The sequence below is a fragment of the Schistocerca nitens genome, chromosome 1, assembly GCF_023898315.1.
Source record: "Schistocerca nitens isolate TAMUIC-IGC-003100 chromosome 1, iqSchNite1.1, whole genome shotgun sequence".
Taxonomy (NCBI): Eukaryota; Metazoa; Arthropoda; class Insecta; order Orthoptera; family Acrididae; genus Schistocerca; species Schistocerca nitens.
Genome location: NC_064614.1, coordinates 1,059,855,242 through 1,060,085,602, shown reverse-complemented (window position 1 = coordinate 1,060,085,602; position 230,361 = coordinate 1,059,855,242). Strand labels below are relative to the sequence as shown.

Sequence of the window (230,361 nt, the reverse complement as noted above, 5' to 3'; positions counted from 1 at the left end):
CAATTTTATGTATCATGATCACAATCGATAATACACACAGCTCCCTACAGTTTTTGTGAGGGAGGTTCCCCTGAGTGGCCCTTAATCAGTTGCTGTTTGCTCCCCGGAGGGGGAGAAGTGGAGGTGACAAAGGAACCCAAATGTGTAACCTGAAGCCGAATGTGTAATCTGATATTTCCTTACTTTATAGAGTGAATGTGCCAGGGCCGGCATTTGTAACCTATTAATAATAAGACGTAAAATGTATACTTTGTTTCCGGATATAAGGAACCAACTTTTCCGATAGACGCTTGGGATGAAGTGCAATGGTCTAGTAAATATTCAGACACATACAATCGTAGTTAACTATTGTAAGGGAGTCGAGTTTACTTTAAAACAGTGCTAAAAGTTCTAATTTCGTTGTTTTTATTTGCAAGTCCGAAGTTAGACGCCACGAAAGACAGCCTGGATTGCAGCAAAGTCACGTAGATTAGCATGCGTGACCGGCCATTCGCAACTAAACGCGATATGGTAGTGGGTTCAGGGTCGTCATAGTTTGATTTCGTTTCCTGTCCGCCCCTCATCGTACCTTGTGATACGTCTTTGAAAAACTCAACATCGACACAACGATAAAAGCTTTCGTTTCACAAATTTACTGATGAACTTATTTTTGGTGTTCATCGTCCCTCTAATAGCATCCAGATCACTAGTCCCTTTTTCATCGGTGACAGTCTTGAGTAGCTCATATGAGCTTGTAGCGATAGTTGTCAGTAGCCGAATTAGTTATTCGGCGCAGTTGAGTGACAATGAGTTTGGTACTACTTCGCAAAAACACTTATCCATGACGACCCTAATGAACACGTGATTTTTGCATTCGATATCTGAAACCTTACAATCACCCAATGCTACTACGGTATGTTCAATTTATTCATATGCTATGGTGTTTAGGCTGCCTTTGAATGACACTGCGTCGGCTGTATCTAAATCTGGCTACCGGTAGGAGGTATTGATAACGCATTAGATTGACGATGCTGGTTACTTTAGTCCATGTGCGTTTGCAATAGGATTCATTTTGGACCTAGTCCGACCTAATGCTAGTGGTTCTTGCTTTGAAAACTCCACCTACTGGGAAGCCTAATCTCGCTTTCCCGTATATGTGGCACATGTTGCCGAAAAATACCCGTACTTCTACCCCTAACAGGATGTGGAGGAGACTCTTTATACAGGCTTATGAGTCCTGGGTGTTGGCTGCAAACTCTCCGGCAGTATTTCAGCGTTATCCACTATCCACATTTACTCTACTACCGATTATAATAATCATATTCTCTGATAAGGGGTCTGTGTCTAAGGATATCAGTGTTTCTGGAACAGAAAATAGTGGAAGTAGCTATAAACGTTAATAAGTGCTGTTCGAAGAACCTCGACAAAAATGTCTAGAAGTAATTTACGTTCGTTCCTATTATCATGTTTCAACAGTCTAACTCAACCATGTCTAGTCACTGAGCGAGGCGCTTGTTGGCCCCAACGCTCTTAGGGTAGCGGTAGCTGCAGAGTTACGACCCTCGATGGGCAAAATCTGTCAGATGATCCCCTTTTTAAGTGAACTACTGCTCTACATCTAATGAACTCAATGACTCTAACTCCGAAGAGACATTCTTTTAAATATTTAACATTTAAATAAATGTAAGGATATTTGTTCTTGTTTCATATTTTGCAGTATTGAAAATATAAAATCTATTTCTTTCACAATATGTGCGCGAAACAGCATCGGTACAAATAATCGTCATCCTGTTATTCCAAGAAGACATTACGTTGTCATGTTGATATGAATCTCCTTTGAATTTCATCCATTTCCGTCGAAGTTTGTGAAACATTGTCAAGTTCGCAAACTCAAAGAGTTGGTTGTTTATACTACTTGCCACCGATAAAGATTGCACTATATCTCATGAGTCAAAGCTTTTCGAGCTGTCAGTTAATCATTCTGCAAATTAGCTCGTTTACTTATTTCAATGTCAAGATTTTTTTTTCGTTCGCAGTATCAAGTCTTCCTTAACGAATATGTTACTTTTCCTTGTTGTTCAACCTCTGTGCACTCTTCCACAGAAAAAGGTCAAGGTGGCGTTGTGTGGTCATGTCATAGCGATAAATGTTATGAGGAACCAATACTTTCCTTACTGTTAAGATATCTATTCACAGAATTCGAACATCCTGCTGGGCCGATGGTCTGTATGACGGTTTCTGTCCATAATGGCCAAGCTCGTGGAACAACTACAAGCAAATTCTTCCTGTAGTAACTGTCACGGAATCTTGAACGAGAAGTAATTATTATATCTCTTTAGATCTGTCGGAACGACAACATTTAACATGTAAGTTTGATCAATTAGCTGGAAAATACTAAACATGTTTAAGCTACAAAAGCTTAAACTACTCGCTCTTGATTATATACTCACTGTCATTTATTAAATTGATATTTAATCTTCAGGAAACTTCGATAAATGATCAAAACATCTTAAGTTGTTATCTCTAAAAAATATATAAATTTATCGATGCGTTGTTATGTACAATTTAGAAAAACATCTTTATGTTGTTTGCTACTACAGAATTTGTGAAAAAAGATAATGCGATCACTGAATCTAAGAATAAATCAAACAGACTGTAATGAGTTTAACAGGCATTTTATTGCCTGTTTATTCGTCATTTTGAATTTAAAGGTTGTGGACTGTTTCCATTTCTCTTCGATCTCTTCTCTCCCCGTGTGAGGTTCGAGTCCTCCCTCGGGCATGGGTTGTCCATAGCGATTGTTAATCGAAGTTAGATTAAGTAGTGTGTAGGCTTAGGGACCAATGAACTCCTTAGTTTGGTTCCATAAGACCTTACCACAAATTTTCAAATTTATCTTGATCTCTGACGTCGACAATGATTATGAATTACTCGTATATCTGTCGTTCTTTGATGCTCCTTTCCTTGTTGCTTACGTGTGACTCTTATTCCTGGCCGGCGTAGCTACGTCTCCGTTTGTCTTAATTTTTGTAGTTTTGAGAGACAAAATCTTATGACTATGCGTCTTTATTCTGTTTTAATTTTATTCTGTGACATGGCCAACGTTTGGCCCTAAAAATAATTTAATTTTTGTTCTGAAGAAGTTACCATTATTGGCATAGAAACCTAGGTAAACTAATAAAATTTTACCTTGCAACTGAAGGCTGAATTTCTTAATTTCTGGACAATTCATGATTGCTGAAGCGCTACACTATGTTAAAGATTTATAAAGATAACCATACCCATGTTCACGATGAGGCGTGAAGTGAGCGGACACCTATCCTCAATACGGAAAGGTTCCAGGAAGTTGGAAGAAAAATTTAAAAAAATTCAAACGCTCTATGATTTAGTCCTTATTTAGCTAGCTTTCTCAAGTTTCAAGAAGTGCTCTTTATGAAATTAATTCAGAATCCTTAAATTACCGGGAATCGTGCTCCACACTCGATACCAAAAATGATGAGGAGCACAAAATCATTGACTAGCCAATGCTTGGAGTTTTCTAGAGCGGTGCACAAATAAAGGTGGTGAATTTTAAGCCTAACTGTCATTGTACATGAAACAATGATGGCTCACGTTACACCAGAATCGAGACGACAAAGCATGAAATGAAGGCATTCAACATCACCAAAGAAGTGCAGTTCAAACAAAAGCAATTTCACCGCAAAAAAATTATGTACACTGCGATTCTTGATAGGCAGTGTACGTTGATTGTGAATTTATTGCCTTATTTTACCACAGTGAACCCTGAGAAACATTTTGAGATTTTTAACTATACTGCGTCGAAAAATCCCAGATAAAAGGCGTGATAATCTCATTAAACTTTTTTTTTATATTTGCTCCATGACAATACCCGTCGTCATACGGATGAAAGAGCACAATATTTCATCGAGTCGTATGGCAGGGCCGCGCGGGATTAGTCGAGCGGTCTAAGGGACTACAGTCATGGACTGTGCGGTTGGTCCTGACGGAGGTTCGAGTCCTCCCTCGGGCACGGGTGTGTGTGTTTGTCCTTAGGATAATTTAGGTTAAGTAGTGTGTAAGTTTAGAGACAGATGACCTTAGCAGTTAAGTCCCATAAGATTGCACACTTTTTTTTCATATGGCAGGGAACAATTTGATCACCCTTTGTTTAGCAATACTCTAGCGTCCATTGATTAAACTTTCTGTTCTTCCAACAAAGAGAAAATGCTATCTACGTAACAACAATGATGTCTCGCCGAAGATGCCCTTTGAACAGTGGATGACAACTCATGGTGAAGTTTGATAAGCATAGAATTGAGACACTACTTGTCCGTTATGATAAATGCTTAATATTGGTGGAAATTATGTTGAAAAATTGATTAAAGTATAGGTTTCATAAAATAATACGATATTTAAAAACTGACACTTATTTTTTTAAATAAGTTTTTATTTAAAAGTTATTTACGTTCCCCCTACTGGAGGCTGGCTGGTGGCGGCCAGATTACTCTTCGACATTTGATAATGTACTTACAAATTTCTTATAATTTAAGAGGTCAAAACGAATGATTGCGACATGATGTAGGCTACAGTGTTTTCATTATGAAAACAATGTGGTGGAGCCTGTGGTAAGTGTGATCAGGGGCTATAATGAAGTACTGGAGAAGATATTATGATGCGGAAAAGGAAGTGGGATGTCTTATGCTGAAAGGAACTGATAGGTGCGAAATAGCTGTTACGATGTGAACGGGATGCCACTTGGACAACGAAAGGAGGAGGAGGAGATTACTGTTTAAAATCCCGTCGACTACGAGGTCATTAGAGACGGAGTACAAGCTCGGATTAAAGAAGGATGGGGAAGGAAATCGGCCGTGCCCTTTCACAGGAACCATCCCGCCATTTACCTGAAGCGATTTAGGGAAATCACGGAAAACCTAAACCAGGACGACCGAACGCAGGTTTGTACCGTCGTCCTGCCGAAGGCGAGTCCAGTGTGCTAACCACTCCGCCACCTCGCTCGGTGGGACAACTAAAGGTTTATTGGGACATTCCATTTGGGATGGCATGGATAGTGTTAAGTGGGGAAAGACGAGTAACTTTCAAAGGTGAGTTGATGGTATGGAAGGGTAAGGCAGTTGTAATTACGCTAGGAAAGGATGTGGAGTGTATGGAGACGGAGGGAAGGTGGGGTGATGGGGGTGTGGCAACAGGGCAGAGTTCTCGAGGATGAGAGAGACTATAGGGAGCTGGGACGCAAGTTGAGAGAGCAGTGGGAGGGGTGAAGGTATTCTAAATGTCTAAGGAGTTTAAGGAATTGGAGGGTGTGAGAAACAATGAGAGGAGCAGAAGTCAGAACTATATTATTGTTGATAAAGGTTGGCCAGATAAGATGCGAGGATGATGTTAATGAAATTTAACCCCCGTATTCGGCCAGATGGTTTAATCTATTGCGGACTTTCTTTAGTGTGGTTAGATGGTTAGGGCACCAGGCTAATGTCTCATTCAGTGTACTGGGAGATATTTTAATGATTTAGTTAGGTGCATTGTGTGGGTAGTAGCTAGTGTTTAAAATAAAAACGATAAAAAATGCTAGTAACTAATAAAACATGCCTTATTACACTACTGGCCATTAAAATTGCTACACCGAGAAGAAATGCAGATGATAAACTGGTATTCATTGGGCACATATATTATACTAGAACTGACATGTGATTACATTTTCCCGCAATTTGGGTGCATAAATCCTGTGAAATCAGTACCCAGAACAACCACCTCTGGCCGTAATAACGGCCTTGATACGTCTGGGCATTGAGTCAAACAAAGCTTGGATGGCATGTACAGGTACAGCTGCCCATGCAGCTTCAACACGATACCACAGGTTATCAAGACTAGTGACTGGCGTATTGTGACGAGCCACTTGCTCGGCCACCATTGACCACACGTTTTGAATTGGTGAGAGATCTGGAGAATGTGCTGGCCAGGGCAGCATTCGAACATTTTCTGTATCCAGAAAGGCCAGTACAGGGCGTGCAACATGCGGTCGTGCATTATCCTGCTGAAATGTAGGGTTTCGCAGGGATCGAATGAAGGGTAGAGCCACGGGTCGTATCACATCTGAAATGTAATGTCCATTCTTCAAAGTGCCGTCAATGCGAACAAGAGGTTACCCAGACGTGTAACCAATGGCACACCATACCATAACGCCGGGTGATACGGCAGTGTGGCGATGACGAATACACGCTTCCAATGTGCGTTCACCACGATGTCGCCAAACACGGATGCGACCATCATGATGCTGTAAACAGAACCTGGATTCATCCGAAAAAATGTCGTTTTGCCATTCGTGCACCCAGGTTCGTCGTTGAGTACACCATCGCAGGCGCTCCTGTCTGTGATGCAGCGTCAGGGGTAACCGCAGCCGTGGTCTCCGAGCTGATAGTCCATGCTGCTGCAAACGTCGTCGAACTGTTCGTGCAGATGGTTGTTGTCTTGCAAACGTCCTCATCTGTTGACTCAGGGATCGAGACGTGGCTGCACGATCCGTTACAGCCATGTGGATAAGATGCGTGTCATCTCGACTGCTAGTGATACGAGGCCGTTGGAATCCAGCACGGCGTTCCGTATTACCCTCCTGAACCCACCGACTCCATATTCTGCTAACAGTCATTGGATATCGACCAAAGTGAGCAGCAATGTCGCGATACGATAAACAGCAATCGCGATAGGCGACACTCCGATCTTTATCAAAGTCGGAAACGTGATGGTACGCATTTCTCCTCCTTACACGAGCCATCACAACAACGTTTCACCGGGCAACGCCGGTCAACTGCTGTTTGTGTATGAGAAATCGGTTGGAAACTTTCCTCATGGCAGCACGTTGTATGTGTCGCCACCGGCGCTAACCTTTTCTGGATGCTCTGAAAAGCTAATCGTTTGCGTATCACAGCATCTTCTACCTGTCAGTTAAATTTCGCGTCTGTAGCACGTCATCTTCGTGGTGTAGCAATTTTAATGGCCAGTAGTGTACAAGCGGTGAGTCAGATTAGCATTATTTATATGTGGCTCAGATTGATGGAAGGTGGTGCCCTTGATTAACGATAGCTGTCTTCAAGTCGCGCGAGCAGGGAGACTCGCTGTCGGGCGATAGTCCCTTGCTGACGTCACACGGTTTGGGCGGCTGGTTGGCGATGGGTCGGCTGCGCGGCCTGCTGCCTCAGTTGCAGCTGGCGATGGACTTCAGGGCGGTCGTGGTGTCGGCGGCGCTGCTGGTCGCCGTCTCTGTTCAGGTTACCTCACGTATCACGCACACCATTCATAGCCTACGTTTAACTGTTACTGCAACTGTTTATGATTTTTTAGTCATTTATATCTAAATCTACTTCCATACTTCGTAAGCCGCCGCAATGTGTGTGGTAGACAGTATTTCGCGTACCATTGGAACTTGCTGCCTTTCCTGTTTGAGTGGATATAGGTGGACGGAAGGAGGCGTTTGTGCAAAACGTCCATGTGAACTCGATTCTCTGTAATTTCGCCTTCAGTCTTTTCCCGAGGTAACAGGAAAAAATTTTGTTTTATTCTCCTAGGAACGACCGCTCTGCGTATTGTAGCAGCGAACCACACCGTCATGCACAAAGTGTCTCTTGTTGCGTCTGCCACCGGAGCTCGATTTATCGTATTTGCGAAAATGTTTTTATTGGATGAAATGTTCCACGTAATACGATTCAACGCAATGAATACAATGCCTATACCATCCTCAACGTGTTGAACCCATTCTCTTTTTCTTCTTCTTCTTCTTTAGTAGCGCTAAAGCCCTTGGTGAACCTCGGCTTCTTCAACGATTTTCCTCCACATTTCTCGGTTATCTGCTGCTCTTTCGCACCATCGGACTCCCATACTGGTGAAATCCACTATCACGTCGTCAGTACATCTTCTTCTACGTCTCCATTTTCTCCTAGCTAAATGGATCACACTTTTCATCATTTTTCTTTGAATTATATCCTGTGCCATTCTCGCCATGTGTCCTAACCGTCGTATTCGCTGAGATTTCACAAAATTCACTATGCTCCTACCTTATGTTAATACGTGTAATTCGGCGTTGGAGCGTATTCACCAGCTTCCTTACTTCCTTGTTGCACCACAGATATTGCGCAGTATTTTCCTCTGAAAGCTTGTTATTGCATTTTTGTCATGTTCTGCCCATACTTCTGACCAATATGTGACAAATGAGCTGACCAGGGAGTTATATATTGGTAGTTTTGTATTTCTTTTAGCAAGACTCTTTCTAAAGAGCTCCACATTTGCAAAGTAAGCGCCGGCCGTTGGTGGCCGAGCGGTTTTAGGCGCTTCAGTCTGGAACCGCGCGACCGCTACGGTCGCAGGTTCGAATCCTGCCTCGGGCATGGATGTGTGTGATGTCCTTAGGTTAGTTAGGTTTAAGTAGTTCTAAGTTCTAGGGGACTGATGACTTCAGATGTTAAGTCCCACAGTGCTCAGAGCCATTTTTGCAAAGTAAGCTCCGTTTTTATTTAAACCTTTTTTCCATATTAAAATTATTAAACGCGGAAGTAACTCTGTTACTTTTACCCGACTAAAGCGCTACGTCGATTTCGATTAAATTTACACTGAACTCTTAAGCAGAAAATAACTGTCACTGCATTTCATCTGGTCTTCACCCACAGTACGACCCTGTATCATTATGGCATTTATGTACTCCGGAGTCACCCGTGTTTCTTCGTAGACTTCATGTTTAATTGTCCTAATAGTTATAAGTGCACAGCGGATAAGGCTGAGGTGCGGGCAAACCATTTTGATACAACCGACTACGACCTCCAGTGCTCTGCTAAGGTTTTTGCTTGACAATGGGAGGGGGGGGGGGGGAGGGGCAAATGTGAGGTATTGATACCATTCTTATCTTATGCGTAGTGTCACATCCGTTAATAATAGTAGATCGTCGTGTATTCACTTTTCCCAGCCAGTGTTGATTCTCAACTGATCAGTAGTGCATCTTGCGAGGACTGAGTTGCCCATCATTTGTAAACAATGTCAAAAAATGTTCAAATGTGTGTGAATTTCTGAGGGACCAAACTGTTGAGGTCATCGGTCCCTACTCTTACACACTACTTAAATTAACTTATGCTAAGAACAACACACACACCCATGCCTGAGGGAGGACTTGAAACTCCGGCGTGAGGGGCCGCGCAGTCCGTGACATATCGCCTGAAACCACGCTACCACTTCGCACGGCGTAGACAATGTAACATCCTAAGCAAGATCGTGCATAGAACCGCCACATCACTTAGCAGTTTTTGTAGGTACAATTCGGAGGACTGTAGTCGATTTTGAAAATTATTACCAAGAAGCTGTTGATGGACCAAAATGAAATCAGATGGATTCCATGCATATTGTAGAAACGGGTGTTTGAATGTGTGCGTGTCCTAAACCACCGCACAGATTTCAACTAAACTTTGTACAAATATGCCTTAATGTCATTCAATAATCGCTGTGAGTTAAGAACCACCTATTTATCATAGTTCAGGAGATATGCTGTCATAAATAATGAGATACGTAAAAAAATTGCCGCATCATGCATGAGTTTCAAATATATTACTTCCGTGCTACTAATTCTATTCGCAATAAATTGTGCAGACAGTATCCATATATGCCCCTGAACATACCTACAAAATTATGTCGTTGTGTGACACATAGATCTGGAGATATCACATTACACTCCTGGAAATGGAAAAAAGAACACATTGACACCGGTGTGTCAGACCCACCATACTTGCTCCGGACACTGCGAGAGGGCTGTACAAGCAATGATCACACGCACGGCACAGCGGACACACCAGGAACCGCGGTGTTGGCCGTCGAATGGCGCTAGCTGCGCAGCATTTGTGCACCGCCGCCGTCAGTGTCAGCCAGTTTGCCGTGGCATACGGAGCTCCATCGCAGTCTTTAACACTGGTAGCATGCCGCGACAGCGTGGACGTGAACCGTATGTGCAGTTGACGGACTTTGAGCGAGGGCGTATAGTGGGCATGCGGGAGGCCGGGTGGACGTACCGCCGAATTGCTCAACACGTGGGGCGTGAGGTCTCCACAGTACATCGATGTTGTCGCCAGTGGTCGGCGGAAGGTGCACGTGCCCGTCGACCTGGGACCGGACCGCAGCGACGCACGGATGCACGCCAAGACCGTAGGATCCTACGCAGTGCCGTAGGGGACCGCACCGCCACTTCCCAGCAAATTAGGGACACTGTTGCTCCTGGGGTATCGGCGAGGACCATTCGCAACCGTCTCCATGAAGCTGGGCTACGCTCCCGCACACCGTTAGGCCGTCTTCCGCTCACGCCCCAACATCGTGCAGCCCGCCTCCAGTGGTGTCGCGACAGGCGTGAATGGAGGGACGAATGGATGCCAATGATGGTCGTATGCGTGTTTGGCGCCGTGCAGGTGAGCGCCACAATCAGGACTGCATACGACCGAGGCACACAGGGCCAACACCCGGCATCATGGTGTGGGGAGCGATCTCCTACATTGGCCGTACACCACTGGTGATCGTCGAGGGGACACTGAATAGTGCACGGTACATCCAAACCGTCATCGAACCCATCGTTCTACCATTCCTAGACCGGCAAGGGAACTTGCTGTTCCAACAGGACAATGCACGTCCGCATGTATCCCGTGCCACCCAACGTGCTCTAGAAGGTGTAAGTCAACTACCCTGGCCAGCAAGATCTCCGGATCTGTCCCCCATTGAGCATGTTTGGGACTGGATGAAGCGTCGTCTCACGCGGTCTGCACGTCCAGCACGAACGCTGGTCCAACTGAGGCGCCAGGTGGAAATGGCATGGCAAGCCGTTCCACAGGACTACATCCAGCATCTCTACGATCGTCTCCATGGGAGAATAGCAGCCTGCATTGCTGCGAAAGGTGGATATACACTGTACTAGTGCCGACATTGTGCATGCTCTGTTGCCTGTGTCTATGTGCCTGTGGTTCTGTCAGTGTGATCATGTGATGTATCTGACCCCAGGAATGTGTCAATAAAGTTTCCCCTTCCTGGGACAATGAATTCACGGTGTTCTTATTTCAATTTCCAGGAGTGTATAAACACTGAAACGCGTAAAAAACTTCCCCATGAAACATGGCGTTATATTTATTACTTCTGTGATGCTAATATTATTCGTATCATATTTCATAGACAGTATACATATATGGCGCTGAATGTATCTACAAAAATATGTCATTGTACGACACATAGTACAAGAGATATGATGTCACAAACACTGAGATGTGTGAAAAAATGTCGCATCATCCATGAAGTTTTAATACATCTATTCTTTACTGTAAGATACTCCTACAGTTGAGTCAAGTAATTGAAATCCCTGACACGCGACAGCGTTTCTGAGAGCTTTCAACAAGTGAGTGGAAACGGCTGTAGGCGAAACAATAGCCGTCTATAGAGATACAAAGAGGCTTTGCCAAAGGGGCTTTTAGAAAAAGTTGTTGTACACTCTCAAAGCTCAAATCAGCTACGTTCAGCGTACAGAAACTGTACGGTATCGTCTCACTCCAAGTCTACTACAGGAATACTTGCCAGATTTCGTTTCTAACAGAAAATTGGCAGAATGAATACCTGGAACTGCTGGGCTTGTCAGCTAGGTTAGTATGTATAGAGCACTCCTTGCGCAGATTTTTGGAAATTTGTCGTAATAATCCTGTGGGACCAAACTGCTGAGGCCATAGGTCCTTAGGCTTACACACTACTTAATGTAACTTAAACTAACATACGGTAAGGAAAACACACACATCCATGCCCGAGGGAGGACTCGAACTACCGACTACCGGCGGGGGGGGGGGGGGGGGGAGGGGAGCCTCTCGAAACGTGACAAGGCGCCCGAGACTACCCCTCGCGGCCTTTTACTGATACTACTTGCACATTAATGCTCCCTCGTAGGGACATGTGGATTGTGTGTTATCACCGCTAGTATGTTAGTTGAATTTCTTTCATCGGCTACTGTTCTTTTTAGGTGGTGTTATGTTATTCACACTTCTAGTTTCTTCCAGTTACTAGTAAGATTTGTAACGACAGATGGTGAGGGCTTAGCACGATCACGGTACCTTGCAGCGAACAACCTCGTCGCTGCCCTATCAGGTTAGCGATGATCGCCAGGAAAGAAAATCCTATCCACTTGGTATACAATGTGATACTCTCAATGTCTTCTGGAGCGAATTGTCTCACCACTACAGCAAAAGGGCTCAAACTGATGGGCTTCATGAGCATTAGTGAATACACTAACTGTACCTAAATTATGAGTGTGCTGCAGCAGGGCGGCGTGTGTGGGACATCCCCTCCTGACGGCAAGACAGTGGTTTGCGGTGCTGTTTTCTCTGTATTGTCGAACGGCTAACACGGTGCACGAGGCACGGTGCAATCCCTAGTTGCTGGTTGCGTATCTAAAGTCTTCCAGGGACAACAAGAAATCGATTTTTGCCTTTCAATCAATTACTGGCCGAATTTACAACTGTAAAACGCTTTCGTTATCAGTCTTAACGTTAAGCTTTTAATACAAGACAAATACGACAAACTTTGCGTGTCTTGAGGCAACGTAACTCATGATGTTCAAATGACGTAGTCGATATTCATACTCAGCCAGTGTTTGATAATGAGAGCATTTAGCGAATTTCAACGAATTTTGCACAAAACTCCAAATATTAACTTTTGCTAGCTTACACTCCTCACAAGTTGATGAAAGGAACGTTTCCGCTGTTCACGCAGTAAAACTCAAGCACCAGGGAAGACTTTTTTTTTTTTTTTTTTTTTTTTACTGCTAGCTCCATTTGAAACATATTTTGCAGAACAAATCGACAAATACCATTGAATGTATCAGCAAAATTACATCACTGTCGATACATAGTTCAGAAGGTATGAGGTCATAAACATGACAATTTACAAATAATTTCGAACCTTTTCGGAATTTTTTCTCGCTTACAAGCTTAACGTCAAAGAACTTATTAACTCATTTGTAAAGTAATCAGACGTTTGAAGCTGTTTTATACACTGGAGTTCGATGTTTTAAAGAAAGTGGTTGTTAGTATTTCACCAAGTTCCAAAGACATCATCTCGTTGAAGCCCTCTTGGAGCACATCATCTCGTTGAAGCCCTCTTTGAGTGACCTTTCCATCATCATAGCCAAAATCATGTAGTATCGTTTTTAAAAAAATAATCAGTACTATAATTCGGCAGCTACTGTTTGCATAAACCACAATTTTCTCCTCATTTTCTGCTTCACTTAGCGAAAACAGCAGCTCGGTATACGTGTTTGTTCTATATATTCTCTGTCCAGTCACATTAATTTGAAGACCTGTCAAAAGGCTGAATAACCACCTTTTACAACAGGGACCCCTCCAAGACGTGCAGGAAATGGAAATGAGCGTTTGGCGTCATTGGCCGGGAGGCCCCTTACGGGGCAGGTCTGGCCGCCTCAGTGCAGTTCTTATTTCATTCGACGCCACATTGGGCGACCTGCGCGCCGGATAGGGATGAAATGATAAGGAAGACAACACAACACCCAATCCCTGAGCGAAGAAAATCCTCGACCCAGCCGGGAATCGAACCCGGGCCCCTTAGGACGGCAGTCCGTCATGCTGACCAGTCACCTATCCCTTTTTTATCTCATTTTTCTTCTATATTGTTCGTTGAATTTGTTCGTGGCAGACGTCCGATGACACTCGCTCAGGTTGTACGTTGATCCATTTACTCAGTTTTCTTTATTACAGAGGGTAGCTAAACCCTCTGACTGAACATGCTGAGCCGGCCGCGGTGGTCTCGCGGTTCTAGGCGCGCAGTCCGGAACCGTGCGACTGCTACGGTCGCAGGTTCGAATCCTGCCTCGGGCATGGGTGTGTGTGATGTCCTTAGGTTAGTTAGGTTTAAGTAGTTCTAAGTTCTAGGGGACTTATGACCTAAGATGTTGAGTCCCATAGTGCTCAGAGCCATTTGAACCATTTCTCCCAAAACACTTGTCGAATCCTGCGGATTGTTTCACCTTGAGAATCGTCAAGCTTAAAATTTGGTGCAATAACGTTGTTCAACTTTCTCATTTTGACCACAATACAAAACCCGACGACTACCACCTACACGCGTTCAGTTGTCAACAGCCAGCCAATGACGGGCTGTTCCCGCAGCCATGAAGAAAATCAGGTACGCGCACAGAGTATGTCTACAAACATAGACAGAATACGCGCCCAGTACCGTGGTTGATTTCAACAGTAGACAGTAAAGTAGGTTACTTTTTGAACAGTCTTCGTATAGAGTGCTAAAACAGAAATATCGACATCATCTGTATATGTTATTTCTTTATTTTAAGTTCATTCGCCAGGCATATAATTAGTAGACGAGGACAAAGATATTTCAATATACATTGGAAAACATTCTAGTAGTAGTCTTCTACGGACGTGGGTAGAAAAATTAAAAATAATAATCAGGATTCGAACACGGTGCGCAAAAGCAAGAGGCTCCGATGCTTGCTATTGCGTCACCAGTCACTTGGTAAAAGCTACATAAAGCTGACCGCGCGGGGAGCCGTGCGGTCTAAGCACCTTCCCACGGTTCACACAGCTCCCTCCGTCGGAGGTTCGAGTTCTCCCTTGGGAATGGGCGTGTGTGTTGTACTTAGTGTAAGTTTGTTCAAGATTAAGTAGTGTGTAAGCCTAGGGACCGACGAACTTAGCAATTTTGTCCCATAGAACGTACCACAAATTTCCAATTTTTTTGCATATAAAGCACCTGGAAAATTTTGACTGATGTTTTCTCAGAAACTGTCGAATACCTACGAATAACCCAAGACACATGTTAGCTTATATTGGCCTCTCTTTAACTGAGCTAAGTTTCTGAGAAATCTGGTTATAATGACACTTGCCGTGTTCTTCTTGTTAGTATATTCACCCAATATTTGAGGATGAGTTTTCATTTATTACTTCTTTACTATTAACTTTGTTTGCAAGAAATTTTGCAGTGTCCACATACGTGTATACAATTGAAGGCACCTGGAAAATTATATTACTGTACAACAAGTAATTTATCCTCCAACACAGCGAAATTGCTTTCTAATTCTATACATTAGTTTTTTACCTTTTTTTACACATTTACAGTATTAGTCACGCGGGACTATCTGTTGTTCGGGACGTTCTCGGTAAACACGACCTGGGAAAGGATGTAGCACCGCAGCGCATCAGGTGTGAATTTTATGCAGATAAAATCAGATCAGCATGCTGTCTTGTTCGACTAGAATGATCTTTGTCGTTTCTCAGCACCAGAGGTGCTTATTTCAATACCTCCCGTTAGTGAGTATGTGCAGTGGTCAAATAGTGGAATGCTATTATCGACGTTGTTCAGTATTTTTTTGAACGGAATAAAAATTTGGCTTTCGGCCTGTTGTTTTCATTTTAAACTATAGACTGTCCTAAAAAAATGGATAAAAGGTTTGAATCTGTTGACTGTCTTTACATAGAAATAGATCTTTCCAAGTAATTTCGGCTTGCGGTACGATAGCAGCCATGGACGGTGTTAAAATGTGTCTACTGCATTTGTGTCAAATTTATTTGACGTGTTATCAAGGTTATTTTGTGACTGTGGAAAGCTACTGCATTATTTGGCCTGCGTCTCTGGGTATACATTAAACGGTATATTGTCTGGTTTTCCTATGCGATACGTTTGTCCACGTTAAGGTGTCGCGTAATCCCTTATATAGTTGGCAATATTGTTCGAAGTTATTAACTGCTAATGATATTTTCACGCAATGTAAAGTTTCAACCTAAAACTATACTGTATAGTCTATATGTTACTTTGCAAATAATATCACACAAGCATTATTCCATTAAGTGGCACCTTTCAAAATCCGACGAATATTATCCAAGTTTCCACATTTTTGAAACGGATATATGGCTTCAAATAACGTGAATCAGAATAACTGGAAATTCTGTCCAAACCTGAGTAAGAACCCGTCCGCTGAAGAGAAGGATATGTTCCGATAGGTGTTCCATACGTGCATTGCAGATACCTAAACAACTGCCACTGATAATGATACAGTAAGCAATGATCCTCTAATACTCTTTCCACACGCTGACATTAACTCTAAAATGCAACGGAAGCTTTCTTCACTCGAAAATGTTTTTCGTAACTCATGATCGGAGCGAGGTTATCAGCTGACTTAGGCTTCGATTGCTATCACCTCGTTTGGCAGTAGCCACGACTCTCAAAGAACGAAATAAAAATAAAAAATAAAAAAAATAAACTAAGGTAAAAGCCCTTGAGAGTACACTACTCGTTGCTGTGTCCTCGAGGCAGCGACAGCAGTACCATTTATATCAATTAGTTTATTATAGTTGACCCATATCAGTATGGACACTCTTACAAAATATCGAAAGTATCCTGTAGAAAACGCTACTGCACCGACTACTGGAGCTGGGAAAGATCGTCTGGCAAGCCGTCAAATCTGCTTTGTACAGTTATTTGAAGTACACAAGGCTATCAAAACAAATGGAACACACGAGTGGATACTAACAATTTAGTATTAGACCATCTTAGATCGAATGATACCATTGTCCATACCGCCTGTACCTGTATGAAAGTTACTAAGGAATGTCAGACAGATAAGCATGTGGTATCATAAACGTGCTAGGCGCTTCATTCTGGAAACCGCGCGAAAGCTACGGTCTCAGGTTCGAATCCGGCCTCGGGCATGGGAGTGTGTGATGTCCTTAGGTTAGTTAGGTTTAAGTAGTTCTACGTTCTAGGGGACTGAGGACCTAAGATGTTAAGTCCCATAGTGCTCAGAGCCATTTGAACTATTTTTCAAAGAGTAGGTTTAATAATGAATAAAAAATAGGAATGTAGATAAGCTATTACGAACAATATAGTAAACTCATTATTGTAACCAACATAGACACGAAGCACACGCCTACCACAGTAGTACATGTTTATATGACAGCCGGCCGTTGTGGCCGAGCGGTTCTAGGTGCTTCAGTCTGGAACCGCGTGACCGCTACGGTCGCAGGTTCGAATCCTGCATCGGGCATGGATGTGTTTGATGTCTTTAGGTTAGTTAGGTTTAAGTAGTTCTAAGTTCTAGGCGACTGATGACCTGAGGAGTTAAGTCGCATAGTGCTCAGAGCCATTTCAACCATTTGTTTATATGCCAACTAGCTCCGCAGAAGATGAAGCGATTGAAGAAATGTACGATGCGAAAAAATAAATTATTCAGATAGTTAAGGGAGACAAAAATTTAAAAGAGGAAGCATTCTGGTTGAATTTTGCATAGAGCATAAATTAATATGGCTAACATTTGGTTTAAGAATAATGAAAGAAGGTTATACACCTGGAAGAGACCTGAGACACTGGAAAGTTTCAGATAAATTTTGTAATGGTAAGAGGAACCAGGTTTTAAATTGTAAGACATTTCCAGTGGCAGATGTGGGCTCAGACCATAATTTATTGGATATGAATTGTACATTAAAACTGAAGAAACAGGAGAAAGGTAGGAAATTAAGGAGACGGGACTTGGATAAACTGCAAGAACGAGATGTTTTGTTGAGTTTTAGAGGGACCATTAGGGAACGGTTGACAAGAACAGGGGAAAAATACAATGCAAGAAGACTGGGTAGCTTTGACAGATGAAATAGTGAAGGCAGAAGAAGATCAAGTCGGTAAAAAGACGAGGTCTAGTAGAAATCGTAGGATGACGGAAGAGATATTGAATTTAAGTGATGAAAGCAGAAAATATAAAAACTCAGTAAATGAAACAGGGGAAAAGGAATACAAACGTCTCAAGAATGTGATCAACACAAAGAGCAAAATGGCGAAGCAGATAGAGGAGAGATATAAGGATGTAGATTCATATATCGCTAGGGGTAAGGGAAATACTGCCTACAGGAAAATTAAAGAGATTTTTGGAGAAAAGAGAACCACCAGTATGAATATCAAGAGCTCAGATGGGAAACCAATCCTAAGTTAAGAAGGGAAAGCAAAAAGGTGGAAGGAGTATGTAGAGGGTCTATAAAATTTCGATGTAATTAAAGGCAATGTTATGGAGATGGAAGAGGATGTAATTGATGATGAAACGGGAGAAACGATACTTCGTGAAGAATTTGACAAATTACTGAAAGACTTAAGTCGAAACAAGGTCCCAGGAGTAGACAACATTCCATTGGAACTACTGATAGCCTTTGGAGAGCCAGCCATGACAAAACTCTTCCATCTGGTGAGCAAGACGTATGAGACAGGCGAAATACCTTCAGACTTCAAGAAGAATATGGCCAGCCGGTGTGGCCGTGCGGTTCTAGGCGCTTCAGTCTGGAACCGCGTGACCGCTACGGTCGCAGGTTCGAATCCTGCCTCGGGCATGGATGTGTGTGATGTCCTTAGGTTAGTTAGGTTTACGTAGTTCTAAGAATATAATAAATCCAATCTCAAAGAAAGCTGGTGTCGACGGATGTCGACCGAACTATCAGTTTAATAGGCCACAGCTGCAAAATATTAACACGAATTCTTTACAAACGTACGGAAAAATTGGTAGAAGCCGACCTCGGGGAAGATCAGTTTGGAATCCGTAGAAATGTTGGAACACGCGAGGCAGTACTGGCCCTACGACTTGTCTTAGAACATAGGTTAAGAAAAGGCAAACCTACGGTTATAACATTTGTAAACGGAGAGAAAGCTTTTGGTAATGTTGACTGGAATACTCTCTTTCAAATTCTGAAGATGGCAGGTTTAAAATACAGGGAGTGAAAGGCTACTTACAATTTGTACAGAAACCAAATGGAAGTTATAAGAGTAGATGGGTAGGAAGGAAACAAAAGAAAACTTAGGAGTAGGAATTAAAATTCATGGTGAAGAAATAAGAACTTCGAGGTTGGCCGACGACATTGTAATTCTGTCAGAGACAGCAAAGGGTCTGGAAGAGCAGTTGAACAGAATGGACAGTGTCTTGAAAGGAGGATATTAGATGAACATTAGTAAAGGCAAAACGAGTATAATGGAATGTAGTCGAATTAAATCAGGTGATGGGAGGTAATTAGATTAGGAAATGAGAAATGGGTTATGCTGTTTGGGGAGCAAAATAACTAGTGATGGTCGCAGTAGAGAGGATATAAAATGTAGACTGGCTATGGCAGGAAAAGCATTTCTGCAGAAGAGATATTTGTTCACATCGAGTATAGATTTATGTGTTAGGATGTCTGTTCTGAAAGTGTTTGTATCGGGTGTAGTCATGTATGGAAGTGAAACATGGACGTTAAACAGTTTAGAGAAGTAGAGAATAGAAGCTTTGAAATGTGGTACTACAGAAGAATGCTGAAGATTCGATAGGTAGATCGTGTAACTAATAAGGAGGTACTGAATAGAATTGGGGAGAAGAGGAATTTGTGGCACAGCTTGAGTAGCAGAACGGATCGGTTGGTAGGACACGTTCTGTGGCATGAAGTGATCACCAGTTTAGTACTGGAGGGAAGCATGGAGGGTACAAATCGTGGAGGGAGACATAGGCATGATTCACTAAACAGATTCAGAAGGATGTAGGTTACAGTAGTTACTCTGAGATGAAGAAGCTTGCACAGGATAGAGTAGCATGTAAAGCTGCATCAAATCAGTCTCTGAACTGAAGACCACAACACAACTAATAATTAACGAGGAGATATTGAATGGAATGGAGGAGAGACGCAAGTCTAGCATCTAGCTAACTGGAAGCAGCGAGACTTGCTAGCAGACATCAATAAATTGTCGATTTGGTAATGGAAGGAACTGTGTAAGTGTGTGTGTGTGTGTGTGTGTGTGTGTGTGTCTGTGTGTGTGTGTGCGTGCGTGCGTGTGTCGGTCGAGGGACGCCTAGGGCTGATGAAAATAAATTACAGTTATCTTATTCAGATGGATGGATGTTGAAGTCTGAATATGATGATTTCAGATGGGTTCAGACATACTTGCCTATTGGAGGTGAGCTACCAAATTTAATTATCTCTAGAGGAATTTTTTCTGACCCAGTGTAGTAAATGTAGGATCTCGTTTTATTTTCGGTTTGCTGATCGAGTTGGCATCCAGTTCTATTAGGAAACTGACGAACATTAAGAAAGAAAGTCCCCTGAATCAACAGAACTTCTTTGGAAACGCGGGGAAATTTTACCCGCAGAGTTCCGGAAATTCATGACTGACAGGAAAGTGATGTTCTCAGCTTCCTTCGATGTTCCTGTTGAATAGTGTATTGCATCGAATGTTTCTTGTTTCTGTTGCCACAACTCGTCCTTTATTTTTCTGTCTAGCATTTGCGATTGAGGTGTAAGAAAGGTTTATTCCTCATTCTGGACTTGGGTCTTAGAGATAGGGTAAAGGGTTGCAATCCAACGATGTCGTTGGAGTAGGGTTGAAACTCCCAGGGGGTGATAGCAGTATCAATAACGTCGTTCTGTCTGCGTACAGCCGCAAGACAACTTTCACTGACTGAATTTTATTTTGCAGGGACTTCAACAACCCAGGGTGTACAAACTGCATGTGTCGTCCGAGGTCCGCAACCGTTATGCTAAAACGCTGATTACCAGCACGATTGGCAACCCTGCAAATCAAGCACAAGAAGTATCTTTCGACGCTGTGCTGCCTGAGAACGCCTTTATCTCCCGCTTCGTTATGTGAGTACACAGAGACCTGGGCAAGTAGTAGCAACAGAGTGCTACACATTTTCTCTACTTTGAGACCAATAAGCGGTTTCGAGATATGGACCAGATTTATTCACAGTAATAATAAAGTGCATTATTATTTTGCTTACTTAATAAGTTTTGAAGAAGCAATGTGTTGACACTGGATGGCGCATTAAGCAGGTCTGAGCTGATTCATTCTGCAAATTGAAGAAATACAATTGCAAATATCTGAGGAAATTCCAGAAATAACGCGCCTGGTGGTTTTTCGGAGAGAAATTCTGTGTAACTTTTCAGTTACTTCAATTCACATAGACCAAAATAGTTTGCAGTGCACTTTATTTTCTATGAGATGTTGCTACAAAAGGTTGTTGGGCGTGATGATATGTGCTACTGTATTTACTGATGTCGTTCTTTCCATCTATCACTGTAATTATGGAAAGAAGTGAAAATCACCTGATATCAAATCAAGGCCTTGAGGAGTATGCTGAAATTGCTTGCAGCCAAATATCAAGGTCTCTGAGCGTCGTATGTGAGTGCCCACACTGATTTAGGCTTTCCGCAATTTACCTAACACATTTTTGAAGAGGAACCACTTGATTTCCTTGTCACCCTTGTTATTCCCACATTACACCTATAGTATTCACTTTAATTATTTACGTGTTTAACCTGATCTGATTAGGGCCATCAGGCTCTTTTATATCGGACAAGTGTTTCACTCATACTGTACATGCTTTACATCATAGTTACCCAACAAATAACGATCTTAATATGACAACTACTATTAAAATGATTTGAATGTCTGAAGTGGCAGTTTAAGTAGTACTGACTATGAACTAATAAAGTTAATACTGGCAGTGCTTGTACTTCTGCACTATTAATGATAAGAGTAATAATAAAAATAATGACAATAATAACAATAATGATAGCGGAAGATATAAAAGCATTTATAAATGAACGAAATAAACGTTTTCTGATATGGTGAAGTCTGAGGAAAGGAAATTTAAGGAGACTGCATCGGCTGCAAATACTTGGGATGCGAGGAAGATTTGTTTGGAAGGAGAGATGTACAAGGGTAACGAGTGCGTACAGAGACAATGTAATCCTTAAAGTCGCTTTCGTAGATACGCCATTAAGTCTCTTCTCGTAGCCTCATCATTGATGAGACTCTAAACCCTACCCTTCCTTCCTTTCTTCCGTCACAAGTACTGTATCCTGTACGACACAAGTAGCCATTACAAAGATACTGCTCAGCTAATTCTGACAAATTCAAAAAATTTCCGTCACAGTTCTGTCACTCTTAAAACTTTTTCTACTGCACTCATATAGTTGGCAACCAAATCCGACTGAAATTTGCTGTTGTTTACCTTCTCTAGTGTTATAAATATTTGACAAATAACAAATGTGGGAAATGGTATTACTGATTTCCACAGCTGCGATGGATCAAAAAATCCACTGCAGGTATGGTGCATTTTATATGACTCAGTAATTTCCATTACATGCCTCATTACAGCTGATACTCTTGTAGATTTCTGGCGTTCCATTACTAAGAATAAGCAAGGTACGAAGAACTCAGCTCGTATATTACAGGAATAGGTATATTGTCGGAAAGACGTATGTGATATTTAATGTTCGGCCGTTAATTTATTATGTCAAAATTATAATTCGAACAGTCCGCGGGTATACTCCCGGTCCATAGTGTCCAGCGGACACAATATTTCTGCGATGAGACATGTCGCCAACGTCAGGTGCACTGACGAACTGAGCCCCTGATTTCAAGCTCTCACTAGGTCACGGACTGGTCATCGAGTCCAGCGTCAAAGGAAGCTAAGCAGCTTAGCTGTTGTTCTTCGTCCGCAGCTCGTGGTCGTGCGGTAGCGTTCTCGCTTCCCACGCCCGGGTTCCCGGGTTCGATTCCCGGCGGGGTCAGGGATTTTCTCTGCCTCGTGATGACTGGGTGTTGTGTGATGTCCTTAGGTTAGTTAGGTTTAAGTAGTTCTAAGTTCTAGGGGACTGATGACCATAGATGTTAAGTCCCATAGTGCTCAGAGTCATTTGAACCATTTTGTTGTTCTTCCGTTGGCCTCTCTGGTGGTAGTGTTGACTCTCTTTGGAATGGTCATCATGCTACTTCCGTAGATTTTGAAAACAGACTACCGCTGCGAGGTCCTCAGTGGCAGGCTGTCGTCTGACGGAGCGCCGCTACTCCTTCACCCATTTCTCCGTGACTTGGTAGACATGCTGCTAGTTGCGCGGTGGTGGTGGTGGTAGTGGGGGGGGGGGGGTTCAAGATGGCGTTAATCAGTCGCAGCTCCTTCCGGTACACCACCTCGTGCAACAGGCCACGGGGATGGCGGAGGTCGCACGGGTGGTGAGGAAGCGGAGGCTTGGGGATGTCTGTTGGCGCGAAGGGATAAGGGTTGTCTCAGTGTGGGTACGACCCATCCCTTATGGACGCCGCAGCCTTCTTGAGGAAGAGCTGCACTTTGCGCTCATCTGGGAGCGGCAGGCACAGGGGCAGCTCTTCCTCCTCCGATGCCTCTTCCTCGTCGTAGGAGGAAGCAGACGGCGTCTCTTCGCTGGCTGTTGTGGCTGTCTCCACAGCGGGAGGCAGAGCAGGCGTCTCGACGTGCATCTCCAGCCGCACTGCCTCCTGCATTTCTGCAGGGGGTGAGGCGATGGCCTTCTGTGTGGCGGTGTCCACCCCCAGCGGATGCCTCACAGGGGTGGCAGGGGCGGAGACAGGCGCCTTTTTCTCGAGATCCTGGTCTCCTCAGGCAGCTGCTGGAGCTGGTGATGGACGACTGCTAGCTCGTTCTTGATTGCACCTCTTTCGGCTGCAAACGCGGCGTGGAAGCCGGCCACGGCGTCATCAGTGGCGGCTTCGATGTGGCGCGGCTCGCACCCCTCGCCAGAGCGGGGAGCCGGGGTGGCTGTCGTGGCGCCAGACATCGCCGCAGGGCGTGTCGCGGCGTGCTGGCGGCGGAACCCTTTTAGGTAGCCGCAGCTACACCACTTTGTGGCGTGTGAGCCGCCGCAGTTCGCGCATCTGCAAGCCACTTCTCATGGCTTGTTGCAATTACGAGTATCGAGCACTGCCGCGCACTTCAAGCACGCGACGGCGTTCTTGCAAACATTCGCAGTGTGCTCCATTCTCTGGCACTTTTAGCACTGCACCTTCTTCTGTGTACCCTTCGTATGCCATTTGCTGCCGCGGTTGCTCCCCATCGCGTCGATGAGTAGCGCCAGTACGGCCGCCAGCTTGCTTCCCTTGTGACCAGCCATATCTAACGGCTAGTGGCGTAGGCGAGGGATTGTAACGAAGTGAATGTATGCGTCCGTGCTGAGTTCCTGAGGGCGGCCGCCTGTCTTAAATCCCCACCTCCTACGAGGTGTTTTCTCCGCGGTCCACGCTCGCCAAGAAATTGACACCTCAACGACCCGTACCGCCAAGACTTTATGGACTCCCTGAAGTCTACAAAGAAGGGGTGCCGTTACTCCCAATTGTCAGCAACATTAGGCATCTACATATTTGCTGGCCAAATACCTGGCAGAATTACTAAGCCATTATGTGGGTAAATGCCCTCATCACGTTTGTAATTCTGTGGATCTTGTAAAACGTCTTGACGACTTCAAATTAAAAGACTCAGATATCCTGGTGAGTTTTGACGTTGTAACATTGCTCACCAGTGTGCCTCTTCGAGAGTCAGTTGAGCTTATTGCACAGAAATATGACGAGAAGACGACCAACTTTCTCAGGCACGTTCTGACCTCCATGTATTTTCTTTTTAATGGAGAATACTGTGAACAAACAGAAGGAGTCGCAATGGGGAGCCCATTCTCATCTGTGGTCGCAAATTTCTATATGGAGTACTTCGAGGAGGAAGCTTCGGCGTCATCCGAATGGAAACATGTTTGTTTTCCCCGTTATGTGGATGACACGTTCATGATCTGGCCCCTTGGAAGGGACAAGCTCCTAGACTTCCATATGCACCTGAACTCCATACATCCGAACATCAAATTCACTTTAGAGACCAAAGCAGAAAGAAGATTACCATTCCTGGACGTCATGGTCAAAAGAAGAGCGGATGACACCCTGGGCCACGGGGTATAAAGGAAGAAAACGCACACAGTCCTGTACTATACAGATAGCTGCCACCACCTTTCGCAGAGGAATGGGGTGTTCAAATGGCTCTGAGCACAATGCGACTTAACATCTATGGTCATCAGTCCCCTAGAACTTAGAACCACTTAAACCTAACCAACCTAAGGACATCACTCACATCCATGCCCGAAGCAGGATTCGAACCTGCGACCGTAGCAGTCGCGCGGCTCCGGACTGAACACCTAGAACCGCTAGACCACCGCGGTCGGCGAATGGGGTGTTAAAAACACCGGTGCACAGGGTGCGCACCATCTCTGATGCAGAGAGTCTGCCCATGAGCTGGAACACCCCAAAACTGTATTCCGGAAAAACGGGTACTCGAAATGGCAGATCAGACGCGCTGTCCACCCGACCTCTACAGTACAGCGTGTGGAGACGAAAGAAGTCATGGAGGAAGAGACAGCCTATGTACTCTTTACTGGCGCACTATCAGGGAAAATAGGACGAATATTGAGGAAACACCTATGTCTTTTGCCAACCAATAAAACACGAGCATTATTGGGAAGTGTGAAAGTCGATCTCAGTTTGCGGAAGGCCGGCATGTACCAGATTCTGTGTCGGTGTGGGAAGACATATTGGACAGACAGTGTGCATCATCGAAGGTCGTTGCCGAGAACAACAGAGGCACACTCGACTTAGATACCCCAACAAGTTGGCGGTCGCAGAGCACTGTTTGTCCAAAAATCACGAAATGGACTACCAACATACCAGGGTCTTGGCACAGACATCTAAGTACTGGGACAGCGTCGTTAGAGAGACTATCGAAATTGGTACCAGGGACGGACTAATCAAACGAGATTGCGGCTATAACTTATCAACGCTTGACAGTCAGCATGGAGTCTTATTAAAAAGATGCTCAGTGTCCGTTGGACACCATGGACCGGCAGTACACCCGTGGACTCTTCGAGCAAGAAATACCGTGGGAGAAACTGGAGAATCACAACATTATAACTGATAAATATTTAAATTATAGGTTTGTGCACGTTAAGTAGTATATTAAGATATGAAAGCAATTTACAAGTAATTTCTTCATGATCTATAAACACTAGTTTCATGCACACTTAATATAATAAAAATCGTACAAAATATGTAAATAAAATATGTGTGTGTCTTTCCGCCATATTGCAAACGAGAATGAATTAAACCGTCTTGTGCATTTACGCACTACTTATGGAAGAGAGGCGATAAGGAAACGAGTATGGGAAATGTGCATTTATTAATGGGAGAGGGGTGGTTTGGGACATAAGCTAGCATGGTCAGACAACAGCGCATCCTGCATCTCGTTATCTGTTTGTACCCTGATAAACGTAGACATGTCTGGAGAGAACCCAGCAATATATACCGACTCCAACACTCTGTCTGACATGTGCAACAACGTTGTAGACAAGTGATGCTCTGTAGTGGCATTGCATCAGGTCAGCGTACGCCTCTCGTTGTTGTTGAGAGCAACCGCACTGCTCTACGGTACAGGGACGAGACTCTCTGCAACCAGCAGTGCGATCGTATCGCCAACAATTGTGGTGACAGTTTCATCTTGAGGGGTGATCACTCGTGGGGACGTTGTGCTGTACTCGTGAACTCGTTGCTCCAGCATGTGGGATCACCAGAACGGAGTAGCCAGCCTGCTCCCCGAACGCGAATCTAGTCGAACATCTGCAGGCTCGATTGAAACGAGCTGTTTTTGCATGTCGACAACGACCACGTAGGCTGCCCAACTTATGCAGAATCGGCGTTGAAGACAGGGATAGTTTGGACCAGGATTGATTAGATGCCGCATCGATGGTATGCCGCGACGGATTCAAGCCAGCGCTCGAGTAAGAGGACATTTCACTACGTGTTGACGCATTGCTCAGAATTGGTGTAAAAAACGCCCATTGGAAACATACGATTTTGTCTTTACACATTTTTTCTCGTTTCCTTTTTTGACCTGGTGACCTGGACATATTGCAAATGAATATGTATTCATATATCAGAGCCAGTTTTTCTTTCTTTGTGCTATGAAATTAGAAATACTGAGGTTATGGAAAATTTGATGTGTGGAGGATAGCAGACCAGGCCGCCAAGCCTGCCGGTTCACAATGTCACTTCATTGTGAGCTCTGCTTGCAGTATTAATTGCTGCTTTTCTTAATGTTTGTAAATGAGTATGGTCCTGCAGTAAATTTGTTTTTAGTACGCTCACGTATAACATCTTTGGTATGTCACACTTTCTATAATTTAATTTACAATGTTACCTTAAAAGCAGAAATTGAACATGCTTCGTCCGGTTGAAACCATGTATAGCGTTAACAAATTGTTGCAGCATCTGTGTCTAGCGCTCAATTTTCTCTGTGACGTGATAGAATGCGACGAGGAAATGTGACTCGGATTCACCTATGTGATATCGTATACCAAACATTCGAGTACTGGGCGTACACAGAGGGCATGCGCATCTGACTGTGATTTTCAGTAGCTCAAATGTATGAAACCTGTACTATTACATATCCGTCAAGGCGAAATCGTACTCGTTAGATGGAAACCAATCACCGATATCTTACCCATCGGTTGCAGATGACATCAAACGCTGACAGGAAGTTACGAATTTTCTATTGTCTTAGGGTAACAAGTCATGAAGAGTAGGACTTCTGTTACGATGCATCGTTGAAGACTTCCACAATGTCCTGAGGCCGTTACCAACAGGAAGGTCAGACTGGCCAGGATTGCAACCCACAGACTTAATGGGACTCGAAGAACAATTAGCTTACACGTCGATCAAACTTTCTGGGGTCGACACATTCCGTCGAGCGCTTTTTGGTTGTACCTGTGACGTTCCCTGTCTTCTGGAATTTGTCGTGCAGTTTCTTGTTGTGGTCTTGTTAGATGTGCACTTACCATATTTTTCGGTGAAGACATTCCCAGTCAAAATATTACTGGCACATCAGATGTACCGAAATACACTGCGTACTCTCTGATGTAACGTGTCACACACAGTTTCTTCATCAATTAAACAAGCAACTTACCGCCAACAGGAAAGAAACATTCTTCATAAGATTGCGTCACTTTTTGGTATTATGTAGGACGAATACATAGTAGAAACACCGAATAGTGCAGTGTAATTCTGGATCATCCAGGCCACTGTCTTCTATTCTTATAACTAAATGGCCGTAAGATCTTCCAGCTGAACAACGACCGTACATCGATAGATAACTACAGTAGTAACACTTCGGACGCGTATTCAGGACGACGTACTTAAATTTCCCGTAGCAGTGGACTCGCTATTGAACTCGGTAAACTGAGTGTCCTGTCGTTACGCACCATGTATTGATAATACGTTTTATAATGATAGGCTTTTAGTTACTGTTCAAAAGAAATACTGTAGCAGTTACCCTCTGACTGAAAATATCCTTGGAAAAGGCTTCATATTCTTCGTTACCATATAAAGAAGAAGAAAAATCCTCCATAATATAAAATCAGGAATGTCAGATCTTGTCTTTTCGCTTCTCCAGACCATTTTTGTGTGACCACATCTGTCACTAAAAAGAACAAAACCTTGATTTTCTTACAAGTTCCAATCATAGAAATCTGAAAGGCGCATCCACCGAATGGTTAATGCTTCAGAGTTTTCATTTTTATTTGATATCAGTTATAATGCAGATATCGTGTTTTATAACTTCAGCATCTCTTCGAATTACGAATGTTGATCGTGGGTGAAACAGCCACCCAACACCGTGTTATAGCTAATAAAATGCAAACACATGTTGTTCAAGTACTGTGCTTTAGTAACTTTTATATATAACTGATGCAACTTTGGCGAATGTGTGGTCAGTAAGCTACAATGAGGCCTAACAACACTGTTATTTCATGTAATACCTTGTGCAACAAATAACATGCCAATAAAACGCTGAACCCATTCACCCAGACGCACTCGGAATAATTACTATGGAAACAAAATAAAAACAAAAATGCAGAGTTCACAATCAAAATAGTAACTAAGATAATTTGTAGTATTTATAGTGTTACGAAAGACTGTGATGGTTTTCTGACTCAAATTTTATCACCTCAATCTAAAATAATGACTCTTCAAAATGGATTTTAGGACCAATAGTTATTTACAAAGGACTACAAGAGTTCCTACTAGAAATGTTTATTTACTCTTTTGTGGAATTCATACGAAATCTTTTCACAATTTTCAACAGTTAAATTTTCACAATTTAATCACAGATGAATTGACTATTTCGACTTGAATAGATTTCACTGAAAATAATGGTCAGTTTCAGTCACCTCTGTTTGAAGTGCATCCTTTTTAATAAAGTAATTTTTTTCCTCTTGTATGTCTGTCGATAACGAGATTGTTTGTTATAATCCACTCTGCAACAATGTACACATTGGAGAGTCTCTCTTTCCCCGTACTGCAAATGAAAACAAGTATAGTCAATATCTTGAAATAATAGTCAGAACAGTACATTTTATTGATTACTTCACTTTTAGTGAAATGAAAATTCAGAGAGACTTGTGCCTTTTTGAAATGTCAAAAAAATGGCTCTGAGCACTATGTGACTTAACTTCTGAGGTCATCAGTCGCCTAGAACTTAGAACCAATTAAACCTAACTAACCTAAGGACATCACACACATCCATGCCCGAGGCAGGAATCGAACCTGCGACTGTAGCGGTCGCTCGGTTCCAGGCTGTAGCGCTAGAAATGTCACTTTCAGTTTGTTCACAACATCCTGAACAAATTCTCAGGGGACAGCAGCTTCCAGCACTTGGCTGCCGAGTGATGCAGGGGAGAAACCAGGCCGCTTTCGTCAGGCAATGCTGCCACTACACATGTGCCTACTGGTTTTTCACCGTACGGTACAACAGTCACTTCGTAACAGTTGTGGCAAATAAACGCACTGTACTGTCAGATCTTCGGCATCGGCAATGGCTGGACATAAAATACTAGTTGGGCAAAGTCCAGTGACTTCAGCCGATTTAGGACTAGGAGGGCCTGATTCAGGACGTTATGAACAAACAGCAACTGTAGGATATTTCATTGACCTTCGTTAGCCAGAACGAAGTTCATACTCTCACACTGATAGATACCTCTGTAACAGTATTGTCAATGACTCTATAGGTTTTGCCATGTGATGAAGTGGCTTCAGTCATCTCACACACATGCATACATTATATACAATCAATCATATATTTACAAACAATACATGTACAGACAGTTTTTATTTAAAACACATTGCCACAGAAACAAATTCATTTACGATCTGCGGTATCGACCCATTGTTCAGGAAAGTTTCCCTCGGTCATCTAGCGAATGACGGAACTGGAAATCTCCTGTCAAACATTTCCAATTGTGATTAGCTCTGTCCCATCCGATATTTGTGTGGAAAAAGCCAATTTCTACGACAACCCGTCTTGCTCGCACTAGTTGGGTATGAATGATGTAATAAGAATTGTCGCACACAGTGAGTCACGTGATACCTCCTAACAATGTATCGGACCTCCTTTTTCGCGTCGTTGTGCAGCAACTCGGCATGGACTGAACAAATCGTTGGATGTCCCCTGAAGAAATAATTAGGCCTGCTGCCTCTACAGCCATCTAGAGAAACGAATGTGTGCCCGTGCCGGTTTTTGTGCACGAGCATTCTCGATTATGTCCCATAAACGTTCGATGGAATTCATGTCGGACGACCTGGGTGGCCAAATCATTCACTTGCACTTCTTCCAACGAACTGCGAACAACTGTGTCTTGGTGACATGGGATATTGTCATGCATAAAAATTCCCTCGTTGTGTGGGAACTTGAAGTCCCTGAATGGCTGCAAATGATCTGCAAGTAGCCGAACAATCAGAGGACCCAGTCCATTCTATGTAAACCCAACCCACACCATTATGGAGCTACCAGAATCTTGCACAGTGCCTCGCTGACAACTTGGGGTCCGTGCCATCGTGGGGTCTGCGCTGCCATCAGCTCTTACCAACAGAAATCGGGATTCATCTAACAAGGCAAGGGCTTCCCAGCCGTCTAGGGTCCAACCGATGTGGTCACGAACCCAGGAGAGGTTTAAATGGCTCTGAGCACTATGGGACTTAACTTCTGAGGTCACCAGCCCCATAGAACTTAGAACTACTTAAACCTAACTAAACTTAGGACATCACACACATCCATGCCCGAGGCAAGATTCGAACCTATGACCGGAGCGGTCGCGCGGTTCCAGACTGTAGCGCCTAGAACGGTTCGGCCACACTGGCCGGCCCCAGGAGAAGCGTTACAGATGATGTCGTGCTGTCAACAGAGACACTCGCGTCGGTCGTCTGCAGCTATAGCCCATTAGTGCAAAATTTCGCCTCCTTGTCCTAACGGATATGATCGTCGTACGTCCCACATTGATTTGTGCTGTTATTTCACCCAATGTTGCTTGTTTGTTAGCACTGACAACTCTACACAAAATCCTACGTTGTCCGTGTTCGGAGGAAACGCCTGAAATCTGGTATCCTGGACAAACTCTTGACACTGTGGAACTTGGAACATTGAATTCCCTAACGAATTTCGAAGTGGAGTGTCCAATGCGTCTAGCTCCAATTAACGTCCCGCGTTCAAAGTCTGTTAATTCTCGCCGTGAGGTCTTAATTACGTCTAAAATCCTTTCACATGAATCACCTGAGTACAAATTTCAGCTCCGATAATGTACTACCCTTTCATAATTTGTGTATGTGGTACTACCACCATCTGCGTATGTGCATTCGCTGGCCCATGACTTTTTCACTTCAGTGTACTACTGAATACAGAATTTTATTTTGTGCTATTTAATACAGATATTTGACGTTCTTTGCACAATGTTGGTTAGTTTTACACGCCGCTCATCGGTGGCATCACATTGCTACTGTGATTGTACATCAGCTTGTACACCAAATAAGATGATTTGAAGCAAATTTATAACAAATTAAGAAAGAAAATGAATTGGTTTATCTGTAATGAGAATTTACTGTGCCTTTACGTTGTGCGTGAAGAGGGGTTTTGTACTGATGAAATGAGATTTATCGTGCATCCGTGCTGTTCTGCTATTGTCTTTGAATGACTGATTCGACACACCCACTGACTGCAAATTTTGTAGGAGGAAAGTGAGTGACGTGGGTGACTGTTTTTGCAGAGAGATGGACGGCGTGGCGTATGAGGCGTTCGTGCGAGGCAAAGAGGAGGCCCGCCAGCAGTACCAGGCAGCGGTGGCGGAAGGGCGCGGCGCGGCACACGTCGCTCTCAGGTGTGGGTACACACACACACGCAGCTGTAGTAACGTCTCAGAGGCAGCGGCACATGCCAACAGCCAAGCAGCTACCAGATTCTCATCTAATAATCGACTGCAATAATAATGCACTTCAAAAAAGCAACCTAGGGTCTTGTCATAAATGTGTGTGTGTGTGTGTGTGTGTGTGTGTGTGTGTGTGTGTACATATCTATGTGTGCTTTAGTTGTCATATTCATGACCACCCTCTACGATGTGGAACATACAAGTGCATTCACAAACATGGTACTTTTTCTCTGTGAAGTCATATCTACATGCTGGACACTCACCAAACAAAATTTTTATAGTCCTATAACTATTTTTCATAAGTACAACCCAATCATATACGGATAGTGTCTGCCCAGGAGTTTATCTGTTGAGTAGAAAGAGCTGTCAGGCAGAAATAATCTCAAGTTTTTTCTAGAACTTTCATTACATCACGGCAAGTTTAGCTGACACGGGAGATGGCATGATATTTTCCAATTGCCCCTGACTGTTAACAAAAAACTCCTTAAGCAAGTAAATCTGTTGTGAGTAAGTTGTTAGTTTTCCTAGTTTTTAAGCACTTACCTAAATGAAATATGAGAGCCAACATCAGATATTATGATTACAGGATGTCTCCTTGCAATGAATCATTTGTATCTACACGCGAAATTGCCCCATAAAATTATTTCACATGACGTTAATGAACAAACGTATGAGAAAAGTAAGCTACTTTTACAATGCTTTTATATCCAAAACCAGCAATTAGACCAAGAGAAACTGTCGCTGAACTCAAGCGTTTGAGAAGATTTATAACTCATGGCTAGAACAATCAGTTTTCCGTATTTACTTTCCTTCAAGTGTATTGTTATATAATATTTGCCTCATAAAGAATTGAATAAACGGTGCTTATAAATTAAGTAGTACACTATTTGGCCAGAACCAATCAATAATACATTTGAACTTTTCATTTATTGCTTCTTCTGCTGTTGCACCTCTAGCGAGCTTCGTTATGCCGCTCGTATTACCACGAAAGTTCACTATTTCTGCTTCATCGCTTTAACGTGGAGGGTCAGTAGGCCCCAGAATCAAGCCTTGCAAAACGCCAGTAATAATTTCACTACCCGCGACATTGTTGTGAATAAAAACAGAGATCCAGGAAGTGTATATTATGTTTATTTTATTCCAGTCAGTGATCACAAATTCTTTTTTTATCCTCAGGTGAAGATCTTTCTTTGTTATGATCACGGACTGGATTAAACGAAACAAATACTGCAGATCCTTGATCACAAGTTTTGATTATGTTACAGCTTGTGAAACTACCGCCATGTCTTGTTTACACAAGAGTTAAAAGGCTCCGTGAACTAAAGCAGAAAATAAGTTCCGAGATAATCAATATTAAGACCAACAAGCAATGTATTGCAGCAGGTGCCGTAAGCCAAGGTGAAAATTAAACAGGATTCAACATTTTCCTTATCAGTTAAAACCAAATCTGAGATTAAGAGAATGAAGGCCTAGTTACATGAATCGAAAAAAGGTATTTAATAGAGAAGATTTTGAACAACATTTACAAGTAAGTAAAGAATATTTTTGTAACAAATTTCAACTTTTGTGACAAGAGATTTCTGATAGGGTTCAGGATAATGTTACAAAATCGAAAAAAAGTGAAACAAAAATTTTAGAAAACTGTCGAAATTTCAGATTTCAAATATTGCAAAAACTAAGTTTGCCTTTGATTAACATTGCTTTAATTGCGAAGTAACTGACTAAACAAATATCAAGCTGAATGATGGTGAACTTACTTTGCTGAATAAATGTTAAGAAGAAAAGAGTCAGGCGCGTCTTAGTTCAGACTAAAATTACATGTTAAGCAGCAAAGATGCCGAAACTGGAAATTATCCAGCCAGTAAAGATGTTAGTCGGAAGTTAGACAAAGAGGAGACAATGGCCACTAGAGCAGACACGGGGTTTTATTGATAAAACAGAAATTTGCAAAAAATGAAATAATTGTTCGCAGAGACCCAACTAGGAATATCTAAACTGAACAGCAAAACATACATTGCTACCAACTTCTTAAAGAATTCGAAAAGAAATCGCTGAAACTGATGAATGCGGAACTTCTCCACCTTCTACGTATTTCAGATTAAAATGCCAGTCGTGAACAACGTATCATCACCAGACTATAAACTAAATAGATTTATTTGACGATTCCACACCGAATTTATTAATCAGGAAATGTTCTGAACAGGCATGCGTCATCACATTTTAAGCACATATTTCATATGTATGACAGTAATGCTTTTCATTGTAACATAATACTTGATTACAAAGTATAGACTGTCCCTCAGCTGTGTTTTGTTTCCTTGTTTTCTGCAGATCTGAAGACGGTCACTACTGACAGAAATCGATAGTCTGAGGACAATTTTTTTTAAAATTGTAGACTAAAATAAAATTAAGTATTCCGTAGTAATTTTTCTCACTCGGAAGATTCATCGTAAAAGCTGCATGAGCATTGTAAAATGACCCCCTGCGTCTTATCGGTTAAATATGACGTGAACCACTTATTCATTTTTCCGTGAAAGCCTTAAACTTTGAGTTTCTTCAGAATAGTGTTGCGAAATGCAGAGGCAAATTCCTTAGATAAATCTCAAAAACTCCTAATAGGTGAAATCAGATATCTTAATACATGGTAAGAGACATGGTACGTGGTATATTCAGTGACGAGGCCCTTCTGAAACCACCATTGTAAGTGACACAGAATCTAATTTACAGATATGTTCATTCGGGAGGACGACGGTTCAAATCCTCGTCCGACCATCCTGATTTAGGTTTTCTGTGATGTCACTAAATCACTTCAGGCAAATGCCGGGATGTCTTCTGTGAAAGGGCACGACCGATTTCCTTCCCCATTCTTCCCTAATCCGAGCTTCTGCTCCGTCTTCCGTCTCTAACGACCTCGTAGTCGACGGGACGTTAAACACTAATCTCCTCCACAGATATGTTCAACCATTCTTAAGTGGGTCACGTTTTCCGAACTTTGGAGAAAGAAATTGACAATGAAATGAATCCAGATTTACTGATATCTCTCCTAATAGTTACCTAGAAGAGGGATCTAAAAGGTTTATGGATATATGTGTTTCCTTGTGTTCGTGTGTGTGTGTGTGTGTGTGTGTGTGTGTGTGTGTGTTTCCGAGCGTGCGCGGGCGCGGATGAACGAGTTTATGACTTTCATTCACCATATTACAAATATCTTACGTTATTTTTATTTGTTAGCGTAATGTTACTATCGAATGTTGCAGTGTACGCGATTCCGAAGTGGTACACGTGTTGGTGAATGTTGAGGCGCAGAAAAAAGTAACCTTCAACCTGACATATGAAGAGCTGTTGCAGAGAGAAACAGGGGCCTACAACCTCCGCATCAACATCAGTCCTCGACAGGTATGCCGACCACTGGCTAACGGGGGCGCAAATGCCGTATCACAGGCGACTGTTACTTCTGTTATACTGTCCGTGTTACCTCTAATGTAGAACTATGTTTGTACTAGAAGAGTAAGAGAACTTCCTTGTTACTAGAGTGAACTTCTTTTTTGTGAAAATTTGGAAATTTGTGGTAAGTTACTATGGGACCAAACTGCTGAAGTCATAGGTCCCTAGGCTTACACAAGACTTAATCTAACTAACTTACGCTAAGGAAAACACACACACCCATGCCCGAGGGAGGACTCGAACCTCCGACAGGGGGAGCCGCTCTTTTTTGTGACAGCAGTCTTCTGAATGGTATGATGCAGCCCGCTACGAATTCCTCTCCTGTGCCAACCTCTTTATCTCAGAGTAAGTTTGGCATCAGACGACCTTAATTACTTGTGTCAGATGTAGTCCAATATCTGTCTTCCTTTATAGTTTTTACCCTGTACAATTCCCTCGAAGGAGCAATGACGGAAATAAAAAATATGGTTCAAGAGCGGAATTAAAATTCAAGATGAAAGGATATCAGTGCTGACATTGCTATGAAGAAGAATTATAGAATCTGCTGAAAGAAATGAAGAGTCTAATGAGTAAGAATATGGATATGGACTGAGGGTAAATCGAAGAAAGACGAAAGTAATGAGAAGTAGCGTAACTGAGAACAGCGAGAAACCTGAAATCAGTATTGGTGATCACGAAGCGATGAAGTTAAGGAATTGTGCTACCTAGGCAGCAAAATAACACATAGCGGACGGAGCAAGAGGGACATCTAAAGCAGACTAGTACTGGCAAGGAGGACATTCCTGGCCAAGAGAAGTCTATTAGTATCAAACATAGGCCTTAATTTCACGAATAAATTTCGGAGAGCGTACGCTTCGAGTACAGCATCGTATGTTGGTGAAACATGGGCTGTGGGAAAACCTGCGCAGAAGAGAATCGAAGGATTAGAGATATGGTGCTACGGGAGAATGTTGAAAATTAGATGGACTGATAAGGTAAAGAATGAAGATTCTCTCCAAAGAATCGCCGAGGAAAGGACGGAGCAAGAGGGACATCTAAAGCAGACTAGTACTGGCAAAAAGTACTGGCAAGAAGAAAGGACAGGATGGAGGAAATCTGTTAAAACATCAAGGAATAACTTCCATGGTACTAGAGGGAGCTTAGACGATGAAAACTGTACAGGAAAGCAGAGACTGGAATACAGGCAGCAAATAATTGAGGACGTACGTTGCAAGTGCTACTCTGAGATGAATAGGTTGGCTAGTACCATGCTGTCTCAACACATGCCGTGTTCTTCTGTCAATATTTGTTCAGTGTTTTCCATACGTTCTTTTCTTCGGCGATTATACGGAGAACCTCATTCCTTACCTTGTCCTCCAGCTAATTTTCAACATTTTTATGTATCAGTATATCTCAAACGCTTCCATTATAATCTGCTCCGGTTTTTCCACAGCCCGTGTTTCACTTCCACACAATTCTGTGTTCCAGACGTACGTTTTCAGAAATTTGTTTCTCAAATTAAGGTCTATGTTTATAATAGGAGACCTCTTTTGGCTAGGAGCACCCACGTTGTCTCTTCTATGTTGCTCTCTCTTTCCTGCGAGATTTTCCAAGCTGAAGAATGATGGCCATCGTGCAGTATTAAAATGATTCCCTCTAAAGTCATAGCCGAGCGGTTTAAGGCTCTGCAGTCATGGACTGTGTGGCTGGTCCCGGCGGAGGTTCGAGTCCTCCCTCGGGCATGGGTGTGTGTGTTTGTCCGTAGGATAATTTAGGTTAAGTAGTGTGTAAGCTTAGGGACTGATTGCCTTAGCAGTTAAGTCCCATTACATTTCACACACATTTTTCTAAAGTCAATCCACTACTGCAAACCTGCGATGTCTACTTTTACCGTCAGGTTAAAGAGTTCTCCAGAACTGGTCTTATCGAGGGAGAAAAAGAAATCATTCCGTTGTACGTCACAAGCTATCCTCGCCAATATTTGCTGAAATAACGTTACAAAAGGTGCTACAACCTTGATACAAATATATCCAAATTAACCAATAGACCTAGCGATCAAAATAATACAAGCGAGTAAGTACACGTACACAGGTATATATAGATAGCCATTTAATAGCATGGAATTTCAGTGGATTATCGATAGATACAGAGACATTGTGGTAACAAATATGACATGTATAACAACAATCCTTTGATAGCAGCGAACTGAAGAGGATTGACGATTGATACAGATACTGGATGTAAATACATGTAACATATTGTGCATAATGAGGCGAATAGGTACAAGTCAATTACACTATTGGCAATAAGCCATTAGAATCAGTATCTAATACCATTGAGTAACTGTCCTGACTGAGCTTGAGTAGAATAATCACGTAATATAACTTGTAGGAATTAGGATACTATGTAGCTGTTTGTTGGAAGACTCTTAAGTAAACGTAATTAATTACACATGAAAAAATTGGTTTACAAAACACCTGCTCGACCGATCTTTGTTTACGTGCACTTGCTCGTCATCCTAAGACCTTGTCATTCATCACTAGTATTGTAATTTTGCACTACTTGCACTTTAATGAAGGTACTCATTCATAATTAGATCTAAGTACAAGACTATGTGCTTAAGAATGATTGAAGGAGTAGTTGACCAAGACATTCCCATTATCATCCCCCCTTTCCTCCTTCCCTCCCTTCCTCCCTCCCTCCCTCCCTCCCTCTCTCTCTCTCTCTCTCTCTCTCTCTCTCTCTCTCTCTCTCTCTCGCTCTCTCTCTCTGTCCCCCTCTCACACACTCACTCACTCACTCTCACGCACCCACGCGCGTACACACACACACACACACACACACACACACACACACACACACACACAGATGTTGGCCATAGGAAATGGCATATGAAGTGAAAGTAATAACAAATACAATGTACAGGACCCAGTGCAGAAAAAAAGGTAACCGATAAAGGAAGGTAGGAGAATACGTCCCCTTGACAAGGAAGTTATTGGAAGCAGAGTTCAAATTCACATAAGTTAGGGAGAGGGAACGAAATCGATTTTGTTCTTTCCACATGAATTGCCTCGACGTTTGCTTTAATTGATATAGCCAGATGGAGATTTGTACCCAACTCCTCCTATACCTGAGTAAAAGAAGAGTGTTGGGAGACTATAGAGCGAGAAGAGAGTACTATCTCTTGCTTGTTGATAAAGTCAAGTAGATAGGGGAAGGTGGGGGAACTACACGCAAGTGGGTAATCCCACGCAGGCTGATTTACGCAGTTTGAATGGCGCAAGCTATTCCCAGTTGGTGCTACACCCTGCCGGCAGGAGTAACAACTACTATGCAGCTTACGCCAGCCATTTTCCAGTGGCATTGTTGGAGCAGTGAAGTATTGTTTATTTTCGGCATGTCTCATGTAATTTTGGTCAGCTGTATTTTGCAAGGTAAGTGCTACTATAAGTTGCTTTAATGTAATTCTTGCATATCAACTACTAACCCTAGATGAAACCTTTAATTTAATTGTAGATTTGTCCCGCTATTTGAATTAGGTGCCGACTTATGCTTAGGTTAGTCATCGAACTTACAGTGGGGTAATGCCACACAGCTGTTGAAGTGCGTGGTATTCCCCCTTGCAGGTTATATTTTCGATACTAACGAGGTTTTTTATTAAATTTCAGATGGGTAGATATTATAAAAGAAAATCCCAGAAACCAAAATGGATGCAAGAGGAACTTTGTAAGGCTCTTGATGCCATCAAATCTGGAAGAAGAATAAGAGAAGTATCAAGAGCTTTCGGGATTCATGAAGCTACTCTGCGAACGAGAACGAACGTTAAAAATACCGAGGGTCCAAAACTTGGAAGAAACCCAACATTTTCGACAGAACAGGAAAATGAGATTAGGGATCATGTTATTACAATGTCCAAGCTGTTCTATGGCATTACATGCATCCAGCTGCGAAATATTGCATTTGAGTATGCAGAGGCTAACAACATTGCAAACAATTTTGATAAGTCATGTAGGTTAGCTGGAAAGGATTGGCTAGCTATTTTTAAAAAGAAACCCAAGTATTAGCATGAGAAAACCTGAAGCAACTAGCATTAACAGATTACAGGCATTTAATGAAGAAGAGGTTAATGCATATTTAAAAAACTTAGAACATGTCTTTGAAAAAAGAGGGGCGAGTGTTCAACGTCGATGAAAGGGGCATAAATACTGTACAAAAGTCCGAGAGAATTGTGACTCCTAAAGGTGTTAAACAAATAGGTGGGGCCACATCTTGGGAAAGGGGGAAAAACGTGACTGTGATATGTTGTTTCAGTGTTGTTGGTACCTACATCCCCCCTATGTTTATCTTCCCCAGGAAGAGGATGTAAAATCTCTTTAGTAAAGGTGGACCAGTTGGAGCAATGTATGGTTGTTCCATCAATGGCTGGTCCAATGAGTCATTATTTTTCAAATGGATCCAACATTTTCAGAACAATGTAAAATCAACTATTGATTACCATGTGATGCTGATTTTAGATAATCACAGCAGCCACATTTCACTTGAATTTTTTGAATTTTGTAAAAAAAAACACTATTGTCATGGTAACCATACCTCCACACACTTCTCACAAGCTTCAACCAATAGATGTTACATTCTTTTCTTCTTTGAAATCAGACTTCAATCGTGAATGTGACATGTATATGAAGTCACAGGTGTATCAAAAAATTACACCATATGAGTTAGCAGAACATTTTAATAAGGCATATATTAAGGTCGCTACCATGGACAAAGGGCATCAGGGTTTAAGGCAGGTGGGATTTGCTCTTTCAATCCAAACAAATTTCAACCTGACGACTTACAACAATGTGAGATCTTCAGAGATGTTTTCCTTGAAGATGAAGAGGTTCTGAATGCAACAAATGGAAATGAAGTGGTTGAATCTACAAACGAGCCACATATCCCCAAAAGGTGTCAAGAACAGATTCCTGTATCTCCAGCAGAAGATGTTGCACATCTAGTAGGCCTAGAAGAGGACACAATATCAACTAAGAGGCCATGTGTTGAGCACGTTAGTGTATTTGACATATCTCGTGTTCCTAAACAAAAACAGCTTCTTCCTAGGACGAAACAAGCCAAGGGAAAGCCTAAGGGAAAGTCAGTGATCCTTACAGCAAAACCAGAGAAGAATAAACTGATAACAGAGTCATCAATAAAGAAAGAAAAAGAAGCCATGAAAAAGAAAGCTGAAGGAAACAAGAAAAGAAATATTAAGGATAAAGCAGATAAGAGCAGAAATCGGCAACTTACAAAAGTCTCGAAGAAGCAACAGACACTATATAAGAAGAAACACCACCAAGAAAGTGAAAGTAGCAGCGAGGATGAGCTAAATCTGGACTTGCAGAACATTTGTGATGACGATGAAATGGACGATATTGATCCATTGGCGATTTCAGAAGATGTCCGTTTGGTTTGTGGAGAGTTTTGGAACGATGGAGAACTATGGTATCGATGTATTTCTTGTAGCAGATGGAGCCATGAAGAATGTAGTGGCTGGAACACTCCAAAAGGTTACAAGTTCGATCTTTTGCTATATGAGAAAATGAACTCTTTCACGTCAATAAAAATGTAAAAAACGAAAATTATAAGAGATGTCTGTAGAATTACATTATTTCGTTCTTAAATATACTGTTTACTACTTGTAGTAACTAATAAGCAAATAAAAATAGCAAGTATTGTACATTTTTATGGTTTGTTTGTGTTGCGTGTTATTACCCAGTACTTTGCGTGCCATTACCCTCAGGGGTGGGGAATACCACGTATTTGCACTTTTTTTTATTTTAATGTTCAAAATTAAGGTACTGTTTATAACTATTTACAAACGATTGGAATATGTGGAGAAATGTCCATTGTATGGTATGTACTTATTTTCGTAGGTTTTAATGATGTATCGAATGGTTCACATTGATTTTTCCTTAGGTGCGTGTATTTCCCCCGCTCTCCCCTAATACTAACATAAACAGATACAGAAAATTCTCTATCACCGACCAGGCTCAGACCTGTGGCTACCAGCTGAATCACAATGACAGTGACAACAAAATCTCTGCCCGTTGCGATGGAGGAGATATGAGATAATGGAAGAGATCATTCAGTATAAAGATCCCTCTAGCCCTTAAAGTCACTAACAGCGCCGTAAAACCTCGGATTTTGCGTGACCACAAACTATGTAAATTGTCGGAATACTTGACGAGGATGGTTTCTCCGGCCTTAAGAACCTTGTTCGGTGCATGATTTCCATTCCCTTATTTCAAGAAACTGCATAGTGGGTGTTATCATAATGTCAGATTCTAGTACTAACGAATTTTAGTTTCAGCGTTTCTGTATAGCTATTAGTGTTTTTCGGCGTGGAACCGTGCGACTGCTACGGTCGCAGGTTCGAATCCTGCCTCGGGCATGGATGTGTGTGATGTCCTTAGGTTAGTTAGGTTTAAGTAGTTCTAAGTTCTAGGGGACTAATGACCATAGTGCTCAGAGCCATTTGAACCATTTGAACCAACATTTTCTTGTTGCAGCTAGTAGATGACCTGGCGGTTGAGGTGCATATAGAGGAGAAAGCGCCTCTGCGTCTGGTGGAGGTGCCCACTCTGCGGCAGAGCAACGAGGTCCTGGAGTCGCTGAACAATGATTGTAAGTCGTCATGAAGTGCGCTAACCCAAGTATCACTCAACTGCAAGCTCAGCTTGGACGAAGTGTTCGGGAATATTGACACAAAGTGTTTCAGATGGAAGGTAGCTTGTCGCTGAGCAGTTCTATACTATCTGTAACTGGTATTAACACATGAAGGATAATTTTGGCTGTAGTTTCCCAGCATCGTCGTAAATCACGTACAGGAATCCAAAAAAAGTTTGCAATTGCCTCACTAATAAACGTAACACATTGTTAGAGCATAAACGGTTTTTAGCCCTGTTGCAACCTACATCCTTTTGAATCTACTTAGTGTATTCATCTGTTCGTCTCTCTCTATGATTTTTACTCTCCAAGTTTCCCTTCAGTACTAAACTAGTGATCCCTTGAGGCCACAGAACCTGTCCTCCCAACCGATCCGTTCTTCTAGTCTAGTTGTACCACAAATTCCTCTTCTCCCCAGTTGTATTCAGTACCTCCTCATTAGTTACGTGATCTACCCGCCTAATCTTCAGCATTCTTCTGTACCACGACGTTTCGAAAGCATCTATTCTCTTCTCGTGTAAACTATTTATCGTCCACGTCTCACTTCCATACGTGGCTGTACTCCACTTCCTTAAAAATAGAAAGTCTACATTATATATTCTCTCTACTTCGACCATCACTAGTTATTTTCCTTCCCAGATAGCAAAACACATCTACTACTTTAAGTGTCTCATTTCCTAATCTAATTCCTTCAGTATCACCTGATTTAATGCGACTACATTCCATTATTCTCGATTTGCTTTTGTTGGTTTTCATCTTATATCCTCCTTTCAAGATGCTGTCCATTCCGTTCAACTGCGTTTCCTGATCCTTAGCTGTCTCTGACAGAGTTACAATGTCATCAGGAAAACTCAAAATTTTTATTTCTTCTCCGTGGATTTTAATTCCTTTTCCCAATTTTTCTTTTGTTTCCTTTACTGCTTGCTCACTATACAAGGTGGTCCATTGATTGTGATCGGGCAAAATATCTCACGAAGTAAGCGTCAAACGAAAAACCTACAAAGAACGAAACTTGTCTAGCTTGAAGGGGGAAACCAGATGGCGCTATGGTTGGCCCGCTAGATAGGGCTGCCATAGGTCAAACGGATATCAACTGCGTTTTTTAAAAATAGGAACCCCCATTTTTATTACATATTCGTGTAGTACGTAAAGAAATATGAATGTTTTAGTTGGGCCACTTTTTTTAGATTTGTGATGGATGGCGTTGTAATAGTCACAAACATATGGCTCACAATTTGAGACGAACAACTGGTAACTGGTAGGTTTTTTAAATTATAATACAGAACGTAGGTACATTTGAACATTTTGTTTCGGTTGTTCCAATGTGATACAAGTACCTTTGTGAACTTATCATTTCTGAGAACGCATGCTCTTACGGCGTGATTACCTGTAAATACATTAATGTAATAAATGCGCAAAATGATGTCCGTCAACCTTAATGCATTTGGCAACACGTTTAACGATATTCCTCTCAATAGCGAGTAGTTCGCCTTCCATAATGTTCGCACATTCATTGACAATGCGCAGACGCATGTTGTCAGGCGTTGTCGCTGGATCACGATAGCAAATATCCTTCAACTTTCCTTACAGAAAGGAATACGGGGGCGTCAGATTCGGTGAACGTGTGGGCCATGGTACGGTGCTTCGACGACCAATTAACCTTTCATGAAATATGATATTCAATACCGCTTCAACCGCACGCGAGCTATGTGCCGGATATCCATCATGTTGTAAGTACATCGCCATTCTGTCATGCAGTGAAACACCTTTTTGTAACATCGGTAGAACATTACGTAGGAAATCAGCATACATTGCAGCATTTAGATAGCCATCGATAAAATGGGGGACAATTATCCTTCCTCCCATAATGCCGCACCATACATTAACCCTCCAGGGTCGCTGATGTTCCACATGTCGCAGCCATCGTGGATTTTCCGTTGCCCAATAGTGCATATTATGCTGGTTTATGTTACCGCTGTTGATGAATGACGCTTCGTCGCTAAATAGAACGAGTACAAAAAAGTCTGTCATCGTCCGTAATTTCTCTTGTGCCCAATGGCAGAACTGTACACGACGTTCAAATTTGTCGCAATGCAATTCCTGGTGCATAGAAATATGGTACGGGTGTAGTCGATGTTGATGTAGCATTCTCAACACCGACGTTTTTGAGATTCCCGATTCTCGCGCAATTTGTCTGCTACTGATGTGTGGATTAACCGTGACAGCAGCTAAAACACCTACTTGGGCATCATCATTTGTTGCAGGTCGTGGTTGACGTTTCACATATGACTGCACACTTCCTGTTTCCTTAAGTAGCGTAACTATCCGTCGAACAGTCCGGAAACTTGGACGATGTCGTCCAGGATACCGAGCAGTATACATAGCACATGCCCGTTGGGCGTTTTGATCACAATAGCCATACATCAACACGATATCGACCTTTTCAGCAATTGGTAAACGGTCCATTTTAACACGGGTAATGTATCACGAAGCAAATACCGTCCGCACTGGCGGAATGTTACTTGATACCACGTACTTATTACATTTGTGACTGTTACAGCGCCATCCATCACAAAGCGAAAAAAGTGTTCCAACTAAAACATTCATATTTCTTTACGTACTACACGAATATGTAATAAAAAAGGGGGTTTCCTATTTAAAAAACGCAGTTGATATCTGTTTGACCTATGGCAGCACCATCTAACGTGCCAACCATACTGTCATCTGGTTTCCCCCTTCAAGCTAGACGAGTTTCGTTCTTTGTAGTTTTTTCGTTTGATGCTTATTTCGTAAGATATTTGACCCGGTCACTATCAATGGACCGCCCTGTATAAATTGAATAACATCGGGGATGGAATACAACCTTATCTCACTCCCTCCTCAATCATTGCTTCCCTTGCGTGTCCCTCGACTTTTGTAGCTGCCATTTGGTTTTTGTACAAATTGTGAAGAGCCTTTCGATCCCTGTATTTTAACCCTGCTACCTTCAGAATTCGAAAGAGAGTCTTCCAGTCATCATTGTCAGAAGCTATCTCTAAATTGTATAAATGCTAGAAACGTAGGTTTGCCTTTCATTAACCTGTCTTCTTATTTAAGTCGTAGGGTCAGTATTGCCTTATGTGTTCCAACATCTCTACGGAGTCCAAACTGATCTTCCTCGAGGTCGGCTTTTACCAGTTTTTGCATTCGCCTGTAAAGGATTCGTGTTAGTATTTTACAGCCATTACTTATGAAATTTTTCACACCTGTTAACACCTGCTTTCTTTGGGACGGAAATTATTATGTTCTTATATATGAATAGGGATACGAGAATCATATTCAACAGTGTGTGTGAGCTGGTACTCGATATCGAGAGACAGCATAGAAGCATATCACGTATTATGTGTCGGTGGAAACAAAAATGCAGCAAATGACATTTGGATCTTGCTGCCGGTGTCAACTAAAGTCACAGTGTGTACTAGTACATCAATTGCACCTGTGCGATTCCGTATTCTGCTATAATCAGTGGATTTCTTGACGAAGACAATAGTGCTTATTGTCGAAAGCTCTGACTTTCACAGAGAATTAACGTTACAGCTGCGGTGACAATATATAATACAATATTCATTAACAGTTGTGGAATCAGTAGGAATATGCTTGCTAAGGGAATATATGAGAGCAGATTACCATTTCGTTTTCCTAAACATTCCTTAACCATTCGCATTATCTGATTTTCTTGTTCTGATTATGGATTACTGCGTCTAACCTACATACTTGCTCACCTGCATATTGCGTTCACACGGAAAAAAATCTATATCTTTATCCTATACCGTAGAATGATCCACATCCCCTCGTACACCCTCAGTTAAGCAGTTTACGAAACCATAGCTGTGGGCCTAGACCGTCTAGAGTAATGAGACGCCGTTCAGCCGTCTCGCTGCACCTTTCGACTCCCATCTCGACAGTCTTCTACAGTCACAACTGCAAAAAACGAAAACAGAATTTGGTAAACTGATTTTTGCACTCATACCTTCAATTTTTAGGCCTGAATCGATAGCTCGGTTTCAGACGTTTTGCATAAATGGTGCCTACAAATGAGCTGTTGGTTTTCTTCAACAAGGCGGTGACGTTATCAATAACTTTCCAGTTTCCTTAGCGATATCTGTTTTCGTTAAGAGAAGGAAGCGAAGACTGCTCATGAATATGTTTAAAGATCTTATCCTAGACAATTATAGCGTAGGACTTATTTTACTGCAATTACCTAGACGAAGATGGCGGGCATAATGGCCAAAGTATGTAGTGATTATTGGTGGAATACTATAGCCCTCTAGCACTTTGAGTTTTTTTATTGGCCAGAAAAGTTCAGAATTAATAAAGATAAAGGTACATTCCTATTCCTGTGCACGTAACATGGAATTACCAACCACTGATTGCATACGAAAGCCTTTGCAATTAAAATATACAGGAATGTATAAATTTCCCAGGAACACAGGATATAGAGTTGTTCTCAACTTGTTTGATTTTATTACTTCAGTAAATACAGGATATATTGGGTATAAAAGCAGATGTTGCTGTTGGTGATTAGGGAGAGAGTACCGAATAACATTACATAATTTGAGAACTGATGATTATAGCTACTGGGACTGCTATATTTTTGGGTTGGTTACTACCTCCAAGTACATCTGGCAAAAGTAAGCCATTAATCCTTATGTTACCGTAGCCTGGAGGTCAGGTATTGTGTGGTTGCCAAACAGCTAGTCTATATTGACAGCTGTTGTCCACTTAATGGTGCGACATCAAGTCGTAAGGTTTGTGAGAAGACTCTTCAACGCAGAGAAAAAAAAAAAAAAAACAACACATGTACATCTCAAGGGACCACAAATAAAAATATCTGCACTTATACCCACTAAACAAAGTATATCAGCATTAGAGTTTTCATTTAATAAAGATAAAATGTTCTTTTCCTCATTCAAGTAAAGGAAATGAAAAATTTCGTGGTCTGTTCAATATTCCACCATTTACTTTACTCCACAAAAGATCGCTTCATACACATTAACCCAATTTTTGGAAAAGCTAGCACAACCTCAGAGCACAATCACATCTCAATTATGGTAGAGGTTTTACATGGAAGGAAAACTGACTGCGAGAGCATAAATCCGGCAGTAAAACCCTTATTTCCAAATAAGCTAATTGAATGGTGACATTATAAACCAAACACAATATCTGGGAAACCAGATTGGGGAACCTGTGTGAAATGACTGACAGGTATAGCACTTAGGCACAATTGCATTGTGCGATGTTTCATCACTTTCTTCGTTAGTGTCATGTGTATCGCAGGTTTCATACCCAACGAGTACGTGCCTCGCGCACTGTCCTGTACGGCCAACGGGCTAGGGCTGCGGACAGTGGGCTGCTATTGCAAGCTAGCTCTGCTCATGGTATTCACTACTCCAGCACGTTGTCTTCGCTGCCTCACATCTGGCCTCTGTCTGCAACTTCCTGTCACTTACGAGAAGATATTATGACTTTTCATTTAGTGTAGAATTTCATTCCCATTGTATTTCCATGGGTTCTCTCACTGTCATTAACAGAGATTCTGGTTGGTTAACTTGGGATGTTTCTTACGTGTTATTTAGCAATTAGGCAATATAATTAAAATTATGTATTAAGAGTAAACATATTCCGTATTTTTTTTGCTGTCGTATATACTGTACCAATTGTTAAAAAAAATTAAAGAAAAAACAGATAACTGCGAGTAGGACTCATCCTCTGAGGGTTCGGTACAATAATATTCAGGTACATAGGTAGCTTATGTGTATGCACACTGAAGCACCAAAGAAACTGGTACAGGCATGCATATTCAAATACACAGATAAGTAAACAGGCAGAATACGGCGCTGCGGTCGGCAAGTGTCTGGTGCAGTGGTTAGATCGGGTACTGCTGCTACAATGGCAGGTTATCAAGATTGAAGTGAGTTTGAACATGGTGTTACAGTCGGCGCACGAGCGATGGGACACAGAACCTCCGAGGTAGCGATGAAGTGGGGATATTCCTGCACGACCATTTCACCAGTGTACCGTGAATATTAGTAATCCGGTAAAACATCAGATCTTCAACATCGCTGCAGCCGGAAAAGGATCCTGCAAGAACCGAACCAACGGCGACTGATGAGAATTGTTCAACGTGACAGAAGTGCAACCCTTCCGCAAATTGCTGCAGATTTTAATGGTGGGTCATCAACAAGTGACAGCGTGCGAACCATTCGACGAAACATCTACGATATGGGCTTTCGGGGCCGAAGGCCCTTTCGTGTACCCTTGATGACTGCACGACACACAGCTTTGCGCCTCGCCTGGGCCCTTCAACACCGACATTGGACTGTTGATGACTGGAAACATGTCGCCGGGTCGGACGAGTCTCGTTTCGAATTGTATCGAGCAGATGGAAGTGTACGATTATGGAGAAAACTTCATGAATCCATCGACTCTGCATGTCAGCAAGGGACTATTCAAGTTGGTGGAGGCTCGGTGATGGTGTGTGACGTGTGCATTTAGAGTAATATGGTATCCTGATACCTGTACATCTAGATACGAGTGTGACAGGTGACATGTACGTTAGCATCCTGTCTGATCACCTGCATCCATTCATGTCAATTGTGCTTTCCGACAGACTTGGGCAATTCCAGCAGCACAATGAGACTCCCCACATGTCCAGAAATGCTACAGAGGGCTCCAGGATCACTTCTGCAGGCCACCAGACTCCCCAAACATGAACTTTATTGAGTATATCTGGGATGTCTCGCGGTGTGTTGTTCAGAAGAGATCTTCGCCCCCTCTTACTCGTAAGGATTTATGAACAGCAGCGCAGGATATGTCAGTTCCCTCTAGCCCTATTTCAAACATTAGTCGAGTCCATGTCACGTCGTGTTGCGGCAGTTCTGCGCGCTCGCGACGGCCCTTCACGATATTAGGTAGGTGTCTCAGCTTCCTTTGCTCTTCAGTGTACTTGATAAATGGGCTTGCGAGTATCAAAATACGTAATAGAAATGCCCTTATCTGATTTAGCAGGTTAAATTTCGTACACCGTAAAGGGGCCGAAGAATTTGTCATATACACTCCTGGAAATGGAAAAAAGAACACATTGACACCGGTGTGTCAGACCCACCATACTTGCTCCGGACACTGCGAGAGGGCTGTACAAGCAATGATCACACGCACGGCACAGCGGACACACCAGGACACGCGGTGTTGGCCGTCGAATGGCGCTAGCTGCGCAGCATTTGTGCACCGCCGCCGTCAGTGTCAGCCAGTTTGCCGTGGCATACGGAGCTCCATCGCAGTCTTTAACACTGGTAGCATGCCGCGACAGCGTGGACGTGAACCGTATGTGCAGTTGACGGACTTTGAGCGAGGGCGTATAGTGGGCATGCGGGAGGCCGGGTGGACGTACCGCCGAGTTGCTCAACACGTGGGGCGTGAGGTCTCCACAGTACATCGATGTTGTCGCCAGTGGTCGGCGGAAGGTGCACGTGCCCGTCGACCTGGGACCGGACCGCAGCGACGCACGGATGCACGCCAAGACCGTAGGATCCTACGCAGTGCCGTAGGGGACCGCACCGCCACTTCCCAGCAAATTAGGGACACTGTTGCTCCTGGGGTATCGGCGAGGACCATCCGCAACCGTCTCCATGAAGCTGGGCTACGGTCCCGCACACCGTTAGGCCGTCTTCCGCTCACGCCCCAACATCGTGCAGCCCGCCTCCAGTGGTGTCGCGACAGGCGTGAATGGAGGGACGAATGGAGACGTGTCGTCTTCAGCGATGAGAGTCGCTTCTGCCTTGGTGCCAATGATGGTCGTATGCGTGTTTGGCGCCGTGCAGGTGAGCGCCACAATCAGGACTGCATACGACCGAGGCACACAGGGCCAACACCCGGCATCATGGTGTGGGGAGCGATCTCCTACACTGGCCGTACACCACTGGTGATCGTCGAGGGGACACTGAATAGTGCACGGTACATCCAAACCGTCATCGAACCCATCGTTCTACCATTCCTAGACCGGCAAGGGAACTTGCTGTTCCAACAGGACAATGCACGTCCGCATGTATCCCGTGCCACCCAACGTGCTCTAGAAGGTGTAAGTCAACTACCCTGGCCAGCAAGATCTCCGGATCTGTCCCCCATTGAGCATGTTTGGGACTGGATGAAGCGTCGTCTCACGCGGTCTGCACGTCCAGCACGAACGCTGGTCCAACTGAGGCGCCAGGTGGAAATGGCATGGCAAGCCGTTCCACAGGACTACATGCAGCATCTCTACGATCGTCTCCATGGGAGAATAGCAGCCTGCATTGTTGCGAAAGGTGGATATACACTGTACTAGTGCCGACATTGTGCATGCTCTGTTGCCTGTGTCTATGTGCCTGTGGTTCTGTCAGTGTGATCATGTGATGTATCTGACCCCAGGAATGTGTCAATAAAGTTTCCCCTTCCTGGGACAATGAATTCACGGTGTTCTTATTTCAATTTCCAGGAGTGTATATCAACTTGATTCCTCTACCTGTTCCTGAGAAAAAGGAGTCTTAACAGACAACGACAGGGATGAACAAAGTGATCCTATACCTATTACACTGAGGTACAGAACCCTAGAAACGTTAAGAGCATACTGTAAGTGGGTAGAGTTTAAAATATGGAAAAAACAAATACTACAGTGAAGCTCAAATATATTCTCGACTGCTAAGTTGACGGAAATAAAAATACAGATGGACAGATACAGAGCTTTGAAGATGTCCACAGGAGGTAATGCAACAAAGACAACAGCCTGACCCATTAAGAAACCACAGCACACAACACGCCTGGCTGGAGAAGTACCGGTGCTGCGAATTGTGTCCACACGCAGGGCTAGCCTGGCAGGTTGCACTCAGTCCCAAAGCTCGACGAGCCAGCCGGCCTGGCTTCTATGCAGTACTAGTAAACCCCAGTCCCTGATTCCTTATCAATCGAACTCCCGTGTATAAAACGTCACGTCTCCCGAACTCTTTGTCGTACAATGATATGATTTTGCACGTAAATTCAGTCGCATACGTGAGTATTGTATGAGATGTGTATTGCGAATAGCGCCAGCAGACAAGAAGTAATATATTAAAAAGTCGTGTCTGAAGCTGAAGTTTTACTGCATCAACAGCGAAAATGTATTAAGCGATAAACGTTTTTCATTTCATCGTTTTAAAGGCGTTGTGAAGGAGAAAATGTTTCATAAAACTTTGAATTACGTGTGAATTACGAGCTCATTCTCAAGTTCTGCATGAATATAGTCTGGATAATTTGTGTACCATAAGCTGCCTCAAGACATATACAGTTTCTAACAGTAGTACTTTACTTCTTGTGTAAAACATTTAACATAAAATTACAGCTCTTGGTGAGCAGATTATGACAGCAGTTAAATTTTGCAAATTCTGTCAGTAGCGGTATTAATTATTATTGAAAATCAAACCACTGTTGCACTACAAGCCGTTAGACATGCAACATACGAGTGTGAGCGTTCTGCATGGACGAGGCCGCAGACGCCTGGACTGCGCGCGATTCCGGTCAGTGACCTTTGACTGGCGATCGATCAGGGTATAACCAATTGCGACATCATCATGTTTTGGACGAGGAAGGGCCAAGACCGAAATCGCCTGAGTGTTACCTGTTGCAGCGGACCCCCTGGCTCGCATCGAGCGGCCCACGCCGTCGTCTGCCATCGTGCGCTGGTCGCCCACCGAGGAGGAGCAGCGGCAGCGGGGCGAGGAGGGCGTCTCCGGCCAGCTGGTGGTGCGCTACGACGTGGACCGCGACGCCTGCCCCAGCCAGATACTCGTGAGTCTCCGTAGTACTCGCTGACAGTTGCTAACTCCTATTTGTCCCATACCAATCTCACAACTCCAACCGAAAAAGAGAAATTAATAATAATGTAATGTGTATGAAATCTTATGGGACTTAACTGCTAAGGTCATCAGTCCCTAAGCTTACACACTACTTAACCTAAATTACCCTAAGGACAAACACACACACCCATGCCCGAGGGAGGACTCGAACCTCCGCCGGGACCAAAAAGAGAAAACTCCAGTACCTGCAATTCAGGATTTAATTTAATGTCTTGGCCTCATCCTGCTCGCTATATGCGACCTGTACTTACTCTTTTCTGAAGATACATCACAGACCCACGAATGTGGAAATCGAGAATTGATGCTAAGTAAGAGACATGAATCGAGTATGAAATTACTTTACTGATTTCCAAGTGCGACGGTTCGCAGCCCAAGTAACCTTCTCATTTTACATCCTACGATACTTGTTAGTATTAATACACTTGCCATGTAACATAAGTAAAACTGCCGGTTCGAATCCTGTCTTGGGCATGGATGTGCGTGATGTCCTTAGGTTAGTTAGGTTTAAGTAGTTCTCAGTTCTAGGGGACTGATGACCTGAGAAGTAAATTCCCACAGTCCTCAGAGCCATTTGAACCATTTTTTAAGTAAAAGTAACAAGGTATATGATACATGCCATCATCATTCCACATGAAATTTGTCATGTCGTGTAAGCTGGCCGCGGTGGCCGAGCGGTTCTAGGCGCTTCAGTCCAGAACCGCACGACTGCTACGGTCGCAGGTTCGAATCCTGCCTCGCGCGTAGATGTGTGTGATGTCCTTTGGTTAGTTAGGTTTAAACACTTCTAAGTTCTAGGGGACTGATGACCTCATATGTTAAGTCCCATAGTGTTCAGAGCCATTTGAACCATTCATGTTGTGTAATATGACACAACGTATTCGTACCCACTTCCTTTCATAGATGCGCAGAGACTCTACAGGCAACACCAATAAAATTCACGTACACTTGTTCAGGTTTCAGACTGGAGCTACACACTTTGGTGGTAAGGTATTCAACAAGCTCCTGTCTAACATCGGGCAAGAAATTGGGAATCCCTACCAATTAGAAAAGAAAACTGAAAACTCACTTCATTAACCGTTCTTTCCACGTATTATCTGAATATTTGTCCAGAACTAATTTATCACTCTGCAGCGGAATTTGTGCGGATATGAAACTTCCAAGCACATTAAAATTGTGTGTCGGACCGAGACTCGAACTGGGGAGCTTTGCCTTTAGCGGGCAAGTGCTCTATCGACTGAGCTACCAAAGCAGGACCCAGTACTCGTCTTCACAGCTTCAACTCCGCCAGTATCTAGTCTCTTGCCTTCACAGAAGTTCTCCTGCGAACGTTGCAAAATCAGCATTCCTTTCTTCCAGGAGTGCTTGTTCCTCAAGGTTCGCAGGAGAGCTTCTGAATTCTGGAATGTAGCAGACGAGGTACTAGCGGAATTGAAGCTGTGCTGAGGAGTCATAAGTCGTGCTTGGGTAGCTCAGTCGGTAGAGCAATTGCCCGCTAAAGGCAAAGGTCCCTTCGAGCCTCGGTCCAGCACATAGTTTTAATCTGCAAGGTAATTTCATCTAAATACGGGGACTGACTGACTTAAAATGCCTGTTACCTAGGTGGCAACTAGCAGTTCTGTTATAAAGTTGTATGCTAAATAATATTGTACTACAAATGGGACTCAGTTTTACAAATACAAAAATATTTTCTTTGAAAAGTGTCATTGCAATAAAATAAATAATAAGCAACTCATAACAAATAAATTACAGCTATACCATGAAACTAAGGAGGCAACAAATTCTTTCAACGTAGCACTCTTACACCATCCCCTGATTTTTCTCTGAATTTTGTTCCCTGCTCAAGGCGCAAACAAAGTGGTTTATCACGTGCCACTCTCCATCATGACGTCTGGTGTATTGCTTTAATTATGGTACAGGAGCGGAGCGGGTGCCAATAAGAAACTTCCTGAAAGATTAAAAATGTGAGCCAGACCCAGACCGAGACACGAATTCGAGACCTTTGACTTTTGTGCGCAAGTGCTTTACCGACTGAGGTATCCAGGCAAGAATCACGAGAGGTCTTCACATCATTACGTCCATCAGTACCTCATCTCCTACCTGCAGAGTGAAAATCTTATTATGGAAACATCCATCAAGCTGTGGCGAAGGCATGTTTCCGCAATATCCTTCTTTCTAGGAGCGCTAGTATTGCAAGTTTCGCTGGAGAACGTCTGTGAAGTTTGGAAAGTAGGAAATGAGGTAGTGGTGAAAGAGAGATGTGAGGAAGGGTGGTGATTCGTTCTTGGGTAGCTTAGTCGGTAAAGTACTTGTCCACAAAGGGCAGTAGTGACTCAGTGTGCGAGTCTCGATGCGGCATAAACTTGCCAGGAAGTTTCATTGTACAGACTACTTGTTCCATTTCTTAGTATACTACTTACATTTCACCTCACAAAAATATCGCCTCTCATCTACACTTATAAGACAACTCATATCAATTTTACATTAAGATTAAAATTTACATTATTCTGCGAGGTACACAGTATAGTGTGTACGCGAAGGTTTTCCGCTCACTAAACTCAGAAAATAATCGATTTGCCACATTTCAAGACAAAACTGATGATCACTTCGTAGCAGCGGACTTCTCTGCTACTGATGTAACATAGCGCTCAAAAATTAAAGTGATACATCGACGCAAAGCAGTTTTCCATTGTCCTGCCAGTTCCCACTCGTGTGCAGGTGAGCGAGGACGGCTACTTCGTGCACTTCTACGCGCCTCCCGGCCTGCCGCCGCTGCCCAAACACATCGTCTTCGTGCTCGACGTCAGCGGCTCCATGCGCGGCCGCAAGATCGAGCAGCTCAAGACGGCCATGCACACCATCCTGGACGAGCTCAACGCGGGTGACGTCTTCTCCCTGATCCCATTTTCTAATGAAGTCCAGGTAAGGCGAATCGCGAGCAGTTATTCTCAGATGGTGCAAAATTACATTATGAGCTATTGATGGACGGCTGAATGCTTATAGTACGCTTCCGAGGGCTGTAATTAAAATTTTTGCAAGTGAATGTGGATAAATTGTTGAAGGGACACATTTTAAGCTGTAGTATCCAACATTAATGTGTTGTCTAGACTTTCCCATTCCCAATCGCATCCTCTAACAATTTTATTTTCAAGTATGTAATACTTAATACGGCAACAGTCGACATTCACTGGATTTAGAACGTTTTTTCTTCCGTTTGTTCATGGCAGTGGAATCGTGCACCTTATTTTTATTTTATTAAATTTATTAGATACCTCAGTCTCATGTCTTTACATAAGCACAGGAGGCTCTCACAATATCTACACCGAAGTCATCATCAATTAAGATTATCATATATATAAAAATATATGTATGTACGTGTCTGTAGCACACCTCCTACTGTATGAGTTTTTTCTACCAAATTTGAAACACACATATGGGAAGGGCTACTGTGGGGGGATAAGAACCACTTAGCTACCATAGGGGTGAGGGTGGAGATGGAATGAGCTGCCAACCTGTGACATCTTGCCCGTCCTGTCCGTCATGCTTCTTGTGCAGGTAGTTTTGGAAAGCTTTGCTGAGAGTATGTGTACTGCTGAGCATTGATCATGGCGAGCATGGATGAGCAGAGAGATAGAGAGAGAGTGGGGGGGGGGGGAGGAGAAGGAGGAGGTGGATAAAATGGTTCAAATGGCTCTGAGCACTATGGGACTCAACTGCTGAGGTCATTAGTCCCCTAGAACTTAGAACTAGTTAAACCTAACTAACCTAAGGACATCACAAACATCCATGCCCGAGGCAGGATTCGAACCTGCGACCGTAGCGGTCTTGCGGTTCCAGACTGCAGCGCCTTTAACCGCACGGCCACTTCGGCCGGCAGGAGGTGGATAATGAGAAGGGTGAGGATAAGATGGATAGAAAGCTGAAAGGGGGAGATAGGCAGTCAGAGAAACGAAGGGATGTGATGGACAGATAGAGATGGAAAGATGAGATGGACAGAAAGAGAGGAGAGAGGGGGAGTTGGACTGAAATATGGGGAGTAGGAGATAGATAGATAGAGCCTCAAGGAGAGCATGGACAGAAAAGGAGGAGATGGACGGAGAGAGGGGATGGAGGACGAGATGTACAGAGAGAGGATGGAGGAGGAGATGTACAGAAGAGGGGAGAAAATGAGATGACGCAGAGGGTAGAGGAGGAGGTGGATTTTAATTTGCGGTACGAGGAGATGAGTGGAGAGTGGAGCAGGATGAGATGATCTAATAAAAGATCGGAATAAATAAATACACACGCAATGTCGCTGCTCAGCAAGCCTCCTATACATTCATTCTGCTACTTGTTGTTATGGTCTCCATTCTGAAGACTGGTTTGAGACCGGTATATCAGCGATTCTTTCAGTCTTTGGGTACTACACGGTTATTCATAAGTACCTTTGTCGTTTCAGAAGACAACTGTAGGAAAATTACAAGAAATACAGAAAACAGACAAATACCAACGGACAGAGCACCTCTCCAAGTTTTAACTCACATTACATGTGCTCATTGTTTGTGACGTGGCAAGTGAGAGTACACGTGTGCAATTCACTGTACTACTACTGCTGCTGCCCTGGAAGGTACAACAACAGAAGTGCACTTTGTCAATATGTTCATTTGTTTGCCTATATTTAGGAAAAAAATGATTCGATACAACAACAAGGGTTGTATGCATGTTCTCACACTGCTGTCCCCTTGTAGTGCCCTCTGCATCACCGCCACGGCATGTACTACTAAGCGATATTCCACTCATAAGTGCTATTATTCTGCTTGTCTTTTTTAGTGCAATCGTCTACTGAAACTATAGAGATGTTTATGAACAGCTCTGGGTTGTAATGTACATCAGTTTGAATCTGTTTATTGAAACCTTCATCTTCCTCTAAGATATTTATCCTGCACACATTAATAAATTACCAAACTGACTATTCATTGAAGCTGTAACAGAACAGCTCTCAAACAGTGTACACTGTCCAGTCACATTATTGTGACGCAGTTTGGACTGCAGCAGTACTTGGAGTAAGAGTGTCAGTGAGGTTATGCAAGACACTGTCAGGGACGTGGAGCCACGCCTACTCCAGTGGCGTGGCCAGCTGCGCTGGTTTTCTCAGTTGTGAATCCATTGCGTGAACAGTGGTTCCAAAAATACTTGATTCTGTTTAATTATGTGGAGTCTGACAGCCAGAGAAGTGCAGGTACACTCATCCTGGTGCTCTTAAAACCACACACGTATACGGCGAGCTGTGTGACTCGTTGCGTTATGCTGCTTGTAGATGCCATCGTGCCGAGGAAGAGCAGACTGCATGTAGATACGGATTTTTTTTTGTCATCAGTCTTCTGACTGGTTTGATGCGGCCCGCCACGAATTCCTTTCCTGTGCTAACCTCTTCATCTCAGAGTAGCACTTGCTACCTACGTCCTCAATTATTTGCTTGACGTATTCCAATCTCTGTCTTCCTCTACAGTTTTTGCCCTCTACAGCTCCATTTAGTACCATGTAAGTCATTCCCTCATGTCTTAGCAGATGTCCTATCATCCTGTCCCTTCTCCTTATCAGTGTTTTCCACATAGTCCTTTCCTCTCCGATTCTGCGTAGAACCTCCTCATTCCTTACCTTATCAGTTCACCTAATTTTCAACACTCGTCTATAGCACCACATCTCAAATGCTTCGATTCTCTTCTGTTCCTGTTTTCCCACAGTCCATGTTTCACTACCATACAATGCTGTACTCTAGACGTACATCCTCAGAAATTTCTTCCTCAAATTAAGGCCGGTATTTAATATTAATAGACTTCTCTTGGCCAGAAATGCCTTTTTTGCCATAGCGAGTCTGCTTTTGATGTCCTCCTTGCTCCGTCCGTCATTGGTTATTTTACTGCCTAGGTAGCACAATTCCTTAACTTCATTGACTTCGTGACCATCAATCCTGATGTTAAGTTTCTCGCTGTTCTCATTTCTACTACTTCTCATTACCTTCGTCTTTCTTGATTTACTCTCAAACCATACTGTGCACTCATTAGACTGTTGATTCCGTTCAGCAGATCATTTAATTCTTCTTCACTTTCACTCAGGATAGCAATGTCATCAGCGAATCGTATCATTGATATCCTTTCACCTCGTATTTTAATTCCATTCCTGAACCTTTCTTTTATTTCCATCATTGCTTCCTCGATGTACAGATTGAAGAGTAGGGGCGAAAGGCTACAGCCTTGTCTTACACCCTTATTAATACTAGCACTTTGTTCTTGATCGTCCACTCTTATTATTCCCTCTTGGTTGTTGCACATATTGTATATGACCCGTCTCTCCCTATAGCTTACCCCTACTTTTTTCAGAATCTCGAACAGCTTGCACCATTTGATATTGTCGAACGCTTTTTCCAGGTCGACAAATCCTATGAAAGTGTCTTGATTTTTCTTTAGCCTTGCTTCCATTATTAGCCGTAACGTCAGAATTGCCTCTCTCGTCCCTTTACTTTTCGTAAATCCAAACTGATCGTCACCTAGCGCATTCTCAATTTTCTTTTCCATTCTTCTGTATGTTATTCTTGTAAGCAGCTTCGACGCATGAGCTGTTAAGCTGATTGTGCGATAATTCTCGCACTTGTCAGCTCTTGCCGTCTTCGGAATTGTGTGGATGATGCTTTTCCGAAAGTCAGATGGTATGTCGCCAGACTCATATATTCTACACACCAACGTGAATAGTCGTTTTGTTGCCACTTCCCCCAATGATTTTAGAAATTCTGATGGAATGTTATCTATCCCTTCTGCCTTATTTGACCGTAAGTCCTCCAAAGCTCTTTTAAATTCCGATTCTAATACTGGATCCCGTATCTCTTCTAAATCGACTCCTGTTTCTTCTTCTATCACATCAGACAAATCTTCACCCACATAGAGGCTTTCAATGTATTCTTTCCACCTATCTGCTCTCTCCTCTGCATTTAACAGTGGACTTCCCGTTGCACTCTTAATGTTAACACTCTTGCTTTTAATGTCACCAAAGGTTGGTTTGACTTTCCTGTATGCTGAGTCTGTCCTTCCGACAATCATATCTTTTTCGATGTCTTCACATTTTTCCTGCAGCCATTTCGTCTTAGCTTCCCTGCACTTCCTATTTATTTCATTCCTCAGCGACTTGTATTTCTGCATTCCTGATTTTCCCGGAACATGTTTGTGCTTCCTCCTTTCATCAGTCAACTGAAGTATTTCTTCTGTTACCCATGGTTTCTTCGCAGCTACCTACTTTGTACCTATGCTTTCCTTCCCAACTTCTGTGATGGCCCTTTTTAGAGATGTCCATTCCTCTTCAGCTGTACTGCCTACTGCGCTATTCCTTATTGCTGTATCTATAGCGTTAGAGAACTTCAAACGTATCTCGTCATTCGTTAGTACTTCCGTATCCCACTTCTTTGCGTATTGATTCTTCCTGACTAATGTCTTGAACTTCAGGCTACTCTTCATCACTACTATATTGTGATCTGAGTCTATATCTGCTCCTGGGTACGCCTTACAATCCAGTATCTGATTTCGGAATCTCTGTCTGACCATGATGTAATCTAATTGAAATCTTCCCGTATCTCCCTGCCTTTTCCAAGTATACCTCCTCCTCTTGTGATTCTTGAATAGGGTATTCGCTATTACTAGCTGAAACTTGTTACAGAACTCAATTAGTCTTTCTCCTCTTTCATTCCTTGTCCCAAGCCCATATTCTCCTGTAACCTTTTCTTCTACTCCTTCCCCTACAACTGCATATGATCCCCAAAAATAGATACACACTTTTGTTGATTCAGTGTGTCTTCAGAAAGACGAGATCACCCAGGGAATGCCACCACCCAGGGAATGCCACGAAAATATTCCACAGACCATAATACTTCCTCCTCAGGCCTGAACACTTCCGATGATTCTTGCAGGAGTGTTTGCTTTCAGCCGTTTTACGCTGTACATGTCATCTGTCGGATGGAGTATAAAGAGTGACTCATCTGAAAAGGCCACCTGTCTGCACTCAGCGGACGTCCTGTTGCGTTAACTGCGTGCGTAGACCACGCTCCGTCGCAGATGAACAGCAGTCAGCAAGGGTCTATGAACCAGGGGCTGCTGCAGAGGCTCAGATGCCGAAGCGTTTGCTGAACGATTGGTGAGGTGACACTATTGGCAGCGCTCGGTTACTCCGGAGGCTCAGTTGCTCAACATTTGCACTTCTACTCGCCCGTACACATCTCCGCAGCCGTCGTTCAGCGCTGGCATTTGTGGCTCGTGGTGCACCACAGTTACCTTGCCGTCTGTGTTGGATAGCGCCATTTTGCAATGCACGACATTCTTTAACCACGGCGGCACGCGATCAATTTACAAACTTAGCTGTATCGAAAAAGTTTTCACCCTTGGTACGAATGCCAGTGATAATTATTTTTAATTGTCTTTCGAGATGTGCCCATTCACCACTCAATAGTTGAACGTCATTTATGGTGATACGAACGTCAGGACAACGCAATACCCAGTCCCCGACAGGAAGAAAACTCTGACCTGGCCAGGAATCCAACGCGGGCACCTACTACGCGTAGCAATACGCTGCACTGACATAGCAGCTACCGAGATGGGACTCGATTGATCAGGCAGTTTTGTATGTTAGATCAATCGTTCCGTTTCCGCAGTTTGACAACGGCTGCAGTGCTTTCCGCGTCCTCCCTCCCGTCAAGCTTTAGATACCCTCCACGGCTAGTGCTGCCACCTGCCGTCTGTGAGTGGTTATTGGATGTGGATGTCGAACATGGGTGGTAATGTGACTCGACCGTCTATAATATACTACACGATCTATTTCCAGAAATATCTATTGGAAAGTATAGTTATCAGAATATAAGAAACACCATGTTAAAGTAAAGCTAAATGCCTCAAAAATTAAACACCGTGTGCTATTTCTGCAATTTGTTATAAAAAAGTCCAATTATAGTATTGCAGTGTACAGGAACACATTTGAGTTTGTTTCTCATCCGAAAGCTCAATTAATGAATGCAGTCAAGTTATCGGGGCTCGATGGGGCGTCGATATCTATTAATAATATGTGATCACACAAAAAACACAAAAATTGCATAAAATTATTTCCTCAAAAATAACGTGCACGAGAACATATAAAAACAAAGCAAACGAATTTTATAAAATACTTTTATATAATAATGTAATTGAGTAATTAGTGGATACAAATTTACAATGCCGATTCATCACACCAATTTACTTACAACACAACTAACGAAATGTAGCAGTATATTCACTTTTACACTTGAGACAGCAAATCACACTGTATCCATTTGCTCACAATCGTCCTACACTGATAATAAATAGTTAGAACAACACGACCTACGGAAGTGCAAGGAAATGACAAAAATGTACCGTCATTTGACTGTACAAGTTACCAGGTGTAACACATTACTTTTGACATAGTTATCAGCCACTAATTATGTAAATAGATCTTTCTGAAACAACAGTGGGTCGTAATTCATGATTAGAGTACATGACAAAGGAAACAAATTTAAGTTCGGGGCCGGCCGGAGTGGCCGAGCGGTTAAAGGCGCTACAGTCTGGAACCGCACGACCGCTACGGTCGCAGGTTCGAATCCTGCCTCGGGCATGGATGTGTGTGATGTCCTTAGGTTAGTTAGGTTTAAGTAGTTCTAAGTTCTAGGGGACTGATGACCTCAGATGTTAAGTCCCATAGTGCTCAGAACCATTTAAGTTCGGGATAAAATGTTCCCTACGAATAAAAACTCATCTAACCGTAATTTGAAGCACTGTAGGCTCCCATGTAATGTCTATAAAGTTAGTGAGTGGTCAGTCTCGAAATCTGAATTGGGCATAACTGACGTACGGTAGTTCTTCAGCGTGTTACTGTAGCTCTTGGTATGTAGAAAGATGTTATCAGCGCGTCCCATTTCGTCGTTGAACAAATCCTCAGTTGCTTAATTGCGTTGCATCTCCTTGAGCATCTTCTCCACACAAATAATACTTATGGTATTGCTCATTTACACATGCTCAGCATTCTGTCACACGTCCATTAGTTTTCCTATCTAGCCACACATCTCCTGCCCCGTATCTGTAACACATCATACTGTTACTTCCAAAGTTCTACAATTCTCTATAGACCACTCCAAAATAATCTTTTCAGTATAAAGACTTTCATTTGTTTATGTCCGATCTACAAATTCTTAAACTTAAGTATTTCAACCAGTTACATAAACAAATAATAGATGGAACAGCAAACATAATTCAGAAAAAGTAAAAGTGAAAGTAATATCCGTGAATAGAGTCCTAGTGTTATAATATGTCAGGTTCTGTCCTATCAACCGATCTTTTCTTTTACTCACGCTGTGCAGAAACACATTTTTCTTTCGAGTTCAGTTAAGAAGCTACTCATTAGTTGTTCAAAATATCCATTTAATTTTCTACATTGTTCTGTAGCACCACATTTCAGAAAGTTTCAACTGCCCTTTAGTGTACGCGACGTATCGCCCAGGTTTCTACATCGTCATCTACATAAATACTTCTTTCCTGTTCCATTCTCAAATAGAATGAGGTAGAACCACTGTCTTCACTGCCTATAAGCCTCGGTACGACCTCTAATCTCTCACCTTACGTTCGCGGTACTTACGCAGAATGTGTGTTGGCGGCAGTAGAATTGATCTGAAGTCGACCTCAAACGCCGGTTCTCTAAATTTCCGCAATAGTGCCCCACGAAAAGAGCGTCGTCGTCCCTGCAAGGAAGTTCACTTAGCATTTCTTTACTCCTTGCCAGCTGATCGATCCTTCCGGTAACGAATTTAAAGCACGCCTCTGAATTGTTTCGATGTCTTCCTTTAACCTGACCTAGTGAGGATCGCAAACCCTTGAGCGATACTCAAGAATTGGTCGCACTAGCGTTCTATACGCTGTATCCTTTATAGATGCGGTATGCTTTCCCAAAACTCTCCTAATGAATTCGAGCATTCGGCTTCCCTAATACCAACATAACATGCTCATTCCATTTCATATCGCTTTGCAATGTTACGCCTAGGTATTTAATCGGTGTGACTGTGTCAAGGAGCTTGCTACTAATGCTGTATTTGAACGCCGCAAAATTGATTGTCCTGCTCATCTGCATTAACTTACGTTTTTCTACAGACAGAGAAAGTTGCCATTTATCACACCAACTAGAAATTCGTCCAAGTCGTCTTGTATCCCCCTACAGTCACTCAACGACAACACCTGGAAATACACCATAGCCTCATCGGCGAACCGCCGTAAATTGTTGTTCACTCGCCTACTACATCAGTTCTCTATATAAAGAGTAATAGCGGACCTATCACACTTACTCGGTGAACTCCTGACGAAACTCTTGTCTTTGATCAACACTCACCCTCCAGGACAACGAAATGAGCTCTAATAGTTAAAAGGTCTTCGAGCCCTCATGAACCTGGGAACCTTGTAGGTGAGCTCGGACCTTCGTTAACAGTCTGCAGTGGAGCACTGCGTGAGAGGCATTTCTTAAATCTAGGAAGATGGGATCTGTCTGTTACCCTCCATCCATGGTTTTTAGCATATCACGTGATAAAAGGGAGAGTTGAGTTTCACATGAGCGACGCTTTCTAAATCCGTGCTGATTTGTGAACAGTAGGCCGTGATATAGGATGGGGGGGGGGGGTGCCAAATTATGTTCTTGAAGAAAAAAACCTTGTTTCACAAAGCCCCTAGAATCCAGCCCACGTTGGTCTATCGATTATTCATATGATTTTGAAACGCATCCCCGTTGGTTTTTGAATATTTTTGAACTCATTGTAAGTTAATTTCTGAACGAATAATACGTTGATTTTTGAATGCGCGCATAGTGTACGTGATGTCTCCGTCAGGGGAATCCCTGTCGCATCTAGAAATGAGAAACATTCCCGCAGACAAAAGTGGGCAGGGCTAAACAAGTTGAGCCGATTAAATCGGAACGGGTGAATGCCAATCGCTGTTTGTTAATGTGGTTGACTCGGTGTGCGAATGAGTAGCGTTGTTATAATTACTATCGAAATCCATAGAGCCAGACTACCAGAGTGAAATAAACGACTAACAGGAATAAAAGGTAAGAAAGATTACATATTAGTCTTATCGGTGTATCCAAGAAAATGAAACGTTGTCGGAAAATTTTTGCCATATCGCTACACTACTAAGGGCCAGTTGTATAGTCCCTGGTTAGCAGCCACTTAAGTTCTGTTCCCGGAATAGAGCGGCAAACTCGTTGCACAGATATTATGTGGAAGAATATGACGATTCCAAATTTATACAAAATTTCATACTGCTACTTTTCGATCTCATGCTTGAGAAACTGGAGCGAATGAATGAAATGTAAAACTGTTTTCTAACATAAAACGTTTTGCTTGTCATGGGCCTAACAGGCATTTGACACTGGTACTTCGTGAATTATATTCTGTCGTATTATTTTAAATGAGGTAGATAAAAATGTCCATTTGTGCCAAAACAGTCTCGTTTATTTGGAGTGTGTTACAATTACTGTAATATTAGAAAGACCCATTTCGTTTTATCTGGCAGACAGTGAAAAAAAGGGACGTAATCAAATCGAGAAACCACACCAGTGTTGCATACTATTCGTATTAACCAGATTTCTCGGTATTAGACAATTACACTTAAACTTTTAATGTAGCAATACGTTTGACGAACTTTGACGAGGTAATAAATTTTTTCGCAGATAGGAAAGCACGCCATGTGAAGCTGTATTAAGGTTAGAGAGGAAAATATCTTGCGACCTAAGGATTGACGAAATGTGTGCTGTCTTGCTTGTCTCTTTACTGGTTTTATGCTTCCTGCATTTAATTTCATGACACACAAAAGAGAAAGTTATGAGCTAATAGGCAACAAAGAGTGCAAATTTTCTCGAGAGCTCTTATTCTCCCGGTCACAAATAATCCCACCTAGTATTAATTGTGAGTTCTTTTTAAAGAGGGGGCTGGATGTCAAACCGGACAACTGGAAGCAGGAGAGACACCACAGGACAATTTAATTTCCATCGTCATGAATATACATTTGATGGCTTCCATTAGAAGATATACACGGTAGAATTCCATAGAGCGAAATACAGTGACATGGGATAGAAGAATGCTTTGTTAAGACGCTCGGCACTGCACTTTGGTACCCTTAAGACCAAATAAATGTCTTAAATTTCCTCGAACAAATATGTCTTGTATATCAAACTATTTAGAAAGATGTGCCCTAAAAATGAACATATTTTTGAAAAACCGACTTTTTAAAATCATTATCATCCTGTCTCAAACTCTCGGGTGGGGGGGAAGTGCCACCATTAAGTTTCTGCCCAAGTACAGGAAATCGGAAAATGTCGTACATCCAGGGCTAGTGAACAGAAGTTTCTCTTTCTCGAGGACATTTATTATATTCTGAGAATATGTTCAAGAATTCTGCAGCAAACCGATATTAAGGATACTGGTTGGTAAATGTGTGGGCCCCGTCACCTGCGCTTTTATCCACCTCCTACGACTTCGCCTGGGCGGGAGATTCGCAACAAAGGCAAGCAAAGTAAGAGATCAGCGCCGCAAGGTATTGTAAAACTGAACTGGGATTCCATCTGGACATGGCAACTTATTCGTTTTCAACTCTTGCAGTTGCTTCTCTACGCCAGGGATATCTATATTTATGTCATCCATGCTAAAGTCAGTGCCACTTCAAACGACGGTATGGTATTGCATGAATGATATCTTGAACGTGAAATTTTACTCGGTGTCAGGGAACAATACAAACAAGTCTCACCAGAGAACACTTTTTAATACACAAAAATCTCCTTTACAGAAATGATTTTATTGTTAAGAACAATCTGCATTTTTTGTCCTCTTTATTTATGCTTATATCAAGTATTTTTCCGCCAAGATTTTCTTCTGTCACTTTGTAATATAATACTCTCAGCATCGCCGAAAGCAATTTTACAGCGTTTCAATATCCTTGTTTCACTTTTCTTGATGTTTATTTTATGGTTTGTTCTCGTTATACATGTGTGAATATATACATATTTTGGGTCTGTGAGTGAATGTTGTAAACGCTTATTGGGGGTGAGATTCAGATGGTGATCCTCGGTTGCAGGTATGGCATCCAGATGTGACGCTCACATTTGAAGCTACGTCCGAGGTGATTCTGGACCCCGTGTTCAACTCCAGTGCTATCGTCGAAGCCACGAGTGAGAACATCGCCAAGGCCAAAAGCTGCATTAACACCTTTGAAGCGAATGGGGGTATGTTCTAGTCTAGTATAAAATTTCAAACATACAAAAATCAGGATACAATGAAGCAATTTCACTTAACTCTCAGATATCGCCTGCTGTGTTTTCACTATTAAATTTTTGTCAAAACATGCTTTTCATTAAATAAACAATACACAAAGTCAGCACAGAAACCCCATTGTCTCTATGTCAAACGTGGAGCTTTCAATGATGAAAAACGGTTCATTTCGCCTCAAACGATTCTTGTATCTCGTCCTTGAAGCTTCCATGATGTCGGGCGGAGTCCCATTCCCGGTCAGATTCCACACACACTTAAGGTCGGTTCACATTAGAGTGCGGTGCGATGGCGTACTGCAGCAACAAACGCTTTCCGTAGCTCCAAAGCGGCACGCGGAATTGGCGTTCCCATCCGAAACGGCAATCAGTGGTAACCAGTGATAGACGGAACAGAGCTGTGAGTGGAGAATCAGTGACACGTGGTTAACAACTGACATCTCAAACATAGGTAAGCAATACACTATAGTTCAGAATGGGGAGTTAGAACGTGTAGCTATGGCAATTATAAATTCGATCATGTTGGTCAAATATATTGTGTTAATGACTGCTGCAAGTGTGACAGTTTATGTAATTCTGAATACCATGAGACTATATGAATGAAAGACATTGCTGGGAGAAGACACACAGTTCTTCATTTTTTAAATATATATTATTTCATATACATACATCAAAAAAGCTTTGCATCACCCCGGTTCCCAGAACTCTTGAAGATAGTCGTTGAATGAGGATACTGTATCACACACACAGTCCCTTTGACTGTTCAGAGATACCACTAAACCCACCCAAAGATGTAAACAACCATACATGAGCAGCGCCTGTTAGACGAAGGGGTCCGACAGCCGGTCAGTTCCAGTCATTCCACCAGGAAGGAGGTGCACGGCTCGTGTTGTCTGTAGTTCAACCATGCCTAGGCGGTCATCACGTCCGCATTGTTACTTTGTGCCAGGAAGGGCTCTCAACAAGGGAAGTGTCCAGGCATCTCGGAGTGAACCAAAGCGATATTTTTCGGACATGGAGGAGATGCAGAGAGACAGGAACTGTCGATGACTTGCCTCGCTCAGGCCGCCCAAGGGCTACTACTGCAGTGCATGACCACTACCTATGGCTCGGAGGAACCCTGACAGCAACGCCACCATGTTGAATAATGCTTTTCGTTCAGCCACAGTACGTCGTGTTACGTCTCAAACTGTGCGCAATAGGCTGCATGATTCGCAACTTCACTCCCGACTTCCATGGAAAGGTCCATCTTTGCAACCACGACACCATGCAGAGCGGTACAGATGAGCCAAATAAACATGCCGACCAAACCGCTCATTATTGGCATCACGTTCTCTTCACCGATGAGTGTCGCATATGCCTTCAAACAGACAATGGTTGGAGACGTGTTTTATAGGCAGCTCGGTCAGGACGAACGCCTTAGAAACACTGTCCAGCGAGTGCAGCAAGGTGGAGTTTCCCTGCTGTTTTGAGGTGGGATTATGTGGGGCCGACGCACGCCACTGGGGGTCATGGAAGGCGCCGTAACGCCTGTACGATACGCCAATGCCATCCTCCGACCGATAGTGCAACCATATAGGCAGCATATTGGCACGGTAATCGTCTTCATGGACAACAATTCGCGGCGCCATCATGCACATCTTGTGAACGAATTCCTCCAGGATAATGACCTCGCTCGAGTAGAGTGGCCAGCATGTTCTACAGACATGAACCCTATCGAACATGTCTGGGATAGATTGAAAAGGTCTTTTAATGGATGACGTGACCCACCGACCACTCTGGGGGATCTACGCCGAATCGCCGTTAAGGAATGGGACAATCTGGACCAACAGTACTTTAATGAACTTGTGGAGAGTATGCCACGACGAATACAGACATATGTCAGTGTAAGAAGATGTGCTACTGGGTATTAGAGGTACCGGTGTGTCCAGCAATCTGAACCACCACCTCTGAAGGTCTCGCTGTATGGTCGTACAACATGCAATGTGCGGTTTTCATGAGCAATCAGAAGGGCGGAAATGATGTTTATGTTGATCTCTATTCCAATTTTGTGTACAGGTTCCGTATCTCTCGAAACTGAGGTGATGCATAACTTTTTTTGATGTGTGTATTTCGTCATTTATGTTTCCTTGTTTACCGTTAATGCAACTGCTGATTTATCATTCATAACTGAGTCCTGTCTCATTAGGCAGTAATAAAATTTAAAAAACTGAGCACTGTGGAAGAAAAATTTTCGATGACTCACAGTACAGCTTTTAATGTAGCGATGTGCAGTATGTGCGTTCAGTTGGTTGCAATAAATAGTGCATAGCTTTAATATGGTAGGTATTTGTTCATAATTTATGTATCTGATAGCTGCTTTTCAATTTTTGTTGTGTGAACCACACATATTTTAGCCACTCAGCTAGTGTTACTTATTGAAACAGTCAATGAAACAGTGCTACTATGCCCAAGTCTTTACTCAAACTTTCATTAACATATGATGTATCATTATAGGCAGGATAGAAACGAAACCAGCACCCACCACAGTAATATAAGTTTACATGCCTATTAACACCACTGGTGATGAAGAAAATGAAAAAAAATTATGAAGAGACAACAGAAGAAACTGAGGCCTTAACAGAGAAAAAAAATTAATTTTAGTGGAGGACTAAAATTTAATAGTAGAACAAGGACGGGAAGGAAAAACTGGAGTGAGGGAAAGGATTTAAAGAGGTAACCGTGTTATGGTTTTTTGCCGCGAGTCGATTTTATTCATAACTAAACTTGGTTTAAGAATCGTGAAAAAAGGATCATACACTTAATATATCGAGATCGGACCTGGATAAATTGCAGAGTTATTCAGAATCTCAAAGAGAGCATTAAATAATGACTGGCTGAAACTGGAGATAGGAATGCACTACAAGACGAATGGGTAGTTTTAAGAGATGATATAGTGAAGGTGGCAGAGGGTGAAAGTGGAAAAAAGTACAGTATAAATCTTTTGATAACCTATGAGGTACTGAATACAATTGATAAGGCAAAGGGAATACATAGTCTAAGAATGAGGTACACTGAAACTGGAAACTGGCAAAACATAATGGCCAGTAGAAAAGTGGAAGCCTATAGAAGTTTGCTAGGAAAGAATAGATGCATATTATTGGACAATTAAATAAAGAAAAACTCGGATGCAAAGCCATATAGAAGCAAAAGAGGAACGCCTGGAAAACGGAATTTTATAGAGGAGGGAGGGAGTTAATCGAACGAACTTGAATACCATTTTAAATTCCGGTCAAATATCTGAACAAGCGACACAATACTGATTCTACAACATATCTTAGAAGACAGACTGAAGAAAGTCAAACCTGCGTTTGCAGCATTTGTAAATTAGAGGAAGCTTTTAGCAAATTTGACTGGAATACATTCATTGAATTTATAAAGGTATCAAGAATAAAACACAGGACGCAAGAAATTACTTACAGCTTGTACTGAAATATAACCTCAATTTTAAGAACAGAATGTCATGAAGGAGACCATAATTGAAAAGACAGATGTAGAGAGGATATACAATACGAACTGGTAATTTGCATATACATGTACATGATTTCTCAGCAACTCGCCATTAAGTGCCTGACAAGGGGTTCATCGAACTACCATCAAGCTATTTCTCCACCTTTCCACTCTCGAATGGTTCCGGGGAAAAAAGAGCCCTTAAGTCTTTCGTGTTGCTCTGAATTCTCTTATTTTACCATGATGATCATTTCTCCTAAGGAGGTTGTCGTCAACAGAACATTTTCGCAATCGGAGAAGAGAGTGACGGAAATTTTACGAGAAGATTCTGCCACAACGAAGAATGCTTTTGTCTTAATGATTGCCACCCCAATTCACGAATCATGTCCGTGACACTTTGACCCGCACTTGGCGATAATAAAAACGAGCCGCCCTTCTCTGAATTTCTTCGATGTCCTCCGTCAGTCCCCTCTGACGCGCATACCACACCGCACAGCAATACTCCTGAAAAGGCGAGCAAAACGGCTCTGAGCACTATGGGACTTAACAGCTGAGGTCATCAGTCCCCTTAGAACTACTTAAACCCAAGGACATCACACACATCCATGCCCGAGGCAGGATTCGAACCTGCGACCGTAGCGGTCGCGCGGTGCCAGACTGAAGCGCCTAGAACCGCTCGGCCATTCTGGCCGGCAAGGGCTGACAGGCAGGGTGTAAGTAGTCTCTTTAGTAGACCTGTTTGCATTTTCTATGTGTTCTGGCAATAAATCGCTGTCTTTAGTTTGCTTTACCCGCAGCGTTATGTGTGTGACAGCTCGAATTTAAGTTATTCGTAATTGTAATCCCTAAATATTCAGTTGAATTTACAGCCATTAGATTTGTGTGATTTAACGTGTAACTGAAACTTAGCGGAGATGTTTTAGTGCTCAAGCTGATGACGTCACACTTCTCATTATTTAGAGTTAATTGCCATTTTCGCAACATACAGATATTTTGTTTAAATCATTTTGAAATTTGGTTTGATTAGCTGACGACTTTAAAAGACGACTGCCTAATATGCAAACAGTCTAATTGGGCTGCTCAGATTGTCTCCTATTTATGAAGATCAGGAACAGCAGACCGTCCGTTGGGGTTCGCTAGATATTACTACTGATGGATGTCGCATGACTTCTAGCACGTTAACTTCTCCATAATGCGCACCTAGATGTATTAATTCTTGGCCTAGTTCTCTGAAACCTTCACCGGAAACAGCATTAAAATGTCTTAGATCTTTAGCACACATTGCAACACACTTTGCTGTAATACTATTTTTTATTACTGCCGATATCCCTGAAGGAGCTGTGCTTCTTTAAATAAGTGTTTCCCGACTGGAAACACAATAATGTGGAGCAGTCTATGCACGATACGTACCCAGTAGACGTGCTGTTTTCGTCTACGACCAACAGAAATGTACTCCATGCATGGCTTTTGGTTTCAATCTTACGTCTTATTGCACTGGCTTCCTCGCGCTGCATGATTACAGAGAGAGACACACCACAAATGAGAAGCCCGTACTGGCTGCAGTCTCACACGGATAGTGACACGTGTAATGTGTTTCAAGTTACGTGCTACGTATTCGGTCACGGCTTCTATGCTCGGTCACTTGTACTAGTGCGGGCAGCCTGTCCAGTTAGGGTGTGCTCGCCCCATCTCGTATTTTGTGCTCGCGTACTCGGTCGTGCAGGACTCTACTCAGGACCCTGTCTGGGAGCTGCCTATTAATGGCCCTTGTGGTTACTGAAGCACCAGATGCATGGGGTGTCGGATCGCTCGTAATAATGAATTCGTGGCTCTGTGTGTCTTTCTGACGATTGCTCGGTCATCACGTTCCGCCGTCTCCCTGTGTCGAGTGCTTCCATCTTGAGTATGTATTTGGACACGGTTCGCCCATCCCTGCCAATATCGTCGAATAGTGACATCGACGATATTGAAACGTCGACCGATTCGCCGATTACTCTAACCGGCTTCCTTGAACCCGATTACTCGTCCTCTTTTAAATGCATATATTGTTTACGCGCCTGTCTGCGAAGTTACCAATCAACTAAGCCACGGAATGAAATTCGCAGAGACTTTTTGTTCTGGTATCGACATATCGCTTGTTTACTATCCTGGCCCATTGTGTGGAGAAACTGCACTGCAGCGTCACATATCTATCCATAGGGCTCCGAAGTTATCAGTTTTGCATTTTCGGTCGATACCTGTATGAATACCAACTTTTGACCAATTTACATAACTACTTAGTTGTGCATCTTTTTTTGTGAATTAACATGTCCCATACCACAGTGCTCTTCGTTGTCCTAGTTTCTCGCTGTAGCGTGCTTGAATAAAATCATCTCAGTATTCAAGCCGCGTCAATTCGAATAAAATACTCGAGCTCCAATGGCTATTTTCGCCATCGTCGTCACTGACAGTCAGTGGTATTTCACTGATGGAAATAGCCATCGAAATCTTTCATATTTAATTCGACTTGATGTAGCTTGAAAACCGAGAAAATTTTATTGAATACTCTTTTTGACTGGATGAACAAGATATTAAATGCTTTTAAAAATGTGTATCGCTACAGCAAAACAAACTACAGGTACCTCTTATTACTTGACATATAAAGTTTTGGGTGTTAATCATACAACAAGATAATTGCGACTTTGTGTGCTGTAATTTGCAAAAATCTTGATGAGACCTATTATCACTATATGATTCACGATGCACGTGAACATTACAGGGCGCACTGCGTGCGACTTTTCGTCTGACATACGAATCATTATCTCGAGAATGGAAACAGATATTATTCTGCTCTCAGCTCAGTGAAGTGAAGAGGAAAGAAGAAAAGGATTTCTGGTCAGGTAATACCAACAGCAGCAGCGAATGGTATAACGCGAGTAGAATTCGTTATGATTATGAAGGTAGGGCAGAATGTGAACTGTTCAGTGAGAAGATTGTTCTAGTCAGAATCGACAGCAAACCAACACCGTCGACGATGCCGACGTTGTAAGCTGAAGATAAAGAGATAAAGTGTATGAGGATATTGAAAGGGTAATACAGAATGTAAAGGGGGATGATAATATAATAGTCATAGGGGAGTGGAATGCAGCTATACGGGAATCAGTACAAGAAAATGCTATAGGAGAATATTGGCTTGGGACAAGGAATGAGGGAGGAGAAAGACTAATTGAGTTCTATAACAAGTTTCAGCTAGCAATAGCGAACACTCTGTTCAAGAGTCACAAGAGGAGGAGGTATACTTGGAAAGGTCGGGTGATACGGGAAGATCTCAGATTACCTCACGGTTAGACATAGTTTCCGAAATCAGACACTTGACTGTAAGGTGTACCCAAGTGCAGATATAGATTCAGATCAAAATATAGTAGTGACGAAGAGTAGGCTGAAGTTTAAGACATTAGTCAGGAAGAATCAATGCGCAAAGAAGTGGGATACGAAAGTACTAAGGAATGACGAGATACGGTTGAAGTTCTCTAAGGCTATAGATACAGCAATACGGAATAGCTCAGTAGGCAGTACGGTTGAAGAGGAATGAACATCTCTAAAACCGCCATCACAGAAGTTGGGAAGGGAAACATAGATACAAAGAAGGTAACTGCGGACAAATCATGGGAAACAGAAGAAATACTTCAATTCATCGATGAAAGGAGGAAGTACAAAAATTTTCCGGGAAATTCACGAATAGAAAAATACAAGTCGCTGAGGAATGAAATAAACAGGAAGTACAGGGATGCCAAGACGAAATGGCTGCAGGAAAAATTTGAAGAGATCGAAAAAGAAATGATTGTCGGTAGGACAGACTCACCATACAGCAAAGTCAAAACAACCTTCGGTGACATTAAAAGCAAGAGTGTTAACATTAAGAGTACAACTGGAAGTCCACTGTTAAATACAGAGGAGAGAGCGGATAGATGGAAAGAATTCTTTGAAAGCCCCTATGAGGAGGAAGATTTGTCTGATATGATAGAAGAAGAAACAGGAGTCGATTTAGAAGAGATAGGGGATCCAGTATTAGAATCAGAACTCAAAAGAGCTTTGGAGAACTTAAGATCAAATAAGGCAGAAGGGATAGATATCATTCCATCAGAATTTCTAAAATCACTAGGGGAAGTGGCAACAAAACGACTATTCACGTTGGTGTGTAGAATGTATGAGTCTGGCGACATGACCATCTGACTTTCGGAAAAGCATCATCCACACAGTTCCGAAGACGGCAAGAGCAGACAAGTGCAAGGATTATCGTACAATCAGCTTAATGCACGCAGGCATCCAAGTTGCTTACAAGAATAATATACAGAAGAATGGAAAAGAAAATTGAAGATGTGCAAGATGACGACCAGTTTGGCTTTAGGAAAGGTAAATGCACTAGAGAGGCAATTCTCACGGTGCGGTTAATAATGGAAGCAATACTAAAGAAAAACCAAGACACATTCGTAGGATTTGTCGACCTAGAAAAAACCTTCGACAGTGTAAACTGGTGCAAGATGTTCGAAATTCTGAAAAAAAGTTGGGGTAAGCAGTAGGGAGAGAGGGGTCATATACTATAAGTACATCAGCCAAGAGGGAATAATAAGAGTGAACGTCCAAGAAAGAAGTGCTCGTATTGAAAAGGGTGTAAGACAAGGACGTAGCCTTTTGCACCTACTGTTCAATATGTACATCGAGGAAGCAATGATGGAAATAAAAGAAACGTTCAGGAGTGGAATTAAAATTCAAGGTGAAAGAATATCAATGACACGATACGCTGATGACATTGCTGTCTTGAGTGAAAGCGAAGAAGAATTACATGATCTGCTGAACGGAATGAACAGTCTAATGAGTATAGAGTGTTGTGGCGTAACAAGCTAGCTACGCCACACTGAGAAGGGAGCCGAAAGGCACGCGCTAAGCTAAAGCAAGATGGCGTGAAGTCTGAAACAGGAGACTTAATGAATGTGATAAAGAAAAGAACATAGCTACTAGAAAACTTAACTTTTATATCCTTTGGTATACAGCATTCTTGATGATACAAGTGAGACTCATTAAGATACATGCAATGTGACAAATGGCGCCTTGCTAGGTCGTAGCCATTAACTTAGCTGAAGGCTATTCTAACTGTCTCTCGGCAAATGAGAGAAAAGGCTTCGTCCGTGTAGTCGCTAGCAACGTCGTCGTACAACTGGGGCGAGTGCTAGTCAGTCTCTCGAGACCTGCCGTGTGGTGGCGCTCGGTCTACGATCACACAGTGGCGACACGCGGGTCCGACATGTACTAATGGACCGCGGCCGATTTAAGCTACCACCTAGCAAGTGTGGTGTCTGGCAGTGACACAACATTCCTCCCCCGCAAATCGGCGAACGGTCGTGTTATAAGTCTTCCGTCCGCCGTGGGGAGGACCCCATGTTGACGTATGCGAAGAGGTGGGGAGCCTAACAACAGGCGAGGCTGTGCCACCCGCACCCGGCCATTCGGTCCGAGGGGAGCTAGGAAACGCCTGAAAACCTAGTCCACGGTGCACGTCAACATGCGGAGTATGTGCCCGTAGTGAGACAGGTGGGGCCGAAGGGTCGACCTCCATTTGGTCGGGGCACCCGACGGGCGAAGACGACATCTGGTCCGGAGCGGGCAAGAGTTCCACGTCGGAGGACGGCTGGTCACAGGAAGCGATCGGCGGCGCGTGACCCAGGGAGGCGCCAGGCGGTTGCAGCGTAGCGTCCACTGCGGTCGGCGCCGGCGGGAGAACAGGCGGCGGCGGCGGCGGCGGCGGCAAAATGGAAGGCAGCGTCGGTAACACCCGGGGATGAGGCGAGCCAGTAGATGGGTCCCCAGGGCGCTGACCGGACGGCACCGTCGCTGAAAGCAGACGGGGAGCGGCAGAACCCAGGCGACGACAGAGGCGCAGCTGATTGAGATGCCGACGCACCTCACCAGAGGCCCCCAAAACCAAATACATCGCGCGGCCGAGGCAGCGAAGAATGCGCCCTGCGAGCCAACGCCGTTAACCGCGATAGTTGCGATAGAATACAACGTCGCCAGGAGCGAAAGCAGGAGTCTGCCGCTGCCCAGGAACCTGATGCGGCGGATGCAGCAAAGACATCAAGGTTCGATGAGGACGACCGTGGAGCAACTCAGCCGGCGAGCCACCATCGCGGGGCTGAGAGCGATACGAAGACAAAAAGAGCAACAACGCGTCCTCCCGAGAAAGCCACTCTTTCAACTTCAACATCTGTGACTTGAAAGTCCGGACCAATCGTTCAGCAGCACCGTTTGACTGAGGCGAAAACGGCGCGGATGTCAGATGTTGAATACCATTGGCCTTGCAGAATGACTGAAATTCTGCGGACATGAATTGTGGGCCATTGTCGGAAACAATAGTCTGTGGAAGACCTTCAATTCAAAAAATAGCAGACAACGCTTGGATGGTGGCAGAAGACGTCGTGGAAGACATCCGGACAACAAAAGGAAAGTTACTGAAAGAATCGACCACAACCAACCATCGAGCATTCCAGAATGGACCAGCAAAATCAATGTGCAAGCGTTGCCAAGGGGAAGTGGCGTTCGGCCATGCAAAGAATTTCCGCGGCGGTGCGGATTGTTGTTCGGCACACGCCATGCAAGAAGAGCACATATTCGTAATCGCAGCATCGATTCCGAACCAAGTACAGTGCTGACGAGCAAGTTGTTTCGTTCGCACTATACCCCAATGTCCTTGGTGAAGAAGCCGTAAGACAGAGGACTGTAACGAAAGTGGGACCACGACTCTGGACTGATCATTATCAGAACGCAACAACAAAACACCACGTCGTACAAAAAGTCTCTCCTTGTGAGCAAAAAATTGGCGAACCAACGGATCCTCGATCCATGACTTTGACAAGGGCCATTGCGTAGCAACAAAACGCAAAACAGTAGCAAGGACAGGGTCAGCAGCGGTGGCTGTAGCTACACGACGAAAATCAATCGGAAACGATTCGACCACGTCATCGGTTTCCGAATCAATGAACATGCAAGCTTGTGAGTCGAAATCGTTTAATGTTCTTGCGACCCCATCACGCAATGCGTGGGGAACATTGCGCACTCTGAAAAATTTCGGTTGCGCGTCCACTTTGAGTTCCAAATGTGCTTCATAGTTCGTAGCGCAACCAAGGCCCGGTGCAAAATGGTCTGCAAATTCGTCACATAGACTAGAAACACTGGCGGAAGGCACAGTCTGGTTCACTGATAGGACCTGATTGACTATAGACAAGTTAAACAACTGAAATAAATCTAAACCAAACAAGTTCACTGCAGTAGAAGAACGAAGAACGTAAAATGACACAAGTTTTGTTTGTCCCTTGTATGTGGCAAGAAGGCTGCACTGTCCTAACACAGGTATTTTCTGTCCTGAGTAACTATTGAGCTGAACATTTGCAGCACGCAACGGAGGTTTGCCCAGTTGTTTGTACGTGTCGTGATTGATCAAGGAAACTGCAGCTCCGGTATCGAGCTGGAATGGTATCACTTTGCCTTCAAAGTCTAAGTCTACAAAAAGTTTATTGTCCTGCTGACGACAAGAGCGACTTTCACGTGCAATTTGAACTGATACAGGTACAGAAGCACTTGCGACTTTACTGGATTTCCGGCGACGTCGACGCACACTTTTTGTGGGACGAACACAGTCACTGTTAGACAAAGTATGTGCGGGACTAACACAGTCACTGTGAGATAAAGAGGCACTGGACGGGGTGGAATTAACGACATGAATGTCCATGGGCGAGGGTCCACGAGCCTGATTGTCCTGGGCTCGATTCCGGTGCGAAGCAAAGGGCCTGGAATGGTTGTGATTGTCTGCTCTGAGCTTTTTCTGGCAAACACTTTGAACATGTCCTTTCTTATGGCAGTAAAAGCAAATAGCTTGGCGTGATGGGCAATTGTCACGCGAATGTCTAGTTGCACACCGCGGGCATGATTTCACTGCATTTGTATGCTTACGCGGCACACGTGTTTGAGAGCTAGGCTGCAGCTGCGCGGACGTGCGCGAGGGCCGTTTAGCGTTCCGTGCAGCGGGCCCGGCGGGCCGGTTAATGTGACACACGGCCAGCGAAGTTTCAAAAGATTCCTGAACAAAGTCAAGTGTGTCTTGCCTATCCAATATGTCTATCACTTGTTGAAGGGAGGGATTAACTAGTTTCAAAATCTGTTCCCATATGTGAACATCAGAAACGTTCTGTGCTATTGCATCACGCACCATAGTATCGGAATAAGGTAGGCCACAGTCACAGTCAAATGCACACTCCCTAGTAAGTCCTTGCAATGTTGCAACCCACTCCCTATTAGTTTGACCGGCCGTACGTTTTGTACGAAAGAACGTATACCTTTTTGCAACGACATTGACTGTTTCTTTGAAATAGGCATCTAAAGCAGACAAAATTTCTTCATAGGACAGAGTTGCTACGTCGCGTTGGGGAAACAATTTCACTATCACACGGTAGGTGGACACACTGACACAAGAAAGCAAAAAGGGCTGCCGCTCATTACCTTGAATTCTGTAGGCGGCGAGATGAAATCCAAATTGTCGGGACCATTCCGGCCACGTTTCGTCGCCTGCGTTATACGGACGAAACGGTGGAGCAACTGCGTGTTGTGGCTGCGGTAGCGATGAAGCGGCGGCGGCCGCATCGTTTTGCAGCGCACGTTGACCCTGGACGAGCTGTCCCAGGGCATCCAATAACGCCTGCGTCTGCTGATTCTGCAAGCGATAAAATTCGGACAGTACATCTGGAGATTGTGGCGAAGCCATGACACAAATAAATCAGAGCAAAGCAAGTAGAAAGAACACGATCCTTGAATCCTCGTCGCCAGTCTGTTGTGGCGTAACAAGCTAGCTACGCCACACTGAGAAGGGAGCCGAAAGGCACGCGCTAAGCTAAAGCAAGATGGCGTGAAGTCTGAAACAGGAGACTTAATGAATGTGATAAAGAAAAGAACATAGCTACTAGAAAACTTAACTTTTATATCCTTTGGTATACAGCATTCTTGATGATACAAGTGAGACTCATTAAGATACATGGCGCCTTGCTAGGTCGTAGCCATTAACTTAGCTGAAGGCTATTCTAACTGTCTCTCGGCAAATGAGAGAAAAGGCTTCGTCCGTGTAGTCGCTAGCAACGTCGTCGTACAACTGGGGCGAGTGCTAGTCAGTCTCTCGAGACCTGCCGTGTGGTGGCGCTCGGTCTACGATCACACAGTGGCGACACGCGGGTCCGACATGTACTAATGGACCGCGGCCGATTTAAGCTACCACCTAGCAAGTGTGGTGTCTGGCAGTGACACCACATAGAGTATGGATTGAGAGTAAATCGAAGAACGACGAAGATAATGAGAAGTATTAGAAATGAGAACAGCGAGAAACTTAACATCAGGATTGACGGTCACGAAGTAGATGAAGTTAAGGAATTCTGCTACCTAGGCAGTAAAATAACCAATGACGGACGGAGCAAGGCGGACATCAAAAGCATTCCTGCCCAAGACAAGTCTACTACTACCAAATATCGGCCTCAATTTGAGGAGCAGATTTCTGAGAATGTATATCTGGAGCACAGAATCGTATGGTAGTGAAACATAGACTGTGGGGAAACAGAAGAGAGTTGTAGCATTTGAGATGTGGTGCTACAGACGAATGTTGAAAATTAGGTGGACTGATAAGGCAAGGAATGAGGAGGTTCTGCGCAGAATCGGAGGAGAAAAGAACACGTGGACAAGGAGAAGGGAAGGATGATAGGACATCTGCTAAGACATGAGGGAATGACTTCCATGGCACTAGAGGGAACTGTAGAGAGAAAAAGGTGAAGAGGAAGACAGAGATTAGAATACATCCAGCAAATAATTTAGAACGTAGGTTGCAAATGCTACTCTGAGGAGAAGAGGCTAGCACAGGAGTGGAATTCGTGACGGGCTGCATCAAAGCCATCAGAAGAATGACGAAAAAAAAAAAAAAGAGGAAAGATGCATTTCATAGACTGCAATGTATGACCTACAACCTTGAGTGAATATTTGAAGGTATAAGACGCAAAAAATCAATGTTATTTACCAAATAGTTTTTTTTTTTTTTTTAAACGACTGAGAGTATTTCATAGCGACTGGCATGTGTAGGTTGCGAGACAGATGCAACAACGTATTGCTCTGCAGGTATACTTGCAAACATTTATTGGTGGACCAGAATTATCCCTCTCTGCTGATACACTATTATATCAGTCCAAGGAATGGTCACCATCCCCGATTTTACGTGCGAGACTCGGTTAGAATTGTGATTTCTCCCATGCCATTAATAAATACCCTGTACAAATTCAGCTACTTCCAGAAAGACAAACGGATCCAACCAGTCATTAAACTGCCTTGAGTTGGTTTCTAGAAAACTAAACAGGGTTAAGTGTCAAAGTCAAAAGGGATTAAATCACGAAAAAACACCAAACTTTCAGTTTCAGTGGGAAATAATTAGTTTATTGTTTCAGTCAGATCTTTCCAGGCCCGTTTATTATGTTAACACCACCTCCAGCTAACCAGAGCGTGTGCCTGTTGAGCACAACCTCGCTCACTAAATAGCCTCATTCGTCAGGAGCACTGGAATATGACTAACAAGGGGACATTGCAGACTTGCCCTCTCCGATTTTCTTGATATGAAGATCACACACTGGACACCGATTTCCTAAAGGAATAACATGTAATTCTCAGAAAAACTGTAAAATACAAGCCTTCCAAATTGGAAGATTTCTAACACTTTTGGAATTAAATTACAAATTCTTCAGTAGATCAGCAAGTACAGTCATCAGACTGTAATCATGGATTGGCCGTTTAATACTTGTTTACTTTTTTGAATTCCTTATTTACTAGCAAATTAATAACTTAAATAACAAGTATTGAATCACAATTCTAGTTACTGGCAGTGTGAAAATAAATTAAAATCTGATATAGGCATACGAAATGCCTTTTTTTAAACCCTGTAGAAATAAAAATTATTAAATTTTTTGTTTGATTTTACCATTCTGGCAAGAAATTTAAATTTTTTGTGCATTTTCATGCAAATAGTTATTAGAATAAAATGATGTTATTTTGAATGAAATTTGGGTAGGCAATATTTTTATTCGGAACTCATGTCCAGAAACATATCGTTTCCGTGCTACAGCCATTTGAAAACATTTTTGCTATGAAGGTAAACAGTAGGGTAGTACGTCGGATAGGATGATGTCATTTCACGTCTATCCTACCTTTCTTATCTGGTTCGAGCTATATTTGCGTATGTTTGAGTCTTAGAGAAACATGGTTAGGTACACGTCTGCAGAATACACCGACATGTTCGTTCTGTACAGCAAAGTTCACGGTAATGGAAGAACTGCTCGTCACCTTTATCAAGATGGTTATCCACAACGTCCGACTGAATCGCATACTCTTTTCATCACAGTTACGCAACAGCGTCGAGAAAGGTATATTTTCACCATCAGCAGGCGTGACTGTGGTGCTCAAAGGAGACGCTGCATACTCTAATTGGGAAAGGCAATACTACATCATGTTGAAGAGCACCCATCAAGAAATGCACGAGTAATTGCTCGTGCGATGGGTATTGCTACAATTATCATCATCATCATCTGGTATGATGTTAGGAAGAACTCCGCTTATAGCATCATCAGATGAACCTACACGGTGAAAAGCGAAGCACACTCATGCTCATAAATTAAGGATAGTGCTGATACATGGTGAAACAACGCTCTGGTGGGCGGTTTGCGGGTTTAAATCACCCCGGGGTATGACCATGCGGCGCATTTTACCTGCGGTCGTCGCACGGTGGCGCTGGCAGCAGCCCACTTACGCAGAGGTGTGTTGGTGCATGTCAGAGTACGGTGCAGCGAGTAAGTGTGCAGACGTTCTCAGACGTGCTAATGGTGACTGTGTGTTAAAAATGGCTCAAAGAACACAAATTTATGACGTTATGAGGAGTAGAATACTAGGGCGACTGGAGACTGGTCAAACACAGCAGGTCGTAGCACGGGCCCTCCATGTGCCACAAAGTGTGATCTCAAGATTATGGAAACGATTTCAGCAGACAGGAGACGTGTCCAGGCGTTACAGTACGGGACAGCCACAGTGTACAACACCACAAGAAGACCGATATCTCACCATCAGTGCCAACAGACGGCCACGGAGTACTGCAGGTAGCCTTGCTCTAGACCTTACCGCAGCCACTGGAACAGCTGTCTCCAAACACAGTCTACAGACGATTGAACAGACATGATTTATTCGCCTCAGACCTGCAAGGTGTATTCCACTCACCCCTGGTCACAGGAGAGCCCGTAAAGCTGGGTGTCAAGAACACAGTACATGGTCATTCGAACAGCGGTCTCAGGTTATGTTCACGGACGAGTCAAGGTATAGTCTGAACACTGATTCTCGCCGGGTTTTCATCTGGCGTGAACCAGGAACCAGATACCAAGCCCTTAATGTCCTTGAAAGGGGCCTGTATGGAGGTCGTTATTTGATGGTGTGGGGTGCACGTACACCCCTACATGTCTTTGACAGAGGAACTGTAACAGGTCAGGTGTGTCGGGACGTCATTTTGCACCAGTATGTCCGCCTATTCAGGGGTGCAGTGGATCCCACCTTCCTCCTGATGGGTGATAACGCACGGCCCCACCGAGCTGCCGTCGTGGAGGAGTACCCTGAAACAGAAGCTATCAGGCGAATGGAGCGGCCTACCTGTTCTCCAGACCTAAATCCCATCAAGCACGTCTGGGATGCTCTCGGTCGACGTATCGCTGCACGTCTTCTAACCCCTACGACACTTTAGGAACTCCGACAAGTACTGGTACAATAATGAGAGGCAATAATCCAGCAGCTTCTCGACCACCTGATCCAGAGTATGTCAACCCGTTGTGCGGCCTGTGTACGTGTGCACAGTGATCATCTCCCATACTGATGTCGGGGTACATGCGCAGGAAACAGTGGCGGTTTTCTCAACTTATCACCAATACCGTGGACTTACAGATCTGTGTTGCGTGTGTTCCCTATGTACCTATGCTATTAGCGCCAGTTTTGTGTAGTGCCACGTTGTGTGGCACCACATTCTGCAATTATCCTTAATTTATGAGGATTGGTGTAGAATGTCACCACATTTTGTGGATATCAAAAATTAGCAAGGGAATGTCTAAAATATACTCGTAACAAAATTTACTATTCATAGAATATCCTCAATACTATGGTGAGAGAAAGGTAAAGAAGACGTGCATCATTCTTAAAAATTTGCCCGAATCCAAAAAGAAAAATTTGTATAGTGAGAGAACGCAATTTTTTTTAAAGAGACTGGATTGGTGTTAAAGAATTGTCATTGTTATCATGATTGGTCGTGGCACACGCAAATTACTATGTGAAAAGTATCAGGTGGCATTATATTACCAGTGTGACAGCTCATTACAGGGAAAAGTAAAAGCGGCTGCATGAACGACAAAGAGAAACTAGCTGGCTGGCCGAAGGGAAGCTATCCATGTGGACAGTGTGACATCATATGACTAGGTTGTTACTTTTACAACAGAGAATAGTACATAATTTTATTAGATACTACCACCTAATCATACAAACAATGAAAATTAGCCAGAATGCATAGTATTGATGATTTTCTCTGAATAGTAAATTTTGATTAGGACCAATTGTGTGCCTAGTGTCTCTATACGTTGTGAGTATTTTTCAGACATTTCTTTACTAATTTTAGTATGTAGGTTCCCCTGATGAAGCGGATTGTAGCTGCGAAACCGGTCGTGTTTTAAGTAACAACAATTTTACCAGCTGTAAGCGGAGTTCTTCCTAACATCATGCCTTTCAACAGCTGCGGTTGCCCGGAATATAAAATAGTTTGTGAGCGTCTGGTATGTATGTATGACCAATAACTACATCCATACCGCCTCCAAAGGGTACAATCAATAATGACAGCCGATTTTCCATGACTCATTGAGTACTGTATGTAGTTTCTGCGCCGCTGTATCAATGAGCCCCTAGTATTTTCACGGTGCACGGATGAACGTAAATTTACTAGGGATTGTGCCCTAGATTCTCGAAATATCCCGGTCTGGGCAGTCGGAAACCCACATTCCACACATATCCAGGGATCCTACACAGATTTGGTATCAACGTGTGGGCAGGAATTGTGGATGGTCATGTGACTGTATTGTACCTGCTTCCATCCAAGCTCACAGGTTCTTTGTACTTGACCTTCCTTCAATATTTACTGGGCGTGTTGATGGTTGCTGTGAGACTGAACGTCGGTCACGACGTGTGGCTTCAGCATGACAGCGCATCTGTTCACTTTTCAAGTCATGTTCGGGAACATCGGGACCAACGATCTGCACAGTTGAATAGGCCAAGGAGGTCCAATCATATGGCCACCATGATCACTGGATTTGACTCTACAAGACTATTTCCTATGGGACTGAATGAAGAGTTTGGTTTATTAGACTCCTGTAGAGACAGAAAAAACTGGTGGACTGAGTTGTGGTCAGTGCTGGACGGATTCCAGAGAAATCAGTTGTGACGGAACATGTGTGTCACAAAATAATTCGTAGGTACAGCATGTGCACAGAACTTTGTGGTCACCAAATCGAGCCTTACCTACAGCGGATCTGAATGCTAATCTTTCTTTGAGAAGGACAAAACCGATTTAAATTTTACTATAAACAATAGTGTTTGAGAAAACCTATTAAGTTTACTTTTTTTCTTCTTTGGTTCTAATGAGGGGAACTGTAAAAAAAGTGATGTACTTGGTGACGCCTAATAAATTACTCGTAAAAATAGTCGCACTACTAACTTCTTTTCGGAAAGTTGTAACCCAGAAATGGTACGTTTTCGGTGTTCCAGATCAAAATATTATCAAATAAATCTCCTCCACAAGCCCTAGAAGTTTATAACGGGAATTTTAGAGCACCCTGTATTACGTTATAAACTGATTAATTACATTACTGACCATTAAAATTGCTACACCACGAAGACGACGTGCCACAGACGCGAAATTTAACCGACAGGAAGACGATGCTATGATATGCAAATGATTAGCTTTTCAGAGCAATCACACAAGATTGGCGCCAGTGGCGACACCTACAACGTGCTGACAAGAGGAAAGTTTCCAACCGATTTCTCATACACAAAGAGCAGATGATCGGCGTTGACTGGTAAAACGTTGCTGTGATGCCTCGTGTAAGGAGGAGAAATGCGTACCATCACGTTTCCGACTTTGGATAAAGGTCGGATTGTAGCCCATCGCGATTGCGGTTTATCGTATCGCGACACTGCTGCTCGCGTTGGTCGAGATCCAATGACTTAGCGGAATATGGAATCGGTGGCTTCAGGAGGGTAATACGGAACGCCGTGCTGGATCCCAACGGCCTCGTATCACTAGCAGTCGAGATGACACGCATCTTATTCGAATGGTTGTAACGGATCGTACAGCCACGTCTCGATCCCTGAGTCAACAGATGGGGACGTTTGCAAGACAACAACCATCTGCACTTACAGTTCGACGACGTTTGCAGCAGCATGGACTATCAGCTCGGAGAATGGCTGCGGTTACCCTTGACGCTGCATCACAGACAGGAGCGCCTGCGATGGTGTACCTAACGACGAACCTGGGTGCACGAATGGCAAAACGTCACTTTTTCGGATGAATCCAGGTTCTGTTTACAGCATCATGATAGTCGTATCTGTGTTTGGCGACATCGCGGTGAAAGCACGACGGAAGCGTGTATTCGTCATCGCCATACTGGCGTATCACCCTTCGTCATGGTATGGGGTGCCATTCGTTACACGTCTCGGTCACCTCTTGTTCGCATTGGCGGCACTTTGAACAGTGGACGTTACATTTCAGATGTGTTACGACCCGTGGCTCTACCCTTCATTCGATCCCTGCGAAACCCTACATTTCAGCAGGATAATTCACGACCGCATGTTGCAGGTCCTGTATGGGCCTTTCTGGATAGAGCAAATGTTCGACTGCTGCCCTGGCCAGCTCATTGTCCAGATCTCTCACCAACTGAAAACGTCTGGTTAATGGTGGCTGAGCAACTGGCTCGTCACAATACCCCAGTCACTACTCTTGATGAACTGTTGTATCGTGTTGAAACTGCATGGGCAGCTGTTCCTGTACACGCCATCCGAGCTCTGTTTGACCCAATGCCCAGGCGTATCAAGGCCGTTATTACGGCCAGAGGTGGTTGTTCTGGGTACTGATTGCTCAGGGTCTATACCTCCAAATTGCGTGACAATGTAATCACATGTCGGTTCTAGTATAATATATATGTCCACTGAGTGCCCGTTTATCACCTGCATTTCTTCTTGGTGTAGCAGTTGTAATAGCCAGTAGTGTAGTTCGTTAGCTGCCAGTGATTAGGAACCTATATGCTAAAAGTTGACTCACGTGTGTGCTGGGCAGCCACGTACATGTTCAACGCATTGAAGACGGCGCTGCGAGTGTTGGAAGCGAGGTCGACCAGCGGGGGCGGCACCAAGACGTCAGGCCGACTTCGGCACGCGCCCATGCTGCTGCTGCTGACGGACGGCGTGCCGAATGGCGGGGTGAGGATCGGGGACAATTTCGTGGACCGCATCACCGAGTGCAACTCGAAGACCAAGGCCGCGATCTTCACGCTGGCCTTCGGCACCGACGCCGACTACGGCTTCCTGCGCCGCCTCGCAGTGCGCAACAGCGGCGTCGGCCGCAGGATCTACGAGGCCGCCGACGCCCACCTGCAGCTGCGAAACTTCTACCGCCAGATCGCCTCGCCGCTGCTCACAGACGTCACGTTCAACTACGACGGCGAGCAGGTAGGCTTGCGCACTCTCTGCGGACGTTTCGTCACTATTGTTACTCAGGTTGTAAGGCTGTTGGAAGGCTGGTTTGATGCAGCCCTCCAGATAATCTGTCGTTTGCAAGTCTCTTCCTCTCCTAACATCTACTGCAATACACAACTATTTGAAACTTCTTACTTAGTACTTCCATATGTCTCCCTCCTTTATGAAATTCATGAAATCCTTCATGACTCAGCGTCTATCTTACCAACTGATCCTTCCTTTTATCCAGTTGCCGGCCGTTGTGGCCGAGCGGTTCTAGGCGCATCAATCTGGAACCGCGCTGCTGCTACGGTCGCAGGTTCGAATCCTGCCTATGGATGTGTGTGCTGTCCTTAGGTTAGCTAGGTTTAAGTAGTTCTAAGTCTAGGAGACTGATGACCTCAAATGTTAAGTCCCATAATGCTTAGAGCCATTTGAACCATTTTAGCTAGTTGTGGCACACATTTGTTTTCTCCCAAATCTGTTTAAGTAAGCCCCATTAGCCACTTCATCTCTGTATATCTTCTTGTGTATTCTTCTGTAACACCACGTTTCAAAGGCTTCTATTCTCTTCTTGTCTGAACTGCATTAAGCGACAAATAACAACAAAAATCGCCTGCTATTATCAGATGCAGTATTATATGAATTCAGAGATCTGCCACCATCCACCCCATCGCTCTCTACAGCACTGATTTCTGGCCAACTACAATAGAGTCAGAACGACGACTGGGAGTCATGGAGAAGAGGATGTTTAGATGTCCAGGTGACGACATACACCTGAATCACGTTTCGAACGACAGTATCAGGAAACGTTTTGGAGCCAGATTGATCCAGAAGAAAATATGAAAAAGCGTACCATGATCGTTCAGACATGTGGTGCACACACAGGACGATACTGTAGCAAAGGCAGCCTACACAGTGTAACTCATGAGAAAGAGACCCAAGGGGCAATCAAGACACTGATGGCCCGATTCATTCAAACATGGCCCAGGATCAAACAAAATTGAGACAACGACTCCACTGAGTGCACCCTGCCGCCAATTGGAACAAATGCTAAAGGAGGAGGAGGAGAAGACGAAGAAGGAGAGGAACAAGAAGCATTATTTGCATAGAAATTCCGCAGTCATGCCTAACAGAAAGATGATCAAGAGGGTAGAAACAGAAATTCGAAGCGTTACTGTAAGCATAGTCTGTTAGTGACATAAGCTGGCAATATGTGAAACAGCCTGACCTAGCCTTATCTTTAGAATAAACTTAGAAAACTTAGTAGTAGGTGTGATTTTGTCACACTGCGAGCTGTCGAACAGTAATCCACTGTCAGTTAATGTGATATGATACAAATGAGAGATAAGCATAGCTTCATAGCAGACCAGTATCACAGTCATTGGTGTGGGGACGTTATAAAAGAGCAGCGGTTACAAGCTGTAATTAGCGCTGAGACTGGCACAGCCTTTAAGACACATGAGCCACGAGATGTGGCAGGAAAAGTGTCCTTGCCAGCATGGTGCCACAGTCATACTTTCAGAGAGCGATGAGTGGGGAAGAGAGGGGAGGGGAGGGAAGGGAAGGGACGGGAGAGGAGGGGAACGAGGAGGAGGCATGGTGGACGCTGCACTTGACTACCATGTCAGCAAGAGAACGCATGGAGCTGATATGCAACGCAAGGTGCTACATCTGTGCTTTTCAACAGTGTATACAGGATGCAGTTTCAGCACACAGTCGATGGTGCATGCGTCCCAGCTCTCCAGTTTTGAGGTGGAAGTTTACTCTAATGCCACAAGATTCAGATTCTGCCAAAATGCAAAACCAATTTACACACTGCAGTTTGACTGAATAGAAAACTTTTCCCAACTTATACAGCACAAAGAATGAGGAAATATACGACGCTAATGGAACCAGAACTAGTTGTGTAGTGGATGAGAGTCTCCTAACATCGGAAATAAAAGAAAGCTATGGAACGATAATTGTAGAAAGTGCTTTAAAGGGTGTGCCCCCTCCACACCCTATCTCAGTGTTATTTCTGGAAGCTAATAACGCTATGCACTTTCTTCAAACTTCCACGTGCTTCTGAGAGTGTAATCCAAGAGTCCACAGAGGATGTCAGATGCAGAGTATGGAGTTCAAGGGTTACGAACAGAATTTAGGATATTGATGTCTCCAGATCCATGCTTCAAAGGCATTGTTTCTGACTGCATAGCTGTGGAATGACAGATTGCATTATATCCATAAAGCGCTCAATAATCGTGCAGGAAGAAAAGCCTACCTTATTCAAACCAGACTTCACGATATGAACATTGATGTCACGATATTTTTTCAGTAAGACACAATACATGTTTTGGCGTAAGTTGAAGAGAGAGGTGCACGTCGAATTCACTGATAAAAGAGCATGAAAACCGAACTCAGTCCTTTGCAGCTGTCGATGTGGGAGTTTGAAGCATAATGTTTGTTGATGTGTGGTCAGGAGCGGGAATATTTTACATATTTTAATGCGTTGGAAGATTCTAGATTGGACTTGTTCGGATCCACACTAACCATAGCTAGTAGTGGTGTCCAATGGCCGTGATCTGGCATTAGCCTGTCAATAAATGAGCACAATATGTTTTGGCTAATTTCTGCCCCTGTGCTCACTAAGTACATAGAATGGAAGGGTAAATGTAATCTTCAAGAATTTTGTTGCCACCTGAGCATTGTTGCTAGCTTTCCACTCTGGGAAGCTTGAATCGTCTCATGACATTGTGTAACACTAAAGTGCTAGAGAGCTTTTGGTGTTATTAAGTAAGTAAATTAGCTGGGTAAAATATGTCAGTGATTAACAGTGGAAGATCACAAGTTAATGTAAGCGCAAGATAAGAAATTGCAAATGCGAAAAGCTGATACATTAATAACTGGTTTAACATCCAGAACGTTGAATGGAAGCATGCAAACGTGCATATATTGTGTTGTACATGTGCGGATGTCAGTTTGTGGATTAGAGTTCCATGGCTGTTGCACTTAGTCATTCAATACAGGGACGATTAATGCTATTTGTGGATGACACTGAGTTGGCGTCCGATTACGTCCCACATGTGCTAATTTGGAGACAGATCTCATGATCGAGCAGGCCAGGGCAACATGTCGACACCCTGTAGAGCATGTTGGGTTACAACAACGGTATGCTGATGAGCGTTGTCCTGCTGGAAAACACGCACTGGAATGCTGTTCACGAATAGCAGCTCAAGAGGTCGAATCACCAGACTGACGTGCAAATTTGCAGTTAGGGTGCGTGGGATGACAACGAGAGTGCTCCTGCTGTCATACGAAATTCACAGACCAGACCATAGCTCCAGTCGTAGTTCCAGTGCATCTAGCATGCAGACAGGTTGTTCCAGACCCTCAACTGGACTCCGCCTAGCCAACACACGACCATCACTGCCACCGAGGCAGAACCAGCTCTTATCAGAAAACACAACAGTCCTCCAACCTGCCCTCCAACGAGCTCTCACTTGACACCACTGAAATTGCAAATGGCGGTGGTTTAGGGTCAGTGGAATGTATGCTAAAGCGTCTGTCTCGGAGCTGCCATTGAAGTAATCGATCTGTAACAGTCCGTCGTGTCAATGTGGTGCCAACTGCTGCTCAAACTGCTGCTGCAGTTGCAATACGGCGCGCCAGAGCCGTAAGCCGAGCACCACTGCTAGCAATCACGTACCGTGGGTTGAGTTCCTGCCAAGTCATTCTGCAATATCGCAGAAACAACATTCAGCTTCTCGTAGCCCTGTTATGCGACTTTTTCGATCTCGGGGAGACGTTGGTAATGGTGTCTTTGTCGCCTTAAAGGCATTCTTCAAAAACATGTTCAGATGCGTGTGAAATCTTATGGGACTTGACTGCTAACGTCATCAGTCCCTAAGCTTACACACTACTTAACCTAAAGTATCCTAAGGACAAACACAGACAGCCATGCCCGAGGGAGGACTCGAACCTCCGCCGGGACCAGTCTCTCAGTCCATGACTGCAGTGCCTTAGTCAGCTCGGCTAATCCCGCGCGGCAAAGGCATTCTTCACTGACATCAACCCACTAATCAAAGGTAATAACACTCACGACAATTACAGCGTGTATTTCAAGCAGAAATGATTTGCATCGCAAAACTGATTTGTATCGTCGTAGTAAGGTACTAACGCCAGTCTTGTGCGAATGGCGCGAAATTTGAATAGACTTCGTCTTTGAGATATAAAAAGACGCCTACCAACTTTCCTTTTTGTTGCTCAACTCTTTCTTGGTGCTAAGATTTTCTGCTATCCGTCAACATACGCCACAATAACCACATGAGTAATGAGAGCGATAACTGATGAAGGAGTTCTTTTGTTAAAATGAATAATCAATATCATTAGACTGTATCATTAAACTGGCAACGTAGCTGGTACGTATATAAAGTTATGCAATCAAATTTTTGTTGGATTTCAGCTACTTGTTGTAGTCCTGGTACGCACTGAAATCCCCACACCACAAAAAATGGTTCAAATGGCTCTGAGCACTATGGGACTTAACTTCTGAGGTCATCAGTCCCCTAGAACTTAGAACTACTTAAACCTAACTAACCTAAGGACATCACACACATTCATGCCCGAGGCAGGATTCGAACCTACGACCGTAGCAGTCGCGTGGTACCAGACTATAGCGCCTAGAACCGCTCGGCCACATCGGCCGGCTACCCGCACCACAGTACCGTAGCAAGCAGTTACAAGAGCCAAAAGAAAATGGCGCAGTTTTTTGGTAAAGTGTAGACGGGCTGCACCATTTAGTTTAGCCTCCTCTAGTGGCGTGCTATGATACTGAAACACAAGGATTTCAGTGGGTTCCAAGTGTATAGACATGTTGGTGCAGATGCTGTTGTTGTTGTGGTCTTCAGTCCTGAGACTGGTTTGATGCAGCTCTCCATGCTACTCTATCCTGTGCAAGCTTCTTCATCTCCCAGTACTTACTGCAACCTACATCCTTCTGAATCTGCTTTGTGTACTCATCTCTTGGTCTCCCTCTACGATTTTTACCCTCCACGCTGCCCTACAATACTAAATTTGTGATCCCTTGATGCCTCAAAACATGTCCTACCAACCGATCCCTTCTTCTAGTCAAGTTGTGCCACAAACTTCTCTTCTCCCCAATCCTATTCAATACCTCCTCATTAGTTACGTGATCTACCCACCTTATCTTCAGCATTCTTCTGTAGCAGCACATTTCGAAAGCTTCTATTCTCTTCTTGTCCAAACTAGTTATCGTCCATGTTTCACTTCCATACATGGCTACACTCCATACAAATACTTTCAGAAACGACTTCCTGACACTTAAATCTATACTCGATGTTAACAAATTTCTCTTCTTCAGAAACGATTTCCTTGCCATTGCCAGTCTACATTATATATCCTCTCTACTTCGACCATCATCAGTTATTTTGCTCCCTAAATAGCAAAACTCCTTTACTACTTTAAGTGTCTCATTTCCTAATCTAATTCCCTCAGCATCACCCGATTTAATTTGACTACATTCCATTATCCTCGTTTTGCTTTTGTTGATGTTCACCTTATATCCTCCTTTCAAGACACTGTCCATTCCGTTCAACAGCTCCTCCAAGTCCTTTGCTGTCTCTGACAGAATTACAATGTCATCGGCGAACCTCAAAGTTTTTATTTCTTCTCCATGGATTTTAATACCTACTCCGAATTTTTCTTTGGTTTCCTTCCCTGCTTGCTCAATATACAGATTGAATAACATCGGGGAGAGGCTACAACCCTGTCTCACTCCTTTCCCAACCACTGCTTCCCTTTCATGCCCCTCGACTCTTATAACTGCCATCTGGTTTCTGTACAAATTATAATAGCCTTTCGCTCCCTGTATTTTACCCCTGCCACCTTCAGAATTTGAAAGAGAGTATTCCAGTTAACATTGTCAAAAGCTTTCTCTAAGTCTACAAATGCTAGAAACGTAGGTTTGCCTTTTCTTAATCTTTCTTCTAAGATAAGTCGTAAGGTTAGTATTGCCTCACGTGTTCCAACATTTCTACGGAATCCAAACTGATCTTCCCCGAGGTCCGCTTCTACCAGTTTTTCCATTCGTCTGTAAAGAATTCGCGTTAGAATTTTGCAGATGTGACTTATTAAACTGATAGTTCGGTAATTTTTACATCTGTCAACACCTGCTTTCTTTCGGATTGGAATTATTATACTCGTCTTGAAGTCTGAGGGTATTTCACCTGTCTCATACATCTTGCTCACCAGATGGTAGAGTTTTGTCATGACTGGCTCTCCCAAGGCCATCAGTAGTTCTAATGGAATGTTGTCTACTCCCGGGGCCTTGTTTCGACTCAGGTCTTTCAGTGCTCTGTCAAACTCTTCACGCAGTATCTTATCTCCCATTTCGTCTTCATCTACATCCTCTTCCATTTCCATAATATTGTCCTCAAGTACATCGCCCTTGTATAAACCCTCTATATACTCCTTCCACCTTTCTGCCTTCCCTTCTTTCCTTAGAACTGGGTTGCCATCTGAGCTCTTGATATTCATACAAGTGGTTCTCTTCTCTCCAAAGGTCTCTTTAATTTTCCTGTAGGCAGTATCTATCTTACCCCCAGTGAGACAAGCCTCTACATCCTTACATTTGTCCTCTAGCCATCCCTGCTTAGCCATTTCGCACTTCCTGTCGATCTCATTTTTGAGATGTTTGTATTCCTTTTTGCCTGCTTCATTTACTGCATTTTTATATTTTCTCCTTTCATCAATTAAATTCAATATTTCTTCTGTTACCCAAGGATTTCTTTTAGCCCTCATCTTTTTACCTACTTGATCGTCTGCTGCCTTCACTACTTCATCCCTCAGAGCTACCCATTCTTCTTCTACTGTATTTCTTTCCCCCATTCCTGTCAATTGTTCCCTTATGCTCTCCCTGAAACTCTCTACAACCTCTGGTTCTTTCAGTTTATCCAGGTCCCATCTCCTTAAATTCCCACCTTTTTGCAGTTTCTTCAGTTTCAATCTGCAGTTCATAACCAATAGATTGTGGTCAGAATCCACATCTGCCCCTGGAAATGTCTTACAATTTAAAACCTGGTTCCTAAATCTCTGTCTTACCATTATATAATCTATCTGATACCTTTTAGTATCTGCAGGATTCTTCCAGGTATATAACCTTCTTTTATGATTCTTGAACCAAGTGTTAGTTATGATTAAGTTATGCTCTGTGCAAAATTCTACAAGGCGGCTTCCTCTTTCATTTCTTCCCCCCAATCCATATTCACCTACTATGTTTCCTTCTCTCCCTTTTCCTACTGACGAATTCCAGTCACCCATGACTATTAAATTTTCGTCTCCCTTCACTACCTGAATAATTTCTTTTATCTCGTCATACATTTCATCTATTTCTTCATCATCTGCAGAGCTAGTTGGCATATAAACTTGTACTACTGTAGTAGGCATGGGCTTTATGTCTATCTTGGCCACAATAATGCGTTCACTATGCTGTTTGTAGTAGCTAACCCGCACTCCTATTTTTTTTATTCATTATTAAACCTACTCCTGCATTACCCCTATTTGATTTTGTATTTATAGCCCTGTAATCACCAGACCAAAAGTCTTGTTCCTCCTGCCACCGAACTTCACTAATTCCCACTATATCTAACTTTAACCTATCCATTTCCCTTATTAAATTTTCTAACCTACCTGCCCGATTGGTGCAGATATTGGAGTTAAAATTAAATGTTATGACTATTCCCGTACACAACGTCAGAATCGGTATATAAAATTCCCAACACGTAGAAGTGTACGTAAGTTGGTTAACAAAATGAGTTTTTTAACAGGTGGATGAGGACGCACTGACGAAGGTGAAGTTCTCGATGCTGTTCGACGGCGGGGAGTTGGTGGTGGCGGGCCGCCTGCCCCCTGGGGCCAGACGGCTGATCTGTGTCGTGTTGAGCACGTCCCGTAACACGACGGACCGCGTACCAGAGCCAGCTGCCGTCAACGTGGCGTCAGCAGAGCGGCTGTGGGCCTACCTGACTGTGCGCCAGCTGCTGGACCAGGACGCCGCAACGCCCAACGAGACTCTCCGAGCCAGGGCCAAGGACATCGCTCTCAGGGTAACACGCCGGTCAATAGTATAGAGCAGGGGTTCCCAACAAAATTTTCTCGAGGACCCCCTCATCGAGCATGATTGGTACCTTGTCATATCACAGTATCAAGTACCTAAGAAAGCCAAGTTAAGAGTCTTTTTACACGTTTTGTAGTTTTGGTACATAGAAAAAAATTGACACAGTCATCATTGAAAAAATATTGAGCTTAAAACTTTCCCAATTTAGCCATCATTGTTATTGTTAAATTTTTGATTTTTGCTCAAAATCTTTGCTTCAGATCTGGTTGTTTAGTGTAGCAGACTCCTTAAAAAATAACAATTGAGTATCATACGAAATGTATTTAATATATTTTTTATTCTAGTAGCATCTTGCGGACCCCTCTGGCATAGCTCGCGGACCCCAGAGGGTCCGCGGACCAGCTGTTGGGAACCACTGGTCTAGAGCATCAACTTTTTAATCTACAAACGTGACTGGTATTACCCGGCAATGCGAGCTGAATACCTAACTGGCACTACAGCATCCTACTTACGCGCTCCTCCTTGGTATCCTGCTTTGTATAAAATATTAATTTCAGCAATCTTCCCAAGTAACGGGTGATTATTATAATCTTAATTAATATTGTGTTTATACTGGTTGCTGGTGAGGAGAAAAGTTAGTTATTAGTATTTTATTAATAATCTCATTCATAAGCAGCAATATCACAGTCATCACAGTCGCTCAAGAAAGTTATAATTAAGCTTTACTTGTTTAATCAGAATCGGACGATAACTCTTCTTGTCCGCAGTCTCGATGATTCGAAGCGATCTGCAATCCTGTGTAAATAAAATGTCTTGGTTTTCTTGCGCTGCGTAGTCAGTCGGAAAACCTCAGATCCAGCGGAAAGTTTGCTTTGATGGAGTTTAATTATCCGAAGAAATAATGGAGCTCTTGGATCTAATAATTACAGGTTCGTTTCCAATTCATCGGAAGTTCCCTTCTGAGTACCAACGAAACGACACCTCCGTGCAAATTTCCAGTTAGAGAATACATATATAATGAAATTCCTTACACACCTTTGATGTAAATGCTCAGTATATATTTTCTTGGGTAGCATACAATATATTTTCAATCTCGTTCTTCCAGTAATCTCGATAGCAAAATTACAATTATTTAATGCGGCTATTCGGCATGGAGAAGATCCTAGAAGCCCATTCAAAACACCAGAGAGAATATTACAAAGAGTAATTATGCACTCATGGAATAGTAATAGTCCTGTACTACTTTGCGCATGGATTCTGCGAGTATATATATGGTCAAGTAGGAAACGTAATTCACTCACAGAATTGTGCAAGGATAATTAGTAAAATATAAAGTGAGACTACATTATAAATAAAAACCGGAGTAACTCACGGAGGTCCAGTGTGAACTGCAATTAACGTAAGGCAGCGAAATTTGGTAGATATGCTAATATCCTAATGCGGAACCGATTTACGCTGGGAAACAAATTAGTTCAACTTGTGGCTACGAGGTGCAGATTTTTTGTTTGACGACATGGCATCCTTGCTATCATCTGACAAGCCATAGCGTGAGTGAACAGTAAGGCTATCAAGAAGAAAAACCATGAGCTGTCTGTGAAACTCTTTTACGTGAACGGCAGAAATTCCAGTGCTGCACTGAGAGATTTTCGCCGACGGAAATATCTGAGGAGAAGCCCAATATTATATGGTTTAATGAAGAAAGTAATGAAAATCGAAGAAACGGTGAGTTTGGTGTGGTACCTTTTAGAAGAAGGCGTCCTATTCCGGTGGAAGTTACTGACGAGGTTGCTGTTGCTGTAACTGACCATGCAGCACGTGCCTTGGCTAGTGTTAGTTCAAATGGTTCAAATGGCTCTGAGCACTATGGGACTTAACATCTGTGGTCATCAGTCCCCTAGAACTTAGAACTACTTAAACCTAACCAACCTAAGGACATCACACACATCCATGCCCGAGGCAGGATTCGAACGTGCGACCGTAGCAGTCGCGCTGTAGTGTTAGTGCTCGTGCAGTTGGACGAGAAGTGTCCATCTCTTGATCAGTAGTATGGAAAGTTTTGCGGTCTATTTTATACTGGTACCTGTACAAGATCCAGACGGTGCAGGAACTGAAAGCTTATGATCAGCAGCAACGTTCTGATTTTACTCTTCGGTTTCTGCCACGGTCCGCAGATGGCATGTGGCCGGGAAATATTTTATGGAGTGACGACGCATATTTTACGCTACAGGATGCTGTGAATACACAGAGCTGCCTCATTTCGGGGTACTGCGCGCGAAGAACCATTGCACTCTCCGTATGTGACTGTGTGGTCTGGATTCATAAGCACCTTATCCTCGGTCCGTTCTTGTTGAAAACATCTCACTCCGTCAAGTGTTCCTTGACAGCTGTACGTTACCGAGGCCCACTAGTGCAGCATGTCATCGCTCCTTTGGAAGAGAGGATGTGTGTGTGGAAAGCACTGTTTTCATGCAGGATGCAACACATGTCACTCGCCCAGTGAGAGATGTTCTTAATGCAACCTTCCAACAACGTTTTATCTCCACAGAGGTTTCCCAGATTTATGGCTTCCAAGACCACCTGGTCTGAATCAGTGTGACTTTTACAAGGAAGACGTTCTGTCTCTACCTGATCTGAAGACCAGCATATAGGAACAAGTTGCTTAAATTCCATTGGAACTCCTTTGGGAAACTGTTGATCACGTCGTTGTATGGATGTGGCTTCTCCTCGACGCAATCGGTGTTCATATTGAACAAATTGTGTAATCGGCGTTTAGTAATAAAATCAACATTATCCCTTCCTCACTTACTTGGTATTTTCTGCCCAAGTCCCATTCATAATCCATTATATACGGAAACATTTCTATACGTTTTTATTGCATTCACAGACAGATTTGCACCTGTTGGGTAAGATTGGAACTAAACTTTATCCCTAGCTAAATCGGTTCTGTATTAACGTATTATAATATCTACCAAATTTCGCTGCAATGCAATAATTAAAGCCCACTCTGGGTCACTGTGAGTTGCTACAGTTAAATTACAGCCATCCGATACTAGACCAGACTCACTTTAGTGATACCAAGCGATGCGCAAGCAATCTGTTGCAAGTATCGTATGGAAATACAATGTATTCGACACAGCAAATAACAGTTAGTTGCACTGTACGAAAGTCAGCTGCAAATGACGCCATATGTTGTTTATTTGTGCAATGTCCTCAGACAACATGTACAAGCAAAGAATCTACATTGTACATAAAATATAATAGGCAGTTACGTTTTCACATTAATCCCTCTGTTCCCTCCCAAGTGTCAACGATGTTCCTTGCCAAGTGTCAACGATATTTGGTGTTGAATCGTACTTGACGGGCAGAAGCAGTTGTAACTGGAGGCAGACGACGAGGCTGTACACGACATGGTGGTGCTGGCTTGGTGATAATATGAAGTACAGTTGAGTGTCATCCTGGTGCTGGAGTGGTGACGGATGGGCCACTTCAGGAACTGACGAAAGAAGTCATTGTATGGTGAAACGCCATAGATAACTCTTCCTAGGTGTCCACGGCTAAAGAACTCCAGCGGTCTGGCATAGCACGTCGGAGACAATGAGTCTGTATACGAATTCACGTCGATGATTGAAGTTGAGTTGCAAAATGACATGGCTGTACGGCTTCGAACATTCATTTGTGGCATACATATGACTGCCATCGGATTTTCGCTGCGAAAGACGAAAAGAAGGGCTCACTTGGACATCAGCACGTGAACTACACAGGAGCTGCAGTTTGGTGGAGTGCTCTGTTATGAGCAGTCGACGGCGTCACTAAAAGCTTCCGGATTGACAGCGTGTGGTCGATGTGTAAAATTTTTTCCAGTAAGTTTCATCGACGGCTGCGGGAAACATCCTCAGAAGCGAAGCAGCTAACTGAAATAGAACTCGTGCGAGCGCCGAATATATAGGCATTATAGAGGGCGCCACAGTCCATCATCACATGACGCTGACTACGAGAATATCTCTGACAGCGCCAACAGTCTCGATAGAAAGTTACCGATCGTCGCTTCAAAGTCGACGTCCATATTTTACCTAATTTGTCGCCTATCTCTTCTCTGCTAAAACTGTGACGCTGTTTATAAATCTCACTAGCCTCCCTCCACAAGCACGCACGACAGTGCGATGTTCTCGATATGACACTCCTGATACACATGTTCCGCTACTTCCGATTTATCCATGTGTTCCAGATAGAGATTCATCTTCAACTAAATTGTAGAGTCAAAAAACAGTTACTCCTGCCTAACATCGTCTACATCCTCCATGAGCACCTGGAAGTGCCACAACACGACGTGGCATGGACTCTACTAATGTCTGAAGCAGTGCTGGAGGTAACTGACACCATGAATTCTGCAGGGCTGTCCATAAGTTCGTAGGAGTACGAGGGAGGTGGAGATCTCTTCTGAACAGCACGTTACAAGGCATCACAGATATACTCAATAATGTTCATGTCTGGGGAGTTGGGTGGCCAGTGGACGTGTTTAAACTCAGTGTTCCTGGAGCCACTCTGTAGCAATTCTGAACGTGAGGGGTGTCGCATTGTCCTGCTGGGATTGCCCAAATCCATCGGAATGCACAATGGACATGAATGCGTGCAGCTGATCGACAGGATACTTACGTACGTGTCACCTGTCAGAGTCGTATCTAGACGTACAGGGGGTCTATATCTCTCCAACTGCACACGCCCCACACCAGCTTGGACAGTCCCCTGCTGACATGCAGGGCCCATGGATTCGTGAGGTTATCTCCATATCCCTACACATCCATTCGCTCGATACAATTTGAAACAAGACTCGCCGACCAAGCAGCATGTTTCCAATCACCAAGAGTCCAATGTCCTTGTTGACTGGTCTAGACGAGGCGTGAAGCTTTGTTTCGTGCAGTCATCAAGGGTAAACGAGTGCGCCTTCGGCTGCAAAAGCTCATATCGATGATGTTACGTTGAATAGTTCGCCCAGCACTGGAATATGCAACAATCTGCGGAAGGGTTGCACGTCTGTCACGTTGAACGATTCCCATCAGTCGTCGTTGGTTCCGTTCTTGCAGGATATTTTCCAGCCGCAGCGATGTCGGAGATTTGATATTCTACCGGATTCCTGATATTCAGTACACTCGTGAAATGCTCGTACGGGAAAATCCCAACTTCATCGCTACCTCGAAGATGCTGTGTACTATCGCTCGTGCGCCGACTACTACACTACGTTCAAACTCACTTTCACGTAAATCTTGGTAACCTGCCATTGTAGCAGCAGTAACCGATCTAACAAATGCGCCAGACACTTGTTGTCTCATACAGGCATCTCCGACCGCAGCGGCGTATTCTGCCTGTTTACGGATGTCGTATTTGAATACGTACGCCTATACCCGTTTCTTTGGCGCTTCAGTGTAAACAGATGTTTACATTTCTTTTCGTGGCAACATTATGTGCTAGACCACAACTACAACGAATTTTATATAAGTTATTGTGAAAGTAAGACAATAGTCCGAAATTTCTTATTATACACCAAGATTTATCACTTTTACCGAGAGACGTTGGTAAAACATAGGCTTTATCCATGGGAACTGGTGAAACAGTATCCATTTAAAAAAATCATCTTAACAGTTACTGAAATAGTTTGTATTGATTGTTAAATTACGTTATTTAAACATTCTTCCATTCCAACGTGATTATAATGACCAATATCCCACACTGAAATTAGTGAGAAATTAGTGAGAAAGATATTTTTGGTTACAATAAGTTTGACTGTTGTGGCCTTTAGAATTACATAATATGAAAGATGATCTGCGCAAGCGTTGTTTGATTTAACACTTTTTAAACAATTGCACTTTAGATAACACTTTTATAGACCAAGATAGGTTTCAAAACATAAATTCTTGTCCTGTTTAGAATGGCCTTTCTGATCATGATGCTTAGCTAGTTACAGTATATGACATAGCTCCATTCAGTAATTCAAAACTACCCTCCAAAGTTGTGCGTTCAATTAATGACTCAACAATTAGAAATTTCATAGAAAATCTTCAGCAATTAGACTGGGATGAGGTGTACAAGGAACCCGATGCTAATTTAAAATATAACATATTTCATGATACACTTGTAAGAGAATTTGAAAACTGTTTCCCCAAGAAATTATTTACATCTAATTATAAGAAACCATGCAAAAACCGTAGCTTACTACAGGAATAAAAATATCTTGTAACCACAAAAGGGAACTTTGTCTAACAACAAGAAAGAGTAATGACCCAGGAACAGCAAAATATTATAAAAACTACTGTGCTACATGAAGAAAGGTTATTAAAAAGCCCAAAAGCATGTGCATCATGTCTGAGATTAATACCTCTGATAACAAAATCAAAAGAATTTGGAATATTATTACAAGGGAGACAGGTTAACCAAGAGTACAGGATGACAGCATCACCATCAAAGCGAATGGAAACTTGATAAACAACCAGCCGCAAGTCGAAAATATTTTGAATAATCATTTTTAAATGTTGTAGAGAAAATAGGATCTAAATGATCATTAGAAGAAGCAACGCACTTAATGGAAGAGGCCTTACCCACACCATTTGATACAATTGAAATTCCATCCACCCCTCCTTCTGAAATTAGGAAGATAAAAAACTCTCTCAAGAATAAAAGCTCGCATTGAATTTCTCGTTTCCAGCAGGATAATAAAATCTTGTTCCCAAGAAATAAGTGGGATTCTTAGCCACATATGTAATAGCTCTCTGAAGCAGGATATTTTCCCAGATAGACTGAAGTATGCCATTGTTAAAACACTGCATAAAAAAGGGGATACGTCTGATGTCAACAACTACTGCCCAGTCTCTCTTCTGACTGCCTTATCCAAAATTCTTGACAAAGTGATGTATTGTAGAGTAGCTTCACACCTTTGTAAAAATGAAGTTTTAACAAAATGTCAGTTTGGTTTTCAGAAGAGGTTTTTCAACGGGAAATGCTATATATACTTTCACTAATGAAATATTAAATGCTCTGAGTAACCGGAAGTCACTCGTTGGGATTTTTGTGATCTATCAAAGGCTTTTGATTGTGTAAATCACGGAATACTTCTAGATAAGCTCAAGTACTGTGGTATGGATGGGACAGCGCTCAAATGGTTTAAATCACACCTAACTGGAAGAGTGCAGAAAGTTTAAATGAACAGTTCACATAATACGCAAAAAACTGGTGATTTCTCAAACAGGGGAACAATCAAGAATGGGGTGCCGCAAGGTTCAGTCATGGGTCCTCTGCTGTTCTTCATATATATTAATGACTTGCCATTCTATATTCACGAAGATGCAAAGCTGGTACTTTTTGCCGATTATACAAGTATAGCTATCATACCGAACAGTCAAGAATTACTGGTGAAATTGTAAATGATGTTTTTCAGAAAATCAGTAAGTGGTTCTCTGCAAATGGGCTCTCATTAAACTTTGACAAAACAGAGTATATACAGTTCCACACAGTAAATGGAGTGACATTATTAATAAATATAGACTTCGATCAGAAATCTGTAGCTAAGGTAGAATACTCAAAATTTCTAGGTGTATGCATTGATGAGGGGTTGAACTGGAAGAAACACACTTAGGATCTGCTGAAACGTTTGAGTTCAGATACTTATGCTATTAGGGTCATTGCGAATTTTGGCGATATACATCTGAGTAAATTAGCTTACCACGCCTATTTTCATTCTCTGCTTCCGTATGGCATCATATTCTGGGGTAACTCATCATTGAGTGAAAGAGTGTTCATTGCACAAAAGCGTGTAATCAGAATAATTGCTGGAGCTCATCCAAGATCATCCTGCAGACACTTATTTGAAGAGCTAAAAATCATCACTGTAGCCTCACGATGTATGAATTCACTTATGAAATCTGTTATTAACAATCTGAAGGAATTCAAAAGTAACAGCAGTGTACATAGCTACAACACTAGGAGAAAGGGTGATCTTCACTACTCAAGGTTACATCTTTGGCTCACAAGGGGGTAAATTATGCTGCCACAAAAGTCTTTGGTCACTTACCTAATAGCATCAAAAGTCTGACAGATAGCCATGTAGCATTTAAAAGGAAATAAAAAAAAATTCTTAATGGCAACTCCTTCTACTCATTAGATGAATTTTTGGTTATAGTAAGTGGGTAATTTCCCCATCCCCACAAAAAATTAAGTGTCGTGTAATATTTTGTGTAATGTAATATCTTGTATAGACACCTTTTATTAACCTGACACGTTCCACATCATTACGAAGCGTCGTATTCATGATCCATGGAACAAGTATTAATCTAATCTAATCTAATCTGAAACCTGGTTCTCCAACGGAAGATAGTTTGGCAACCCCTTTCCATACACTAAATTCTTCTCTTCCTACTTCTTCAATGCTGATGAAATATTCCTTGCAAAATGTAAATTGGTTCTTAGTTTATAATGACTTCAGTTTGCCAACTTTGGTACCAAGGTGATAAAATCCGTCATCCTGAATATTTATCAGCACCGCTATTATTGATTTTGCATCTGTTTTTGCCCGGTCTACATACAGTACTTTAATTCTCAGATTCTGTTCATCTGAAGATTTTGGAATTTGGATACATGAGGCTGCTTTCATTTCTTTATTTGCTAATGTAGACCATCTTTGGTATTTTATAAAACGTATTTTAAGCCTCAGCTGTTTATTTGTTCCATTAGCCATCTACAGGTTACGGTTATTAACCACCATCCAGGATGTAGGGCACAACAGATTAATTAAAAGCACCCCCTATTCTTTGAAGGGGAACAATATCGAAATTATTCAGTGATATTGTAGAAACAGTATGTCTTAGAATAGTGGCAGTAATGTCTTATGTCAAATTGACATACATCACAGGAGCTTTGGTAGCCTCTTGGATCCGCGTAATTTTATTAGGACTGCTGGAGTTTGTCAGCGTCTCGTCAGAACCATCAATTAGAGCCAGTGTTTCGGTATTAACTGTTGTCAAATCAAGTGTTTCTGGTGCTTCTGGACCCAGTACAACTGCACTTTCTACCTGCGTTCCTTCTGTTCCAATATTTGATTCACTTGAATCAATTCTTTGAACGTGGACTTGCTGTTCTTGTCAGTCAGTTGTTGCAGTGTTTAACGTCGTTTCCAAATCTTCTCCAATGTTGGGATTTTTTTATTAAGTAACATGTAACAATTGAGCTGCCAATGCCCATTTTCATTGGAACACAGAACATTTCTTCATATAGTGACCGTCGTATTCCACCATGATAAGCCCTATTTTTCATTGTGTGTACAAATCTTAACCCTTCAGACAATTTTGCAGTTTTATTTGTTTCAATTCACATTGATAACGTATTTACAAAGTCCTGGTTTACTCTGTCGACAGTTTCATGGAACTAGCTATCCCTCGGCTTCCCATGGACGTCAATTCACAATACACATTAACTTTGGATGGCTTGGTTACAAAACTCTATACCATTATTGCAATGAAGGGTATTTGGGGCACCAAAGATGGTTAAAATGTCCAAAAGGTGAAATGACGCTTCATCGGCCCTTTTCAAAATTAGTAGTCAATAAATAACAAATTTTGTCAAATGAGCGTGGTAGGTATATAATTATGAACTTCGAATTATCGTCTGGATTCGCCAGCACGTCGATTAAGTCAATTTGGCATCGGGAATTCATTTCAGAATGTACGACGTGTTTCACTACAACACGCCTTTACAAAGTATTTTTTTTCTGACATGGTATTACCTCAGACAAGTAACGTTTGATTCAACAGTCACGGTTTTACTTCCATAATCATCCGAGTTCGGCCACCATGACGTTTAGCAATGTGGATGTCCTGTATTATGTCAAAAAGTTCATCAAAACAAACGTAGTAACGAATTTCTTCTTTTACAAGAAACACTGGTGCTGTGAGCTCACCTTCACCTCCGACGCTGAAAACATCATAACGCTTCTAACGATTGTGGTGAAAAGATTTTTTATTGACAATGGTTTTTTAATTTTTCATTTCATTTAATGCAGCATGATATTACTCAATAGTTAGTTGTTGTCCTCATTTTTATTCATAGATTCACTTAAAATTTCATAAAATCCGTTACACGTAACGTCAGTCATTCTGATTCAAAGCTGCACAAGAAACAACATCGTTAAAACGAGTCGCAACGTGAGCGCCAGGTTGCTTGACACAGACTGAAGCTACACAGCGGTGGGCGGACTGAGAACAATAAATTGCCAACAAAGAAACATGTCTCAACTTGCACCATGGAGGTGGTAATTTTCGATGTAGGTTTCCCAGTTTGCATGTGAAGATCTTAAGAGTTACCAGCAACTCTTGGTAGAAGTTTGAAATCTATGCATACTGTGGTGTCACCGCCAAACACCACACTTGCTGGGTGGTAGCCTTTAAATCGGCCGCGGTCCGTTAGTATACGTCGGACCTGCGTGTCGCCACTATCAGTGATTGCAGACCGAGCGCCGCCACACGGCAGGTCTAGTCTAGAGAGACTCCCTAGCACTCGCCCAGTTGTACAGCCGACTTTGCTAGCGATGGTTCACGGTCTACATACGCTCTAATTTGCAGAGACGACAGTTTAGCATAGCCTTCAGCTACGTCATTTGGTACGACCTAGCAAGGCGCCATATTCATTCACTATAATTACTATCTGCAAGAATGTATCCTGAACAGATAATATTGTGAATCATGTACCGTCAAGAGCGACGTTCATCATTAATGTATTAAAGTTAAGTATCAAACTAATTACGTCCGCTTTCTGAATCCTAATTCCTTGTCACGTTCCAGACCTCACGTCAGTATAGTTATTCCCTGCTCACACCAGCCTGCGTGAGCTAAAACGCGTGCATTTCGGCCTCCACTAGTAACACGATGTTGGCTCTTCCGCCAACACAACACATACAATAAGAAATTTCGGAATGTTACCATACGGTGGTGGTGAATGTCAGGTTTTACTTGTAAATTCTAGAATTTGCAATCATCTTACTTTTTCAATAACATATACACCCGGTATCGCCACAGAATGCGTGTATCTTTTAACGCTATTAATATTCTTGTACCTTCCTGAAACAGTTTCAACTGCATTCTTGCCCGACACTTTGCCAATGCGATCTGTAAGAGGAAGGTGTCAAATTCACGTGAGAATGTTTGCACTACCAGAGTTTGTCTCTTAGCCAGCGTCACGTGATAGACTGTGATCCCTTCTACACTGCCTATATAGGGTGAATCGTCTAAAAGCAGCATCGCAAATACTGCGGAAATGGAAAGAGCTATAGATGTGCAGTTTTACAGAACGGGTTGCTAGTCAGGGGCGCGGATCATTAGACGATAAACAGAGTGTAATAATACTTAAAAATGTATTTTTTGTGGAACATACACGTTTTTAACGAACTAAAAGCAGAGTAAATTAGAATGTCAGTGGTGTTTGTTGTAGGATTCTCGTCCGAGTAGTTTACGAGATGTTATCGTATTTTGGGAAGCTTACTCACCGACACTTATTGTGCCATTCAACCTGCCTAGTTGCTAGCTACGATATTGTTACGTTTGTTTACAAAATGGTTCAAATGGCTCTCAGCAATATGGGACTTAACTGCTGTGGTTAGAACTTAGAACTACTTAAACCTAACTAACCTAAGGACATCACAAACATTCATGCCCGAGGCAGGATTCGAACCGGCGACCGTAGCGGTCGCGCGGTTCCAGACTGTAGCGCCTAGAACCGCTCGGCCACTCGGCCGGCGTTTGTTTACAGTGTGCTTGTGTGTTCTTTCGGTGCTTTGCGACTTGCTAATCAGTTAGCGTGTAATAGTCTGAGCAGCTGGTCGTGAATGGACTATAGGAATTAGCATTGCAGAAAAAGCCGACACGTTTGTGCTGTATGAAGTGGAAGAATACAGTACGTTCTCGTGCGGTGTGTGCGGCAAGATATCCCAATACATGTCAACCATGTCGGCAGTTATTTATCAACCTCTTCAACCAGTTATGTGAAAACGTGGACAATGGAAATGGAAATGAGCGTTTGGCGTCATTGGCCGGGAGGCCCCTTACGGGTCAGATCCGGCCGCCTTGGTGCAGTTCTTATTACATTCGACGCCACACTGGGCGACCTGCGCGCCGGATGGGGATGAAATGATGAGGAAGAGAACACCCAGTCCCTGACCGGAGAAAATCCCCGACCCAACCGGGAATCGAACCCTGGCCCCTTAGGAGGGCAGTCCGTCACGCTAACCACTCAGCTGTCGGGGCGGACAAGTAGACAATGTAACGGAAGGAAACATATGACGACAGAAGAATGGGAATCAATGTTGTTGCTGCTGCTGCAGTTGATCCGCACGTTAGCCCCCGCACAGTCGCACGGGAAAGTGGCATGAGCCAGGCAATTGTCCTACGCATTCTCCATCGACATAGATTTCATCGGTATCACATCTCTCTCTATCAAGAGCTGCATTGAAACGATTATGAGAATCGTGTTAACTTCTGTACATGGGAATTAAAACGAGGTACTCCAGATCATCATGTATCCTGTGTAGTGATGAAGACACATTTACCAATCATGGCCAGATAAACCGCCAAAACATACACTGTTCGTCTGTTGACCATCCCCGTTGGCTTCTTCTGGTGTAACGGAGACGTCTATGGAGTGAAAATGAGCGGTGTGGGATAGTGAACCATCAGCTCATAGACGAAACATTGAACGCGCACAATTATCACAGCCTGCTAATAGACCATCTTCCATGGATGTTAGAAGACGTGCCTTTGCGGACTAGAAGGAACCTGCCCAGCTATTAGTGCATGAAGTACTACAGCACGTATTCACGAATAGTTTTCAATTCGTTGGGCAGGACGCTGAGCACCTGTACCTTAGCTGGCCCATTCCCCGGATTTGACGCCTGTAGACTGTTTCTGCGGATGAAGCTGAAAGATGCTATCTAGAAGTGCATACCAACTACACTCGATGGTATGCAACGACGTATTACTGCAGCCTGCTCGAACACCTCCGCTGAAATGCTAGCACGTGTGCAACAGTCGTACCATACCAGACTGAAAGTATGTATTGCCCTCTGCTGATCGTCATTTTGAATACAACCTGTGATGGATGGTTTTCTATTTACTGGTCAGAATTCAAATAACTAATGTATGCACTTGTGTTATTCTTTAGCGTGTGCTACGACAGGTATCGTTCAGGTGATGTTGTAGGAACTTTTCAAAATACGATAACTCGTAAACGACTCGCACTAGAATCCTGCAACAAACACCAATGACACTCTAATTTACCCTACTTTTACCTTCTTAGTGTCAATAGGCATTGTTACTTTTGAGAAGAATGTGTTTTCACAAAAGGTACTCAGCCGTGGTGCTCGTTACTGGCGCGCCAGTCTATTGGATGTGCATTGTCGATCCTTCGATGTTTCTTATCTTGTTTGCTTGCCTTGTTGTTTTCCGCATTCGCGGGGCGAGGGGCAATTGACGTTTGCTCGGGCTACCTGCTGAGACGCCGCGAGGTACGAGGTGGGAAGCAACCACGTATATGTGGAGTTGGTTGTACGTGGTCTGCCGGTTCAGGATGGAGGATATGTGTTGGTTGCCTGCCTGTCAGCTCTCCTGATTTTTCTCCCCGTGCCTCGCGACCGCCTAGCTTGGGTTGCTGCCTGGTGTATCCTACACGAGCCGTACCGGACGTCCAGCAGAAGTTAAGCAGCCTTGTGTTTCTTTTAAAGAAAAGGAGCAAATGTATAAGACCTTTTGTAACCAATTTTGGTGGCCACTTAAGTGTAGCCTTAGCGTTTACACTGTCTTTAGGGAGAGCTAATTCTTTTAAATTTAAATAGTTGGGGTTCCCTGTCCTTTATAATCTTTTGGGGGTTTTATTTGAATTTTCTCTTTGGGGTTCCTTCCTTGTGCTTGGTTACATGTTTACTTGTCTAGCGGGAAGTGACTCCTGGTTAAAACTCGGAGAAGGTCTTTGATGTTACTGCCGCCTCCGGCATTCGTCTTCTGAATTAAGTGTTGCCATCGCTTCGAGCGACCTGGTGTCACTCCTCGTTAATTAATGCTGGTTTATGTGTACTTAATTTTGAATTGGCCATTTGAATTAATATTTTGGAGCGCAGTATAGCACTAAGGCAACCTCATTGTATACCACCTTGTGCCCCGGTCTAGTACCTTAATTTTCAGTGGCACGAGTTCGCTCCACTACCGATTTTAGTGATGTGCTCCCTTCCAAAACTTGTCTTGGTTAAGTTTGCGCCAGATGTCTGGGAACACAGAGGTGAGCTTTAGTGTGACTTCAGTGTTAGTCAGTTAATGGAATCTTCATTTTGGCTTGGCTTCCAATGAAGAGTTTGAGTGAAGCGTAGTGTTATTCATTTAATTATTGTAAGTATGTTTATTTAATGGGGAGCAAGACATTTAAAGACTGTTGGTATTAACTCCCCTAGTTGCTGGGTGTTGCTAATTCGTTCCAAATGGCCTACTACTTATTCAATGGCAAGGCTGTTCATTAGTTGGTTACTGTGAGTACAAATTCACGCAATTTATTTGTTGCCGAAATTGTTAAAGTGTCTGTGTCGTGATTCAATCACTGGCTACGTGTTTGAGCTAAATTGATATAAACCTTACATTGCCTCCTTAAAATTTGTTGCCAGTAGAAAACCTTAAGAGAACTAAGTTTTGTCACTGCCTATGTTAACCTTTAGTGGGAGCAATATTTCATGTACTTAAATTTTGTCTTAAAATGTGTAATTCTCTGATGTAATAAACGAGTGATAAAAGAAAAAAAAGGGGCCTGGTCCTTCCTGTTGTGTCCGGTTTGCAACACGTATCAGGTACACTTCTTATGTATGATTATATTCTCTTTGTTGGCTAACACTACAAGGCCATGACCACTAATCGATTCTGTGAAAACCGCACATCAGTAGCATTTTCCATTTTCGCAATATTTTCCAAGTAAGTTTTGATTCACCCTGTGTATTCTGCGCCCTTTCGAGCTCCGATTGCAGATAACGCCTCGTCTCTGAGGTTGTTCCCAGCAACCAGAGATGAAACGTTAGGGGAAAGATTTACATATCAATCACGTCTTGGAAGTTTGAAGTTAATACCAGCGTTGAAAGCTTTCAGTGTGTGATCAGTCGACAACTGTCCGGTTTGGATTCACCCACTGTCGCTACTGATTTTCAGTGGCGTTTCCAATTCGCAGAGTGGTCAATACTGACTGACTGCACAGCGAAAGTTTCTCTAATACCGTGAAATATTCTCCCTGGCGCTTGTTTATGCTGGAAGAGAATCATCGTTGCAACGCACGGCTGATGAGCTGTATTTATATAGCCGAAGCATCGTCCTCAGTAAGACATCCGCAACCCACTACATTTTTTGTTTCTTATCTGCTCCAATTGTACTTTTCGCAAGTTCATTTTCAGTAAACTGACTGTTTTGATCCCTGGCTTTCAGGATGTGACGTGAGAAAAGCGCGAGTTGTGGTTCGCATGAACTATGTTTTAAAAATCCATACTAGTTGGCATTGAGGCGGTCATTCCTTTGGACATGACTCATTGCGTTTCAGCTCAGAAAATTTTCTCAGACCCTACATGAGAAGGATGTGACACTGAATGCTATTGCCATTTTGAATACATGTGGGTTATTATTTGACAAAATATGACGGACAGAGGTGTATTGTGAGAAAATAGGATACAAAATTACGTCACTAGTAGACAAAAATTATTTCTACACTCCTGGAAATTGAAATAAGAACACCGTGAATTCATTGTCCCAGGAAGGGGAAACTTTATTGACACATTCCTGGGGTCAGATACATCACATGATCACACTGACAGAACCATAGGCACGTAGACACAGGCAACAGAGCATGCACAATGTCGGCACTAGTACAGTGTATATCCACCTTTCGCAGCAATGCAGGCTGCTATTCTCCCATGGAGACGATCGTAGAGATGCTGGATGTAGTCCTGTGGAACGGCTTGCCATGCCATTTCCACCTGGCGCCTCAGTTGGACCAGCGTTCGTGCTGGACGTGCAGACCGCGTGAGACGACGCTTCATCCAGTCCCAAACATGCTCAATGGGGGACAGATCCGGAGATCTTGCTGGCCAGGGTAGTTGACTTACACCTTCTAGAGCACGTTGGGTGGCACGGGATACATGCGGACGTGCATTGTCCTGTTGGAACAGCAAGTTCCCTTGCCGGTCTAGGAATGGTAGAACGATGGGTTCGATGACGGTTTGGATGTACCGTGCACTATTCAGTGTCCCCTCGACGATCACCAGTGGTGTACGGCCAGTGTAGGAGATCGCTCCCCACACCATGATGCCGGGTGTTGGCCCTGTGTGCCTCGGTCGTATGCAGTCCTGATTGTGGCGCTCACCTGCACGGCGCCAAACACGCATACGACTATCATTGGCACCAAGGCAGAAGCGACTCTCATCGCTGAAGACGACACGTCCTCATTCGTCCCTCCATTCACGCCTGTCGTGACACCACTGGAGGCGGGCTGCACGATGTTGGGGCGTGAGCGGAAGACGGCCTAACGGTGTGCGGGACCGTAGCCCAGCTTCATGGAGACGGCTGCGAATGGTCCTCGCCGATACCCCAGGAGCAACAGTATCCCTAATTTGCTGGGAAGTGGCGGTGCGGTCCCCTACGGCACTGCGTAGGATCCTACGGTCTTGGCGTGCATCCGTGCGTCGCTGCGGTCCGGTCCCAGGTCGACGGGCACGTGCACCTTCCGCCGACCTCTGGCGACAACATCGATGTACTGTGGAGACCTCACGCCCCACGTGTTGAGCAATTCGGCGGTACGTCCACCCGGCCTCCCGCATGCCCACTATACGCCCTCGCTCAAAGTCCGTCAACTGCACATACGGTTCACGTCCACGCTGTCGCGACATGCTACCAGTGTTAAAGACTGCGATGGAGCTCCGTATGCAACGGCAAACTGGCTGACACTGACGGCGGCGGTGCACAAATGCTGCGCAGCTAGCGCCATTCGACGGCCAACACCGCGGTTCCTGGTGTGTCCGCTGTGCCGTGCATGTGATCATTGCTTGTACAGCCCTCTCGCAGTGTCCGGAGCAAGTATGGTGGGTCTGACACACCGGTGTCAATGTGTTCCTTCTTCCATTTCCAGGAGTGTATTTGCAATACGATATTCTGAAATGTATTGGTAAGTGTTCACAGTCCTTCGTAGCTGATGCCACTGACGCACGATAGTGCAGTAGCGCCTGTTGATTTTGGTGGCAAAAGACATTTCCATCAACACCATTCTTCCACCAGTAGTAGCGGAGGAGGCGCCTCACCACCAGATTATGCCACAGCGTTCTGAGATAAATCTCACCTCAAATGTCTGGGAGTGATGGCATGTTACAAGGATGATTCATCTGTGGAAAGGCGACGTGAAGGTCGGTATCATCCTTGGTGGTATTCGAGACTGGGTTTGTTCCACTTTTTGGAAATATGGAAATTTGTGGTAAGATCTTATGAGACCAAACTGCTGAGGACATCGGTCCCTAGGCTTACACACTACTTAATCAAGCGTAAACTAACTTACACTAAGGACAACACACACATCCATGCCGGAGGAAGGACTCGAACCTCCGACGGGGACGTCCCTGACAGCGCGGCTGCACTTTTTGATTTGCACACACAACTACAAACACAATACCACTGTCCGAGCTCTTATCATAGCCATTCGTGCAATTAGATGGATAAAGAAGATTGGAATTACGTACATGTACACGTTTCTCATGCCTGATTATCTATAAACGTAGGTTACAACATGTAGTTTCCTACGAATGACTAGGTAAGCAGTAAGAATAGCACATCATCTCTTCAATGTATCCAAGTAATCTTTTGATCTCTAATAAGTCGCTTAATTCTTATTTTCTTTCTTACAGTACTCCTTCGTGACACCTGTTACGTCACTGTTGGTAGTCAAGCCAAACGCTATGTCTGCAGTCAACCTCGACGGATCTGCTGCCCCACGACTAGGTAATGATCACCCATTGATCTCTGGTGTGTGTAACGGAATAAATGCTATCCGATTTTTTCTAGTAATGTATAATTCCCTGTTACTCCTTTACCCTACTTCCATCGTCACTATGTCTTAAACTTATTCAATGACTTACTTGAAACACTAATGTGAAAAGTCAAGCGTAATGTAGCATTCATCTGTGAAACAATTGTGTGGAACGGTTAAACTGTCCATTGTCTTCGTTGTAATACACAGTGTGTCAATCATAGAAAAGGAATCTCTATGGAGTGTGGACAGAGTGCGTACTGCGCATGTCGCCAGTACGTAACCGGTATTGGCACGTGACTTGCGAACATCGTTGTTTGTCTCCACCAGGGGTCTCCAAACTACATCCGCGGGCCGAAACCGGTCCGCGAGGGCCGGCAAACCGGCCCGCGTTAGCTGGCCAGACACCCCCGGTGTCCGGCCCGCCAAATATTTGAGGTGGTACCTATACTGCCAACACTTGAGTTTCGAGGCCTATCGCGACCAATACACCGCGACATTGTCGGATCTCTTATCTTTACAAAGCGGAAGGTCATGGTTAAACTTGTGGCTATCCACAATAAACAGACAGACTCCGTGCGATAGTCAAAAAAAAGAACGATTAACAGACTAGTTTGGCGAAAACATTTTAAGTAAAAAAATTCTTTGCATTTTATTCTACTCACGAGTCTCGTGCAAGTCTTTCAAATAGACGAGACTTCGGCGACTAGCCTTAGTAATCAATCATTGTGGAAGATGCTTCTTAAGTGAGGTTTCACTTTTTTTTGATTACGTTGTAAAATACACATAGCAAGTAAATCGTATAAAATATTTTTATTTAAAGGCAATTTAAGGAAAATACAATACCTGGTGTACATAATAATATTGGATATTTTAGTTGTAACTGAGGGATAAAAATAACTGTAATTAATTTATATCTTGAAAACTCAGTGTTAGAGTAGTCACGTAAAGAAATTTAACAAAATTTAACATCTTAGTGATAATTAGTGACTTTTGTGTAGCTGTAACTTTCCTTTCATAATTACCTCCAGCTGTGGATCAAGTTTACTGGTACAGATAATCATCAGTGACTTCAAATGCTCATCACTTAATTTTGATCTGTAAATACTTTTTGCATGTTCATTTTGGAGAAAGCTTTTTCACACAAATAAGTAGTGCCAAAACCGGAAAAAAAAGCCACGGGCAAATTTATGTAAATTTGGAAACTGTGTGGATGGAAGACACTTATAAAATTCCAGTAATGTTGACTTTGAATGTTTTTCTTTAAAAAAGTCTCTACATTGCAAATCAATAATTTCAAACTGAAGTTCTGCGGGTAACGCTTCTATATCGACGTCAAAGGGATTTTGAAATATCTTGATATCGTTTAAATTTGCATCGATATCTGAAAAACGTGATTCAAAATTAATTTTTAAAGCGCCCAAAGCTTCAACTGCGAAAGTTACAGGAAACGGAATCTCAGTTTGCTGATTGAATGTTTGGCATGTATTAAAATACGTGAAGCATACTTTGTTCAACTGAGACTGAAACAAAGCAATCTTTTGTCGAAAGGACTTAACACGCGTGTATCAATCAGGCAGAAGCTGGTTTTCACCTTGCAATTTTAAACTAAGGTCATTCATATGTTTAGTTAAGTCTGTATAAAATGCTAGCTCCCATAACCACTCACCGTTCCGTAACTTAGCCAGAGGGCGATTCCTTTCGTTCCAAAAAATTTCAATTATTGTTCGGAGTTAAAAAAAAAAAACGGGTCAGAACTTTACCGCAGCTAAGCCAGCGCACTGCAGTATAATATGGCAAGTCGCTTTCCTCAATATCTTCAAGAAACTTGCGGAACTGTGATGACTGAGTGCATGGGATCTGATGTAATTAACAACTGAAATAACTGGCTTTAAAACTTCTGACATATCTAAATGTTTTCCACACAAAGACTGTTGGTGAATAATACAATGCACTACTAATGGTTTTGAGCCACCGTCATTTTATACATCTGTTGACTCATCCACGGCCAAAGAGAACCAGTCAAGTCTTGATTTTTGTCACGCAGTTGTGCTGATATATTTTGCGCAATGTCATCTATTCTACGAGCCACAGTGTTTGCCGACAAACTTACGTTTTTAAATAAATTAATTTTTTCTGGACACATTTCTTCTGCTGTTGCACTAATGCAATTCTTAATTAATTCACCGTCGGTAAATGACTTACACTGTTTCGCTACTAAATGAGCCACACGAAAACTAGCACGAGTTGCTGCATGTTGTTCAGCATTTACTTTCTTAAACAGCGACTGCTGGGTTTTTAGCTGGCGTTTCAGAGACTCATACATTTCTAATCGTTCGCATCCTGCAAACTTTGAGTAATTTTGAGAGTGCTTAGTCTCATAACCAAGTTTTATATTATATTCTTTGAAGACTGATATTGCTTCATTGCAAATAATACACATTGGTTTGTTGCTTGACTCCACCACGAAATATTGACATCCCCACTGCTCTTTAAAAATTCTACATTCACTGTCAACGTTTCGTTTCTTTTCCATATTTTTACAGAACTTCACAAAAGATTGTAACCTGAAAATAAAATTGTGCTATTTAATACTAATAAAACTAGGGATTAGTTTGCCTAAACAAAATGCAATGAATTTATTTTTAAGGTACTTTAATTACTAAATTAAATACTCACAATTACACTGTAGTTCCACTAAAAAATACAGTAAAAAAATACTCAAGTCGTGCTATACGTATTTCGATTTTCAGATTTTCCTTGTCTCCACAAATTCAAACTTTTTTAAATAATAAATAAACTTTTTTAACTTTTTTAAATAATGGAACACTTACTCGTCTCACCTACTAGTACAGCGCATAAAACACTAAAAAACTCGTGAGACATTCGCAGCATAGACACAATCACGCAAAAGAACTATCAGATATATGCTCTGGCTCTGCTACGCGCTACAAGACCACATAACTAAACTTATTGTTGCGCTGCTTGAAATAACAATGCGTTGATATAATCTACCTCTGTTACGTCTTGCAGTAATAGTGTTGCTAACAATGATTTTGAGATTTCGTTAACTTTGCAGGACGCTTTCGTGAAGAATGTGCAGTGACATGCTTCTTTGTCGGTGAAATTCGCCAGAATACAATACGCCAGAATTTCTGTCAGGTGCGTCCACCAATTAAAATTATGTAATTAAATAAAAATCGTAGTTCGTTTCAGTGCTAGCTATTCCCACAACCTTAGATTTTTGCGATTTCATCTTTCCTTTAGCCTTACATTATGATGATCATGGAGTGCTAGGTTGCTTTAATCCCACTAGGTAAATCTTGGCCCTTATGACTTCGTGGAGGAATCAATGTGGCCCGCGGACTAAAAAGTTTGGAGACGCCTGGTCTACATTTTGGAGTATAGCTGTTTTCACACATTATTAGTGACAATAATGATGAAAACAATTATTGTTGCTGCCGCGAACGGAAACCGAAGATACGTAAAAATAGGAAAAGTTACTTATCGTAAATAACTGCCACAGACACCTAGTCAACGTAGTCATAACAGTAGAAGGCGCATTGTGTGTTATAAAACATCGAGACTAATTTATGTGACTGTGACAACATTGTATGGCACAAGTACAAGATAATTTCGGAAATGTGGGTTTGCGCTACCAATCAATCCGTTGAATGTATAAAGATTTCGAACAGCTTTCACCTGCAGTTAATATTTATATCTTGATTGTACATATTTCGAAACCATTGCGCTCGTTTTTAAAGTAGTTAACGGTATGATATTACTAGTGCTTATGAAGTGCAGAGTAAGTACTTGCGATAAATATCATAGTTTCCTTGAGGATGAACGAAGATTAAACATATGGAACCGAGAAGTATAATGTTAAGAATTTCGTCACTAAGCAATTACAGAGTGTGATAAATCGCTAAACCGTTGCATTCCATAGCTCCACATTCAATATTTTTCGACACACCTTCTGACTGGCGTAGTAGGAAGCCATTTAGTGATGCCAACGTAGAATAATACGCGAGAACACGATAAAATGATGTCCAAAACTTACAAATAGTATGGCTGTGAGCGGCAACTGAAGTGTGGATCTTGTCGCCACGAAGAGAAACGCCCTCGCAAAGCTCTAAACCCAATGGAGATATCGAATGCAAATTATTATGATGCCTATAAAATGCATGTAGAAAATATGGGGTCCTTTAAGAACGGTAACTGTTTATTCTCGGGAAGTAGATGAGGCGCTACGTACATGATCAGAGTGACTTAGGGCAATTGCCAATGTTTCCAGGGCTTAAGGTCATTTATGGAGAAACTATGGAACACTTTCAAGCTACGTTTGTAAACTGATTGCTTTTTCTTTGCCATTTATTCTTCCGACTCTAACAACACGTTGCCTAAATCTCTGCTTGTGCTTAGCTTTGACGAGCATATGTGTATGTTTTAGTTATAGTTAGTACAGATTTTCTGTAATACTCTGTTGTACATCTGTACTAAGCACAATTTCTATGATTATACTTCATTTGTGATGCATCGTCAACACCTGACAGACAATAAATAAAGATCTAGAGCATTGAGGGGTACTCAAGTATATATTCGCACTTAGCACTTCCCAATACTCTCTGACTGTCACCTCTCTACCCGCACTTATACCCTCGCCTTGTCTTCCATATCATTCATGTCCCCATTAACAGGTGTCGTGTAGTTGTCTTACAATACAATATCTTTCCTAGATACTAATCCATATGTACTCTACGTTTGGTTGAAATCTCTCCACATGTTCCGGAGTTATGCTATGTTGTCACCTATACTACCCTACTTCCACTAACCCCTTGGAATACTAGAGGTGTCCAAGTCACATAGTATTTTTTATACATGTATGTAAAATTCGCACTAAATCTCCTCCTTCCCCTCCACTCTGTCCATATCCTCCACCCTCTCTCTCTGTCCACCTCATCCACCTCCCCACTTCCCATCTATTTCCTCCCAAACCTTTCTCCGTCCATCTTCTCCTCCTCCTCTCTCCATCCATCCATCTCCTCCTCCCTCATCTCACTTTCTGACTCCTCTCCCTCCCATTGTTTATTCTCTCTTCCCTCTTCTATCCATCTCCTCTTCCCTTTCTCTGTCCATTTCCTCCTCCCTCTTTTCACTGCCCATTTCCTCCTCCCCCTTTCTCTCTCCATCTCCTCGTTAGCTCTCTGCGTCTGTCGACGTCCTCCCTTCTCTCTTCATATTGTCTCCCCTATCCCAACAGGAAGGTGCTGATTCTTACCGCCACAGTAATTCTCTCCAGATAGTGAGTGATATGTATTCCAGATTTGGTTGAACTTGAGCCAGAGGAATATGAAGAGCTTTTTCCTGTGGTTTTACCAGCGTACGCAGATGTCTCATATATTTAACATATTTCACGCTTATTTATACACATATCTCACCTGTGTCTGTACGGAAATTGCAATTTCGTTTCCACGCAGCCCAATTTATGACGCCATATCTCAAGAACTGAGAGCCTTGCTATGATATAATGTGCATCTACATCCAGTAGTATATCTACATACGGCATGTGAAATTTGTTGCGAACAGAATTAGTAGTAACGAAATACTAAATTAAAAAGTTGTGCACGATTTTGCAGTTTTTCACACATCTCAATGTTCATGGCGTTATGTCTCCTCAATTACGTTTCATACAAAGATATATTTTTTAAGTACATTCAGCGGCATTAATGGATATTTTCTGCGAAATGTATTGCGAATGGAGTTAATAACAAACAAATAATACATTTGAACCTCATGCATGATGCGGCAGTTTTTCAAGCATTTCAGTGTTAATTAAATCATATCTCCTGAGCCGTGTGTTGTACATTGATATAATTCTACTGGTCAATTCAGCGGTACAGGTAAATAATGTATCCGAAGTATGTTCCGAACAGAGTTAGTAGTAAGTAAGTGGTAAATTAAAGGAAATACCTGATGCGGCAGTTTAACTGCATGAACAGCTAACTTTTTGCCTTCCATCTTTTGTTGGCGATTGTAAAGGTTTGAAATTATGTGTCAAGTATGTTGTCAGTAATTAAGTTCTCTCAACCTCAAATACTGGATGAATATAGTCTGACTATTTGCCCCTCTTGAGTTGCATTACTTTTTCACCCACACCCAACCTCTTTGATAGGTATGTGGTTTTTAACTCCAACTTCTTTCCGGACAATAAGTTATATTTCCACCAATTTTGGTAAGAATCGGTCAAATAGTTTAGGAGGAGATGTGGAACGTACAAACATACATAACACATATTCGTACGTACACTCTAAGGCAAAAAAAAGGCGCACCACGAAGGAATTATCCGAATGTAGCTGAATTCGGTAGACACGTAGAGACAAACAAATGATTACATTTCCAGAAAAACTGTATGACTTATTGAAGAGAAAGAGTTTCACAAGTTGACCAAGTCAATAACGCGTTGGCCCACCTCTGGCCTTTATAAAAGCAATTAATGGCTTGGAACTAATTACTAGAGTTGTTGGATGTCCTCCTAAGGGATACAGTGCCACATTTTATCCGAGCGTTAGAGAGCCAAAGTCGAGAACTGGTTGGAACGCACTGCTCACAATTCCCCAAACGCTCTCAACTGAGGAGAAATCTAGCGATCTTGCTGGCCAAGGTACCGTTTGGTAAGTACGAAGGCAAGCAGTAGAAACTCTAGCCGTGTGTGGGCAGGCATTATCATACTGAAATGTATTCCCAGGACAGCTTCCCATGAAGGGCAACAAAACGAAGCGTAGAATATCGTCAACGTACCGCTGTGTTGTAAGGGAGGCGCGGATGACAATCAAAGCGGTCCTGCTATGAAAAGAAATGGCATCCCACAACACCACTCCCAGTCGACAGGCCGTACGGCGGGTAACATTCAGACTGGTATCCCCCCTCTGTCCGGAGTTTCTCCATACACGTTTTCGATCTGGAATCTCTTTGACCGGAGAAGAATCGTCTTTAGTGACGAGTCCCGCATCGAATTGAGCCCCGATGACAAGGGAAGACGTGTCTGGAGGCAACCCAAACAGTAGTGGGATACCAGCCTCACTGTCGTCAGCTCTACGTCCCGACAGCCACGTGTGGTCGTCTGGGGTTGCCATTTCATTACATAGCAGGACCCCTTTGGTTGTCATCCGCGGCACTCATACACACAGCGGAAGGTCGATGTTATTGTACGCTCCGCATTGTTCCGCTTCATGGAAAACCACACTGGACTTAATCTCAGCATTATAATGCCTGCCCAAACACGGCGAGAGTTTCTACTGCTTGTCTTCGTGCTTACCAAACCCTTATTTGATCAGCAAGAGCGCTGGATCTCTTTCCATGAGAGTATCTGAAGCCTTATGGGCAGGACCCGCCAACCATCTCGCGATTTTGACGATCTAACTTGCCAGTTGGACTGAATGTTGCATGATAACCCTTAGGAAGACATGCACAAACTCTGTCAATCAGTGTCACGTCTGTAAATGCTTTCATAAAGGCCAGAGGTTTCATCAGCGCGTTTCATCAGGATAGAGAAACAATTAAAATCGCTCAAAAGAGGAAAGGCCTCTGGACCTGATGGGATACCAGTTCAATTTTACACAGAGTACGCGAAGGAACTTGCTCCCCTTCTTGCAGCGGTGTACCGTAGGTCTCTAGAAAAGCGTAGCGTTCCAAAGGATTGGAAAAGGGCAGAGGTCATCCCCGTTTTCAAGAAGGGACGTCGAACAGATGTGCAGAACTATAGACCTATATCTCTAACGTCGATCAGTTGTAGAATTTTGGAACACGTATTATGTTCGTGACTTTTCTGGGGACTAGAAATCTACTCTGTAGGAATCAGCATGGGTTTCGAAAAAGACGGTCATGTGAAACCCAGCTCACGCTATTTGTCCACGAGACTCAGAGGGACATAGACACGGGTTCACAGATAGATGCCCTGTTTCTTGACTTCCGCAAGGCGTTCGATACAGTTCCCCACAGTCGTTTAATGAACAAAGTAACAGCATATGGACTATCAGACCAATTGTGTGATTGGATTGAAGAGTTCCTAGATAACAGGACGCAGCATGTTATTCTCAATGGAGAGAAGTCTTCCGAAGTAAGAGTGATTTCAGGTGTGCCGCAGGGGAGTGTCATAGGCCCGTTGCTATTCACAATATACATAAATGACCTGGTGGATGACATCGGAAGTTCACTGAGGCTTTTTGCAGATGATGCTGTGGTGTATCGAGAGGTTGTAACAATGGAAAATTGTACTGAAATGCGGGAGGATCTGCAGCGAATTGACGCATGGTGCAGGGAATGGCAATTGAATCTCAATGTAGACAAGTGTAATGTGCTGCGAATACACAGAAAGATAGATCCTTTATCATTTAGCTACAAAATAGCAGGTCAGCAACTGGAAGCAGTTAATACCATAAATTATCTGGGAGTACGCATTAGGAGTGATTTAAAATGGAATGATAATATAATGTTGATCGTCGGTAAAGCAGATGCCAGACTGAGATTCATTGGAAGAATCCTAAGGAAATGCAATCCGAAAACAAAGGAAGTAGGTTACAGTACGCTTGTTCGCCCACTGCTTGAATACTGCTCAGCAGTGTGGGATCCGTACCAGATAGGGTTGATACAAGACATAGAGAAGATCCAACGGAGAGCAGCGCGCTTCGTTACAGGATCATTTAGTAATCGCGAAAGCGTTACGGAGATGATAGATAAACTCCAGTGGAAGACTCTGCAGGAGAGACGCTCAGTAGCTCGGTACGGGCTTTTGTCAAAGTTTCGAGAACATACCTTCACCGAAGAGTCGAGCAGTATATTCCTCCCTCCTACGTATATCTCACGAAGAGACCATGAGGATAAAATCAGAGAGATTAGAGCCCACACAGAGGCATACCGACAATCCTTCTTTCCACGAACAATACGAGACTGGAACAGAAGGGAGAACCGATAGAGGTACTGAAGGTACCCTCCGCCACACACCGTCAGGTGGCTTGCGGAGTATGGATGTAGATGTAGATGTAGATGTTACTGACCTGCTCTGCTTGTATAGTTCTTAATCTTGAATAAATCGTTCAGTTTTTCTGAAAGGGTAATGGTTTGTTTTTCTGTAGATGTACGTCCCATCTAGCGATATTCACCCCATTTGGAAAATTCCTTCGTGGTGAGCCTTTTTTTGCCTTAGAGTGTACATATGTACATCCATTTTTATAATGTGTTTGTATTAGATGATGTTGAGTCAGTTAGAAACTTAGACTGCTGTCAGCCATATATCTATTGGCATCCGTTACTTTGAGCAAAGTGACACTACGATTTATTTAGGCCTTCAGCTAGATAGGAGATTAACATATTTCCAGGAAACTAGCAGATCTGCATCAAAAGCAATCCCTTTCAAAAGCCGTTGAATAGGGATCTGATGGACACAGCTGCTTTTGCAACAATAACTGAACATTGAGGCCTTCCTCATCTTTGTCTCCAACAGAACTAGTGATAGGTCCTGTTTGCCACGTTTGACTTAACATCTCGTGAGTAGGACGCAAGGTATCAGTACTTGTTGCGATCTAACATTTGTTCTTGTGTTGCAGCATCACTGCCTCTAGGGTTCCAGCATAGTGCAATACGCAGACGTTACAAGATGTCGTCATCGAGGCTGAGACCAAGACCCGCACGGCTGCGACCATGTGAGTATTGTACATATACTCTACAACAGTCAATAAAATTCTAGATGTAACAAGACATTGATTATGGCCCCAGGCTGTGGCTAAGCCATGTCTCCGCAATATCCTTTCTTTCAGGAGTGCTAGTTCTGCAAGGTTCGCAGGAGAGCTTCTGTAAAGTTTGGAAGGTAGGAGACGAGGTACTGGCAGAAGTAAAGCTGTGAGTACCGGGCGTGAGTCGTGCTTCGGTAGCTCAGTTGGTAGAGCACTTGCCCGCGAAAGGCAAAGATCCCGAGTTCGAGTCTCGGTCGGGCACACAGTTTTAATCTGCCAGGAAGTTTCATTGATTATGGTGCTTGTCAAAAGGAGACTACAGTTTTCTTCACAGTAGCCGGTACGCTCAGCTAACAGACATGAGTCTCGTGTACAGTCGTTGAGAGTGTTGGTCAGAGTCATGCAGGTGGCAGGTTCCAGTCCATCCAGATGTGTCCCGGGCTCTGCGGACATGTACAGACCACTGGCTAGCCCAACTAGCCAGGTGGGCCTGCCAGCTCAGTCTACACCTCCGACAAAAAAATCTGAAACTTTTGCCACACTCTGGATACACTCTCCTATGAGTGCTTAACATGGATCATCCACTGCCTACCATGTACCTTTAATACCTTCAAATATGTTCAATAATAACTACAATTTCTATTGACTGTCGAAGTGCGAAGTGTAAGCGAATATACCGTCAGAACTTTTATGTCTAATAGCTGCACTACATCCGCCTTCCCCTCCACTCTGTCCATATCCTCCACCCTCTCTCTCTGTCCACCTCATCCACCTCCCCACTTCCCATCTATTTCCTCCCAAACCTTTCTCCGTCCATCTTCTCCTCCTCCTCTCTCCATCCATCCATCTCCTCCTCCCTCATCTCACTTTCTGACTCCTCTCCCTCCCATTGTTTATTCTCTCTTCCCTCTTCTATCCATCTCCTCTTCCCTTTCTCTGTCCATTTCCTCCTCCCTCTTTTCACTGCCCATTTCCTCCTCCCCCTTTCTCTCTCCATCTCCTCGTTAGCTCTCCGCGTCTGTCGACGTCCTCCCTTCTCTCTTCATATTGTCTCCCCTATCCCAACAGGAAGGTGCTGATTCTTACCGCCACAGTAATTCTCTCCAGATAGTGAGTGATATGTATTCCAGATTTGGTTGAACTTGAGCCAGAGGAATATGAAGAGCTTTTTCCTGTGGTTTTACCAGCGTACGCAGATGTCTCATATATTTAACACATTTCACGCTTATTTATACACATATCTCACCTGTGTCTGTACGGAAATTGCAATTTCGTTTCCACGCAGCCCAATTTATGACGCCATATCTCAAGAACTGAGAGCCTTGCTATGATATAATGTGCATCTACATCCAGTAGTATATCTACATACGGCATGTGAAATTTGTTGCGAACAGAATTAGTAGTAACGAAATACTAAATTAAAAAGTTGTGCACGATTTTGCAGTTTTTCACACATCTCAATGTTCATGGCGTTATGTCTCCTCAATTACGTTTCATACAAAGATATATTTTTTAAGTACATTCAGCGGCATTAATGGATATTTTCTGCGAAATGTATTGCGAATGGAGTTAATAACAAACAAATAATACATTTGAACCTCATGCATGATGCGGCAGTTTTTCAAGCATTTCAGTGTTAATTAAATCATATCTCCTGAGCCGTGTGTTGTACATTGATATAATTCTACTGGTCAATTCAGCGGTACAGGTAAATAATGTATCCGAAGTATGTTCCGAACAGAGTTAGTAGTAAGGAAGTGGTAAATTAAAGGAAATACCTGATGCGGCAGTTTAACTGCATGAACAGCTAACTTTTTGCCTTCCATCTTTTGTTGGCGATTGTAAAGGTTTGAAATTATGTGTCAAGTATGTTGTCAGTAATTAAGTTCTCTCAACCTCAAATACTGGATGAATATAGTCTGACTATTTGCCCTTGATTACATTTCCAGAAAAACTGTATGACTTATTGAAGAGAAAGAGTTTCACAAGTTGACCAAGTCAATAACGCGTTGGCCCACCTCTGGCCTTTATAAAAGCAATTAATGGCTTGGAACTAATTACTAGAGTTGTTGGATGTCCTCCTAAGGGATACAGTGCCACATTTTATCCGAGCGTTAGAGAGCCAAAGTCGAGAACTGGTTGGAACGCACTGCTCACAATTCCCCAAACGCTCTCAACTGAGGAGAAATCTAGCGATCTTGCTGGCCAAGGTACCGTTTGGTAAGTACGAAGGCAAGCAGTAGAAACTCTAGCCGTGTGTGAGCAGGCATTATCATACTGAAATGTATTCCCAGGACAGCTTCCCATGAAGGGCAACAAAACGAAGCGTAGAATATCGTCAACGTACCGCTGTGTTGTAAGGGAGGCGCGGATGACAATCAAAGCGGTCCTGCTATGAAAAGAAACGGCATCCCACACCACCACTCCCAGTCGACAGGCCGTACGGCAGGTAACATTCAGACTGGTATCCCCCCTCTGTCCGGAGTTTCTCCATACACGTTTTCGATCTGGAATCTCTTTGACCGGAGAAGAATCGTCTTTAGTGACGAGTCCCGCATCGAATTGAGTCCCGATGACAAGGGAAGACGTGTCTGGAGGCAACCCAAACAGTAGTGGGATACCAGCCTCACTGTCGTCAGCTCTACGTCCCGACAGCCACGTGTGGTCGTCTGGGGTTGCCATTTCATTACATAGCAGGACCCCTTTGGTTGTCATCCGCGGCACTCATACACACAGCGGAAGGTCGATGTTATTGTACGCTCCGCATTGTTCCGCTTCATGGAAAACCACACTGGACTTAATCTCAGCATTATAATGCCTGCCCAAACACGGCGAGAGTTTCTACTGCTTGTCTTCGTGCTTACCAAACCCTTATTTGATCAGCAAGAGTGCTGGATCTCTTTCCATGAGAGTATCTGAAGCCTTATGGGCAGGACCCGCCAACCATCTCGCGATTTTGACGATCTAACTTGCCAGTTGGACTGAATGTTGCATGATAACCCTTAGGAAGACATGCATAAACTCTGTAAATCAGTGTCACGTCTGTAAATGCTTTCATAAAGGCCAGAGGTTTCATCAGCGCGTTACTGACCTGCTCTGCTTGTATAGTTCTTAATCTTGAATAAATCGTTCAGTTTTTCTGAAAGGGTAATGGTTTGTTTTTCTGTAGATGTACGTCCCATCTAGCGATATTCACCCCATTTGGAAAATTCCTTCGTGGTGAGCCTTTTTTTGCCTTAGAGTGTACATATGTACATCCATTTTTATAATGTGTTTGGATTAGATGATGTTGAGTCAGATAGAAATTTAGACTGCTGTCAGCCATATATCTATTGGCATCCGTTACTTTGAGCAAAGTGACACTACGATTTATTTAGGCCTTCAGCTAGATAGGAGATTAATATATTTCCAGAAAACTAGCAGATCTGCATCAAAAGCAATCCCTTTCAAAAGCCGTTGAATAGGGATCTGATGGACACAGCTGCTTTTGCAACAATAACTGAACATTGAGGCCTTCCTCATCTTTGTCTCCAACAGAACTAGTGATAGGTCCTGTTTGCCACGTTTGGCTTAACATCTCGTGAGTAGGACGCAAGGTATCAGTACTTGCGATCTAACATTTGTTCTTGTGTTGCAGCATCACTGCCTCTAGGGTTCCAGCATAGTGCAATACGCAGACGTTACAAGATGTCGTCATCGAGGCTGAGACCAAGACCCGCACGGCTGCGACCATGTGAGTATTGTACATATACTCTACATACGTCAATAAAATTGTAAATGTAACAAGACATTGATTATGGTGCTTGTCAAAAGGAGACTACAGTTTTCTTCACAGTAGCCGGTACGCTCAGCTAACAGACATGAGTCTCGTGTACAGTTGTTGAGAGTGTTGGTCAGAGTCATGCAGGTGGCAGGTTCCAGTCCATCCAGATGTGTCCCGGGCTCTGCGGACATGTACAGACCACTGGCTAGCCCAACTAGCCAGGTGGGCCTGCCAGCTCAGTCTACACATCCGACAAAAAAATCTGATACTTTTTGCCACACTCTGGATACACTCTCCTATGAGTGCTTAACATGGATCATCCACTGCCTACCATGTACCTTTAATACCTTCAAATATGTTCAATAATAACTACAATTTCTATTGACTGTCGAAGTGCGAAGTGTAAGCGAATATACCGTCAGAACTTTTATGTCTAATAGCTGCACTACGTCCTCCAATTCTAACTATATAGTATACATGCAGATCCTCGGAGTAATTAGCTGTAATATGAAACTGAACAATTTCCAGTGCTAATATATCGTTCTCCTCTGTGTTCTCAATGGCCACAATATAAAATATGCGGCGTGTAAACATTATTTTTCGCATGAAATAAAAGCCATATTTCTGGAAGCTGAGCCCTTACTGATCTGATTTTGATAAATAACCATATTCAGATGGAAGGGTCGTCATTTACTGGAATTGTTATGGTCTTCAGTCCCCAGACTGCTTAGATGCACCTTTCCATACTACTCTATCCTGTGGAAGCTTTATCTCCAAATAACTAGTGCAACCACATCTTTCTGAATCTGATTACTGATTTCTTCTCTTGGTCTCCCTCTACGATTTATACCCCCGCCTCCCCTCCTACACACACACACACACACACACACACACACACACACACACACACACACACAAAAATCTCACCAATACTAAATTGGTGATCCCTTAATGTCTCAGAATGTACCCTATCAAACGATCTCTTGTTTTGGTCAAGTTGCGCCACAAGTTTCTTGTCTCTCCAATTCTATTCGGTACTTCCTCATTAGTTACTTGATTGACCCATCCAATCTTCAGCACTGTTCTGTAGCACCACATTTCGAAAGCCTCTATTCTCAATCTAAACCGTTTATCGTCCATTTTTCACTTCCATACTACAGTCCACACACACACACACACACACACACACACACACACACAAAAGGGGTAATATTAGGTTGGTGCTTAAGTTTGTAACGTTTTTCCATAAGTTTGATAAACACAACAAACACACATAACAGAGACTCTGGTCATGAATAATATATTCTCCTTTACTATTTACAACAGTCTGCCAACGCTGCGGTAAATTCTCGATTTCGTAACTATAAGAACCACATGGTTTTGAGGCGAATAATCCGTCGAGCCGAGTTCTGAACACATTTTCACCCGGAAAGGAAGTTCCTTTAAGAGTTTCCGAAAGAGAGTGGAAAAGGTGAAAATCTGAGGGCGCATGGTCAGAAGCATAAGGTAGGTGTGGAATGACATCCCAACCCAATTTCTGTGTAGTTGTTTTTGTCAATGTGGGTGAGCGTTATCGTTGAGTAGCAATTCCCGCAGTCTTACCGGTCACTGTTCTTGGACTGCGTCTCAGTTGTAGAAAATAAAATAGAATATATATGAAATAAAGGATATATGTAAATACAGGAATGCATATTATTATGAATTAATGGGCTTTAAATTAAAAATAAAAGTGTGACTTTTTTCTAAAACTTAAGAATAATTAAAAATTTTCATTACTACAATTCATGCCATGATGTCACCTACATGCATATCTCACTAAAATTACTTGTTTCTGACTTTTAAAACAGAACCTACCAAATTCATTGTAGTCGATCACTAACAAAAAATTAAAGAACACTCGAAACAGAGACTTGGGAAATATAAAAGTTTATTTTTCATTATATACAATTTTAGATTTATTCTCTATATGATACAATGGGCTAAACTAAAAGTTCTGGCTATACAAGAAACAAGATACCCAGATGAGGATACAGTACAGGCAGATCAGTACAGGATTTATAAAGGGAAACCAGCACAGATAGTAAAGAATACAAAAGGTCTTCGGGTATATGGCACAGCATTTGTGATACATAACTCATTCTCTACCAAGGTACTAGAATTTAAATCTAAATCACCAAGAATATCATTGATAACATTCAGAAATAAAAATAAAAAGTACACACTTATAAATGCCCATGCACCAATAAATAAAGACAACCAACAAAATCCAGAGAAAGTGCAGACATTTTGGGAGGAACTGGAAGAAACAATAGGGAAGATCCCTGAGCAACACACTACAATTCTGTTAGGAGACTTTAATGCACAAATTGGAAGAAACGAATTATCAAAAAGCACAGGGAGGTTTACAGCACACACTAAAACTAACATGAATGGCCAGAGATTAGTAGAGTTTTGTGAGAAATTCAAATTGAACATTATGACAACTAAATTCCAGAAGAATCCCAAAAAACAAACAACATGGAAATCACCGAACAAATTACTTGGCGAGTTCCAGATTGATCACGTGACAATAAGTTATGATAACTCAAGGGACATTCAAGATGTACAGGTGGTGAAAGGGGCCAACTTTGATTCTGACAAAATTAAGATGAAATTAACACCAGAAAGAAGTCACAAGAGTGACGAAACAAAAATAGCCAAATATAGAGTACAGGACTTAATGCTCAATCAGCAAGTCTTAGACGACTACAAGGAAAAGACAGATAAAATCAAAAGTCACAAATGGGAAGAAATTGCAACCTCAATACGAGACGTAACAGAACAAACAATTTTACTAACCAAAAAGAAAAAGCATCCCTGGTGGAATGAGGTCTGTGAGAAAGCACTACAGAAAAGAGCCAGAACTTGGGAGAAATACAACTCAACCAAAAGGCCAACTGACTGGGAGCAGTTCAAAACGCAAAGACGTGAAACGACGAAAATCATTAAAAGTGAACGAAGGAAATATGACACACAACAAATACAGAAAATACAAGATGAATTTTCTAAGAACAATACACGCAATTTCTTTCAAACATTCAGAACTACAATAACAAGATATAAACCACCGACACTCTGCTTCAAAGATGAAAAAGGAAATCTGATCACCAGCGTGGAACAAAATTGCCAACACCTAGCGAACTACTTTGAAACGCTGCTAAGCTGCAAAAGACCTGATGAAACCTTGACATTTGAGATGCCTAAGAATAAGCTACCAGACTCTGAACCACCTAATAAAGAAGAAATTAAAGAGATCTTGAAAGGATTGAAAAACAATAAAGCATCTGGTAAAGATTCGTTAGTAGCGGAACTACTGAAATACGCAGGAGAAAACTTAATAAATAATTTCGAGGCGCTGTTTGAAGAGATTTGGAATACAGAGAAGATTCCGGAGGAATGGAAGACAGCATTGATTCATCCGTTACATAAGAAGGGTGCCAAGACAAATGCAAATAACTACAGAGGTATCTCATTGTTATCAGTGGCCTATAAGATCCTATCCAAGGCACTACAAAACAGGATTGAAAATCAAGTAGAGAAAGAACTGGGTGAATATCAGGCTGGGTTTAGAAAAGGAAGATCATGCAGTGAACAGATTTTCAGTCTACTCTCCATAATACAACTTCGCGCACGCACATCGAAAAATCTAGTAATTACATTCATAGACTTCAAAAAAGCATATGATTCTATTGATAGACCAACCCTGATTAACACATTAGAAGAATTTGGGATTGATGATAAAAGCAGAAGTCTAATCCAGGAAACCCTTACGGGAACAAAATCGCAAGTGAAGTTTTTGGGTAGATTGTCACAACCGTTTGTAATTGGAACAGGTGTTAGACAAGGGGATGGGCTCTCCCCACTGTTGTTTAACATTGTCCCTGAAAAAGTGGTCAGGGAATGGAGAAAGAAGATGGCAGAAGCTGGAGTGAAAAATGGGATAACGTTAGGAAGAAATAAAACAAAAATTGAATGTCTGGCATTTGCTGATGACATGGCAATATTGGCAGATGACATCGAAACAGCAAAGATTCAGATAGAAATGCTGCATGAGATCGCTGAGAAGACAGGTCTACAAATATCGTATGAAAAGACAGAACTGATGATACAGGACAAAACAGACCCAACACAGACATTGCAAACTAAATATGGAATAATTAAGAGAGTTCATAAATTTAAGTATCTAGGGGAATGGATTACACCGACAGGGTTACCAAATGTTTCACTACAGGAAAGAGCAATAAAGATAGAAACGGCGTACCAGCTATGCCGAAATGTATACAATAAAAAGTCGATCTCCATCAATGCCAAGCTCAGGCACTACAATGCGGTAATAAAACCAGGAAGTTTGTATGCGATTGAATGCATCCCACTGAACAGAAAACGTCTGTTGGAGAAATTGGAAATAAAAGAGAGAAAAATACTGAGAAAGATCTTAGGACCTAAAAAGGATGGACAAGATTATAAATTGCGATCCAATAAAGAGTTATACGAGAAAATTGAAAAACTGACAACATCCTTTAAAAAGAGAAGACTGAGTTTCTATGGGCATGTCAAAAGAATGGCACCAGAAAGAACGGCAAAGAAAATCCTGGAATACATGGAAAGCAGAAAGACACAAATTAACTGGCTGAAAGAAGTAAAAGAAGACATTGCAGAAATGAACATTATACCAGAGACAGTTTACAACAGAATGGAATATAGGAATGCCATCAACAAAATACAGGGATTCAAAGACCGAACGCAATCAAAGAAGACGGGAACAACCTGGTCGCAAGAACGTAAAGAAGCCCACTCAGAAAAAATGAAGAAGTACTGGGAAGAACGCAAGAAAAAGCACAAGAAATGACTGATGCTTAGCGTAGTCCAAAGTTGACTGTAACGAATAATAATAATAATACAATGGGCATAGAATTGCACCTCACAACTCCACGTTATGAGAAGCAAAAATTCACCTTAACAATTGAATAGGGTTGCAGTACTTGTGTTGTAATTGACATAACAGGCAGGTTTTCTCCAGTAAAGACAACAACAAAGTCCCGTCTAACAAAACCAACAGTAGGTAGGAAACCAACCGTAGGTACGAATTTAAAGTTTGCCTCGCTTTGACAGTTTAGCTTGAAAACTTAAGTTAATTCGACCAGTCCCTGCGCTCTTTAAGATAACATGCATTTGCTGGGCCGGTTTAGGTTAGTTTAAATCCACACACTTGCGCTCTATCGACGCTGATTAACTGTCGTTTTATATCCTTAGCTCCACGTTGGTGCATTTAGACCTGTGGTTATGTGGCAAAATGATGCTCGATTAGAAGTCCCCTATCCTTCTCTCGCCTCATTTTAAGGTATTTTCCTCTACATCTACTGTTAAAACAAATAAAAAAGTAAGATGGCTGGCCCAGGAGACGAAAAGAAAAGAGTCCGTATTATGAAAAGTGACGCAACTGTCAGCTACAATATAGTTAAGCAGCAATTGCATTTCAGTGTATGATATGCCTTAGAACAAAGTATTCTCGATGTGACTCTAATTCCAGTTCTGTATGTTTCAGTACGCAGGCGTAGTTCAACCAAGGAAGCCACAACAGGTAAGTGCTTCGCCGTAGTACGCATCATCTCATAATCCAGAGTGCATGTTAAACTGTATCTTGTCGTATATCTGAATGAGCAAGCCAGTTCAAAGGCCCAACGAAGGGCAAAAGCACTCCACCTCCTATAAGAGAATGCCTATTCAATCACTGGGGAGCTTAAATCAAACTTCCAGAAGGAGTTCTTTTTTATTAACGGTATGACGTACTGCGAGTAGGATAAAACGCGATACAAGTATTGCTAATACTAGCTGCAGCATAGGCTACTTCCACTGAAGGTGCTACATTATAGTAGACCATTATTAGCATTCACTAAAATTATGTACTCTATATAAAATCAGTGATTCCGGACAGACAGATACCTACAGTAGTAAACGTAGCGTATGGTACAGAACACTGCCATAAGCTAGCTAGTCTATCGCAGTTTTCCTAATAACTTTGGTCAATTAAGATATTAATCCCATTATGTGTAAGTTAGCTGAATTGCATATCTATCTGGCTGCACCTCTTTTCGATTTCGTTGTTTGTGTATGCGATTAGTGCCTCACTAGATATCCCTAGAGACTGGAAGCGGGGAGCCGTCTAGAAACCGATATACAAAGAGCTGCCGCAGCCTAAGGAATATCTTTGTTCTACAAAGCTATCCTCCTGTCTGTTTCTTAAAAGCAAATAGTATTTACAGCAAAATTTAAATTGTCGATCTTTAATTCAGGTTTTATTCGAAAACTGTTGTAAATAGAAACAAACGGATGTTCTAATAAAACGTATAGATTTAACATTTAGCGTTAGAAAATCCAATTTTCTCGAAATGAGATAAAACTAAAAACTAAAATCGCAAAACAAAGCCAAATCACACATCGCTGCAGTACGTTGTCGAGTTCATATGAAATATACAACTTTCACACTTATCAATAATAACAGGAAACTCTTGCCACTGTTCATGATGGAGAACGTTATAGTGAGTACAAAATAACATTGATTATTACACAGATTTATTTATGTTTGTGCATGTACACTGTCCTTGCATTGACAGTAATTGCTTTAGTTACATGTTGTTGTTGTTGTGGTCTTCAGTCCAGAGACTGGTTTGATGTAGCTCTCCATGCTACTCTATCCTGTGCAAGCTTTTTCATTTCCCAGTACCTACTGCAACCTACATCTTTCTGAATCTGCTTAGAGTATGCATCTCTTGGTCTCCCTCTACGATTTTTACCCTCCACGCTGCCCTCCAATACTAAATTGGTGATCCCTTGATGCCTCAGAACATGTCCTACCAACCGATCCCTTCTTCTAGTCAAGTTGTGCCACAAATTTCGCTTCTTCCCAATTCTGTTCAATATCTCGTCATTAGTTATGTGATCTACCTATCTAATCTTCAGCATTCTTCTGTAGCACCACATTTCGAAAGCTTTTATACTATTCTCGTCTAAACTATTAATCGTACACGTTTCACTTTCATACATGTCTACACTCCATACAAATACTTTCAGAAACGACTTCCTGACACTTAAATCTATACTCGATGTTAACAAATTTTTCTTCTTCATAAACGCTTCCCTTGCCATTGCCAGTGTACATTTTATATCCTCTCCACTTCGACCATCACACTTATTTTGCTTCCCAAATAGCAAAACTCATTTTCTACTTTAAGTGTCTCATTTCCTAATCCAATTCCCTCAGCATCACCCGATTTAATTCGACTATGTTCCATTACCTCGTTTTGCTTTTGTTGATGTTCATCTTATATCCTCCTTCCAAGACATTGTCCATTCCGTTAAACTGCTCTTCCACGTCCTTTGCTGTGTCTGACAAATTACAGTGTCATCGGAGAAACTCAAACTTTTTATTTCTTCTCCATCGATTTTAATTCCTTCTCCGATTTTTCTTTTGTTTCCATTACTGCTTGCTCAATATACAGATTGAATAACATCGGGGATAGGCTACAACCCTGTCACACTCCCTTCCCAACCACAGATTCCCTTTCACGCCCCTCGACTGTTTATGACTACCATCTGTTTTCTGTACAAATTGTAAATAGTCTTTCGCTCCCTGTATTTTACCCCTGCCACATTCAGAATTTGAAAGAGAGTGTTCCAGTCAACATTGTCAAAATCTTTCTCTAAGTCTGCAAATGCTAGAAACGTAGGTTTGCCTTTTCTCAATCTAAGATAAGTCATAGGGTCAGTATTGCCTCAGGTGTTCCAACATTTCTACGGAATCCAAACTGATCTTCCCCGAGGTCGGCTTCTACCAGTTTTTCCATTCTTCTGTGAAGAACTCGTGTTAGTATTTTGCAGCTGTGACTTATTAAACTGATAGTTCGGTAATTTTCACATCTGTCAACACCTGCTTTCTTTGAGATTGGAATTATTATATTGTTCTTGATGTGTGAGGATATTTCGCCTGTCTCATACATCTTGCTCACCAGATGGTAGAGTTTTGTCAGGACTGGCTCTCCCAAGGCTGTCAGTAGTTCTAATGGAATGTTGTCTACTCCCGGGGCCTTGTTTCGACTCAGGTCTTTCAGTGCTCTGTCAAACTCTTCACGCAGTATCATATCTCGCATTTCATCTTCATCTACATCCTCTTCCATTTCCATAATATTGTCCTCAAGTACATCGCCCTTGTATAGACCCCCTATATACTCCTTCCACCTTTCTGCTTTCCTTTCTTTGCTTAGAACTGGGTTTCCATCAAAGCTCTTCATATTCATGCAAGTGGTATTCCTTTCTCCAAAGGTCTCTTTAATTTTCCTGTAGGCAGTATCTATCTTATCCCTAGTGAGATAAGCCTCTACATCCTTACATTTGCCCTCTAGCCATCCCTGCTTAGCCATTATGCACTTCCTGTCGATCTCATTTTTGAGATGTTTGTTTTCCTTTTTGCCTGCTTCATTTACAGCATTTTTATATTTTCTTCTTTCATCAATTAAATTCAATATTTCTTCTGTTACCCAAGGGTTTCTACTAGCCCTCGTCTTTTTACCTATTTGATCCTCTGCTGCCTTCACTGTTTCATCCCTCAAAGCTACCCATTCATCTTCTACTGTATTTCTTTCCCCCATTCCTGTCAATTGTTCCCTTATGCTCTGCCTGAAACTCTGTACAACCTCTGGTTTAGTCAGTTTATCCAGGTCCCATCTCCTTAAATTCCCACCTTTTTGCAGTTTCTTCAGTTTTAATCTACAGTTCATAACCAATAGATTGTGGTCAGAGTCCACATCTGCCCCTGGAAATGTCTTACAATTTAAAACTTGGTTCCTAAATCTCTGTCTTACCATTATATAATCTATCTGAAACCTTGAATTATCTCCAGGCCTCTTCCATGTATACAACCTTCTTTCATGATTCTTGAACCAGGTGTTCGCTAAGACTAAGTTATGCTCTGTGCAAAATTCTGCCAGGCGGCTTCCTCTTTCAATCCTTACCACAATTCCATATTTACCTACTTTGTTTCCTTCTCTTCCTTTTCCTACTATCGAATTCCAGTCACCCATGAAAATGAAATTTTCGTCTCCCTTCACTATCTGAATAATTTCATCAATCTCTTCGTCATCTGAGGAGCTAGTTGGCATATAAACTTGTACTACTGCGGTAGGTGTGGGCTTTATGTCTATCTTGGCCACAATAATGCGTGCTCTACGTTGTTTGTAGTAACTTTCCTGCACTCCTATTTTTTATTCATTGTTAAACCTACTACTGCATTACCCCTATTTGATTTTGTATTTATAACCCTGTATTCACCTGACCAGAAGTCTTGCTCCTCCTGCCACCGAATGTCACTAATTCCCACTATATCTAACTTTAACCTACCGATTTCCCTTTTTAAATTTTCTAACCAACCTGTCGGATTAAGGGATCTGACATTCCACACTCCGATCCGTAGAACGGCAGTTTTCTTTCTCCTGATAACGACGTACTCGGGACTATTTCACCTCTGGAATATTTTACCCAAGAGGACGCCACCATCATTTAACCATACAGTTAAGCTGCATGCCCTCGGGCAAAACTACGGCAGTAGTTTTCCCTTGCTTTCAGCCGTTCGCAGAATCAGCACAGCAAGGCCGTTTTGGTTAATATTACAAGGCTATATCAGTTAGTCATCCAGACTGTTGCCGCTGCTAGTACTGAAAAGGCTGCTGCCCCTCTTCAGGAACCACATGTTTGTCTGGCCTCTCAACAGATACATCTCCATTGTGGTTGCACCTACGGTACAGCTATCTGTGTCGCTGAGGTACGCAAGCCTCACCACCAACGGCAAGGTCCATGGTTCATGGAGGGGGAGTTTGCAAAATTTACTTGGTCAACTAATTCATATTACTTATGAAATGCAATTTATGTTTTGTAAGGACATAAAATACACATTGCACTAACACTGAACGATGTGCGGTTCTAATTATGTGTAAGAAAACAAACAAAAATCATAGATGTCGTCCTCTCCTAGATTCTCTCGCACACATTCATTTGTCTTTCTTTTCCTACCAGCGCTGTCAATACTATCGGTAATTCTTGCTACGTCATTTATGTACTGTATCAAAACTGCCGCACTACAGTTTTGGTATAGCGCATCTCTAGCTTTGGTAACGGATTCAGTTCGGCTAGCTATTTTATACTCAGCATGAAAATGTGAGATAAAGGGCAACTCGTAGTCACCGACAATATGAAAAAAAAAATTCTTGTACTTGCCCATAGTAACCTGAAAGGATGGACCTAGCCATTATAGAAGACGCACTCACAAAACATCACAGAACCTCCTCGGAGTTGAGCTACGTCCTTCACATAGCGGAACTTAAGCGCCCCATTGGACCATAGGTGCGCTCGATGCCTTATGAGTTATGACATTCGAGAAGAGGCAAGCTGGCAGAACACGCCTCCAGCTACTGTCCAATATCTGTGTTATTTGACCCACTCAATACGTTCATCTTTTTATGCCGCTGTCACAAAAGACATTTTGCTAAGCAACCATCAACTGCGAACAGTTCCCTTCGCAATGTTCGCTCGGAAACTTACTGATGTGGACTTTTAGTCGCTGACAACAATTCCTTTCTGGTTTGAAACCGATTGTCATTGACGACGGATGGCTTCTGTCTGAGTTCCCCGTCGGCTACACTGTCCTCAGCCGAGTTACATTGCTGTGTGCAGTAGGACAGCAACTAATATTTTCTCCAGTACGCTTATTCCGAGTGTGCGGTCATATTATGAAAACACTGTGCAATATAATTAAAGGGTCACTTTTTTGAAATCCCATTTACCCCTATTGCGACGCAAATGTTTGACATTTGGCTCACAGCTGCCTAAATCGTTCCCCTTGTCATTTTTCCCTCCCACACATCATATTAAAATTCTCTGTCTCTGCACAAGTTTTGAAAGCTTCAAGAGGCGTAAGATATACAAAAGAGAAACTTTTTACTTATCTTCATTTTCTCTTGTAGTCGGCTGCAAATCTTGAGGCTAGGGGTACATTCTTGCAGCTGAAATTTTAATTTTGTAGGTTGTTGTTGAACTGTAGAAATGATGAAATTCTTTCTGCTGCTATGAATATCTTATTATTTTATCCCATTCTTCTATACCACACTGACTTCACAATCTCTAATTTCATAAAACCGTCAATTACATTGTTGTAGCCGGCCGGGGTGGCCGAGCGGTTCTAGGCGCTACAGACTGGAACCGCGCGACCGCTGCGGTCGCAGGTTCGAATCCTGCCTCGGGCATGGATGTGTGTGATGTCCTTAGGTTAGTTAGGTTTAAGTAGTTCTAAGTTCTAGGGGACTGATGACCTCAGATGTTAAGTCCCATAGTGCACAGAGCCATTTGCACAACTTTTTTACATTGTTGTAGACAAAATTAAAAAACACGTGCGCTTCCATCAGAGGCATGCCCACTACTACTCACATCCTGTGGTACTCACAATACAGGGTGCTTCAAAAAGAATGTATGTATTTCGAATGGCTATATTTATTAAACTTTAAGAAAAACCAATATGAAACTTTACCCACATATTTACGAACTTCTCAAGTTCAGATTACAGATGTTCGATATGTCCTCCATTAAAGACACGAATAATATCACCCCCAGCATGTCGTTCGTCACTGATGTTATGGCAGTACGGATCCGATTCTTCACCTCTTCCAGGTTCTGTGGGAGTGGTGGTACATAACCGTTGTCTATAACGAAACCCCACAGGAAGAAGTCAGAAGGTGTCAAATCCGGTGGCCTTCCAGCCCAGCTGAGACATGCTAAGTCGCCAGCTCTTTGATGAACAATCCAAAGGTTCGGTAGAGTTTCATTCAGATATTCACGCACTTGGTGACTCCAGTGAGGGGGGTGCCCCGTCTTGTTGAAAAATGAAGTTGTCTTCTTGCAGCCTCAGAAACAACCGGTTTTGTAGCATAGCGAGTTACCGCTGACTGTTAACCGTGTTTCCATCAAAAAATATTGAGCCGTAAACAGATGATCGCGATATCGCACAAAACACATTGACTTTGGGCGAATCTCGTACATGTCCAGTGGCTGCATGTGGGCTCTGTAGGCCTCAAATGTGTTTGTTTACCTCACCACTAATATGGAAGTCGCTTCATTACTGAGTATGTTGCGTTGTGTGAAACTGATGTTATTGTCAGTAGCATCAAGAATCTCGTTACAAAATGCCACACGTTTGCGTTCGTCATCAAGACGCAGACATTGAAACAGTTGTAACTTGTACGGCTTCATAACCAACTGACGTCTCAAAATATGGCAAATTGTTGTTGTAGGCTGTTGTAACTCCCGACTGGCACGAAGATTTATTTTGAAGGACTACCTTGCAAAGCAGTTTGAATTCGTGCAACATTTTTTTTCAGGAATACGAGGGTGGGCAGTACTCTTTCCTTTACATACACATCCTGTACCTAGAAACTGTTGATACCATCAGCGAATGTTCCACCCATTCGGAGTATCAATTTGGTACCTCAACCAGGAACGTCTCTGCACTGTAATCACGGAATTTCACTTCGCAAACTCGAGAACACAAAATAATTTGTGCTGTAGAGTAGCCATTTTAAACATATGACGGTTACCAATCAAAACAGAAGACAACTGACATCTAGCGGTTATTTATATAAACTAGACTATGTATTCGTTTCTCCAATAGCCGAGCCGAGGCGCAGCGAGCGATAGTTTGGACAAAATAATACTTTTTAATACGTATATTCTCTTTGAAACACACTGTATTCCAAAGAATGTACAAAGCGAAAGAGTTTACATACTTTCATGACAAAAGCAGAATCGTCTAGTTATATCATTATTTTATAAATGAGTCCAGAAATAAACTTAATAATTCACATTAGATTGTGCAATTAATAATATGAATTTAAATATGCCAGAATTTCTAAAAGGAGAATAATTTTAACCGTTAATACATACCGATTGTAACAAATTAATTTCTTTTTATACATTATAGCCTGAAATACAATACATTGTATATAAAATCTAAAGAAATTCTTTCAGTTAAACAGTAGAGATAATGTTCACCTAAACGAGATTCGGAATAAATCCTGCCCCGCGACGTCGCGCATTGCGGTCGGCGAGGTGTCGACACATGCGACTAGAAGGCCAGAGATCAGAAGTTCATGGAAGCTGTAAGGTGAATTGATGATGTGACATTGCCACCAAATTACCCCACGTATCTGGTCAGTGCCACCGTGGAGGTATCTCACAATGGGAAGGTCCACAAACCTTCCTTACTCACATCTCAGCCCTTCTCCTGGCGCCTCTGCGATGGAGGTCAGCATTCAAACCATGCAGTTTTTATGGGTGTCTGACATCTCAGACATACCATCGCTCAGAATCGACACGAAAAGGCCTCAGCAGATGGTACACAGGGTGTCACTGAGACCACCACTTTTCTTGAGACGTCCATTTACGCATATCCGCCGTAAAATAATACAGAATACAGCGCGATGTGCAACAGAACGACGATATTGACAACGTTTGTCACTGCTGACACCTTATGGACGGTTCAGCACTCCTCTAAGAACATTGAGGAGCTGCAGCACCAATTGATGTGACCAAACCTTTTTGGAGTGTGGCACAACAGCAACTAAGTCATTAAGGGGCTCCGGAAAGGCTCAAAATCATGAAAAGTTCAATTTTTACTTTTTTGCGTTTTCTGAATCTGCAGACTATTACCTTTTAATAGATATATAATTTATTCAATTCCGAAGACTACAACTATTTTTAAATTTTTTTTGAAATGTGTTATACATGGGCGTGACCCACTGTGGCGCTGTTAAACTGCTGTCAAATGGTGTTATTATTAACGTCCGTGTTCATCAGGTACATTTTAGTGATGTGAGATAAAGTATGTGTTGTGGCTAACCTGTGATGGTTCAATATATATCGCTGGTGTGATTGTCGATTGTTTCATGTTTATTTACTCTGTCGTTATCTCGAAAATATTCGTAATTAATTCTGTTTCTTGAGTCTCTGTTTTGTTGAAGTATAATAATGAGTAAAAGTAAAGTTATTAGACATCCTCTGAAGGCTTTTAAGAAAAGGAGAAATGTTGGAAAGCCAAAGGTATGTGTTATTACTGTAAACAATAAAGACGATAACCAAGTGAGTGAACCTAACCTCTCAAGTACACCTGCCCATAGCAGTCAAAGTGGGATAGAAAATACTTCACAGAAGAAGCTTGGTTCAATGAGTGAAAACTATGAATGTTTTATGGGCGAATCGGATGTGAATGAAATATTTGATATGTCGCTTCTCAAAGGAATTTTTTCAAACTGTGTAAGATGTATTCATTGTAGTGAAGTTGGTCTGGAACTCTCCATAATAAAGGACGTAGGACTTGCTAGTGAAATACAACTGAAATGTGATAAGTGTTCATACATGACCACCTCTTGGAACAGTGTTGCAGTAACTGCAACTGAAGAAAATGGTAGCAAAATCTACGAACACAACAACGAGCGATGCTTGCTTTAGACAAGGAACGCCTTCGGGCTGCAGACAGGGCTGTAAAGAGTCTAGAAATACAAGCAAGAGTAAACAGGAGGAGGAACAAGAGGAAGCTGGAGGAGGAGTTTGCAGAGGATGAAGATAATCCATCCTATGGACCTGGAATGCACTAAAAAGTTAATCCAGTCTTTGTCGCTCGATTCCCAAAACTTTTATTTTCTCATACTAATTACATGTTTTCTAAGGATCTTCCAAACATATTTGTTTCAAACTTTCAGTAAATGTTACACAGTACCTTCTGCACAATTTAACACAGCCTTTTACCAAAAAACTGTATATTTTTGAATATATAAATAAAAAATTGCAAAAAAATGTTGTGAATTTTCATTACAATTGAAAAAAATCATATTTAATAACTGAACTAAAATTTTGTAAAATACCTGTGTTAAGTTGTAGCCCATATTACAATAAATAATCTGTAAAAAGTTCAACTTCCTACCTCAAATACTTTGTGAGGAAAGATGTAATTTATAAGCGTTATTTTAACATTGCAAGTATAGGGCGTTCCGGAGCCCCTTAAGGACGGTTCAAAAACATTAACAAAATTTGAACACTATGTGAAGAATCAAAGGACATTGAGGCTTTTCCACGTCTCCTGTATTGTGTCTTCCTGTGGTGAGATCATGAGGGAGGGAGGGGCGGGAAAGGGGGTTAACACATTGACGCGTGCTTGGAAAAGAGCCCTCTCACCTTCCCAGTTTAGTAAAAATCTCGGTCCCACGCGCACACTTTTGTTGAGCGCTTTAAAAATGTGCCTTTATGGAGACAAGCCATGACCGATTGCTAGACGCTTGCGAACATCTAACCCTGCAAGCAGGTATAGAGCAGCAGCGTAGTGCCACTTAACTGAAGAGAGTCGAGGGGCTGACTACCTGCAGGTACCTAGGAATCGGTCAAGGGCTGTCACAGTACAGATAGATTTTTAAAGTGTTCAACAAACATGCACATATGTCGCCGACGGCGTTGCCAGAGTGTGGGGGGGGGGGGGAGAAGAGGTTATTTTATTCACGATTGTCTCAATGTCGCACACCCGTCCTCCATGATCACTCTACAGAGATCGCGAAACATGAGTATTTCGAGGGAGGTAACGTGGTATCTTTTATGTTGGGCATGTTCGACTGAACAGACCCCACACACACACATGTAGTATAACTGTTAACTTGACTGCTGTATTATCCTCAGTACAGATGCACAATAGAGTTTGAAACTCTCGCGGAAATACGGGAAACTCTGCAAGCAGATGAGGCAAATAGGTAAATCGACGGGGTCGATGCTTGGTAGTATGCGATGACGTGAAATCTGGGGCCTGGCATAGAGTGTGAACGGATAGGCGAAGTGCTTAAAATGACTGCTCGTGTAAAACGTGAAATTTGGATTCGAGTTCCGGCACTGCAGAAATTTTTAACTTTTGCCACTGAATAATCTCTATGCCCAATTGCGGCTAACGTTGGCATCTCTCTCAAAATATTGATATTTACGTCAGATGTATAGGAAAAAACAGTAGTGGTTGTTCTGTCGGATATGTCCGACAGAACAGGCGCGACACACATACACGTTATAAGTTTATGATTATAAATTGTTTCATCTGTTGTCTAGGCTGCCTTGTCACGGTCCGCGCGGCTCCCCCCGTCGGAGATTCGAGTCCTCCCTCGGTCATGGGTGTGTGTGGTGTCCTTAGCGTAAGTTAGTTTAAGTTAGATTAAGTAGTGTGTAAGCTTAGGGACCGATGACCTCAGCAGTTGGGTCCCATAAGACCTTACGACAAATTTCCGTTTTTTTTTTTCATCTGTTGTCTTTACTCCGCAGACTAATTTGTTGCAGCTCTCCTTGCTACTCTATCCAGTGCACCTTAGTATAACTAATGAAACGAAGATATATTTGAACCTTTCTTACTTGGTTTCCCTCTACAATTTTTGTCAGGCACACTTCCCTCCAGTACCAAACCGAAAATTTTCTTGATGCCTCATTGTGTGTCCTATCAACCGATAACTTCTATTAATCAAGTTCTGCTTCACTTTTCTTTCATCCCGTACTCGCTCGAGCTCTCCCCCATTAGTTAATCGGTATGTCCATTTACTTCTTTCGTAGACCACATTTCAGGAACTTCTACTCTCTTCTCGTCTGTTGTCCAAAAGTCCTCCATGAATATTATCAGAGAGAACTTCGTAACTTTTAAATATATATTCTACGTGAACAAGTGGCTCTTTTTCAGAAACACTGTTCTAGCTATAGCCAGCCAGCATTTTATATCCTCTCCACTTCTACTATTGTCATTTGTTTCGCTACACAAATAACAAGACTCGTTTACTACTTTTAGGAGGCTCAGTTTCTAAATCAGCCCTGTCAACATCAGCTAATTTAATTCCACTGGATCCGAGTTTTGTTGATAGTCATCATATAATCTCTCTTCAAGGCAGTATCCCTATAGTTCAGCTGCTCGTACAAGCCTCTGGCAGAAATACTGTGTCACCAGAAAACTGGAAACTTTTATTTCTTCTCCCTGAACTTATATCCTTTCCCAAATTTCTCCTTGTTATGCTTTGCATCCTTTACTATTTGCTAATTGCACAAAGTGAATAACGCTGATGATAGACTACTAACTATTCTCACTTACTTCGCTACAACCGGTTCCCATTAATGTCCGACTCTTATAACTGCAGTCTGCTTTCTGTACTAAAAACAGTAAAAAGTATGTGTTCTGAAAAGCGACGAGAAAGTTAGGTGTAACATAGTTAAGCAATATTGTAGTTCAGTGCATGATGTGTATTAGAACATATTAATTTCGATTTGATACTAATGACAATTCCATGTGTTTCAGTGCACACTCCTCAGGCAGTTGAAGTCACAACAGGTAATTCTCTTGTGCTCTGGTTTTCTCATAGTTCACAATTCACTATCTACAGTGCTGTTTACTAAATGCACATACTCGGAATATTTTACCTCAAATCAATGTCAGTGTTTTATAGTAATAGAACCAGAAGAAATGGTAAACAGTGTTCTTAAAATTGTCATTGATTGGTTTTCTGCGAATTGTCTCACTCTCACTTTCAAAGAGACACGACATGTTCAGTTCTGCACGTCCATGAGTGCTAAACCAAAGGTAAGTGTAACACATGGTTATGCAATGATAAACAGGGTGGAATCTACAGAATTATACGTGCCCTTCTTGCTGAGATTTTAAACTGTAAAAATCATATTTTGGAACCCCTAGAACAACGTAGTTCAGCCACATTTCTACTTTTAATCATTGCAAATTTTGGGGAGAGATGAGTAGCTACGATGACATACTTTGCATATTTACATTCAATAATGTCATATGAAATACTATTCTGGGGGCAAGGCAGAATGTCTTCAAAGCTCAAAAATATGCTTAAGAATAATTGTAGTTCTCACCCACGATAATCTTGTAATTGTCTGTTTAAGGAGTTGGTCGTCCTGACTACAGCTTAACAGTATATTTATTTCCACATGAAGTTCTTTGCAAATAATCCACTTCCGTTCAAATTACAATACCAGACTGAAAAAGGCATTCATTATTCCACATTAAGATTATACATAGCATAAAAAGAGAAGCACATTGCTGTAACTAAAACATTTTGATCACTTACCCGGAGATACAAAACGTCTGATAGGCAGCAAAGTAAAATTTCAAAAGAAACTGAGAAGTTTCTCCTTAACAACTCCTTCTCTTCTGTAGAAGAATTTGTATTACTGTAATGTTAAAAGGCGGTGGGTACGAATTAATAAATAACATTTGTATTTTTTTAAAAGGTGCATATACACTGGAAACTTGTTTCAATTGTAAATGTTTCCTGCGTTGTATTGGAACATGTTTCTGGCTTTTTCTTTTCTCTCTCTCCACACTGGCGACAACATTTTACGCAGTGTATTTGCTTCGTCTGCGACGCTGTTTGCTGTACTGACTGTTACTCAATGTCTAGAGATGAGGATTTGTAATAACATGTGGTGCTGCATTATTTCCTGTCGACGGTTCACACAAACAAAATTAAAGGCGTCGTCGTACACGGTAGACTGAAAGATACTTTGCAAGGAATATGCAGGTATATTTACTAATTAATCTGTAATGTGAATGTAAAATGACCGTTTATTGTGCAAAATGATCTATGAAATATGAAACTAACTCTCTTGTATAGGCATTCACGCTTTGTCTCTGCTAGTTAACCTTTCATGCCTTCCATGATACATCTACTATGTCTCACAAGCTGCGACATGGTCGCGAATAAAACAGTGACTCGAATATACAATAAATTTCCTTTACTTCACGTTTGTGGTCACAGATTCTTTGTCACGAGGCTACCAGTTCAGTCTATGGTTCAAATGGCTCTGAGCACTATGGGATTTAACATCTGTGGTCATCAGTCCCCTAGAACTTAGAACTACTTAAACCTAACTAACCTAAGGACATCACACACATCCATGCCCGAAGCAGGATTCGAACCTGCGACCGTAGCGGTCACGCCGTTCCAGACTGAAGTGCCTAGAACCGCATGGCCACACTGGTCGGCAGTTCGGTCTATAATGACCATCTTCAGATCTGTTCTACAAAAACATGTCCTAACGTACTGCAGCCTTGTGGCATCGTCAAATGGTAAACACAAAATTAGCACCAGCACCGTTAAATATATATAAACGGCAGCATATGCAAGAGTCATCTTGTCAGCGGCTGATTTTGTGTTTAACATTTGACGATGCCACTATGGCTGTAGTACATTAGGACATGTTTTGATAGAACAGATCTGAAGATCGTCATTATAGACCGAAAGCGGTAGTCTCATGACAAAAAACTTTTGTGACCACAGACGTAAAGTAAAGGAAACCTCATCTGCTGTGTGTTATTTTCAGTGTGATTTTACTTCCAAGGTACCAGAATTCCTAAACTTCGCTTATTTCGTGCACACCTTGATAATGGCTTCAGTTGGGAATGAAAGGGTTGAAACCCGCGCCCGAAACCGTCATCCACCGAGGCAACAGAGCATCTCATTCATAGGACACGCTCCTGCTATTTCCATCTTCTCCACTGGCGATAGTGGAAACCAGTTGCAATCAGTGACTAACAAACACTGCTACGCGATTTTCCGCGTATGGTTCGCCAGCGTACAAAGTCACGCTTGCTGCCGAATGGGTGGTGAAGTGGCAGACGACGACGTCTATGACTTCGACGATCTGTAGTGTCGTTGGATGACGTTTGTAGACGGGTTCCTATCCCCGATTTGTTCCTCATGTCACGCTCCGAAGTCCCTCGAAGTTTGTCACAGTTGTAGGACACCCTGCATATTAAGAATACTAAGCTATAGTAAACTACAAACTGCTTCTGTCGTCAGGAGTTTTGAAATATACAAGGGGTATTCGGATGGTAAGGAACGATCGGTCGCGAAATGGAAACCGCAAGGAAAATCAAAACTGTTTTGTTTGGAAACAGTTACCTACACCTTCCAGTTACTTCTCCACATAGTCGCCGCTCCAACTCGGACATCTGTTGTAGCTTTGTTCCAACTTTTCCATACCCTTGTCATAGGGCTGCCTCCTGTGCTTTGCGACAATTTTCTACACTGGACTACAACTCCTTGCCTGTGCCAAAATGTCTTCAGTACCAGCGATCCACTGGAGAGATGAAAATCAGAGGGAGCCAAGTCCGAGATATGTGGTGGGTGATCAAACACGAAAACCCTGCAAGGAAGTCTTCTTTGCCCCTGCAGTGTGTGGGCGAGAAATGTCATGAAAAAGAAAATGTATGACAGTTAGGTTATGTGGGGTTGCATAAAACCCAGCAAATTCTCACGGAAGGTACCCATACTTGGCGGCAGCCACTGTTTTCTAGACATCTTTACGCGCTCATTGTGCGCTCAGAAGTGTGAAGAGCGGAATGGCGCTATCTACAGGTATAATAGACACTGTCCAGCACATCTGTTGAACGCTTCAGAAGATTTTCACTGTGGTTTCCATTTCGCGACCGATCGTTCCTTACTTTTCAAATACCCCCCCCCCCCCCCGTAGCAGGTGGTTTTAGCTCATCATTTAGAAAGTAACTTGAGCTGCTGTTCTGATAGTCACGTCGATTAAAGGTTACATTTTATTCTTAAAAATCTAATGTACTATGTGTGGACTCATTGCCACTGGGAAGTCTTTTTGTGGTTACTCACTTTTCGAAGATCTGGCAAGTGACGTCCTCTCGATATCGGCAGCTGACTTCCACAAGATCGATGTCTTAAAGGTGTTCTGAGCTGTTGCGGTGACGGAAACACAGTTGGAAATTTTTGGACGACGTAGGAGTAAGATTTGTGGTAAGTGAAAAATTGTTTAGTTCCGATAATGAGGGATCATACACAGGAGTCCATACACTGTTCTTATATTTGATATTTCTGATTATGAACAGAACCCGAAACACGTCAGTAAATCACTTCTGAATGGCAAAGTCAATAGGTATTTTAATGACAGATTTAGCAATGATAAAGATTCAAGTGGTTTCAGAGTTTCGAAGCAAATATATTGCTCCCTTCCGCAGTTCCCATCAATAGATAAACAATATCTATTGGTCTGTGTGACGAAGTGAGCCGCATGCTGGTTTAATGAACGTCTTCGCTTTATGTTTTGCCACCTAACACTGCCACGTACCTTTCATGGTTATCATAGAAATCGTTTAGAACCGATATCTGTTAAGAGAACTACTGTTCTTCCGAATGTAACTCCGTGTTAGGCCTTACGTTTCGGGCTTACAGGTTACCTATCCTTCTTCACTCACTTTTTGTCAACCGTTTACAAAAGTGCGTCGGACACATTTTCAAGACTGTCCACGGAATTAAGGAAGTCCTGCACTGGCTCTCTTTCACATATTCGAGAATCAGCTCTGACAGTCTCCGTTGTCCACCCCATCTATCGAGAGAGCGTGTCTGTCCTGTTCGCTAGTCACAAGACATTCCGACTGTTGACTTTTCTTCTCACCTGATCTGGCTCATTTCTTCACCATGTCTTTCAATAGATTTTGTTCTGTGTCATCGAAATTGTTTTTATACATGCTTCTACATACTTTGCACAATCTATCCCGATTTTCAACGTCCTCCTTTTGTACCATATTTGCAGATCTTCCATTCTCTTCTTGTTTGAACTGCTTATTGTCCACATTTCTCTTCCGTACAAAGCTACTCTCTCTACAAATACCCTCAGAAAAAACTTCCTGATACTTAAATTTATATTCTACGTTAGCAAATTTATCTCTGTGAGAAATCGTTTTCCAGCTAATGCAAGTCTGTTTCGGCCATCGTCAGTTATCTCGTCGCTCGAATAACAAATCTCGTATGCTATCTTTAATGTCTCGTTGCCTTACCCACATTGCTTGACCACTACCAAGGAACAACTGACACTTGCTAAAGTACTACGGTCAATTGCTACAGAACAGCCGACAATTGGCACGCCCGACCATTAGTAGTGAAAGGAAATGCAGAGGGGTGGGACGTGTTAACTGCAACGACGCCTGTGCACGAAAGCTCTATATCCACACGACAGTTCATGCAGTACGGTGTGTGATGATGGTTGTTGTGGAACCGATTAGTGTGACATTCCGTGTGGTGCGGCAACATGCCTGCAAGAGTTTGAGTATTTCAGATCGTGGACGAGCAGTTGGACGGCTCGCGGTCCGCCCAAGTGTCGCTACTGTGATCACAGTAATGTGTGCGTCCAGAAGTGTCATCTGGCTATTAAAACAGGTCGCTGAAGGTGGAAATGCAATGCGAAAGCATGCCACAGATTGCAGACGGAACATCATACCGACGAGGATCGATAAATACTCCTGGTAGCTAAAAGGAACGGACATCTCACTCCTAGCAGATTACTGGATACCTGCAGACGGAATTTGGCACGATATGCCTCAAAAGGACATCCAACGGCTCTATTAATGAATGCAAAGTCGAATAACTGCTTGCAAAAGTTTCAGAGGTGGGCCAACACTTTATTGACTTGGTCAATTTTTGACGCCTTTACTCTTGAACAGGTTACCTAATTTTTCTGAAATTGTAGTCGTTTGTCTTTAATGTAGATCACATCTACACATCTACTCATTTCCGTTCCAGTGGTATAATTCGTTCTTGTTAAACGCTTTTTCCTTGTCTTTAGAGTGTATTCAATGCGTCCTCCACCAGATGTACAACAAACATCCAATCGGATGTAAGATGCAAACTCCCACACTTTTCTTCACAGGTCTGGCGTTAATGTAATCATTGCTGTTGTTATGCTGTGATGCACTTCCTCAAAATTACAATGGTAGGCATACCATCGGGGTCTTTCACAAACCCTCCCCACAAAAAAGTGGCATATCTTGAGGTCAGGCGATCATGTAGCCCAATGGTGCAACCGACGAATACTTTCAGTCAACCTTCAATCTAGCATTCGCCTGTCAACAATGTCAGCAGTTGCCAGGCATGATACGTGGATAACTGGGATAGATTATGGCCACGCAATGTGCCAATGTGGTGGTAGTTGAAAGTCATGCCCCTACCCAGCCAGCCTCTCGAATTATTGCTCTTGTATACAGGTGACATATTTTCGTCGTGCTCTCGTAATTCTGTAATGAAGAAGTGAGGGAGGTAGCCAACAAAGGGAGATCCCTACTGGCAATCAGGTAAATTGTTAGTTTTCGCTGTGTAATTTAAAATTTACCTCGAGTTCCTATCTTTATTGATTTTAAGAGACAGTCTTGTGCAAGGGATTGAATCTTTTTGAAACACCATGTATTTTTAATGCATTTGGCTTAAGAGCAGGATGGTTATGTTGCTGAAAGCCCATCCCCTACGTCTATGATGCGAGTGGTCGAAGCAACAGTAAAAGAAAAAAGTCATTTCTTGTCACCCAGCAACACTGAAACGACGTCATGTATAGGAAATGGAATAACTGAGATATGCATGAAATTATATATATTATGTGCGTAGCTAGAGAACTGACTAGTTGAATTCGCTTTGTGGTCTTTGTTTTCCAGAGGCACTCCCTACACTGGCTGATATATCGTGGCTGGGCCCATTGCGGAGCGGATCTCAGGTCACACTGAATATTAACGGCACCGACCAACACTTCCAGCTCGCTCTCAGCCAGGTAAGTCCTCGCTTACAGCGTGCTGTCTTAGCAAGACTGCCAACGCTGATGTTGATGCATAATCCCTCTGCAATGAACAAAAGTGCCCAATTGTGAATACGACGACGAGTTTTCAAAGGATGAAGCCTGTTATTGTCTCCATACCAATACTCCTACTACACTACTTACTGATTCAATCGTTTCGGTGTTCTCTGATAGTGCTGTGGCATGTTAGTGTACAAACAATTTTGTGAAGACAACGATTGCTGTACTTGGTGAGATGTTCATTGAATTGATGAATGGTGGGTTCCTTTTAATCCTTCCAAATGCCGCTGGTGACCTTTCCTTTCTTTTGGGATTTACATGAATAGAGAGTATTTTGTGACTAAAACGGTCAACATTCCAATGTTGATGGCACATACATAAATTTACGGCTGCTACACAGAGAATGGACATGTGTAACAGCATGTACTGAGAAAACTATGTGCATATAAACATGTTCCTCTTAGCTGACGACAGAGGATATACAGTTGCATAGACAGTTTAAACTTGCTAATCCCAGCCTGTTTGCGCCCGTTGTACGGAATTGAAAGCAGATAAACAGGACAAGATGGTTCAGGTGCCACTACCTATGCGTTTTATGCAACCCACGACGCCTTCAGAAACCACGTGCCAAATTATCACATTTTCTCGCTTGCTACGTGCAGACTGTTAGTTCTACAGAAAAAAGACACGTCTTTTTTGTAGTAAATTTAATTTAATTAAACTTTGTACTGGGACACGTTTTCGGTAGAGGCAACGGTTTTCGAGACATTCAAGAAAAATGCGTTTGGAAGTCATTTCTGTATGTTTCTCTCGAGTAATTTGAAAACTGTGGCCTCTAGTGAGAACGTATCTCTGTACAAAATTTAACTACATTATAGTTCCTATAAAAAGTTCCTGTTCGATTTTTCTTTAGGATCAACTGCCTGTCGGCAGCGAGCGAGAGATACAAACACTCCATATGTATTTCTTGGAACGCACTACGAGTTGCACTAAACCCACACTGAGGGGCACCTAAATCATCTTGTACATATGAGTTTGAACTTACATGCGATGGTACACCAATGCAACCTTTGGCTGATATGTTTCCTTTCTAGTAGAATGGAGAGGAAAGACAGTCAGCAACTGTGCCTTGACAGCTTGCGGATTCACTGACAAACTGATTTCAAAGGAAGAAGAAGAAGATTATGTCAACCTAGTGCAAAGATCAAGCGAAAGTTTTAATTGAACAGCATTAACTGAAGCCGTATATTTTTATACAAAAAATTAACTTTGTCACAACTGTAGTAAGCGCTAAACGAAGTCTGCATTGCTTTAAAAGTGTGTAGGCTACAATCAGCAATGGACGAAGTTGAAAAGAAAAGAAAACCTCTGAGGTCCAGAGCTGTCGAGAAAAATTTTCTGTTGAAGTCTCAAAGAGAAATGGTTCTGGAAAGGATGTTTACGTGCCAAAAATATGACAGCAAGAGAGTAAGAGCCAACTTCTATTAGATTTAAACTTTTTATCAGCACGACGACCAGTTTCGTTAATTTTTATTGCACAATATCCAGTAGAAATTGAAAATTCTCTTCGCTCATCCTCAAATAATTTCGCAAATGAATATTCGTTTTCTAGAAGAAGTTTTCATCGAAGAGACGTGCGGCTTCCATTCTTTTCCTGCCGCACGGGGTAGCCGTGCGATCTGAGGCGTCTTTCACCGTTCGCGCTGCTCCCCCCGTCGGAGGTTCGAGTCCTCCCTAGGGCATGGGTGTGTTTGTTGTCCTTGGCGTAAGTTACTTTAGGTTAGATTAAGTAGTGTGTAAGCCTAGGGACCGATGACCTCAGCAATTTGAGGCCATAGTGCTTACCACAAATTTCCTAATTTTTTCCTTCTTTTCCCTTTCGCTCACTCGTTTTATCACCCGTAGTAAGAGTTTCCTTCTTTCCGTGTAGTACACTGCCACGGCACACACTGTGGCTGTCGTAGAGAAAGCCAGAAGTGCCAGTTTTTTCAGCACTCGACACTATAATAGTGCACACTCTGTGTGAAATACCAACATGCGGCTTGCGGTGCGTCTAAACACACACGACGTGTTCCAATATCCTTCAGTGGACGCTTTGTTGCCAACCTCATGGAAGGCTTAAATAGGCACTAGTGGCACAGTGATTTATGGGACCTGTCCACAGTGTTCCATATAGTGTCCCCTCTCATAAGTACGTGAATCATAAGTTGACCAGTTATGCTGCGTTTCGTCTACTGTACTTTTGTCCCCACGGTGTGCTCACTGAAAGCACCTCTTATACAGCACCATTTTTATTTCGCAAACGGTTCAAGACATCGAAACGAGGTTTCCGGTAAACGATATTACGCAAAGGGGCACATACGAAGGAGTTCAATAAGTAATACAACACGTTTTTCCGACAGCAGTTTTGCTTTATTCAGGTTTCCATTGTTGTTGTTGTTGTGGTCTTCAGTCCTGAGACTGGTTTGATGCAGCTCTCCATGCTACTCTATCCCATGCAAGCTTCTTCATCTCCCAGTACCTACTGCAGCCTACATCCTTCTGAATCTTCTTAGTGTATTCATCTCTTGGTCTCCCTCTACGATTTTTACCCTCCACGCTGCCCTCCAATACTAAATTGGTGATCCCTCGATGTCCATACAAATACTTTCAGAAACGGCTTCCTGACACTTAAATCTATACTCGATGTTAATAAATTTCTCTTCTTCAGAAACGATTTCCTTGCCAATGCCAGTCTACATTTTATATCATCTCTACTTCGAACATCATCGGTTATTTTGCTCCCCAAACAGCAAAACTCCTTTACTACTTTAAGTACTATATTTTACCCCTGCCACCTTCAGAATTTGAAAGAGTATTCCAATCAACGTTGTCAAAAGCTTTCTCTAAGTCTACAAATGCTGGAAACGTAGGTTTGCCTTTCCTTAATCTTTCTTCTAAGATAAGTCGTAGGGTCAGTATTGCCTCACGTGTTCCAACATTTCTACGGAATCCAAACTGATCTTCCCCGAGGTCGGCTTCCACCAGTTTTTCCATTCGTCTGTAAAGAATTCGCGTTAGTATTTTGCAGCTGTGACTTATTAAACTGATAGTTCGGTAATTTTCACATCTGTCAACACCTGCTTTCTTTGACATTGGAATTATTATATTCTTCTTGAAGTCTGAGCGTATTCCCTTATGCTCTCCCTGAAACTCTGTACAACCTCTGGTTCTTTCAGTTTATCTAGGTCCCATCTCCTTAATTTCCCACCTTTTTGCAGTTTCTTCAGTTTTAATCTACAGTTCATAACCAATAGATTGTGTTCAGAGTCCACATCTGCCCCTGGAAATGTCTTACAGTTTAAAACCTGGTTCCTAAATCTCTGTCTTACCATTATATAATCTATCTGATACCTCTTAGTATGTCCAGGGTTCTTCCATGTATACAACCTTCTTTCATGATTCTTGAACCAAGTGTTAGCTATGATTAAGTTATGCTATGCGCAAAATTCTACCAGACGGCTTCCTCTTTCATTTCTTAACCACAATCCATATTCACCTACTATGTTTCCTTCTCTCCCTTTTCCTACGCTTGAATTCCAGTCACCCATGACTATTAAATTTTCGTCTCCCTTCACTATTTCAATAATTTCTTTTATCTCCTCATACATTTCATCAATTTCTTCGTCATCTGCAGAGCTAGTTGGCATATAAACTTGTACTACTGTAGCAGGCGTAGGCTTTGTGTCTATCTTGGCCACAATAATGCGCTCACTATGCTGTTTGTAGTAGCTTACCCGTACTCCTATTTTTTTATTCAGTATTAAACCTACTTCCGAATTACCCCTAGTTGATTTTGTATTTATAACCCTGTAGTCACCTGACCAAAAGTCTTGTTGCTCCTGCCACCGAACTTCACTAATTCCCACTATATCTAACTTTAACCTATCCATTTCCCTTTTTAAATTTTCTAACCTACCTGCCCGATTAAGAGATCTGACGTTCCACGCTCCGATCCGTAGAACGCCAGTTTTCTTTCTCCTGATAACAACGTCCTCCTGAGTAGTCTCCGCCCGGAGATCCGAATGGGGGACTATTTTACCTCCGGAATATTTTACCCAAGAGGACGCCATCATCATTTAATCATACAGTAAAGCTGCATGCCCTCGGGAAAAATTACGCTGTAGTTTCCCCTTGCTTTCAGCCGTTCGCAGTACCACAACAGCAAGGCTATTTTCGTTAGTGTTACAAGGCCAGATCAGTCAATCATCCAGACTGTTGCCCCTGCAACTACTGAAAAGGCTGCTGCCCCTCTTCAGGAACCACGCGTTTCTCTGGCCTCTCAACAGATACCCCTCCGTTGTGGTTGCACCTACGGTACGGCTGTCTGTATCGATGAAGCACGCAAGCCTCCCCACCAACGCCAAGGTCCGTGGTCCATGGGGGGGGGGGGGGGGAGAGGTTTCCATTATACCACATTATTTGCCACCCTCTTGGATACAAAATCCCATTTTCAAGAAAATATCCTTTCAATGCGACGACCGTACGACAACTTACAAGGAGGGCCTGTATGCAGGCATGGTACCACTCTACCAGTCGACGTCCGAGCCATCATCTTACTGCATCAATAATCTCCCAGTTATCCACGTACTGCTTCCCGCCAACTTTGACCGTCATTGGGCCATAGGGCAAGATGGAGGTCGGAAGCTGCGAGATCCGCGCTGTAGTGTGAGCGAGAAAGAAGAGTCCAATGTAGTTTTGTGACCACCTCTCGAGTGCGCAGAATTCTGTGAGACTTTGCGTTGTCATGGTGAAGGACAAGTTCGTTTCTATATTTGTGGACACGAACACGCTGAAGTCGTTTCTTCAATTTCCTGAGAGTAGCACAAAGAACCATGAGGGAGGACATCGAGCAGAGTAACCCATTCAGAGTTCCAGAAGGACGTCGCCATGACTTTACCGGGAGAGGGTGCGGCTTGGAACTTTTTCTTCGGAAGAGAGGTGGATTTCCGCCACTCCATGAATTGCCGTTTTGTTTCCGGTTCGAAGTGACGAACTCATGTTTCATCGTCTGTAACTATGTTCGACAAAAATTGTGACCATCAGCATCGTAACACACAAGCAATTCCGCACAGGTGGTCCTTCATTGCTCTTTGTGGTCTTATGTTAGATGGAGAGGAATTCAGCTGGCACACATGTATGAATAACGCAAATGGTGTACGAGTATATCAGTACTACCGACAGAGATGCCGAGCTGCGTAGTGAGGCGTTTGATTGTGATCCGTCGATCGCCTCGAATGAGAGTGTCCACACATCCCAACACTGCGGAAGTCAGTTGTGTGCGAGCCCGGCCAGCAGGCAGGCGATCGCTCAGGTTTGCGCGACCTTGTTGCGATGATGCCAATTGTCTCACTCAACGACTCACCGTGATTTTATTCATTGCCAGGTCTCTGAGACATTCTACTTATGAATATCTGCGGTGCTTTCGTTTACTGTCAAAAGAAACTACATGACAGCTCTCTGCTTTGGACGCATCTCCATTACAGAAGCAGCGCCACACCTATCGGAACTTCATGAAACTAAAGGGGCTAAAGGGGCTTGTTACACGATGTCTCACAACTGATTCCGCATTTTTTAAACAGAAATTGGCCGAGAAAAAAAGTATTCCAACTGTTATTGAATATCCTCCTACAATATTGCTGTCTGGTCGGCATCTCTGTTGTTGTCTTAGCCAAAGAGCCAACACCGTGTTACGAATGGAAGCCGAAATGCATGCGTTTTAGCTCACTCAGGCTGGCGTGAGGAGGGAAGAACTATACTGACGTGAGGTCTGTAACATGACAAGGAATGAGAGTTCAGAAAGCGGACATAATTAGTCTGATACTTAACTTTAATCCATTAATGAGGAACGTCGCTCTTGACGGTACATGAGTCACAATATTATCTGTTCAGAATACATTCAGTAACTGAATATGGCGCCTTGCTAGGTCGTAGCAAATGACGTAGCTGAAGGCTATGCTAAACTGTCGTCTCTGCAAATGAGAGCGTATGTAGACAGTAAACCCTCGCTAGCAAAGTCGGCTGTACAACTAGGCGAGTGCTAGGGAATCTCTCTAGACTAGACCTGCCGTATGGCGGCGCTCGGTCTGCAATCACTGATAGTGGCGACACGCGGGTCCGACGTATACTAATGGACCGCGGCCGATTTAAAGGCTACCACCTAGCAAGTGTGGTGTCTGGCGGAGACACCACATCTGTTGAACTTAGTGTTATGGAAGCAGCTAGTGTTTATTTTTAAGTAGCTGGTTTCAGCCCAAACAAATTCTGCTGATCACGTCTTTCATAGCACAACCAGTGTGGACGGAAAGCGCTGGTTTATTTCCCATTACAAAGAAAATTTCTCTTACAGAAGAATTTTACGAGCCCATTGGATAGAGCGCCCGGCAATTAGTCTACTGCGACATTCGTTTTATTGATACATACAGACGCACTAAAAACCAAGGCTAACTATACTCCACCACCAACTGATTCGCGCTGCTGTGTGGCGCTAGCAGTCAGCATGCACCAGGGCAGTGCTGTCGCTCCTGCAGTACTGGTTAATCTTCGCGTTTTTAACCTTTAACACACGAGGCGTGGTCTTTCAGACCACGCGAGAATTTTCTAACTCACTGCGCAAGATTAAAGCCCACGTCACCTAGGACGGCGCTTCCGCGCATAGAGTTTTGAGGGAATGCTGCTGTGTCATCCCTACCTTCTTTAAATCACAAGCCCAACAATGTTTTACCGTTGGTTGCATTGCTGTTTCCTTCGATTATTGTTGACACGTGCTGAGGTTTCCTAGAACGCGCTTCATGGTCTACCTACCCGTTTTGTGCAGCGCACTACAAAATGTGTTCGCAGGAGCTTGTCAATTTTAACGCTCCTAAATTCGATAAAATTGTTAGGCAGTGGATAGAATAAGATGTGAGTGATATAGATGAAGATGTAGACGATGATTTTTGCAATCGCCAGTGACCACAGTTCTGCTAGTGAACAAGAATATGTTTCAAACGAAAAACTTCAGGAGCGTGTTGACTGGAATCTTTTCCACCTTTATTGCAACCTACTATGTGAATTTGCATTGAGATGCTAACCATTGGGATATGCAAGTATCTATTACACTGCATGCCAGTTTTATGTTTGTTCAACGCTGCCTTAATGATGTTGCAATTTTAATGGCCAGCAGTGATTATATTTTAAGGCATGATAACATAATCACATGATGACTATACTAATCCAGTGAGGTGGCCATTGTAACTGCCACAGATCACCGCAACCCTAAGCACTGACGCATCCACTGTTTGTATACATGGTGTAACGGAACTTCCTGGCAGATTAAAACTGTGTGCCGGACCGAGACTCGAACTCGGGACCTTTTCCTTTCGCGGGCAAGTCCTTTATCATCTGAGCTACCCGAGCACGACTCACGACCCATACTCACAGCTTCAATTCTGCCAGTACCACGTCAGCGCACACTCTGCTGCAAAGTGAAAATCTCATTCAGGGTGTAACGGGTACAACTGTTGATATTTTTATACGCGACTCCTTGATATGTACACACATCAGTGTGTTGTTTGTTTTTCCTCTGCATCTAACAGTCTTCCCACAAACACATCAAAAACTTTATGACGCGATGTTTTCTACATGGTCGTTACCGCATCACTAAGTGGTGTATGCCTGTCACTATTGACTAGCCGTTCCGCATCTATGCTTCCGCACTGCAACACCTGACCTGCTGCCTGGGGGAAAATAAGCATTAATGGCTAGCTTTCGCCACATTTTCTTGGAGGTATTACTGAACCTAAAAATATAGGACTTGTATATAACTAATTATTAGTCGCAAATTACGAAAATACTGGTGTAATGTTGTTCAGTACGCCATCCTGAGTCATCAATAGAAACATTTGCACTTGTACCTTTTACACCCTGTTTATGTGTTTGAAATTGTGTCTACATGAGCATTTCTTCTAATGCTTAACATTTCCGTCTGTATATCATGCTAAAAATAGCATAATTTGATCACCATACTAGAATTGCTCAGATACACTCGCGTACAAGACGTGGCAGCTGACTGACTCCAGCCTGGGCTGTGTGTTCCAGACGGAGGGCAGCTTCCAGAACTGCACCACGCCGCCCGCCGGATCTGGCGTTTGCCGACACCTGGCCGCCTGTATTCTCCCCGAGTTCAAGGAGAGGCTGGACGTCTTCCTCTCCGGTTACCTGTGCGTCGTAGCAGGAAGGTGAGACTGGCTTTGTACACATGTTGTGTTAAGGGCCGGTTTAAGGTCGGGTGAATCCGTAACACTTATAACTGTTGGGCTCTATTTAACTTTATTATTAGATGCAAAGTTTTACATCCATATAACATCGGAAGTGACATATAAAATTTTATTGCACTAATTTGACCACTAAGAGAAACCATGTTCTTAGATCTATAAAACAACAAGCTGGGCGTACCCGGCATCCCTCAGGAAGTTAGTAATCGAATTTTTCCATTCAAGTAACAGAATCCTGGTGTTTCCCTCTACTGAATTTTTCGCCTTGCAAAAATGGCTGATGTTATCTATTTTTCCGATCACGACATGTTTGTGTCTGTTATATTCTTTAGTCGGGTCGCGGTGGAATGCTTCCTTTGTTAGGTTGTACTATTTACTTGTCCTCGTTCCCACTTCTCGCAGGGTTATATTTTCATGGATAGCTTCAGTTCACAGTCTTTTACACTCCTGGAAATTGAAATAAGAACACCGTGAATTCATTGTCCCAGGAAGGGGAAACTTTATTGACACATTCCTGGGGTCAGATACATTACATGATCACACTGACAGAACCACAGGCACATAGACACAGGCAACAGAGCATGCAAAATGTCGGCACTAGTGCAGTGTATATCCACCTTTCGCAGCAATGCAGGCTGCTATTCTCCCATGGAGACGATCGTAGAGATGCTGGATGTAGTCCTGTGGAACGGCTTGCCATGCCATTTCCACCTGGCGCCTCAGTTGGACCAGCGTTCGTGCTGGACGTGCGTTCGTCACAACGATGACTTATTTTCAAAAGTAAATATTTAGACGTGTAGAATAAAGATGTAGAATGTTAATAACGTTAGTTTTATTTATCAAAGCTTTAAGACTTTGGCGCTTAAGAAATTCGGAGGCATTACTTTTCAGCACGCAATTTATTTGCAACAATCGCATTTGGCCTTTCATATGTTGTCGAAATGTTCACAAATGGCCTCATTAAATTAAATTCGTCCCCACTGACAATTAAAGAACCGAAGTTAACTATCGGGAAACTTTAAAACATAAACACGGTTTTGAAACAAAAGCAGTGTTTGGTATGAGAGAATACCAAGGCATTTCCACGATGATTACGATACCTGTCACGAGCTGGTCACGGCAGCAACGGCTATAATGAACCAGGAATCACCATGACGTGTGTACATTTAAATAGTAGTTTCGTACCTCATTCATACTTAACAATTACATGTTACAACATTAATCGAATACATCTATTTAACAGCAACCAACAGTTTCAACTAACAATTATAGTATCTATTTACATGTTTTAAATGAAATACACAGTAGTTTTACAATTCAGGTAGTCAAATTTCAGTTCTCTTAGAGAGTTTATTTTTGCTGATATTTTCTATATGTGAAATTATAGCAGTGTTCAACTGTGTATTATAAAATATCAGTGCAAAATACGAATGGAAAAATGATTTAGTGGGCAAAAACATTTTGCGATACAGAACTAACGTAATTGCTTTGAGGTGAATGAATTACAGGCTGTTACAGTTTTACCGGAATCAGTGTAATCGGCGCTATTTTAGCTCCGGTGCCGCGTTTACACCATGACAAGCACTCTCAACGTCGCCCAACGAAATGCCCCATGCGGTCAGACTAATGAACGCAACCTCATCGAATGGTATTAAACGGCAGTGAAAAATACTGATATCATAATTTCGACAACTTGACACTGCACAGGCAGACATGCCAGACTCATCTCATGGCAGGTCACTGACTCCGTAGTTATTTTTGTGCATGTTCATTTTAGTTAACAATACCGGGACACACCTCCAAAAAATATGTCACTTTTACATAGTCTATTTAACAGAGCGTTTGTTTATAAAAGTCGCAGTGGTAATTTATTGAACATTCCTCAAAATCAACTATAATACAGATTTTACGTTTAATAGTGCCTTTATGTTTCAGTTATACTCTAAACATTCTGCGTGGTGTCTGTTTGTTCTATATCGTATCTCCCTACCACTTTCGCGCAACGACGCTCTGAGCGTGTTTTTTTTTTTAGGGAATTGACTAGTCTGAACCTGGGACCTGTTGCTGGTAAGGAGACATCAGACCACACATGACATGTAGAATTCAGAAGAGTTCAGTGAGACTAGCGATGATATAACCAAATACTTAATGATTTCAGCGTCAGCTCCACTGCACTCCCTGTAAAGGAATCTTAATACTAACTAAATTTAGTGGAAGGGGTTCAAGGCTTTCCTATTTTTAGTTAGCTGGTAAAATAACGTCGAAAAAGCAGTTAAGTTTACCATTGGAAATTTTATTCTACTCACAAAACATCGTTTATAAATTGCACTAGTGATAAAAGGAAATGTTTTAATACAGGATGGTAAAAACCAACTGCGTTCAACAAAAATGTGAACGAATATTCCCTGAATGGGTTTCCAAGTTCTACAATGGATCGAAGGATGACCTATGCCATATCACATCTATAATCTAGGTTTAAATTAAGTTTCACAAAAGAGAAAACTATCAAAATGGTCTACAGTGACCCTCAATTATCTTTAATTACTTATCTAACTTGTCGTAAATTACAGTGGCTGATGTGGCTTCCCAATAACTATATAACAGAAAAATCATCGCGTTTCAGCTTTTTACTTCAAGTGGCAAATGTGAACACCATGAGCTTTAATGGACAATCGACACTAGTATTACGCAAAAAGGGATTGTAACAGATGAGAGTTCTGAGTGAAGCCTTATGCACTCAAAAATGTGGCATCGCGTGCGTTCATTACCTTGTCGGTGTTCGTCAGGAGGCGGCGGCCGGCGCAGCTCCGTCCAGCTCGCCCTCTCGGAAGCAACTCTCTCCTAACTTCTCCTTACTACAATTTACCGAAGTTGGTTTAAAAAAAAAACTATCTGGCTGTGTTTTCATCTGACCAATCAGGGTCTCAATGTTAACCTTAAGCTCCGCCTACAAAAATTCTGTCTATCCAATGAGAAACGTTGTACTTTTCGTGGTGGGGCAATGTTTTTAAAGTTTGCAATGTAACAGAGACGCGAAAAAGTCTCACGCTAAAACTTGCAGCTGGTGTGGTCCTTTTAGCGTTATCGTAAGATCTATACTGTTCTTCTGGAGGGCTCTATCTTTTAACATGGGCTGGCGGGTGGTCCTGACGTAACAGAGACGCGAAAAAGTCTCACGCTAAAACTTGCGGGTGATGTCGCCCTTTTTGTGTTATCGTAAGATCTATACTGTTCTTCTGGAGGGCTCTAGCTTTTAACATTGGCTGGGGGGTGGTCTTGACGCAACAGAGACGTAAAAAAGTCTCACGCTAAAACTTGCGGGTGGTGTAGCCCTTTTTGTGTTATCGTAAGATCTATACTGTTCTTCTGGAGGGCTCTAGCTTTTAACATTGGCTGGGGGGTGGTCTTGACGTATTAGAGACACGAAAAAGTCTCACGCTAAAACTTGCGGGTGGTGTGGTCCTAGCAGTTTGCTGGCGACGTGGGTGTCCGTCCGTCCCTTACCGTAGGGCCTTCCAGCTTGACACGGTTCTGCTCTCGGCTTCTGTTCTCGTTTCTCCCCTCTGAACTGCGTCTGTCTCATGGTGGGAAGGTATGACATGCATTTAGGCATTCTTGTGTTAGTCTGTGGTATTCCATTTGCTCACTCGTTACTCGTATTACTTTGGTTAATTTAATGTCACGATTTATTCGGAGCTATGTGACATACTACTGGATTTGCTTATCATGTCAGGGTTTTCATGGAAGGTGTTGGATTTGCCTGACACCTTACATATCACCACCCTTGAACTTAATTTTTGCACTGAGGTTAGGCAATGATTGAATCGTTGTCTAAGTCAGTCAAAAATTATTGTTTTATCTAAATGTTGTTGCCTACTGTTCAGCCACGTTATTCTGGTCCTATGCTAGTTTGTATTACTAATTTATATTTTTATATTCTTCCACATTATTCTTAAAAATGACAAGAGAAGAATATTTTTATGCTATTATTAATTTTTAATTATTTTCTTTCTTTAGTTAAGTGTCAAGTTTGTTTTTTAAGAAGTTTGTTATCGAAAGTGAGGATTCTTTCACATCGATTCTCTTAGAAATTTATTTTTTTAATAAATGTAGTAATTAAGTAAAATCTATTCCTAACACATTTTCTAAATATCATGTACAAAGAAAATGTTTTTGTTTCTAGACACTCATTTCAACATTGTTACACTAACAAATAAGAATTATTTCCAAGAATTGCTTTGACAAAGAAATATGCATACACAAGTATTGAGATATTAACCTAACAAATGGTACAAATGTTAAAAAAAGGGGAAACATGCAACAAGATAATTTATTATTCTTTGTTTTTATAAGAAGAAAATAAGTAAAATATAGTTATTCTTTTATTTTTATGAGGAGAAAATAAGTGGCATATAGTTTTAGCGTTTATTATGCCTTACTTTTGTCTTTATATACTGTCCATTTCAGAACTAATTTATTTTTATCGATAGTCTATTCTTTACTTAAGTCCATAGTCAATGACTGTTATTTTGTAGTTTATTAGCTGTCTGGTGTGCTTAACTTATTAAGTTTTTCACACGTTTCTTTTGCACAATTCCTACATCACATAATTTGATTTCACACATTCACACAATCCTATGAATGTTTAACCATGAGGTTGGCGAATGTTTTTGCACGGAGGTGATGGACTTGAGCGAGATGGATGTGGGCAAGTATTTGATGTACAGCTTCGTTCGTCGTTCTTTGTTGGCTTTGCAAATGTGTGTTGCTGTTGTGGAGGTCCCATAATGGAATGGAGCTGTATGTGCAGAATCTCGTGGTTTACTGGCTTTGTATGCGTGAAAGTCATCGTTATGTGTCGCTGAAAGGGGTCGTTTTTCGTTGTAATGCTTCACAGACGACTAGTTTACAATAGGATAGGGATTTGGGAAGGTATGTCGTCTATTCTTCACCCATCTTCTTTCTTGGTCTCAATCTTGCGAATCTTCAACTTCTGTTCTTCCTGCTTTTTCTCTGCTTCTTACTTGATTCTTGGTTCTTCCCTGGGCAGGATATGGAAATATTTATTGATAACTAGTCGCTTTGAAGTTCTCCTCTTAGTAACAGTTTGATAAATTGTTTGGTCATGTCATTTCTACTTTGTGGACGTTTTCTTCAGTTTCGTGCATCAGCGTGCTATTTAATAGAGGTAGTGTGACTTTTACACATATTTTTTTGCCAGTGGTGGCTTGCCCAAGCCATCTTCTCGTCGGGCTGTTTTTTGCTCGCTCTGCTGAGTGGGAGCGCTCGGAGATGCTTCCGGCGTTCGGCGTCCCATCGCGTCTCTGCAGAGTTCTGTGTTCTGTCCCAGCAGATATACAGCCCACTTCAGCAACAAGGGCCTTTTATTGGTCTCGCTGTCCTATCCCTTCTCTCGACGCTTCTGCCTTGTAGGAATCGTGTCTTGCTAATTATGTCCTTTTCTTTCTTGATACTTCTCACGTTGCAACTTGTGTGTCGTTGCATCTCGTCGTTGCTGGAGTTTTTACAATGGTTCTTACAAAAAGTTTTACTTATAGTCATCTAACACATGTCTAGCACCTACATTATTTTGCGCCTCTTTAAAAGCTTTACAAATTTCGGCGCCCTTTCTATGTTATAATACTAAGATATTTTGAGTCTTAACTTCTAGAAGAATCCTCAAATTCGTTTTTTATTTTTGTGTAGTGTCGTGGTGTATAGCATTTTAGTATTTCATACTGTTAGACTATCTACGTTTTATCCCTTCACCTTAATCTATGGTAATATTGGTGTTATTTTTGTTTTTGTTTTTATTGACGATCTTTTCTGCAACATAATCTTGAAATATTGTGCTGATTATTTACCAGTAATAAAATTAATCTTCAAACTTGAACTGAAAGTGTTTAATACTGCCAGTCTTAGGTAAAAATACCTCTGCTTTATCTCGTAAAATACCCTCTAATTCTCTTTTACTGTGTTCCGAAATACCTTGAACTTCTTACAATTTTTCGTCTATTTCTTTATGGACTTCTAACATGAGTTGAGGCGATTCCCCCTTTTGTGCATACCATTCTAATTCTTCATCCTCTTTATCTCGCATCATTCTTAATTGTTTGTTTATAACTGGTATTTCTTCTAATTTTAGCTTTTGCTCAAAGAGAAATGTGACATTCCCGAAAGTTACGCTACCTTTCCCCATATCTATTATCGCTCGTCTCTCATTTAAAAAATCTGCACCTATAATCAAATCTATAGTTAGTTTAGGTATAATCACGAAGTTGGCTTCGATCTTTTGACCTTGGCATGAAAGAGTTAACCTTGTTTGTCTCGTAACTTCCACAGCATTGTTTCTAATAGGACCCCTTACTTTAATCTTACGTGTTTTCGGAACTGGCAATTCCTCATTGGCATTACACTGCATGAATAAATTTTCTGAGATCGCAGTCAGTTCACTTCCGCTATCAATTACAATATTGACTGGGATATGTTTTGCCATGGCCTTCACAATTGGTTGAATCTGAAAGGGTTGGTTCTGTTCTTCTTCTTCTTGCATCAACGAATCCTCCACTGAATCATACATGAGTCTTTTTAGGAATTTCCCTTGTGAATTCGAACTTTCTGTAGGATAAGCTTCGACTGCTACTTCTCTCTCTTTTATTTCCTCTTCTCTGTTTCTTCCTTCTTTTACGCTTTCTTCAACATCCTCTACTTTTTCCTCATCCTCGTCTATCTTCTCCTTCTTCGTCGCTACTTCCACATAATCGCATCTAAATGCTCTAATTATCGCTTCATAACTTCCTTCATTATATACGTTGGGTTGTGTGCCCACTAGTAACTTATTTTCAACTTCTGTCGACTGCGCATTATCCTCATTGAATTCGCTTTCCCTGGTTTCCATCTCAAACAGCTCTGCAATACTCATTACTTCGTCCTTTCCTCCTACATTCGTTGTGCATGCCTCTGGTAATTCATCTTCCTCGTCAGTATTTTCCCAATTAATTTCGTCCCAACACGATATTGTTATTTTCTTGTCTTCGTTTTCATCTGGTCCCTGTGGATTTGTTTCTTCCTTCTTCTCTTCTCGAGATAAGATTTTTACTTCTCTGTTCAAGGTGCTGCAATTGTCCTGGGTCGGTGCGTTATTCTCTTTGGCATGGGCGTTTAGCTGTCAATTCGAACGTTTATCGGGGTTTGGTGGTCTTACCTCCACCTCTTCTATCTGTATTCTCTTTTCTTGTTCAGCTTGTTGATAGTGTTTTTTTTGTTGATAATTTGTCGGTCTATTGGTTCTCCAGTACCCGTTCCGGTTGTCGTTATTCCCTCTGTAATAGTTGTTGCCGTTCCTGGGTGAATTATAGTTACTGCCATATTCTCTTCTAAATCCATAACCGGTTCTTTGTTGAAATCTATTGTCGTTTCTTGGTGCGAAGTTATCACATGGTTCGTAATTATTGTTTCTTCGTACTGTGTCTTGTGGATTCCACTGCTTTTTGCCTTCGTTTTCACGTGCGCTTCGTCTTTTTCTTGCGTCATCTTCCGAAAATATGAACTCTAGTTCCCTTAGAATACCTTTAAATGCTTCGACGTCATTGCCTCCGTGACCTACTAATGATTGCTGGTATTTCAATGGTAGCTTCATCGCGCATAATTTAATCAACTCTCCGTCACTGTATGGTATATCTAAGCATTGATTTTTGTTTGCCATTACTTCGAAAAATTTCACGGGACTCTTCTCTCCTGAATTTTCAAAATATGGGTTTTGTAATAATTCGTACTTCACTCTGTTCTGTGCTTCGCTGGACCAATATCGTGAGAGAAACTTCTCTCTGAAATCTTCGTACGATCGGCATGTCGCTGCAACATTCTGCATGGTTTCTGCGACTGTTCCTGACATGTGTGCACATATAAAGTCTAATTTGTGTGCTAGCGTCCAGTGTTCTGGTAATCCTACTCGGAATTGATCAATAAAAGTTCGTGGATGTAATGAGTTTCCTTCTCGAAAGTGTTGAAATTTTCTGACTGTGAGGAAATGATCGTTGTCGTACTTCGTCCTAGTTCCATATGAAATTCGCGATTCTTCGCTACTTTTGTTTCTGATCATTTCTCCCGTCGTTCTTTCCGGTTGTGGTAGATCCATTGGATATTGTCCACTGTAACTTTCGCCGACCCTTGCGTAGTATCGTTGGAGTGGTACGCAATAATTTTCTTCCATCGATTGTGAACGTGTAGCTGAATGCATTGCACTGTACTCTTCGCGACCTGGCTTTCCGGTGTCACGTATTGGTTCGGTATCTTGTCTGGCTAACCTTGCTGATTCATTGCACGATCCAAACTGTCTTGAAACATACATGTGTGGTTCCGCATGTGTTTGTGATGACGTTTGTTCATCAAGAATTTCGAAACGTGTTTGTTGCTGTACAGGCTGTCTGATTTCACGTATGTTACTTTCCGCCTGTGATTGGAATCGCAAATGCGTAATATCTTCGTTAATTGCTTGTTTTTCCGGTGCTGTTACAGATACGGATGTGGTTGCAGACTCTGTGCTTGTTCGATCCTGTTCACTACGCTCTTCAATGGTTTGCAACAACTCTGTTCGCAATTTCTGAAACTGTCGCTTCGTTTGCGCTTCTATTTTGACTATGCGGTTATCATATCTTTTCAGCGCTGCTTTCGTGATACGTTTGTGTAACACACTGTCTTCAACAATTTCACGCGCTGTACCTGCTGCTTGTCTAGTAATTACATTCATCTGTTTCTCTAGTTTCTTGACTTCTCCCTGGGTGTTGTTACGTAATGTTTTGATCTCGTGCTGAGTGTCATTACGCAATGTTTGTACGTCCGCTTGTACCTTGTCAATGTCTGTTCTCAATTGATTGTAACCTGTTATTAAGTTTCCTATCACTTCTCGAGATTCTTTTGCCTCGTCTTCAATATGACTTAGGTGTAACTGATGTTTTTTGTTTTGTTCTTTAATCTCACGAATTTGTCTCGTGGTTTCTGCAATTTGAATTTTAATTTGGTTCGCTATGTCTTTATTTTGCCTTGGCATGGTTTCCGTAATTTGTTGTAGTAAGTCTGCCAGATTGGTGGGTCCTATTGCGTTTTCTTCCGACGTCCTACGCTCTGTGTTTTCGCCCAAGTGTTGGTTCGCAACCGATTGCATTGAACTGTGTTGTGACACGTTTCTGCTCGCATTCCTTGTATTCTGTGGTGAGGGAGTTCTGATTACTTGTACTATGGGTTCTATGTATTTAAGACGCAAGTTAGAATCCTCATCGGCTGTCTCTGTACTTTCCTGCTCCTCTGTCGTATGCTGACTTACGTTTTCTATGCCTTGACGTACATTATCCTCGTTATAGTCCGTTATATGTCCTATTTCTCGCGATACTGCATCGTCTGTTGTACTGTCCTCTATTCTCTGTCCATTTTCATGCTGGGTCTCTACCTCATTTCGGTCAAGGTCTCGATCTGCCATTGCTAATCTTTCCGAATCCCTTATTTTCTGTTTTAAAAGCAATTCACGCGCCCTACTTCGAGTCACCATGCGCTCATACGATCTCACGCGTTTTATAAACTTTTTGTTCACGCGACTTGACACTACCAAGACTGACAATCGATTCACTTACTTGTTGGGTCAGAACCAACTTGTCAACGATGTATCCGCCACCTGTGCGCTTGCATTGAGGAGAAAACTTAATTCTAATAATATTAAAATTCACAACTTAATTATGCTATTGTCTCTGACACATTCTTACTATCTATCGCTGCAGCTACTGTTTTCGAGTATTTAAAACTTTAGGAAAAAAAAATTTTACAAAAATTTTTCAACAAGATCTTTTTCTGACCTAGTTAGGTATGTGGTCGACCTTAAATCATGGTATTTTACCATCCTGGCAGGGTCGCCATTTTCTAAACATTCTGCACGGTGTCTGTCTGTTCTATATCGTGTCTCCCTACCACTTTCGCACAACGACGCTCTGAGCGTGTTTTTTTAGGGAATTGACTAGTTTGAACCTGGGACCTGTTGCTGGTAAGGAGATGTCAGACCACACATGACATGTAGAATTCAGAAGAGTTCAGTGAGACTAGCGATGATATAACCAAATGCTTAATGATTTCAGCATCAGCTCCACTGCACTCCCTGTAAAGGAATCTTAATACTAACTAAATTTAGTGGAAGGGGTTCAAGGCTTTCCTATTTTTAGTTAGCTGGTAAAATAACGTCGAAAAAGCAGTTAAGTTAACCATTGGAAATTTTATTCTACTCACAAAACATCGTTTATAAATTGCACTAGTGATAAAAGGAAATGTTTTAATACAGGATGGTAAAAACCAACTGCGTTCAACAAAAATGTGAACGAATATTCCCTGAATGGGTTTCCAAGTTCTACAATGGATCGAAGGATGACCTATGCCATATCACATCTATAATCTAGGTTTAAATTAAGTTTCACAAAAGAGAAAACTATCAAAATGGTCTACAGTGACCCTCAATTATCTTTAATTACTTATCTAACTTGTCGTAAATTACAGTGGCTGATGTGGCTTCCCAATAACTATATAACAGAAAAATCATCGCGTTTCAGCTTTTTACTTCAAGTGGCAAATGTGAACACCATGAGCTTTAATTGACGATCGACACTAGTATTACGCAAAAAGGGGATGTAACAGATGAGAGTTCTGAGTGAGGCCTTATGTGCTCAAAAATGCGGCATCGCGTGCGTTCAGTACCTTGTTGGTGTTCGTCAGGGGGCGGCGGCTGGTGCAGTTCCGTCCAGCTCACCCTCTCGGACGCAACTCTCTCCTAACTTCTCCTTACTGCAATTTACCGATGTTGGTTTAAAAAAAAAACTATCTGGCTGTGTTTTCATCTGACCAATCAGGGTCTCAATGTTAACCTTAAGCTCAGCCTACAAAAATTCTGTCTATCCAATGAGAAACGTTATACTTTTCGTGGTGGGGCAATGTTTTTAAAGTTTGCAATGTAACAGAGACGCGAAAAAGTCTCACGCTAAAACTTGCGGGTGGTGTGGTCCTAGCAGTTAGCTGGCACCGTGGGTGTCCGTCCGTCCCTCATCGTAGGGCCTTCCAGCTTGACACGGTTCTGCTCTCGGCTTCTGTTCTCGTTTCTCCCCTCTGAACTGCGTCTGTCTCACGGTGGGAAGGTATGACATGCATTTAGGCATTCTTGTGTTAGTCTGTGGTATTCCATTTGCTCACTCGTTACTCGTATTACTTTGGTTAATTTAATGTCACGATTTATTCGGAGCTATGCGACATACTACTGGATTTGCTTATCATGTCAGGGTTTTCATGGAAGGTGTTGGAGTTGCCTGACAACTTACAATACGAATGTATTAATTGAAATGTGTATTATAATACATAAATCAAAAATATTAAAATGTCGCCTTGAAAGGCAAATTGTATTTTGGCATAAGTGTTGTACACCTGCGTCTTACCTGCAGTTCATTAAAGACCTGATAACTAGGTGCTCGCTTTCTCAGAGATCCTTAACACTCATCTAAGATACAAGCGTCTGATATAATTTGACAGCAGATCCTTAAGATTCAAAGCTGCAACGCCCTCACGGTTACTGTTTGAAATGCGCCGCCAAGGCACTCGACCCTCGCTGGTGTTAGAGAAGCTAAAATCATGTAAAAAGTCAGCAAATAACGACTGGTATAGGTCTGTATAGCGCCTCTAAGTATGTCTGAATCTGTTCTTGATCTTAATCTGAGATAGAGTGAAGTTAATTTATTTTGAAAGTATTGAAATATTACCAATGGGGAAACAGCTTCAGAATTACGGCTCTACCTCGGAAACTATCGAACTCACTGAAACCTATATATTTTCGTGGATTAGCAAAATAACGTGCTCGGCAATGGACATTTACAAAATTTCGTATTTTGTATTTTCTATGTCGAGTAACAGCTTGTTTTGACCGTTTTGTCCGAAATTAACTTCTTGTAACAAGTATGAAGTTTCAAGTCTATTCTATCGCTTGCGCCTTTGTCCCGCATTTTGCCTGGGGTTGGCGAGGTTAAATCGGATTTGGCATGTTAATGTGAAGGGGTGGCCGCCACCCTGTACCCCCAGGGACGGAATCAGAGTACCACGTCTGTCTGCGTCCAGAGTAAATCATGGAAAGTTGCGGATGTGTTTCAAATGTCTGTGAGTCGTATAACTGAGGCGGGACGTGGGGACCAGCCCGGTATTCACCAAAATGGATGTGGAAAACCTCCTAAAAACCACATCCAGGCTGGCTGGCACACCGGCCATGGTCGTTAATCTGGCGGGTGGATTCGATCCGGGGCCGGCGCACCTACCCAAGTCTAGGAAGCAGCGCATTAACGCTCTCGGCTAAGCAAGTAAAAATCCTGAAATTTATTGTTGGTGTAGATCACTATAGGGTCTCCCTATGCCCCTCTTTCAACTCTTCATCTCACATAGCAATGCGCACGATACTACACGTTGCATGAATGTCCTACTGCAACGGCTCGATGAAAAGTCGCAGTCATTATGCTTTGCACAGCAGAAGTGTTGACACAGTGGGAGCAGACACAGCCAGCACCGCTACTATTTGTGTGTACTGGTAGGTGGAAACTTCAGCCCGCTAGGTATCTAACTCCAGCCTTTTTAATCACACAAATTTCACAACTGTTCTGTCCATGGTCACTGGTCACGCTGTCAATTTATATTATTCCTTCTTTGTTACAGCCCCATGATATATTATCTATGTCAAAATGAAATAAATAACAAAGAAGAAATTATTTTACGTCTGAGGCTTTTTGATTTTTTAAAAGTAGTTTGTGTGATCTGAAGTGAAAAATGGTAATACCAACAGGCAAGGGCGCCCACACCCAGGGCCAAGATTTCTCCCGCAGCCTCCCCCCCCCCTTCCCCTCATAGCTCTCGAGGAACAGAAAAAAATACCGTGTAGACAGGTGTTTTCTGCCAAGAAAATGGCTGAAAAGTCGGTATTACGCAGGTTTTCAACATGGTCGGAAATGGAACTTTTTGTGCCTACTTGCAAATTAGATTTGTCTTCCAAAAAATTAAAAATACTCCATTGCCTCAGGTCTTGCTCCCGCCCCTCCAATAAACTATCATATGGGCGCCCGTGCCTACAGGCCACGGAAAGAGCGTTATCTGTCTTAGATTTTCAGTATTGCAAGCTGTAGCCTGAGCCGTTTGTAGATATGTATCTCTAAGATGTGTCTGAAACAGTATTTCCTTTTTCTCCAGTTTCCTCGGCGTATGTTGTCCTGACACCACTGCAGTTCCATGACCAGTCTATGGAATAGCGGCCTGGCGAAAGAAGACCACCGCTCACATGGAAGGTGACAGCAAATCTACAGTAGCTCCGCTGCTGCAGTAAGGAGCGCCAGAGAAAGCTATACAACTGTCGGAAGCCAGACACACGTATGACGATTGTGTCGAGTTCAAACAATGCAGCATGATCCACAACTGTACACTGTACTTGGCAACACTGCGTAAAAATTAAATACTCTCATTGTCACGTGTAGTTCACAATCGTTTTTACTGATAATAAAATATTAATTCTCTCTACAGAGTGCACTTTGTGCTTTTTTTGCAACGAGTCTAAAACCGCTCACATCGCATTTGTTGATTACACACCGTTTCATGTAATTTACTTTTGGTGAGTCATTTTATTACCAGTAAAAAGCTGTCACTTTCTGTTGATTTCATAAATGCAATCCTTGCTAATTCTGGAATGATTTTTAGCCATTTTTGTTAAAAAAAGGAGGCAGATTTTGGTTTGTAACCGCACCAAATCTTGGTCCCCTGCTTCTGAACATTTGTTTTATTTATAGCCTGGAAGTGGGTTTTTAAACTTTTCTGCTATAAACATTAATGAAAAAGAAATCGCTGTTGTTTTACAGTAATATATATTGTTAATCTGTCTTCTCCTTGCAATTCCATTATGAGACAACGACTATCGTCGACTAAGATAATATGCTGGTGAACAGTGTTGCCGAAGATACAACAACCGAAGCGAACTGGTGACAACTTGCGCAGTTAAAATTGTCCCATACAGTGAAAGCTTGGTACAATAAATAACGTTAAAACTGAACAGCGAATAAATGGAAAGAGAAGGCAGGACGTCAATCTCACTTGAGAACAATTAAAATATACGTTTCAATCGCACTACGAGTGAATCGATCCAAATGATGATCGACTGCAATAGAATCATCAAGCAAGTCTTCAGGTGCATCAGGCAAGGGACATTAACAACTATATGGATTCAAGAGGTTAGAAGTAGTATTGGAAAGAGAGACTTAAGGAATAAGCTTTAAAACTGGAAGGATTCTAAGGCTGGACGAAAAAGAAATATCAAAAAGTAGTCTGAAGACCGGAAAAGAAACACAGTGAAGTAATAAAGGAATAATCGAAGCGGAGGACAGAACAAAATAGGATTAGGAACTGAAAATGGAACGTGGTCCATAGAAGCCTTTACGCAAGAAGAAACGCAGGACACTAGTACAGATGCGTGTACGCTAAAACTTATGAGCTATTAATTTAGAAGACATTGAAACACTGAAGTAAAATAAGTGATTAAGAGAGTTGGTTAAAGTGTGGGACAGCCACAGTTTGTTCATTTAAAATCAAGAGTCAATGCTGTACAGCATGTTTATTGTCGTCTGAGTCTTCCGGCAGGTTTAGTTTTCACACTTTTTTTCTAGATGGCTGATATGAGCCTGTGTTATGTAGTAGTGACCTCCAATCTATGCACGCGCAACAAACTAAGAGTCAGAAATAAGTTATCAGCAGTTACCCGCATTTGCGTCACGTAAGCTGCCATAATTGTCTGTGATCGACCAATATAGAACTTACGATAATCGAATCTAGAAATTTAGGACCCTTCATGTAGCACATTGTAGTATTGCACTGAGGTGACGAAAGTCATGGGATAACGATATGAACATATGCAGGTGGTAATAGTTTCGCGTACACAAGTCATTAAAGGACAACGCATGGGCAGAGCTGTCATTGGCACTCAGCTGATTCATGCGAAAGGGTTTCCGCCGCGATTATGGCCCCACGATGGCAATTAACATACTGTGAACGGGCAATGGCAGTTGGAGCTAGATGCATGGAATATTCTGTTTCGGAAATGGTAAAGGAATTCAATGTTTGGGGATCCACGGTGTCAAGAGAGTGCTGAGAATAGCAAATTTAAGGCATTGCCTCTCACCACGGACAACACACTGGCCGGCAGCCTTAACTCAACGACCGAGTGTAGCGGCGTTTGCGTGGAGCTGTCAATGATAACAGACAAGTAGCTGCGTCACATACCTTCAGAAAGCAATGTGGCACGTACGACGAACGTATGCGTTAGCACAGTGCCGCGAAATTTGGCGTTAATGAGCTTAAGGCAGCAGACGACTGACGCGAGTGTCTATGCTAATACAACATCGCCTGTAGCGCCTTTCCTGGGCTCGTCACCATATCCGTTATACCTTAGGCGACTGGAAAACTGTGGTCTCGTCAGAGGAGTCCCGATTTCAGTTTGTAAGAGCAAATGGGAGGTTTCCAGTGTGGCGCAGACCCTCTGAAGCGATAGATCGATTATGCCAGCAAGGCACTGTGTAAGCTGGTGGTGGCTTCATAATGGTCTGGGCCTCGTTTACTTGGAGTAGACTGGTCCGACTGAACCGATCAGTGACTGGATATGGTCATCTTTGGCTACTTGGAGACCATCTGAACTTCATTCCCGAAACAACAGTGGAATTTTTACGGATGACAATGCGACAAGTCATCGAGTCATAATCGTTCGCTATTGGTTTGAAGAAGATTCTGGACAATTCGAGCTAACGATGTGGCCACTCAGAACGTAATCGGGAGGCATGTTCGTGCACAAAATCCTGCACTGGCAACACTTTCGCTGAAATCCGGAATTACCAGAATCAGGGAAATTACATACATGAAAGGACTAGGCCGCTTTAGCTGTCATCATTTATTCTTGGACAAGAACATTTACTTTTATACCTTTTTGGGGGGCAGGGGAGATAACAACAGGTCCCATTTGAAAAACAGTTAGGTAAACTTGAATTTAATTTGCCATTACAAGGATGAATTTGTGGTGTCACCGCTAGACACCACACTTGCAAGGTGGTAACTTAAATCGGCCGCGGTCCTGTAGTACATGTCGGACCCGCGTGTCGCCACTGTGTAATCGCAAACCTAGCGCCACCACATGGCAGGTCACAAGACACGGACATGACCTCGCCCCAGTTGTACGGACGACATAGCTTGCGACCAGACCTACCAAGTCTTCCTCTCAATTGCCGAGAGACTGATAGAATAGCCTTCAGCTTATTCCATAGCTACTACCTAGCAAGGCGCCATGTGTATCAGTGCTTATAGCTTACTACTATTCAAGAGATGTATTCCAACAAGAGAATAAAGTTAAGTATATTATTCCAGCTACGTACTGTTCTTCTTATTCATTAATAAGTCTCATGTTCCAGTACTTCACGCCCGTCTGCGTTAGTTTAGCGTGCACTTTCAGCCACTTCGATCTACAAGGTGTTGGCCCAGCTGCCGACACATCAGAATTCGTTCAAAATGGTGAAAGAGGCAGCTGTTGATTTACAATAATAATAATAATAACAAACAAATTCAAGAAATAAGACCTTAACAATATCAGCCTTTTTAAAAATTCTAAATTAAATAGTACTTAAAAAACAGTCAATTAAAATAATTAAAACAGTTTCTAAATAAATTTCTTCAAAACATTAAGCAGACCAACCATAGGTTTACATAAAAAACTTACAATAAAGTTTAGCACAAGGATATAATGTATACTAAACATTAAAGGGAAAGCTTCTTGTGCAAAGCCAGTTAATCAAATGCCTTTTGGCCCACAGCAAAATTTCGTTTACAGTGCAAGTCAGATAATAAAAGATACTGAGTTTGAGCGCAGACAGCCACGGCGCGCGACTGAAAACAATCAGCAAGCAGCGCTAGGAAATGGCTTTGACCAGACTTAACTTCTGAGGTCATCAGTCCCCTAGAACTTAGAACTTCTTAAACCTAACTGACCTAAGATTATCACACACATCCATGCCCGAGGCAGGATTCCAACCTGCGACCGTAGCGGTCACGCGGCTCCAGACTGTAGCGCCTAGAACCGCTCGGCCATCTCGGCCGGCGCGCTAGGAAATGCCGAGGGCCGCGCGCAGGGCCGCAAGTAAAGCCCTTCTCACACGGAGCAAGATTCACTGTAAGTTTCCTTGCTGGCTCGCGCGACGGCTACCTTGCGGGCTCCGTCGTCTGCTAGCGGGCTACCCTTGCTGGGAACCTTGTAAGATTTCCAGGATAGGTCCGGTGCTGGTTTTCTTGTGCGTGCGTTGGCCAATCATGGGACGTTTCGTTTGTGACGTCAGACGCGGAAACCTTGGGCGGGAAGCCTTTGTTGATAGTCGCCTTTCTGCTGTTGTGAGGAGCGGTAGGAAGTTCTTATAATTATTAAATAATGGCACCGCAGTGGTCCAAGGAAGCGATTGAAGCATTTATATGTACTTACAGGGAAGAACAGTGTCTGTACGTAGTGAAAAGTGCAAACTACTATAATAAACTCTTTCGTGCAGAAGCACTCGAAAGAGTTGCAAGTGCCGTGTGTCTTGTTCGCATATACGACGAGCAAGGAGTGCTATAGCAAAATGCACAATCTACGTACTCAATTTAAAGTGGAGTACGCCAAAGTAAAATTATCGAAAAGAAGTTTTTCAAATACCAATACATCCATTCGTATAAAATTTGCAAAGGATGTACGATCTTCTATCCTATAAAATAAAGTCGTATATAACAGTCATATTTATAAAGTCAAACAGTAATGAAATGGTGATACTTTTTAAACAAAAGTAGGTGTTATACGAACTAACCTCAACTCTTTATGAAACAATTTTTTTCCTTTATTGTAATTTTAATCACCTATACAGGCGGGCTGGCAGCAGCACATTACGCTGCTCTTCAGCCTTAAGTGGAACAATAACATGACAGAGGGGATACAGACAATACAAAAAAAAGAAAAAAAAACGGGGGGCAAAAAATGGAGATACAAAAAAACAATAAACATGAAGCCGTTCACGTTGGACGATAAAAACACTAACACTTGTGGACACGGCGCACAAAACACGGAGAACGGCGATGGCACAGGTGAACAGTGGAGTCGTAACTGCACGAAACACAAAACGAAGCACACACACGAGAAACTGCTGTCGATGATCTCCGGCGCGCGAATGTGCACTATGCGTGTGCGAGTCCGGGGACCTGCCAAGAGAGGAGGAGGAGGAAGGGGAGTGGGAGAGCGAGAGGGGAGAGCAGAGAGGCCACGGGCAGGGGAGAAAGGGGGGAGGGAGGAAGGGGGATGGGAAGCCCGGGGGAAGAGGGGTGGAGGGAGGGGACGTGGGAAAAGGAAAGAGAAGGGAAGGGAAGAGAAGGGAGGGAGGGTGCCTAAAGGAAAGGACACTGGAAGTGGGGGGTGGGGCAGAGTCAAAGTTGATAGGAGGGGTAGATGGAGGGGAGGAGGACATCATCAGGGAGGGGGAGCTGGCGGAAGCCACCTTGGGAGAGGGTAAGGAGGGTGGAGAGATGGAGACCGGGTGGGACGTGCGAATACAGGCGCGGCAGCGGGCGGGGGTGGGAGAGGATCGGGGAGACGAGCGGGTGAGGAGGATCGAGTTTGAGGGAGGTGTACAGGATCTGCATCCTTTCAAGGAAAAGGAGGAGGTGGGGGAAGGGGATGAGATTGTACAGGATCCGCGTGGGGTAGGGGAGACGGATGCGATAGGCGAGGCGGAGAGCATGACGTTCAAGGATTTGGAGGGATTTATAAATGGTAGGGGGGGGCGGAGACCCAAGCCGGATGGGCATAACAAAGGATAGGGCGGATGAGGGACTTATAGGTGTGGAGGATGGTGGAGGGGTCCAGACCCCACGTACGGCCAGAGAGGAGCTTGAGGAGACTGAGTCGGGAGTGTGCCTTGGCTTGGATTGTCTGGAGGTGGGGAGTCCAGGTGAGGCGACGGTCGAGGGTGACGCCAAGGTACTTAAGGGTGGGAGTGAGAGCGATAGGACGGCCATAGATGGTGAGATAGAAATCAAGGAGGTGGAAGGAAGGGGTGGTTTTGCCTACAATGATCGCCTGGGTTTTGCAACCACTGGTTGCACCAAGCGGTGAACCGGACAAGATGGGATTGGTGAAGGTGTTGGGAGCGCTGTAGGGTGGGGGCAAGGGCAAGGAAGGCGGTGTCATCGGCAAACTGGAGAAGGTGGACGGGGGCTGACGGCGGCGGCATGTCCGCCGTGTACAAAAGGTACAGAAGGGGGGAGAGGACGGAGGCTTGGGGCACACCGGCAGAGGGGAAAAAGGTGTAGGAATCTGTGTTATGGATGGTGACATAGGAAGGACGGCGGGAGAGAAAGGAGCCGATCATACGGACGTAGTTAATGGGAAGGGCGAAGGTTTGGAGCTTGAAGAGGAGACCGGACTGCCATACGCGGTCATATGCACGTTCGAGGTCCAGGGAGAGGAAGATTGTGGAGCGACGGGAATTAAGCTGTTCGGAAAGGAGATGAGTGAAGTGAAGGAGAAGGTCGTCGGAAGAGAAGGACGGCCGAAAGCCACACTGGGTAACGGGAAGGAGGCGGTGCTGGCGGAGATGCTGGTGGATGCGTCGGGTGAGGATAGATTCCAGGACCTTGCTGAAGACCGAGGTAAGGCTGATGGGACGGTAGGAGGAGACGGCGGACGGCGGTTTGCCAGGTTTAAGGAACATGAGGATACGGGAGGTTTTCCACAGGTCGGGGTAGTAACCGGTGGACAGGACTACATTGTAGAGCCTGGCCAGGGTGGAGAGGAAAGAGACAGGAGCTTCACGAAGGTGACGGTAGGTGACACGATCGTGACCAGGAGCGGTGTTGCGTTTTGTGCGGAGTGTAGCAATGAGATCCTGTGTAGTGATAGGGGCATTGAGTTCCGTGTGTGCAATGTTGTCCAAGTACTGGAAACCAGGAGCAAGGGGAGGGATGGAGGTGTCAGTTCGATCGCGGACATCCGGGAAGAGGGAGTAATCGAACTGGGGATCATCGGGGATGGAAAATACATCGGAGAGGTAGGAGGCAAAGTGATTGGCCTTACTAAGGGTGTCAGGGAAAGGGTGATCATCATGGATTTTGAAGCATGGAGAGCACACCTTTTCTAGCGTTTCCCCTCTTAATCCAGTTTTTCGTCCATTCTTTCTTTCTTCTTCTCTCATTAGCATGCATTTCTGCATCGTTTAGCACCAAAACAGCTAATAACGACAGTTTGCTCTGAACATCTCTACCTGAAGCAGCCATCTTCGTTCGATTCAACATGCAGCCGATCACAACACAACTAGCTGCCGATCTTGCACCGTGGGAGATCTTCGGCATGGAAGATTGTCGGCTCCTTCCCTGCAAGCCGGCAGGCATGCACGCCATCTCGCCAACTTGCGGCGAACCTCGCTCCGTGTGAGATCAGACCAGCCAGGCCCACGCGGCAAGAAGCTCCCGACACCGAACACTCTTCCAGCAACTCAGTAAGGGTGTTAACAAACGAGAAAGATAAGTGTCTGACTGGATTATACTACGAGTAAAGTTATAGTTTAATCACGATTGCACTTGTATAGGTTTTTCGGTAAGTTGATATGCCCTAGGAAATAAGTTTCGTTGACAGAGATCTACAGAAAGGGAGCTGTAATTTCTTCCAGGAAAGAATACAATAAACAACTCGCGAGGGTCTTACCATCGGCTGGAGGTCACAAAATGCTTAAAAGGGCTGGATAATAGTGATAGCAGAGAGCCCACCACGTTCTAAAACAACGTGAAAAACAAACAAATTTAAAAATAAAACAAACAAACTAGATTAGGCGTAGGGGCCAAATAACAACGCGTGCCGATGACCCAGTGAACATAAATATGAGCATGTGTACAGACAGTATCTGGAGCGGGAAATCGGCTCACAAGGCTGAGCAGCTAGTTGGGCACAACGTAAGCGAACCAGATCTTTGCCTTCTGCCCAGTCCTGGCGAAGAAGAGTGTAGGACGACACGGAAAGACGTCGTGCCAATCTGCTCCGCGCGTCCGTGCTCTAAGCACTGCTGCTGCCCCCGGTTCCACACTGTGCCAAAACAACCCGTCTACTGCCTGGGCCGCGCTTTTCGGACGTCTTTGCTAGACGCGACTTAAAGCGACTGCTTTTGAAGACCAGCGAGTCATCGATAACGCTAGCTAAGAGTTATCGATAGTGAGAAGGAGAAATGAGCTGCCACCGCTCATTCGCAATTACGGACGGCTGTAGAGGTCCCATGGCTCAATATTCCTGCAGGGGACTTCCAACGACTTGTTACGTCCATTCCACATTGAGCTACTGCACTGTGCCGGAAAAAAGGATGTCCGATACGATATACCTCAATGTATAGCGCGTAAATTGAACGTATTTGTCATTGCTGCTAAGATGTATGACTGCTGTGTTGGTTTTTATCTTGAACACTGTTGTGTCGGGCAAATAATTTTTAGTCAGCCTGTGTGGACATCCTGTTACTTGCAACCGCAAGATAAAAGTGGGGGTTCAAAGCGAAGATGAATAAACATTTGAATGTATTGTGTGCATGCATTTTTCTAGGTCGCATAAGAATGTGGCGTTTTATATCGAGAGGCATTGTATTGCCTTTTCGGGAGGTGCAGGCTACGAATCGCTCTGAAGCAAACATGGTTTTCATTTTCTTGCGATTTTCTTCAACTCGTTTCGTGCTAATTTTTTTTTTCAACAATAGATGACCATTTTCTGTATATGCTCGGGTATTTTTTTACTGTAATAGTGCTCCGTTCCTGGCAACTTCGAAGTCAAGGAAACATTAAAAAAATGCAGACTTAGGAAAAAGCTACATCCATTTCTACAAGCAGTCCGTAGCTAATTAAGGATAATATATTTCATAAATCGAGAAATCATGAAATTTGTGTTCCTTTTAATAAGTTCTGTACCACATTATGAGGCACAATCAACAAATATTCTAACTTGCAGTACTGTTCGTTCATTATCGAGCGAGGTGGCTCAATGTTTACTACTATGGACTGTCATTTGGATGGAGGAAATGTTCAAGTCACAAACCAACCACCCAAACCCAAATAATTTGTGAGGTCTTCAAGTTGATTCAGATGGATACAAGGGTGAAATCGTCGTCTTTCTGCAAAACAGAAAGTGTCTTTGCTTCGGCCATGTGTTCGGAGAGGGGGTGGAGGGTGGGGGGTGGGGACTGCAAGCGCACCAAATGGTGAGGTAACATATCTCACATGTGCTCCATCGGCGATAGTTCCGGAAGCAGTCTAGTGCTAGTTTCCTACCAACATCATAATGGCCGCGCTACCATACTCCCAACAATATTGCTGTTGTAGTCTACAGTCCAAAGATTGGTTTGCTGTAGACAGCTGTCTGAGATCCAGATTTCAGGTTACAAACGTCTCTTTAACACGCATCAGCATGGAGAAAACAACTCTCTGATTCGTGAAGAAATGGTACAGACTCTATGTATGGTAAGTCTCTTGTTACTAGCGACAGATAGAAACAGTATACACTAGAAACTTGAGTCCATGACATTTATGCTATACGACAGTCCTGATGATGATCCACATACCAGTTTTCGTTGTGTCTGAAGACAAGGGCAACAAAAAATTAAATCCATCTACTGCAGTGGCGATAACCAGTTCTCAGCACATGACTTCGCGTGATAGGGCAGATCTATTGAGAGTACCATAATTATTTATTTTCATTTTGATGACTTGTCGATTTTGTTTTTCCGTTGTTCAAGTGCTTTCGAATTATTTTTTCCAAATTTTTGTTTTACAATTATAGAGCCCTGTAACACTAAATCTGCCCTCTCCCACCTGTATACACATAGTAATTTTTAAGATTTGTGTGGATAAGCACTTCATACAAAATATGTTTACATGTGCCTAAGTCGATATTTATTCCTTTCTGTTGTCATCCGTAGGAATGAATGCGGAGTGCCAGCCGTCTGCCAACACTTGCTGAAACTGAAGAGCCTCAGTTATGCGTGGCTCAGTAAATGTCAATACAATAATACCTCAGGTATACGATAATCACACAAGTAATCTGTAATCTGTGACAGTAGACGGTTCACATTATCGCGTTGTTTAATTTTGCGGTTGTCTGTAGCCAAATATATTTGGAAGTGCCTCAGTATTTAAACAAAATGAAATATCATTGCGAAAGTTCACGTACCTGCTATTTGGGATCAAATGTATGCATGTGTAGAGACAGTATTGCAGCTTGTTAGAAGTCTGCCGTGACAGGTAAAGAAACGATTACAGTTTGTTTCAGAAGGACAAAGGACATTGTTTCAGGCAGAATCTTAGTTGAAAAATGATGATTGCACACGCCTGTATTACTCCAAAGTCTGTTATACAACCGATTTCAGTCGTTAATAGACTATCTTCTTGTGGACGTTGAAATCATGAACAGATGTGACGAAACTGATAATCATCATAAATAATAATGGCAATAGTCATCTTCTGCATGTGTCTTATGCTTCATCATGAAATTACGCGATGCTATGTCTACTTTTGTTTTTGAGTTAGAGAGATTTATTTTGTGCTATGACGCTTAATGATGTTTATGTGTTGTACCACATCTGAGTACTATTGAAGAGGATGGTCTGTTAACTACAAATGGCTCTGAGCACTATGGGACTTAACTTCTGAGGTCATCAGTCCACTAGAACTTAGAACTACGTAAACCTAACTAACCTAAGGACATCACACACATCCATGCCCGTGGCAGGATTCGAACCTGCGACCGTAGAGGACGCGAAGTTCCAGAATGTAGCGCCTAGAACCGCTCGGCCACCCCGGCCGGCGGTCTGTTAACTACTAAAACTGGTTGTATAATAAATTTTCGAACTATATAACTATGTGCAATCATGAGTTTTGAACCGCGCGGGTTTGCTGTGCGATCTGAGGCGTCTTATCACGATTCGCGCGGCTCTTCCCGTCGGAGGTTCGAGTCCTCCCTCGGGCATGGGTGTCTGTGGTGTCCTTATGGTAAGTTAGTTTAAGTTAGCTTAAGTAGTGCGTAAGCCTAGGGACCCATAGTACTTACCACAAATTTCCAATTTTCATGAGTTTTGAATTCTTTTTGAAAAGCTGTAAATCATCGCCTTCTCAAAATAATGTAGACTACATATACATGTATATTAATTTAAAATATAAATGTCGGAAATAAGAACATCGTTTATTTTGTTCGACATGGTCGTTGAACCATTAGATAGAGTTGGGAGTACCAGGGAGGCAATGTGTGAACCGAACAACTCACAATAGTCGTACAGGGAGCGATTTCCTCATCGGATGCGGTAAAATGAGTTTCTGTTTTGTATCTTATTTACTCAGTTGTAACATTTTTTCAGTAATGGGTTAACTACAAGAGCAGCACAGCAGTGTTAATTCACTGTTAAAATTATATTTCTCGAAATTGTCGAATGAGGTAGTCGCAAATCTACGAATAGTTGGTTGTTCTACATACTATAAGCCATAAGTTAAATTTGATGCCTGCCAAGCCCAATGTATAGAATAAGCATTCAAAGTGCGTATTTCTGACTTGTCTAATTGTTAGACCCTTGCATAGATAGATTCATCTCGTTTTTAACATTTTTGTTTGTTTAGTAATACCATGTTGCTTTCTGTTGAATCTACACTACTGGCCACTAAAATTGCTACACCAAGAAGAAATGCAGATGATAAACGGGTATTCATTGGACAAATATACTATACTAGAACTGACATGTGATTACATTTTCACGCAATTTGGGGTCATAAATCCAGAGAAATCAGTACCCAGAACAACCACCTCTGGCCGTAATAACGGCCTTGATACGCCTGGGCATTGAGTCAAACAGAGCTTGGATGGCTTGTGCAGGTAGAGCTGCCCATGCAGCGTCAACACGATACCACAGTTCATCAAGAGTAGTGACTGGCGTATTGTGACGAGCCAGTTGCTCGGCCACCATTGACCATACGTTTTCAGTTGATGAGAGATCTGGAGAATGTGCTCGCCAGGGCAGCAGTCGAACATTTTCTGTATCCGGAAAGGCCCGTACAGGACCTGCAACATGTGGTCGTGCATTATCCTGTTGAAACGTAGGGTTTCGCAGGGATCGAATGAAGGGTAGATCCATGGGTCGTAACACATCTGAAATGTAACGTCCACTGTTCATAGTGCCGTCAATGCGAACAAGAGGTGACCGAGACGTGTAACAATGGCACCCCATTCCATGACGTTGGGTGATACGCCAATATGGCGACGACGAATACACGCTTCCAATGTGCGTTCACCGCGATGTCACCAAACACGGATGCGACCATCATGATGCTGTAAACAGAACCTGGATTCATCCGAAAAAATGACGTTTTGCCATTCGTGCACCCAGGTTCGTCGTTGAGTACACCATCGCAGGCACTCCTGTCTGTGATGTAGCTTCAAGGGTAACTGCAGCCCTGGTCTCCGAGCTGATAGTCCATGCTGCTGCAAACGTCGTCGAACTGTTCGTGCAGATGGTTGTTGTCTTGCAAACGTTCCCATCTGTTGACTCAGGGATCGAGACGTGGCTGCACGATCCGTTACAGCCATGTGGATAAGATGCCTGTCATCTCGACTGCTAGTGATACGAGGCCGTTGGGATCCAGCACGGCGTTCCGTATTACCCTCCTGAATCCACCGATGCCATATTCTGCGAACAATCATTGGATCTCGACCAACGCGAGCAGCAGTGTCGCGATACGATAAACCGTAATCGCGATAGGCTACAATCCGACCTTTATCAAACTCGGAAACGTGATGGTACGCATTTCTCCTCCTTACACGAAGCATCACAACAACGTTTCACCAGGCAACGCCGGTCAACTGCTGTTTGTGTATGAAAAATCGGTGGGAAACTTTCCTCATGACAGCACGTTGTAGGTGTCGACACCGGCGCCAACCTTGTGTGAATGCTCTGAAAAACTATTCATTGGCATGTCACAGCATCTTCTGTCGGTTAAATTTCGCGTCTGTAGAATGTCATCTTCGTGGTGTAGCAATTTTGATGGCCAGTAGTGTATATTTCAGTTTTAGTAACGCTTCAATGGCGAACTTATATACAAGACAGAAACTAGGCAAAAAGGTTCAATCCTTGCAGACATTCTGATGTGGAACATATGTGATGCACCATAAACTAGCATATTTACTTGCTGTCATAGGTTCCCAGACTATTAACAAAAAGGGAGTCACATATGGTAGAGTCTAAAACTTTGTAGCCGGTCTCGGTGGCCGAGCGGTTCTAGGCGCTTCAGTCTGGAACCACGCGACTGCTACGGTGGCATGTTCGAATCCTGCCTCGGGCATGGATGTGTGTGATGTCCTCAGGTTAGTTAGGTTTAAGTAGTTCAAAGTTCTAGGGGACTGATGACCTCAGATGTTAAGTCCCATAGTGCTAAGAGCCATTTTAACCATTAAAACTTTCTAATTTCTCTCATCTTGTATTCTACGGCTAATTTTATACCTGTGGACTGGAAGTGGCAACTACTTTTCTAAATTAATTTTAACTTCTTCGTCCAACTCCTGATGTAAAATGAAAATCAGAGTATTCGGGACAAAAGATTGATGAGACGGAGGAATTCAGTAATTACAATCTCACCGTCGCTTTTCAGATACTTCCGTCACGCGACCTTGTTGTTTTATTGTAGCATTCCGGGCCTAAACATCGCCTTTTACTGACTTCTGGTGTCTTGTATGTGATACTGAAAGCTTAGAGGCACAGCAACGCGCAAACGTTAAACAGCGCAGAGACGCCGGTTTACATCGCACTTACAAGGGGGCCGCGCCTACTTATCACCACTGTCTTCGTTGGTTCGGGTTCGGTTGTTGGGGGAAGAGACCAAACAGCGAGGTCATCGGTCTTATCGGATTAGGGAAGGATGGGGAAGGAAGTCGGCCGTGCCCTTACAAAGGAACCATCCCGGCATTTGCCTGGAACGATTTAGGGAAATCGCAGAAAACCTAAATCAGGATGGACGGACGCGGGTTTGAACCGTCGTCCTCCCAAATGCGAGTCCAGTGTGCTAACCACTGCACCATCTTTCTCGTCCCCGGTTTTCTTTCTGTGGGGAAGTTGAAGGGCCATGGTAGGTGCTTCGACGACCAATCCACCTGTCATGAAATATGCTATTCAATACCGCTTCAACCGCACGCGAGCTATGTGCCGGACATCCATCATGTTGGAAGTACATCGCCATTCTGTCATGCAGTGAAACATCTTGTAGTAACATCGGTAGGACATTACGTAGGAAATCAGCATTGCACCAATTAGATTGCCATCTATCCGGCGAACGGTCCGGACACTTGGATGATGTTCAAAAATGGTTCAAATGGCTCTGAGCACTATGGGACTCAACTGCTGTGGTCATAAGTCCCCTAGAACTTAGAACTACTTAAACCTAACTAACCTAAGGGCACACAACACCCAGCCATCACGAGGCAGAGAAAATCCCTGATCCCGCCGGGAATCGAACCCGGGAACCCGGGCGTCGGAAGCGAGAACGCTACCGCACGACCACGAGATGCGGGCTCTTGGATGATGTCGTCCAGGATACCGAGCAGCATACATAGCGCACGCCCGTTGGGCATTTTGATCACAATAGCCATACACCAACACGATATCGATCTTTTCCGCAAATGGTAAACGGTCCCTTTTAACACGGGTGATGTATCACGATGCAAATACCGTCCCCACTGGCGGAATGTTACGTGATAACACGTACTTATACGTTTGTGACTATTACAGTGCCATCTATCACAAGGCGAAAAATGTGGTCCAACTAAAACATTCATATTACTTTACGCACAACACGAATGTGTAATAAAAAATGGGAGTTCCTATTAAAAAAAAACGGAGTTGATATCCGTTTGACCTATGGCAGCGCCATCTAGTGGGCCAACCATTGTGCCATCTGGTTTTCCCCCTTCAAGCTAGACGAGTTTCGTTCTTTGTAGTTTTTTCGTTTGACGCTTATTTCGTGAGATATTTGGCCCAGTCACTATCAATGGACCACCCTGTATATGCTCCTGGGTTCGCCTTATAAACCAGTATCTGATTTCGGAATATCTGTCTGACCATGAGGTAATCTAACTGAAATCTTCCCGTATCACCCGGCCATTTCCAAGTATACCTCCTCCTCTTGTGATTCTTAAACAGATTATTCGCTATTACTAGCTGAAATTTATTACAGAGCTCAGTTAATCTTTCTTCTCTCTCACTGATTATCCCAAGCCCATATTCTCCTGTAATCTTTCCTTCTACTCCTTCCCCTCCAACTGAATTCCAGTCTCCCATGACTATTAGATTTTCATACCCCTTTACGTACTGTGTTACCCTCATACACTTTTTCTGTCTCTTCATCTTCAGCTTGCGTCGTCGACGTGTGTGTCCTGTTTTCGGTGTTGGTTTGCTGTCGATTCTGATAATAACCACCCTATCACTGAACTGTTTACAGTAACACACTCTCTGCCCTACCTTCCTTTTCATAAGGAATCCAACTCCCATTATACCATTTTCTGCTGCTGTTGATATTACCCTATACTCATCTGACCAGAAGTTCCTGTCTTCTTTCCCTCTTCACTTCACTGACCCCTAATGTATCTAGATTGAGCCTTTGCATTTCCTTTTTCAGATTTTTTAGCTTCCATACCACGTTCAAGTCTCTGACTTTCTATGCCCCTTCTCGTAGAACATTATTCTTTCGTCGGCTGTTCAATCTTTTTCTTATGGTCACCTTCCCCCTTGGCAGTACCCTCCCGAAGATCGAATGGGGGCTATCCCTCAATCTATTGCCAATGGAGAGATTCAGTTTCAGGCCACATGCCCTTTGGATACACGTTACGTGTCTTTAATGCAGTGGTTTCCATTGCTTTCTGCGTCCTCATGCTGTTGATCATTGCTGATTATTCCGCCTTCAGGGGCAGTTTTCCGCGACAAGGACCGGAGAGTTCTCCGAATCTCTGTCCGCTCCTCCACCCTCTTTGACAAGGCCGTTGGCAGAGTGAGGGTGGCTTCTTATGTCGGAAGTCTTCCGGCCGCCAATGCCGATTATTAATCTAAATTTAAGCGGGGGCGGGTTTCGAACTCGGAATCGAGGATGTTTTGATTAGTAATCAAAGAGACTACCCCTAGACCACGGGTGTAGCTTCTTGTTAATGGTAAGTTTGATAAATAACAGAGTGTTACAGAGATGTTTATTTAACTAGGACGGGAATCCCGAGGGAAGACGATGTTCTTTCCGCGAAATTCTATTGAAAAAATTTAAAGAATAGGTATGTGCAAGAGGTTGCACAACGATTCCACTGCCGTCAGTGTACTGTGGGTAATAAATGAATAGGTTAAGTTGAGTTGTCTTTGTCAGGGAAAATTATGTAGGTCAGTGTTTAAATGATAACAATAACTGAAGAGTTACTTTCACCTGGCGACCCTTAGCCGAGAATACTTTACTTTTCTGATTTCTTTGTAGTTTGAATAATTAGTGCCTGATTAGAAATTAGTTACTGTTTACTAATAGCATGTAATCGTATGTATGGAATTTCCTTTGTAGTTGTAGTTTCTTGTTGTTGTACTGTATTGTCATGAGCAAAGTAGTTGTGTCACACATGTGGGATTGCATTAAGTATCTTGCAGTCCCTTTTGTAACAGATTATATATTTATTATTTTCAGTGCAATATTAGTGTTTCTTCTTATTTTTGCTTTTCAAATGGTTTTTTGTGTGTTATTGTGTTAAATAGTGTGATAATCATGGCTAGTGGGAAGCGTAACAGTAGACTGCAAAGCAAATGGTTCAAATGGCTCTGAGCACTATGGGACTTAACTTCTGAGGTCATCAGTCCCCTAGAACTTAGAACTACTTAAACGTAACCAACCTAAGGACATCACACACATCTATGCCCGAGGCAGGATTCGAACCTGCGACCGTAGCGGTCGCGCGGTTCCAGACTGTAGCGCATAGAACCGCTCGGCCACTCCGGCCGGCACTGCAAAGCAAATTGAGAAATCACAGTGACAGGGGAGCGTAGCTTGTTAGTACCACCTAGTAACGAACTGACTGTTGTACAAGACAGTAATTTGGTAATATCGCATAGGGACATGGACCAGACAGTAAATAGTGGGGTAAGAATTGAAACAATCAGTGAACAGGGAACTATTGATGATCGGTCGGTCGGTAACAGTTCGTCTCAGGAATACAAAATAATAGAACAAAATCTTGCAAATACCGTAGATTCAGGTTTTGCATCAATACGCTTTTCTCAATTAAGTCAAGACTCACTCTCTGCTTTTCAAAATCCAAATATTGCCGGTGCAAAATCAATGACGAAAAACACAATGGAACGTGTTTAAGTCACTAATTCATTGTTATTGTAATTACTTCAGAAACTTGGTCAAATAGACCAAAAGCTTCAAAAGGTAGACACAATGGAACAAAATAAGAAACAGAGTAACAACTTCAAAAGTTAGACACAACTGACGAAATTAAACAAAAACTTGAACAAACAACGTGAAGATTTAACATCTGAGATACACAAAACTGAATCGAAATATAAAAACATTTATGAAGACCTAAAAATACAAATTTGTGAGCATTTTCAGCCTATTTTTTCTGAACAGGAAGACACATTATAGAACCACGAAGCAGCAATAAAAGAAATGAAGACCATTGTACACAAAAATCATGACACTTTGCAGGCTAAAACTGACTCCGTTGCACCTACCGATATGGTTGGACAACTTGTAAAAAATCAGGAGAACTTAAAAGGACACAGTATATAAGATTATGACAAATAGACACGCTAAAACTTGGTTCAGAAAAACACACGGAGGAAATCAGCACGTTAATTTAAAAAATTGCCGAACTTTACGATCAGTTAACCAATTTATCTACGAAGGTAGATGATGACTTTAATGATACAAGACCGGTAGCCTTTACTGACGCAGAGGAGTACGAGGAAATGAGGAAATTTAAAGAGAGTCAGAATCAAATTAATAGGCAACACAAAAGAGAAGTACCGTTAAGTACAAGATCACTAGGCATAGGTGATACAAGAATTACATATTTCAGAGGATACTCACGTATTTTCGAGATCTTGAAAGGAGTCGGCAAGATGCACCTTGACATGGAACCGCCGACACGACGTAACAATGACCGATTTGCGACTTGCCGACACGATGACATTGTCTATAATGTCTTCATCACGACACGTACGTTTAAAACATTCAAGAATTCTAGTAATGACATACATCTGCAAGCTTGACTTCATTAATTTTCTCTTTGTTTCCCTCCTAATTGGTCATTAGAACATAGTTTAGAATTTGTGTGCTTTATGTGTGGTTATTTAGAAAATCAACCAGCTGTAAGAATGCAGTCCGTTATTCGCGACTATCACAGTGAAGGCGATTTTTATCATGCCTTCTTTTCTGCTTATTGGTCTCAGGCTACACAAGATCGAGCAAAACACAGTATTATAACGAAGAAGCATTACGAACAGTCTGAATTTTACAGCCCTGTGAAATAGTTTGAAGACATCACACAAGATTCAGTATTTGTCAAATCTTTACAGCCCCTCGGAACTTATTCACATTTGCTTAAATCAACTGTCTGAACACTTAAGACATATTATTTTGGCTGGACGTTGTAAAGAAGATATCGAAGCTTTTCAGGGACGTTTGCAAGAACTGGAAATCGACATGAACAATCGCATGAAAACAGGAAAATAACGACAATTACAGAAACAATAACCCTACACACAAGTTCACCATTATAACGTAAATCGTGACCAAAACAGACATCTCACATATGACAACCAATAGAAAACAATAATTGCAGAGACAGATAACATTTCTGTGCTAATGACTATGACAGAGACAACCACAGAAATAGTCAATATGAGAACCAGAATAATTATTAACAAGGGAGACAAAATGACTTCAGACACAACAGTCCACCATATAATTAAGATTCCAGGAGAAATTCTCCACCACTTAATCGACAAGAAAGAAACTACAGAAATTACCGGCAAGGCGACAGATGCTATATTCATGGCAGCAGACCTGAATTTAATCAGAACTGGCGTGATTCAAATAGGGCAGGGCACTCTCTACAAGATCAAATTGTAGAAATCAGACCTCCAAATCCCAGTAAAGACTCGCGAAAACAAAGAGATAATAGACAATGACCCACACCGCAGGCAACTACAAAACATAATTATGAGGCTGACCACATAGCTGTCATGACTATCAATTATGTGAAAATGGAAGACATGAGGGACATTTTACTCCAGGAACATCACATGAAACAGAACAATACTGTATATCCTGCAATTCACATCACAACAAATAACATAAAATTTACGGCAGTGCTTGACTCCAGCAGTCCTATTTCGGTAATCAGTGAAACAGCTTTCAGTAAATGCAACAAATCGAATGATTGTCCCACACTTCCTTTACGTAAAATTAAACTACAAGGTGCAATTTTAGGAAAAAGTGTAGACGTACACCAGCAAACTAACTTAGAATTCTTTTGTCAAAGCCACAGATTTATTACGAATTTTCTTATTGTTCCATTATTGTCGGCGGAGATCATATTAGGTGTACATTTTTTTGAATAAGTATAAAGCAATTTTAAATTTTCACGACGCTGGAATAAGTTTAGAGAAAGAAGGTAAGTCAACAGCTTTGAAATTTGAAGATTGACTTTCAAACCATGACAAGGAAATCATTTGGCTTTACCTCTTGTCAGATCACAGTTTGAAGCTTTTGACGGAATTTGATACTAATGATCAGGTTGCAAGTACGAACAGGGATGATATGACGCATTAGATACTAAACAGACGACACTATCTTATTGTGAGTACATTCTCGCTTGTCAGTTGTACGATTACGTCACGACTATAATGCCTACATTCTTGTAACCTATACTGCTAATGAGGTTTTACTGCAGCATTTTGATTTACTTGAGAAAAAAGATTTTTATTTGAAGTACTTTCTGAGAGGTCACAGATGACACAGTATCTGGTTTTTTTGACAGCTACACGATGATATTACAACGCTACTAATAAGTGACACAATTTTAATGATTGCTTTTAAGCTGTATCCGTTTTATGTCTGTACAGTTTTCCTACCTTCTTCTGGAAAGTAAAACTTGTTTTGGTAATGACATTTGTGGCAGGGCTATAATGAGACAATTATTTTCGTAACACAATATATGTTACAGTACTTTAAAAGTCACGGTAATGAACGTAATAACTACAACATTAATTCGCATAGCACTTTACTTTTGTGTATGACGAGGTAAGTACATTGATTTTTGGAGAATTTTGCTTATGAACGACGATAACTACGACACTTGGCACATTTTTACCATTAAGCGATGACAAAAATATTCTTGCAACAAGAAGTACAGTTTAGAACTACATTACACGCATTTGAGTGATTACTTTTGTTAATTGAAACATAATTAGAAATATTTTTGAACTTCAATGATACAGAGAAGGTTTTCGGTGATACATTTTCTTCCGCAATTTCAGGCTATAAGATCTATTTACATTATCCCTCAAGGGGGTAAGCCTACTGTGTGTACCATGCGTTTGGCAAGATCATGAATCTTTAACTAATATGGTATTTGCTTATACAGTTTTACACATCGGCACCATATTTCTCTAACACAGAATTCATAGCTTTATGGTCATTTAATAGAGAGAAATGAACCTTTTTACCACGTCACTGACACATGTCTAAATAATTACGCAGTTGGATTACTTTGCATTTATGAAATTGTACTTTGTCTGCATTTTGTGAAGTGTTCACATAGATTTTCGGAACCATTGTGATACTGCGAGAGCTTTGAGTGAAGTATATAGTATGGGATCATGATTTTTGAAGTATGAGGTAGATGACACTTTTGAAACGAGCAGAGAGCATGTTTTAGAGGTTTTGAGGATAATGAAGGATGCTACGACCATTTTGAGATTTGACTGATGTGTTATGATGATATAACGACGACAGTATCTATTATGATGTTGAGATATGGTTATAATCAATAAGGTAATACTACACTAATGGCCATTAAAATTGCTACACCACGAAGATGAGGTACTACAGACGCGAAATTTAACCGACAGGAAGTAGATGCTGTGATATGCAAATGATTAGCTTTTCAGTGGATTCACACAAGGTTGGCGCCGGTGGCGAGACCTACAAAATGCTGACATGAGGAACGTTTAGAACCGATTTTTCATACACAAACAGCAGTTGACCGGCGTTGCCTGCTGAAACGTTGTTGTGATGCCTCGTGTAAGGAGGAGAAATGCGTACCATCACGTTTCCGAGTTTGATAAAGGTCGGATTGTAGCCTATCGCGATTACGGTTTATCGTATGGCGACATTGCTGCTCGCGTTGGTCGAGATCCAATGACTGTTCGCAGAATATGGCATCGGTGGATTCAGGAGCCACATCTCGATCTCGATCCCTGAGTCAACAGATGGGAACGTTTGAAAGACAACAACCATCTGCACGAACAGTTCGACGACGTTTGCAGCAGCACGGACTATCAGCTCGGCGACCATGGCTGCGGCTACCCTTGACGCTGCATCACAGTCAGGAGCGCCTGCGATGGTGTACACAACGACCAACCTGAGTGCATGAATGGCAAAACGTCATTTTTCGGGATGAATCCAGGTTCTGTTTACAGCATCATGATGGTCGCATCCGTGTTTGGCGACATCGCAGTGAACGCACATTGGAAGCGTGTATTCGTTGAAACGTCCCCTTTTGAAAAATTATACACGACTGTGCCTATCCTGACACACAATATTTTTAGCGCAACGCAATCTGACTTTCAAAAATCCCTACAAAAGAATGGCCCTGACTATAACATTAACCTATACCTTTCACAAATCACTTACCTCACAAAAATCTTCGTTACTCGAACTACTGCAATACAGCGAGCGCCACTACTGCCAGCTAAATAAAAGATTCAAACTACGGAAGGCACTAACTACTGATAGGCGTAGTTAGCAAATGAAAGATTTTGATAGAGAACAAACAATGTATTTACCTTAATAGTCATAATTGACATCCAGTCTTACAAATTTCAAAACTCCGCCATCTCTCTCCCCACATCCACCACTACTGGCGGCTCACCTCCAACTTCCGAACGCTATGCGCTGTTAACATCCAGCTGCCCAACACTACAATGGCAGACAACAATGCAAACTAGCCACAGACTGCACACAGCACAGCCAGTGATTTTCATACAGAGCGCTACGTGACGTTACCAATAAGAAAACAAACAGCCTACTTACATCGTCATCGCCATACTGGCGTGTCACCCGGCGTGATGGTATGGGGTGCCATTGGTTACACGTCTCGGTCACCTCTTGTTCGCATTGACGGCACTTTGAACAGTTACATTTCAGATGTGTTACGACCCGTGGCTCTACCCTTCATTCGATCCCTGCGAAACCCTAAATTTCAGCAGGATAACGCACGACCGCATGTTGCAGGTCACGTGCGGGCCTTTCTGGATACAGAATATGTTCGACTGCTGCGCTGGCCAGCACGTTCTCCAGATCTCTCACCAATTGAAAAAGTCTGGTCAATGGTGGCCGAGCAACTGTCTCGTCTCAAGACGCCAGTCACTACTATTGATGAACTGTGGTATCGTGCTGAAGCTGCATGTGCACCTGTACCTGTACACGCCATCCAAGCTCTGTTTGACTCAATGCCCAGGCGCATCAAGGCCGTTATTACGGCCAGAGGTGGTTGTTCTGGGTACTGATTTCTCAGGATCTATGCACCCAAATTGGGTGAAAATGTAATCACATGTCAGTTGTAGTATAATATATTTGTCTAATGAATACCTGTTTATCACCTGCATTTCTTCGTGGTGTAGCAATTTTAATGGCCAGTAATGTATATGAGGAATATGATTATGCTATGAGGTGAGTCAAATGAAAACCTTAAATATTTTTTAAATGTTATTTATTCTGCAGAAGTGGTACAAATATGTATCACTTTTCAACAAAATCTCTCCCACGCTCAATGAAAGTCCTCCAGCGCTTATAAAGTGCATAAATTCATTTAGAAAAAAATTCTTTTAGTAGTCTGCGCATCCACTAATGTACCGCGTGGCGTACCTCTTCGTCAGAAGGGAACGTCTTTCTTCCCATTGCGTCTTTTAGTGGTCCAAACATGTGTAAATCACTTGGGGCAAGTTCTTGTGAGTATGGTGGATGAGAAAAATACTCAAAATGCAGGTCTGTGGTTGTTGCAGCTGTTGTACGGACAGTGTGGGGCCTTGCATTGTCATGTATCAAAAGGACACCTATTGACAGCAATCCACATCGCTTTGGTTTGATTGTAGGCCGCTGATGACTTTTTAGGAGATCTGTGTATGATGCACTGGTGACAGTGGTTCCTCTAGGCATCTAATGCTCCAAAATGACGCCTTTTTTCGTCCCAAAAGAGAGTCAGCATAACCTTCCCTGATGATGGTTCTCTTTCAAACTTCTTTGGTTTTGGTGATGAGGAATGGCGCCATTCCTTACTCGCTCTCTTCGTTTCCAGTTGGTGGAAGTGAACCCAGGTTTCGTCCCCAGTAACGATTCTTGCACGGAAGCTATCACCTTCTCGTTCAAAGCGCCGAAGACGTTCTTCATAAGTATCAACACGTCGATCTTTCATTTCAGGAGTCAGCTGCCGTGGCACCCGGCTTGTAGACACTTTGTGAAACTGGAGCACATCATGCACAATGTGGTCTGCTGACCCATGACTAATCCGTAAACATTCTGCAGTGTCATTCAGTGTCACTCGGCGGTTTTCCTTCACTATGGCTTCAACTGCTGCAATGTTCTGTGGAGTCACAACTCGTTGTGCCTGACCTGGACTAGGAGCATCTTCCACTGAAGTCACACCATTTCCGAACTTCCTACTCCATTCGTAGACTTGCTGTTGTGACAAACGTGCATCATCGTACTGAACCTTCATTCGCCGATGAATTTCAATAGGTTTCACACCTTCACTACACAAAAACCGAATAACAGAACGCTGTTCTCTCACAACAGGTCACAGCAGTCCACCCACCTCACCACCGTCCCACATCGAACCCATGGTTATTGTGCAGTTCGGTCCCCAGTGGGCCCCCGGGCACTTCTCATACCAGATGAGTGTAACCCCAATGACCCCAATGTTTGCGTGGTAGAGTAATGATGGTGTACGCGTACGTGTAGACAGTATTTGCGCAGCAATCGCAGACATAGTGTAACTGAGGCAGATTAAGGGTCCGCTGCTCGTGGTCTCGCGGTAGCGTTCTCGCTTCCCGAGCACGGGGTCCCGGGTTCGATTCCCGGCGGGGTCAGGGATTTTCTCTGCCTCGTGATGACTGGGTGTTGTGTGTTGCCCTTAGGTTAATTAGGTTTAAGTAGTTCTAAGTTCTATGGGACTGATGACCATAGCTGTTAAGTCCCATAGTGCTCAGAGCCATTTGCACCATTTTTAGCAGAATAAGGGGAACCAGACCGCATTCGCCGAAGCACATGGAAAACCGCCTTAAAAACCATCGACAGGCTGGCCGGCACACCGGACATCGCCACTAATCCGCCGGGCGGATTCGTTTCGGGGACGGGCACGGCCTCCCGCTCGGGAAGCAGCGCGTGAGACCGAGTGGATAGCCGGGTGGGCAAAGCTGAAGTTAGTTCCGCTACAGTTCGCCGCCTGTTCTGTTTTACCAGACTGCCCAGCCTACGTACCGACATCTGTAAAGAGGGGTGTCTGCCCATCCCCACGACTTGTGCACTTGGTTTCACCTTGGTTTCGCCATACATTGAAGATACTCACCACATCACTCCTCGGACACCCGACAAGTCGTGCAGTTCCCGAAATGCCTCTCGGCCGCACAGTCTGCCCTCGGTCAAACGCAGAAAGATCGCGCGCCTGCCGCATTCTACACACAGACAGCACGTCACTGACAGTACATGCACCGTGCGTGTGTCCGACTAGCAGTCAATCCTCGCCAGGTGATGCTGCCATCGCCTTGACGAGTTTATATCGATAGCAGGTTGGTGATCACACTGTTCTGGCTGATTAACTATCTGTATAAGTGATTTCTATGTTCCAGCTATTTATTTCCGCTTTGAATCATATGTTCGGTGATGTGATGATTGCGCGCCATCCGCGTACTACTACAAGCTCAATGACATCATGTGTTTTAGAACTTTCAGTCTGATTTGTTTTAAATACGAAGTCCAATTATACGTGCCGTGCACCGCGACATATTTCGTCCTAGCCGACCGCGGTGGTCTCGCGGTTCTAGGCGCGCAGTCCGGAACCGCGCGACTGCTACGGTCGCAGGTTCGAATCCTGCCTCGGGCATGGATGTGTGTGATGTCCTTAGGTTAGTTAGGTTTAACTAGTTCTAAGTTCTAGGGGACTGATGACCTAAGATGTTAAGTCCCATAGTGCTCAGAGCCATTTGAACCATTTTTTATTTCGTCCTACATTGTCACACGTCACGCATTACCCAACTTATCGCTATCCAACAACAATCTCTGCGCTTAAAATTATCAGAATAGGACCGAAAAATGGTAACGTGCGTAGTGTCAGTTACAGTGGGAATTTCATTCAAAACATATCTCAATTCAAAATTAAAAACCGTCACTTCCCTCCCGCTGTGGCAGAACAGTTAACATTCCACCAGAATATTGCCATCATTGAACTGAGCTATATTACAAATTATTTAAAAATATTACCCGAAGATACAGGGGAAATGAGTGTAAAATCTATGTAAATGAAACGCAAGAGCAGTCATCAATCCGGAAGCTGGTCCGAAAGCCATGGTAGTTTATTAGGCATTTTCCTATTACTTACAACGAGCTTTTAACTGATTTAACTGTCAGTTTAACACGGAATACGAGCCATGGTTTGACTTCGCATTAAAAAATTAGTATCTAAAGTGAAAGAAGCGATAAGTAAAAGTGTTTGCTCCAATACCAGATTGAAGCTTGGACCGTTTTGTATATTGTCTGACGTACACCCACTAAACCGCCGAGCAATGTGAAATAATAACAAAATTTACACTCTTATTAATTATTGAAACAGACCGTCTTTCACAAATAACTTTATTAACAGTCTGTGGTTTTCACAAAATTAAATATTGTTGGTGCGTTTATAATGACAGTGAAGCACTTCACTTCACGACACCTAATCGCAGAACGTCCCCGTTGAAAGTGTAACCTGGTGACAGGATGGTAGGACTAGGGTGGCAATGGAGATGAAGCAGGAAAATTAGGACTTAAAAACCCGTAAAATTTTTCTGTATAACGTTATGGTTGACGTGTAAGCTTTTCTACTCTTGTATAACTACAGCGACGATTCGGATCAGTTGCTTTACTAATTTCACTTTAGTAATTTCTTAGCAGGAAAGGTTCACAATTCGTCGTCTTATTTTAGAAGTTACGTAGTGAAGCTATATTTGTAGAGACACAGGATCAATACGGCTAACGAGCTACTTTTCTCAATTTCGATGTGATTTACAAAGGAGTCTTTATGTGCAAATGTGTGTGAATTCCTAATGAACCAAACCGCCGACGGAATCGGTCCCTAGACTTACATATACTTAAACTAAGTTACGCTAAGGACAACACACACAGACCCATTCCCGAGAGAGGACTCGAACCTCCGGCGGGAGAGGCCGTGCGATTCGTGACATGGCGGCTGTAACCGCTCGACCACTCCGCGCGGCAGGAGCCTTTGTCATCGGCTCTATAAAGTGCAGACTGACATTTACTCCTAATTTTCCTTATATAACTACGTTCACTTTGGAATTATAACTACTGTATAGAGTATTCCACATGAAAATGTATTCAGTGTTCTTTTTAGTTCATTTTTCTAGATTCCTATCTTTGTCTTTGCCAGGCGTCTCCTCGCTATTTAAATCTCAATACGTGTATATAAATATTGTCTACATTTAATCAGTTGCATATAATTTGCTGCACCAGTTGACGTAGATATTTCTCTGATGCTCTCGCCAATTTAGACTCCGCTGTTCAGATTTTTGGGCACAACGATGCTGTGTCATCGAGAAGCTGGAAAAGACGCAACATTACCTCTACGGCGTGTCGGCGCCGGGCTTAGCTGTTCTTCCTATACCTGGCACCGATGGAAGATCGTACTGTCCGTTGCGTCCCCTATTCAAAGGAGAGTGGTAAGCTGCCAGAGAAGCACTCACTCACGTGACAAACACTAACGTTCCCCCAAAAATATTCTAACATTTCCAATATCTGACTTTTTAAGGCAGATACCCAATCCGACAGCGTCATAGTGCACTGTGAACTTTCATTTGCTTCTACAAATGTCAGTAAAAATGGTGTTCAGGTCACCGTGGTCTTCGAGGTGACATTCTTTTCACTTTCATGAAAGTGTACTCTCAGTGAATGGCTGCTACGTGAATTGAGGATTCCGTCGAGAAACATGTAAGAATTCTTAGCTTTGGCCAGAGCGCACACGTTTCGGGACCCTTCATTCTAGTAAACCAGCTATCCATCTCGTAAGGGAATCATGATACGTGAGGGATACCAGCGCAAAAATGCAGTCTTCCCGCTCTTAGTATGACGTAAGCTGCTGCGACAGACTCCAGCTGTGATCAGCTCTCGCCCCATTTGAAAACTGGTGCTCTGGGACGACGACGGGGAGCGCAGGGCACCGCGACACGAAGACTTCCTTCTCTGCTCCTGCCGTGTGGATGGCCGTTCATACTGACTCTTTGAACCTTTCTTCAATTTGCATTACTTTCTACACCGTATTTCCCTACATTTAATAGCGTGTCCGTAATCTCTTCCAGTTAGAGGCGATCACGTGGGAGTACAAATTTTGGGAAACAGAAAGGCTTCGACATTACAAGGGGTGCCCTGGCGGAGAAATTACGTAGTAGCAAAATAGCTTACAGCTCTGCAGTTAATGGCGTTGCTGTTTTGTTTAACGACGATCTCTGGCCGCGCTTACAACAATGCTATATCGTCTTGAAGTGTCGTGCTCCGTTGCCTAGCAATTACTTCCGTATTCTCTCGATTACTTGAAGTATCGTTACGAATACGCTCTCTGTGTTACAGTTGAAATAAGCTTCAGTTTTGTTTTAAGTTTTGTTTGTTGGATTTTGTGTTTCGAGTACAACCAGCGAAACAATCTAAAGCTCTTGGTGAGCTTTGAACGAAGCGGACATCCAGCTTCAGAGTAGGTGCATCGCAACCTCAAGAGGTATGAGCCACATTGACTAAACTGTCATCTGTTTATTTACAATAGAGAATCATCTGTAGTTAGAGTGACGTGTAAAATTTTAAATAACTGCGTTTGTAGTCGAGAATTTTTTTTTCATATTGATACGTAACTGAGTGTAACGTGGTGTAGCTCACGTAATTAGTAACAGCATCCTCTATGAAAGAGGGCACAGTTTTCATTTTTCGCAGTCTCAGTGCCTCAGTTGTAGAGGCAGACTGCCTTCTTTAGTTATTGACGATGTTCATGCGCTTTCATTGTGTATCTCAAATTTAGGTAATTTACAAGAATGGTTGCAAGCGATATATTATCAGATGCGCAACTGGCACGGAGCAATACATCGACTGTGTTTACAGCGATGACGTAATCTGTGGCGATGAATCTCACTTCGAGCGATATCAATGACACATAACAAATGTTAAAGAACTTTGTTTTCAGTAGTCTCGTAGAGATGACCGAAGCAGCTACGGTTACCTGTAGTGTTAATCTCACGTGGCGTGAGTCCCGGGTTGGGTAATTTCCAAGAATGATTATCTATCGAAGACGCGGGGTCCAAACGATACATAGCGAGTGTGCGATCGTAAATCGATCATGCGACACCGGTGCCGAACGTTGAGATCAATTAGTTGTGATCGTCATTTTTATCTGTTTCCCGTTGTTCCCGTAGCTGCTCTAAATTACATCCCTCCGCGAATTATTTGTGAGTTGCTAGGGAAACCCAGACGATATATGTCGTTAGTGAGTGGGATGTCCGGTGTTCTTGATGTTTCTTCGGCGGATTATCTTACAAGGAAAATCTAATTCCATATTTATCAAGCGTAGAAAATTGTTTGGCTTTTTGTCGCAAATATGGAGTACTACCGGTCGAGGGAAGAGGGGTCTGTGTAGACTGTGGTGGTGCGAAGAGTGTAAAACTTCGTAAGAACAGTTTCGATGCTGAAATACCGTTACAATTTCATTGCGGACAGTGCGGAAACGAACGAGTATCAGGAAGAATACATGGTTCGACTTCTCCAAATTATCCATCCAGACCACCGAAATGGACTAACATGACGACAACACCGACGACGAGTAAGTTAAGTCGTTTCCTATGCAATTGCAAGTATTTTTGTAACACTCTTCTATTGTCATTGCTATAGTGATCCCGTAAACATACTCATAATGCCTGCCACCAGAGTCGCATAATCGATTTATGATCGCACGTTCGATATGTATCGTTTGATCCCGCGACTTCGATAGGCAATCATTCTTGGAAATATTTACTATAAAAACAGTCTTGATCAGGATTTATTAATTAAATTATTTAATTATTAATAAATAAATCGTGACCAAGACAGTTTCTATAGTAAATATTTGTAACACATTGATCACTGTCACTCCCATAATGTATTCAAAAGTAATTCTTGGAAATAACCCCAGGTTGATTGCCGTCAAAAATTGTTTAGACTTCTGGGGTCTAGTGCAGCAGGGGATACAACCCGTCGGCTTTGAACAATGACGTCATTCCTTAGTCATAGATCGTAATGTCTTCGAGGCATAGATAATAAAGCAGTTCTGTGTTCTAATAAGCACTATCATTAAAAAAATTGAGTATATTTACGCATCTGTAGCGTAGCCCACTTGAGGTTAGGTTGGGAGTTTTTTTTTTGGAATGCGGCCGCGGCAGCGGCCGCCTATGATTCGAAAATATTGAACTGTTGGCAACTGCATGTAAACATTATATATGCCAAGTATTACAGTATACGTTCATTTTAACGGAACGGTAGGTACGTATTTTTACTAATTAGCCACAGTCAAACGCCAGTGCAAAATTAACAAACTTTTAATAAACTACCCCCACTGTATATTTACACATCTGTAGCGTAGCCCACTTGAGGTTAGGTTGGGAGTTTTTTTTTTGGAATGCGGCCGCGGCAGCGGCCGCCTATGATTCGAAAATATTGAACTGTTGGCAACTGCATGTAAACATTATATATGCCAAGTATGAAACGATTTGGATGACTAAAAAATGAAAAATTTTTTCCGTACCTGCTAAACTGCATAAGTGCCGGAGCTAGAACACTAACAGGAATCGCTTCTCGGCTTTTGACAAGATATTGCTTAATAAAGTAGGATCAGTTTATTCTATCTCGTGAGATTTTTTTTTAAAGGCAAAAAACAGTTATTAGGTACTGAAGGGAGCTGCTTAATAAAGTAGAATCAGTTTATTCTATCTCGTGAGATTTTTTTTAAAAAAAGTCAAAAACCACTTATTACGTACTGAAGGGAGCTAGAACATTAAGAACAATCGCTTCTCGGCTTTTGACAAGATATTGCTTAATAAAGTAGGATCAGTTTATTCTATCTCGTGAGATTTTTTTTTTATAAAGTCAAAAAACACTTATGCTTTTGACAAGATCAATGTTTATCTCTCTCGCATTCCTTTGTTTCTCGACATTCTCCTCAGCTCTTTCATCTCTGTAATACATGCTCTCTGGCGACTTGTGACGTCATTGTTCAAAGCCGACGGGTTGTATCCCCTGCTGCACTAGTCCCGACTTCTGTTGGGAGTACCATCAGCTGCCGAGTCACGATTCTAGAAGTGCATGAATTGTTATGGGGAGAACTGAGTCAGACTTGATTAAAAAAGTAGAGATTATGAGTTTCCATTCAGTTATATTGTAGTAAATGTCGGCAAAGAACAAATATAATGAAATCACACCGTTTGATAATTCTAAACAGACGATTAGGCAGAACATCACCTTGATTTCCTACTGGATTAGAGATTACGTACTGGAAAACACAGTGTTGGGAACTGGATTGTTGATTAATACTGGCTGTGACTAATACGGTTTCCGTAGAGAAGTGAGTTACATAATTGTGATTAATGACACTCGACGAATGTGTCAATAAGATTGTGTTAATAGACAATAACCACTCGAAAATATGAGAAACGACGACTACTCAAGAACGAAACTGAAGAGATTTGAATATTCGGAGGCACAGAAAGAGACCGAAGAAAATATTTCATTGTGAGAGTTAATTCCAGGACTAAAGAAATAATTAGCGCCTCTTACAAAGAACATCTTGCACGGCACCAAAGTCATTACGGATGGATGGAAATCGCCCAACACTTCGAAGTAAGAGGCATATCACTACGAGTATGTAAACCATTCCGTCTAATACGTGTCTTTTGATTATATGACCGTGCACACACAGAATATTGCGCGAATATTGAAATCCCTGAAATCATCCACCAAAAGAGATGGACCACCGGCAGACCGAAATGAACTGTATTTTCACTTGCATCTGTATCGAATTTCACCCTGCAGTTTCATTTTTAATCAGAACTGTATTTATGACGACGTACGTCCTGAACTATATGCTGCACAATGATATAATTTTTCAAGCAACTCCAGTGGTATATGTGATAGCTGTACGCGGAAAGTATTGTGAATAAAGTTTTAGAGGTACTAAATTAAAACGTCATGCAAGATGCCGCTTTTTTTCGTGCATCTCAGTGTTTGACCTCATGTTTCATAACCTATGTCATACAATGATTTCTTTGCAGCTATATTTAGCGAAATATGAGGATACTATCAGCGAAATGTGTTGCGAATAGAGTGATAAGTACAGATGTAATAAATTTATATGTCATACCTGATGCGGCAGTTTATCACGCATCTTCGTGTTTGTGGCGTCATATCCTGCAATATGTACGATCCAATAATATAATTTCTTTGGTAAAGTTAATATTATATGTGAACACTGTTCGCAAATGTATCTGGAACAAAGCTAGTAGTACAGAAGTAATAAAACGTCATGCTTCATGAGACAGTTTTACTGAATGAGCAGCAAAAATTTAGTAAACATTAAGCTTTTTTCGTTTCATCATTTTGTGTGGTTGTCAGCGAGAAAAAGTTTCCTAAGTGTTTGAAGTGAGAACGTTTGCTGCAGAAAGAGATGTGGAATATACAAAAATACATATATACAATAATACATATGAATATCGACTTTATGACATGCATGGATTTCTTTAAGTGGTCGTTTAACCATTGGCGTTGACGTTGCTAAACTATGATTGACTCTATAGTTACACAGCGATGCTGTTGAACGTCCATGTAACGCAGCGTTGCGAACAATGCTACATCGCCTAAAGCACCGTTCTCCGTAGCCTAGTAATTACTTCTGTATTCTCACGAGTACTTGAAGTATCCATACGAGTACGTGCTCTGTGTTCTTGAGTGAAAGAAGCTTCAGTTTTGGTTCAAGTATCGTTGTGCTGGTTTTGTGTTTCCAGTACAACTAACGAGATATTCTAAAGATCTTAGCTTGCTTAAGCTTTGAAAGAACCGGTCATCCGGTTTCACAGGGGAAGTGCGTTGTAGCCGCTGGAGGTACGAGCCATTGACTTGACTGTCATTTATTTATTTACCATGTAGAATCATCTTCAGCTAGAATATCGTATAAGATTTTAAATGACTATGCATTTGTTGTTGTTGTTGTGGTCTTCAGTCCTGAGACTGGTTTGATGCCGCTCTCCATGCTACTTTATCCTGTGCAAGCTTCTTCATCTCCCAGCCTACATCCTTCTGAATCTGCTTATTGTATTCATCTCTTGGTCTCCCTCTACGATTTTTACCCTCCACGCTGCCCTCCAGTACCAAATTGGTGATCCCTTGATGCCTCAGAACAAGTCCTACCAACCGATCCCTTCTTCTAGTCAAGTTGTGCCACAAACTCCTCTTCTCCCCAATTCTATTCAATACCTCCTCATTAGTTACGTGATCTACCCATCTAATCTTCAGCATTCTTTTGTAGCACCACATTTCGAAAGCTTCTATTCTCTTCTTGTACAAACTATTTATCGTCCATGTTTCACTTCCATACTTGGCTACACTCCATACAAATACTTTCAGAAATGACTTCCTGACACTTAAATCAATACTCGATGTTAACAAATTTCTCTTCTTCAGAAACGCTTTCCTTGCCATTGCCAGTCTACATTTTATATCCTCTCTACTTCGACTATCATCAGTTATTTTGCTCCCCAAATAGCAAAACTCCTTTACTACTTTAAGTGTCTCATTTCCTAATCTAATTCCCTCAGCATCACCCGATTTATTTCGACTACATTCCATTATCCTCGTTTTGCTTTTGTTGATGTTCATCTCATACCCTCCTTTCAAGACACTGTCCATTCCGTTCAACTGCTCTTCCAACTGCTTCACTGTGCATTTAGTGGTGAGTATTTCCAAAACAATGCGTGTGGCGGAATGTGACGTGATTAGAACGTGTAGTTAGTACCAACTTGCCACGTGAAATAATGCTCTGCTATCATTTTTCGTGTAGGTTCGTAGATTAGATGCTTGACACTTGCAGAGGCTGCGCATTTAGTTATTTTTGACGATATTAATGTGCTTTTAGCGTGTTTTCTCAGATTTATTACTTACTCTCACGGCAGCAACGGAGTAAACGACCTTCCCTGCATGTCGATTATACACAAATATTGTCTGTAATCATTGTAGGGTTGTGCTTTTGGAATTTTCTTCTGTCTGTGACGGAGAAGATACTTTGGAAACTGGTGCCAACTGCATAGTGTCTTGTTGAGTCGATCAGGCACCGTAAGAAAACTATTTTCCTCTCTTCTTGGTTAATGAAATTAAATTAATATATTGGCGTATCGTTAGGGGACTGTACTAGCTGTTCGTGTGTTTTCGACATTTAGATACTGGTGCACATGTTTCAGTCGAAAACAAGGTTATTTCGTCGTATATACATTTAGTTTGTTGAAGTTCGTCTTTAAACATTGCTGTCGACGTTGCTAAACTGTGAAGGACTGTGTTGTTACTCGCGTTACTGTTTATAGTCGAACCCAGGCCATGCTAACAACAATGTACTTCGTCTAAATTCTCGTGCTGCGATGGCTCGCAATTACTTCTGCATTCTCTCGACTGCTCGAAGTATCGATATGAATACTTTCTTTTTGTATTAGAGTAAGAGAAACTTCAGTTTTGATTCAGGTTTTGTATTATTGGATTTTGTGCTTAAGAGTACAGCTAACGAAACATTCTAATGTTCTTGTGGAGCTTTAAAATCTTTGAACGAAACAGATACCCAGCTACAGAACGAGGTGCATCATACCTGCAAGAAGTACGAGCTACATTCATTTACCATATAGATTAATCTGCAGTAAGAATATCGTATAGCATTTTAAGTGACTGCGTGTTTAGTGGAGAAGTATTTTCAAACTGACACATGTGACGCAATTTGTAAGATGTACTTAATAACAACATGACACGTGAAACAGGGTATTGTCTTCATTTTTCATACAGTTTCGAATATTAGCCGCTTGACTTGTAGAGGTAAACCTCTTTACTCAGTTGTTGGCGATGGTCACATCCTTTCATAGTGTATTCTGATTTAATTGCTTAGTTTCATTGTTACATTGTCAGCGATCTCACCGATCTATCTCGCTTGTCGATTAAAATTACATACTGTCTGCGATCATTCTATTGTTGGCTCCTCCAGAGGTGGGGGCCGAGAAATAGGTGGATGCTTAGAGAGAATGCAGAAATCATTAGCCTCACAAGTAATCTGAATGGCTCAATAACTTAACTTGAACTGCAGATTCGAGAGAGAGTCCGTTAATTGGAGCTTAGTCGTCGTAACGGAACGCGACACAGAAACGCTTCTATAAATTGCTGAGGCTTCAGCTAACGTCGTTCGAAGACCGCTAGTAAACTGCGTGGCCTCGTTGCGGCGTCTTCGTAAGCCAGGTTGACGGCGGCGCCACGTGCGCCTACAGCCTCAGGTGGAGCTTCAAGACGGCCATAGACTGTCGAGACTGTCACATGGTCCACTGCCACCCTGGGATGCGATCTGCCTGGTGTGATATCGATACTGCACGACACCAAAGTAGAGTCCTACGGCTGGTTTATCTTCCGTCTGTGAAAGAGAAAACACTTTGAAAATTGGTGCAATCTGCGTAGAATCATGTTTAGCAGCGCTGGCACCGTATCAAAGGAAATTTTCCTGTCCTATTGCTTAAGGAAATTGGGGTCTAGTTTAGCAGGGGATACAACCCGTCGGCTTTGACCAATGACGTCAGAATTCGCCAGAGAGCATGTATTACAAAGATGAAAGAGCTGAGAAGAATGTTCAGAAACAAAGAAATGCAAGAGAGAAAAACTGTACTTCACGTATATAAGAGCCAGTAGCATGTCTCAAGTTGATTCTTCTTGTTTTTATTTATTTTGGTTTATTATATTGTTAGGTATACTTTCTGATTTGTTCGTTCCATCTCGTGAGTTTTTTTTTTTTAATTTAGTTCATTTAACATTTGTATATTAGGATTTGTTTAGAAGATTCTGATCTTTTCGTTTTATCCCGTGAGATTTTTTTTTAAAATTTAAAACACTAATCAGCTACTGAAGCATCTTTATCTTCTATGGGTTGCAATACAGTTCGAAAGACTTTCGTGATACAACTGACATACATGTAACGTGATGTATTATTTGCTAGTAAAATATTTCATTCATTTCTTTCCATTGTATTTTGCGGAGAAATGCTAAGATACAAACACGCGATATCGTTAACGTGAAAATACTACTGGCCCTTATATAGGTGAAGTACAGTTTTTCTCTCTTGCATTTCTTTGTTTCTGAACATTCTTCTCAGCTCTTTCATCTTTGTAATACATGCTCTCTGGCGAATTCTGACGTCATTGGTCAAAGCCGACGGGTTGTATCCCCTGCTAAACTAGACCCGGAAATTGAATTAATATCCTGTAGTACCGTTAGCTCTTAAAATCGTACGGTTTTATTGGGTACTCGATTGTTTTCGTCATTTAGGCACGGTTCGATATCTTTCAATCACAAAACATGTATATTTCGTCGTACAAACATTTTAGTTATTTAAAATTTTACTCCATTGCTCGTTTAAGCTTTTCGATCGGCGTGCTAAATAGTTAGGGACACAGTAATTATTGGCTTTGCTGTTTAACGTCGACTTCTGGCCACGCCAACAACAATGCTATTTCGCCTTGAGCTTCGTTGCAGAGCAATTACTTCGGAATTCTCTCGTGTACTTTAAATATCGTTACGAATACGTTCCGAGTAAAAGGAAGTTCACTTTTGATCGAAGTATCGCAGTGTTGGATTTTCTATTTGAATACAACTAACGAGCTTGGGGAGCTTTAAATGCTTTGAAAGAAGCTAACACCCAGTTTCAAGGCGAGGTGCAACGTACCCGAAACGGGTATGAACCACACTGCCTAAACTTTCACCCATTCATTTACTATAATGAATCACACGTAGTTACAAGATTTTAAATGACTGGCATGTATTAGCCTTGCGACAGAGCGTGATGTAATTTTGGAGACATGTAGTTCGTTACGGGATGCCACGTGAAATAGTTCATCGTTTTCTCTTCCCATGTGATTTCAAAAATTGTGTGCTTCGCTTGTAGAGGCACAGCTCTTGACATACGTTTTGACGATATTCATGTGCTTTCATCACGTATTATCAAATTGAATGCTTCGTTTCACAGTTACAATGGTGCCATCGATCTTTCTCTCTTAATTAAACATACCTATTGACTGTGAACATTGTAGGTTCGGATTGCTGTAATTTTATGCCCTCTGCGAAGGAAGAGACTCGTAGGGAACTCGTTCCAGTTGTGTAGAGTCGTAGTGAAGAGAAATAGCACCGCAGGAAAGGCAGTGGCGGTTACATATGGGTGACGTGCGGGGTGCGGCCTCCCATCCACTCCCTCCCCTCTCCCCCCCACCCTTCGGAACGACCAGCATTGGCACCCGCGCCGCCCCCGCCAGTCAGCCCGCACGCTATTCGTTCGTTTCTTTCGTCAGTCGACCCGACTGAATCGAGTTATCGAGTAGTTGTACTTTCCCATGTAGCACGCTCTTTCGCGTCATCGTATCTTATACGTTTCTGCCTGGCACATAGATACAGTAGTTAACACATGTCTATGAGAATGGTCGCGGACATTCTAGTGATCTCGACATGTTATTCTCTCTGTCACTTGTTCGAGAAAAGTTGCGAATATTCTGCTTTTTTCTTGTGTCCTAGAACCTGCGATGTGTAGCGTTATAAATACAGACTATTCGCCGAATACGAAGCTAGTTTACATTCAGAAGTAGAAATATTAATACTGAAGAATGAATAAGTGAAAAGACCTAGTTGTAGCAATTGCTAGTGTGAAGATTAGCCAAGAGTGAGAGTGATCAGTTGATTGTGTAGTTCAAAATCAAATGGTTCAAATGCTTCTGAGCACTATGCGACTTAATTTCTGAGGTCATCAGTCGCCTAGAACTTAGAACTAATTAAACCTAATTAACCTAAGGACATCACACACATCCATGCCCGAGGCAGGAATCGACCAGACTGCAGCGCCTAGAACCGCACGGCCACTCCGGCCGGGGATTGTGTAGTATTAATAATAGTAATTCATAGTAATTTCTCAGTAAAAATATTGTTACGAGACTCAACTTGTATACGAGTTAGGTATGGATAACTATTGATGCGTATATCTCCGGTAAGAGTGACTTTCGAGAAGATTCTTAAAACCGCATGGTTACTACATAGGCTCTCTATCAAAGGATTAGAAAGGAACGGTTTAGCTCTGTTGAACACTCACCCTGACATTGGTTGTCCTATTGACGATGTAATTAACCAATTTGCCAGGTAGAATAGGTGCATAGCATTCATCATTTAAGGAAGAGAACCACAATTGTAACTTTTTTATATCATAAGATGGCATGGCATTGCATATGTATTTATTTAGTTTAAACAAAATTTTCTTAGACTTTGCACGTAAGTAATATATTATTTTCTTATAACGGTAAAAGTAAAGGTGGATCAAAATATCTCGAGCGCCCCCTCCTTGAGGGTTTTCTGCTTCCGCCGCTGAAAGAAAGTGCTTTCTCTTGCTGTTGTTTAACGCAATTGAATTAATATCATAAAGCAACGTAAGCGGTTAAATACATTGGGTAGTTGTTAGATTTCGGGGATTTTGTTCATTTAGATATCGCTGGGTATATTTTAATCGCAAATATGACTATTGCGTCGTACATGTAATTGCTCAGCTTACATGGCGGTAAAGAGTACTTTTAGGTTCAGGATCGCACTTAACGTCGTTGATGACTATGACACATGGTAGTAAGAGCTAATCCCCGCCATAACAAACCGACTAAGCCAAATGGGTCTAGTGCAAATCTTAATATCGTCAGACACTGCGGAGAGATTTAGGATTTAAGCCATCTCATGTTGTAAATTGTATACCACTAACATATTGCCATACCTACATACAAATGAATCTGCGGATCCTGCCCCACAGTGCCACAGTGAGCGAACGTAATGTAGTCAGCAAATCACGCTGTAATGTTTGGCCAGCTGTAAAAACTGAGCTATACTACTAGTATACTGAAGTACTGGCTTGCTTATCACTGTTCAGTCTAACAGGTTAACTTTCAAATAACAGCTACAAAAACAAAATTATTCTTCGCTGAATAAATGTATCACATTTTGAGAGCACCTTCACCTGTTTTCGAAGAAATAATATTAATTAGGTTCATACACTAGTAATTACTAAGAACGGATTAAAGTAATGAACAGCTTATTGAAATAAAACAATATTTCATCGATCTGGATTTAATAGGCCGTTTGTAACACTGACAGCTATTTTATTACAAAAGCTAAGTGTACAGAAGTGCCGTCACAGTCCCAAGTTTTTTCTGTGATCAGTTTGTGAGACTTTGTTATTAGATTTACTCATGGAGACGGTCTGTCCATATCTAACATGCTGCCCGTTATCATTTCAGCGATGTTCCGGCGCATTAGGAGGTTTTTCTCCCGGTGCGTAGGAGGGGAGAGAGACGAGGTTCCACGACTGCAGAGGAACTTAGTTGCTGTTCGAGGTACTTTGGAGGTGAGCCATGTCATTATGCATTACTGATAACGTTATATACAAAGCAGTGAGGTTTGAGACCTATCTCCTTGCCCAAAGCATAGCCAATAGCTATTTCAGAGTACCACGATTTACTGTAAATACATTTATTGTTAAACATACTATGTGGGGAGACATTACAAATAATACGCCTTAGACAGGTATATCTCAATGAGTGTCAGTTCCGAAGGTTATATGTAGGATTCGGAGCAAAAAAGCCAGGACGTTTATGAGACGAGGATGGTTTAAAGTGGTAAAACAGTAAAAATACAACAAAAAATTTAAATCTAAAATTTCTGTAAGACCTTATTCACACGCACACACATACATACACACTCAAACAAACACACACGAAACACACACACACATACTCGCACACAGAACTACCAAAATCATATTCAAAACCTTTCCTAGAACTTATGAGAAAATTGATCGCGATTGATTGGTTCTTTGGAAGTATCCAAAACACCACAACGGGTGAATGTCGCTGGTGTGTGGATAGATTTATTAAACACTGGATCAAAAGGGGTTGTGCCGGAAGCTCAGTAGAACACAAGAGCTTACAACCTAAAACTTGGACTAATGTCCATGTCCAGTGCAAAATTTTCAAACTTTACCGTCCTCTTTTCGACTTCAGCTAAAATATAAGCAGGCCTTGTATACTTGTGATCAAAAGACAATGTAAACTTAAATTGTGGCGTAGAGGAATTTGTATGCCACAGGCATCACAAATTTAGTGGCCCTCTCCCCAGAGTATGAACACTTTAGCTGAAACATTGTCATTTTTGCAGGGAAGTCACGTCCACTTCATCGCATCGAAATGATCGGTATGAGATGGGACTTTTCCGGGTGATTGGCTAGTCACACCTTCTCCCACAGTTGTCTCTCTGAGCCGCAGGTTAATGGCTCGTTGTGTCACGTTGTGTTCCCCACAGTCCTACGTGGCTGCAGAAATTGTCAGCTCTTCTCTCCAGATCCCATAGGCCCTATTTTCCCTCCCCCGTGTTATTAGCACATTGTCTCCGATCTTTTCACATTAGGTAGCATTGTTTGATAGTCTAGAACTAGTGCCGATAAAACGGTTGTGTGAACTCCACTGAGCGACATTAAATTTATCACTGACACATGACATAAAGAGTTTAGAGCAACCAAATGCGTTATCAAGCTGCTAATTTTTGTGTGTCATTAGTTTAGATTGCGCGAACTATAATGATCATACGAATTAGGCTTGAGAATCGAATTGTCCCTTTTAAGTAGTAGAGATTTATGCCGAAACGTCTTGTAAGAAAGACGATTCACTTCATTTTCGGCAATACGAGAGACTGGTTGATAACGGTATTGTTGATCATCTGGTTGATCCACCAATTACCAGCTGCTTTGGGTGAATATCTCATGACCAAAGAAAATGTAGACTTTGATTTGTGACTTAACAACCGTGTTGTTGGGTTTCGGTGGTGTACTAGTTTGTCATTCGTGGAGTCAGAAAACTGTTAGTAAAACGTGTTACAGGACCTGTTACTTTGCCTTGAGGAGTAAAAACACGCAGGAAAACGATTAAAGAGATAGCAGAGTCGCTGTCCTTCAAGTAGTTGTGCTGTGACCCTCTGCCCTTCAAGGTGAACGATTCCTTCCTCCGATCGTTGTAGTAAATTACAGAGAGTTACAACAATAAAATGTTGGTAGTTAATCGAAATACGCTTGGGCGTTCATACACCTAGAACCAATCTCCAACTCTCGAACATGGCCAGAAGATTGGTGTAACTTGGATATTAGAGTCAACCAAAGCACACTTATTATCGTTACTTACAGTCATAAAAATTTATGATAAACGTAAAAATTCGTAACTTAGAGATCACAGGCTACTAGATTTTATTAATATTAATGTTTGCTGAGAAATGTATTTGGCAGTGATGTTACTTCGATAGTAAATCAGTCACCGTATTCTTCAAATCGGCGCCTGTAGCCTGCAAAATTCGTGATAAACGTTACATTTCTTAACACTTGTACATGTTAGGAACGAGCAAAAACTCTGAATTACTCCACATGTTGGATGTCACAAACGTAATAAGTTCTTTTCCAACAGGGGCGTCAGTTCACTCTTGACGCTTTCTTCATGGAGTTACTGCAGAAACGGCTTCAAGGGGAGCAAGAGAGCCGTGCTGCTATGGTGAGTTGAAATTCGATCAATATAGCAAACAACAGATTTGGTTTCAAAACGTATTTGTTATTTCGTGAACACATCGCCACTCAGTTCATAATGTGATACTAGATAATGCTCTACTTGCGGATAATTTTCCGAGATATTATTCTCATTTTGTGCACAATACTTCAAGACAACCTCATATGTCTCCCTCCGGAGTTGCGAGTTTTGCAGTTAAGTGTACTTACAAAATGGTTCGAATGGCTCTGAGCACTATGGGACTTAACAGCTATGGTCATCAGTCCCCTGAACTACTTAAACCTAACTAACCTAAGGACAGCACACAACACCCAGCCATCACGAGGCAGAGAAAATCCCTGACCCCGCCGGGAATCGAACCCGGGAACCCGGGCGTGGGAAGCGAGAACGCTACCGCACGACCACGAGATGCGGGCAAGTGTACTTACAGTCTGAATTCCAATCACTCAGCAAACGTGCCCCTCCCGGGGAAGGTGGCTCAGTTTCTCATTAAAACACTGCGTATAAAAAAGAAAGTACAACTCGACAAAAATCCCGAAAGCACCCCATCAACCAATCGCTTCGAGAAAACTTAGAGTTCACAGAATATTAGTTCTTTTTACCATTAATGTTTGCTGAGAAATGGACTTGGCAGTGATGTCACTTGAAGAGTAAATTAATCACTGTATGTTTCAAATGGACACAGGTAGCCTGCAAAATTCGTAATAAATGTAACATTTCGTAACAATTGTACATGTTAGGAGCTAGCAAATGTTCTGAATTACTCCATAAAACTAATAAGTTCTTTTCCAACAGGAGCGTCAGTTCACCCTAGACGGGTTTTTCGTGGAGTTGCTGCAGAAACGTCTGCAGGAAGAGGAATAAAGCGATTATGTTAACGTAAGTGTACTCTCGATCGTTATTGAGAACAATAGATTTAGGTTTCAATGTGTATTACAAGTGTCATGATCACATCACACACACTTCAGAATGTGAAACTAGTTAATGTTATGCTTCCGGTTGTTTTGTGGAGTTGATGTTACCATTTTGTGGACAGTACTTCGATGAGCGTCCCCGCCGCCATCTTCTTCAGGTGCCATGAGTTTTCCTGAGGTGTGTATTCTCTGCCTGGAAACCAACCAGTCAGCGAACGGCCCACTTCCTGAATAAGTTGGCTCAGAAGGTCGTTGAAATATTATGCCTGAGATAGAGACAACTGGCTTGACCCACAGAAGCAAAACATTAACCAGTCACACTGAGGAAGCCTCAGAAATCAAGGGATATTAATTATTCGTTAGTATCGCCAGTTACTGAGGCACGGACTGATCAGTGATGCATTTTAGATTTGAAAATCAGTCAGTGTATACATAATATCGTCAAGCGTAGCCTGCCAAATAAGCGATAAATGAAATACATTGCAAAATTTGTACATAGTAGGACCAGCACATTTCCTAAAATACTCCACATGTTATTTATAGTAATACTAATAAGTTCTTTTCCAGCAGGAGCGTCCGTTCACCTTTGGCGCGTGTTTATGGAGTGACTGCAGAAACGGCTGCAGGTCTAAGAAGAGAAACCGTGCTGCTATAGGTGAGTGGAAATTCCATCAGTAGCGGGAGCAATACATTTAGGTTTCAAAGTGTATTTTTCGTTTCGGAACACATCATTACTCATCTGAGGACGTGATGCTAGTTGATACTCTGCCTCTGGATGTCACTAAAACGCTATCAGTTTTGGTACGTCGAATATCTTACAAAATTCTGTGGTTGACCCACAAATCTTGTTATATTGAAGGAGGGTTCGTAATCACGATACTTGCAATATTTGTTTCAATTTGTGCTTAAAACACTGTGAGACAAAGCTGCCGTTGGATGCACTGTTAAATGTCTTATCCTCAGTTTTATTATTCCAATACGCGTTACGAGTTTCTGTGTTCTATCTTGGTATATAAGAAAAGGCAAATTTGTATCCTTGGTACCGCAAGATGTGTTACATTTTCTCTGATTAGGTGAAGCCATAATACAGAAAGTACAAATGTGGTTTAAAACTTACCAATAGCTTAATGTCCAAATTGATACATAGCATGTGGACAACACTTCTTCACAACAAGTAAGTGCCGACTGACTACAAGGAACAAGATGGATACAAAGTGGAATAATTCGCTAATTGAGGCTAAGTAGTGATGTAACGAGACAATTGTTTGTAAGCAAGAAGAAGTGTTTAACCGATTACAGCGCATAAAAATTTGTCAGAAGTATTTTTAAAATAAGGTCGTACTAAAGTACAGGTGGCACTTATGAAGCGCTGTGTCAGTTACTAACATAATGGAGTGAAAATGAATAACATTTATTCTGGAAAGAAATGTCACAAAACCAAATTTATTACCCGGTATTGTTTAATTATGTCGTTACTGTTCTTCCGTTTCTCACCCATCTTGGTCATCAATTGATAAATACTTGTAAGATACTACTTAGCGCTTGACCCTGTATGGAATCAGTTGAAAGCTCTTATTTACAATTAAATGCACTTTTCAGTGCTTTCAAGATATAATTTAATCATGATATACAGTGTTGTTTTTATAATAAAAATAAAGAATTTTGTAGGCAAAGAGCTACAGCCAGTTTTATAAAAAATGTTATTTGAAGCATATGCCAACCTTAGTCCTGTTGATATATTTCCCCTTTCGCCTCTTCTTTCACTCCCCTCTCCTTCGCCTCTTCCCCAGCAATCCCGACTTCTTTTATGACACAATAATTTAGGATACAATGCCTATGAAATCAAGATATGTTTCATTATACCTTTATTTTAATCTTTAAGAATTCTCAAATATTCCACGAATTTCAAAATGTGTAACATTGAAACGTAAACCAATTACGATAGATTGTATAAATATTACTATGCTGTTATTGTTGTTTGTTAATTTCGCAAATTTTTTATACAGGGTAAGCTGAGTTGTTGCTATTTTATTACTGGTTAACTGTAGTACGTCATTTTCAAAGTTTATGTCTTGGAGAAAAATTTTAGTTTGAGTCGTTCCTTTCCCTTATAGCGCTCATTCATTTGTTCCCTGTTATGAAATTTTACTCTTAATAACAGATGTAGCGGTACATAAGCGCCACCTGTTCTTCGTTGTAATTAATGTATTCCATGTCATGCGTTTTAAGAAAACTTTTTGTAAACTGAATTATAAATTTCATGTATTCCTTTCGGATGCAATTATTTAGGTGATGTAATTGGTTAAACACGTATTCTTGTTTACAAACAAATGCCTCACTATACCGCGACCTTAGCGGTTCACTTGCACTTTCCATCGACCTTGATCCTTGAAGTTAGTTTCCACTACTCTGTTGTGAAGGAATGTTGACTAGATACTGAATATCTGTTTTTATAAGTTTATACTTACTTACAGGTATGACATTAAGCATTCGGTGAGCTTTAAACCATATTTGAACTTTCTACATCGTGGCCTCCATTTAATTTGTGAAAATGTAACACATCTTCTATTTCTAGTGATACCACTTTTGCTTTGTAATTTGATAGCCTTTGACAATGACGTAATGTCTAAATGCTTAAGGGGTATTGGAACAGTACAGTTATGGCCAAATACGTCAAAGTGTTTACTTGCAATTTATTCCTTAGCGTATTTATTGTATCATTATTCAAATACATGCAATATAGTTCTGAGTTCGGATGAATACAATCCTCAATCGGCGGACACTGGTATGGAACGTACTGATAGGAGAGCACTGTCGAAATACATATTCTGCTCTTCTTCTATAATAGTTGTGAATATGTGAGTAGATACTTAGTCCTTTTGCAACAATACAGTTATTTCAATGAAACCTTGGTATAATCTATTCAAACCCAATAATCAAACGTTCGCCATGGTTACCTACACTTTTATACTACAGAGTGCGATTCAGAAAACATTATGCCGGTCGTCCTCCTTCCAATAAGACTGTTATCCATGTTTCAGTATAGTTTCACCTTTCTTGTCCCACCTTTTACTTTGTCTTTCGGTTCCGTTCTTTTATGCTGGATCAACGTTTATTTTTCTGACATAGAATTGTCAGTGAAGCCCTTAGAACTTTAACTGAACATTTGTGAACTGTGTTTTAAGATATTATTCTGTTGCCGGTATATATCCACTACTCACAACTGTCTCGGGATAGTGCATAATTTTCTGCGAGGTTTCTACTATATCAGATTTATTCTGATACTTATTGCAACTATCTGCCACCATGACACAGTGATTTTATAGTCTATTTCAAAAGAAGAAACTGTATTCAAGGAGCAGGGTGGAGGCAAATCATCACTACTCGTAGTTTCCACGTTTAAATTCATCTATACGTGTGTCCTATCAGCCCACCATATTTTTAAATTTAAATTTGTCGTAGGTCACGCCAGCCACCTCTTCGCCCACCACGGAGGCTGCGCACTTCACACCCCGCAGATCTTCAGAGCCGCCGCGTCAGACGCTGCGTGTTTGGGGGCGTCTCCGTCAACTCGGCGCCTTTGGAAGACCGCCAGGGTGCCAGACTGTGCGACTGTGGCACTGCGGCCAGTTCCACCTGAAACCGCAGCAACCGATTCAATAAAAAAATCGGATTAATGTGATACCATGGTCTCGTTTTTTTATTTTAGTTCAAGCAAGGTGGCGTTGTGGTAACACACGGAACTCCCATTCATACCGTCGGTAATTCAAAACCGCTGTCGACCATCAAGATAGGCCTATAAGTTTTCGGTGGTTTCTCTAAATACATTACGGATGAATGGTTCCTTCAGAGTATCATCTTACGATTTCCTTCTCCACCGCGAGCTCCGTCTGTCATTACATCTCCCTTGATGGACGCTAGATCCGAATATTTCGATTTTCTTTTTATTTGAGTAAGAAACTGATTTGAACAATATTAAAAAAACAGTAAACTAATGTGCTAATGGAACACGAAAACAATCATTTAGAATTCACGCCACTACCATTACAACATATGATATTTTGACCGCAAAGTCACTGACACTAACGATAACATTTAAAACAGTAGATTGGCTGAGAAATCCCTCCATCTAAGGATAGCAAACTAGTTCGTATAATCCTCAGTGAGCCACATGTATCATAGCCCTAAAGTTTGTAGAAACTAAACCGAAATCAACATTTGATGTCCTCTGCATACATGTTCACCGCACTCAGTTAGTCTTTACTCATTGGTAACTACCTTTACTAGTAAATAGAAAACTATTTGGATGTGAAATATTAGGTATGTTGATATACACAGCAACTGGTCATTATATAAGCTTGTCGAGTGTCTTTGCGCTTAGGAAACATAAATTAGACATTTCTTAGTGTACTCAAAATGATGCCCCATTTCATAGAACTCCATTATCCGAATAGCGATTGATTAGAATCCCGTCACAACCCCAAAGATGTAAACAAAATAGTCATTGCGTAGCATACGTATCTGGATCATCTTGTCAGGTTAACATTTTGTCACTTTCCGTACTATTCCGTAACGTGCATGGCCGTACAAGTAATTACCACCCGTAAAAATTTAACGAATTATGTCCCAAAAATAAAATGAAAACGTATAATTCGGCTACTTTAAGCTACTGCGTTAAGTTATTTTGACAGATAACTTTGTGTCTACCGAAGGTCTTAATGTGAAATGATCTCGCAGACATTAAATAAGAAAATATGGTAATGTCGAGCTACGTTGCATAGAAAATAGGACGATGTCAGGTAATATTGCTAATAATTTCAGCGATTTCTCCTCAGTTGCTACCTCACTTACGCTTTATCATATGGATAAAAACTGTTTAGCAATACATTGTTATTATAGATTAAGTGTAACTGAGCTAAGAGTAGGTAGAAGAAATCATAAGGAATCTAAATAGTGGTTAATAACTGCCATCCTACAACCCACAGCAAGAGAATTAAGAGATAAAACGTATAATTATTAGGTGATCCAGTACTTCACCTGATATTTTAGAACTACTGAGAAAATATAAGTGGCAGCACATTAATTCTTCTTCCTAAAGTGCGGTAAGAATTATCACACACAATATTGAAATTGTAGTAGAAACTGTATTCAGAATGTCTTTGTAAATAACTTTCAAAGTTTTCTTTGCTTCGCTGTGCTTAGGATATGCCAGATCGAAATTCTTTTTTCCACAATTATGTCATCGCAAAATCATCTATTGCAGAATACAAACTAACTTTCTCTGCTACGCTATATACTTTTTCTTTCTTTCTTTCTTTCTTTCTTTTTCTTCCACCTTAAATGATACTATGTCTTATGCAGATAAATTACCTCATATGGATATTTATAAAAAGTAAGATATAAGACTCGTAAATTTATTTATTCTTATATTGAAGAACTTTCAATGGGTTTCGTTCCCTATATTGTTATACATGAACCGTTTTAATGTATTAATGTAACCCCTAGTGCCATATATACTTGCACTCTCTGGACTGATGTACAGCAGGGTGTCTGAAGGACGGTGGATTATTGAGATAAACGCAGTGGCTTCGACGGCATTCGGCGATTTGACCAAAGACATCATGGCGATGCCCAAAATGCAGTAAAAATTTTATTTAAAAATGACGATCAGGGCATCGTAACCACCAATTCCCAGGGTACAAAAGCATAAAAATCAATTATAAACTCGCACAATTTTAAATAATAAATATTGAACCTAAAACGAAACCGCGGGAAATTGGAAGTTATGGGTGGAGAAAAATTGACCTCTTAAACAACAACCACAAAATCAAGAAAAGACTAAAATATATGAACCTAAATAATCGGAAGAACGCAACTGCAACGGTTGGTACCAAAGATGCAGAAGAAAGGTACATCAAATTAGCGTAATCCAACTCTAATGGAAAATATCGCTTGACGTATGTAGCCCAACAGAATATCCATGAGAGACTTTGTTTTACCAATGAGTCGTCATTTATTTAACGTATTTTTTCGTTTCGCAGCAGGTTTCGTCTTCTTAAGCCACTGTCCAGCGGTTACCTGTATACAAACCACTGAATAATCGCTTAAAAACCTTAAACCGGTCGTGAAACGAAAGAAAATTTTGGGTAATTAACAATCCTGTGGGGGAAAACTGCCATTATACATTCAATATGTATATAGCTCTGCTACCCTAAAGAATGTTTCAACTGAATAGTCAGTGGAAAAAATAACTTAAAACCAACAGCAAAACAGAGAGCAATAAATCGGCAAGCCAAAAGCGATACCAATACAGATAATCAAAAGTCACGAAAAGTCATTACAATTACCGGAACACGGTAACAACCGCTATAGAGCTAAACTGAATATTGCGATGCCAACAAGAAACGCGGTATCTAAAACACGGCTTGGCTAAATTTCACTCACGGCAGCGCCGGCATAGTGTGCTTATGTTGACAACGACCGCTGAATGCTCGGAATTATATGAGGTTTACACTAACGCAAACTTTTTGTTATGAAATGCTCGCTTTGCGAGGATAATTAACTTATTAAGCGGACAAGGATACATACAAAAACATGACAACCACAGAGCACGAACTGCATTAATTACTCACTTCATCACCGGTCCTAGACTACATAAACACACGACGCCGCAGCTGCCGTAAGTGAAATTTTACCCATGGCTTCCACTAATACAGCTCAGCTGAAAATTACAAAATCACTGGAACTAAATATGCATGGTATAATTGAGACATGAGTTGGTGCTCTCTATTCTGAATCTGACGACTGTGAATTACTGGGTCTAGTGAAGCAGGGGATACATCCCGTCGCTTTGACCAATGACGTCATACATTACTCATAGTAATGTCTTCACTTCGAGGCATAGATAATAAAACTGTGGTGTCACCGCCAGACACCACACTTGCTAGGTGGTAGCCTTTAAATCGGCCGCGGTCCGGTAGTATACGTCGGACCCGCGTGTCGCCACTGACAGTAATTGCAGACCAAGCGCCACCACACGGCAGGTCTAGAGAGACGTCCTGGCACTCGCCCAGTTGGGGACTAGTGCAGCAGGGGATACAACCACCACCACCTAAAGAGAAGGCCGCGCCGCGCTCTTGTGACGTCACACAAAGCGGGCCAGGGTTGGCTTGGCGCCGCGCTTAAGGATTCGAGACGCACGGCCTGCAAATCTTTGTCAAACGGTTTTACAGAACCTGTTCCGTAAAAAATAATTAATTTCTGAAATACTTCTAGCTTTATATGGCAGCTTCATGATGAAGTGCCAATCATTTCGATAATGGTCATAACTATTGTGGTATTTCACAGATGAGTATCAAATTTGAGAACGTTGCCATCAAAAATTGGGGTCGCTATGAATTTGTGTTTGATGCATATTATACATTCTATTGCTGAGTGTGAAATACAGACGAGGTTCGGAAATTTTCGTAAAACTTTAGATCAATATCTGCTTCCAATCTCGAACAAATTGAGCATCTGCAGCAACTTCACTTCCGATCGCAACGAGCGGGAATGAAATATTCGTAACGCCTCTCATATCTCGTAAACCGCTGGAGATAACGAAACGAGATCTTGGCAAATGATACCACGCAAAGAGGAGAGTACTTTGCGTATGGTTAAAATACATAACTTTATCAATCGCGATATAGCAGAAGCTATAGTTTATAATTCTTTTTTACCGGTAATGTTAATTGCTTAAGACTTATCAATAGCCAGTGAAAACGTACGAGTGCGGGATGTAAATAATATTGCGATATACATGATAAAACAAGGTACATTTGTGAAAAATGCACTGTGATTTTCTGGACCAGACGACTATTATTTACACTCACTCGAAAAATTCTGCACTAATACAGTGTATAATATTAAATTCCTCTGCCTTCAGTATCCTAAATAAATATTCTGTAACTGTTTATAGAACGCCCTCAGGAAAGCTGAGTACATTCCCCAAGCAAACAATCACTTTTAACTCACCTTTTCTCAGAAACAAAAACAATTATTCGTTGTTATTGTAATGTAAATTTTCATGTTTGGATAGAACAACAACTCCAAAGCAAACGCATGCCAAACACAAAATAAAGTTGAACAGATGCCAACATAAATGACACACCTCAGTAAGACAGTCATGACCATCCAACTGGGAGTATGTTAAGAAAATATCCACTAAACATTCCGTGCCAAGCTGTGCCGTATGAACTAAATGACACTTGTCACTTCAATTAACCATCTGGAACATTTAAAATACCGGACAGATTAAGTAACTGGATGCGTTATTAACAAGAATGTCGTTATATGAGGCGGCTCAAGTGATACAGAACGCCATTGAAATCTGTTTGTGAAGACACCTATTCTGCATCGTAACCTGAAGTTAGGTTAGGTTGAAAGATAATTATTTGATCGTGGGTTGGCGAATGTCTAACAGGAAAAACTAACACATAGAAAAACAACACAGATATGCTTCATACAGAGAGATCGCTTTTTAAACATCAAAACAGCAATGTCAACATTCGTTAGCACTCATGCTAACTAATGCGAGACTGAAAAACAACACCCACTCACAAATAGAGAATAAAACGTATCGGTAATGCGTAACAAAATACGAACTGCAGAGAAATTTAAACACGAATAAAAAGTAACATGAGCCACAAATTTATATTTCGTTTTCAAAATCAAAATAAAGCCGCTTGAAAACGAATACTAGGCCTATTTACTGCGAACTTTTGCTCACAATTTTAGTCAAATGTATCCAAAATGCAAGATATTCCACCAGAAAAATAATAATAATTGTACTAGGTATATAGTTTTTACATACCTTCGTGTGCTCAGTGGGTTGGAAATTGTCCCGATGAATTGCTGAAAGCCATTTCCAACGCAGATTCGCATCTTTCGGAAAGGAAAACAACATTACTTTCGGTCCAGTTCCGTAATTCGCACGACACCTTGGCACACAACATTTATAAACCATGTTCACAGTAGCTTCACTACACGTAAACTCTGTAATCGCTAGTTTAAAGCACGAACATAGCACTCGATCTAACAAACGTGTAGATAAACAAACGCTTCGAAACACAACATGGTGGCCCGCTTGGAGTGACGTCACGACCTGCTATGAATTTCGCGCCGCGGCCTTGTCTCTAGGTGGTGGTGATACAACCCGTCGGCTTTGAACAATGACGTCACAAGTCGCCAGAGAGCATGTATTACAGAGATGAAAGAGCTGAGGAGAATGTTGAGAAACAAAGGAATGCGAGAGAGATAAACATTGATCTTGTCAAAAGCATAAGTGTTTTTTGACTTTAAAAAAAAAATCTCACGAGATAGAATAAACTGATCCTACTTTATTAAGCAATATCTTGTCAAAAGCCGAGAAGCGATTGTTCTTAATGTTCTAGCTCCCTTCAGTACGTAATAAGTGTTTTTTGACTTAAAAAAAATCACGAGATAGAATAAACTGATCCTACTTTATTAAGCAGCTCCCTTCAGTACCTAATAACTGTTTTTTGCCTTTAAAAAAAAATCTCACGAGATAGAATAAACTGATCCTACTTTATTTAGCAATATCTTGTCAGAAGCCGAGAAGCGATTCTTCGTAGTGTTGTAGCTGCCTTCAGTAGCTGATAAGTGTTTTTTGGCTTTAAAAAAAATCTCACGAGATAGAATAAACTGATCCTATTTTATTAATCAATCAGTAAAAAAACGAAATGGAAAGATAACAGCAAAAGCTGTTATGTTTTAGTTTAGTTTTTTTTATTGATTGCTGAATAAAGTAGGATCAGTTTATTCTATCTCGTGAGATTTTTTTTAAAAAAAGCCAAAAAACACAATCCGCATTACCTCAATATCATTACGAAAAATATTAAGTACCGGACGAATAAAAAACAAACAATTAAGTTAATTAAATCACACATTTAATGATGCACCGAATATCAAGCGATCGCTTTTAGATTAACATTCAATTATTTTAATGATAGTGCTTATTAGAACACAGAACTGCTTTATTATCTATGCCTCGAAGTGAAGACATTACGATCTATGACTAAGGAATGACGTCATTGTTCAAAGCCGACGGGTTGTATCACCACCACCTAGAGACAAGGCCGCGGCGCGAAATTCATAGCAGGTCGTGACGTCACTCCAAGCGGGCCACCATGTTGTGTTTCGAAGCGTTTGTTTATCTACACGTTTGTTAGATCGAGTGCTATGTTCGTGCTTTAAACTAGCGATTACAGAGTTTACGTGTAGTGAAGCTACTGTGAACATGGTTTATAAATGTTGTGTGCCAAGGTGTCGTGCGAATTACGGAACTGGACCGAAAGTAATGTTGTTTTCCTTTCCGAAAGATGCGAATCTGCGTTGGAAATGGCTTTCAGCAATTCATCGGGACAATTTCCAACCCACTGAGCACACGAAGGTATGTAAAAACTATATACCTAGTACAATTATTATTATTTTTCTGGTGGAATATCTTGCATTTTGGATACATTTGACTAAAATTGTGAGCAAAAGTTCGCAGTAAATAGGCCTAGTATTCGTTTTCAAGCGGCTTTATTTTGATTTTGAAAACGAAATATAAATTTGTGGCTCATGTTACTTTTTATTCGTGTTTAAATTTCTCTGCAGTTCGTATTTTGTTACGCATTACCGATACGTTTTATTCTCTATTTGTGAGTGGGTGTTGTTTTTCAGTCTCGCATTAGTTAGCATGAGTGCTAACGAATGTTGACATTGCTGTTTTGATGTTTAAAAAGCGATCTCTCTGTATGAAGCATATCTGTGTTGTTTTTCTATGTGTTAGTTTTTCCTGTTAGACATTCGCCAACCCACGATCAAATAATTATCTTTCAACCTAACCTAACTTCAGGTTACGATGCAGAATAGGTGTCTTCACAAACAGATTTCAATGGCGTTCTGTATCACTTGAGCCGCCTCATATAACGACATTCTTGTTAATAACGCATCCAGTTACTTAATCTGTCCGGTATTTTAAATGTTCCAGATGGTTAATTGAAGTGACAAGTGTCATTTAGTTCATACGGCACAGCTTGGCACGGAATGTTTAGTGGATATTTTCTTAACATACTCCCAGTTGGATGGTCATGACTGTCTTACTGAGGTGTGTCATTTATGTTGGCATCTGTTCAACTTTATTTTGTGTTTGGCATGCGTTTGCTTTGGAGTTGTTGTTCTATCCAAACATGAAAATTTACATTACAATAACAACGAATAATTGTTTTTGTTTCTGAGAAAAGGTGAGTTAAAAGTGATTGTTTGCTTGGGGAATGTACTCAGCTTTCCTGAGGGCGTTCTATAAACAGTTACAGAATATTTATTTAGGATACTGAAGGCAGAGGAATTTAATATTATACACTGTATTAGTGCAGAATTTTTCGAGTGAGTGTAAATAATAGTCGTCTGGTCCAGAAAATCACAGTGCATTTTTCACAAATGTACCTTGTTTTATCATGTATATCGCAATATTATTTACATCCCGCACTCGTACGTTTTCACTGGCTATTGATAAGTCTTAAGCAATTAACATTACCGGTAAAAAAGAATTATAAACTATAGCTTCTGCTATATCGCGATTGATAAAGTTATGTATTTTAACCATACGCAAAGTACTCTCCTCTTTGCGTGGTATCATTTGCCAAGATCTCGTTTCGTTATCTCCAGCGGTTTACGAGATATGAGAGGCGTTACGAATATTTCATTCCCGCTCGTTGCGATCGGAAGTGAAGTTGCTGCAGATGCTCAATTTGTTCGAGATTGGAAGCAGATATTGATCTAAAGTTTTACGAAAATTTCCGAACCTCGTCTGTATTTCACACTCAGCAATAGAATGTATAATATGCATCAAACACAAATTCATAGCGACCCCAATTTTTGATGGCAACGTTCTCAAATTTGATACTCATCTGTGAAATACCACAATAGTTATGACCATTATCGAAATGATTGGCACTTCATCATGAAGCTGCCATATAAAGCTAGAAGTATTTCAGAAATTAATTATTTTTTACGGAACAGGTTCTGTAAAACCGTTTGACAAAGATTTGCAGGCCGTGCGTCTCGAATCCTTAAGCGCGGCGCCAAGCCAACCCTGGCCCGCTTTGTGTGACGTCACAAGAGCGCGGCGCGGCCTTCTCTTTAGGTGGTGGTGGTTGTATCCCCTGCTGCACTAGACCCCCCAGTTGTACAGCCGACGTTCATAGGAATGGTGCACTGACAATAACGCTCTCACTAGCCGAGACGATAGTTAGCATAGCCTTCAGCTACGTCATTTGCTACGACCTAGCAAGGCGCCATTATTCTTTGTTATTATGGCTATTATACTTCTGTATCATCAAGAGAGATGTTCTACAAATGTGGATTAAAGTTAAGTATTACAAGATTTTCGTACTTTATTGCAATTCTCAAGACATTGTCCTGTTCCAGACCTCACGCCAGTCTGCGTGTATTTAAACGCGTGCATTTCGGCCTCCTCTAGAAAAACGGTGTTGGCACTTTTGCCAACACATCAAAAACAGTTCTGTGTTCCGGATAAGCGCTATCATTGTAAATTAAAATTATTCGCAATGATATTGAGGTAATTTGGAGCATTAGTTTATTATTGTAGAACAATTTATACTGTCTTATTTTAGTTTATAGGAATGGATTTGTCTGTTTGTAGGTATGTAATTTTCGTTACTGTCTGTCTAGGCGAGCTTCGGTTATTCCTCGATATTTCCGTGTGGTGAGTTCACTTTTCCATTTGCTTCTTTCACTGTATTTCACTATTTTGACGTATTTCACTGTTTTATTCCATCAATATGTGTATATTCGTGTTGTGAAGTACGTAATAGGAATTTCTCAGCTGTCGATCTCCTTTCGTTTCTCATCACTAGTATCAGTACGACATTTTCGAATGTGTACTTGCTATATGACAGGCGAAACACCTGACACAACTAAAATTTGTATCCCGTCCTTCAGTTCGCCTTTACACCGACACTATATATGTCAATTGACGAGCAAGATACAAATGTTGCGTATAGCTATATAGCTCAAGTAACGAATGGGATACTATTAGCGTCCATGGCAACAAGAAAACTGTACCACATAGTGAAGTACGGGATACAAATTCTACGTGTGTCGTCTTCTTGTCTCCGTGTAGTTCAGTTGTGGTACAGGTTGCAATTTCCATATTTTCGTTACCAATGTACATATGTAGAGGTCAACGGAAGTCTGGTATACATATATTACATACGTAGGTCCTTCTGTCATCAGTAGTACTGATATGTACGTAAGAAAGGACTACAATTTATATCCCGTGTTCCGCTTACGGTTTACTGAAGCGGAGGATACATCGTTCAAGTGAAGAACAGGACAGTAATGCTAGTGAAAACGAAGAAATCGACTTACGACAAACTCTTATTCCGTACTGTACTTAAGCAACACACTTCGAGTGATCTTTTAATGTGCATCCGGTGTTTCATTTACGGTTTAGTGAAGTAAGGGATACAGAGTTCAGGTGAACAACAGGACAGCAATGCTAGTTGAAACTAAGAAATCGACGTACACTGAACTTGTATCCCGTACTGCACTTAAGCAATACAGTTCGAAAGAGTTTTGAGATACAACTGACATACATGTAACGTGATATATTCTTTGCTAGTAATACATTTCATTCATTTCTTTCCGTTGTATCTTGCGGAGAAATACTAAGATACAAATACGCGATATCGTTAACGTGACAATACTTCTGGCCCTTATATATGTGAAGTACAGTTTTTCTCTCCTACATTCCTTTGTTTCTGAACATTCTTCTCAGCTCTTTCATCTTTGTAATACATGCTCTCTGGCCAATTCTGACGTCATTGGTCAAAGCCGACGGGTTGTATCCCCTGCTAAACTAGACCCGAATTACTTTATTCCATCGATCTGGAATGTGTTATCCGCTGCCCAACTAAGCTAACTGTGGTACACGTCTGTACATTACTTCCAATTATCAACATCGCTTTCTCTACACTTTATGTTAAAACATCCAGTCTTGATTTACAGTTAAGCGTTTGCAGACTTACATAATTCACATTGATCAAAGTGTTAGCTTTTCTTATTTCAGTGATATTATTATTCACTAAATTATTATTATTATATTGCATGTTGGCTTACCTTTGAGAAAAATATGCGTCCAAAAAATTATAAGAAATTCGAAGTCACACATGTTGTAATCTCTGGTTACTCTCGTTACTAAGACAACCAAGGATAATGTTTAAGCTTTGCCTGATTAGGAGGGTAAGCGGAGTCCAGCATACGCTCGTTATTTTCTGTTAAGTAGCTAAACTTATCAATAACATGTTCGGAGTATCAAACCTGGGAGCGCCTTCTACAAACTTAGTCTTCATCAGGGACAACAGCAGTCACGGCGGGTCTTATTTGCTACTCAGAGGTTGGCAACATGTCAGTTTCGCGGAGCCAGTGAGATGATTCGCTGACATAACCAAACCGCCAGAGCTGAAGGCATTGTCTTGTTCGCAGATTTTTCGGTGTATTAGTGAGAATAGAGAGAAATATTTTGTGATTATGCCAACAAGTACTACAAAGTGGATTGATTTAGATCAAAACAAATTGCAAAACTATTTAGAAAACATATCTGTATGGTGCGAAAATTGGAAATTGACCCCAAATTATGAAATATGTGAGGTCATCCACATGAGTTAAAAAAAATCCGATAAACTTCAGTTACACGATAAATCAATCCAATATAAAGCTCATAAATTAATCTAAATACCTTGAAACGTCCCCATTTGAACAATTTTACATACGACTGTGCTTAAACTGACACACAATATTTTGTTAGCGCAACGCAATCTGACTTTCAAAATTCCCTACAAAAGAATGGCCCTGACTAATTTTAAACTATACCTTTCACAAATCACTTACCTCACAAAAATCTTCGCTGCTCAAGCTACTGCAATACAGCGAGCGCCACTACTGCCAGCTAAATAAAAGATTCAAACTATGGAGGGCACTAACTACTGATAGGGATAGTTAGCAAATGAAAGATATTAATAGAGAACAAACAATGTATTTACCTTGATATCATCATATATATAGCAGTTCATGACAAATTACAAAACTCCGTCATCTCTCTCCCCACATCCACCATTGCTGGCGTCTCACCTCCAACTGCCCAACGCTACACACTGTTCACAGCCAGCTGCCTAACACTACAATGGCGAGTATTACAACAATGCAAAGCAGCCACAGACTGCACACAGCACAGCCAGTGATTTTCATACAGAGGTGGCGTTACCAATAAAAAACCTAAACAGCCTACTTACATAGCCCCCATGCTCCCCACAAAAAATTTTACAAATTGGTTTGGGCAGTGCCCAATACAGATTTGAAAAAATTTTTCATAATTACAATAACAAAGAAATCAAATGCACACACTTATTGATACAATGTTGGTCAAAAGCCCAAATTTTCTCACAGTCCATAAAGACAGTCCTGATCGTTCATGACAGTAAAATAGCAGTGTTTTTCTCAAAGTCTGAGCAGTAAAAGAAAATGCACATGGAAGTAGTGGATTTCCATGCAGTCTTGAAGAAGTAGTGTTGTCCTTTCAACAGAAAGACAGTGCTGACTCTTGACATGCAGACAGGTAATGGCCCATAACAGAGCAAACCCACAACAGAGTCAGTCGAAGTTTTGAAGAGTATTGGTGGGTAGGTCATCACAGAGCAGATCCACTGTAGTCCTGGTAGAGATTACGGTATTGGTGGGCCACCAGAGGTGCAGACCCACTGCAGTCCTTGTGGAAATAATGGTATTGGTGAGTCATCAAAGGTGTAGACCCACTGTAGTCCTTGTAGAAATGACGGTACTGGTGGGCCACCAGAGGTGCAGACCCACTGTAGTCCTTGTAGAGATGGCCAGCAGCCATCTGTTGTGACTGTGCAGGTACACAATCACCATTGAAGAGTCTTGCGGATAATATAGCAAGTCGATAACCACCATTTGTGCACTCACAAAGTTTTTGGAATTGTCCTTAGAACCAGCAATGCTGTTATCCAGTCCCTTGCTGAATTATTAACACACGTGCAAACACTAACAGCCCCTACTTGTCACATATTGTCCATATAGTATGACCAACAGAAACGTGTGCAGTGAGATGTAACTTACAAGTTACTTAATTTGATGAACTGCTGTCAATTACAATTTTATAACATGAGAATACAATTAGAAAGATACAAAATACATCATTAAAGAACATAACAATACAGATAACATTTGTAGTAAAACAGGCTTTACAAAAGAATAGAAATAGACATATACGTCAATGTTACAGGAATTATGACATAAGTTCATACATAAAAGATCAGAATAACTTTTGAAACATCAACTT

General features: G+C 42.2%; 1 protein-coding gene across 2 annotated transcripts; it reads left to right on the top strand.

The window, feature by feature from the left end:
* Positions 1–7,105: 7,105 nt before the first annotated feature.
* Positions 7,106–172,065, top strand: LOC126197671 (inter-alpha-trypsin inhibitor heavy chain H4-like). 2 transcript variants are annotated; one of them, XM_049934655.1, is made up of 18 exons: positions 7,106–7,262; positions 20,485–20,651; positions 31,947–32,057; positions 35,360–35,498; positions 42,074–42,188; positions 51,904–52,064; positions 54,848–55,051; positions 66,265–66,412; positions 86,397–86,788; positions 94,621–94,899; positions 112,849–112,942; positions 122,573–122,668; positions 126,336–126,431; positions 132,046–132,081; positions 143,896–143,928; positions 150,064–150,176; positions 158,319–158,458; positions 171,740–172,065. In XM_049934655.1, the coding sequence occupies exons 1-18, from the start codon at positions 7,164–7,166 to the stop codon at positions 171,780–171,782; spliced, it is 2,466 nt and encodes an 821-aa protein (XP_049790612.1). In that variant the 5' UTR covers positions 7,106–7,163; the 3' UTR covers positions 171,783–172,065. The 2 variants fall into 2 exon arrangements, with proteins under 2 accessions (XP_049790612.1, XP_049790613.1); XM_049934656.1 differs by lacking the exons at positions 132,046–132,081; positions 143,896–143,928; positions 158,319–158,458; positions 171,740–172,065.
* The last annotated feature ends 58,296 nt before the right edge of the window (positions 172,066–230,361 follow it).

What these genes read in the sequence shown, in the direction of transcription:
- LOC126197671 (XM_049934655.1), top strand. Translation starts at nt 7,164, where the DNA reads ATGGGTCGGCTGCGCGGCCTGCTGCCTCAGTTGCAGCTGGCGATGGAC. An exon ending in TTTATCTCCCGCTTCGTTAT is followed by an intron (nt 20,652 to 31,946) that starts GTGAGTACACAG and finishes CTGTTTTTGCAG; the next exon opens with AGAGATGGACGGCGTGGCGT. An exon ending in CATTTTCTAATGAAGTCCAG is followed by an intron (nt 55,052 to 66,264) that starts GTAAGGCGAATC and finishes CCTCGGTTGCAG; the next exon opens with GTATGGCATCCAGATGTGAC.